At 37.7% G+C, this 238,401-nt stretch overlaps 8 protein-coding genes and 3 long non-coding RNA genes across 51 annotated transcripts; 7 read left to right on the top strand and 4 right to left on the bottom strand.

The window, feature by feature from the left end:
* The first annotated feature begins 5,223 nt into the window (after nucleotides 1-5,223).
* TMEM52 (transmembrane protein 52) lies at nucleotides 5,224-12,633 on the top strand. The gene is made up of 5 exons (XM_062593598.1): nucleotides 5,224-5,292; nucleotides 5,765-5,808; nucleotides 6,619-6,663; nucleotides 8,545-8,714; nucleotides 9,297-12,633. Exons 1-5 carry the CDS (start codon nucleotides 5,224-5,226, stop codon nucleotides 9,656-9,658), a joined length of 690 nt encoding a protein of 229 aa, XP_062449582.1. The 3' UTR covers nucleotides 9,659-12,633.
* Nucleotides 12,634-16,754: 4,121 nt separating this feature from the next.
* Nucleotides 16,755-37,088, bottom strand: LOC134149904 (uncharacterized). Its single transcript, XR_009960539.1, has 4 exons — nucleotides 37,025-37,088; nucleotides 36,642-36,740; nucleotides 21,967-22,069; nucleotides 16,755-17,686 (listed from the first exon to the last, which is right to left on the bottom strand). It is a non-coding gene; the product is annotated as an uncharacterized LOC134149904 (long non-coding RNA).
* A 440-nt stretch (nucleotides 37,089-37,528) lies between these two features.
* GNB1 (G protein subunit beta 1) lies at nucleotides 37,529-90,142 on the top strand. 3 transcript variants are annotated; one of them, XM_062593197.1, is made up of 12 exons: nucleotides 37,529-37,843; nucleotides 63,857-63,908; nucleotides 70,424-70,531; nucleotides 74,577-74,615; nucleotides 76,362-76,468; nucleotides 78,482-78,545; nucleotides 80,611-80,773; nucleotides 84,467-84,533; nucleotides 86,121-86,322; nucleotides 86,903-87,119; nucleotides 89,378-89,485; nucleotides 90,002-90,142. In XM_062593197.1, exons 3-11 carry the CDS (start codon nucleotides 70,475-70,477, stop codon nucleotides 89,482-89,484), a joined length of 1,023 nt encoding a protein of 340 aa, XP_062449181.1. In that variant the 5' UTR covers nucleotides 37,529-37,843; nucleotides 63,857-63,908; nucleotides 70,424-70,474; the 3' UTR covers nucleotide 89,485; nucleotides 90,002-90,142. The 3 variants fall into 3 exon arrangements, with proteins under 3 accessions (XP_062449181.1, XP_062449179.1, XP_062449178.1); XM_062593195.1 differs by having other exon boundaries at nucleotides 89,900-90,142; XM_062593194.1 differs by having other exon boundaries at nucleotides 37,530-37,843; nucleotides 89,897-90,142.
* An 18,683-nt stretch (nucleotides 90,143-108,825) lies between these two features.
* On the top strand, nucleotides 108,826-133,065 carry NADK (NAD kinase). Of its 3 annotated transcripts, XM_062593570.1 has the most exons (13): nucleotides 108,826-108,976; nucleotides 111,098-111,179; nucleotides 114,015-114,228; nucleotides 118,931-119,014; nucleotides 123,770-123,899; nucleotides 124,373-124,481; nucleotides 124,731-124,816; nucleotides 125,086-125,188; nucleotides 126,006-126,157; nucleotides 126,674-126,773; nucleotides 127,418-127,575; nucleotides 128,756-128,838; nucleotides 129,952-133,065. In XM_062593570.1, the coding sequence occupies exons 3-13, from the start codon at nucleotides 114,056-114,058 to the stop codon at nucleotides 130,097-130,099; spliced, it is 1,326 nt and encodes a 441-aa protein (XP_062449554.1). In that variant the 5' UTR covers nucleotides 108,826-108,976; nucleotides 111,098-111,179; nucleotides 114,015-114,055; the 3' UTR covers nucleotides 130,100-133,065. The 3 variants fall into 3 exon arrangements, with proteins under 3 accessions (XP_062449554.1, XP_062449552.1, XP_062449555.1); XM_062593568.1 differs by lacking the exon at nucleotides 111,098-111,179; XM_062593571.1 differs by lacking the exon at nucleotides 108,826-108,976 and having other exon boundaries at nucleotides 109,808-111,211.
* A 2,935-nt stretch (nucleotides 133,066-136,000) lies between these two features.
* On the bottom strand, nucleotides 136,001-149,153 carry LOC134149918 (uncharacterized). 8 transcript variants are annotated; one of them, XM_062593224.1, is made up of 10 exons: nucleotides 149,135-149,153; nucleotides 148,840-148,937; nucleotides 148,410-148,482; nucleotides 147,420-147,573; nucleotides 145,248-145,393; nucleotides 143,226-143,402; nucleotides 142,323-142,436; nucleotides 139,428-139,514; nucleotides 137,317-137,464; nucleotides 136,001-136,863 (listed from the first exon to the last, which is right to left on the bottom strand). In XM_062593224.1, exons 2-10 carry the CDS (start codon nucleotides 148,854-148,856, stop codon nucleotides 136,832-136,834), a joined length of 948 nt encoding a protein of 315 aa, XP_062449208.1. In that variant the 5' UTR covers nucleotides 148,857-148,937; nucleotides 149,135-149,153; the 3' UTR covers nucleotides 136,001-136,831. The 8 variants fall into 8 exon arrangements, 7 of the variants coding, with proteins under 7 accessions (XP_062449208.1, XP_062449210.1, XP_062449213.1 ...); XM_062593226.1 differs by lacking the exon at nucleotides 149,135-149,153 and having other exon boundaries at nucleotides 136,001-136,466; nucleotides 136,832-136,863; nucleotides 148,840-149,134; XM_062593229.1 differs by lacking the exon at nucleotides 149,135-149,153 and adding an exon at nucleotides 148,221-148,272 and having other exon boundaries at nucleotides 148,840-148,855.
* Nucleotides 139,005-143,839, top strand: LOC134149919 (uncharacterized). The gene is made up of 4 exons (XR_009960545.1): nucleotides 139,005-139,903; nucleotides 140,026-140,397; nucleotides 143,009-143,115; nucleotides 143,189-143,839. It is a non-coding gene; the product is annotated as an uncharacterized LOC134149919 (long non-coding RNA).
* Nucleotides 149,154-149,517: 364 nt separating the features above from the next.
* SLC35E2B (solute carrier family 35 member E2B) lies at nucleotides 149,518-168,032 on the top strand. Of its 7 annotated transcripts, none has more exons than XM_062593299.1 (12): nucleotides 149,518-149,648; nucleotides 150,989-151,116; nucleotides 153,496-153,639; nucleotides 155,777-156,301; nucleotides 157,022-157,157; nucleotides 158,351-158,478; nucleotides 159,332-159,452; nucleotides 160,442-160,495; nucleotides 161,190-161,262; nucleotides 161,969-162,114; nucleotides 163,300-164,302; nucleotides 166,623-166,684. In XM_062593299.1, exons 4-11 carry the CDS (start codon nucleotides 155,977-155,979, stop codon nucleotides 163,544-163,546), a joined length of 1,230 nt encoding a protein of 409 aa, XP_062449283.1. In that variant the 5' UTR covers nucleotides 149,518-149,648; nucleotides 150,989-151,116; nucleotides 153,496-153,639; nucleotides 155,777-155,976; the 3' UTR covers nucleotides 163,547-164,302; nucleotides 166,623-166,684. The 7 variants fall into 7 exon arrangements, with proteins under 7 accessions (XP_062449283.1, XP_062449281.1, XP_062449285.1 ...); XM_062593297.1 differs by lacking the exon at nucleotides 149,518-149,648 and adding an exon at nucleotides 149,934-150,038; XM_062593301.1 differs by lacking the exon at nucleotides 149,518-149,648 and adding an exon at nucleotides 149,934-150,038 and having other exon boundaries at nucleotides 153,465-153,639.
* Nucleotides 168,033-168,182: 150 nt separating this feature from the next.
* Nucleotides 168,183-186,628, top strand: LOC134149939 (cyclin-dependent kinase 11B). 11 transcript variants are annotated; one of them, XM_062593286.1, is made up of 20 exons: nucleotides 168,183-168,223; nucleotides 168,956-169,083; nucleotides 169,801-169,916; nucleotides 170,338-170,462; nucleotides 171,050-171,188; nucleotides 171,766-171,908; nucleotides 173,228-173,350; nucleotides 174,494-174,589; nucleotides 174,696-174,827; nucleotides 175,587-175,652; nucleotides 176,295-176,470; nucleotides 177,195-177,285; nucleotides 179,619-179,740; nucleotides 180,083-180,188; nucleotides 180,772-180,893; nucleotides 181,878-181,985; nucleotides 182,910-183,026; nucleotides 183,292-183,440; nucleotides 184,966-185,155; nucleotides 186,173-186,628. In XM_062593286.1, exons 2-20 carry the CDS (start codon nucleotides 168,973-168,975, stop codon nucleotides 186,263-186,265), a joined length of 2,325 nt encoding a protein of 774 aa, XP_062449270.1. In that variant the 5' UTR covers nucleotides 168,183-168,223; nucleotides 168,956-168,972; the 3' UTR covers nucleotides 186,266-186,628. The 11 variants fall into 11 exon arrangements, with proteins under 11 accessions (XP_062449270.1, XP_062449279.1, XP_062449272.1 ...); XM_062593288.1 differs by lacking the exon at nucleotides 168,183-168,223 and adding an exon at nucleotides 168,254-168,409 and having other exon boundaries at nucleotides 176,301-176,470; XM_062593285.1 differs by lacking the exon at nucleotides 168,183-168,223 and adding an exon at nucleotides 168,254-168,409.
* A 992-nt stretch (nucleotides 186,629-187,620) lies between these two features.
* LOC134149941 (uncharacterized) lies at nucleotides 187,621-192,212 on the bottom strand. The gene is made up of 4 exons (XR_009960546.1): nucleotides 192,168-192,212; nucleotides 191,046-191,172; nucleotides 189,728-190,301; nucleotides 187,621-188,726 (listed from the first exon to the last, which is right to left on the bottom strand). It is a non-coding gene; the product is annotated as an uncharacterized LOC134149941 (long non-coding RNA).
* A 9,506-nt stretch (nucleotides 192,213-201,718) lies between these two features.
* LOC134150019 (cyclin-dependent kinase 11B-like) lies at nucleotides 201,719-224,360 on the top strand. Of its 11 annotated transcripts, none has more exons than XM_062593479.1 (20): nucleotides 201,719-201,759; nucleotides 202,487-202,614; nucleotides 203,332-203,447; nucleotides 203,869-203,993; nucleotides 204,581-204,719; nucleotides 205,297-205,439; nucleotides 206,760-206,882; nucleotides 208,030-208,125; nucleotides 208,232-208,363; nucleotides 209,123-209,188; nucleotides 209,831-210,006; nucleotides 210,731-210,821; nucleotides 213,152-213,273; nucleotides 213,614-213,719; nucleotides 214,303-214,424; nucleotides 215,409-215,516; nucleotides 216,441-216,557; nucleotides 216,817-216,965; nucleotides 218,281-218,470; nucleotides 219,486-224,360. In XM_062593479.1, the coding sequence occupies exons 2-20, from the start codon at nucleotides 202,504-202,506 to the stop codon at nucleotides 219,576-219,578; spliced, it is 2,325 nt and encodes a 774-aa protein (XP_062449463.1). In that variant the 5' UTR covers nucleotides 201,719-201,759; nucleotides 202,487-202,503; the 3' UTR covers nucleotides 219,579-224,360. The 11 variants fall into 11 exon arrangements, with proteins under 11 accessions (XP_062449463.1, XP_062449467.1, XP_062449465.1 ...); XM_062593483.1 differs by lacking the exon at nucleotides 201,719-201,759 and adding an exon at nucleotides 201,784-201,945 and having other exon boundaries at nucleotides 208,235-208,363; nucleotides 209,837-210,006; XM_062593481.1 differs by lacking the exon at nucleotides 201,719-201,759 and adding an exon at nucleotides 201,784-201,945 and having other exon boundaries at nucleotides 209,837-210,006.
* On the bottom strand, nucleotides 219,862-236,372 carry MMP23B (matrix metallopeptidase 23B). 4 transcript variants are annotated; one of them, XR_009960569.1, is made up of 9 exons: nucleotides 235,644-236,372; nucleotides 233,052-233,197; nucleotides 229,962-230,101; nucleotides 228,563-228,730; nucleotides 226,536-226,700; nucleotides 225,482-225,592; nucleotides 224,357-224,483; nucleotides 223,039-223,612; nucleotides 219,862-222,035 (listed from the first exon to the last, which is right to left on the bottom strand). XR_009960569.1 is itself a non-coding variant. In XM_062593490.1 (8 exons), exons 1-8 carry the CDS (start codon nucleotides 235,812-235,814, stop codon nucleotides 223,438-223,440), a joined length of 1,203 nt encoding a protein of 400 aa, XP_062449474.1. In that variant the 5' UTR covers nucleotides 235,815-236,372; the 3' UTR covers nucleotides 219,862-223,437. The 4 variants fall into 4 exon arrangements, 3 of the variants coding, with proteins under 3 accessions (XP_062449474.1, XP_062449475.1, XP_062449477.1); XM_062593490.1 differs by having other exon boundaries at nucleotides 219,862-223,612; XM_062593491.1 differs by having other exon boundaries at nucleotides 219,862-223,612; nucleotides 233,052-233,193; nucleotides 235,644-235,809.
* Nucleotides 236,373-238,401: the final 2,029 nt, after the last annotated feature.

Here is a 238,401-nt window from a genome sequence, read left to right as displayed (position 1 = left end):
TACATCTAGTATATTCCTGACCTTAACAGGACTGTGCAATAGTCTGTTGTCTGACTTAAATGAGAAAGACTGCCTTGTAAAAAGCTTTATATTTTCAATATTTTTTTAAAACCTGTCTTTTTCATGATGTTTGGGCCTTTCCAAAATGAATTGTTTGCTCTTCAACTACCAATTTGATCCTGAGTAGTAGCGGAAGTTTTCACAAGAAGCTTCTCGGAATACTTCCTAAAATAGTCCCTATCATGAACAAAGGAGGAATTAATGCCCTTCAGATTAAAGGGCTAGATATGCCAGGATTTCACCCTGTATATGATCAGTATGTGAGCTGTGCAGGAAAAACTCTAATGCATTTAGTGAGAAATATTCCAGATATAGATTTAATTTAGGTTTAAAAAACTCCTTACACTGAACTTGAATGCTTTTACTCTTGTCTTTCTCTTTTGATTAGTACAAACATGAATTAGAACCTCTGACACATTGTTAATATCTCAGCTGCCAAAGACCTGCACATACTTTCAGTCTGCTATGAGAAGAACTTGACAAATGCTCATTAATCTCCTTTGTCCCTCCTCTTCCATAAAACCGCTGTAATAGAGGGAATTAAAGGAGAGCACTCAGATTTCTAACAGAAAACAATGGAATATCTAAACTGATATTAGAGCTAGAAATGGAATATCCCAAATGATTCCAGCTTGCTTATTCCACATTTTTGAACCTTACCTTCAGGGCTGGAGTGAGCTTGAACTGACTAAGTTCGAATCACAGTGTGGTGCCTGTTAGTCTGTTAATTTTAATACCTTAAGCCTCTATGGAGGTGAGAGCTAATCAAGGCCAAAGAGTCTTTTTATGATAAAAAGATGGAGGAATAATAATAAAAAAATAATAATGTGAAATGATGTACGTCCTTGTATTTAATAATGGTTGAATATCTAAGGCCTACTCTAAAACCACTGAATCTGAGAGATTTGTAATAGCTCTGGATGAGGCCATTAAGTTGTAGGAAGTTGGCAAGTCAAGCACACCATATTACACTAGTGCATGAGAAAGTTAAGCTGACAATAAAGAGCAACTGCCATTGACCAGTCTAGCTCATTGTCTGTACTAAATCACTTAAAGGTAAACAAAGGATGTAACCAAGTTTTAACTGCATTCTTAAGACTTGATCTTGCAAACACACACGAGTAATTTCACTGACTTGAAATGAGCGTAAGGTTCTGGATTCCACTAGTCAAAGCTTCCATGTTTAAACTTAAAATATGTATTCAGTCTCTCTGGGGTGAGTGTTGAACCATGAGACTAAGAATAGGGTGTTATTTCTGGAGCGCTGAAAATAAGAAAAATTACGCTTGCAATACATCAGCTGATTTAAGAAAACCAACGTTCTGTAAGGCATTTAAAGAATAACAAACTTTCAGTTTTCCATTTCATGAACGAAAACACTGATGTCTTGTCTTGGGCCTGGAAACTAGTCATTACATTTGTATTTCTAGGGGCATAATGGCTGATCCTTTCAGGATTGTTTATTTCCTGCCTCAGTGGATTATCTTCATTCTTTCGGCCTGTGTAGTGTCCAGCTCTTGTGTGAAGCAACATTCAAGCAAATGAGAGGCAAGGTGTAAAGGAGAAAAGAACCCAAATTGTCTATTGTGGGAAAACAGTTCCATTGTAAAACATAACACTGGCACATAGAGTATGCTTCTTCATCTGGAACATAAGTCAAAAAAGCAAAAGCACAATTCTTTTTTTTTCTTTTCTTTTTTTCAAAATATAGCCCTCGAGTGTGCTACTATTACTTACCTGAGAATTACCACATTTCACCAAGGGGCGGAAAACAGTGGGATCCTTTTCAGAATGAAAGAACCAGTCCTCTGATATATTTGCTGCTTGATTTAGCATTTAAATGAAGCTCACCAATCTGTAGAAGAGTAACTATGTTTCCGTTACAAGAATCTGACAGAGTTTGCTCTCTTTGATTAAGCTGACTGAAGTGGAAAAGTCGGAGCCTAAACCCTTGTACTTGTATGCTGTTTCGTCACTGGGACACTTTACTTGCCTAAATACCCATGCTTATGGGCCTGGATATAGAGCAAACAAGCCAGAGAGTCAACAGTAGATCTGACTTCTAAAATTGAAATAACTAAAATGCATTTTATTAAGATTAACAGAGTTACTTTTGCTATATTTTGAATAGATGCTGTGCCTCTTTAGAATCTTCATAATGCAATGCTGCAGCAAGCTGATCAAAGATGTAAACTGTTAGGCTGATGAAAACTTAGGAATTCTATTTGGATGTTCCTATCTAAACAATTCTCATGTACATATCTTGAAGTAGCTTCTTGAGCTCTTTTTCCAATATAGAAAACAGAAAATTGGCTGAGATGATTGACCACTGGAAAGAATTTTGCTTGCTTATTTAGGCACTGCAAGCTGAACTAAAAACAGTGAGTTTGTATGTAATTCCTTGAGACTATCAGGTAAAGACAACAGAGAGAGTTATTGTATTCTGAATGCATGGTTTAATGTTACATTCCCAACTACCAGAATGTCAAAACAGCAGCTCTAGTCTTCATGTATGTTATCTCTTAAACAAAAATTCCTGTTCAGTTAAAAAAAAAAAAAAAAAAAAAACGGCTAACCTTCCAAAGTAGGTGAGCAATAATCAGAACACATACATACCATATTGAAATTGCCAGGAGATGTGAAATACACAGTCTTATGTTTCTGTTTCAATGTTGTAAGACTCTAATAGAAAATGTCTCCCAGGAGACGAAATTTTCTCCTTCCATAACTGCAGTTCTGAACAGTATGCTTTCAGGTTAGGTTTTACAACTATGATAGCTTTTGGATCACCAAATCCAAGCTCTCTTGTGCTTTCTGAAAAGTTTGGATCTAAATGCAAACATATAGTTCTTGGTTCAAGTCCAGTTCTAGTTTAAAACTGATTCATATCCCTGTATGATCTTCTTAATCCTTAACAGTTTTGTCTAGCTTTTCCTCTTCCACAACAGAAAGGAAGTGAGAGTATGCTATTGTCATAGACATCTCATTAATAAATATTCTGCTTACCCAGTGACTTTAGAGATTGCTTCACACTTACGAATGCATTTTTTCCTAAATGAGCAATGGTCCCATGACACTGGGTAGTCCTGTAGGAATATACTATAGTGAGCAACACGCGCAATCACTAAGCCCTAAAGCACAGTTCTTGAGCTTTATGGAATAACCCTACTAAGTGTTTTCATCTGGAGAATAATCTATTTAACCAGCTACTTCCAAGCTATTTTGTCCATGGTTGCCCTCATCATTCTGGAGTTTATTCATGATACTCATAAACTTCTGGCAACCCAAGTCCAAAAGTGTTCTTTTCTGTTGCGTTAAAATATTGGAAAGAATCCTTGTAATATGTCCCATTCTAATTACTGGAGATTTCTGTGCATATGTACCCAAGTACAAACACATGCACACATACACACCCTTTGAGAAAGTCAGAGACCCTGAGAGATGTCAAAATGCTGTTTGTCTGATCAGTCTTCCCTTTATTCCTCAATTCAAATCTTTTCTAATCCATTAATTAGTTCCTCTGCTTTTCAGCTCTAATTCTTTTTTTGATGTTACTTACCCAGCCATATATTATGATCATCCCAATTCTAATCATCTCTCATGTTGACTAATACTATGGGTTTTTTTGCTGTGTAACTGAACCCTGCTCAATTAACAGTGCTTCAAATGTGTCTGACCTTTAAGTCACCTACATTGAAGCAGAAATAATCCTTACTCATTCATATAATGAATATAGGTGGCCTTCAGTGTGTGTTTTGTTCTCCTCTTCTGATGCTAAGACTTCTGTAACTCGCAGTAAGTCTAACTACCAAAGGGACTTGAGGAGATTTTTAACTCTATGGGTTACATACAATCCTGCTAAAATAGCTAGACTTCACTCTGAAGATAACTTAATGAAGCTTTACAAATTTACATTGCATTTACAGATGCTCAAAATCACTGCTAATGATCGTTCTAATCACAGTAACAAAACATCTCGCTACGTGAAATTTCCACCAAAGGTTATCTGTGCCAAGGGTTTGGGTTAACAATTTTTAAGACGACAATGGCATACAAGTATTTTAATCAAATTTCTAAATTTCAAATGTTGAACATGGTTAAATTATTTTTGGAGAAAGATCATTTTCAGGGAGCAGCCAATATGTTTTTTCTCATGTTCTGAAATGCTGTTGTTCCATGTGTCTTAAATATGCTGCTTTTAAAAAAGGAAATGATCTGCTTTTGCAGACCTTTGTTTCTTTTTTTCCCCCATTTTTTTTCACAATGAGAAATCCACCTGATTTCTCACTCCTTTTCCATGACATATGCAAAATCTCTCTGACACTACATAGGCACAAGGTGTGTGTTCACTTGCTGGAATACCTGATAATTACCTTCTCTTAAGGAAAGCAATCGGTAGCAGTCCAAAACTGCTTCCAGGAAACCTCCAAGAGTTGAATTTCCTGCATTCCCTCTCCCTTTGTACCACTTTCCTAACTTCAAGGCTTCCTCTGCGATTTCTGGAGCTGGAAGGTGAGGGGGAATTTCTTCCCTGTGAGAGTGACAGAGCACTGGACCAGGTTGCCCAGAGAGGTTGTGGAGTCTCCTTCTCTGGAGATACTCAAGGCCCGCCTGGATGCAACCCCGTCTAACATGCTCTAGGTGACCCAGCTGAGCAGGGAGGTTGGACTAGATGATCTCCAGAGGTCCCTTCCAACCTTACTGATTCTATGATTCTCTGCTTATGTACGGAGTGAAGGATGTAGGATAGTCTACCCTCAGGCTCCACTGAAAAACAACTGCGCACTGGAATGAGCTGCCGTGGCACCGAGGGTACCTCAGAGCTAGTAAGAGGGGGCTGGAGGCCGCAGAGCCTCCTTTTGCAGAGCTCCGCTCGCCACGCGAGGAGCCTGCGCGGCGCTAGGTCCCGAGCGCGGCGGGGAAGGCTGGCACGGCCGAGGCACCGCCCACGCCCGCCGCCAGAGCGGCGCCCGCACCGCCCCGCTTCGCGGGGGAGCTCCGCACCGCCTCCCTCCTCCGCCGGTGAGCACTGACCCCGCGGCGGGGCCGGCGCTGGACCGCCCCTTCCGGGCGGGCACCGGGCGGCCGGGATAAAGGCTGCCCGCCGAGGCGGCCAGAGCTGCTCTACAGCCGTGCGGCCCGGGCGCGGGCGCCTGGCGGGGCATGGCCGGCGCGCGGCGGCGGCGCGGGGCGCTCTGGGCGCTGCTGGCGGCGCTGCTGGCGGCGCTGCAGGTGCGCGGCGCGGCGGGTCCTGCCTTGTGGTCGCCGCCGCGGGCGGCCGCTCCCAGGCGGGAGCGCGCGGGGCTGCGCGCCTCCCTCCGGCTCGCGGGGCGACGGTATTGTCCTGCCCGGCCAGGGCACACTGAGTGGTAACTCACGACTTTTAATCCCTCTGCCTTCTCCAGAGATAGCTGCAGGCGCAGAGTGCGGATTTTGATTCTCATGAAGATAGGGGTGCTCCCTCTTCAGACGTTCGGGCGTTTTGCTGCAGGGCACAGAAGATCGCTTGCCGTTGAAGAAACTCCATTTGGGTTCTTGTCCGCAGCGTGGCGATCTGTAACTTGCCGCACCGTCGGCGGCTATGGCCACCACGCACAGCAGTCGCTGAAAACTCACACGGGTCTCGGCTAAGCAGATGCATCGAACAAACCAAGTGCTTCACTTTGGACTGTCTGTTTATCCGATTTTTTTTTTCCTTTGCTAGGCATCGCTCTGTTCTTCTGAGAATAACTGCGAGAACTATGATCAGTGAGTAATCAAAACTTTTCCAGTGTCTCCTGCATCTGTTTCCATCGTGATCGAAGGTCATTAGCAGATCAGAATGTAGACTTACTTGTAGCTGTCTGTTTGCCGCTACTATTTTTTTTCTCCAATATCTCTGCCAGCTCACAAATTTGACTTGCCTGGCCTTGCTTGCTAAACTGAGGTGAACGATTCTGTCTTTGAAAATGATTCTGAAACATGATCTTCTGAAAAGTCATTTTTGTAAATTGTCTCCTTTGGCCAAAAGGAATGCTCTGTTGCATCAAATCCATTGCATGCAATTCACTAATTATAATACCGTTGTGGCAGCTACTCTTCTGCAAGTATTAGAAGCTGGGTTTTTGGGGGTACTGTAAGTAGATCTGAGTAATACAATTCTAGTTGTACTGGAACCATGGAAAAAAGTAATTTAAAAGTAACTGAGAGATAGGAAGTTGTCTTAGGCTGGCATTTTTGGACAGGCTTAAGGCACTATGGATCTCCACTGTTAACTTCAGTTATTTCATAGGTCTTTTGAAAATTCAGCATGGGTGATTCTCCCTCATAAAGGAGAGTAAAGTGCCACTTTGTAAAAACATTTATTCTCTCAGAACTGAGTTTTTATAGGAGAATTTGCGTGTTCTCAGCTGTATAATGTTACAGCTATGAAGAATAGTCCTTTGGAACTAAATCTATAGGGGCTTTGCTCCATTTTCTTATTGATTGCTTTCCTTTTTTCACCTCATGAATTACATGAAATATATTTCCTGACAACATAGATAACTCACTGATTTATGTATCTACCTTCCTTCACAGATGCACTCAGAACACATCTAATTGGACAAGCCTGTGGTATGTCTGGTAAGTTTACTAGCATGTTATGAATAATAATGGCAGTGAAGTAGTGGAAACACTCTCCCTCATACAGGATGTGGGAAAGGGTCTCTCATCAGTTTTGTGAAAGTTGCCAGTGAAATATGTTAAATGAGACCACAAGGGAGATAAGTTGTCAGGCAGAATAGAGCATTCATCTAGGGATATGTTGTCTTTCCATTCTGAGTACATTGGAGTTTAACTGTAGAGCCTACTTGTTCCTTCTAAATAGGCACAATAGCATCTGCACAGAATAGGCTTGTTAGGGTTTGGCATTGCATTGCCTAATGCACAGTTCTCAATGCCCTCTCTCTGTTAAGGGACAGGAGATTGCTAGTTTATAGTGTTGACTACTCAAGCTGACTACAAACCAGTTTCCTAGTTGGCTTAATGATGAAAAGGGGAAAATAGTGGTAAGGGTAAACTTTGCAACAGATAGATCAGTCTTTTGCCTAGAACATTCATTGCTTGTATCTTAACATTGTTTTGTAGCTTATATTTTGTCAAATAATATGTTAACTTTGATAGTATGTAGATCAAGTTGATTAGTTATTTGGCCTGTGGGTTAATTTAGGTTGATGCTTGTTTTCCCATGACATGCTGATGCACACAACTCTTTACATACAGCTACATATGGTATTTTAATTAGCGTCAATGTTTTCAAGACAGCCAAATTGCTGACAACAAGCTAGTGTTTGCTCCTGAGACTGATGCCTTTACTTAGGCTATCTCTGCCGCAAGCAGAGGAGAACAGCATATTGGCATGGTAACTTCCCTGAAGGCACTAGCACACAGCTCTTGGGAGTGCCAGGAAATGCTGATTGGCTAGTGATGAGGTAATGCTCCTCCCAAGGGAGGAATCTTCGATGGCAAAGATCCAGCAGAGCAGAGCATGCTTATCACACGCGGTTTTAAATTGCCTGAAAGGGTTTTTCTACACAGTGATTTGCAGGAAAATGCAACTGAAATCAGCTGCATAAAGGAAATAGCTGCAACATGGCATTCTTGCAAGAACCCTGAGCTTATACCATGGAATCTGTGGAATTTGAGGCCTTCAAATCTGAACTTTAAGCTGAGTATAGTCTTTGTCTGTGTCTGACCCTAATACTATCAGAAATATTCTCATGTTATAGCTAAATAAAACAGTTATTAAAGAAATATTTATTTTAGAATCATGAGTTTTATGGGCAAAATATAACAATCCTGAGGCCATCTCTATGCATATTTAGATGCATAGAAGAGAAAGTCAAGAACATGCTTGAATCTAAAACTCTGCGTGTATTCATTTTTAGCACCAGAAAATGTTGACTGCGCTGCTTCTTTCAAAAGGTATATTGGTACAGAAAGTAAAGGTTGACTTTATTTCAGTTCAGAGCTTTCCTTTTTTTGCGGAGTTGGTCTTCTAGGTACCTCCATCATTGTTAGAGCATACACTGGGTGAGTGCTTTTAAGTTAGACAACACTTAGAGATTGATAGAGATTGAATTCCATTTTTCAAGACAGACTGCTACAATGTTTTATAAATACAGGTCCTAGACTTTTTTTTTTTTTTTTTTAAAAAAAGTTTGTACTTAAACATGTATGATGACATTGGAGCCATTTTCAGTGCATACAAACTGAAAACATGGCCTGGGATCTTAACATTGCAGTATCTGTGAGCCAGAAAGGGTTGTATTGATTATCAATGGCACTTCAACTTTTGATTAAGTTGTTTGCAATCCAGTTTTTTAGTTCTGGATCCATCACCCCTTAAGAACTGAACCTGAAGAGATTCAGCCTGTCTTGCTTCAGAGAGAAATTATATTCTGCTCTGGAAGAAGTAAAACATAAGCAATGAAATGATCGTATTCCTCTCCCTCCTTCTCTAAGGTTAATCTTGTTGACTGTATTTATGCTCCTGCTCTGTGGGATCACAGCAAGCTGCGTGAAATTTTGCTGCCAGAAGAGGAGGCCTCCAGTTCAGGCCTTCCCTACACACCCCTGTGATTTGACTGTTATTGTTATTGAAAATGACAGCACTGCCCACAGCACAGTGACCTGTAAGTGTCCTCTGGGAGTAAACTATTCAATAGTACTTTGCAATTAAAGCACTGAGATGCTACATCTAGTCATTGCAAGAACTGGCTTTTTGAGGTAGTCTCATAACAATGGTATAGAGGTTAAAATAAAGTCTACGTTAGGTTAATCTCATGCAAGTATTTTCCCATGTCTTTTCCCATGTTTTTATTACCATTGTCTGCTTTTTTTGTTTGTCTACCCATCTTGCTGTCCAACTGTTCCAGCCAAAGTATCTTTAACAAGAGAAACTGTTCACAGCTAGCCATGCAGGAACCCAACTGAAACAGCCACTGTTACAACATACACAATTATAGCAAGTGTTTCACAGTAATAGCTGGATGGGGCTTCGCAGAAATGTTTTCTTGTCTGATTGCTCTCCTCTGGCAGATGTGCAGGTTCCATCACGGGTAATTCCATACTAGTAGCTTTTAATACATAGCACGTGTTCTGACACCACAAAGATGGGTTCATACTTTCTTAGAGAAAAATAGGATTAGCCTATTATTTAAGAGTTCTGTGAAGTTGTTTTAAGGTTTTTTATCATTTTTTCCCTCTCTTTACAGCATACAGTTCTTTGCAGTGTCCTCCATGTGCCCCTATTCCATTGTCATACATGGATATGGATAGGAACACTCTTCCCCCTCCAGCTTACAGTCTCTTTGCAATGGAGTTGCCACCTTCTTATGATGAAGCTATCCAAATAGGTAAACAATATATTGAGACAGCACTGGTAAGCCAGAAACTTGATGACATCCCTGGACAGGTGATACCAGGTAGCGGACTCAACCCCATCCAGTGTTCACTTGGTACAGTTAACAGAGATCCAGCAACACAGCCAAATTCTGAAAATTCACAAGATGCAGCAAAAGAACACCTTAGCTCTACCTCATTTCAGGTGGGGAATAAAGCAAGAGGAGGACTGTAAGAGTCACAGAAGATGCAAAGAGTTTGGTTGTATAGGCATATTATTACAGAAAGATGTTTCCTGTTGTGCCCTTGTAATGATCCATCAGTTAGAAGAAATGTTGCTTGTGACTGCTGTAATCCCCTGGTAAAGTTTCTTCAAGGATATGAAATGAAATAAAATGGCAGCAGTCTAAAAATGCTTGTAAAAGTAAGACATGGAGCTTGCTTGTTTTCTGATTTAAAAACAAAAAATGATTCCTTGTGGCCAGCATATGGCAGTAAAAAAGGTGGGAATGCTGCCATCTTAGGAACATAAAGAGCCAGAATGGTATAAACAGCAGATTGTTGTTCCAGAATAGAAACTTCCCAAACCTGAATTGAAAGTGGAATTCCAGCGTGTCAAAGTGAAGAGCATCTATAGTTTGTCTCTTGTTTTGGGAAAGTTAACTGTCCTGCAATTTGCTGGAGCACTGAACTCATTGCTATGTGATGGCAAATGTTCCTTAAACTGAAGGAAAAATGCAAAACAAGGACATGAAAGTGTTTATGAAGGGAAAGGCATTATGTTATATTTCACAACTAGAGACAAGGAATGAGACAGAGGAGAGATTATTTTTGTTGGTCTTGAGACCTAAGGCAATTGTTTGTGTTGTTTTAATCTTCTACTTTCTATTTTAAATATGAACTGGCTTGTGGGTGGGATCTTTTTCCTATAGTTCTTTGTCTGTTATAGAACAAAATAGTCTCACAGAGACACTTCTGCACATGGTTGAGTATTATTAAGTTGTTTCAAATATTCATGCTCTTTGCTGATTGATCCTGATAGGTTTGAGAATCAGTATAAGCTGGAAAATGTCCATTGTTTTGGAAAGCCAAGAGCATAAGTTTCAGAATATACATAAGATTGTAGTGCCAGACCTTTATAATCGGATTTCTACTTTGTGGTGGTGTCTTTTAATTAAAAAAAATCTAAACCTCTTGCTGTTGAAAGATTTAATAACTCAATCTGAGAAATACCAAGAAGAATATCCTTTGTTTACTCTATTTTTACAAGAAAAGAGAATATGGAATAATACAAATAATCGTTAGAGGATCCTTCTGTATAACCTAACTAAATATTACTATGGCTGATACATTTATACACAAACATTGTTAATTTATTAGTAAATACCTTCTTTTCCTTAAACTCTCAGTCCATTAAATCATAGGTCTATGAAGTAGAATTAATTCTGATTTTGAGGGTAGCTTTTTCTAATGGTAGCATGATGGCCTTGTCTGCTGTTTTCCACAACTGTTGAGAGGAAACCAACAATGCAATTACCCATAGCTAAGAAGAAATGAATCTACAAGCTACACATAAGTAACACTTCCCTGGGATGAAAACCTCAAGAACAGAAAAAGAAATCTAAAATATGAAACTTTTCTAGTTATTTTGTAGATGAACCTCCGGTTTGTGAATACTGTTCTAAGATTCCGCATGGAAAAGCTCTTCATGGCTGCTTGTGTGCCTGGTAATGAGTAAATCGGGTGCCATTTGTTCTGTTCAGTAGCCTTTGTGATATGAAGACATTGGATGGCATTTCATAGATTAAAAAATGAAAAATTATGATCATGAGCCATCCATAATCTCTGTAAAAGTTCAGGTAAGAAGGGAATAGCACTATGAATCCCCTAGAAAATATGCTTCTTTTGCCACCTGTTAAAGGATCAGCTGAAAAGTAGTGTTGCATTAGATTGTCATTTAGTGACCAGTACCTTAATGTTGATCAAAATCATGAAACAATACATTTTAGTGTGGCTAGCTGTACGGTTTAGAAGCTGAGGCTTTCCCAAAAGAACAGGGATTATGGAAACTGTAAATATCACTTGCATTATTTTAGATAAATGTTAGAATATCAAGTTCATTTTCTATTCTTCTTGTTATAAAAATAACTTACCTGGGGAGGAAGTCAGTGTCACCATTGGGAAATCATCTAATCAGCTGATACCCTAACCTATGTATCTGCCACAGCTGTATAGCACTGGCTTTACCTAATCAAAAGTAATACTGTACCCAGAAGTTTTTTACAGAAGGTCGAGATTACGGAACATAGGCCATCAAGAGTAATCTTCCTATTGCAGCTTTTTTTATGAAAGATTAATGTGTGCAGGTATTATAACTACATAGTCTTTCGTTACCAAGCAGCAGAAGGGGTGGGCAAAAAGTCTTGCTCAGCTTTTAAAAACAACTATGCTCTGATAACCATTACTGCAAAAACCACCCTGGAGACAAGAAGCACTAATGATTTAAAAATGAAGATCTCTGCCAGCCAACAGAAATGAGACTAGAATCTCTGCTACAAAATCATGGTATGTGAACTGTTCAACAGCAGGCTCCCTAGGGAAGTACTGGCTCTATATTTAACTTGCATATAGCTTACCATGAGAGTTGCAGGAAAAGGTTGGTTTAACAAACCTGCTGTTTTTCTGTCTCTCCTGTCCTTAATTAACTTCTTACTCTCTCCTTCCCCTTCTTTTTCTGAAACAAGGTGGGGAATAGGCAGGAATAATTTTTTAAAACAAAATGAATTAGTATATTTGGATGCCTCCAGCTGGAAGAGATACATATGCTCAATTCTCTGTGTCTCCAGGTCACAAATACACCAAATGTATTCTTATTTACTGAACCTTTCCATCAAAATAGCACTCAGAAACAAATTCTGTGCTTTCTAAAGATTCTATCATAAAGATAGAATTAGACTAGACTAGACATAGATAAATTAGACTAGAATTCTGGCCTTGTGTCCTAGGGAATTTAGTGGTCTACAAGCTATGCAAGGATAAAAGCATTTCTATTTAAATGAAATTGCCAACATAAAGGCCTCCCCTGAACTCCTAACCTCAACTATTTAATGGCTGTGAGTTTCAAACTTTCACTCTGTGCTCAGAAAATGCAGTTTATCTTAGGACCCTTCTTTATTTCCCGTGAAATAAAAAATTATGAATTCTTCTGTATTCTTTGTCTTTTATTCAGCATAGAAAAAATAAAATTGAACACAGTATTTTAGACATTAAACACAGGATGGATTGATATAATGGTATGATGATGTTTTTCAGTGTCTTGCACACCACTTTTAAGTATTTTAATGTGTTTGCCTTTTTATAATGCTCATGTTCATCAGTGGGTTCTTCGCAGAACTATTTCACACTAGCACCCACATCTTTTCTGTATGAGATTATAGTTGCTTAAGAAGCCAGCATTTTATGAACACTACAAATTATTTTCATGCAAGCACACATTTTATAAATATTACATCAGGTCAAAAAATAAGTCTTTTATCAATAATTTGGAATTTTTCTTGTGAAACTGTTTTCTTGAATTTTCAATTATAAATTAATTTAAAGTTTTTTGCAGAATTTTTAATTTAAAATGTTAATTCTTCAGATAGTTCTAATGCATGATGAATTTTTAATGCAATTATGCTATATTTGTACCTGTTTTTCTGATCCCAAAGGAACCACAGAGCAGGGGTACTCTACATAAGTCACTATGTGTATACTGACAAACATGTTTTTAAAGCTTAATGCAAAAAATATGATCTAGTATCCAGTGTATTAAATTATATTAATTAAACCTATGAGGAAACCCAGGGTACTACTAGAAAGACTTAGTAGACATTAAATTATAGAGAGAGACTAGGAGAAAAAAAGTTGTCAAAACCAAAGTTTTGACAAAGCCTGAATATTTATTATTTTGTCTCCTTTATTGTCTCTCCAAAGTAGTAAACTTGTATATTGATCACTGGACATTTCCATTTTTGTTTCCTACCTCAATCAACATGATAAAACACTGCACTCATCAGAACTGTTGGAGGGAAATGGCGGAGTGCTTACTGATAGACACAGGAATATAAAACTGGGTAGATAAGAAAGCAGTGATTAACACAAGAGGGCAGTCCTGCACTTTTCAGTATACTACACTATATCATCGCTGGGAATAGCTTTGTGAGAAATTAGCTAGCTCTTGCTGTTGCAAAGAGGAAATGGTGATTCTAAGGCTCAGTTTTGCTTGGCTCTGTAGAGATTGCAGAACAAGAACCGAGTTTGCTTAAGGAGATCCTTAATAGCTTCTATAAGCCATTATGCACAGCAAAAGAAAACAATTGAACCTGCTGCTTCTTTAGAGAAATACAGAGTGGGCAAAGAGGAAGCAACACGGTGGAACAGTTTCAGTGTGTGTATATAGAAAGAAGTGTGGTTTGACACAGCATAGTGAATAGGGCACTTAGTTTTTCTCCTGAGTTCCTAACAGGAAGGGTATAATCTAGTATTTTTCCTCCACCACCTAGGAAAAATCTTGTGGTGCTACTTAATTCAAATATAAACTATTTCCCTGACCTGCTAGAGCACAGAATTCTCTTTGCATAGAGAAAGCTGCTCCTCTCAATGTTTACAACAGTGTTGTCTCAGCCTTTTATCAAAATCATCTGACCCTTTCTCAGGGAAAGCTGATAATAAAAGAGTAATAAATGGCCCCGGCCTTCTCTACTTAAAGAGGCAGATTACTCCCACTGTGGCTCATTACTTACATCTGCACTTAACAGGTTTCTTCTGATCAACAGCATTGCAGAAATTTTGTCCCTTCAAACACTAAGAACATGAATAGGGGATTTATAAATTCCACTTCAATGCCTGCAGGAAAGAGGTGCTTTCCACTTTAAAAATAGCAGTTTATATTTGATTAGAATGCTGTCAATCAGACCTTAAAATCACCATTGCACATGGGGAATACAGTGAGAGAAAATGACCAATGACACTTAACAAACCAATGTCAGAGAAAGAATTAAAAGGCAGATGTCCTGAATCCTGATCTAGAGAAGTAACAGCTTGAAAATACTGCTCCCATTTGCCCTGCATGCTTAAATAGCAGGAAGTAGGAGGGAAGAGTGGCCATTGATCACCTGAGTCTTTTCTATTTAATCAGGCAAGTTGGAGAAAGTCACAATTTCTTGTTGTTAATGTTTATGAAAATAGGTTTAGTAGCCAGCTTCTATTCAGCCTGCATTTTTGCAATATGACTAGGAAGCAGGTACTGGAAGTTTCTAACCTTACTGCATGGTAAGTTGAAACAAACTTTTGTTTTAAAATTTAATAATCACACACAAAAATGTGGAATGGAGATTATTATTTTATGTTTATTTCTACTGCTGCTTTCCATAAAAGCTTCTTTCTCTTTTGACTTTTGCTTGTGCTCTGACTAGCTCTACTTATCTCCCAGAATGAGATCTGACTTCATAATCCTAGAAAATTCTGTTCATGCTCTTTTGTGAGTCTCAAAGAAACGGATACTTTCAAAAGCTTCTAAATGAGGCATGGCATTCCTTTGTGTTTGTTCTACTAAGCTTGCATAGGGGAAGGAAGGATAGAATTGTTCTTGTATGTTAATTGTTCTCCTTGTTTATGATGGCTGGGTCCCTGGTTGTTTGTCAGGGAAAGTATTTGGAATGTATTACTGATTTTTCATTTAGAATTATTACATCCTACAATATTAAAGTCACAGGAAATAAAATGAGATCCTACTGTATCAAAAGGCCCACTCTACATTTAGTTTTATTTCCCTTAGCTTACATGTATTTATCTTCCCTCTTGTGTTTCCAAGCAGATATAACATGCTCCAGTTTGTGGTCAGGAATCTTACACACTGTTGCTGTAGGCTCTTAAAAAGTCATCACATAGCATCCAGATGTAGGTGCGTATCAGTGAGAACCAAAGTGATCTTGATGGATGTACCATTTATAGTCAGTTTCTAAAGTACTTTGGGGCTTCAAGACACGAAATAATTATAGCACTAATAAACAGTGTTAATTATACAAACTGTGAATGTCTAGAACAGGATCCTTTCAAGAAAAATACATTATCCTTGGTAATGCTACAGAACAGCTTTTCAGGAAGATCCACAGGATTAGTATACTTCCACTTACAAAGAATTCAACCTATATATTTTCACATCAAAAATGCTTTAATAACACTTAAAAAAAAAAAAAAAAAGTTTTTCAGAGCAGAGAATTTGTGTGTGTATATATATATATATATATATATGTATATTTAAATCAATAATTCTCTGAGGTAGTCATTCAAGCATGTCTAAATAATTTTAGATGAGGCAATTAACCAAACAGGAGTTCATCATCTGTTAGATCTGCTCAGGGTTACTCTGAAATCATTTGTCTTTGACAGGTCTGTATTATAACACATTTGTGCACAAAATTTCACATCATTTGTGTAAAAGAAGTGTTATCATAGGTATATAAAGAAGCTGCTGGTATTACAGTTTGCTACAGCAAGGAAAGGCAACGTACCTACCATCTTCTCAATGTCTTGGAAGACTGCTCAGACAGAAGTGTCTTGTCTCAAATGGAACTCTCCATTTCAGATTGCAGAAGAGGGCTAGGCAGCTGATCCTCAAGGGACAGGGTTTCTTGAAAACCTTCTGCGACTTCAAGAGCTCAAGACTAAGAACTGTTTTTGGAAGACTCATTTCTGACTGTATCTGCTTAGATGAGGGGACCATCAGCTCAAAGCCAAACTCTGCATAACAGGATTTCCTCTCTGTATTATCTATTCTTGTTAGGCTACAATATTAAAATCATAGATAAACTAGCATAAGAGATCAGTGAAATACCTGCTCAATAGGCTAGTTTACAGGGAAATTACATGGACCAGATATTTATCAAGGGGTTACTCTCCAACCAGTGGATTTTCTAATGGATTTCAAGAGATAAAAGCACAACTAGGGCACCACTCAGAGAAACAGAACATCTGAATGAGTCTTTTTTTGTGCTGTGGATGCAAATAAAAGGAATTGGGCAGAAAAAAGGGTGTGGCCCAAGGTACAAGTTTGAGAAAGCACTGACTCTAAATGCATACCTTAAGCATAATGTTTTCATTATTTCATGACCAAAAATAAAAGCAGTTTGGCCAACAGCATTTTGTTTTGAGACCTGGCTATTGCTTCTCTCAGATATTTCTGAGAAGAGCCCAAGATTTCTTTCATTACAACAACGGAACTTGTAATTAAACCAGCCTCCAAGGATTATTTATTTATTTATTTATTTATTTTAAGAAATACTAGGCCAAAGTAATCTGAATGCACACAGTAAGACTAAAAAGAAAGCCTAGATCAGCTCACAGGTATGACAGCATGGGTTAGAGACAAGCCCTCACAGTCTGCCTTGATTAGGGTCTGAATTATCCTGATGCTCTTGAGCATATCTCTTTTCCAAAAGACACTTTGTTCCTAAGCAATATATTTTAAAAGTATTATAGACCCACTTGCAGGGAAGATCAGAAGAGAAAATTAAAAGAAAACATGTGATGGATACAGAACTTCCCTTTAATCTTCTGAGTAGTATGAAATAATCCATTGGTGATGCTGACTATCCTCTGAAATCCCACTTAGCTAGTGTCAAGATACTTTTAGAGCTTGCAGGGGTAAGAAAAATCATTTTACAACAGCACACCAAAGAGCATGATTAGCCTGGTCTATGTTGAAGAAATCTGCAAACTCTTCTCAGGATTGGTTACACTAATTCAACTTCAACGGTCCAGCCACAACCTAAACAGATTGCTGATGATCACAATTAACTTAGTGGGTTTTTTTTGTTGTTGTTGTTGGTTTTTTTTAATGCAGCTTTCTTCATAGAGCAATGTTGGCAGCATTCTGACACAAGTGGTTATCTTTTATTGTTGGTTTTACCAGGCTGTCCTCACCTGTTGTAGGAAGGTACTGAAAAGTGTGAAATCCTGTCAACACTAGTATTGAAGTGATTCTCTACAGTGCTGAAAGTTTCTATTCTGTGGCTGAGGAAATCTGCTTGCAGCTGCTGTGCATGTGCAATTGTGATGTGTTGTGTTAGAGTCTGTTAGGTGACCTCCATCAAGACACTTCCTCCCCTATGCCTGTTTCTTTTCCCATCCTGTCTATCCTATGTTTAAGATGTATGTACTTTGGAACAGGAAATTCTCCACAGCACCAGCCATAATGGAGATCTGGCCACAGAGGGGTCTTCTGTGTATTGAAGTAGTTGAACAAAAAACAAACAAACAAACAAAAAAAAAAAAAACTTTGAATTCCTTGAGCAGCAAAAGTAATGGTACATGGTTTTCTAGAATTTTGTATCTATTGACAAAATTTGCAAACATTTAATAATATGTAACCTTTGGTAGAAGCTTTTCTTATAGTTAGGATATGCATAAGATTTATTTTGTGTGCATTCTCCACTGCCTAATAAGGGTGAGCTCATGCTCCCTTGTGGAGACTCCCACAATGGAGGTATTAAAAGATCCCTCTTCTCTACGCAGTTTCCTGTTTTCATGAAACTTTTAGGTGCTTTATGTCTTTGAACCTCCAGTTCTCTACCAACCTTGGTTGAAATTGGACAGTGGATTCAAAAGTTAGTAGCTGGAGGTGGGGAGGGGAAGAGGAGAGACAGGACAGAGACAGGATACAGACACTGTGATTACAAAGCCTTGCTTCCTTAGGAAACCAGACTAAAAACAACAGAGTGGGAGACCTGGTCCCATAGAAGACTATATGCTCAGCTAGACAGGGGATCTTAGATGTCTGATTTGTCACTCCAGCATTTTTCACTATCACTAAATCTGATTATATCTACACAAGTTATGTGACAGCTTTAATGGGAAAGCCCCTCTCTGTAATTACTTGAAGAGCATTCTTTACTGTGATTTGAATTTGGAACTCATTTAGCACAGCTGTACCTGTAATTTTTATTCCCTCATTTGTCCAGAATGATTATTTTGTCAGTTATTGTCAGCTGTTATCAGCTAGCTTTGTGAAGAAACTTATGTTTGGGAGATACTGGTGGAGCAAGTTGGTGCCTATGTCACTGTCAAAAGCTTGCAGCCTTCTCCCTCTCTTTTTCTCACACATGCGTGCACTTACCCTGAGCACCTGTGCTCAGAAAGAAAATGCAGACTTGGGAACTGCCTCCATAATTCATAGACTTTATAGCCCAGAGCAAATTATACCTTGGCTCTGTCATAAAATTCAAGTTGCACATCCCATTACAACCAAGCACATTAATAATATAAGTAAAGTGGTACACTTACAAGCATTCATCATAAAAGACATTATAATCTTTGGAGAGTATTAAGTGGTAAACCTGCAACATCCAGAGTAAAGCATCAATAGGGTATAGATACAATAAGAGCTGGAGAAAAGCCATTCCTTGTTGTGACTTGCACTTGCCTTTGTCTGCCTTGCTGCCCCCAAACACCATTTGTTTACTGGGTGGTTTTAGTGCATTAAGCAGCCAGTTTGAAATACTTAGATGATCAGGAATTCTTGCAAGTCCAGGAATGTTATCTTTGTTACATGTTCATACAGTGCCTGTGACTTGGGTGCTAGGTGTGCCACCATAATATTTAAAAATAAAATTGGATCAATTCCTGATCCTAAAGTAGGAAATTGCACTTCACTGGTTTAATCTATATGAGAATTTCAAAAATTCTCATAAAACCTAAGTCCTGCTAGTTTTATGTTAAGAATCCTCTGGCATTCTTCACAGAAACAGTGGTTTTCCCTGGTGAAATGTATTAAAATTATTTTCTTACCTCCATACACTGAACCCGTGCCACTACCTTCTGCTAAAAATGTGATACAGAGCTGGCTTTTAGACACATACGCTAGTATGATTACATACTATTATGGATGACGTCAGGGTGTATACATGTAATCCAGGAAATGCTTTGGGGAAAATGGAATTTATACTTAACTGGAACCCATAAAATAGAACAGATTTTTCAGCAAAAATTAACCAGTACCATGCTACTGAAGTCCCTAACTATCTGGCTCATGAACTGAGAACTCAAGGTGAATAAATATTTGCAGCACATAATTTGAGAACAGCTAAATATTTGCTGGAAAGTGACAATTTTCTCATTTCTTGCTGAACAGAAATTTTAAACTGATAAAACAGAATAGCATCTGGCCTCTAGACTACTTGTGAGTCTTAAATTCAGATTATTGGTTAGTTTTCAGAGAACACATTAGTTACATGGATGTTTCTGAGTTTTGATTGGCTGAACTTAGGTTTTAGGATCAACTTTCTTATTTAACTTTTGTATTTACAAGTTAGAATTTTCTTTCCAGTTGTATTCTGTAATTTCTCCCATAAACATACCGAAATTCCTGGAATTTGGTAAGCAGGATTGTATGGGAAGCTGTACTGATCATTGTGTGGACCTGATGGGACAGCTTGACATAATTTATGACGATCTTACATGTGATGCTTTTGTATTTTAGAAGACCAGGTATGCCTCATTTCAGTGCTGACATTTTTGTTGTCTGTACTAGTTCAAAAGAGTATCTTATACTGACAGAACTGATCAGTAACCTGGCAGCAAATATATGACCAGTTATACATATATGAACAGTTATACAGATTTGCCACATACACTTTCTGAAAACTGGTAAGGGAATGGCTTATGTTTACAGTGCATTGATACAGTTAAGATGTGATAGCTACAGCATGCTGCTTTAAAAAGTTCAAGTTACCTTAACAACAACTAAGCTAGAAATCTTGGTTCAATAGAGAAGTTTCAATTTGATTGTATTTCAGTCTCTCCTAATTTTTCAGTTGGCTGTTTGGCCTTCAACTAAGGGTATCTATTCTAAAGTTGGTAATCAGTGGAGTACTGTAAGGAATAAATAGTCGGTTCAAGGTTTTTGCAGTATCTTCTCCCTTTCCCTCCCTAATCTGCTAAAGCACCTGGGCAATATTTAACTGAAATTCAAACAAAGGGAAAGGAAACTCACTTTGAAATGTAAGCAAAGCACAGCCTTTGTAATTCACACACTGGGAAAGTGCTATACCCAACATAGCTTTAACTGCTGGAAGAGCTTCTCATGAACACATCTGCCTGATTATCTTCCTTTCAGTACCTGCTCTCCTTCTAGAATCTATCAGTACTACCCAAATGGCTACCGACATGACAAGTAGATAGAAGAAGTAGCCTATAAGGCTAGCATTAAATAAAGAGACTGACTTAAAACAAACCTAATTAAATTATTGTCAGGTGAGTAGTATGACTTGATACTGAAAGTCACTAATATGTTTATTCTGGCTGTTTGGGTTGAAGAATTTTGCTGAAGTTGCTCCTTGGGAGTTCCTCACCACATTGATACAAATTTCAGAGGAGGAACAGATATCAATCTGAGTTGAGGGGTGAAGTGTCTTTTGTGTTGCTGTGGGGTTTTTGTTTTTTCTTTTTGTTTGTTTGTTTTAATGGAATACCGGCTCAACGGTGTCACAGTTGTCTGAAATGTTATTTACAACAAAGCTACCTCCAAATAAAGGGTATTTTCATAACCATTAAGAGGATAAATTTGGCTCACCTATGGTTCTATTTAAGATGCAAGTGAGATAAGTAAATGTGCATATGAGGAAAAAGACTGAACCTGAGCCAGCCTCCTGCAAAGATCTGCAACATATATTTTATCCAGAAATTGTTGGGGTTTTTTGTTTTCTTAATACTCAGAATATATTAAATGTCTTTACATTCATAGGATTAGCTAGCTCAGGAGATTTTCATAACTAGATAGAGGAACTTTTACCTCCAGGTCAGCTATCTGAATCCAAGACAGTTTGGAAGACTCTTTCAAATGATCTAGAGCTCAGGTTCCAGATCTTGATCTTGAGGCTTCTTGTCAAACTATTAAGTACTGCCTCCAAGCCAAGGAATGACTCTTAGTTTTCCAGGCTAATTCTGATTGGGATCTGGATTTCAAACTATATACAGCCAACAAAGATTCCATCTCAGATGTAAACACTAAAAAGAATACTATACTTCTGTTAGTTTGCACAAGCACTTTGTTTGTATAACTTTGTTCATTTCTCCCTTGATGAAACTCAGCCTTTGTTCTGTAATCCATAATCTTACCTCTAGGTCAAAAGTCCCTCTATCCTACTTCCCACTCTTCCCACAACATATAAAATCAGGCTGAGCCAGAAGCTTTGCTCAGCTCCATGGTGCAGGAAACGCTGTCCTTTACCCTGACCAAATTCCCAAGTGGCTGCATCTCTTGTCAAAAGGGAGTTATTAGATTTCAGAGAAAAAGTATAGATAACTGTTCTGTGAAGCAGGTGGGAGGAAGCTGGCACTAGCTGTAAAGGCATTAGCTGGCAGTATCAGTGTGAGTAGCTAACCAGGCCATGAAATACACCACTGTATTTCTTCCTGCCTTATTCCACAAGATGGCATTAGTGAGCCTAGAGAGACCTACATGAAAGCCCAACTATTGCAGCTCAGTCTATCCTAAATCCTTACCTTGAGAAGTACTTCAACATTGCTGTCTCTGAGGCAAGAAACAGAATTTCTTCAGTCACGTTTTTCCCTCACTCCACATCCCACTTCAGCAACACTTCACAGCCTAGGTAAGTGATAAAACAGCCAATCAAATGCCTTCAGTGTTTGGAAGGTAAACATCCTACCTTTGAAGAGATTGTTAAACCAGGACCAACAGAAGAAGAGCTAAAAATCTATTTAAAGTACAGCTCAGTCACAATTATGCAAAAAGCACGAGAGGGAGGGAGGGAGAGAGAGAATGCGTATTCTGTGTGACAGCTGATTAAATTTTCAGAACAAATGACTGAAAAAAAGAGGACATAACCCTCTTAACAGGGTTGGTGAGGCCATCAAGACTTAGCAAGCAGAGTGGGTCTGTTATGGTAATTAAGAGTGTGTTGATTGAACCTGCCTTCAGCTATTACTGGATTTGTGCTCTGAATCAGAGGAGGATGACAAACAGAAAAGACAGGAATATCTACAAAGAAACTGTGGTGGAGAGAGCAAAAACTATATTAGAAGATACTTAATGAATTAGTGATTATTATTCTCCCTTTGAAATCAATACTGAAGGTGATTATTATAGTATTTCAGAGAAGAAACATCTGCCTCAAAGAGGCATGGTGACTGACCCAAAGCCACAGATCAAGTCACTGGTGTAGACGAAATCCAGGACAACTGAATTCCAGTTCCTAGCTTTAGCTACGGGACCATGGACTTCCTGGTCTTGGAATGAAGCAAGTCCAGCAAGGGGAGAGGGAGTGTCTGACTAGATGCCAGAAAGCAGCACTTACAAACTCAATTAAATTTTGTGAGAGGAGATTACTTGGAGGAAGAAAAGCTACCCACTTTTCCTCCTTACTTTAAAATCACACAAATAGCCTTTTTTTTTTTTTTCCTGAATAAAAAGAACAAGCCTGTGTTGTTTTCTTACTGGCAAAAAGTGCCATGCTCTGCTACAGAGTTGTCCTCAATTTAAGGTGCTGTACAGGTCAATTGGTCAAATCCTGCTTGTCTTAAGTGATACAAGTTATCCTCTTGGGCTTATACTCTCAAAGAATGTAAGGCAAACAAATTTGACCAAGTGGATCTACAGTGTCAAGGAAGAAACAAACTTGGCAATACTGCATGCAGTGGCCTGAGTTCCAATGTCCTATCTCTTTATGTAAAACTATGACCCCAAAGTTATTTGGGATTTAGAATTCAGTGGCGTTACTCCAGACCCCCATCAGCCACAGAGAGCAAACACTGGTTCCAACTAAATAGACATCTCTTTCTAGTTTTCACTTAAAAAAAAAAAAAAAAAAAAAGAAAGAAAAAAAAAAGAGCAAAGAGATTGCCTTTTATCTATATACCATTTCACTTTCCCTACTCACAGAACTCAAAACTAATAATTCCCTTTCTTTTTATTTGAAGTCAGTCTTACTCCTGAAATTCAGCTGAGTTGGCTAGTATGAACTACGGGAAGTTAAAAACCGATCAACCAAACAAACCCACCTGTTATTTTCACTGTAACATTCAAGAAGAATTGTGTTAATTGGAAGGACTATCTTAATTAAGAAACATCCTGGAATGTGACAGATTCCAGCTCTACTGCAGGTATCCTAGACATTTATACACATCTCACTTTCAATGCCTTTGCCTCAATTTTTCATTGGTAAAACAGAGAAAAAAATTATAGAATCACAGAATAGCTGAAATCAGAAGGGACCTCTGGAGGCCACCTAGTCCAACTCACCTGCTCAAACTAAAGCCAACTAGAGCAGGTTGCTCACAGCCTTGTCCAGTTGGGCTTTTAATATCTCAAAAGACGGAAAACATACAAGTTCTCCAAGCAATCTCACAGTAAAAATAGTTTTCTTAATGTTTAAGTGGAATTTTGTGTATTTCAATTTATGCCCATTGCCTCATCCTGTCATTGGATGCCACTGAAGTGTCTCTCTCTCTTTCTCCCTCCCCTCAAATATTTGTATCCATTAGTAAGATCACCCTAAGCCTTCTCTTCACGAATCCTAGCTTGCTCATACGACAGATGTTCCTTTAATCATCAAAATATTTAATCTCATTTTTTGTCTAACTTGTCTAGATTCTAAATTGTTCAGGAATTCCACCTGTCATCTTAGTTGAATTACATGTACACTAGATGTCTACAGGCCTGCAGCTAGAAGTCACAGTGCTTTATAAAGTCAGTGGGGAGAAAAGGGTTCTTACGGGATGTGATTTATAGCACCAAACTGGATGGTGTGAATGTGTGTAGATTAGCTGCCCTGCAGCTATATGATGCAGTCCTGCAATCCATCAGTGTGATGTTTTGACTTCTGTTAAGACCCTTTGGTCCTACTGCAGTCTGAAAACCAGATTGATCTACCTATCTAATCTAAAACCCCAAATATTCTAGAAGATTTGTGTGAACCATTACCATTTTATTTTCTCACTATTCCTCTGGACACAATTCTCTGTCGATGTTGAGCGTATAATACAATGCTATTACTCAGAGCATGCTAAAACGTATAGGTCTAATTTAAGTATGGTATTTAATATATTTCTACTGAATGTAGGTCTAGAATAAACAGTTGCATAAAACAGCCCATGGGAAATGTCACATGAGCTGGATACCTAATCATCCTGTTTACCTTCTCATACCGTGCTGGCAGGCTGTATGCTTTGCTGATGCTACCTATGCAATGGTTTTTTATTGCACTGCTTAGACTGACATTGCATCATCTCATACAGTGAGAGTTGAAAACAGGCTTGTGATTAGAGACCAGCTATGTGTGCACTTTTGTCACTCTGATGAGAAAACTGGCAAGAAGAAGTCAGACAAAGAGTAGAAGGGAGAAAGAAGATGAGCTACCTGAGCTGTTTCATCAGAAATGGATGAGCTGCCTGAAAACAGGAAAAATAAATGCAATCCACCTACTGCTTTGCATAGTGCTTTTGGGTGGGAGATGCTATATAAATACCTCCTGTGGAAGATCATGTTTCAGAAGCAGAGGAAACTGCCTGGATTAAACAAACAAACAATCCCCTACAAAACCAAAAACATGCGGAGTAATGCTGTTCCAACCCAGAAAAGGAAAAGATCTTTCTTTTCTCTAGTTTCTCTCATTCTCACCACCAATAAAACCACATTTCATCAGAGGCTGCCTTTATTCCCACAAGATCCCATCAAAATGATTAGCTATTGACAGAAGATACTAGCCCTTGTTTTCAGGTGTGAACTGTAGCTTGTGATACTGTGCAGTGCATGCTATGATACAAAAAATATAGAAATTTTTTACTAATTCCTTCCTTTTCGTTTTCCTTACATGTGCTCTATTTTAGATATAAAACTTATATGTCCAAATCTCTAAGCTTTAATCAGGGACCTAGGTGCTAGGAAAAACATGCTAACATAATTAAACAAATAATAGGAAAAAATCGGGCTAAGGATAGTTTGAGAAGCTGTGGGTTTAATTGGTGTTTTTTTCATTCATTTATAATTATAAAATATAAAACTTAAAGTGTGTACATGTATCTAACTATTTTCTATTCCCCACAATCATTCTATTTCTTCTCTCTCTTGTTTATCTTCTTAGACCTGGTACTGTAAGCAGGCCATTTGGTTCTTGTTTCTGTCACAGCTCAGCTTGTGGTCATTTACCTGTGTACTCACGATTAATGCAGATGTCCAAATTAGTCACTTCACAAATCAGGAACAACATTCAGAGAAATAAAACTACAAAGAGGGAGTCTCTCTTCACTTTGGAGATGGGGTGGGTGAAGGAGGAGGCAACTGCTAAGTCCAAAAATGAGTCACATTGGTCTGTTACGATTTTACAAAAACACATGAATCCCTAATCACAGTTGTGAATGCAGAAGGGTCTTTCTGGCAGGCAATCAATTCCAGCATGTCTGCAGTTCTGGTGATTCATATCAAGCTTTTAGTGCATTGTCTTGAATTCAGGGAAGGCTCCAGTATAAAAAATCTGGCATAGGAAGTTCAGCTTCCTTTCCAGAAGATTTCCCTCCTCCACCCCATTATATGCAGAGCAGCAGGAAATGTATTTAAGCCTCGCCTATGCTGAGTGAAAACTTGTAACTGTAGAACTGTTTACATTTACAGCCAAAACGTGCAGCTGAAGTGTTCAAGATAGGCAGCACAGAAGACAAATCTTAATTTGTCTTCAGACTTAATCCCCAAAATATCTTGAACTGTGGAGTTGTATTGTTGTAACCATATACAAAGCTGGACTTAGTCGCTAAGTAAATATGATCAAAATGGGAGATATAGATGACCATTATTGCCTTTCAATCCCATTTCTACAGTGGACTTAGCAAAAGTCTTATTGGAGTCAGTGGTAATACTGCCATAATATAAATTTGCTGCAATTGCAAAATACAGAAAAATATGGCAAATCAGGCCTGGATTAAGTCAATGCCTAAATGCTCACTATTTTTAATCGTGCTAATTTTAATTCCTAGATTTTATCTCGATTGCAGTGTCCTTTAAAAACAGTTTGCTAGGCTCTAGTCTGAGAGCCAGTGAAGTCCAGTTTGAGCCTCAGACTGAAACAGGTACAAAAAACGGGTACTCTAGGATACATACTCTGAAGGAGTATTCTAGGAGCATGTAAATATTCTAGGAGAATAACAATGTGGAATGAGTGTGATGATACAACATTAAAGATCTCTGAGCTAAGTTTGCAAATACTGGCCATACTACCTTGTGCGATATACATATACAAACAAAAATGATTGATTGCCAAAGTCATAAGCAATATAGTCATGGCAGTGAAGCATTGTACACCAGGGCTAGCTCGAACTGTGGTATGACACTGATGTAGCTTACTCTGCTTTCTGTTCTGGCATTTGCTTGATGAAGTATCTCTGGGATGTGTAGCTATGTTACTTGTGCTCCACCACATGGTGTAGACAATCCCTACAACACTCTATTGGTATAACAAAACCAGCATGCTATATTTGCAGAGTGGATATGAGTAAGCTGTATCGAGCATAGTTTATTCCATCACCATATCCCCAGAACAGAACATGCTATACTGGTTAAAAAAACAGTAGCAGCTCCTACTTCAGAGCTTTTCACCAGTGTAACTAGAACAGAGATCAGCACAGCAGCAATGTGAACAGGGGGAGAGAAGCCTGAACAGCTACTCCCTCACCATGTGATCCACAGTGCAAACTATACTGGCTAGCTAAAGGACTGAAAGACAGCTACAGCTCTTTTAGCACTTTCAGATTTAATCTAGCTGTACCTAAGACCTCCCCTCGCTTCCCTGACTGCCGTATATATGCTGGCACAAGTGAGCACATGGATCTGATTTTAGCTCTAGCATAGGTTGAGGAAGTGTGGTAATGAAAATAAACTATTGCAATACACACAGATGAGGCAGAATATTATCCTGGAACCACACTGACAGTTACTAACATGCTGCCTAACACAAGCCTGGCAGAAAGTCAACATCCGAAAGCTTTATTCTGAATTTTCACAGTCATAAAAAGGGAAGTCACCTCAGTGCCAAATGCCATTGTTCGCATCAGGAGACAGTGAGTTTTTAAAATCCATACATCACCCATCTACACATGCATATGTACAAGAAAAAAGAATATTTGAGGTTCAAGCGCACTATGAATGCTCACACTAACAGAGCTTAATAAATAATAAATAGCAGTACAGTCAATATCAACTGTTAAAAGGTGATGCTGTATCTAGATATATATCTGCTGACTAGTGCATATTAGTAAACCACATAGTGCTCTTAGCTTAGACCTCAACATTAATTTTGGCAGTGGAGGAAGGTTTTACTAAAAGTACTGAAAATGTCATTCATCTTTATTTCCATTACATCTTGCTCCTATGAGGATTTAAGCCCCAATATAGAACGGATGATGCAAAAAATCGTTTCATCTGTGAAATTGACTAGTGTGAATATAAATGATATGCAAAAAGTAAACTATCATCTTAAACAGTGAGAAGTATATTCACTTTTAAAAATTTTAATACTATAATGTGTTATTCACAGGAATTGCTTTTTTTTTTCTCTCAAATGTTCTTTTAAAATTACTTGCATGCTCAAATAGCTTTAGTTACATTTTGATGGTAGCCTGTAATACACAGGACTACAGAATTATTTTGTACTTTTTTATTAAGAGACGAACAGCATATGGATGTGTCAGTGACTCAGATGCTGAACCTTTTTGAGTAAGTCCTAAGCCTTTCAGGACTCACTGAAATTAGCTGGAATTTTACTTACTTGCAGGTTTGGATTCATAACCTCAGAACAGGACACATCAACAATTGTCTAGATTGTTCTGCTGCTGTTATATTACCAGTGCAAATTCCTACTGGTACCACTGTAGTAGAAGTCACAAAAGACACAATGGTCTTTATGTTTCATTGGATTAGCGTGATACACAGCAGTAATATAACAGCATAACTCACCCTAAACACACACAGGCAATATTATAGTTCTGTTGCTGAGCTTAAGTAGGTAAGAGATTTGTCAGCCTGTTACTTATAGCGTAACATAAAACCTGCTTTCCAGCTGTTACACTTCTCAAGTACAAATGTCTTTAATGAAGCATCAAAGCTCAGCACACAACAATCATCTAAGAAGCGAATCTATTATCAAATCTGAGACTAGTTTGTTCAGTTAATTGAAAGGTAAAGGCTTTTGGAGAAATAAGTAACTAATTACATTGCTTGTTTCCTTCTTAGTTTTTTCTTTGTTCATGGAGGCCTATGCCTATTACCTTTGGAAAACTGGGAGAGGGCATTGTGTTAGTTTTATTATGTTTTTCTGAATGTATTCCTTGACCTTTTAGAAATTCTTAGTCTGAACCTATTTGTGTTTTAGGATATGTCAAAATATTTTCTATAAAAATTATTCTTTTCAATAACTATTTTTTGTTCAATTAAACAAAAATCTACATGTAGCGGCCTAATTTTTGCATTACATTAAATTCTCTTTGCATTAAAACATAATTTTTCTTGCTAGTTATTTACTACAATGTTAGATCTCCCCATGAGACAAATTTCCTACAGGCTAAAACACACACATCCCAATATGCAAATCCCCCCAAGTAGAGCAGAAGGATTGTAACTTTCTTCATCCCATACCACAGGGTTTGAATAGTATTTCCAGAGCTGAGAAAAGCTGTAACAGAAGCAGCAATAGGTCCAATTTCCAAGTCTCTTTCAACCCAAGAACCTCAAAGGATTTTGGAAGCGTTACTGGATTAAACTTTGCAATACCATTGTATATTACTATGTCCATTCCCAATTGGCACACACAAAGCAGAGGAACAAATATTTTATTCAAAGTCAAACTCCACAACTAGACAAGAATAAAACTCAGAATATCAGAGAGTCTCACTCTTGAATTTCAAGCCCACAGCCAGTTTTCCTTAACAAACCGTAACTCATTTCTCCTGTGCTATATGGGAAAGCTATTAACAAGACTATTCTGCAGGCAGGATAAACTCTAAATGGGATTATCTCTAAACAAGATAACCAACTAAGACAGCAAATCATGTACTGACACTCATGAAGAGAGCCAAAGAGTTATAGAAATAGAGGAAGCATGTATAAGAAAAAAATTGAAGTTCTATTTCCTTTCAAGAAAATGATAATTTTCATAAACAATAGTTGGCACCAAGAAGATGGTAAGTCATAACATTTAAAATGCATAGTACAGAAATGTCCATATTCTCCATCAAAACAATATGACCCTTATCTTATTTCCAGTGTTGTCAATGGGAGTTACTCTCTAGGAATATAAGTTAGCATTTAAAAAACAAAAACACATTTTATAGTTTTCAAAACAGAATTAGGCCAATCTGTGGATACTGGGGAAAAGGTGGGATGAGAGAAGAAAATTATGTTACCTTTTTATAAATTTTTATAAATATCAGCGCTTTTATCCAGCACAAAGTAACTGAAGTTGCCCAGCTCTTGGGAAGTAGGGCTGGAATACACATTCACCTTTCTTTCCATGACAGTACGTGCTTTTGGCACTACAGACTCATAGATTGGAACTTTATTAGCATCTTAAGAAATCAAGCACGTATAGTGAAATTCTAGTTCTGTTAAGCTAGGGGCAAAACTCCTGCATATCATATGTGTTCATTGTATGAACTTTAAATCTCCCTGAACCCTTAGAATAGCCAAGAGTTTTTAGCCTTTAATAATCACTCTAATGTTTCTGTCAGATCCTGTGGGTAGTGGCTTAAGAGAAGCTTCAATATATGTATGTTTTATTTTGTTGCATGAAAACTTGAATTTTATAAGCACATCTTTTTTTTTTTTTTTTTTTTTTTTTTTTTTTCCCCAGCAGGTACTCATAAGAAAGGGCTTTACAGAATCAGGATTTTTCAAGATCCTGACAAGTGACATCCCACTTGGGATGTCTACTATGACAGAATCACAGAGGTCACTGGAAAGTTCTCTTTTTGAAAATGACAAGACTCATCTTTGTGTTCAAAGAATATGAATTCTTAGAGATAGAAGATGTAGCCATTTTTTGCAATTCTTTCCTAGAAGCAACTGAAGAAAAAGGTAGATATGAGTCCTGAATGCTAACACTTCAATTCCTTTAGCTTTTTTTGGAACTCAAATCTGTAAAGAAACTTTGTCCCTTCTGCTCCTCCCATGATCATCATAAATTCCTCACTCTAAATCTTTCTGCACCCGTGAGTGAGGAAATCCAATATGCAAATCTTTCTCAGAATCACTGCATCATTTAGCCTGCTCAGGTTGTAGTAATGTACTCTTAAAAACAATTTTCTCTTTTATGTTTACCATGCAATGCTTTCCCATTCAAGATAGGCACAACAGGGAGTACACATTCCTAAACCCATATGGAACCTGATGCCTAATGATTCTTATTGGTCCTCTCATAACTTTATGCCCTGCCATATCGTTTAACGATTTTAATCTTCAGCCCCTAAAGCTGTTAAGACAATTTGAACAATAGCCTACCAGATGATATCGTCATGTAGTCTATGAAGAACCCCTATACACATTATGTAACATTCACACAAGATTTTTCAGGAATTACTTCTTAAATGTCAGGTTAGCATATATTTTTTGTTCTTCATTGAATTATCTTCTGCTGCAAGAACAGAGTGGTTGGGGTGAATTCAGCTGCCAATTTTGCTTCATGTGAATGATGGAAGTCTACTGATTTCAGACTCTCTTTCATGACCGTATTTTTCTCAGTCTCAGTGCACTTTCCCAAATAAATGCTCACTTTTGAAGTACAGGATGTAACTATTATTGAACCTACTCATTTTATTACTTACTACAATTAAATAAATGACTACTGAATTTTGCAAGCATACCTTATCCCTTTCTGGAATCATAAATAGGCTTTATTTGACTAAGCATGGATTCTCCAAGGACAGTGGTAAAAGTTCCCCTATTTGACTACATTTATGAATGTAGTTTTTGTTTTCTGGATTCTAGAATCTCCAGCAACATTGAAGCTATACTGCAACTGCGGCAATGAAGACATAGCTCTTTGAGGGAAAAGCACCCTCATTAGTAATTCCAACATGTTTGGTAGCTGCTTCCATATGACATCTGTGACCACTTGAAACTATTCTACCAAGGATGAAAGAATGTTCTATAGGAATCTGACATGTAACGAGATAAGTAAATCCTGTTTTGTATTTGGAGGTATTTCTCATATTTCTCACAGGCAAACTTCACCGCAGGTCTGATGCATGAGACATTATGGAAATTTTAGTAGGCTGAATTCTCAATGTGGATTCTAAATTCTCAAAATCTCCAAGGTACGAGTTGTTTTTCTAACAGTTGTTCAGCGAGACAATGGTCCCCATGAGGAAAGTCCCCTTAAAGGGGAAAATATTAGGCATTAAGCTTTACTCAGCTGCTTAATACAAATTCATACAACTGAAATGTCACTGAAAATATTATTTTAGAGGAAGACATATAAGGTTGCATTTTATTGTGTGTATGTATGTGTGTGTAAATTTATTTATATATATGTGTACATATACACCCTATAGAGTATGATCGTTAAGATTATGGTAACAATGCCATTTGTTACTATCAGAGCTGCAGGATAGGGGTCTACAGGAAAACATTCTGTCATTTACTTGCTTGTTACCATCACTAACTATGCTACCAACAGGACTAAGTCCATTCCCCACAAATCCATCTATATTGGTTTCGTGTCACTAAGGGATTTCATCACGTTAAAAGAATATCCATTGGCCCAGGTAGGGTAGCTCTAAAACCTCTTTGACAAGCTCCAACAACAAACCACTTTCAAGAAGCAAAGTGCTGGTTTGCTAAGTTTAAAGGTACAGAAGAAGATGTAGACTAATAATACACACTTGAATATGAAGGAAAAACAGAGCAAGATCTCATACAATCATGAGCACATGGAAAAGAGTTCTGATAAATTCTGATTATAGGAAAAAAGCATCAAAAATACTATTCTTCTGTGTCTCTCCAAATGGGTTTGTATAAATACAACCAAAAAATGAGAAAGTTCACTCAGGAACTAGGCAGGAATTTTTTATTATTTTCTGAAGAACAAGCTGCTTTTACCATTGATTTGAAATGGGCCACAACGCAATAGGAACTGAGTAAGGGTTTCCCTTGGAAGTAAAGATACTTCAGTATATTTATAAGCTATATGTATAATGCCCTTTAGGACACATACAGGTCAGCGTATACTGTTCCCATGTAGCTTATTCTGCCTCAGTCAAGAATGAGCTATACAAATGAAGTAATGTAATATATATGCTTATTATATATTCACAATAACTTATACACACATTGATGCAGTAGAATGAAATCTACGGGAATACTGTAGGCCTTCCATTGCCTTTATACATCCCATATTCTTAACTTAATGAATACCTTCTTTATACCTCACATTTTTGAGAGATGCTCTTGGCCAAATTCTGTTCCTTTTTCCACTTCTTTCACAACACTATTCTACTTTTAAAGAAACAATAATAGACTTTTTTAAAGGGATTTTAGAGTGATTTAAAAAGTCCCTCAACAATTCTGAATTAACAGTTCACAAACTCATTTTGTAGATGAACCAATCTAATCAACACCCTAAGTAACAAGTTCAATATCATCCTGCAAGACTGCATCGTTAGGAAACTCAGATGTATGGAACTCCCTGCCCTTCTTGTCCTAAATTACACTAATGCTTGCAAAACTAGTTCCTCCTACCTTAAAATGTTCCCAACTATATTCTCTTCTGAGTAAAACAATTTTACTATGTTTTATGTTCTCAGAACTCATTCAAAATAATTCTTGTTCTGTAGTAATAAGCAGACTGAAAGAAACTGTGATTTCATAATGTAACTAAGCAGACGGAGTGACTTCTTCCTCTGCCTGGCCTCAGTGATTATTTTTATTACGTAGGTATGTCTTTCTTTCCTTTTTTTATTAAATGATCGTGATATTCTGCTACCTGGATCCTTCCTTATAAACCAGCAGCAATAATTTTCATTCTATGGTTAAAGAACTGCACGCAGTTCCAATTCAGTTAAGAAAAAAGAAAGTTCCTTATCTTCTGAGAAGACTTGGGCCTGAAGCATAGCTGAATGGAAACACTGCATAAGATTCATTTAATTTTGATGGAAATTTAGAAGAAAGAACTGTATTGTTTTAAGGACCAAATGGAGTGATAATTTCAAAGCACATCAAAACCAAGGGAACATTTCTATAAATCTCAGCAGGTTTAATAGAATGCTGCCCGCTAGAAGTCATAGCATATGAAGAAAGACAAAGTATACTGGAAAGGGAAGTGGTGGTGTTGTGATCCTGGAATATGAGGTGTTTTTTTGAATTATTACTTTGGGTAAGTCCATTAGAAATACCCATCCGGGTGTAGAAGACACAAATAGAAATGTAGGCAATACATAATTATTTACTACTTCTAAAAGTAGTATAGAAGTATCTGTGGAGCTGTGCAATTTTGAGAAGTGCTATTCTTCCCCCTTTCTCTAAAAAGCAACACTTATTCCTGTTGGTGACAGTTATTCTTTACGAGTCCAGGAACAACCTGAGTTATCATAAAAATCATATAGTACATTTATTCAAATAACAATATGTAATTTTCAATAATTCCAATGCTGTAACAATGCTATTTGTATGCAGAAAATGAATCACTTTCTAAGAAATGGGAAAAATACTGACAAAGATTCAATAAAACACAAATATAGCGTATTTCTAAAGTATACGTAATAGCAATTTCACTTGCAAGTAAAACTCACGTAAACTCATACTTTGAGGACCAAGTTAGGTCTCTGCTCTTGTTTAAAAAGAGTGTCTTTTCTCAGGACTATGTAATATCCCTCCTTCTCTCTTTCTGTCTTTAAACAAGTTTTCCTATTCCTGCAGTCTAGGAAAAGGGACAGCTGTCTTTTTTAACATTTATACTGGAAAAGACTTGATATGGATGCCTTCAAAACACTGAAGAATTCATTAGGCAGTCATTAAATAAATAATTATGTTCAAGGACTTTTCAACAAGCGTTTTCAAGGGCTTAGTCTCTGCAATGCTTAATTAAAAACAGAGTTTATAACTATTGTTAAATTAGACTATGTGCATTAACACACCAGAAGAAAATGTAGGCTTGAATTGTTGCCTTATTTCCGCTTATTTCTGATGATTACTGCACACTCTTGTGCTAAATACTATAATCTAGGACAGTTCTGTATGTATCTGCATGCACTTACAAAAATTTAAGATTAAAATGAAAATGAAATCTAAAATATAAAGACAATGCATTCACACTAGCTTCCAAGGCAAGACTATACGAAGGTATTAAAATAAAAGTATTGCACACAGTAATTTATGATTCTTCTGGAAGCTTTTAAAATGCATAACTGATTTGTCCAGTCAGATTTACAAAGGAAAACAAAGAAAAGCGTATACCCTCCACCCTGTAGAAGATCTCTTACAAACTTTACAATCTCTCTTCATACTAGCAGTCTAACTATGTATCATACAAATTTTTCACTGGAGAACAACACATAATTAAGCCACCGGACTGCAAGCAGAAACTACTGCAACAGTCATCTTTATATAGAATAATAATTGTGGCAAAAGAATTAGCTGTTAAACATATTTGGTCTGTCCAGTTTCCTTAGCCAAATTTCACAGATTTAAAGAGGCATCAGAGCACAGATCTGAAGACAGAAATCACCCTTTAGTGTTCATAAACCAGAGTGAATAAAAAGAAAAAAAACAGAGATTCCTGATAGAGGATAATAGCTGAATGCTTACTTTAAAAACTGTGGGATTGAATTTTCTATTACTAGAAGCATATACGGGAATTATAAAGCAGAGGAAAAGTAGCATCTTTGTGACAGAGCACTAAGACAGGAAAAAAAAAACATGCACTGTTTTTTTATGGTGTAGTTAGTTCACACAACGAATCTTCTTGCCTAATAACAAAATCTCATTGCCACTGTTCTCTCAAACAGCTAAAATATGGCTATTTCTTAGGAACATCAGAACTTTATTCCACAGACTTCTACAGGATCTTCCTGTGTTGGCTGAAAAATTTCCACAAAATCTTATGAAGTCTTATGGATTTTCCTTAGCAAAACAGGGTACTTTTTTATCTTTTATTTATCACACCCTTTTTTTCACTGAAGTAATAAGTGCTCAGTATTTTATTCCAGACCACCGTTGGTGCACCCAAATGGCATTTTAATCTCTTTTCTGGATACAATCTTTACATAAAATTGATCTCTAACTAAAAAATAACATACAGCTGACCTATTACAGATCTCCCTAACCTTAGACTTTCTGACTTAAATATTGCACTAACTGCTTTGAAATGTCTAGAATACTTTGTAAATATCTAATAAACTGGTTGCAGTGTTTCTGAAGCACTTATATTTAACCAATAGGTTATAGATAGGAATGCAAGATCTAGCCCCAATCTCAAGAACATTTGAATACATTCCTAACCTGCCTGCAAGTCATTCAATTGATTTTAATTGGATCGTTCTGCATATTTATCTGCAGGCAGTGGAGCACAATTTATTGCCCCTTGGTGAACAAAATAGAAGGAAGTTAGGACTATAATTAAAGAATCCTTGATTCTAATCCCAGCAAATTTCTTGTTACTTATAAATCTATAAATTTATAAATAAACATTTAAAAACAAATACCTCATTATTATATAACAAAGGCTTAATCACAGAAGCATCTAAGAGTTATTCATAACAGACAAGCTAAATCACTTAAAATAGCCCACCCACTTTGTCTAATTGACAAACTTATTCTTTCCCTTACTAACTGCAGGTAATCACAGCTACCCTCCCAGAACACATGATGGCGAGTAACTGGTTATTTAAATCCTGGAGTAGCAAGTGGCTGTTGTAGGACAAGTTCGCAAGCTTTTGGAAATAATGTTTGTCTGTAGCTTTTTTATGTTATTAGACCATATTATTTTCAGGCAAAATTTTTAAGTATTCTCTCCAATAACGTGCTATGATTTGTTTTTTCTTTTTCCCCCTTTCTGTAGCTATTTGTTCTGCCAGTAAGCATACTTAGTAAGGTTCTTATCATTTGAGTTAATAAGGTATAAAAGATAGAAAAAAACATTTAGGCCCGTTGGTAAGAGGAAAATGGTGTATTACTATCTACTTACTTTGTATCATTAAGTAATGAAGCTTTAGTCTGTGAATGTTGATGTGAAACAATTCTGTCTTCATAACACCTACCCTGCCTGGCTTACTTGAGGTCCAGTCTGTTAAAAAAAAATATAGTTTGTTCTCTTATTTTTTGTTCCGAGTTTCTAAATTCAATGCTCAATTCTTTCCAGACCAGGGGTGGGTGCTTATCCAGTAAGTAGAATTTTGAAACAGGACCCTGGAAACTTTGGCAATGAAAATATCCCTATAGATGAGACTTAACACCCCCCCCTCCCCCGAGCAATTTGTAAGCCCACAGAATTGTCTCTGAGGTGTCTCTTTTCTCTTTTTTTGTTGCATTTTTTGTTGCACACCTGCCCACGCCAGGTTTCGTGCCTACCCGCGGAGGCACCGCGGCCGAGGAGGCCGCGGCCGGGCATAAAGCGAAACCGCCAGGCCCTCGCCCTTTGTCGGCGCTCGGCGGGAGGAAACACCCGTCCGCGGCGACGAGCCACGACAAAATGGGCGGGAAGAGGAAGACGGACAGTTGCTCGCGCCCCCCTCCTGCCGAGTGAACGCTTGCTTCACCCGCCCCGCCCGCCTCGCGCCCGGCTGGAAGGGTGTTGCCTTCCTGTTGGTGTGTGTGCGCGTATGTGTGTGGCGAGGGGGGGGGAGCGGCCCGCTCGGCACCGCATCCCCGGCGCTCCCGCCCGTACTGCCGGGTCACCGTCGAGGCAGCGCGAGCTCCAAGGAAGGCAGCGGCGCCCAGGCCTGCCGCCACCCGGAGGTGCGATGGGGGCAGGGCGGGGCGGTGCCGTGCCGTGCCGTGCCGCGGGGCTGGCGGCGGGGCGGAGCGGCACCGAGCCGAGCGGCGCCGGGGTTTCCCGGCCGGGCAGCACGGGCGGGGCGGAGTGGGGAGGTTACCGCGCCCAAGCTCTTGCTCCCCGATGGCTGCGCGGAGCTGAGCGGGCACCAAGTAAACTAGGAGGAGCCGAGACCCAGCGACCCCCCCCCCCCGCCCTCTCCTTCCGACTCCCGCCCCCCTCCCCTCCCGCCCGAGCTGCGGTCTCCCCGGGACCAGCCAGACACAGCGCGGACGGCTCCCCTCCTCCTCCGCCCCCGTTCCCCTCCCCAGCCCGCGGGGGCGCAGCCAAAGCAGGCAGGGGCCGCGGGCGGCGGACATACCGGCCCCGTTAATGAGCAGCGGCCGGAAGGGCAGGTAACCGTCTGAGGGGAGAGGAGGGCGGCGGGGGAGGGGGGGGCCACGACGACGACGACACGGTCCGCGCTGAAGCCCTGTGCTCGCCGGTGCCTCTTCACCTCTGCTCGGCTCTACGAGTCTCGTCCGTATCGCAGCCCCACCCCGAAGCCATCTTCCCGCCGCCCCGTCTCCTCGGCCGCTCCCGGCCTCCCCCTCCCCCCCCCCCGGCTCTCCATCCCCGGTTTCGTCTTCCTCTCCGCGGCTTCCACGCTGCCCCCCTCCCCCATTCTTCCCCATTGCAGCCGCACTTCTCTTTTCCTTCTTCCTCCCTTTGCGCTGCTCTTTCAATCCTCTCATCACCTCGGAGCTCCTGGTTGTACCTTCTCCCCCGCCACCCACCCCCGCCACCCTGCACGGTGCTTTCTTCTTCGCCCACCCTTTCCTTGCCCCCGCAGGAAAGAAGGGCAGTTAATGGTCTGTCCACCTCTTCGCATAGCGAGATTGAAATACTCCCTTCCCCCCCCCCCCCCCCCGCTCCGCGCTTTCCCACCTCTTCGATACTTGAGCTTCCCCTAAAAAAGAAGGGTGTTTGTAGCTGGTAGAGGAGGAGGAGGAGGAGAAAAAGGTGTGGGTGGGACTGATTTTCTCCTGAAGGTTTTAAGGCGCAAAGGGAGGAGACCTTGGATTTTGCGAGGTTCCATTTTTAATTATAATTAGGCTGTAGTGATCTATGTTAGCCGGTTTAGGGTATTTTCTTGTGTGTTAGGGTATAAGAGGTGAGTTTCCAGAGAGATCAAGCCTGCAGAGGGGATACTTGGAGAGAGATTGAAGAAAAAGCAATGGTGCCTCTGCTGTAATGGTGGAAAACTGATTAAGCGGAGACGGGGGTGAGACAAACAGGGTAAGACTGCTTCTAGCAGCCCCCAGTCCAGTGGAGGGAACATCTGGGGCTTGAAGGCTGGATTCATGCTATTTTTATTGGGGGAGGTAGGGGCAGAAAACGGTTTTGTTCTCTCTTAAAAATCAGGGGTGAGGATGTGTTTAGCCTGCATATTTGTGTCCCCATCTATTATGGTACTGCATATTTTTGTGTGCCTGTAACAGCAATAATGAAGATCATGGAGGGTGTTTACTACAATAGAAAAATGAAGTTTTCTCCTCGGAAGCATTCTTAAAATATTATTTCAGTACTGAGCCTATAATCGAAAAGATTTCGGTATTAATTTTTTTTTTACTCATACGAGGGCATTCTTAAGGTGTAGTATTTTTATTCCAGCTCTACAGCTTTGTATAAAAATGAACAGATATAGAACCTTGTGTATAAACATGAAAGAGGCAGGAAATGTTATTTTTAAAAAATCTTATTCAGAAGAAAATCAGAATGATGGAGAGCATATTCCAAGATGTCAATTTATCATTCATGAAGATGAGCTGAAATTTTAAAGAATGTGATATTTCATTATTCTCTAACAGAGTCGTAGCTGGGACTCCTTATTTTAAATAAGGCATCCTTTCTAGGGTAGTGACTGCCACATTATGTATGGTCTTCAGAGTGGAAAACAAGAGGAAAGGACTGTAAAAGTAAGGCTTAAATGATTGTTGAAACAGCTTTTGTGAATAGTTGGCTCAGCTTGGAGAGGTTATTTAAAACTGAAAATAAAAATTAAACATTTTACAGCTATTACAGATATTGTAAAATATTTACATGTAATTGTGGTAAGTTTATCTCATGTTTTAAGCTGGTCTGTGAAACACAAGGATGTGAATTAAAACAAAATGCTGTCGATGTGCATGTAAAAAGCATGTGAGAAAATTAAGATACTGCATTAAAAGCTAAACTTGTTCTAAGTGTAATATATTAGGTGTCTTAGATACAGTGTATTTTCCCCCTCTGTGCTCTTTGGGAGAAGAGAAAGAGAAGGGATGATAATAGCATAGTTGTCTTGGTGGCTGCAGATTAGCCAGGGTGTGTGTTTGATTTTCTTTTTGCTGTAAATGAATGGATCCTTCTGTGCCCGGGCCCAATAACTGCAACAAGATGGCGTTTGCAGCAAGGCAGCTCTCATTTTTCAACTCCTCCTCACCACAGCCTTGCCAGCTAGATCTTATTCCCTAATTGTGTTTTAGATTTACTTTCTGGTTCTGTTTGCTTTCTTCTTTTTTTGGGGTGGGGGTGGGAGGACTACTTGGAAGATTGTTACAAGAATTCTGTATATTTTTCTTATTTTTGTGAGGCTTTCCAGATTGGAGACTAGGTGGGAGGAGTAAATAGTTTTATTGAAATGTTCACGTAGGCTGTTACTGGATAAAAGGGTGACATGATTTTCGTTTTACCTTCCAGCGCCTGCTCAATGTTATTAAAATGTTATGTTTTTCCATAACATGTTGTTGAAAAATATTTAAAATTTAGAACATAGATGTGCAAAGCTTCTGCTAGGACTGTGTACTATTACTGATTTTCTACCAGCCCAGTAATCATCAGATTCCTTGTAGACAATCATCCTTTTTGTAATATAAGTCTCCTATCTGCTTCAAAATCCTCATGATTTGTAGAGTTTTTAAAAAGTGCTTTTGCCTTAAACATTGACATATTTTAGATAATTACTCACGTTATGGAGAAGGGTAAGAAAGATTTTGGGGGATATTAAAGAGTTCTGTGTCTGTCAAGATATCATATTTTAAAATGATATTAGGGATTTTAAAATCTTTATTGTTTTTAATATCTTTTAAGAAATGAGCTTTCAATTTAATTGTTACGATATTTTGCTATAGTACCAACCTTCTCAACCAGGCTATTCTATTTAGATACTGTAGTTAATATTTGATATACCAGACTTTTATTCTCAGGCTTAAAATAATACATTGCCATAGCAGGAAAAATAAGACTTGGTTATGTTGTGTCTTCTGTATTCAAATGAACTCCAAAGTTTGGTAATACCAAGACACTTAGTTCTGTTTATCTGTGACTTTATGTATTATTAGATGTTTGTTCTTTAATGTAATAACCTATCTGTAGTTAATACAGAGGGAAAGCAGGAAACAGAAGAGCTAATTTGCAGTTGAGGCTTTTGTTTTGGGGAGGGGGAAAAAAAGGTAAATCATGAAATTAGCTGAATATCTTTTACTCGGAGGCTAGTTCAAGAACAATTTTTTTAAAACAATTTCTTAAACAGTATTCTTGTTTATTCTGTTTGTTGATACTTTTAATGTGCTATTGAACTTGAAACTAGCTGTACAATCTTTTGGTAGTAGTACTTTGGCCTTTTACCACAGGATCAGGAAGGGGAAGGGTGAAGTGGGATCCTATATTGAGTAAGATATTGCATTTATCCTTTAGTCCTTGCAGTTGTTAGGTCAGTAGGTAGCAAGCATCCTGTCATGAAGTTTTTGGCAGACTGTAGAGTTAGAAATCCACAGTAAATCCTAATGGAACAGTTTTAAAATTATTTTTTTGTTTTAAAGAAATTTGAAAGCATGATATTTGGACTTAATGAGAATTTATTTCGTCATGTGAAAGTAAACAATAAAGTTTTGTGTAATTATGAAGCATGTAGAACTTACAGTGTAGATTTTTTCATAGCATCATCTAGGGAGGTAACACTCTCTACAGGTGGTATAACTTTTAAAAGTAAAATAAAATAAAAAATAAAATTAGTAAAATAAAATTCTTAAAAATTACCCTGGAATGTGAAGAGTGGTTTTGTTTTGTGTTTGTAACCCACCATGTTAATACAGTTACTTCAGGAATATTTTAATTATAGTTAAAATATTTATCATCTTGTGATTGTGGAATGCCCTTTCTTGAAACTAAGCAAGATGTTTCTGGCTACAGTATGTAATAATTTCGTGGTGTTATGAAGGCTTCAGTTTGGTCATATAAGAAACAATAAAATATTTTTTTGCAATAAAAATATTTGCAAATAAACGTATTTGCAATAAAACTGGAGTTGCTTCCTTTTTGTGAAAACTTCTATAGATTTGTCTTCTGCATATCAGGCTTGGCTCATGTTTTAGTTGCTGAATTGGATTAAATTCTTATTGTCCATGGATTTTGGCTCTCAGCATTAGTGGATTAGTAATTGATATTTGCAATTTTAATATCCAGTTTTAGCCATATGGCATACCATATTGTTTCAGGATTTCCATTTAGCACTACTTTGTTATTAACAAGTGGAAATAATAAATGATGCATTCGAGTGGTTGAATTAAGCTTAGGTGACTCTTCTTTGGAGCTTCTAATGCCTATAGTTATGCCTGTATTTTGGATATTTTTTACAACATAGTATTACTAATTATGTAAATATGTTCGAAAAATATGTGTAACCTTGAAACTGATTAGTTTGTGTTAGTGAAATTTAACTTAAACCTTTGATTCAAGATAAAGTGGAAATTTTAAGAGAGTCTCTTGATTGCTTAGAGTACAGACTCACAATGAAAAGAATACAGATTTAACTCACAATACTTTTTTTTTTCTTTCCACTGATAATACTGGAACCAGTGTTAGCCAAAGTCATGTTAAAAAACAAAAATACTCCTAAGTCCATATGTTTCTATTTAACATAGCATCCAAATTTATTATTTCTTCACAGGGTATCTAATATTGTGGGGCTTTTGTGTGTGGAGGGGTTTGTTTTGTGCTAAACAGAAATGTGTGCAGAATTGCTAGATATTAGAACTGGTTGTTCAGCAGGATATTGAGAGCTTTTTAAGAGCTTTCAGTCAGCTACTAACAGTACCTTTACTTTAGGTGCCGAAGTAATCAATGTAAATTTTATACCAGAAGACTTTCATGAAAAAATTGGCCATTCCAAAAAAGCTTTTCAAGCAGAATATTGCATTTTTATTAAAACACTATGAATTTTCAAGTAGAGAGGGAAAGAGAGGAGATGGTTAGTCTTAGAATAGAAATACACAAAGACCAGGTATGTTTTTTAACACTAGCTTTCTAGAATATGTACTTTATAACAAATATCTTGCCAAATGGTATTCATTTGTATCAAGTGCTCTTGGAAGCTACTAGATCTATTATAGCGTGGCATATAATGTAATAATGTCATATGATATGTAACTCTTGGAATAAAATGAAATATTTCTGCTTGTTTGGAAGACTGCAGCTGAAACTTTGAGTGTATTAGGTGGAAGGGGCAATATCTGCCTTTCCCAGTACATCTCTAGGCACGCAGAACTTGTTTGTTCTTGAACTTAGCTAGAGAGTAATGACATGACAATACTTATTTGTGTTTATCTGGAAACAACTGAATGGTGTTGCTTGTTTTGCATATCATATGCTCAGTATTACTAGGGATGATATAATCGGATATCTATATGATAATCTGTATATATAAGGTACAATATATTTTTGGAATGTCACAGAAGTGTAATATGTAGTGAATCATGGAAATGATGACTTTAAATAGTGCCCAGTATTTTCAGGACAGGCTTGAACATTTATTTGTTTGGTTCTTAATGTTTTTAGGTGACAAAATAAGGATTGTGCATACATTGACCTGTTATTGAAATAATTCTTCAATTTTGGAGGGCAGAGAGTAGCAGGAATGAATGTCTGAGAGAGCAGTTATGCAGCAAATGTTTCAGTTGTTTTGATATTGACAGATTAAGTCTTATTTTCAATAAGAAATACAAACTGCTGTAGCAGATTTAAAATGGGAATGCTTCAGAAGAGGTTGCAGGTGTTCAGAAGACCTGACTTTGGTTAATGAATGGGTTACCATTTGTCAGCTGGTCCATGGCAATTACCTATGTCTGCACTCAAGATAAATGCAAAGTTATCCAAATAAGTATAGCCCTTTTTCATTGAGGGCTAAATTAATTCCAGTATCTGAAACTCACTGTAGGCTTAAAGTGTGCCTATAGATGAATACTGTGGATCAACTAATATTGGAAACTTACTTATTAGTCTAAGCCTTGCTTGGCTTGTGGGAAAGCAATCTGTGTAAGTTAGTACCAAGATTGCAGAGATTTTTCTGACTTGAATATTTGGATAGACCTGTTTAAAATATTTTATTTTTCTAAATATTTTGGCTTAAGTATTCTTAAATGATATTTTTGTCACTAGTGACAGACTTCTGAAGGGAAGAGCTATAGTTATTTTTGATTTGGTTGGACTTGAAGGTTTAAAAATAAATCTTTCTGTGCCTTGTCAGTTTTGGAATCCTCCTAATGGCTAAATGAAAATAAAGCCAAAGATTTGAAAAAAGTGATCGGAAAGAACATAGAGGAGACAAGATACGAGATAGTTCTGTACCTGACAGTGGTAAAGGCAGGATAATATTCAACTTAATACTTTCATAGATAGTGCTTAGAACTAGAAGAAGGAGAAAAAACAGCAGAGAACAAAGGGAAAGAGAATGATTAAAAGAACCAAGTGTAGTTTAAATGAGAGATACTCTTCATTGCAGTAAGGAGATTATATGAAACTGCCTAATTTTAAAAGTATATTTTTATTTAAGTAAAAGTTCAGCCTATATAATCACTGCAGCTTCTGAAGATTCTCTGTAATAAAGGAATACTTGTTATATGTTATAAGGATTAATTGAAATCTAGGTAGCTGAAAATTTTTTTGTGCATGTCGATAACAACAGAAAGGTTTATTTACAATTTCTTGCCAATTATGTTTATCATAAATCTTGCCTCAGATGAGACTATCATTTTGTTCTCTTCTTGGAAATTGCAAAACTGCCTACCAGGTGCGCAAAAAGAAAACATGAGTTGTACATAACAAATATATATTTTTATGTAGCTTTCAAAAATGCATTATTTTATTAAAAACTATATAAAGATTTTTGTCATTATTAACACTTTTTATTCTTCCTTTGTCCCCTTCCCCCATTCCCTGAGTAAAAAAATGTAAATGCAAAATATTTACCTCTAGAAACTCCTGCATGCAGCCTTTCAAAGTAGTTGTGAATTTTTTACAAATCCAGGTATTAGTGCTGATTTTGCTTATCCTTGCTCTGAAATCAGGCTATATTGAGTACGGGGAACTAAAGAAATTTTGTCAGGCTCCCATATTACTTCCAGAAAGGTGAACAGCCACACCCACAAAGTTGACATCACTGACAGGAAAGCCATGCTGTATGTATTTTTTTTTCTTGTTACAGTAGGCTTAATTACAGCAGGTGGTATCAGTTCTTACTTTTCTTTTGTACAGAAAGAAGGTTTGTTGTGAAACTATTGCAGGTGAGTTAATTCTATGCATCTTATGTTCTTCCTGTATTTCTGACCCTTTTTGTCTATTTATGGCCAGATTTAGGGAACTATCTTAAGTCTGTTCAATAACATATGCTTATGTTCAGCCTGACAATATTTTAGGATTTATTGGAATATGTCAATAGTAGAGGTAATATAACATTATTTGCGAAACCATTTGACAAGCTGAGTGGATTTTGTTTTATCTTTGTGGAACAAAATCTGAGTGTTGGAAATCTGTTTTTGAAACAGATTTTAAACAGATTTCCAACGCTTCTGACAGATGGATTTGTAATTACTCACTTTAAAATTGCAATTTAACTATTTTGGTAACTCCACTACAAATGTCCTGTGTTAACAGTGTACACTTCATTGCAGGGGCTTTCTCATTAAAATGTTTGTGGTAACATGGGATGCATTTTACTGGACTTCTTGCTGAGGATTACTGAGCGGGCTGTTGAGCCTACAGGTGTTTTTGAATGCTTGTACTTTTCCAGATGCCCTCCCTGGCTTGCAGGTCACTACAGAGATATTGCTGTTCTTTTGCAACTGGAGGGGAACATGGCTTGCTTTTGAAGTTGGAGGAATTTTGACTGCTATAGTAAATGCTGTTTTACTGAACACTCTGTATTCAGCCCATCTATTTAGGCTATTGTAGATATTTAAGTGTGGTTTCCTGAAACAGTTGAGCAGTAGGAGGCGATTCAGAGCTGCACAATTAGAAGTGTACAGAAGACATGAATGTGCCTCTTGCTCATACATAGATCTTAAAGGTTAATGATTGTTTTCTTTCGTAAAGGAACTCTTCAAGGGCAGGCAGAAGTGTTCACTCAGTAAGTTTGAGGACTTCTGGTCAATGCTATTTCTTAGTGTGATGTCAGTGTACAGTATGAATAATTTCTGGTAAGATCTCTTTGTGGCGCAGACTGGAGCAGTGAATCTGTTTTTTGCCATATGAGCAATTAGTTATGTTCCATGTAGGTTTATTTAAATTGTTCAGCTAATACATTTTTATTTAATACCAAGTGTGTGTGCTAGATGTGGAGCATAGCAGTGCAGAATCTAGAGGTAAAAAATACATAAGCTTAAGTTTCAATACATAAAATATCAGGACTTATAACTGCATAATACAAATCTTAGTATGTTTTCTGTTTCCCATAAATAAGGTAATAGTACTCAACAAGACAGGCATATGCATGCTTCAAGATGCTGAGAAGAAATCTGGGTATGGTCCTCTTGGATACTTGCTGTTAGCTTCCAAAGCTTTTTTCTCCAAATAACTTAAGAAATGTTTTAGGTGGTGACAATTTTTTTTTCCTATTAGCCTAGAAAAACAAAGTAGATGTGATAGTCTGCTAAAACCTTTGGTACTAAAAATAATTATACCCTACTAATTAAAGAAGTGTTTTTGTTGGAACATATCCTTGATATTCTGGTTGCACATTCTTTGTGAAGTGGTAAACTGCTGAAGACTTGGACAGATTCACTGTTGTGTATTTAGCAAAGGTGTTTGTACAAAGATAAAGAACAGCTCACTTAATGCTTATAGCAATTTAATTATGCTTCAGGTTACAAAATCCTGGATTTGAATTCCTACAAGTCAGCAGATGCTATCCAGGTAGTAGTTTATAGATCTTTATGGCAGTGGTTTATAGATCTTTTATGCCTGCAAATTTAGTTAGAACTGTATTCTTGCTCTTCAAAACATGATAGTAACTAATCTGTGATTTTTGTGGATGAATCGCCCATAAATGTGTTTTAAGTTATACGCTAGGTAAATTACTCTGTAGATAATACACACTGGCATCATACATTAGATGGTGAGAATGTTCTGACTTGGAAATAAGTCTAGTAATCATGGACTTCTGCCAAGATTGAAATAAAGAGACTTAACTATTTGAAACCAAATGGCCGTAGTCCATCTGGCGCTCTCATAAAATGGGAGTATCAAGGTTGATCTAGAGTAAATTTGATGACACTTTTTGGCTTGACAGTTAAGTGTTGAACTTCCTTTGTGAGCAGCAGTTAGTCTTTCAGTATTTGAAATTACTGTGCACAGGTGAGAATGGAAAGTGAAATCAGATTAATTCAACATTAATTAAAAATCTTCATTTATTCTTGTGCTTGTAGGCAATATGTGAAACTTCAGTGTGTCACGAAGTACTTCATTCTGTCCTATAAACACAAAGTCATGGGTCAGGTGGTACTCTTGTAGAGCCTGTACTTTAAAAGTGATATGCTTGGACACAATAGTTCATAGTAGCTTTGTGTCTTTGTATTCAAGTTACTATTTACGGAATACCACAAATTGAAGATTCAATTATGTAATTTTTTCACAAAGAATAATCTATCTACTCTAATGAAATGGAATACAGCCTTGAAGAAAAGGGGGAAACATCTTAAGTGTTATAAACTCAGAAACTTTGAAAATAGGAGGAAGTTCCTCAAAACATTTTGGAAATCTTGGGCAACTCCTTAGATATGAGAAGATGGGCAGTAATCTTGTTTAGTTTTAGTCTGTGTTCACCTCTCTCCCCTTAACTACTATCAAAAGACAGAACTCATAGTAAATTGAGCTTTGGGAAATTCATTTTTATCTGCTAATATTGGAATTAACCTGGAAAATCTGTTCATATACTTTGAGGTGGGATGTTGTACTGTATTACCCAGTGAGCAGTGACTGCTGTTTATACCTGCATATGTATCATCGAGAGCTGGAGACTTGGTTGAAATTTCAGTCTAATTTGTCCTGCAGTAACTTTTTGTTCCATATCCTTGCAGTTCTGAATCAAAACTCTAAAGGAATCACTGTAGGGAAACTGCATTTTTTCCTGTTGCAAAGAGTGGCATAGACATCAGTGAATCAGCAACTGCCTTGCCAGTTCACAACCCAGCATATCAAGGAAACCAAGATGGGAGATAATTTCCTGTCATGCACTGTACTGTAAACTGAGGTAGTTCAGGTGCTAGTTAATGAGCAGTTCTGCTCTTCTTACAGCAGGTGCAGGAACTTAAAGATAAGGTGGAAGCTAAAGATTAGAGATGGGAGCTACTATGACTGTGATGTTCCCAAATCAGAAAACTGAATGTGCCAGGTAAGATGAAAGTGGTCTGTCTTCAGATCCCTTTGCTTCCATTTTTAAATCACCAAGATAATACGTTATTTACTGCAGTTAGTGTGCTTTATGTTTAAATCTTTCCCCAAAAATCTCAGTCTTGCACAACAGTAGTGCTGAGTGTCTCAAACATGAGAGTGCTTGTATAAAGTGAGTATGCAAAGGATCTGGGAAATCAGTGCAGAACCTCATGAATTACAGGTATTTCAGCTACATTACCATATTGTTACTGCCCTGTTAAACAGGCTTTACTTTCTTGGCTTCACTTTGCACTTTTTTTTTTTTTATTTTTATTTTTTTTATTTCCTGAAATAAGTCAGGTTGTCTTAAGATGTTTTTAGTTTTGGCTTTCTTAATTCATTCTCTCTGGCCCTCATCTCCAGAAGTTCTTTCTCCATTTTTTTTCCATGTTATTTTGCTCTTATCTTCCTCTTTGTTTTGATCACTTACCCAGATGCGTAATATCTAGAAGAATATGACTGCTAACTGAAGACTAATGCTGAATGTTGTAAAAGGGTGAATGCGATGCTGTGAATGTGAAAGCAAGTATTTCCTGCTGTATCTGTGTTTTCTGTTGTAGTGCTGTCCCTGGGTTGTACTTGAAGATTACCTTTGGTATCAGTTTAAGTATTGCTACATTGCATATTCCCAAACACCCCTTCACAGTCTAATGACTTGGAGGTCTCCTGTGTTCCAGTTTTCAGTCTGTCAGTGTTCCTTTTCTTGTTACTGTTTTCCTGTACCTTAACCTTATTTTGTATCAGCAGTAAGCATCAAAATAGAGCAATTGCTGGGAGAAATCAGTGAGCTACTATTGGATATAAATCGTTGCTATGAGAACCAAATGAAACTGCATGCACCTCGACTGAAGATGGATTATGCTGATTGCAGGGCTAGAGAACAAAGTATTGCTCAATCTATTTTGGGTGTAAAGATTAAGAAAATCATGCTATACTTTAATCTCTACCGAGGATTCTTTTATCCACTATATTGATTTTAAGGTCTGTTTGTTTATTTTTTTTTCAGGCTTGTACTGGAAATGAGTTACTTCATGAATAGGAGTAGCTTAACTTCATTCTAAAAATATTTTGTTAAACTTTTACTCAAGACTGACATATTGTTTGAACAACTGAATTCTTATTTCAGTATTTTTTTTCCTTAATTGTGCTATTTGGATAGTGTTTTGAACACAAATAGTTTTAAAGAAGTATTTTCCTTTCAGAGGATCTCTGAGGTTGTTGTGAACCATCAGGGTGAGAGGGACGCAAGTGGAGCAGATGGTATTTGTTCACAAGGTTTTACTACCATATTTCCATATTTTTGTCCATGCAGGAGGATGTGATAGTAGTTACTAAGCCCTTGTCCAGCACATCCTAAATGGTTGTGTTTTCAGTAAAGCAGTCTTGCTTACTTTCTCAATTTGAGAGCTGAGACAAGAATCTGTTTTGCTGAAGTATTTTCAGGACTGGACCCTAATATTGAAAGGCATTTGGTGTGGAACTTTTTGGTCCATCTTGTAAAGTACAATGCAGATTTGATAGAATAGAAATTATCTTTCTGCTTCTGAAAACATATTTTTCATTAGTGTTTTGATGACCATAGTCCAGTAGGACATTTAAGCATGTAACTTACCTCAACTGAAGTCAGTGTGCCTACATGCATGGGTGAGGGAGGCACTTTTCAGAAGCAGAATTGATTGCCCATAAAAGATATTTTTGCACCTGTAAATGGCTTGATTGGCTCAAGAAGAGTATGTTTATTTGATTAACTTTCAAAATGCTACACTTCACAACATTTATTAATACATTCTTGAAATTCAAACCATTCAAAATTAGTAGGAATAGCTAGTCAGTTAGTTGTATCTGAATGTATACTCACACCCTGCCTTTTTTTTTAATGTTGCGAATAGAAAGCAACTGATTCTCAGTTGACTCTTTACTAGCTGACATATATAGTGAAGCGGATGATTCAGCTTGTGCTGATAAAATAGTTGAGCTAAAACTTAGGGAAATAAAAAATACAACAATCTTCTTTTTTTAAGATAGGATTTTTTTTTGTTTTGTTTTTGTTTGTTTGTTTTTTAATGCTCGTGCCTGGATCGGTCTTACTGATTTTATATATATGAAGAATATTAATTTTTTATATCTGACTTGCTATTTTTATTTCCTCTTTTTTGTGTTATAAGTACGTGCTCATATAGTCCTTTTGCTCTAATATACTAATACTGTAATGAAGATCTTAGTGTACCTACTGATGTCACTCTAATGGTAATATGTGAAACAATACATGATTCTTAGTAAGGTCGAGAAGGTAAGTGGGAAGATAATGCCAACAGAGATGCATTGGCAAACAGAGCTGATAGAGTCTTCAGGCCTTTGGAAAATACTTTTATTCTTCTCTTACTTTTTCACCTTCACTTACTTTCAGTGAACATTGCTTGAATCATCTGATTGCTTGGGTAACAAGGAATGGTGTAATGACCTGTTTCTGTGTTAGGTTATGCAGCTAACCGCTGCCTGTTAATTCAGCTCAAGAGTCATGCCCTGTGCCCTCCTCAGTGTCTAATGAGTTATTTGGGGAGAGTTTGAACAGAACATAATCATGCTAGAGAAATAAGTCTTCATGACAACTTTTCAAACATACTTTAGGTCACAGAGCATAAACTGAAAACTTAATGGAAAAAAAGAGCATATCCAGAAATGACTTTTTTTTTATAATCCTTGGAAACTTTATGAGAACTAGCAAAGGTGATTCTTAATGTGACTGTAACATTGCATAGGCGTGTTCTTAAATCATGGATTACATAACTTAAGTACATAAATACATATGTTCCTAGCAGGTTAACTTTCCTTAAAAAGAAAAAATATATGTGCTTAGATCTGAAGTACATTTTTTTTATAATTGCTATGTTATCCTATTGATTTGTCACATTGGGATGACATGTAAACTGTTTTGTCGTACAACAACATGCTTCTGTTTATTAGAGTGTTCTGTTTATAACTTGCATTTCAAACTGCCCAAAACCTGCTGGCTATAGGTTCAACTGATCTGGGTGAGAGTTTACACAGCTTGTGAAAGGATGTTATTCTCATACTATGACATTACTTTAGGTCCAGTGGAAAGGAAATAGGGTATTTTCTGTTTTGTTTTCTGTTTGTTTGTTCCCCCCCCCCCCACACGTTTAACATGTTTAACTACTCTGCAAACAGATTGCTGTTACACTTCATGTGCCAGGCAGCTTTATTTCATTTGACTAATCTATTCCCCTCTTTTGCCTCCTTAACACTTCTAAGTCCACACTATGAAATTGTTCTCATCACTACCAACTTCCCAAATACCTCTTGCTGTGCTTCTTTTTTCCTCTTAAGTAAAGATCTTAAGCCTTTCCGATGATGAAGGGCATATGTCAAAAATTGTGTTTCCTCAAAAAAAGACAGAACAAAGTAATTTTGGTGCAATTCCAAGGGGATATAAATAGTTACTGTGACAAAAAATGTTGGAAGTAAATGAACTATGGTCTGGAGAAGTTACTTGGCCTGGGAGAACAGCTAAAAATTTTGACTTACATGTCTCAGTTAAAGAGCGGACGTTTTTTAGCCTAGTAGGAGAAAGTATAAAAGTAGCACTGAGATCCCTGTTGTGCAAGTGCTTAGCCCTGTTTAGGTAAACAGCTTCTGGTAAGTTTACAGAGGAAATAAAAATGCTAGTAAAAAGTGAAGATTAATGGTGAGAATTGAAGTAAACAATGGAAGATGCCAGTTGGTGTAAGAAATGGCAACTGGAGATCCTCACCAATTTTTAACCAATGTTAATTATTGTAAGGCTCTGCAAATAGTTCTGATTTCTTCCTTAAACCTGTACTTATTTATGAAGCTCAAGTGCAAGGCAAAACCTGATCTTTCAACTAACAAAAAGAAAGTCTGTTGACCTGGATGTAGTATGAAGTGGATTTAGAGTCTGTCTTGGGGCCTTACGTTATGAAGGTTTCCACCCTAACACCACCACTTTGATTTATCAGTGATGGCTTCTTCATTTGATAGAAATGACCTTGAAAATCTGGAAAAGAGATTCTTTTAAGCAATTGTTGAAGGTTTAATAAACCTTCTGCCCATTTAGAAATGGGTCTGATTGGCTTTTGTTTTGTAGTCCAAATGGTAGCATGTCTACTGGAGAAAGGAAAGAAAAAAGTGCTCTGAAATGAACATCATCTAGATGGCAGTACTTCAAAAGTGAGATACATTGTTTCTGAGGTATTTTTGAGATTCTGATGTCAGCTAGATACATACTATACAGAGAACATTACATATCAAATCTTTAATTTCTAGGGGGGTTTTACTTTTTAATGTGGATATTTCTTGCCTTGGTGACTATATAGAAATAATTATAACTCTGAATTCTTTAAAACCTAACTCTTCCAAATTTTAGTTGGTGTAACTTCCTTAATAAATATTCATTGCATTTTGTGTGCATGTTGAGTTTTTCTGTGTTCACATGTAGACTAAGCTGCTTTCAGATCTGCTTTTTTTAAGTTAAAGCTGTGAGTTCTAGTCTTAAAATTACTGTGTGAAAAGCTTAAAAACTGCAGACTAAATCTTAATTCTCTTCTTAATCCAGTTCGCCAGAAATCGGGGGGGGGGGGGGGGGAAGGGAAACCCACACCAAACAGGGATATTTTCTGGTTAATGTGATAAAAGGAATCAAAGCTTGTTTGAAAACTGATGCTGAATGTTAAGTTTTTCCTTACAATTAACTTAGCTCCCATTACAAGCTACTTATCAGGAGACATTAGAATTTTCGTAAATATGAATTTCATTCAGAAAAGAAAATATGTAGTGAGGAAGTCATTGACTTGTATCATTAAACTAGCAGAAGTATTAATGTTAGTGGACTTCTTTAAAGTTCTCTTAATCACAGTTGTTGAGGTTAGAAGGGACCTCTGGAGATCATCTAATCCAGCCCCCCTGCTCAAACAGGATTATCTAGAGGATGCTGCACAGGATTGTGTTCAGGTGGGTTTTGAATATCTCCAGGGGAGGAGACTCCACAGCCTCTCGGGGCAACCCGTTCCAGTCCTCTGTCATTCTCATAGGATAGAATTTCTTCCTTATATTCAGGTGGAACTTCATGTTTTTCAGTTTGAGCCTGTTGCCTCTTGTCCTGTCGCTTGGCACCACTGAGAAGAGTCCAGCCCTATCTGCTTGACATTGATAAGATCCCTTCTCTGTCCCTTTTCAGGGGTGGAGGTGAGGCTGAGTAGCCTGTAATTTTCTGGGTCCTTCTTCTTGCCCTTTTTGAAGACGGGAGTAACACTGGCTTTCTTCTAGTCCTCAGGCACCTTTCTTGTTCTCCATGACCTTTCAAAGATGATAGAGAGTGACCTAGCAATAATATCTGCCAGCTCCCTTAGTACTTGTAGGTGCATCCCATAAGGGCCCATGGATTTGTGGGTGACAAATTTGCCTAAATGATCTCTAACTCAGTCTTCCTTGACCAAGGAAAAGTCGTCTTTTCTCCAGGCTCTTTTGTCTCCAGGCTCTGGGATTCCTGAGTGCCGGTCTTAGCAGTAAAAACTGAAGCAAAGAAGGCATTCATAGCTCTCCCTTTGCTGTATCCTTCATCAACATGGCACCCACCCCATTCAGCTGCAGGCCCATATTTTTCCTAGTATTCCTTTTGCTACTGAGATATTTGAAGAAGCCCCTCTTCTTGTCCGTGACATCCCTTGCCAGATTTAATTCCAAATGGGCTTTAGCCTTCCTTGTTGCATCCTTGCATACTCTGACAATGTTCCTATATTCCTCCCAAAGGCGTATCCCTTTTTCCATGTTTTATATACTTTCTTCTTCTGTTTGAGTTTTGCCAGGAGCTCCTTGCTCATCCATGCAGATCTCCTGCCCCCTTTGCTGGACTTCTTTTTCCTTGGGATGCACCACTCTTGAGCTTGGAGGAAGTGATGCTTGAATATTAGCCAGCTCTTTTGGACCCCTCCTTCATTCTAGGGCCCTAGCCCATGGCATGACCTCTCTGAAGAGGTCAAAGTCTGCTCTCCTGAATTCTAGTGTTACAATCCTATTTACTGCCCTGCTTGCTCCACGCAGGATCCTGAACTCTACCATCTCATGGTCACTGCAGCCAGGGCTGCCCCCAGTCTTCACATCTCCAACTAGTCCTTCTTTGTTGGTTAGTATGAAGTCCAGCAGCACACCTCTCCTCGTTGGCTATTCCACCAACTGTGTCAAAAAGTTATTATCAGTGCTCTGCAGGAGCCTCCTGGACTGTTTGTGCCTAGCTGTGCTGTCTTTCCAGCAGATATCCTGGCCCATGAGAACCGGGGCCTGTGATCATGAGGCTACTTCCAGCTGTCTGTAGAAGGCCTCATTGACTTCCTCTTCCTGATCAGGTGGCCTCTAGTAGACACCCACAACAGTGTCACCCACGTTAGCCTCCCCTTCAACCCTTACCCATAAGCTCTCGACTTGCTCTTCCTCCACTCCTAGGCAGAGATCAGTACATTCCAGGTGGTTGGCAAAGACATGTGCCTCGCTTACTGAGGTGGATCCCATCTTTCCCCGTCAGTTGCTGATCTTCAAACAGGATCCGATGATAATAGAAATCAAAACCCTGTTGCCAACACCAGCAGTGCAACCAGTTGTTAACTTGGAAAATCCATCTATTCCTTCTCCCATCCTTCCACCTCATTCGCAGGATTGAGGAGGTCACCTGGGCTCCCAGACCTTTGACCACCATCTCTAGAGCTCTGAAATCCTTTTTGATGGTTTTCTAATTTGCCCTTGGTATCATTAGCGCCCCCATGAAAGAGCAATAGAGTGTAATCTGATGTGTGTAGAAGCCTTGTCAGTCTTTCAATGACATCCCATATATGAGCACCTGGCAGGCAGCAAGCCTCTCTAGACAGGAGGTCAAGTTGGCAGATAGGTGCCTCTGTCCCCTGCAGCATGGAGTCACCCACAGCAATCACTCACTGCTTTTTCTGAGTGTTCCTGCAAGGCGTAGGGTCTATTGGCCCAGCTGCTTCCCTTGAAGACATGACCAACTCCTCCTCAGCCTGGAGGGCACTGAACTGGTTCTTCAACTGCAAGTCTTCGGGAGGACTAGAGGCCTTTCTGCTCCCACAAGAAGTGACCAGTTTCCAGCCTTCTTCTACAGTTGTGATGTACTGTTTCCCTTGGCACAGAACCCTCCAGCAATTCTTCTGAAGTGAGAGATTGGGACTCGTGGAGCAGTATGGTCTCCAAGAATGCCCTGTCTATCTTCTGCTCATTTTTGCAGATGGTACACAGCCTACTGGCTTCCTCCTGTAACTCCTTTACTTAACACAACTCATCAACAACAGCGCACCTTTTGCAGGAGAGCTGACTGTCAGCCTAGGCCTTCTGGAGAGGCCCCGAAGCACTCCCTGCAGCCTAAGACCTGTAGTGTTGTATCTGCTGTCAGAGGGTCTGTCTGGGTCAAAGATCTGACGCAGCTGATGCAGCAACTCCCAATAGATAGGTACAGGTAAATGCTTTGTGGTGTGTCGTGACCATGTTTGAGGAAGTAGGCACTACTAAGGCTGGAAACAAAGATATCTTCTCGCACCTTCTGTGTTAATGGCTGCACAAACTACTGCCTCTGTTTACTGTCTGTTTGCTGCGCTCTCTTAAGTAGAACCCTCTTAATCAGCATATATTTAGGCATATAAGTTTCAGTAGTCAGTTAAACTTGTAATCTATTCTTTCATTCTTTACATTTTTCCGCTGTACTTAGATTTAAGACTTCATGCACACAGAGATGCATTTAGAAGGGATTAATGAAGTGACCTGTAACAGTCCAGATTTATATACTTAAATATTGCATCAGTATGATTTTTAAAATGTAGGTCATGGGATTAACTTCAGGAAATGTGAGTATTTTGGCAACATAAGGACACTGTCTTCTGTGAAAACAGCTTGAGTTTGTTCACTGTTGGTGGCAGAAGGAGACTGGCCGATCTACCACAGAGCCATTTATTATAAGCGTGTGTCCCTGCCAAGATCTTCAGCACTGTTCTCTGCTGATCAGTATTCTGTTTTGAGAAAGTGGCAAACTATCCTAAAGGTTTATTTTCAAACACTTGTTCAACATAGGGAGTGGTGAGTCCTCGGTTTCTAGAAAATTTAAATATACAAGCACAAGGTGGTTGGTTATGCAAAACGGATGTAGTTGGAGTTTCGTGAGTTTCAGTAGCATGTTGCATCACTGTATAATAGCACTGAGGGTTTTGCATTTAGTAAATTTTTTCATGAATTTTATTTTGTAGCAGTTTTGGGGGTCTCTGACAGGAGAGGAGCAGTTTTGGAGCAGGTCTCTGACACCGTATTGGAAAGCAGGATATTCAAAAATGACTTAAATTCATCGAAGTGTCACTTGTATTCATGACAGTTAATTCTTAATAGCGCTGTGATTTTATATAGGCATATTATGAAGTCATGGGCTGCAGAACTTGAGTATAGTTTGAGCACTGGAACAAGTTGCCCAGGGGGATTGTGGAGTCTCCTTCCTTGGAGATGATCAAAAGCTATCTGGATGGGATCTTTTGCAATGTGCTCTAGGGGACCCTGCTTGAGCAGGGGGGTTTGACTAGATGATCTCCAGAGGTCCTTTCCAACCTCAACCATTCTGTGATTTTTCCCCACAAATTTCTGTGCGTGCTGTACAGATGAAGAATTACACTTATCAGAAAACTCATCTTCAGAAAACTTGTCTTCAGGCATGGTGAGCACAACGGTTTTTGAATAACATAACTTTACTGAATATTCTTTTTAAAAAGATAAAAACATGTAAAATTTGTGAAGTATTAGTAGCAGTAACTCTTACAGAAAGCTGCCTAATTAAAATGGAACCCGTATTTGAAGAATTGAGCTGTATGTAATGAGACATTTGTGAGTTTGCAATTGATTCAATTACAGATACTAAATTTTAGCTTATGTAATTACTCTTTACTGTGCTTGCTGTATTAAAAATGGAAATAATATTGCTAGCTCTTCAACCAGTTTTTGTAACTGTTGCATAATGAGCCTTAGCACTCATCTATTTAGTACTCATATATTCACCCTATTATTAGAGTGTACTTCACTCTAATACATGGGAAAATGTCTGAGCAAAATACCTGCTTCATCTGGGAACTTGGCAACTCTGCAACACACAAAGAAGGGAATACCTCCCACAGCAATGGTCCAGGCAGGCTATCTTTTTACTGCAGGAGAGTTTTTAATGAGTTTCAAAGGAGCTCTACACTTGAGCATCATTCAAACTAGAGAAGTATGTTTTGCAGCCCTGTATTGCTTATGATTTTCAAACCTCATGTGATAAGGAATTATGGACAGTGCAGAAGATTCTCAGATGTTGCCAGTGTAGCGTGGAGGGGTATACTGATTTACATAATATATTTAGATCTATGAATTTCAAAATACTATTTGATACTGCTGTAGGCTAGCCTTCAAAACTCTTCCTGTAGGATGTGACAGCAAAGGTTAGGCTTCCTGGAATACGGATCTGTGGCTTGACAAGAAAAATTTGAACTGAAATTACCTCTTGAGGTAACTCATACAAAAGCAGATACTCACAGTGTGCTTTCAGGTTGTGTAATAGACCTGCTTATGTTGAAAGTTAGGAAAAAAACATCAAACCAAGGAGAATTTTTATGTATACAAAGCAGTCTTGAAGCATGTGTTTAAATTTTAGGCTTCTAATTCCTGTTGCTTGGTGATATAATTGGAATTTTGGATTGGACTTGGTAATGATTTGGAAAGGTCATGTAATTTCTTATTTTTTAAGATCTTGTCTCATGATAAGGCTTTTGATGCTCTCTCTCATAACATCTTCATAGGCAAGCTGAGGAAGTATGAGATAGATAAGCAGACAGTGGGGTTAATTGAAAACTGGCTGAATGGCAGTGCTCAGAAGGTTATGATCAGTGGCAGAAAGTCCAGTTGAAGATGTGTAACTAGCAGTGTCCCCCAGGGGTCAATACTGGGTCCAGTATTGTTCAACGTATTTGTCAATGACCTGGATAAAGGGACAGAGCTCACCCTTAGCAAGTTTGCTGATGGTACAGAACAGGGAGGAGTGGATGAGAAAACAGCGGGCTGTGCTGCCATTTGGAGAGACTTTGACAGACTGGAGAGCTGGGCAGAGAGGAAGCTTATGAAGTTCAAGAAAAGCAAGTGCAGGGTCCTACACCTATGGAGGAATAACCCCATGCACCTGTACAGGCTGGGGGCTCACCTGCTGGAAAGCAGCTCTGCAGAGAAGGAGCTGGAAGTCCCACTGTACGAGAAGTTGGCCATGAGCCAACAATGTGCCCTTATGGCAAAGAAGGCCTGTGTTAGGAAGACCATCACCAGCAGACTGGAGGAGGTATTCTCTCCCCTCCCCTCAGCATGGGTAGGGCCACATGTGGTGTGCTGGGTCCAGTGCTGGGCTCTGCTGTATAAGAGAGACATGGAGCTACAGGAGCGAGTCCAGCAAAGGGCCACTAACATGATGAAGGGATTAGAGCATCTCTCATATGAGGAAAAGCTGGGAGAGCTGGGATTGTTCAGCCTGGAGAAGAGAAGGCTGAGGGGGGATTTTAACAAGGCATATGAATATATGGAGGGAGGATGCAAAGAGGATGGAGCCTAGCCTCTTTCCAGTGATGCCCAACAATAGGACAAGAGGCAATGGGCACAAACTGAAATGCAGAAATCTAAGGTAAAGTTCTTTACTGTGAGTGTGACAGAGCACTAGAACAGACTTGCTTGGAGAGATGGTGAAGTCTCTAAAGGTCCCTTTCGACCCTCAACCATTCTGTGTGATAATCAGCTATGCAGATTGTAAGGAGACTATTTTAATAAAGGAAAATAACTTGCGGTTTCCAGTTTCATTGACTTTCTCTGATATGTAGCTCAGTGTGTAATGGTGGTGGTGAGTTTTGTGTACCAGAACAGAAGCACCTTCATCCTAAATTACTGAATGTCTGCATGCATGGAGCTTTCCATGTCAGATAGAAAAGATGGAGGATGTAACAGATTAACAAGTTTGCATTTGAAATTATTTTACCTTAATTTTAATACTGAGTGAAGCTTTATTTCCCCCCCCCCCCCCAGTGAAATAATTTCCAGCTAGGTCTTTGGTAAAACAATCTTAAATACCAGTCTGACAGGATGATATGCTATGCATATATATATATATGCATATATATATATAGAAAATATTTTAAAGGGTATAAAGGCTATGGGGTTTAGTTTTTACCTATGTTGACTTAGATCTATTTTAAACTACATTGAGTCAGAACATATGTCTATACAGAAGACTGCACATTTTAAATGGGTACAGAAGCAATCTGATGTCTGCCTGGTACAGCCTGTGCAGACAGAGTCCTGAGAAGTCTGGTATACTATCACCTGGATGGTAGTAGGTTTTAGTGTTGTGACTTCACGGTGTTTTTTTGAAGAAACTTGAATATTTTTGTTGCGGTTCTGTAGTAGCAACATTTCATGAGTAGATAATGTCTATAGCTTCTTCTACTCAAATTCTTGGAAATGATTCTTATTGTAAAATATTTGAAATATTTGTTCTTTATTAGAATCTCTTTGCTTTATTACATCACCTCCTTGCCCTCTCTTGGTACTTTTAAAAAATATACTGCTTGGTTTTTAGCTGCTAAATCTTTCATCTTTGTTAGGGACCTATGTGTTTTTTTTTTGTTTGTTTGTTTTTTTTAAACAGGTCACTTTCTTAAAGTGCTCTTAAGACTTGGTCACTATCAACCCTTTGAGTTCTTGTTTGGTTATTAAGCTATACATTTAAGAAATGTTTTCCCAAGAGTTGAGGTATTCTGTGATCATCCCTACCTCTATCCTTTCTTCTAAATCACTGAGACTTTGCTGCATTTTATTCTTCATAGGTAATACTGGCATAGGTAATTCTTCCTTATTAATGGCTTGTTTCTTTCAGTGTCTTTTTTTAATCAAGATTTTTGTCTGCCTATTTACCTCGGTCGTGTCCGGCTTTCTCATTTTGATGTAAAATATCTTACCATTTTTTAAAATGACAGTGTTGTTTCTTCCTTGTTGAAAAGATCTAAGAATGTGTGAAGGTATTGGGCTTTCCAACTTGAGATTGTTAATATATGGTACTTAAATTATTTTTTCCACTATTTATTTTTGTTTGGTAGAAGGAAGATCAATACAGTGAGCTTATTGAAAAGCTTAAAATCATCTAACTTTCCAAAAATAGCTTCTACTTCAGGTACTGAGTAATATTACTAATATTGGAATTTTTCTGTGTTTAATTGTTCAGCAGCAGTTGAAATTGAGTAGCTCATTCTCAATACTAATAGAAAGCCCTAATATTAACTTTCTATTAATATAGTACTGTTACATTATGGAGTAAATAGTACTCATAGATGCCAAATTCTGTATATGTTAATCTGTTACGTCAATGCCTGCAGGAACTTACTGAAGCTATTATTAATCTATGAATATGGATTTAGAAGTATAAAGCTGAAAAGGCTTGCCCACTCAAAAGGTGTGGCAGAGTGTAAACAGAAAATGGCTTCAGTAATAACATCAAAAATATGATAAGATGCTTTGTCTTTGTTCAAAAAAAATGTTTTCAGAAAACGTCTTATCTTGAGTAAAGTAGAGAACATTAAGGCAGCACTGGTGTTGTGGATACTGTCATTTATTCCATTTGAGCTATCAAAGTGGCTTTGACTTTTCTATCCCCAAATTAAGGATAATGAAATTTCTGGGTACAGTGCTCCAGTTTGCCTGTATATATGAAACTGTTGTCCTTTTCAGGTATACTGTCTTTGTTCTACATGCAAATACTGGAAAACTGGTAGGTCAAATTCCCCCTCCCTCTCCACCTCACTGCACATGCTTATCTGCCAGATAACATTCAGATTTGGTCAAATTCTCTGGACAGTTTTTTTCAGGCCTCAGTCAGGTTTGATTGAACCCTAATTTTGGCCTTTAGCATCTAGCCAACATATATGTAAAGAAGTCTTAGGAAGGAATGCAGATGGGAGTTAACATCCAGAATATTTGGTTTTAAGTCTTATGTTGAATCAGTAGATCTTAACGCTGGTGAGATAAGAAGAGAAATACCTATTCACAGAGATAATACCTTTGGAGAAGGCTTTTTATACTTTCTGATAAGTTGCTTAGTTGGGAGAGTATGTTCAGATTTTTTATGATGTTTAAAATACTTGGAAAGTGAAAGACTTGGAAAAGAGTTTAAAAGTGTTCCCTTTTCTTTCTTCCTTTTCTCTTTCATTCTCTACTTTCCCCAGCAAATGTTTCTTCTGCAGAAGAGTTGTCTTCTCAGGAAGACTCGTTTTGTAGTGAATCTTGGAGATGAGATAGTTACACTGATATGAAAACTCCACCCTAAAAATCTATCTCAATAACCTTAAAGAAAAGAGCAGAATATTAGACTGACAGCAGTTAGGGTGAGAGTACCTGTGGTCAGGAAACTTTACCTACAAATGACGACGTTTTTGCATTCTGAGAGTTACTGTATTGTACATTAGTCCCAAGTTGTTGTGCCTTTTTTCTTATAGCAGTAGGCTACTTGAATTTGGGAACGTGGCTTACACCAACAGTCTGGAGGGCTGGCTGACATTCAAGTCCTTTGGTGACAAAGTTTAACTGCTTGAACAATGCTTAAAGTATTTGATAGTAGTTCTTGTTCTCTTCTGTTTTAGAAACCCCAATTCTTGGTGTTGAGAACCTCAGGCTTTCAGCTGTGCAGGGTTATAAGGGCTGATTAAGACGTTGCTTATTAAGTTGCATATAAGAACTTTCTTCTCTGAGTCAGTACTGCAGTGTGGTGAATATGAGCTGGCCTGTAACTTGTGTTGCTTTTACCAGGCTGTTTTATCAACAACAACAAAGGAAGCTCATGACAATGAAAATCTCATTCCTTATGTGGTACTTTTGTTCTTAAAAAAACCTATAGTAGTAGCGTAGAATTATCTCAATATCTCAGTGTCAGGATTGCAGTCTGCCAACATCGTAAGTTGCTTTCAGCCTACCCAATTGAAAACTTAACCTCATTAAAAAACAAACACATACCCTCAAAATTTACTTCGTGGAAAAGAAGTTTGCTATTGTACTTTCTTACTCTTCTTACAGGCTGGTTAAAGTAGTTTTTTGTTTTTGTTTTTTGTTTTTTGTTTCTTTTTTGCAGAAGGCATATGAAATCTGCAACACCTCTCCTGCATTAATGAGGGTGCAGCACAGGACAATAATGGTGTGTGTTTTAGCCTTTTTATTGTGTATTCTGTGTGCTGTTAGTGTTCCAACATAACGTTACCTGTTCACATTTCAGGTAGTTCTTTCAGCAAATAGATTTCACTGTATCTGCAGTGTGGATAAATTTTTCTGTCAAGACTTTTGAAAGCTGACTATAGTTGATCTCTTTTTTTCAGAACCTAAATTAGTTGTGTTGGGTGTTTAGGTGTTTGTTTCTTTTGGCCTATGAGTGTGAGTTACTGTTTTATACCTAAGTGTGTTGTTCTGACAATAACAACCAAAATTGTTTACACTGATTTCATAATCACAATCCTAAACTGTTCATCTGTAAATGTGCTTGGATGAGGATGACCCATATCCTAAGTGGCTTAACCTCCATACCAGACAAGTGGTTTGTAAATTTTCCAGCTAACAGTGAATTGTACAAACAGAAATACAATTGCATTGCATGTGAATGTTTTAATTTAAAATCTGTGAAGCTTTAGACTGGCGTTCTGATTTAAGATTACTTTGTTTTACTACATTTTTGCTTTATGCTAAGAATAATCTTCCACTGTCCTGTCACAGCAGGCTTGAAGATGTATACCCAAGTGTCCATTTACACTTCCCATAGCCCTTTTCTTGCTATGTGATAGAGACAGACCAAAGATGTTTTGAACATATAAGCAATTGTAAATATTTAAAATCTTGAAGTGAATTATAATCATTACTGTGTGCTGTTGAAGAAGCAATGTTCTGAGATTTCTAAGGAGAAGTCTTTTTCACCTTTCTGGGAAGCCAGTCTGTACATTAAATCATTACCACCTTTCAAGTTGAAAGTGTGTGTGGGTCATTTAATCTGTCAGTTTATAATTTTTTCCTTTTTGTTTTTAGTGATTGGAAGTTGTAAGTCTTCTAGAGGGGAGAGTGTGCGCTCCCTTGAGCTTATCACTGGGAGATTTATTTAACTTCTGTTGATAAATTAGATACCTTGATATTCAGCTGTGTTGAGAAACCAAGCATACCTCAGGAACAACATTGAGAAGAAATGATTTCAAGGTTTTGAAGATGGAGATTTTTGGTGCTTTGTAGCACTATCAAAATTGAGGTTTTGTATGAGTGGGATAATGTTTTGTTATAATCCTGAACTCTGTAATAGAATGGACTTCTGTACAAATAGGAGAGAACTAATGGTCTGAGGATTGCATGAGTTTTATTGAAAAAGAATGTTGAAAATTTCTTGAGCTTATCACATCTTTCGGTTATGTTAGTGTTATTGCCAAAGTAATGTCCTTTTTTTTCAAAAAGACAAGCCAACTTGCTCATATTAATTAAGATAGACTAGTCTATGTTTTGATAGTATTAGATTTTCTGCTAAATCTTTTAAGATATTGACATTATTTCTTAATATATAAGACTCATTCTGACTTTTTCCTTTTCAGAATTTACATGTTTGACAGCAGAAGTTGGCTTTCTACTATAGTGAGAGAAAATGTAAGTAGTAAAAAAAAAAAAAAAAAAAAAAAAAAAAAAAGAAAAAGTAGTTCCTTTCTTCTAGTGCTTGAGAAACTTAGACTATTTTAAAAATATGGCTAACTTCAGTTTTTACTTGTTTCTTACTCTGCAGTTCTAAAGTGCCTGATTTCTACTTTAGTGTGTGTTGTTAACAGTAAGGATTTCAAGATGGCCAGGAAACCTGCTAAATAATGGATGTTGTGCCTGCATGCTTTCAAGAATAGAATTGACAAACCACAGGGAGACCATAGATGAAATTATTTCATCTCAGTGGGGCAGGGGACTATTTTAATTAAAACACTTAAAAATAATATTTATCCTCTCATGGATGGAAAAACTCCTTATCAGGCATGTTTGGGAAAAGGAAACTAAACTTCTTGTGTGCAAATTGGCTCTTTTCAGAATGTTCTTTTTAATGTTCAGTATTGTTTATTCAGAATCTAAGTGTCAAGTTTATATTCTATTTAATTGTGTTTATATCTAATACTTTTGGAAGGTGAAACCTTCATTAACTTTCTATCTGTATAACTTTGAATTTTTTGCCTTTTGTGATGTCCATTAGCCTGTGATGAGTATTACTTTAGTCACATGTCGTGTAGAAAACATTTCCTCAGTCAAACTTGTTAACTTTCCATTACTAGATATTTCCCTGTTTTTTCAAAAAGTAAGCATCAAATATTTCTATAGCATGTGTTCTTTTATATCGTAAACCTCTTGCTTATTTTCTCGATCTGTCTCTTGGGGTATTCTTTAATTACTTATGTTGTCATCCCTGGACACTTTGTTCTTTTTTTGGAGCTGCAGGGACTGGGACTGAACACAGTGATCCAGACCATTGACTTACACAGTGGCATTATATTATTGTCAGTATTTTGTATCCTATTCCCTATATAACTCTTTGCTCTGTTGTAACCAGTGTTGTGCTGAGCCAGTGTCTGAGTTACTCAGTGTACCTCTTCTAATTTTTCTCTTCCAAATGGTTTGCATCACAGCAGCTTGTGTGATTCCATACACTTCTTATGTTGTGTTTCTATGTGTTTCTATCTTTTCAATGATCTCTAATCTCTAAAATTCCCTGTACCATTTTCGTGATCACAGTATGTATACTTCAGGATCTGAAGACACCCCAGAAATGCTTTTGTCTTCTATTTCAGATCGTGTAATTTCGAACATGCACATCATATTTAAAGTATGCACATCATACTTACTATTGGATGAGAATCAAATAGGAAACAGTATCTTGTTCCATTAAAGAAACAAACAAAAGCCCTGAAAAAGCTCTTCAAAGCCAATATGATGTCCAAACACTGGAATTAGCAGTGGATTGTGTATAATAACTTTGTCATTGAAAACATACAAGCTCCTGTGTGTGTTGCTAATAGGTTTTATAGTATCTGATAGATTAGAACAGCTTCTTTTAATCGGATGACCTGCTATGAGACTGTCTGGTAGGCATAATGTGATCATGTTATTAAGGCTGTAACATTTTAGCTTTGTTTTTGCAGATGAGCCATGTGGCTATTTGTCTTGCTGTTCCATATGTACTTGAGTGGTATATATTGACAGGAAAGACATTTGGGGAACAAGTAACAGAAGATAGCTCATTCACATGGAAAAAAGGTGATTTAGTTCACCTTCTTATGAAATGACTACTTGGCTAATAATCTGACTTAGAAAAATATAATTTTAAACCGAAGTTATCAAAGTTTGCATCAACAGTGGCTTGATGGGATTATTTTAATTGTTGATAATGATGATGCATAGCAAAACTAACAAACTTGGTGCCAAACACAGTTTGGCCATTAAGAAATAAAAATTTGTAATTATTTGACCTAATATAACTGTGATGAGAAATCTAGGTTCTTTTCTTTTTGTAACCTACATGCTAAACTGATGGTATTAATGATATCTCAGTTCTAGATTTAAAGATTGCACACCTCAGTAGCTTGAACTTCATTGAATTAAATAGCTTTAGTCCTGGAAAGGACCTTAAGGTTGTAGTGGTGAAATGAGTGGATTTGAATTGTACCTCAGTCCTGTCATTGTTTTCTATGAATTGTGAGCTTTATCTTTAAGTTAGAGTTACTGTATTGGAATTCTAAGTATATCTTCTTCTGCAGCAAGTATTGTGACATTTTACAAATTTCACAAAACTTTCTATTCATTTGTTCAGATTCTTGTGCGGAATTGTTCAATATAAGAGCAAGTTATGTTACTTTGAGACAAGGAACATGATAAATAATTTTTGCATAGTTGATGAATTGTGAAGTTTTATCATATATAGAAATAATTTCAAAATACAGCTGTATTTTTCCACAGATATTTTAATATAACTCTTTGAAATTGAGAGACAAAAGTTTGTTGTTATATAACAAGTTATGTGTAGACAGTCCTTGGTTTTTCTCAGTGTGAAAATGGGAAACAAAGCAACTCTTTCATGAGTAACTTGTAATAGGTACTAGGTAATAGAGACTTGGGTTATTTGGAGTAGTGAAGAATAGTAAACTACCTTGCAAGTATGCATATTATTGTCCCTAGCAAGAAGAGAATTACCTGTAACCTATACTTGTTAACAAGATTTGAGGAGAATTAGGCTTAGAGCAGAGAGACTTAAGCACTTCAGCCTATGGAAAAGTCTTGAGCAAGTTCAGCAAAGTGAATGTGTTTATTCTTGAGGAGCTTGCCTTTGAGAACACAGTGGCACATTCAAGGGAAAGTAAGGTAAGCATTAATTTTACTTCTACTTATTTCTTTGCACCTATGGTAATAATTTGGAAACAGGATGTGGAACTTGTGTAGTGGCATTTTGCATGAAGTTAGCTTAATTTAGAAATTAGTAATTTCTTTCTAGACCTCAGAAATAGAATCATCTTCCTTATCAAGTTAACAATTTCTCCTAGAAACCTTGTTCTTTTAGCATGCAGTTAAATGTCCTTAGAACATGCTAAGAAACAATGTGTATCATTTCATGATATTCAGTTGCAGCTGATTTCTGACTAACTTAGATTGTTAAAGAAATTTCTTCTTGTTATTTTTGAGACTGTAGTATGAATAAATCTGTATAAAAATTCTCTGTGTATGGAGAATGAGAATAAATTTTAAAATATTTTCTATACAGTTCACTGACCTTACCTGTTTTTGTTGCTCCTTTAACATACATATTTTTAGCCAAAAAGTCTAGTTGAAAATAAGGCCTTTTTTTTTTCCCTCCCATGGGTCCCCCTTATGTTACTGGCATAAATTTAATTGCATAAGACTTCATGTAAAAGGACTAGAGGAATGGCCAAATTAGTTGATTGGTTGATCTATAATCTTCAGTCTGCTTCAAAGAACTGTATTTTGATGCCCTTGGTTTTATTAGGTTTTATTAGGTTTTTCATTTCCTGAGTGCTAATCATGTTGGTAGGAGTTAGATTTTCCTGTTAGTATTTAAACAATAAAAAGCCTTGCAGAGGGAATGGGGAAATCTGTTTTAAACAATTCCTATTGATGCTGCATCACAAGTCAGATTCAGAGTTCGGAGTTGCTTGGAAAGCCTAAGGGCTAACCTGTAACTTTAAATGTAAAAGTGTGTTTACCTTTATGGTATGAACTTGTTGATATGGATATTACAGTTTGGAAAGACTTTAAGATTTTGATACATTCAGCTTTTAATTGCCATGAAGCAAATACTGAAACAAGAACTATAGCAAGCAATTAAAAGTCAAGATTCATAGATACCACTTGAACAATACTGGTTGACAAGTTCCTTGAACTCTTTGCTGCCTGTAATAACGGAGACAGTATATTGCATGTTTATGTAGATGTTTCTGTAGTGTTGGTAAAAAGGAAGTCTTCCTTAAACACTAGTGAGTGACTATCTTTCGTGGTGGAATGTGCAGATCACTTTAAGAGCTTAGCTGTGCAGTAGGTAAAGCAGATTGAGTGTGCGCACACACACACACAAACACACCCTGTATATATGTCTAATTCCCTGCAAAATGAGGGAGTGCGTTTATGAAATGACAGTGACTATATACAAACAATCCAGAATGATAGTACTAGGTTCAGTTTCTGTGAAGTGGACTTTCTTTGTATGACTCTTTTCCTAGGCTTAGTTTTTGTTTCCTTAGGCCTCTTTCTATTCCAGTCAAGTAAATTTTGTTTCAGTTAGATGAAAGAATTGTGTTACATAGTGCATAAATTCTGGCAAAAATAAATTGGCATCATTTTAAACTGTTGTGGGAGGACACATTTAAATGACTGCTATTAGATTATTCACCCTATTATATTTGAAAATAAAGCTGCAGGTAAATTTTCAGTTTAGGTACTCAAATTCTGCAGCTGGAGTTCTCTGTCCTAAATTTTTACCTTACTCCTATCGTCCAGTTGCTATGACCTTGAGCAGTACACTTACATTTTGGAGTGCAGTTTCTTTCTCTGAAATAAGAATGACATCACTTGTAAACTCTGTACTCTGTCTGGAGAGGCTGGTGTTTGCTTAGTGGAAATTGGGCTATATAGTAACAGCATAGTAACTTGGCAGAAATAGAATGAGAAATCAAAAAAAAAAACTGGAAGATCTCAAAACTTAAGTATATTTTAAAGAATAGACTCTAGAGTTTGTCAGTTCCTTTAGGAAGGGAGTAGTGCATACTTCTTCACAATATGTTGCTGAGCTATACAGAAACTGTAGATAGTGATGACTTCATGCTAAAAACTGGAGGAGACCCAGCTACAGTGTATTCTGTTTTAAAGGTAGCCTGAACAAAAACATCTTGAGAAACAAAAGAATATTCAAAAGACATCAAGGTGGTTGTGGGATATTAAAACACCCTTGACAGGTTTTGTCTTAACTGGATTTTGAACTAAGCTGAACAACCAGTCTTAAAGAGGCTTAAAGATGACCCTGGAACCAGAAGAGGAGACCTAGTTTTGCTATAAAGCAAAGGGCTTTGAAGTTGAATGAATAGAATTTTTGTGATAGAAACTTAAATAAAATTTCATCTCTAAAATACTCAGAGTTTCAGAGAAGAGTGTGAACTTGTAAGTCTTGATACGAAGAGCTTTCTAACATTAAGTTCCTTTAGTTTCTCAGTTTGGAGTGTTTTCTACTACATAGAGTTCTGAGAGGAGTCTGCTTGTAGGACAGCACTACTTGGGGAGCATTAAGACCCAAATAATTTTCTTCTCTATTTTATTTAGACAGTCATGTTGCTCTTCTAGTTTAATTTGCCTTCACAGTATCTTATGTTGCTGTGATTAGCAAAAATTCTGGCAGTTATCCTTATCTTTCCCCTTGGGAAGGGCTACCTAAAAGCTTTAGAAAAAACAAACTCCTCATATTTACAAAGCTGATTAAATCCCAGCAGAATAGTATGCATTTGCATTATTTAGTAGAGAAAGAACAATTCTGGTTCTTTCTAGTAAAATATTCTTAAAAAGGCAATACTTTATAAACTTGTAGGTACTCTGTGTAACAAATACCTTGTTCTGCAGCAAAAGACAAATGTTACTGTGTCTCTTCAGCATCTTATATTGGTAAACAAGCATGTAGAGTTTTTAAAGCAAAGTTTAGGTACAGCTGAGTTCTGGTTTAGAACACTGATGAAAATGCTAATAGAACCTTTCTGAAACAGAAGCTTTTAAAGATAAATTGTATGCTTAATAAAAAGTTCATATATATTTATCCTGGAAAACAGTTATAATTCAGAATAATTGAAGCAGTTCCGTGATACTATTTTTTTATTCAGATTCTATCTTGTTGGCTACAGAGTGCATCAGCCAGAGAGTTGTATATTAATGAGTAGTTAGAGAAGTACTGATGCTAGGAAAATGAGGTACTGGGAAGAAAATGGCTCCTTTCCTCGATAGTCAAAAAATACTACTTTTATTCTGATAGCATGTTAGTTTTAAAATCCATTATAAGAAACGTTAAGGAGACGCTTTAATAATTAACAAGGAGAAACTTGAGTGATGTTTGTGAATGATTTCCTCTAAAGATACCAAAGCAACATTTCTCAAAATTGTTATATTTCAGATATAGTTCATACTATTTTAAAAAAAATTTACAATTGCTTGTGTCAGTCTATAAATATTTACAGTGCTTATTCTTTCATGAGGGGAGTCCTTATTCTATTCTTAAAACCTACAGAAAATTTCTAGCTTCTGTGTTTGATATTATCTGCTGGAAAAGCTTGCTGTTCTGTTCATGGAATTTCAAAGTATACAAAATTGAATAAGAAAGAGACTTGGGGAGGGGATAAGGAGGAAAGGAGTAAGTTCAGATCATTTTCTATTTTATTGTGGGGGGGGGGACAGAAAGCACATTTCAAGTATGGTAATACCTTATTCTGAGTGAATTTCAGAGATACTGTCATTCATTTCAATGTTTGGAAACCAGTGACTGTTTTGTGTGTTCACACACACACACATGCTGTTTGAGCTAGCTGAAGCAACAGTTTGCTTTTTAATTTCAAGTTATGACTTCTACTAATTCTCATTATTTGTTTCAGATTTCTAGTCCTCTCAGAGGTGGCAGTGAAGTACAACTTTAGCACGGGAAAATGAGTGAGCTTGACCAGTTACGCCAGGAGGCTGAGCAACTGAAAAACCAAATCAGGGTATGTATTAAATCAGTAGGTTGTGAAGTCACTGTACAAATGAATGGTTATTTGTGTATCTCGAGAAGAACAGGGGTGGACAGAAATGAGGTGTAAGTTAATGTTTTCATAGTGCATTGCAGAGTTAATGTCATAAGTCTTTAGAAAGCGTAAGCACATGTAGCTGCTTTTGGAAATTACTTTTTGATGCTTAGTATTGCTTAGAAGGTAATGGCTACACAAATAAATATAAAAAATGGTTTGATCAGAATGAATTTGCTTCTTGAAGTTTTCCTGTACTGGACCCTAAACAAATGTCCCACTTTGCTTGCCATACCTGTTGCACCTGCTCATATCGAATGCATTTGTGATGAGACTAGATGAAAGGGAACATTGCACACCAAGTTGGTGACACACAGTGATCTTGCACTAAACAAACAATAATTCAACAGCATATAATATGTTAGTCACCCTCTGAGAACATAAGCTGAGGATTGAAGCTGAAAACTTCCTGAGCATGATTAAAGGTTTACGTAAGCTCTATCTATAGGCTGTCTTGTAAAATAACAGTGTTAAGGTGTAGATTATAGCAGTGTACTAAATCTTTATGAATTGCTGATGTCTGCTCATTTTCTGTGTACTAAGTAAAAGAAAGAAAGTGAAAGCAGCCTATTTAAAGAAACACTATTGTCCAAATGACACATTTTAGATTTAATTTGAAAAATGTTATATGAAACTTGACATGAATTAGAATATTATCAGTGTTTTATTTTATTCTGGAGGGGAATATAATGCATACCGAGCAAAATTTATGGTGCATATTTCAAAATTAATTAAATCACTGTAAATGAGATTAGTGTAGACCAACTCCAAATTTTCACTGCTGGGGAGATTCAGGAGAGATTTTGCTTGATGTCTCGTGCTTCTCTAGAAAGGACATCAAGGACAGAATTAAGTTTAACCATGTTGAAACTGCCTCTTAGTTCTTTCTTACTTCTTCTGATCTCTCTGTATGCATCTAATACCTTTTTCTGTAGCAATCTTAGCAGCTTGTTCTTTCAGGTGATTTGATGGTAACAATACTATTACTGAAAGAAAGAAAAATCCCCTTTAGAAAATGAAACATTAAAAACTATTGGTTGTTTTTGTGCATCATAGTTGGACATCTTCAATATGTTCTCTGTGAACTTGGACAGAGGATTTTAGTTAGTAGTCTCTGTCTAAGTGTTACACTTCGTATGCTTTTTGGTCTGTCTTGCATATTTCTTCTGTCAGTCTATCTGTTGCATGGACCTTGGAAGAGGCACTCTAGAGGCATGGAGCTTTTTCTCCTGCTGTCCTTATCCTTGAAGAAGCAATCTCTAATCTCAAGAGCTGACAAAATTTAAATAAAATCATTTCCTGCCTCAGACTGAGGTTACAGTACTTGCCTTCCTTGTTTCATCTCTGTCTCAAGACTCACTCATGAATTTCAGTATATGGGAAGCATGTGTGTGCACATACGCATGTGTGTGGTTTTTCTTCATTGATAGCTGAACAGGTAGTTCAGAGGAGGTGCCTAAACTTACTGCAGGGCTCAAGTCTCTCTGATACTGAGTGCTACCCGTCTCTCACTCCACAGAATGAAGTATCTGTGTGCTGTAGTGACATTCTTACTCATAACAGTGAACTGATTAAGAACAGAACTTGCAGTCAACTGGGGTAGGCCAAGAGTATGTGAAATCCCTTTATCTCTCAGACAGACTTCTTAATGTCCCCAACCTCCTCTCCCAAAATGTTCCAAGTGGGTAGCAGTTGTCAGAAACTAGCTGACACATCTTTGAGTTGTTCAGAGGGCAGTTGCATGTTTAATGTGTGAATGGGATCTGGAACCTCAGTGCATTCCTGCCAAGATTCATGAGGCTTTATTTGAACCTAATTTAGAACAGGTCATGAACCACCTTATCAAGACACTGGTTCTTTTCTGTTGTTTGAAATTTCCCCTAGCAGTCAAAATGAGACACTTTTTTTTTTCCCTTTCGTGACACGTTCCACAGGGAGAATATGGTACTGACACTTAAATGACCTCTGAATCTTCTTGTCCCCTACAGGCATGAGTCTCCACATCTTAACCTCAGTTTTAACAACATAGTTTCTTATCTCTGTAGTCCCTGTTGATAGGGAAGAACAGCTACAATGTTGTTCACCATGAATTATTTAAATCTATACAGTTATATATTGGCCAGTAAACACTGAAGACTAGCTTAAGCTAACAGATTTATGTACTGACTTTCTATAATTTTATTTATGTCCCAGTGCCTTCAGATGTGCTAACAACCTAGAAGAAAGAATATATTGTATTGCTGCATGAAAACAAGCAAGCGTGCTGTGATTATAGGATAACTTTCATGCCAGAATGAGCATAAACAGTTTGCTTAGCAGCTTTTAATGTTGTTCTATATGTTCTATTTAATGGTGTTCTCAAGTAACTAAGAACAGAAGATTGATTTCATTTTTAAAGCCAAATACTATTACAAGAACTTACATACACACAAATACACATGTGCATGCACACACACAGATACATAATGTGTTAGTATGTGCCTTTGAAAAAAGTTTAGGCAGATAAATAACCTATTCAGATTATCTGATAAATTTCTTGTAAATGCTCATGGTTTTACAATTAAGAGACTTGCCCAGTTTATTTTCCCTACTACTATCATAGGTCAATTCTCTAAAATTGATATTGCTAGGTGGAAAAAGTCTGCTAAGTCTAATAGGCCTCAGTGTCTCCTTTAGGAAGCTATTCTATCCAGTAGTTCTTGCTGCAAAAATGAAGATGTTTAGCTTATATTTTCCTTTTTAATGCATTATTTATACTCCCTTCTACAGTACAGACTTTCCTCTTGTATTTTTATAGTTTTCAGATGTTAGCTTGTTTTTTCTTTGCAGTTGTATATATTTGTCTCTAATAATAATTTCATCTGTATCAGTCCATGTTCACTTTTTGTCAAATTCTTCCTTATTTTTAAATACTTCTGATAAAGGGATATGTGAACAGCTGGAAACCAGATGCAATTGCACTAGAGTCATATAGGAGGAAGAAATGCTCATTGTTGCTGAGCAGAAGATCCAGATTTTTTTCTGCCTTTCCTTTTAATAGCTCTTTTGATACCATCCGTAAGAAAAAAGATTTATCCAGTTGTATAATTTGTACATTGTTAACTATCTCTTGGCTATTTATAGGTAGTAAATGAAAATGTTATTCTTGACGGTATTCTCTAAAACTGTTTGTAGTTATCTAGAATTGAAAGTGAAAATTCTCACGTGATGACTAAAATAACTGAGTCCCTTTGAGCCGATCCTGTCCATGCAAAGTACTATTGTAGGACAGTTTGCAAATTCTTTGATCGTTAGCATACTAGCTTGATAAATTAATGTCTTCCTGTCTTTGTTATTTTAAGTCTCTTCTGAACATAATGAATGTTGTTTTGAATTTTTTTTGTCATGTATTAGACTTGACGACAAGGAAACTTGGGTTAGAGTTAAACTTTAGTAAAGCAAACTTCTAAGTCATTTGTATGTGTAACTTACTGAGGGTTGCTTCCAGTCTTCGTTGGCAAAGCTTTATAGGACTGTAGGAATGCTGGTTGAAAGGAACCTCTGGAAGTCATTTAGTGCAACCTCCTGCTCAAAGCAGGTCAGCTGTGAGGTCAGACCAGGTTATTCCAAGATTTATCTATTTAGGCCTTGAAAAGCTTCCAAGGATGGAACACTACCCAGCCTCTCTGGGCAAGCTGTTCTACTACTTGACTGTCTTCATGGTGAAAGTTATGTTATCTTTATCCTAAAAGAAGAAAATTTCAAAGTGAATGCTAGGTGTGTCTTGACAGCAGTCTGTTCTTTTTATGTTCGTGTTCCAGTTATGGTGGGTCTTCCCTGGATGACAAGGAAAATACTTTCTTAAACCTTGTTTTGAGGGGAGTTGATTGATCTGACAAAATGAAATTTGAAGATGACTAGATGTACAGAACTCCTTTTGATTTCTGTAATTCTGTTTTGTTTTTTGTTGTTGTTGTTGTTGCAGGATGCTAGGAAAGCATGTGCGGATGCGACCCTGGCTCAGGTAAGTTTTCATTAGAGGTTAACCTGAATTACAAAATGTCTCTCTCGTAGAAGAAGAAGGTATAAAAACATGTCTTTTCAAATTATTTTTTTCCCCTTCCTTGATCTGCTTTTCTCTTTGCCTTTGGGTGGTAAAATGTTTTTTCTGTAAATACATGTGTTGATTGTTTGCCTGGTTTCTGAGAGCGATATCCTCGAGCAGTACTTTGATAGGTGATTTGGGGCATATCTTTGCTGCTCAGTAGAAAATAATGCAGGGAGCCTCAAAATTCTGCTATGGGTATGTTGGTAGTGCAGTCACGCTACTGTGACAGTCTGAGCTATAAGACCTGCTCAGGTTAACCAGCTTATTAATTTCGACATGGTGCTGCACTGATGTCTGAACTGCCTTTGAATCTGAGATTTCTGTATGTTGCTCTACTGTCATAGATTCTATTGGCTTGGCCCTTTGTATTAACTGTAGAGAAGGGGGAATCTGATGGACTGCCCTGCAGTCCATCTCATGGAGTAGACATGATTTCTTTTTTTTCCAGAGACTTGAAGAATTCAGACTGAAACAGACTTACTGCAGTGGCAAGCCTTTGCTTATTTTCTAGATACATTGTGAATCAATCTACTCTTGTTCACATATTTCATCCCTCTGCTTTAATGTTGACAAATAATACTCTGCATCTCATTTAAGTTTGTTGGTATAGAAGTGATTGATGTCAGACTATTCATTTAAAATGTCACTAAAACGTCAAGTAAAAAAATTAACATCAACATTTCTTTGAGCATAAATACCTTGCGATCTCATCTTGTACGAGGCACAATGTGTCAGATATGTTAGTTTAATTAATAAGCATTTCCCAAGGTGAAAGTATGCAAAAAGGCTTCAGTCATTAATATAAGATGTGCACCATGGAGAATTTTTCTGTCTAGGAAACATTCTTACTTGTTCATTTGAATCCAGAGCTGTGTTCATAGTTCTTGAAAAAATGCAGAGATCTTTGCTCAAATGCACTTGCTAAATAATCCTGTAATGTGTAGACAGGAGAAGTATGCAGATATTAACCATAAAACGAAGTTACAAACTTTTGAATTATATTACTATATTATTGGAAACTTTTTCTTTTTTAAAACAGTACTTCTCTCCAGGTTGGAGGAATTATTTACATTATATTTAACAGTATAATGACAGCTAAACTGATGACTTCCTCACTTCACTAGTCACATATTCCAGAGTCTCTACTTTTTATCATCCAAAAGTTAAATAAAACGTGAATACAATGAATGAGATAATGCTGTGCTTGGAAGACAATTTGTTTGACAATGAATTATTCATGTGTCCTTTAAAAATGGCGGCATGTCTAAAGCTGATGTAACTCCCTGTACAATCCACTTAGGCTGGGGAACCCCCTCCAACTGTTAAGTCTATCATGTGTACCTATATAGGAGTAGAGAACTCAGATCACAGGTCTGAGATCTCAAAGATCTAAGAAGGTATGACCTAAGAAAAGCCATATCTGAAAGTCTCTATAATGTGATAAGCTGCATCTAGAGAAGAATTCTGGGTTTACTAAGTAAACAAGTCTACATAAAATAATTTTTGATTATGTCAATTTTTTTAAACTGCATCTTCAATATATGGGGCCTGTTCTTTCTTTGATTTGCACTGGAATGCTTGTGTAAATGTAATTGTGTTTTAATGTGTTGCGTCGGGAACTATGCAGTGAAAATTTAGTGTGTAACACCATTTCCACTTCAGATCACAGCCAACATTGATCCAGTGGGGAGAATTCAAATGCGCACTAGAAGAACACTCCGGGGACACTTGGCTAAAATTTACGCAATGCACTGGGGGACTGATTCCAGGTGAGTGCTAATGATACAGAGCTGATAATTTGGCTTAACTGTTATTTGGAAAGCTGAAGACCTGGTACTGCCTTCCAGTCTTATAACGAGACAAAAAAAAAAAAAAGACCAAAAAAATAAAAAAAAAAAAATAAAAAAAAAAAAAAAACCAAAACCCCCAAATAAGCACATGCTTATGTTTGACTTGGTAATGGCTACAGTCTACTTGAAGTCCTCCTTTTTAGGCAAATGCTGGAGTTGAAAGCAGCCTTTTTTCACTTCAAGTGGGAACTTAAAATTGAAGCAATCAGCTCTGCCTGCTTAAGTTTAATTACAAAGTACTATTCTGGTACCAAGAGAAATCAGCAATACTTAATATCACTTTCACTCTGCTTATGTCCATGTTTTGGCATTTGAATGTACATTTGGTATCAAAATATCAGTCCCTTCTACTTGCTTGAAAAAATGTAGTTGTGGTACCATAGGATTCTGAGAAATTGTAGAGAGACAAATTTTTTGTATCTGTTGCATTTTCCCTTAAATGCTTCCTACTATTCACCGATGTTACCTGTCTGTAGTGAAACCAAATGCTAACTAAAAACTAAGCACTATCAGATACTCCTTTTCTTCTTCTTCTCTCCTTTCTTCTGTCTCCTTTTTTTTATTTTTCCTTTATTGTTTGAGACACTAATGTCAGGAAGTCTTTAAACTTCAGCTAAAATATGTTGCTGCTTCATAGCAGGAACATACGGATTTGTCCCCTCCCCCCCACCCGCCAAGAATTTGTAAGTTACAGCTAGACTCTTTCTACTTGATAGAGATTTGTCAAAGGAAGCTTGATGTCACAAAATATATCTTTTAATCAAATTTGAATAAACAGGATTTATTATTTGAAAGGAATATGTGATCTCTTGTGTGCATATACAGATTAAAAAAGGAAAAAGAAGGAAAACAGCCAAGTGCTTACAAAAAAGACAGTATGCAGCATAAAAATGGAAGACATGTCGTGATGTGTTATACTTCCAATCTCTGAATTGCTTAGCACTTTATTAGAAAGATGCAATTGTTATGTGATGAGATAAGCTTTGCAGCATTGTATACCTTAGCTTTTTATGCCTGTGAAAGAATGTGTGTCTCCTGGATGTGTAGACTTCATTGCTTTAGGTTTCTCTTTAGCATATAGCTTAAAGATGGAGATTCACACTCTTGTCCCACAGAAGTGTATCAAGATAACTCTAAAAATGTGGTGTAGAGCAAGAAAAAAAAATTAACACAGGCAGAAGCACTTCACTGACTGCACCATGTTATTCAGATTGGAAAAGGTCAGACAGGTGCTCTAAATTAATACAGATAACATTGGACTGTTTTATTCAAAATTACTTGGAAAAGGTGGAGATAGAATAGATGTTTGATGTCAGTATACTGATCTATCTTTAAATGTTACATAATCAGGGACAAATATAATTGCAGGATGAGGAGTAAGGAAGTTTAAGTTTTAGAATAAAACTATTTCTAAAGCTATGCCTTCCATTAGTGACATCTTCGCATGCTGCATTTCACTTTCATTTAAATGAAATGAAACTTCAGTGCATTTCAATGTTGACATAAATTCAGAGTTTTTGAAAGCTTAGAATTTGAATTCCAATTGTAAAAAATAATAAAAGGGAAAATGTTGATATGTAGATTCACCAACTCAATAAATCTGAAGCTTCTCTGTAGAACATAGAAGTACTGATTACATGTGGATTTTCAGCTTTAGTTTTCAAGATTGAGATGCTTGTTGCATGGCTGCAGGTTTTTCTAAGGTTGGAAAGTGTGGACATGGAGGTGTCACCTTGCGCATTTTCATAATATTTAGCAAGTGAAATTGAGTCCTTGCAAAATTATTTTTGTAGTGCTAATAGACTGGCTAATGACACACTGTTCTTAAATGGTTTCAAATGCCTTAGCTGTAGTGGTGGAGACATGTCATTAGAAAGATGGTTCTCCCTGTTTTTCTGCGCTTACTGTATTTACTTGCTCTTTCCTGTCCAGGCTTTTAGTTAGCGCCTCCCAGGATGGCAAACTTATAATTTGGGACAGCTATACTACAAACAAGGTAAGATTAACTGACATGTTCCTGTATTAATAATTGCTTTGTAAATACAAAGGAAGGAAATATTACTTATTGTGATTTTGGCTATATTACCTTCATAGTCATATGCTTGAATTTTGATATCTCTAAAACAGTGAAGTTTGCCTATAAGATACTCCATCAGAATCATAAGTGCATTATGTATGGAAACGTTCAACACAAGCAGAAAACCTTACTTAATTCTGGGGAATGCTCTGATTTATTTTGATGCCACAGAAGCATTTATCATCAGAGACCAAGAAGTAATCATCATTTTGCACCAAAATAGTTAGACTTAAGTATAGCCATGGTGATCTGGTTTTGGTGTCTGCATTAAAGTATTGAAACACCAGAAATATCTAATAGGCCATCTCCTGGCTGCAATCACGTGATGCAGTTCATAGTTACTTTTACTTTCATATGACAGTAACTTGTATTTAGTGGTTATGGTTGCAATTAGCAGGGCTAGCAACAATTTGTGTTGCCCCTTTGAGCTGGGTTGACACAGCTGCTCAGGTCTATGTTGTGCATAGGAACACAGAACTGACCTTTTCAAACAAGCTTTCCTTGTTTAGCTCATATCATGGCCTTGCAAATGTTTTTGTCAATTTAGTTAAGCAAATGGCATGCCACAGAGAGGGAGCAGAAACAAACAGCTAAGGCAGCAACCCCTAAAGCTGAGATTATTGCTGAAACTCTCATGTTAAACTGCTGAATTCATAACTTCAGTAAAGAATAATAATAATGTTTACTAAATAGGAATAAATCCCCTTCCCTTTGTCTTCATCTTCCTCCTCTCATCCCAGTCTACAGGTAAATGTATTTTAAATGGCTACAGTGCACCCTGTCAACTGAAAGATAAGCTAAAATAATCACTGAATGCCATGATTTCCATATTAGTATCTCTTTCAAATAGAAATTAACCCATAACATCACCAAGAGTCAGGGAACACCCTTTTTAGAATAGGAGAATGAATCAGAGATTGTTACTAGACTGAACTAGAATCAGAAATTGAACTCTTCAGCTGCAAAAACATCACCTCTCCTCTCCAATGCCCTGGAAAAATTGACTCAGTGAAATAGTGATTGAGTTTAAAAAGCAAAATAAATTGAAAGCTAGAATTATAGCTAGTAGGTAGTTATGTAGACGTTCTTTTGGCAGTTGCACCGCACAACGGAAGTAACAAAGTTGTCATCAATATGATTTTTTTCACTGGATAAACTAAAATGCCTCAAGGTAAATATTCCAATAAGTTCCATGATATAAGACTTATCAAAATGAGCTGTTTATGTTGTTAGTGCTGTATTGTTCTTTAACTGATGATTGCTGCAGGATTGCTGATTACTGTAGCAGCAAAGGTACAAAAAATAATCTTCTTTTTATTTAAAAAATGTGGGAAGATTGTGAATATTACATTAAATCTCAGAGTATGTGAAGGGATATGATCCCTTTCTCAAAGACATAATGAACAAATTTCAAGGATGACAGCAATGAGTTATTGAGACAAAAATGTTTAGCTTCAATAATTTTGTATAAAGTTCTTTGTTTCTTTGTCATTCCAAGCTCAAACAAGGAGTAGTTATTTAAATGTGAAGTTTGATTGCTTGCAGTGGGCTTCCAAGGAAGGATTTAAAGGGGAATGAAAGTAGCAATTTCGTCACTTATTCATTCATACTATCTAAGCTTGGAATTGGCATTTTTGCTTGCTGTACTTGGAAGTCAGTCTTTGCCTGAACACGTAATAAACTAATAGCAAGCAGAGCACTGAAACTAAATCATTTAGCTTTTAGGAGAATTGCTGATTAGAATGGATTCAGGGAAAGCAAATTTGAGGTTTTAATTACAGCTTTAATTGATGTGACAAGCTACATAGACAAGTTACCCTTAAAATAATTTGATACTCAAACAACCAAAGGCTTTTTTTCCCCCTTTCCATTGTCTTTTTTGACCAAAAGATGTGTGGCGAGAGAGAGAGAGATGAAAAACTTCTGACAGGAATCTACTAAGTCAGTCTTCTGTTGATTACTAATTAGTGTATCTTTGTTTCAGGTGCATGCTATTCCTCTGCGTTCGTCTTGGGTCATGACTTGTGCTTATGCTCCTTCTGGAAACTATGTGGCTTGTGGTGGTCTTGATAACATCTGTTCCATTTATAACCTGAAAACTCGTGAAGGGAATGTACGTGTCAGCCGTGAACTGGCTGGTCACACAGGTGAGTGCCTATTTCAAGAATGAACAAGATATCTAAGCGCATGGTGAAAACTTTGAGTTTTTGATTTTTTTTTTCTTTCTAAGTCTATTGTACTTCAGAGTTTCATTGAAAGGTTATTTTACTATCTAGTCTAGGATAACTTTGTTAATATGAAGTGTGATGAGTTTAAACCCTATTGTGTGCTAATCCCTCTGCTGTGTTTTTGGACCTTGGTAACTAAATCTTCTCTCTTTTTGATAAATTCAGTTTCTAAATAACCATTTTTGTTTTCAACTTTACCAGTTTGTTGCTTTTAAAACTTCCTTGAAATACTTTTGTGTCCCTTAATCATGGTAATCACAAGCTTTATACAACCACCCCAAAGTTTTAAATGCTTGGATATATTCACTGTAATAGCTTGGCAGTGCTTTACTGTGCACAATCTTGAATAAGCAGTATTTGTGTTGAGATAGGACATGTTGTTAAGTTATCATTTCAATACAGCATCCTGACACAGAGTTAAATTCTTTTGTCTTCAATGGATCCAGCCTCATGTGCATATTCTTCAATCTGTTTATATTACTAGTACAGTCTTGCTGGAGAGAAGATATGATAAAGATACTTCAGAAACTTAATACTGAATAGTTTGTTCAACATGTCTTTGTGGAGAAAGCTTTTACTAGTTACTTAATGTAATTTTCTGTTTAAAAAAGATACACTGTATTGTGTACCTTTATTTCTCAATAATAAAACTGTAGCTGCGTAATACCTGTTTTTGAAGGGCTTTTTCCTGCCCTCATTTTTAACATCTTTATTGATGATGGTACTCTTTGAACAAGAGAAACATATGAAATTGTTTTTAACTTTTTATAAGACAGCTTCATTCTGATGGCTACTTCATGGCTGTAGAGGTTTGAGTTTTTGCAGTTTTATGTTTTATTTCTACTTCTCTCCCTTTTCCCCAAAATACTGTATCTTCAAGTTTTTGCCTTCAGTTTTTAAGATGGACTATTTGTGATGGGTGAGACCTTAGGTTCTAATTCTAATTTAAGATGCTCTCCTAATTGAGAAAGGTAGAAACAGCAGGTTAATTGAATCTTGGGTAAAATCCATAATCTGTGTTTCAAGGTCTTCACTTTATTGCAGATGCCTGTCTGTGCTCAGCATGTGCTTTCTCAACAGTCTCTAAAACTGAATAATCCCTTTGGGGAAAGAAGTCATTGAATAGTGTGGAATATCTTGCCTCAGTTTTCTCCTGTATGTTTCAATGTTTTCTCACTTGCGAGCTCACAGGAGAAGTTCTAATAGTAGGTATCCCTGCAAAGTAAGGTGTGAAGTGCCTGACATATGTCTACTCTAACTTCTTTTTGTTGACTTAGTCTTAGAAGCTAATGTAATTATGTACTAAAGAACTGAACTAGCAGGTCGATGCCAAATCTCCACTTGCTTCTTTCTTTCTCTTGGTGGAATGGGAAGGTATTTAATGGCAGCTATTCTGAGTTACACAGTTATCTTCAGGCCAATTAAGAATACCAGGAAGAATTGTGAAGTGATACAGCCTTACAGTCTAGTTAGTTCTAGTTAGAAGGATTATAAACCATAATTGTTAAAAAGTTTTCGAATCAATCCCACATGACACTTAAAAACAGGAGTTGTAAATGTGGTTGAATTGAACAGGTTTTTTCTTTCAGAACAAACCAATGGAATTGGCCTTGTCATGCACCTTTAAATGCAAATTCCGTAGCTGAAGATAACTATGTTCTTTAGAAGACAAGAATAAGGGAGATGTGCAGCTTAGAAGCAGCAGTAACCTAGAAAATATGAATTGTCCTTATTATTGACTGGTAATGGACAAGGGTGACACTTTTTTCTTCCGTTGTTTTGAGTTTTTTCTTTTTGTTTGAGCATGACATTGGAAACTTTCAGAAGAAAGCTGAGCGGGTAGTTTCTTGAACTCAGTTGAAAATGAAAACATTGGCCATTGAGTAGTCACTTACGGTATTACAGAGAGTCCTGGAATAGCACTGAGCCTAACATACAAATCATCAGGCTTCTGCTTTCTTGCAACATGAGTAATACCTCCAGCAATCTGCAAAAAGGAATCAACTGTAATAAGGTTCTCTTATGGTTGCAGCCCTGAAGCTGCACTTCCCCTTAATGATCCCTTTCTTTCTGCAAAGAGTGTAATCCAGTATGCAGGAAAACAGATTTCTCTTGCTCTAGAGACTTGGCTCTTGGCTCTCTGGCTCTTGTTAAAGAAAACCTTTAACAGTTCTTGAGGAGGAGAAAAAATCAGGTGGACTCAGTCTTGTTGCTTTTCTGCCTGATCAAGACTAATTATGAAATCTATCATTTAAGGAAACTAAGGTTACTCAGAAGTGAATAGTTACACATTAGTGATTTTTTTTTAATGGAAAAGAATAAAGGAAACATGAACTAAAGCAGGGTAAATATTAGCTGTCTTTCTTAAAAACCGTATTTTATCCCTCTTATTTGAGGAGTTATGTCCCATCTAGGTGGAGTGAGGAAAGCAGTGCTGATTTGACGACCTTCAAATAGTGATTGTGATGTGACCAATAAGGTGATTTATAGGAAGGCACGCTTCCCCCCTTTCAGGCCCCAAGGAGTATTGAAGTAACTCATCAGCTTTGGCTTACAGTGTGTGGCCTTGTTTATGCATATCAAAATCTTGAAAAAGGCTTTAGCAATAGCAAGTTAAGAGCATTGTTTCTATGATATTCTAGCTGTTTACTGATCTCCTTAAGGTTATAAACTATACTTGTAGCTGGGAAAACATGGATCTGTACATTAGCATGAGAGGTAGAATTTCTTTATAATGCAAGAGATGTTGAAAGAATATACTTGAACATAACCAGTTTGTGTGAAATCTTCTTAAAGGAATGGTTTTAATGGGCTACTCTTCTGTTACAGAATTGAACAAAGCTACCAATAAGCCTACAACTGGAAGCTGATGTTTACAGATTGCTGTAGCTTGGATATTCAGAAATGTTTGTGCTTTATAAAAATGAAATAGAGCTGATAGACTACTTCTGTAATCCTAGTTGCTACATTGATAATCTGGCATGTGGTCCTACAGTAGATGAAAGGCACAGAAATACTCCAGATCAAGCACTGAAATCAATTCTTTGATACCACTGTTGGAAGACATCCAGTGAAAGTGCTCTATTCTTTGCATTGAACAATAATATAGGGTTTTTAAACAGCTGTATGATCCAGCCAAGGTCATAAGCACTTGTTGATACTGGATGTAGTGTCACACACATCCGCTCTAGTGTGTACAGTGTAGGGTTATGTGCACGTCTTTCCAGTTTGGCATGCAGAGCCCAGATCTTTCGTCTTCCCTCTCCCTCCTCTCCTTTTCTCCCTCTAACAAAAGGAAAAAAATGAAATATTTATAAACCAGTATCATACTTAGCTCTTTGGTTAGGCTGCTTAATTTTGTGGGGGTTTTTTTCTGTGTTACAGACATCTTATTTAGATCAACCTGCTGTGGTATACTAGTGTAGTGGTTGAATTGGACATGGTCTGTGAAACGTTATTTTGTCCAAAAGTTTTGAGGTTCCTATTTTAAAATTATTTGTTATGTTTTAGGCTATTTGATAGTTTTTACTAACTCTGCATGAGAGGAAGCAGCAGCCCTTATAGAACATAGTAATCCTTGTTTTTTTCATTCACTTTTGATTTTGTTTTCAGGATACTTGTCATGCTGCCGTTTCTTGGATGATAATCAAATTGTTACTAGCTCTGGCGACACCACCTGGTAAGCAGTAAAATTGAGACATGAGTGTTAGCAATGGCTTTTCATAGTTAAAGCTTTACTGAAGCAAACTTAATTCTCGTTAAAGCTGATATTCCTCCAGAAGACTAGAAGTGGTTATTGATCGTATGTCAAAAAACCTTCATGCAAATTTATTAGCTTTGATTGTTTAGTTATGTCCATATTCTGAAGAGTCTCATGTAATTCTTTATGACATGATATATGTAATTTTTGAACATAAACACTTGGCTTTTGGAAATAAGTGTATTAGACTGTTTTTTTTGAAGTCCTATAGTATTCAGTATTCATTACTTTTTTTTTTTACAAGGTTATTTCTTTATATAAATCTTAATCTATAACAATTTATAAGAGCTCCTAGAAAACATTCTACAGTGACAACAGACTTCTGTTCAGGAGGATGTAGGTATATATCTTAATAAAATACTAGCTGCTGAACACTCCATCTTTCTTCATTGATTTTTCTGTATCTCCCTCTTAGAAACAATACAACTCTCCCAAGCAGCAGTTCTTAAAAACAATGGTTGTCCAATAAATCTCTTCTACACAGCATCACTCTCTTTCAAGGCCCTTCTTTTAGTGCATTGATTTTGAGTACTATTGAATATAGATGTTTGGGTTTTTATACAAAAATATTTCTGATAAGTTCTTAAAAACAAACTAGATCTATTAAAATGATGCTCTTCACAAGAAGATGCAGCTGTTTCAGGAGTTATTGTAGCAACTTGGCAATTATCTGGATAAAAATTTGTACCTGACATCACCTCAGTTCGACCAAACCCCCAGAAGGGTGACGAAGTACTTTGATATCTTATTTGTCTAGTGCAAATCTGTGACTAAGACTGGCTTACTGAGAAGTGGGCAGAAATTAAATATCCTTAATGGTTCTTAAATGTTTAGACCTCTTTTTAGGGGAGATTATGATATTGTTTTTCATCCTTTCCTACTCTTTGATTATTGCAGTAGCAAGCTTGCTGTCCTGGACAAGTGGGGCAACTTTAAGACAAGAAAAAATTCACCAGGTTATACATCCTCAGTGACTTCTTAAACAACAGAAATGCTGACTCAACTTTTGCAGTAGCCTTACTAGGGCTGCTCAGCCTTACAATTGTTTAGGAAATAAAGCCATTGCCATGTCACAAGAGATTTGCATATAAACAGCCATGAGCATCAGACATTCTGTTTCTAGAAATGTGTTTAAAAAAAAAAAAAAAAAAGACTTTTTTTTTTTTTACTTAAGAATAGCATATGCTTCTAACCTAAAAAAAAAAAAAACCACATTTTTTAAAAAGACAGCTTTTTTTCTACTATGCAGGTTATGTTGTAAACATAGAATAATTCAACAAGGAATGTCTACTCTACCTTCAGTGGTTTTTATTAGTACTTAATTGTACTTTTAATAAATGTTTTAGATTTAAATTTGTTTAAAATATAAAAAATATATAAATTTTTATAAAATATTTTTTATAAGCAGAAGTCCAGATGAGAACTACCGTCTAGATTTTTTTAATGGGATGCAAAAAATAGATGTATGAATATGTTTATTTTTGCCTTTCTAATTATTCTTTTAAGTGCTCTCTGGGACATAGAAACCGGTCAGCAGACAACTACATTTACTGGGCACACTGGGGATGTCATGAGCTTGTCTCTTGCTCCTGATGCCCGATGTTTTGTTTCTGGTGCCTGTGATGCCTCTGCCAAACTGTGGGATGTTAGAGAAGGAATGTGTCGGCAAACCTTCACCGGTCATGAGTCGGACATCAATGCCATCTGTGTATGTATGAACTTGAACTGGGGAGATGGGATTTAAATTCATAATTATTGCCCTCATCTCAGCTATAAAGCATGTACTGTATGCTATGTGGTTTAGTGTTATAATGTTTTGGGTTTTTTTTAATTGACAGTTTTTGCAGGTGAGGAAACTACCTGAAATTTCTGTGACTTCTCATTCATTGTCGTAAATGCAAAAGATGACTGGCTATTAAAATAGTGTTTCTTTGTGTACTCTTATTTACTTGATTCGTTTTGTCCATATCCCAGTAGCAAAGAGGGGTACACTCTTCTTCATTGCTGCTTTCTTGCCACACTTGGTCTGTACAAAGTATATTCAATGAGACAAAGGAATAGAAGCCACCTTGAGACTCAGGGTAAAATTCTATTCCTAATTTTTAGCTTTGAAGCACTTCAGGTTTGTGCCTGAGTACTAAGTGAAAAGCATCTTGTATGTTTTGTTTTTCTGTCTGCCAGGCATGAAGTATTTTGCAGATTTTCAGTAGTTCTCTCATTTTGTCACCTACTGTGAAATTAATTTGAAATCTTGTCTTTCCTCCTTCTCCCTCCTTCCCCAATTAAAGTTCTTCCCAAATGGCAATGCATTTGCCACAGGCTCGGATGATGCCACATGCAGGCTTTTTGATCTTCGGGCTGATCAGGAACTTATGGTTTATTCACATGATAATATCATCTGTGGCATCACCTCTGTAGCATTTTCCAAGAGTGGACGTCTCCTCCTAGCTGGTTATGATGACTTTAACTGCAATGTCTGGGATACGCTGAAAGCTGATAGAGCAGGTAAGTGTGTTTGGTTTTTAAATAAGGTCAAGTAATAAACTGAATGTTTAAGTTGACAGCAAAGGCTAGCAGGTCTATGCAAACGTCTCAGCTGTAAAACTCTGATAATCTACTTTGAGATGACCAATGATAAAAGTAGCTTGTGTATGTTAACAAATATGTTAGAGTACTTCTGAATGATGGAAGGGAACAATGGATTCTTGAAAACAGGAAGCCAGCCATCAAAAACAAAGTTCTGGGATGTGTGGTGCGTTTTCCTCTTCCCCCTAACTGTTCAGAGTGATTCAGGTTACTGTATTCCTTGTGTAGAGAGGGTTTGCAGTTACCTGATGTCAATAATAAAATAACTGACATAGTTAAGAAAAATACTACAAGGTGGAAACTGATAAGCTATCAGATGCTATATGGTATTTCATACTCCCTTGTACAGCTGCACGGATTTTATGGTAGTGCAGCTATCAAGCAGCAACTTATGGTCGTTGATTTTTATTATCTCAAAATTCTCTGTACAACAGACACTTCTTCAAGACAGTATTTAATAAAAAGCCACTGCTTAGTTTGTGTTCATTTTATAAATTTAACTACTTAAGAAAGGACACTTTAGTATACGTTAATAGAAGAACGATCAAAGATGCTTTGACGTTACTTGCTGTACTTCCTTGTAAGAGTTTTGATGCCTGTTAATGAGGATATTTATGTGGAAGACGCCTTTTATGGTAGCTATTTATAGTAGTAACTATAGAGACAACTGGGGGCGGGGGGAGGGAGATAAAATGATCCTGTTGTTTCCTTGTGTATCTTGCAACAAATCTCTTTTGAGACAAAAAGTCCTGTAGAGCAACAATACAGAAATAGGAAATAAGTAGACTATGCTCTAACATTTTGCAATAACATGTTAATTGGCATTTAGAATTCTGATCTAAGCAACTACTTGGTCAAGTATCCTTCATATTGAAATGTTCCAACATTGCAATTGCTAAGCAAATTGTAACACTTTTGTAGTGCTTGATTCTATAAGAAATATCTTTGTGGATCATTTATTCCATCTAAATCATATGAAAACTCTTGGCTCTTTCTTTATTTAAAGAATAAATCCTAGGTAACTCCTGGGCATTTTGTCATCTCTGGCTGTTGACATCTGTATGCCACTGAATTCTTAAAGATGCTTTCAACCACTTCAGCACTTATGATTTGGCCTCTGCCGAAGTGCAAAATTCAGTGCTGAGGCTTTGGACACTTGCGCAGATTTAATAAAATTTGGAGATTAACAGTATTACGTACACAGTATTACTGCTTTTATAAAGCATGTCAGAAATATTACTTTTTCGAACATCAAGAATCCTGGTGTAAGAGGTGGTGATTTTCACCCTGTGTTCAGGAATAAAAACATTAATTCTTTAAACACTTGTGTGCGAATTTGTGTGAGAATTAAATCTGGCTTCATTTATGTTCTGTTTTGGAGGACAGTTAATGGAGAAAGGGAGGAGAGGAAGCCCAAAAATATGAATGAGGATAGCCCTATGAGCATTGTAATTGATGTAGAATGACTAACTGTAAATCTATGAGGAATATATCTAGCCTAGTGTAGTGGAGTGAGTAGAGGTTGAACATGAGTACGTGTTTTTTACCTCCTTAAAATATCTAGAGGAAGTAGAAGAAAATGTGGGCTCCCTTTATTTTTTTACTGGTTTGACTGATTTTTTTTTTTTTATGATACTATAATTGAGTTGCAGCAGTTCTCCGTGTTGGCAAATACCTTGTGTAGATATTTAAGCCTTGTAAGTGCTTGAAAGCATTGTAAGATAAAATCAGTTGGATGAAAAAGTAATCTAGCGTTTGTAATGCAATCCAGCTTGATTTCTGTTTTTGCATGTTCACAAGTCTTGTAAAATACTAATCAGTCTTTAGGGAGAGAAAATAATAAGTATAGTGTAAATGTGATGAACAGCTCATATCATATATATTGTCAACAGTTTTCAGGGCAGTGATGTTACAATTCGTGAGAAAGTAAGGATCATAATGTGAGAAATATACAAGTAAAATCCTGGAGTACTGCATTTTCTAAATTACTCCCTTGCAATCTCACCCAGCTGTTTCTGTGTTTGCAAAAACAGAAGCATTTAGAAATCCAAACCATGTTTGTTTGGGGGGTTTTGGATGTATACCTAATTCAAACATGGATGCCTTAGTATTACTTAAACTGAAGAAGGAAATCCTCAAAGTAATGCAATGAATTTGTTGCATGTTCTTATTTATAGGTGTCCTTGCTGGTCATGATAACCGTGTCAGTTGCTTAGGTGTGACTGATGATGGAATGGCAGTGGCAACAGGATCATGGGACAGCTTCCTCAAAATCTGGAACTGAAGTAAGTAGACATCCAATTAACGAATTTCCTGTAAATTTCCCTTAATTTTTTTTCCCCGTTGTGTTCGCAGTGCTTTTCTGAACAGTGAATAAATGGTGCTGTTCACTGATGCAACAAGCCCATAGTTCACATCAGAAAGTGCTTGGGAGGGGGGAAAAAGTAGTTTCTTCTTTTAGAAGGCTACTTGCTTAATAAATGTAATGGTTTTGTGGAGAGATGAACTTTTTGGCATATTTTATTTTCCCGCTGGGAGTGACTATGCAGTGTTTTGAATCTGGGTTGTTAGATAAATGGCAGTCTTGAAAATGGTGAGATAATGGCTGAATGTGTCAGTGAGCAAGGAGAACAACACTTGAATCTTGACTATAATTTATTGAAGTGCAACTCATAATGTATCTTTCTGTGTGTCAGAAGAGCGGCGAACTCCGTGACTGGAAGAACTTTCCAGCAGTTGAAAACTAAAAATGATAGCATATCCAGTCTGACCATACTAACTTGGACCCCCATCCTCCCCAGCTCCAAAGGGCAAGATCTCTTCCTTCTCCTGTTGCTGAAATGAAGAGCACAATTACCTTTCCAAGAAGAATTTCTGTGGTTGTAAGCAAAATGAAATCGTGTATTCCTTTTGGGACCATTTTTTTTGTCTTGGGAATTTAAAAATGAAACACTATCATAAAAGCATGACCAGAAAATTAACTTGATCATAATCGTGAAACAGTTAGCTTTCACTGTAGTTTCCAAGTTGAAGTTAAGAACTTTGTTTTATCTCACACACTTGCAAATTTTAGTCATGTTTGTAGCAGGATTTTTTCCAAGTTTCCCTTTTAAATACTCTTCTTCAATTGAGCAAAACAAGGGAGTCCTAGCCCAGAGAATCTGGGTGGTTGTTAACGCTGTAAATCTAGTCCCTGATTTTATTTTTTTATTTTATTTTCTAGTATCACAGATAATTGTTGCACAAAACATGGCATATATAAGATAATGTTAAGAAGTAAGGTAATCAAGCACATGCTGTACAAGGTAATGAATGCTTGTTTAAAGAATCCTTTCACCTATTATGGGCAACAAATGTAATTTTCGGTGTGTCTGCCCCTTCCCCCTCAACTTTGCCTATTTTTTTGTGTTGTTTTTATCTGCTTTGGTTTTGTCCACTTGAAAGGGCAGTTTATATATACTAACACTACCCTGTAGTCTCAACAACCAGGAATCTCTGTTTTCAAAAGAGACCTATCCTACACTTGGGTATTGAGTCAATTCTTTGTGTATGATGTACAAATCAATGTTTTGAAAATAATGATCTTGAACTTTCTAAGTTAAACAAAAAATAAACCTTTTTTTGATTGTTTGCCATATTGGGTGGGTTTACTCTTAGAATCGCATGCTGTAGAAATGCTAAAAAGTGCATATTGGACTAAGTCCTTAGATGTTTTTTCTTTTAAAGAAATAACCTGTTTAGAAACTGTAACCATTGTCGCTGTATTCATTTATTGTTGCTACTCTGTGCATAAACATATGAAGAACTCAAGTACAAAGCTATGCACGTTTTGGAGTAGCGTGATAAATCACTATCTGTTTTTTGTTTTTTGTTTTTTTAAAGAAACAGCCTGTTCAAACAATCGCTGTCAATGATTCTGGGGTGTGGGAGGAGGGAACCTAGATCATCATCTTTATAAATCAGTTCCTTACAGCCAGTTCCTCTTGCAGGATGAGTCCTTTGCATCTGATTAGAGTCATTTTTGTAATGAGCAGGTTTTCCTGGCTTTCTTTTCAAATAAAATGTTAAAAGCAGCAGCATTTGGACAGCAGATTGTTCTGTTAACTTTCCTATCTTCTCACTGTATCCAGAAATGTTCCTTCCTAGCAGCAGTAGTAGCTTTCCTCCATTTTGTTTTTTTCTGCAACATTCTGTACAAAAGTGTGCTGTAATTGTGCGTTAGGCCTGGATTTGGCATAAAAAGATGAATTTCCCTTTTCTCTTTTATGAAACTACTCTGTAGAGCTTTCTCCACGCCCTGTATCCCCCTACACCTTTTGTATTTAATTTTAAAGTCAGTGTACTTCAAGAAAGCTGGATGCAAGATAGATACTATATTAAAATGTAATGTTATTTAAGATGTAATAAAGCAGTTTGACATGAGTTTTGACTGATCTCTGTTGAAGCTTATTATTCTACCCACGAAACTCCTGGCAGAATCAGAGTTATGAAATAAATCAGAAAAATATATGCTGCCCCAGAACAAATTGTTAATTGATTTCAGTATTATAACATGGCCTGAGTTTTAAAAATGTGTTTAATGGCTAACTATGCAGAGCGTGCCGTGTGTGAAAACTCTATACTGTACACATGTGAAGAGATGTAGGTTTAGATTTTTCAAAACTGAAAACAGAGTTGCAAGATGAGCTAAAACCTTAAGGGTTTTTGTTTTGTGGAAGGTGTTTAAAAGCTGCAAGCAGTATCTGAATACATGGGAATGTGAAATATATCCTAACACTGAATTTAGTAGGGATATGGAATATATGTGAGGTTAGCAGCTGCAGGCATTTTTTTCTTCCTCCATTTTTAAGTATTTAAGATGGACATTTTTTGGTCTGATTGCTAGAACAAATCAAGAACTTGATCAGAAACTGCTTGTAGCTCTGTGAGCTCAAACCTTAAATAAAAGTAGCTGTGATTCATGTAGTATATATCACAAAAGCACTTTGGAGTATACCCAAGGATGCAATACCTGAAGTCAGAAATGACAGAGCAAAATATTCAATAACTTGTTTAAATTTTTTTGTATCCTTTAATAGGAAAATTTTTGAGCGGAGTGTCATGTTACTGCCATTTGAGGATCTGATCAAATAAGCTTGGGTATCGGTGTTAGCTGTATTTACTGTAGGTATTAAGAAGGGTAAGTGACTGCCATTTTAATGCTCAGTAAGAAGAACAAAAGTCATAGTAGCCAGAACTATATCTAGAAAAAATAAAACTATCGATTTTTCTACACACAAAAGCAAATTTCTGAAACCAGTACTTAGGGGTGTTAAAATGCAATTGATTTAACCAGTATTGGTCAGCTTGATCTTTTGTATTTTAATAGGTAAAGTTGCCTCTCTTAGTCTAACTTGAGCAAGGAAGTGAATTTTCCTTATTTCATATCAACCAAGAAAAACTCCAGTGCCATGATTTGGTCTGATCTCAAACATGGAAATTCTGAGCTTCAATGGAGAAGTTTTTAAAAGCTGTGAACATGGAAAAATGAGATGATGGCATTCCTAAAGTAGCCGCTTTGACTGTTAACTTCGGGGTTTTTTTGGATTGCAGAATACCAGTAAGTGAGCTTGTGGCTGGAAATGCATAATTTTTGGAATACAAATTTTGTTTTTTCCAATTCCAAATGATGTAGTTTTTTTTTTCCCCATTCCCTTATTATATTTTTATCATAGCAGATGTTTCAGATGTTACTGTCTTGTCTATAATAAAATCAGCACAGACATTCTCTGTCTTTCTCTTCCTAATCTTTAGCTATATGTCAAGTTCCTTTCTGTGCTGAGAAAGCCTTTGTTGGCAATAAAATACCTGCCAAGATAGTAACCTCTTCTGTCAAGAAGCTAATGTGTAGCATGATTCATCTGAAATGCTAACGTTTGGGTAATTTCTCTGTTACAGATAGTGCTTCTGTTAAATACAAAGCCTTACATGAAAATAGATGTATATTTAAATGCTATAGTTTATTTACTCAGCATGGTGTAATGGGGTAAAAATATGTAACAGGCGAATTCTTCCATTTTTTGTCACTTTGAAACAAGTCTTCAGTTTTGAATGCCTTTAGTTTTAGAGTGGTCTTGATCTGTGCTCAAATCAAAATGGCTTATACAGTCTTAACCTGTCGGTTTTGAAAAGGTTCTAGCTTAAAGATAACTGATTTCAAAAGAGCAACTTCATCTAGCTCCTGGAAAATTTCTAGAGCTAATTTTCATAAACTGAACAGTATTTGAGAATGGCTTTATCTCTAGCATTTGTGGCAGCCACTGCAGTTTGTAACTCATTGTGAGCTTCTACTTAATTTATTGGATGTGTGAAGGGATGAGTTGCTTCTTTATACAGGAGGATGTAGTAAAATTTTCCATATTTATGAATCATGTTAGATGACAAAGGTGGACAAGACTGGTGGATCTGAGGTATTGGTTAATTGAGTGAGTATGATCCTGAGGAAAGAGTGAATTACAGGTATTTGTCAGGTCCTAGCTTGGTAACTTTGTCATAGTAATAGGATGGACAGACATGGTGCTAGAATGCTCATAAAGAACAAGACAGGTGGCAGTCAAATGGGAGGTGAGATAACAAGTTTCTTAGTCTCAGCTCCTTGCATTAAGAATTTAATTGTAATACTTTCCATGCCCCAGTGGCCTTTAATTACTTTCTTAGAGAAAAACTAAGTGTCTTACAAGATGTGAGAAACTACTGCTAGTTGAAGAATGGATCTGAGTTGTGTGTTCCAAGTTCTGACCAATGTTAATTGTGGTGGGTATAATTCTTATATCAGTTGTGAAATAAAAGTACTGATTGGGATATCCTTTCTAGGAGCTAGAACCAGAATGATCTGGCCTCTGGGAAGTGGCAGAGTAAGTAATAAAACTTGTCACCCTTGCTGAATTCTGGGTCTGAAACAAATAAGGATCTTATGTGGTATTATGATTGAGGCTCGTCTTACTGTATGTGTAACCTTGAATTCAAATTTGAGGGGAAGAAGAAAAAGAACAGACCAATGAAAAGGTTCTAATTAGCCCTTGGCTGTTTTTGCATATAGGTGATGCTTTCTTCCATTCATGTAACCTTTAGAAAGTCTACTTTGGCTTCAACCATCAGGATAGCAAATGCATCTGAGTTGCACTGACCACTTTGTGTCCATATTATGTTCAGCATGTAATAATTCTTCCAAAGTACGTGAAATCTTGAGTTTCTTCCGTCTTAGATGCTATGGGAGAAGGGGAAGAAGAAGAGCTGGAGAAAATCTGAAAAGAACAAAACAATAGATTTGGTACCATTGTTCTAGAATGGGGATGCTTTGCCTATTCCCTTATCACTGGTGCTCTTTTGAGGGTCATGAAATGTTTCTCCTTGTTACATGAAAGTTCCCTGTCTGTTCAGTGATCAGAGAAGACACCCTGTGTACTGAGTGGCAGCTGCTTGCATCCCATGAGATGCACTTTTTGCTGGCAGTGTTATTTGGTGACTTAAGTACTCTTTGGCCCACTGTACCTGATGAGTTAGAAAATTCCCAAGAAAGGTCCTTCTCTGTCCCCTTCTCTTCCAGTCTTTTCTTAGATATTATTGGGTGCTGTCCCTTTGTTTTCTTGTGAAAGGTGACTTCTGCCCCCTACCTTCCCATCCATGGACTTGCTCTATCAGTCACTAAGTAGAATCAAGGCCTTAATTTTCTCTAGTCTGCCACTTATTTTGATGTGGTTCTTCTAGGTGTTACTGCTAGAGTTAAATATTCTCTCCAGAAACAGCTCTTCAGGCAATTCTTCACTTCATGGCTGGAGGTGGTATATGACTGACAGATTGCCTGCCTTGTGGCCACAGCCCTCAAGTTCTCCTATATACTTGGTTGCCTGCCTCCTACCTTTTGAAAAAAAAACAGCAGCAACAAACAGCAAAGGCTTTACCAGAAAGAGAAAATCTTTCCCCAGTGAAATTTGGAATGACCTACTGAAATACATAAACTTCATTTTTGTAACTTTCTAACTTAGAAAATTCTATTAGGGAGTTAATGTCAAAGGCCTGTGAAAAAGGACCACTAGGAATGGACACTTGAAAAACAACTGGATTCAGGAGTGTATGATAGTTCTTTGTTCTGCATGGTGTATTATCTGGTTGTGATGGAACTGATGATTGTCTAGCTTACATTGGTAATACTATCTCATAAATTAAAGGTTAGTAGCAGGATGTACTCATTTTGAAATTTGTTTTGGTTACTAATCATTCGTCTCTTTTGAGCCCTCTACCTTTACAGAAGTGAATCCAGTTGCTATTCCACTTCAGCAGCTAGTTGTTCCTATTGGGAAATCCAATGCTAAAACAGATGTTTGTTCATTTATTGGTAATTTTGGCAGAAATACTAAGGAATAAGTAGATCTAAATATCCCTATTTAGAAAGAGTCTAATGGTACATATGTTTATAAGCCCTCTTGCTCAATAACATTGTTTGTTCCAGTCCCTTGAATTCAAGTATTAACAAAAGTCTTTTTTTCCCCTGCTAGTGTAATTGTGTATATACTGTAGAAGTTACACCAGTATAAATCACAGTGAGGGAGTGACTGCTGTGTTACATGTGCATTTAAGAATGTTGAAATTCGGACCAGACCAGAGAAATGTAGCATGTATTCTTGTGGGTTAAATTGGCTCAATAGAAGCAGGAAAGCTTGAACTGGTACTTCCTGTGGTGGTTCACATTCTCTTGTCAAACACGAAACATTGGAGTTCTAGATTAGAAACTGATACTCCAAAGTGCAGAGCACCTCTGCTTTGAAAAATTGGAGCTCATTCAAACTATATGCTCATTGAGGGAAGCAAAGTTGAATTATTCTGAAACAATGTCTACTCATTTTTTATTTCAAATGCCAGAACAAAAATTTCCCCAAAAGTATTTTGAAAGTATATATCTGATATTGACACAGACAGTATCTGAATAATTACCCAGTAATTTATATGGGAGATACCCTTCAGAAACATGAAAAAAAAGCTACAGGAATTTCTTATCTCTTAGAGGTGGCTGCTGTGGGAACATAGGCCCTGGGATATACTCATTTGAGTAATATCAGGCTTACACAAAGTCAGTTTCACCATAAATTAGATCAAAGGGGGAGTGATGACTTTTGTTAATTAATCATAAGCCATTTGCTCTAGTTTAGTGCTGTGTGATGTGATTGACCCTGAGAGGTAATCACCTGTTGAGCTGGAAGTGGAGAATTAAAAATTTATTTGATGTAAGAGATTTCTAAATGTCAAAATAGACAAGGGAGGGAAAATGTTAAAAAGGAAGAACTTTTTAAGTTGGTAAAATGTTGAGTTCTCATTAAAACTGTGTATAGCTGTACAAAGGGTGCAACGCCATCTGGTGGAATAAATCATAATGAAGCTAGTGTGTTCAGTGTAGGGGAAATATGATAAGAAATATGATAAGGAAGCCCATGCTGAATTAGTAGTGCAGTATGTGTTCCCACTACACGCAACTCCTCCTTTCTTACAGCTTCAGAGACCATTGAAGACGTTCAGATTTTTCCATGAAGATCTTCAAACAAAACAAACTCTTCCTAATATTTATTATTTTCAAGACTTCCTTCTCTAATTCTTTTTTAATGAAAACCTCAGATGGCAGAGACAGAGAAGTTAAAATCAGCCATTGTTAATCAGAGAAGGGTTTGTGAGAGAACTTTGAATCCAACTCCAATTTAGAAAGTTGTGGGTGGAGGTCATGAATTAATTCTCTGCACTCCTCTTACACATACATTTCTGAACTCCCTCTCAATGCTTTTGACATTCCTTTTGTCACAATCTGCTCCCAAATGCTTGTTCTTTTTTTCAGCTTTCTTCCTCTGCTTGCAAGTAAGAATTGGGATCTGGAGCTTCTGATGAAGATGCTTTGATTGGCAAGATATTTCTGCTTAAATCAGGCTCAGAACATGTCTGTCTGTCTTTTGGTTTTTTTTTTTTTGTTTGTTTGTTTGTTTTCCTTCAGCAGTGTAATGAGGTACCTTTCTGTGTTAGAAACAGTACTGCAATGGTATATCTTGTTCTTCCTCTAATATCCTTGAATATCTTCTCTGGAGATGTTCAAAACTCGCCTGGATATGATTCTGTGCAACGCGCTCTAGGTGACCCTGCTTGAGCAGGCGGGTTGGACTGGATGATCTCCAGAGGTCCCTTCCAACATCAACCATTCTGTGGTTCTTGATACATGTAATAAGATAGATGTCTTCTAATAGTTCTATCGGATAAATTCAAGCTCTTGTTTAAATAAAGTCCATGTTTTAACGTTTGTAGAATACTAACATTTGCCTTCTGTTTCCTTTGCAAAATAAGGATTTATGTTGAGTGTTAAAGAACCAAGTAGGCAGCAGCAGATTCTTTTCTACTTTGGCTGGTATTTGGCAGAGGGAATCATATTGTAATACTATGGAAGTATGTATATTTATTTAAGCTTTTTAAAAAAAGATAACTGTGGTGAAAAATCAGTGAAAGTGATTTACTTTCTGTGACTTAAAACTGAAACAAGCTTCAACTGGAATAATCAGGTCTGACCTTTGGTTTCCTGGAACTGGTACCTTTGTTTGCCATTGAGTAATCCAATGCAAAGAACAAGACATTATTTAAAATGAGTGATAGTGAATATCTGACATTAAGATCACTCTAACTTTACAACTGAGCTTTTTTCCCCTCACATCTTATCTTGTACACTGAAGATGCTTTGAAAAAACATGCTAGTACTCAGAAGACTTTAAATAGTGGAGTAAGTGGACTAGCTACAGTTTGCAATTCACTTCATGGAACAGTATTTCAACCTCTCTTTTATAACAAATAAAAGTATTTAGATTTTATGTATTTATTTTACGGTGAACCAGTAACCATGATCTATTTACTGTAAGAGGTTCTGCAGACTCAAGTCTTACAGTCTGTGATGTGAAATTAGAACTAACTGAGCTTTTAGATTTCTAGACTGTTAGATTATATACGGTGGTTACTTGCCTTGAAGTCTGGCTGTTGATCTCAGGTGTCCTTCAGTATATCAGAAACTAGCTCACTAGGGACCTTTTCATATTTTTGGAATCAATCTTTTGCACTTATATATGGTAACACCTTTATTTAATTCTACGCTTAGCAGCAGTGATTGTATTTAAATCAAATAATACCAGAAGCTGAGAGAGCTTATAAATAATAACATTACAGAAAAGCATAGAACAACAGTATCCGTATCAGCTGTGATGTGGGCTGTACTTTGTAGGTAATATATAGAAACATATCTGTATGTATGTAGGTGCACCCACATACAGCAGTGCCAGCAGTAACAGTGAGTTTAGTTTTCCTTTGCAGCTGTGTTTCATTAGTGCAATGTGTGCAAAGCTTTATCGGAACCATTTTCAACTTCTTTCTTTTTTTTTTTAAAAAAAAAAAAAAGAGAAATTGAGTGAGAAATCCCTTGCCAAACCTGTATGTGCCCTTTTGAATTACTCTGTCAACTTTATAATGTAATGTCTGCATGTCTTTTTATATCTAAAATGACAAAAGCCTCCCAGTGGCCTCCTCTGAAGGGAGGAGTTGCCTCCATTTTGTGTACTGGAAGTCTGAGGCATGGAGATGCTTGTGATTTGCCCTTGTTGTGTAATGGTTGAGTTGAAACAAAGAATGGCTCGCTGGCCTGCAGTTCTGTGTTTAACTAGAAAAGCATTTCTTTGCCTTTGCTCTTCCTGTCTGACATCCGCTTGCTTAGGCTGACAATTCTTGGCAGTTGCTGTCATTTTTCTGCCACACACAATCACTCCAGTGAGCAGCAAAAGACGATGGCAACAGGATTAGGGTGGGATTAGTATGAAATTCTGATATTGTTGGAGGAAATGTCAACTGTAACACAATTGGATGTAAGCCAGATAAAGCAAAAGTATTCTTAATTTTACAGTTTATCCTAGCAGAAGGGGGCAGGGACAGAGGGAGACAGAGAGAATCCTTCTGAATTTGGCTGAGTTCTCCACAGGATGTCCTCTGTAATTATATCAGAGGGATTTATGAGCCTGTTCTTCCTACTCAGATGATAGGCCTGTTTTTCTTGGTATTGTTTGAGAAGCTTTAATGCTTTGCAGTATGGAAATTCAGCTCTGTGGAGGAAAACCAGGCTATAAAATAACTGTCTGGGCTCTCTGAAATGTTATGTAACTTGGCAGCTGCATCTCATCTGAAAGTTACTTGGATCTTCCCTTTTTTCCTCTTTTCCATTCTCAAAGCCAGCAGTTTTCATTAGTCTGGTGCTAAACTAGGATTCATTGGATGAAACAGCCTGCAAGTGATTTTAATTTGTAACTCGCCCTTTTCAGAGAGGCTGCCTCTAATACTGCTAAATGAAATAAAAAGATTTGTAATCTTACCAGAAAGCATGAAGAACTAATTCACAGTTGTGCTAGGTATTATTTATGGACTTTGTTTGCATGAGTGGTCAAGCACGAACTCTTTTTCAGCTGCTGGGAGTTCAGGATTATGCCATGTGTGAACAACAAACATCACTTTTCCTAGGCTTGCATAAGATTTCGTCTGACTTCTGACCTGGAAGTTGTAACTGTTTAATATTAGGTGTGTCCATTATATCTGTTAAGTAGATTGATTTCTGATCACTTGCTTTGTCATTTGAAATTTTGGTTTCAGTATGTTTCAAATGATGTGTATGAGTTTTTCTGGTGTATTTTATGAAAGGAAAGAAAATCTAAGTGATGTAAGGGAACCAGACCCTGAAGTTTATCAGAAAGACTTATATGAGTTGTTCTTTAGCTAGAAACTTTGAGTTCCGTTACTTGTGTAGGCAAGACCCAGTACAATTGGATCCTGACTCCCTGCAGCTTTTCACTGCTAATATAATTGCCAAAGCAGGGAGTATTTATACATACTGTCTTGCTATGGATGAAGTTCAGTGGAAGATATCATTTTTATGAGAGTTAGTTAAAGCAGAGCTAAAACTTCAGTTCTTATCAAAAAACATGTATGCTCTGTGTGATTTAACATCAAGCTACTGTCCGGGAGAATTTGTTTAAAATGTGGATAAAATGGAAGTTCAGATAACTTCAGATTGAATAACATGAGGCTGTCATTCTGCAATTGTTCTGTGAAGTAAGGTATTCCCAGAAAGACCTGTATACTGACACTGTATACACACACAGAGTACACTGAGGGAGATTAATTGAAAGATTGTGCCCCAAATTTGCAAAACCCGTATATTTAACTGCATATGACTTTTTGCTCATCCCATGATGAGCATGCAAGCCATACTTACTGGGTCCCCTGTGTCTGGGATGCTGTGCAACTAAACAAACATTGATTTTGATTAAATCTAATGTGTATGCTGGCTTGAAAGCACCAGACTATAGCTTCTACTGCCATCTGCTGTTAATGAGTAGTTTAGATTGGGAACTTGTCACAGTGATCCATGCTTTGCAAGAATAAGGGACTTTCCATGTCAAAGTGTGGGCCAAAGGCAAATGAGGAAGCAAAAAGACAGGTATGGCAACTCCCATTTCCTTGTTACACCTGCCTACGCTGATGCATCTTGGGGGTTTACCAGCTCTGGATGATTATAAATAACATAATACAGCCTTCCTTGTTACATTACCCTTTGAGAACACTTCTTGTATCTTTTTGTGATATGCAAAGATATAGCTTCACAATGGAGTAAGTTCAGGAGTGGGGAATTTTTATTGCATCCTGGCCCTGTTCTGATGAACATCTTGGGAATGCATGTAATACAGTACTAAAGAACATGTGGCTTAAGGTGTTGGTGGTTTTTTTGTTTCTGTTAGTATGATTGATTTTTGATTAAAGCCTAATTTTTTCCTGCTCCATTTTACAGATTGTAAGAATGCTGTTATAAAAGTGGATTATGATGTTGCACTTGCCTCAACAACTCTTCAGAGTTGTCAGTCTGAGAGAAGGAAGATGGATGGGGGAAGTTCTCTGAGACTTGAGGGCTTCTTCCGTTTTCTGGTCCACTCATCCAGTTGGGCAAAGCCTCTCCAGAGAGAAGCCATTCTTAAGTTTTTCATGGACTCATTAATGTTACCTGAACCTCCTGCACTGCTCTTTATCCTACTAGCCTTAAGCCTCACACCTGTTAACTTTTTCCTCTTTTTTTTTTTCTGCTAGAAACTAAATTACATAATCCCATTCTTCCCTGGTGAGAGGTAGGCTTTCTCTTTCCATAATAGGCTCTGCCCACCAATTCCAAGGATCAGAGGGGCAGACAACTTACAAGAAGACCCCACAAAAGCATTGCATAAAGAAGAGTGTGGAATTTTGTCAAGTTGTAGTTTTTTTCAGCCAACATCTAGTCAAACACAATTTTTAGGGAGTGTGACAAATCCACTAAAAAGTAAATAGATATCTTTAAGCTTAGTAAATTTGTAAGGCTCTTTCTGTTGATACTGTATAATTTTCTGTTACAGTTCTTCACTGGGTTGTATGCTTATGCTGATTACAGAAAAACTGTAAGTGAAGCCTTAGACCTATAGGTCAGCTTTTCATTCCAGAATAGGAGTGCCAGCAATTACACAAAACATACAAGAGAGATACTGATTGCTAGTGATGCCTGTGGTCTTCCTAAGATATGTGTATGATGATAGATGGTAAGCATTCAGGCCTGTATAATTTTTCCAATATATGATTTATGCCAGGAAATATGCCCCATTGCATGTTTTTGGAAACTCTTGTGTTTTGTAGTGGTTTGGGGATATATAACTCCTACTGTTATGAAATACTGTTAAAGACAATACTCATTGATAAAATACACAATACAAAGTGCTATTGTGTAATACTTTCTCTCTTAGATGCCCATGACAAAATATGCTGTTCTCCTGAATCTTCTATGTTCCTTTATAGAGATGGCATGTGATGAAAAGTCATTGCTGTTTCTGCACCCTGAATTTTTGCAGCCTGATGTAGAGAGGAACAGTGAAGTCTATCTTTCAGGTTGTCAAAATTGGGCTGACCTAAAATTACTTGCAGGAAACTTTCTGGAAGAGACTCAAAAATGAATTAATCGGGCTGATGGCCAGTCTGTTGCCACAGAGCTTACTTAAAATGTTCATGTTTTGAGCTTGAACCTATTGAACTTAACTAAAAAGTTCAGTTAAGAATTTTGCTCCATCTCATAAACACTAGAGGGCATGGCTATGTTTATGTTTTAACTCTAAAAAAAATTTAATTTTTCTATGTTTTAACTCCAAAAAGTAGATTTTTTTACAGGTTTCCTTTTTGGTAGCTATGATTTAGTGCTCCCTACTAATCTCTACTCTACCACCAGGTGTTCTGGAGCAAGGGGTAGTGATGTGATAGGAGCAGATGATGGCATCTTTTGGTACTGCCTATATCCTCTTAGTTCTGCACAGAAGGTACAAACTTATTCAGATACCCTTGCATTGAGGACAGAGACATACAGAATAGAATGTACTGTTTCTTGGGCTTGTGAAATATTTGATAAGGCCAAAGAAATGTATGCAGACTGTAGGAATTTCAACCCTAGAAGCCACAGGGAAATTCTAGAACATGTAAAGATGGAGAATAGGTACCAAGAAATGTGTGCAGGGCTGCATATATGATTACACTGTTCTACCTTCATTTGCATGTACAAGCTCAGTGCAAGTGGGAGCAGTTACAACCATATAAATGCAACACTATCAACAACCTCATAAAAGATGTGAGGAAAATCTTTATCATTTAGTCTGCTTTGAGTAGATGATAAGAGGATGAAAGAGAAGACTGCAGAAGACCGGAATGATTAGGACAATTAGAGAAATAGTCCAGAAAACACTGTATGAAAATCAGTGGGGAAAAATATACAGAGCACTACATTTTGGAAGAAATAATAAGAAACAAATACAAACTGGAGAGTGAAAGATAAGCAGCAGTGTTTCAGACGAGGATCAAGGGATTATAACAGATCCCCAGCTAAATGAGTCAACCATGCCATGTCATTGCAGAAAAGGCTAATATACTAAGTTGTACAACTGGAATTACACCCTGCGATCCCTGGCGGGGGGGGGGGGGAATGCCTGTCCTCTTCAGTGGTGGTTTTGCAAACAAGTTAATGGCTGCAATTTCAGTTGCTGTACTTCAAGAAAGCATGGATAAACTGGAAAATGTCCAGAAGAAGCAATCAAAATGATCAAAGATCTAGAAATCACTATAGGTAAGGACAGCAGATATGTTTCAATCTAAAAGACAAAGATGACAGAAGAAACATAAGCCTGTGTGTAAAAAGCTACTGGAATTGAGGGAATTTTTCTTCTATGTCCCTGGTGAGTAGGACAAAAAGTAATGGATTTAGACTGTATCAAAGAAGATTCACATTAGACATCAGGAAAAGCTTATGAATGTAACAGTTACTAGTAAGACTGCCTTAGGTTAATGTGATGTTGCTACCATTAAAGAGCCTTACAAACAGTTGTGGTAGATGTCTGCTAGATATGACAGTGATAAAATCGTCTTGTGCCAGAGGAAAGTATGACCTCCTGAGGTCTCACCAAGTTCTGTTTAGGAGTTGTTCTGTAATAGATTTATAAATACTACATTGCTGGTTACTGAAGTGTTTTCTATGTTAACCTAGTCTTTCACAACAGAATACTTAAGAACAAAACAGAAAGCAAAAGCGTGATTCCAGATCAGCCATTTTTACTGGAAATTGTTGAGGGCCAATGGAAGATAATGCCAGAAATTTGTCGAGTTGGCACCCCAAAATCAGAGGAACAAATAAGCAAGCACAGTAAACTGTGTCTGTTAAAGAAACCCATAATTTCACTGATTATGAACCTAACAACAAAGCTCTTAGAGTCAGAATTGTAGTGTCCTGGGACTGCAAGGAAATGTCCCTTAATGACTAAACTGCAAGATGGATCCCTACTGACTTTGAGAGCAGAAATTTAACTTTTAACTCATGAGTTAACAAACATCAACAGTAATGAATGTGCACATTGCAGTGAATCGTGCAAATATACTGTGGTCAGCTAATGTATAGTAAGATTTTTGTCATGATAACCTAGACTTAAGTCTGAACCTTCCATCTACGTTCTCTTTGGGACAAGAACATAATATTTCATGTACAGCACTTGGGCAAGGAAAGCCTGCAGTGTTAATGCTTTCACTTGTTAATCCTTGCTAGTGAAAAAAACAGGGCTCGGTCATCTAACTTTTAATGTCATTTTTTGAACTTTTGCCTCTTGCTATTTAAAACCATTCTATAGCTGCATAATAGTCTGTAGATGACAAACAATATATTGCTAATAACACATGACAACAAAGAGGAATTGAATGTAAAGGAACCGTCTTACTGTTTCTGTGCTACTGCTAGTCAGGCTGTTCTCAAAGTTCAGGCAGTTATGAAAGCTTGTGACCCAACTTCCTCCTAAGGTGTTTATCATAGTTGTTTAACTTGGGTGGTTTTTAGCATGTAAAGAACGTAGAATAACCAGCTCATCCTGCTATCAGGAAGGCAACTAGTAGCTGAAGTTATGACTTTTAATACTTTTTAACTGTTTGTTATGGTGATGGAGTGTGTTTTGAAAATACCCTAAATGATAGAAATAAGCCAGTTTCCTTGAAATACTAAGAGAGATCCAGAATTTCATAAGGCCGAATTATCTAGTCCAACCTCTCCGCTCAGCAGGGTCACCTAGAGCATGTTAGACAGGATTGCATCCAGGCGAGTTTTGAATATCTCCAGAGAGGGAGACTCCACAACCTCTCTGGGCAACCTGTTCCAGTGCTCTGTCACTCTCACAGTAAACAAATTCCTCCTCATATTCAGGTGGAACTTCCTGTGGTTCAGTTTGTCGTTGTTGCCTCTAGTCCTTTTGCATGGGACAACTGAAAAGACTTTAGTCCCATCCCCTTGACACTCTCTCTTCAGATACTTAAAGATATTGATAAGATCCCCCCTCAGTCTTCTCTTCTCCAGGCTAAATAGGCCCAGCTTTTGCAGCCTTTCTTCATAAGGCAGATGCTCCCGTCCTCTGATCATCTTCGTAGCCCTACTCTGAACTCTCTCCAGTAGCTCCATGTTTCTCTTGTACTGGGGAGCCCAGAACTGGACGCAGTACTCCAGGTGAGGCCTCACCAGGGCTGAGCAGAGTGGCAGGATCATCTCCCTTGACCTGCTGGCAACACTCTTCCTGATGCACCCCAGGAGACGATTGGCTTTCTTGGCCACAAGGGCACATTGCTGGCTCACAGTCAACTTACATTTTCTTCTGAAGAAATGTCATTCTAATATTGCTTAAATTTATTTTAAAACTTTATGAAATCAGTAGTCTTTCCTAACTGGAGCAATATACTTGAGAACAAACTTGCTGTATATACATATTTTTTTCTAGATGACTGTCATGTTCAACAATGGTGCGTATATTTTGGCTTTTCACTCTGTCAAAGGCTTTGGCAATCTCCCCTTCTACTCTGCACATGCTACTTTTCTCCTGCATTGCTGCAATACCTATTACCTAAGTTTTCCTTATACTGGCTATCGGTGCCTCTCCGTGTTATCCTGCCATTATCAAAGACAACCTGTATTGTCAAATGGATTGTGTGTGGGGCTACCTGCCAATATTCTTGATTGCTTATCTCAGCTGTGCTACAGATTTGTGGCAAGCCAATTAGTCTAGTTCCCGATCTTTAAAATGGGGATAATGATATTTATGTAACTATCGGAGGTATTTGTAGATCAGCATGAATAATGAATGCAGTGCTGGGGCATGCATTTCTCTGTCCTTATGTCAGTGACTTTGTGGTGCAGCACCATTAATAATAATAATAGCTCATTTGTCACACTCGCATGCCACTATTTTCATCAGAATTTGTAGTTTATGGGCCTGTTTAATCCTCATGATTGCTCAGGAGTTCTAAATTGTCAGAGACCATTTGAAACAAGAAGTTTGAGAGATAAGAACTACATTTTTCAATGCTGTTGAATATTACTAGAGACAATTAATTTGTTAATTGTTTCCTGTTCAGTGCAAATATCTTCTGCTGAAGGCAAGGTCTGGGATTGTAGATGGAACCTGAACAGAGCCTCTCTCTATCCGGCACCAGTCTTCTGTGCGATTAGTTGAGGTTTCCCTCAACGATAGCATTTTTGTTAATAGCATACTTTGTAAATCTAAAGCCAGCAAAATTGTATTTCATGGAACTGAGAGCCTGAGCAGGAAATAGTATGTTTTTATGCTTATTTCCCAATATTACTACCAGAGATGTTATTTATTCACATTTCCCCATGTCTTCTCCGGGAGAAAGGAAGAAAAACCTGCGTTAGAGCGTGGAGCTGCACTCTTCTGAGCATGTTGTTCAGGAGGACACATAAAAGTGACAGAGTTCTTCTATTTCTCATGACACTTTGATCTGTAAAGAGGGAGAAGGTGCCACTGGTGTCTGTGTTATATTCATCCAGCCCAGGAAGCAGAGCTTCCAAGGTCACTGCTGAGCCTGGGCAGCTCAGAGCTGCTGCTGTAACTGTAGCTCTTTTATAAATAGGATAGGCTGATTAGCAATCTTATTTAATCTCCATCAATTAATGAGGATAAGCATTCATCAAGTCCAGAGTTCATACCTCATGTGAAATGTTCAGCAAGTGCATGAAGTCACTGTACTTAGGGAAAAAAGTCCACCTCTCTGAAATGTTTATGGGTATGGATGAGTATGCTTAACATAGCCACCAAGTCTGAGCTTGTTTCACTGCAGCTTTGGAGATGAAAGGCTTGACTCTGTGAGACACAGTTCCGTGTTACTTCCTAATATCATTCTGTATTGTTGCTTTACAGTTTGAATATCCCTTTAAGCACCTTCCAAACATTTGAGTCTCTAAGTTATCACTGTCTTCATGGAACTGTATGCTGTTTTCTTAATTCCTCGCAGTCTGGATTCTAACATTGTCTGAAAGGAAGATCAAGAAGAAATTGTGACTCAAATTCAAAATATTGCTCTCTTTAGAAAGTGGTGTAACGTTGGCTGTGGTATTTTCCCATAAATAGCAACTGCTTCCTCTTTTTTAAGTCTGTCTCTTTGTTTACTGACTATGAATTCTGTTTTGCAGCTCCCTAGTTTTCTGAAAACATGTAGTTCTGCATTAAGGGAGAAAAATCCCAAATTACCAAATTCTCAAATGGTGTAAATGGTTCTCTCTTTCTGGATTTGCCCTGAAATACTTTCCAGTGAGTCACATGTATCGGTCTGGGTTTAAAATATGACCTTTTTGAAATACAGCAGTATTGGTGGAAAATACAGACTAGAAATTAGAAACCTATGTTGTCTTTGACAACTGTGAAGGATTGTTTTCATGTTATCATCTATATAGGGGCCTAATCCTACCTCTTTTGAAATTTGTGACAAAATTCCTGATCATTTCAAGATACTAGATTCATAATGAACAGATGGAAGCAGGCCCAAGCAACTATTAATATCAAATGCTTTTCTATTCTGTTTTTACTCTTGCTCAAAATTCAGGTTCAGATCAAGGACAGAAGGACTAGAGAGCTGCTGCTTGCATATCAGAAGCTTCCACTTGTAGTTGCAATGAGAAGGACTCAAACACAGTAAGGTGATATGCATTCCCAAACAGGAATTTTATAGCAGAAAATATTTAAATTATGTTCTAAGGAAAGTTTAAGTTGAGAAAAGTTCATGACAGTTACTGTGCATTAGATGGCTGTGAGTGAAATGTGCACAACTACTGCACTAGTAATGGGCATAACAGCTGTGGCACGAAGCGAAGGGCTGAAAGCGGACAAAGTCAATTTTAATATTCTGTGCCTGTTCTTAGCTTTGTATGCATGAGGTTATGCATGTTAACACATTTCAGATCTGTCCCAGTTGTGTAACTGAAGTGCCCCGTCCTGTACTTGTGACTGGTTGGCTCAGAAATGACTGCGTAAGTGATAGTTCTGTTACGTGTAAAACCAGGTTGAGAGTTTAATTTGAGGACACAATTAATTATCCTCAATAGAACCATCACTTGCTCAATGATGCTATGATGGATTTTGCAGCCCACATTCAAGTGTCATGCTTATTTCTCAACATTTGGCCCATACCGCTTTTTGCAACCTAATTCTAGTTGCAGACAATTTCAATTCAAACTAACACGGTAGTCATTTATAGGGTAGTGAAAATGAAAGAAATGGTTTGGCTGACCCCTCTGCATGGGTCCATCGCCACATGCATCTATCTGTTTGCCCACAGCAGGATCTACTGGTTTGGAGAGCTGCAAACCGAGATGTCTGAAGCAGGTTTGAATCCTGCCCTGGTCAGCAGACGCTGTCTCAAATGTGCAGTGACAGTCTTGTAGAGCAGAAAGGCTTTTCCGAGCCCTCCACGCAGCAGCCTACACACCCCCACACCACCCCTCACAGCCTCCCGCTCCCTGAGGCACGGCGCGCGCATGTGCGCTGGTGCGTCCGCCTACCCCCGCCACGGGGCGGCCGGCGCAGGCGCACAGCGGCTCCCGGCGGGGCTCCGCACGGCGCAGGCGTTCAGATGTAGCGCGGCCCAGGCCCTGGAGGGCCGTCTCGTCGCGCATGCGCACTGCCCCGCCCCCGGGGCCGTCTCTCGAGAGGAGGCGGGGAGAGGAGGATGGAGGCGCGCAGGGTCCGCCGGCTCCGCTCGCTGCACGGGAGCAGACGCTGTCGCCGCCACCACCGTCGGGGCCGGCGTGCCGGCCTCTGAAGGCGCTGGGGCGAGGGGCGTCTCCCAGTCGTGGAGCAGCCCGTGGCGCGGTGAGTCGGGCCAGGGGTGGGAGGAGGCCGCCGTGAGGGGAGCCCCGGGCGGCCTGCTGCGCGGCTGGTGCGTGTCCTTCTCCGGGGGCTGTGCGGCATCCCCCGGCGCGCCGCGGCGCTGCGGCCGGCTGCGGAGCGGCCGGGCCGGGTCGTGCTGGGGCGAGTGCGGTGCCTGTGGCCCGAGGGAAGCGAGAGGGAGCTGCGGCGCCTGCCTCCCGCGCCGCTGCCGCGGCGAGCCGGCCTGGAGGGGCTGCTTTGCCGCGCCGAGGTGAGAGCGTATGGAGCTGGAAACTGAGCGAGCTGTTAGCCGCCCTGTAAGCTCCCTTCCTTTGGGACAAACGGTAACTTCTGCAAGCTCAGGAGAACTGTTCAACCGGAGTAAATACACTCTGGTAAGTGAGCGATAAGGGCTGTGAGGCAGGAGCATAGTTTCTCGAAAGGATAACGAGCAGGACAACTTAATTTGGTCCACGATTTGCTGGTTATGCGTCAAATGTATGACCAGGCTGACATGGATTAGGGATGTAAGTAAGACCGAGTTTTGGGTTATTAGTATCTGTTCCTTGGTGTTATAGTATGTTAAACAAAGGTGCCTGTTGTGTATTTCTGCAGTGGAAGAGTTAACAGAGTTTTGTAAAACACTTAAGTATTTTATAAGTATGTAATAAGTATGTTATCAAAAAAGATGCCATGGAGTTTCAGCTAGTGTCAAGACAGCTAGACTTCACTATGGTGGGATTTTTTGATTTTTTTGTTTGTTTGTTGTTTTTGCTTCAGACACACTAGAACGCAAAGTTCTAAACTAAAGCAAAGTCTTGTCTGCTTGATACAGTTATTGCTTCTTTTGGGGGTGAGAGGAGCTTTTACGGCCTTGTGGATGTATGCTCTAGTAGAGTGCTTACTTGAGTTAAAAAAAAAAACAGCTTACCAACAGAACAAAGTGAACACCTTATGAAACAAACGAACAAGAGGCTGTGGCAGTACAGCAACTGATATAACCTTATATCCAGTTTCTGGATATAACCTTGTCCTCTTTTGCTCTAATACATGATTGGTAAGTTGCAAAATGGAGAGTTTTGAATGGCTGATGCAATTTTTAAGAAATTAGTAGAATAACTGTAATCGTAAAGACACATTAAATGCAGTGTGTGTATTTGGTCAGAATGGACCCTGCAGTAATTGCAAAATTACAGTGAATTGGGAGCATGCATTTAGCAGAGGGGAAAACTTTGTTACACAATAACTATTTAAAAGTATGTCATTCAGTGTGATCAAAAAGTGGAGAAAAAGGTTTTTAAGACAGATATAAATCCATAATCATGTTCTAAACAGGATAGTAAAACTTTTGGGATGTTATGTTGTTTACTTCTGTATCATGGTTGGTTTGATGTGAAATTTTTATTCATGGGAATGCTTGTTTATAATGACTAAGGAGCAGAAGATGTGATACTACAATGAAAAGGTGGATGGATATGAGAGAGAGGACTGAGCTTGTACCACTTGGGACACTGTCATGGAAATTTAATATGAAAGCGTTAGTCTTTTTTCAACTCTCCTTCATTCTGTAATACTGAACTTCTGGCTCCCTTTTTGTTAACTTTTGGTCGTGACCTAGACAAAAGCAGCCTATTCACATGTTTGTTTACATGTACCTGAAAGTTTTGGATACAGTCCTGGTTGCTGTTCAGTGATAGCTTTGTCCTTATGTCAGATCTGCTTATTAAATAAGGGTCTTATGAGGGAGCGTTAATTAACAATGTATGATGTAAGCTGTAGTTAAAACAGTCTTAATTAGGAAGTATTGCAGAAGGAATATCAAGCTTTTAGGCTGTAGGTACTGCTAGGTCTTTGCAGCTTCTTATTTCCAGTTTTGTGTTGATCGTGTTTTCCCCACCAGCGGCATCTGTCAGATAGTACGTATTTCCAGCAAAGTCACTTGGAAATGCACCTGGTTGTTCTCTGTATCTCTTAGTTAAGGGTGAGAAGGTAGTACAGGATGGGAACATACCAGCTGTGAAGTTACTGAGAAGACTAATTCTCCTTAAACACCTTTCACAGATGTTGCATTTCTATGCACACGCTTTGTTAACCAGCCTGTTGTTCTCATTTTTATTTCCGTAGGTCCAGATCCAGCATTCAGTGTCTGAATAAAAAGGAATGCAGAGTGGATAACCTATGTGATGGGAAAGCAAAGGAGAATAATGTACTGTTAACTACCTGGGCTGTATTATTTTTGTGTGTGCTCTTCTTACACTATTTTTAAAAAATATTTTGCATAAAATTCTGACTTGTGAGAGTGGATGCATAGTGTGGATATTTAAGGGATATATGTGTGGGAAAATAAGAATATCTTTGAGAAATATGCTGCTGTGGATGGATAAGAGATGTGTAACTGTCACTCCTAGTTTTCAGTTTCAATACTTGTAAATAGTTTAGCAGCAATTTGTATTGAGAGCTAACTAATGACACACAAAAAGTGTTCTGCATAGTTCTTTAGGGTATTCTGTGATGATAAACTTTCTTTTTTAAATACCTGGTTTCTACATTGGATAATAAAACACAATAAGTTGTAGTGGTTCTCTTTATCTCCTTCCCCTACCTTTTCATATATATGTATATATACGTATACATATATATATATATATATATATATTTTTTTTTTTTTTCTCCTCATCTTGACTGTGCATGAGGAGATGGCCTCTTCAGCTGGTGAAAATTATCTCCAGCATTTTTTGGGTAATTTTACAAAATGGAATATATTGACTCATTAACTTTGACTTACAGTAAGTGTACTAGTTTTGGCTAGTATTAGTTAAGACCGTAGTAGTCCAGTAAAGACTTACAGACAGGTCTGTAATTCCTTAGAAATCAGAAAGATTAGTAGTGAAGAACATAGAAGTCTTAACTGCATTAAGATGCTGGAAAGACTTATGTGGTCCTGTAAAACAGACACAGCAAACAGTGTTCTATTTATATTAATGATTTCAGCTTACAAAGAATAATCCTTAGATATAAACGTATAAATTAAGGTATTCAATTTTTTAGATATATTGATAGGCTTGTGCATTTTGATGGTACATGCCATTCAGTTCTCTGTAGGTACAAATGGAAGATGAATGAATATCTAATTTTCTAACTTCATTTATGGCTTTGTTTTAAAATTTATGGGGTAAAATCCTCTTAATTTTCAAAGCTTAAAATTTTGATTCTTTTTGTATTTGACCAGGAAAACTCTTTAAGTCAGAAACAAGTTTGCATGGGGGGGAGGGGTGGAAGTTAAATGTTTGTTTGGGTCTAGAATCTCTAAAATAAAAACAGTGGCTTAGTTCAGAAGATGAATTAACAAACAAACAATATAAGATCTTCCACAGTTACACACAGATACTGAATGGACCTTTCTTGTCAGAGATATTCAATATCTTATGTGTAAAGTCACTTATTTTCTGAAATGTAGGCATTTAAGTGACTTGATTTTTGTACCTCGTTCAGGAAGAACCAGCCAGTGATGTATTCTTGGAACTTGATGAGGCTGTGACTAAAAAGTAATGCAAATGAGAACCTATTAAAAATTACGCTGTGGCAGATTTCAGTCTGTTTGTGTGCTTGTACAATCCCAATAATTATGTGCACAAATCGAGTAACTGGCACAAAAATTATGTTGAACTTGGTGCTGATTGAAAATTGAGCTACATTTTTTTGTGATTACAGATGTCAGAATAGTCAGTGTGTTGAAATGAGCATTTCTCAATTCTTGGTCATAGGTGATACTAAGCAATGAGTAACCAACAACTAAACATCGATAACTTTGAGTGCAGGATGTTATAAATTATTAATGGATGACAGTAACTGTAGCTCTTAGTGGTGTCCTGTTAAGGTAAGCACAATCTACAGCAGGAGTAAAACCATTTAATAATTTAGGTGGGTGGTAGTTACATCCAAATAGGTAATAAACTAGTGCTTGTTCTGAATCACTATTTTCCTGACGTTTTTGTTATCTAAAAACTGGGATGTTGTGAAGCTTATTTGTGAAATTTTGGGGATTGTTATCCTCTCATAGCTTTACAACCAAATACCTTTTTTTACTCTTTTTTTTTTCCAGAGTCATAGTCCTTTTTAACTGTACAATAATGTTATGACACATTTTTGTACGGGATACTATCTTGTGCAAATGAGAGTACAAGTACAAAGCATAAAGAAAAGATGACTTCTTACCCATGCTATTGTTTGTATCATGAAAGTAAGCATATAAGAATATACAAACTCAAACTTGGTCTGTGATTTTTATTTTTTTTAAATACTTTTGTGAAATTTATGGCTAGCAAGCTGTTCCTCATCTTGTTTGTGCTGATTATTTGTGAAAGTGAAATACTTCACATTTGTACTTACTTTGTTTATTTTGGACCATTTCCCCAATTTGTCATGAATAATTTAAGAACTCTTTTCAGTTTGATCTTAAAGTCAGTTTTTTGAAGAACTGAAGCTTATTAATCTTCTCTATTCCATTATTCTTTTGCATCTGTTGACAGATGTTTCAATATTGTAGCCTAGAGTATTCTGGTCTTATTTATTCAATATATGTATCACTTATGAGGAGGCTGAATAAATTTTCCTTTTTTTTCCTCTTTCCTCTCGCTTTTTTTCCTCTACAGTCTGAAAAATGAATTTATTTTTCCTGTATGCAGCTGGAGATATGAATCTGTACTGGTATTGAACTACTAATGTTTAACATATCTGTGTTGAGCTTAGCTCCTGGAGCTCCTTTTTGTCTTCTCACTCATCTCTTTCCCACCATTTCACAAGACTGCACATTGTACTTTTAGGTTTGGGAACTTCTGTGTTTTAACTCTGGTCTTTCTTCCTTCTAGTGTCTTCTGATTATTTTGAAGAACTTCTCTATTGCCCGGGTCTCTTTGAGAAGTGTTTTTCAAAATTCTCAGTATGTCGTCTCAGTGTCTAGTATTTGCTTTATTAGCTTTAGTAATACTGAAACTTTTCTTCTTTTCTCCCTACCTTTTGTTCCCTGACATTTTTTCCCTAGGAATTGAGTTTTTCCCTAACTGAAGCTCCTTCACTTCCAATATGGAGATGAATCGAGAAAAATTGTGTACCAATAAAGCTGATATGAGCTCAGAATCTACTTATCATTGCTCAGCATGTCATGATGATGAGGAGTGGAGCAGTACTAGCCGAGGTCGAGCTAAGTCACGAAGCCTGTCTGCTTCACCAGCCCTAGGAAGCACCAAAGAATTCCGGTACAGCTTTGTTTCTTCTTGCTATGCTACCTTTAAGGAAAAAGTATATTGTAGTTATCATTACTCTTTTTGTATAACTGTAGTCCTACAACTACGTCAAGTGATAATGACCAGGAAAAAAAAAAAGATTTTGTTGTAATGAATAGGGAGAGAGATAATCAGTGAGCCACCGTCCTATTGTGGTCCGTGCTGTGAAAAGAACTTGAATTTCTGAACAAGCCCATTAGGTAGTCCTCGCTAAATCCACATTAATGTAAATAGCTTCTAGTTGGTAGTGAGGCCTTGCTTCTGTTTTAGTGTTTCTCAGTAAGTCTTTAAACTTTTTTTTTTTTAATAGATACTTTGGCAATAATCTACACATGCACATACAGCTTCAGCAATACAATGCCTTGCTCGTTCAATTTTTGCATGACATTTAAATGCTTTCTGAGCTGAATATGTCGGAGCTTGTCTTCAAGAAGTATTTACGTTTAGAAAGGGCTGTGTAAAACATAAGAGACCACCTACCCCTCTTTTTTTTTTTGGGGGGGGGGGGGAGTGGGAAGAGTGGTAGAGAAAGAGAAACTGTACATAAAACTTTTCTCTGGAGAGTCGTGTTGAAATCAGCTATTTCTAAGAAAGATTGATAAGAAAGTCTGAGTATGTTTCTAGCTGAAGGAAGCTCATGGAATACAAAATTTTATAATGTTATTGCCTGTAAATAGATAAATGCAAAATAATTTTCAGATTTGAGAAATCCATTGTGCCTAAGTGTTCAACTTCCAGGGTCTCAGGATAGATTTCAACTTTGAATGCTAAAAGGTATTTGTCATATTTCAGTAAAGCTTCAGAAATTCTAAGTACAGAAATAAAACACAAATCTTCTGTACTGAGAATGTCAATTCAAAGCTTGATAGTAACTCAGGTCACAGGAGAAAACGGATTTGTGCTTGGTGTTCCAGCTTCCTGCCAAGTTGGCAGAACTTTACCTGTTGCTCAACAGGTTGTTTTTAAGGAGTCCTTAAAATGCACTTTAGATGGTCCTTAGTCCAAAATGAAAGAGGGAAGATACTAGTACCATACCTGTAATCAAAATTACATGATTGTCAAAACAGATATCTGCAGTTTATGGTATCAGAGAGGAATCTATGAACATCAGAGTCACTTTTGCAATTTTTAAAAATGCTCTAGCTAGAGCTCTAGTGCTGTATGTGAAAAACCTGTATGGGAATTTAAACTACATGGTAACATGAGGTAGGACAAAGTTAGTTCATGCTTGCAGGTCATATTGCAGCAGTTAGAAACACCCATTTTTTTTTTCAAGCCAGTTTGCTAATCTGCTTGCAGTGCTTTGTCATGTGGACAACTTGGATTCAACTTTTGATGTTGTGATCTTTGGACCTGTTGTAGCTATTAAATAGCATGCTTTGGTAGCAGTGTATCTTGTTCTTGTGGGAAGTTTATCAGCACTTAACACTATTGTATTGTGACAGTCCCCATGCTTGAAGCACAGACAGAGTCACGGAGGAATTGCTTAACAGATGAAATTCTCTTCTGCTCCTACTGCTTAGTAGGTAGGATTGCAGCTGCAATGCAGCGCAAACGTTGGTGAGAATCAAGATAGCAGAGGAAGCTCTATAGCAAAGGGAGGTGTGGCAAAAATCTGTATCTAAAAAGACTGAAAGCTTGGCATGTTTTTAATTTGTATATTACTTTGCATAGGTAGTTTAGAAACTCAGTGTACTTTAATGCCTTTGGGAAATGTTCACAAAGAACTACTACACTCTGACTTTTCTATTCTAGCTGCTAGGCTGTGCATCAGAACTAATAGGTAAGTTTTTCCATTAAAAGGATGCTGTAAAACTGGTCTGTCTTTCCCCCTCCACTTGAATCTTTAGGACTATATACTAGTTAACCTGTGTAAAAAGACCAAGTGGTCTAAATTTCTGTTTGTCTTCTGCCAAGATACTACTTTTTGAAACTGGAAGTGATCTTTGTAGACCTTACCCAATGTGGTTTTTAACTAGACCTGCTGTTTACAAGTTGTTTTTTTCATTAAAATACTGTGTAAAATCCTTTGTGGCTTTCTTTCAATAAGCACAAAACTATCCAAAGGCGTTGTGCAGAATTTCAGACTAAAAGTGTTCTTAGCTTGCTGTATAGTACTGAAATTGAAGTAGTTGCCTATCTGCTTTGAGTTGGCAAGTATATGTTTCTAAGAGATGTAAAATTTCCAGAGCATTACTCTTCATTCTTAGCAAAGACAGTCTTATTACAAACTGCTTTAAATTCTTGTTGTCACTCAAACGTATTACCTTTGATTGGTTGAATAGTGCAGAGATTGATTTATCATAAAAAATAAGCAAAGCTGTAATTAAAATCTATACCAAATATTAAGTAGAGCCTGCAGGGAAAATTTATGTTTGAGTGTTGCATAGATCAGATGTGTATCTTTGCTACTTGTAGGAGGAGAGATTAGCTGATTACAGGGAGTGTCAAAGAATAAGGACTTTGTTAAAAGACAGAAAGACAGTTACTGAGTGAGGCTTAGGTAGAGCAAGTGGGAAGTGATGTTGCCAGAGTATTATTTTAATATCCTGCTTTCTGCGGTAGGATATTAAATTAGGATAGTAGGATACTTTCTTGTTTTGAAGTAGACAGAGACTAACTGTTCCTTTACGTGTACTGGTGTATACATTAATCTGTAATAATGCAAGTCTTTGCTTGTTTTTCTGTCTTAATATAAGTGATGACAATTCTATAAAACATTTCCTAATAATCTTATCTGATTGAATGAGTCATACTTGGATTTTTAAATGAAGAAAAAGTTTTGGGTTTTTTTTTTGGAAAAACAAATATCACTTCTGCGTGAAATTAAATACCTGTTTTCATTATTGGAATACAGTCTTACACAAGCATATTTTCTTATATGTGGAACAAATAGAATGTTATTGTTATTCCTTGATTAGATATCTTATTAACCTGACTTCTGATTTTAGTAGATTTTGGAGTTTGGTTTTCAAGACTTACCAGTTAATATAACATGGTTCACGCTTAAGGTTACCAGGCTAGTCTGAGTTACTTTAGGGTACACACAAATACAGGCAATAGAATAATTATTTGCTACTGCCAAGCAATAGGTTAATTAACACTTCCTATGTTAATTGAATTAAGCACAAGAAAAGCATATTCTCCAGTAGTTTTTATTGAAACATTAGGTAAATACTATTAGAAGAATTAAAACAGTAGTTAATGAGTTAGGTAAGTTTCACTCTTGTGTTACAGATTTGCTGAGGAGGGTAGGAGGTATTGTGAGGTGTCTTTGTAAATGCTTATCAAGACTTGCACTAGAAAACCTAATTTTTACATGTTACTGTGCCTTACTGAGATTAAGAATATGACTTAAATAATTTTACTTATATTTATACTGGATTTAATCAGTCTGCCTGTCCTGTTATAAAATTGTGTTCTTTTAGTTAAGATAGCCTTTCAAGAAATACAGAAAAGGAAGTGGTTAATGTGTCTGCAGCAGTGAAGCTGAAGTCACCCAGAAACTGATCCAGACTAATTCTTTATTACGGTCTAATTACACACAGCTAGCAGCAACTGCATTTTTTTTTTTTTTTTTTTTTTTTTTTTTGCTTAGAATGTCCTCTGAAGGCAAAGATTTTGGACTTTTTTTTTTTTTTTTTGTATAGTTAGGTGTTTGGTTGACTCATTGTCAACAAGAATTAATGCCAAATGCCAAAATATTAAGGAAGATGAAGTGCATATACTGTAAACAAACAAAAAAAGCAGGCTTTTGTATTTCAAATAATTGACTGGGCACACTTGTTCAGTGAAGGTCATGAAACTGCTGAACTGTGTAACAAAAGCTGAATGCTGCTGTTCTTTTATTCAGCTGTGTTATTACAGAGATAGTTTGATCTGCTTTTGAGTGTTGCCACAAGTGTCTCGTTTGATAACTTCTCAGTGTTGTTTTATAGCTACCTACAAAATCCAGTGTTCAGTTGCTTACCTAATTAGGACTTGAAGTGTTAAGTACTTGTTTGTGCTTTCTGTTGTAATTCTAAAAATAGCCAACATAATTGTGGAGTTGAAAAATATATCCTTTAGTTATTTTAATTCTTTATTATTCTAGCTTAGAAAAAAATATATTTATATACATATTACACATATATATTTTATAGTCCTGTGGTCTAGTATTTAATCTGTGAAACCTTTTTTTACTACTGTGTAGCTCTGTCTTGGCTCAGACACACACATACTGTTCTGTATTGTAATGTCAGAAGAGACTTAATACAAAAAAGAAACTTAGCAGGCTAGACATGCCTTCACAGAATGAACTTTGAGGAAACTTGACCATACCTTGTTTGAGGCTGTGATGCTTCCATTGTGCAAAGTGCAGATTAAATGAGTAAGAAGAGTATGTGCTTTTAGTATTAGTGTTTAGGAAGTAAATACTAAGTATGTGGAGTGGATAAGCTGGGGAATGAGACTTGGATTAAAATCATTAGGACTAGGTAGAGGAGTTACGTTTTAGCTTTTTAATGTATGAACACATAAAATTATCTAGGCCGATCAATAGCAAATGCAGGTTTAAGAAATGTACTTTGCCCCACATTGCCTGATGTGGCTTTTCAAAGTGGCTTGGGTGGTTGGGAAGCTAATTGTATCTAGTTTGCCCTCACATTCTTTTACCTTTTTAATTTTTTTCCCCCAGGAGGACACGCTCCTTGCATGGACCATGCCCAGTGACCACCTTTGGACCAAAAGCCTGTATGCTGCAAAATCCTAAAACGATCATGTAAGTAGCTAAGTCAAATTAACAGTATTATGATTATTTTATGTGAAAGAAAGTAACAGTTTGCTTTTCCACCACTAACTCCCCTAATCAGCACTGTTTGTATTTTGCCTGATACTCAGAGGTTTTTGTGTTACTCGATTGCCAGTGTGGGGTCTGTATTGCAGAAAATGGCCTGTTGTTTGTATCGTACAGAGCCCTGGAAAGGTCAGTCTGGGAGGAGAATGAATGATAGCATTGCAAGCAGATTCTCAAGTAATTCTTCCTTTACTAATTCATTGGGTGTTCTTAGGCCCACACTCTACTACCTAAACTAATGAAGTATTCTCAGTTTGGTGTAAATATATATATTTTGAAAAGAAAGTGAACGATTTCTCTTAAAAATAGAGCGGGCATTCAAATAGTATTAAGTACTTAAGTTTTGCTTAGGTATGTCCTGTGTTAATCTGCGGTTCTTAGTTTAGTAAACCCTTTTCAACAGAATTGACAGTAAACTCAGCATGTGTATTAAAAAAACACCCTTATAATAATCTGATACTGATGCAGAGAAGGTATTGGTAGCATTTTCTTTATTTTATTGACTTGAGATAGAGATTTTATATATACATATATATATATATATATATGTATATATATATAATGTGTGTGTGTGTATACACACATAGATACATAGAGAGATATATAGCTAGATATGTGTGTGTTTATATACACACACACACACATACACACACACACACACATATATATATATATATATGTATGTATATATATAAATGAGGTTGTTTTCAGTGACAGAGGAAAGTGCCACTGAAGAAAAAGAGTTTTTATGAACATGAAGAGAAATTGCTGTATGTACAGGGAAGTCTGAGGTCTTTCCCTTTCTTGGTATAATGTGATTTAAATTTGTAGCTTGAAATAGTCTATGTTGCTGGTAAATTTTCTGTGAAATTAAGGAGTGGTTTCTATTCAGCAGCTATATACACATTTTAATTTTGTAGGTTGGGCAACATAAAAGTGTTGCCTTTTATCACCATATGTTTATCACCATATGCTTAGTAATCGATGTCTTGACTTGGTCAAACAAGGAATTGATAGGGTTCTGTAGGGACTACTAAGTTGGTAAATGTTCTTTTGAAAAGCTCTTACTGCTCTGATTTTCAGTTACAATTAAATAAATTTAAGGTATTTGGATTATATATTTATTTTCCTAGATCTACACCTAAATAATAGTAGTTTTCCTCAAAACAGGTTGGTGATACTTTAACTTCTTCCACGAGGTGTGGCAAAAGTCTTGAAGAGTTAAGGAACTCTTAACTTCCTCATGCATTCTGTTTGTTCTTAAGTTAGTGTCTTGGTATGCTGAAGTTCATCTGAAAATCTAGCTTGTGTTGTACACTTTTACCTAGCTGATTGTGGTGAATATGCTCCTCCCCATGGGCTGAGCCAGCATTGGTACAATATAATGACAGTGGCAAGAGCAGTTCAGTACAGAGGCTGCAGCAATACTGAGCGCACGCTACTTGCCAAGGAAAAGAGAGCTAATGCAGTGTTCAGAATAGCTGGGGAAATAGGGCATTCTTAGGTTGTAGAAAGAAAGTACTATTTGAAAACTAAATTGTAAATTACTGTTTGAGTTTCTTCTAGCTTCTAATTTCTTGAGGCTTTTAAAAAACAAGTTAAATCTTTTTCCTTTGCTTTTTTTTCTTTCTTGTTAGTCACTAATAATGTTACTTTCTCTTTAATGAAGAGAGTTTAACAGAAAATCCTAGTTTGTGTATATGGGCATCAGTTAGTCCTGGTCTTGGTGTCTTGTTGAGTGCTAATGGTGGTGACTGTATTGAAAAACCTGCTAGTTGAAGGCTATTGTGTAAAAGGACCAGAAGAACAGAATGACTGTTCAGCTGAAAAAAGAATTAAGTATTTGTATTTTGGAGGGAGAGGAGTGGTCGGTTACCTGTGTTTAAACTCTTTCTTGAAATGAGATTTTTCTTATGAAATACTGTTGCCTCTGAAGTTGTGTAATACTGTTTTATTAGGAATTTTTCTGTAAAGTCTCACAACCTATTATTGAGACTGATCAAAATACTTAACTGTCAATCAACTTCAGAGAAAAATACTTTCTTTGAGATAGCAGTTTAGTAAGAAGTGATGTAAGCTTCAGCTCTTTTTGGAGCTTTGTTGCATTTGCCTCCCTGACTTCTGGAAAAAAACATGAAGATCTTAGAGCACATTAAGAATAATTTCTCATTCAATAGAACTACGTGGAGTTGGTGAGTAAAGTTGAAATAGACAGACAAGTCTGAATAAATTTGGTGTTCATTCTTGGATTTTTAAGTAAAAAGCAGTGCTTCAATCTTTATTTCTTTGCTAGCTTTGCAAAGTAGCCTGATTATGGTGAAATCTGTGTGTTGGAGGGTGTAGGGGGCTGTTTCTGTATGTGTGTTTTCCTTTTTAACAGTATTGAGATCAGAGGAATTTAATTTTATGAAATTAACTTCAATATAGAAAACAGTATTCTTAGTCACTGTTTATATATTTTAAAAAGACATATAAAACTTCAGCTTCTGTTCCTTTGCAATTACTGGCAACAGTAAACATGTAAATGCTACACATGTTACTGGAAATCCTTTTTGTATTTTTTTTATTGCTGGTTTATCTGTAGGCCGGTGAAGGCAGGGAGAAACCTTCCATATGTTTTGTAATCTGAGATCCATGGTGATGTTTAAGACTAAATACTTTATCTTAAAAACCAACCTACCAAAAAACAAACAAACAAACAAACAAAACCACCAAACAACCAACAACCCTCCCCTGCTTTGTGCAGGGGGATTGAACTAACTAGATGATCTCCAGAGGTCCCTTCCAACATCAACTATTCTATGATTTGATGATAGTAAAATCCAATGAGATGAAATTTAACATAATGTTAACACGATGTTGATAGTCTGTACATGATACTGAGTGGAGAAATAACTGCGTGTTTATACTGCTCTGTGTTACATTGTGGTAGTTCATATTTTGGTACATGTGCTCAGTATTAGACTGTTTCATTAGCCTATAATTGCTGCTGTATTTATATATACAGTATAGGCATTCAGCCTTTTTCTTGAAAATAAAATGAGGAAGATGTGTAATCTCCAGCAGCATTGTCTGTTTTCTTTTAACCCTTGGAGTGCTAAATCCAAATCACATTGCAAGTTTGGCTTGTACAGCATTTATACTAATCTGCTTTGCTTTGTGGATTATGTGCACCATATGGAAAAGATGAGATGCTTATAATCTGTGAAATACATCTGTGAAATTTTGTAGCTCAGAATTGGATGCAAAGTAGAAAAATGCAACTGAATATTCCTAAATCAACCAAATGTATTATGGAGCAGTGTGAAGTTCTGTTACTGAATCCACTTTTATCCTTAGGAAGCTACAAAATTATTCTTACACAAGTAGCCTAGTTCTTGAGGTTCTGAAGTCTTTGAATGCAATCTGACAATAGAGCAGTATTTTAAATACTTCCTAAAGTTCAACTTTTTTAATTTCAAGCAGTAGTTATCTGGGTTACTTCAAGCAGATAAATCTGTTTTGGGCTTAACATTAGTTACAGAAAATTAATAGTGTTTTCAAGAAATACTGCACAAAATTCACATATACTTATGTATCTGTCATGCTTACCATGATACTGTACTGAAATAGAAAATTTTAGATGTCTAATCTTGTTAAGTCCCTAATTTTGAAGCTTCCTGACAAGAAGTATAAAGGAGTTGTAAGGCAGACTTCTCAGAATAGAGTTTACTTTTTTTTTTTTTTTTTTTTTTAGAGTTAAAACATTTTTTCATAATTTTTGAGACTTGGCTTGAGGATTTAGTACAGCTCCACTGTGTAGATCTTAATCATTAAAACGTTTGCCCTTCTGTTGTGGTAGCGTAGTTTTGAAGGAGTTCTTAATATTAGTAGAAAAATTGTGGAGTTTATGACTGCATCTACAGCTTTCAAAATACATCAAGAAAACTTTGACTGTGATCTGATAACAGTGAAAATGCTGTAGGAAACATTCCTAAAAAGAAAAAAATAGCTGGAGTGGAATTACTGTACTATTTAAGTTTACATTGACATTAAGTTTACATTAAGTTTACATAAGCTAGACATTTAATTTACAGTATTGGAAGAAAAAAAATAAGTTTATTATGCTGCAGATTTTTCTGATTGTCTAATTATTTCTCTTCATTTTGAGTCAGTTGAAGAGGAGAACACTAAGACAAGATAGAGGAAAGCATTATGGCTGGAAGCATTAGGGGAGATACCAGTTGAAGAACTTGATCCCAGTAGCTTTTGTAGTGCTTCTATTAAAGTCCCCATTTGCAAATATTACTAGCAGATTAGCAGTTGCAGAAATGGACAACTTGCAGTAACAATGCGGTGTTACATCTTGATATGGTGAACTGCTGATTGACTTCATAGGAGAAAAAGCATCATTACAATTATAAACTATTGTATCCTTTTTTTATATTGTTCAAGGACTGCGTGTGATTATAATTGAGAATATACTCTTACTGGACTACAGTATTGTCAAAGTAAAATGTAGTAAAATTTTTGAAAACCTATGAGACATTGCAGCATGCCTCTGCCCTTTCTTTCATCTGTTCAGTGCTTTTAATCATCTGTTTACCTTTTTTCATATTAACAGTTTCTGATGAAGGGGCATTTTAAATCTAGTAATTCTAAAGCTTTATGCTACCTTGCCTTTTTTGTTCTATTCTCCAGGCACATTCAGGACCCAGCAAGCCAGCGGTTGACGTGGAACAAACCTCCCAAGAGTGTCCTTGTTATTAAAAAGATACGTGATGCTAGTCTACTGCAGCCTTTTAAAGAACTCTGTGTGTATCTCACTGAGGTAACGAAATGAAATGCTTTTTTTTTTCCACAATAATTAAGAAATAATATTTATATCTAAACTTTTTTCAGTCGTACTGATTCTACTACAGGTGGAATGTGTGGAATTGTATAGTGCAAACAATCAAAAAGCAAAGGCAAAATTGTTTCCTTCATTCTCTTTGCAGTTCTAAGTTAAAGGCATAGGATAAAATACTTTATCCTTTTAGCTTTGAATAAACATAGCAGTGTTACTATAGCATGTAATTTTATATTCCAAAGTTTAGTTTAATTTATTACATAGCCTGTGCATGCTGCAAAATTCTCACTAGGAGTTAGACCGAATACTATGACTTACAAAGCCCTCCATAGATGCAGAAAATTGCTTCTGTAAAATATTAATCATATGTTTTAAACTAATGGAAATTGTGGGGATAATAAAATATTTTCATCATTTTAAGAGGTTATTAGTAACCTTATCTTGCCTCTTTTAAGGAGAATAACATGATAGTGTATGTAGAAAAAAAAGTTTTGGAAGATCCAGCCATAGCTAATGACGATAATTTTGGACCAGTGAAGAAGAAATTTTGCACCTTCAGAGAAGGTATGGGAATGATTTCTTGAAAGTAAAAGTGAGATACAGCTATTATTTGTCTTAGCATTTCTTCAGTAACTGAATCAATTATCAATATCAAGTTGTTTTTTTTTGGTGAACAACTGTTACTGTGTCTTAGTTGCAGATTTTTTATATTGGTAAGTGAATGTTGGTATGCTGTACTTAATTTAGGAATTTTAGGAAGTTGAGGTTTTTGATAAATCATGCTATTCCAAACTTTATTTCAATGTATTTTAGATTATGATGATATCTCCAATCAGATAGACTTTATCATATGTCTGGGAGGAGATGGGACCTTACTTTATGCTTCTTCACTTTTTCAGGTTGGTCTGCATAGTAAATAGATTTAAAACTTTTTTTTGAGTGTTTGAAGATTATCTTTTTTTTCTTTTGTTATTGAGAACTGTATGTTTTCTCTGTTGTTCATTCCATTTTTATCAAACCTCTTTTACTCTCTACCACGTTAAAATAATTCGTATGAGCTGCTTTGTTAAACTGTATCACTGTTTTTATTGTGCACAGTTGAAATTACATCAATAGTCAAAATACTGCTTTTATTCAGTAGCTTTTAAATTCTTTTCTTTATTGATAGGGTAGTGTACCTCCAGTTATGGCTTTTCATCTGGGATCCCTTGGATTTCTTACTCCATTTAATTTTGAGAATTTTCAGTCCCAAGTCACTCAGGTTATAGAAGGTAAATTTAAGGGGACAGGGTGTATGTTTTCTTTTTGTTATATTTTCCTGCAGATTTTTCCAGGACTAATTAATCCTTTTAATTGACTCACTTAGGTTTTTCTATAACATTATGTCACCAAAAAATGTATATTAAACTAATAAAAATATTGCATTGTATTGTTCAACTCAGTGCTGCTTTTCATACTGTGTTGTAAAGGTAAATGGTGAAGAGATAACTTTATCCTATGTGAAATAAAAAACTAAAAGAAAATGCAGAACTTGTGTGTTAAATAACTGCTAAATAAGTTGTAAAGAAATTAATATTTCATATTTCACATAAGTCATTTTCTTCTGAACATAATTCATGAAACACTTGAGAAATATTTTGTCCCTTCAATACGAGGTTATTTGGGTTACACCCAAAATAAAGATTTTCTTGTAGAATTTTCATTTTTCTAGAATGTTGTCTTTTAATAGGTTTTTCTAATGCAGTAGTTTTTTTAAACTTAGCTTCTGTCTCAGTGAAAGGTAGCTAATAAGCTAGTACTTTTCTAGTCTTGATTATGTTCATATAAAACTTATGGTTTCTTTTTACATGATAGGGAAAGGGAGGAAAGACTAGTACAAATTTGACTCATTACTACTAAAAATTGGTTTGAACTTTAACCAAGTGGATATGAATGAAATTCATGAATTTCATTCTTGTGAACGAAATTGGAAATGTTGAAAGCATGGGGAAAAGATGGCATTTTACTCAGATGGCTAGTCATTACAGAGTTTAATTTACTATATTAGCATATCATTTTTGTGCATTTTCTCCTGTATTTCACTTCTAGGCAATGCAGCACTTGTTCTACGAAGCAGGCTGAAAGTGAGAGTTGTGAAAGAGAACAGAGAGAAGATGGCAATACACAATGGTATAGAAGAAAATGGAGTAGTATCTACAAATATAGAGAAAGAAGTGGGCAAACAAATTATGCAATATCAGGTCAGAAGGCAAAATAAGTAAAGAAAAACAAATCTAATACATGATTTGTAATTTTTTTTTTTTTAGTTTCCCCTTCTTGTTAGTTGACTTGCCTTGATCCAGTAGAGTGTGACAGATCAATATTGGTATAATTCACAATACGTGCACTGAATAATGAGGAAGTGGTGTACCTCATTACTTCCTGCAGTCATAACTGTTAATATTATACCATTGTCTACTAACATTTTCCTTTTCTTTTGAAAAGAAATTAGCAACTTTTAAACAGGCTATTCCAAAAATGTATAAAAGTGAAAAGTCCTGCGTGTTATTGGCAACTGACTTTAACTCATAATTCTTAACATCAAAAAATAAAATAAAATAAAAACTTCAACTGGCATTTGATAAGACAAAATTGCAATTGAATGGATATTAAATTGGTATGAACTTTTCAGAGATCTGAAAAGCATGTTTTTGCTTGTCATTTGTTACATTACCAAGTCAGCAATAGCGAAGTAGTGATATTTGATACCGCTGTAGGTCCTAAATGAAGTTGTAGTGGATCGTGGTCCTTCTTCATACCTTTCCAATGTAGATGTCTTTCTAGATGGACACCTTATAACCACAGTGCAAGGGGATGGTAAGTTTGCTTCTTGATATCAACTCCTGTGTAGACTGTTGCCATTTTACCAGATGATATTTTCTCTCATATGGAAACAACATCTCAAGCTTCATTTCATGGATTACAGAAAACACTGAGCTGCAAAGAACAGATAAGTTTTTGTATTGGTAACTCACACAATTCATAACAGCATCAATGGCTTAAGAGTGTTTTACGTTTTATTGTATATGGAGTTGTGAAGGTAAGTGACAGCTTCTATAATACGTTAGAACAAAAAGCAAGAAAACGGCTCAGAAAATTGTTTGGTTATCTGGAATTTGCTGAAGGGCCAAGATTTCTTAGCTCATTAGAGAACTTCATCTTTAGAACTCTTAAACGGTAATTCTTATCCCTTACAGCCATATGAATGCCACTGTTGTAAAGATATGTAGCCTGAGATGTAGAAGTTTATGCAATTCACATAAGGCTGTAGAACAAACATGCTGTGCAAAGATTAGAAGAGAATTTCTGGCTTTTTATGTATTAGACTTGCAGCTCTTGTGTGAAGAGAAGTTGATAAATTCTTCACTTTATTTCATAACAGTACTATTTCTTAGGCTTCTTCCAAAAGAACAATGTTGATTCTAATGTTAATGTAAGCGAAACTTTTGCTCCTATCACAGGAGTCATCGTCTCCACACCAACTGGTAGCACTGCATATGCAGCTGCAGCAGGAGCTTCTATGATTCATCCAAATGTTCCTGCAATAATGATCACTCCAATCTGCCCTCACTCGTTGTCTTTCAGACCTATTGTTGTTCCTGCTGGAGTGGAGCTCAAGGTTAGCTTATGTTATTTCTCTTTTCAAACTGAAAGCTTCTGTAAGCATGTGAAAGAGCTAATTGAAGAGGTTAGGAATTGCTGTGTATTAAGTTTTCTGCAGTTCTTTTGTTTGTGGGAGGACTTGATCAAATCTATTTGGAGAATACATCTTTGTGTAGAATAATAACCAGCTCTGACAAAACTTTCTACTGCTTTCTACCAGACTGTAGTTGTGTAGACTTCTGCAAAAACTGTGTAAATACATTTGTATTCTGATTAATAGAATTTTGTCATTCATGCTGAAGTGCCTGCAACTCAGTGGAGTTCCAAGGAATGAAAAATTCTATCCTTCATGGCTAAAGCTATTGCAGATTTTAAGTGTGTTATTAGGGGTATCTGCAGTTCACTGATTTTTTTTGTTGCAGCGGATGCAATCTTGCAGAAAATATTGGCATGTAAAACCTGAATATAAAATGGATTTAATGTGCAATTTTAGTCAATGCATGTATTTAAGGAAGAACCTCCCTTCTACTTCTTAACTGTTAAAAGCCTCCAGTCTGAGTTGGAAAAGAGCTAAAATCCTTATGAGGGCTCTCCTTGGTGTTGAGATGTGTACTGTGTTTTGTTGTTGTTGTTGTTCCTGCTTTATACATGAATTGGCTGTTTATTCATGGCACTGCTGTCAGTCCAGTTATTTATGTTGCAGAGGGCGTTACCGGCCAATGACAATCACTTCTCCTTTTCTCTTACATAAGGACTTAAGTTAGTTATGAGCAATTAATTTATGATTTCCTGAATCTAGTAGTTTTAGATCTAAAGCTAAAACCTATTGTTCTTGATAAATTTTGTGATTTTTTTTTTTTGAAAGACATGTTAAGCCAACTCGTGGAACTGGATTAAGGCATGCAGTGGCTGTAACTGGAAGGTCTTTCTGTTTTATGACCTTGCTGGGTTTATCAAGAGGAGTTTATTGCATATAGAAAAATATGTATATATACCAAACATAGTGTTTGGAACTTGTTCAGTATTTTCTTGCAATGTTATTACTGACAGATGATGAATTTCAGTGCAACTGTAAAAATTTGAAGAGTAAATTCTGTACTCAAAGGGAGGATGGAGAAATTGTTTCTACTCGCTCTTGAGGAAAAGAAAGTAAAATAGGTTTGGAAGCAGAAATTTTGTTCTTTTCTCTTTTTCAGATTATGCTTTCCCCAGATGCCAGGAATACAGCGTGGGTTTCATTTGATGGAAGGAAGAGACAGGAAATATGCCATGGAGACAGGTAGTCTTTTTTGGTTGTAGCATCTTTTTTAAATATAGAAAATAGTGATTCATGCACCTTTCTCATTCTGCTTAGACTGTTAAAAGGGCAATGAAGAAATAAGCTTTTATAAACCCTAATATCACTTAAACTGTGCTAAAAATGTTTGACTTCTCACATTAGCTTTTTGGATCTTACTGTGAAAGCAAGTCAAGTATCGGGACAAAAGCACGTGAACGTTGCACACTTGGCAAGGAGGGGACATGTCTTTAGAAATAAAGATATATCTTGAGAGTCTGAGAAGAATTAAACCAGTAAGTTGCATATACTCAGTGACTCTTCAAATAAGACCATATGGCGTTGTGCCATGTTAATCTAGTGAATCATTATGATCATTTGCAATGCTGTTGCCTCAAGTGGGTAAAATGCAAAATATGAAGGTTCCATAGTTGTTCTGTACAAAATGTAGTGGCTTACCCTAATGGAAAGTTGTTTAAGGTGATTTTGGGTGGTATGTGACATGTAGATTTGTCATTTAGGATGTCCGTTTTTTTCCTTCTTGCTCCATATTATTTACCAGGAAGGAAAATGTGCAGCAACTGTGATATTCCAACTTAAACTGTTTACATTTCCCCTGATGCTGTAAAATCTATGGAATAGATCAGGAGATGAGGAAGGATCCAAGTATCAGATTTGTCATTCAGTCCTTCATTAAATGCAAGACTTCACAGTACCGTAACTTATTGTTAAAACTTGAAATTTAAAAGCCGAGATGATGACTTAAATTTTCCTTTGTGCCAGTGATGAGGTTGTGAAGACCAGCAAGAGAATGCAGGACTTTAATAGAGTGGGTTCAAGATTCTCACTATGTGGGAAAAAAGGGTTATCCACAGCACTTCTGTTAGCGATTTTAAGCCCTGTGTTCACTCTTTAGATGTGCCTGCATAATTAGTTATTGCCTGATTATGGAAATTTACTATTTTCCCCTAGTGGCTGAAGGCAGCACTAGTTTAGCTAGTGACTTGAAGATTAATAACAACAACAGAAAATTTTAGACATCCACGGTCATTGCTGAAAGGGGGTTTTGCCGTTCATTGCCCTTGACTGACCTGGAGTATTCCTATGTTGTTGCAGTATTAGCATCACTACCTCTTGCTATCCCCTTCCTTCGATCTGTTTCCGAGATCCTGTGAGCGACTGGTTTGAAAGTTTGGCTGAGTGTTTGCACTGGAATGTTCGGAAGAAGCAAAATAACTTTACTGTTGAAGAAGAAGAATTTTAAGCAGCTGCATCTAAAAAGACTCATGGGAATGGAAAGTGGCAGTATCTCTTCTTTAAATTTTTGAATTCTAAGTTTTTTGCTAATACATATGGAGACACAGAGAAACCATACACAGTGATGTACCTCATACCAGTCGGATCTGCTGATGGCCTGAAATCTACTGCTACTTCCTGTCTGCTAGGAAAAGGAATAGAAAAAATTAGGCTCTGATTTGTTGTAATCCAAATTTAATTTCCTTTAAATGTGAAATTTCAACATGGATTATTTCTGATGATATTGACAAGCAAGCCTGTAATTTGATTGCAACCAATAACTTACCAGTAACGTGGTAGGCTGTGTGTAGATACCTAACAGAATAGTGACATTAAAATATTTAGTTTGTTGTACTTATATTTTTTTTCTGCATATAAAACTTTTAAGGAATTTACTTTTAGAAGAAGCTCTTTGTTAGCTTCAATATATCTTGCTCAGAATGTCTCCCTATCAAGGCAGCATTTATAGTACTTTCTCTGTAGTTGCAAATGCGAGAAACGGTGAAGGAACACCCAGGAATGTTTTCTATGAATAGATTGAACTAGTTTAAAAAAATAAGAAAGGAAAAACTCTCAATTTGATTGAGTGGTATTTGACCTTTAGCAGTCATCGCCTTATAAATATCCACAAGTACCATGGAGAAGTGTTAGTGTGGGCTGACTTGGGATTACAGTGATTTACATTTTTGTAGCTGAGCTAGTTTGTAGCTCTGCGTTTTTTGTTGGTGAATCATCAATGTGTTTGATTTCTTACTATTTTTGTTTAATTATCTGGAATGAATGGTAGCATTAGAGACTACAGAGTTAAAATTTCACCAGGTGCTCAAGAAGAGTCTGGACTTGAATTACTACTCTGTTGTCTAGTTCCACTGTCTTGAAGAAAACCAAAATCCTAAACTAGGTCCCGAATGCCTTCAGCATTCACGGATATCATCTTCCAACTTTGGGTACTGAGTAATACAGAAAGGGATACTACATTGGTAGGCTGATCAGTGAGAATATACATTCCCAATACAGTAGCAACGGTGCCTTCAGCACACTCAAGGTATTCTAAGTCTCATATGTACATTTTTTAAAGATGCTTTCAAATGTTTCTAACTTCTTGATGTACATATTTTATTGTACATGCTTTTATGAAAATAAGCAGTTTGGGATAAGGGCTTGTGCTGTATATTGACTGAAAATATATAAAGCCCAAGAATATTGTTTACATTTATGTTCTTTGTTGTGCAGTCTCATGATGATACTATCCAAACTGTAGCATTTTCAAAATGTTGCGCATCAGCCATTAAAGGAGTGGACATTATCTGTTATATTTATGGCCTACACCATAATATTGTGGAGGAATTAATTTCTTCCTGATTAAGGTGGAATTTCTTTGCAAAATGATTGCAGAGGACTTTTTGTGGTTGTCTTATGTTTGTGTGGTCCAAGACAGTAAAGGGAAATGTATTAATTTCTAAACTCTACATAACCTGCTCTCCTCTAGTTTAATGAATGTCTCCTCCTTTTTGGATGCTGCCCTAGACTGTTTAGTTTTATTAAATCAAGATGAGAGCACTTTTCCATAAAGCAGAAACAAACTCAATTAAGGCTACAAATCACAATGAAATTGTGTTACTATAATTAATACTCAGTTTGTAAATTTTGTAAAATATAATACTGATTTTAATTTAGTCTAAACAGACAAATTTTATGGTATTTTGGAAAATTTTCAGATAGCTTTTGGGATTTGTCTTTCATTTCAATCTGCAGTAATCTGTAAATTGTTCTGAAGTCGCTTACAGGTTTTCTAGATGAAATATTCAGTTATTAAATACCTGTTGACTTTTTAAACTATAGAAGCATCAAACTTTTTGCTTTAAAACCATTTGTTTTCTTATTTAAACTTGGAATAATTGAGACAAAGAACAGGGTACAGTGGTTGTATAAATGTATTAAGTGAAAAATAAGCAGAATACTAGGCACATTAGGAGGTGGAAATCACTTTGAGAAGGTGAGATGAAATGATTAATGAGCCTTATTCAGTATTTTTTTTTAAGATAAAACTATATTCAGCACTTTTTATTTATACTTTTTCATAATAGTAAATCTAATGGAGTAAATTGTCCACTTTAGAGTGTGTAGTTCATGAAATCTGTAAACAAAACTTATTTAACTACTTTCTCTAAATTAGATTTACTGGGTTGTCTTTAAATTTATCATATATTGCAATTGCATTATGGGCTTTGAGGCTTTACAGTTTTTGCTTTTATTACTGTTCCCACTTGATAACAATTTTATTTGGATCACTCCCCAGTCAAGTAGAGAGGTACTATGACTGACTACAGGAGAAAAAAAGTCATATGATTTACTTCAGAAAAGCTGCTTTGATCATAACATTACTAGCTGCTCTTTACCAAGACACGATCCAAATTATTTGTGTTAATACATTACAAATTTATCTAACTGTCCAAAGTCCCTTTTCAAGGCCTTTGCTCTTCAAACCAGCAGTTCACAAGCAGGATATGAGGTTTGATTGGCATTCAGGTTTTGCACAGTTAACTGCCTAAAACGTGTGTGTAAGAGGGTGGGGTGCAGGATAACTTCCGTTCAAACCAGACATGAATCGGAAAAAAAGCTCTAACGCAGATTTGGTTATGTTTTGCAACAAAAAGCTTATTTGCTGATGTAGCTTACTCCATTACAGGAACTCCTTTAAGCTGAAGTAGTAAAGTAGCTTTTTGCTGGTTATGAGCAGTTGAGCAGTATTTTTAATATAAGGGTTTGTTCATAATACCATTTCTACAAACTTGTTCTAATCCAACAGGAGCCAAAAAGGGAGGTTTGGAAATGAATTTATTAAAAAAAACAAAAAAACCAAAAAAACAGTAACTCTCTAGTAGAGTTTAAGCAGTTATTAAAAACTGATGCAATATGATATAATGCAGAGTGTACTGAATTTTTTAAAGAAAAATCTTATTAAATATTGTTAATGTTCTGAAAAATTGTTTTAAATATTGTTGAAAACATATTTTTCAATTCTTTCAATAAATTCTTTTTTTAAAGTTGAATTCATGCAGTAGCAGATTTTTTACTTCTTTACTTCTGGAAATATAAAACTAGGTATACACAATTGGTTACTTGGAAGCCAAATATACAGTCTGGGTATTTGATACATCGTGTCATAGACAGTATCGTTGGTTTTCTAGAAGTATATGTAGGTATTTCTAAACATGTATGTCTGATACCAGTCTTTTCTCAAAAGTTTCAAAGTAAAAGGTTTTGGATTTGCTGTGCAAATTAAAACAAATCTTCCTTACAGCTAATTAGGCTATACTAACTAGTTTTTTGAAGGCCCAAGAGTAGAAAAATGAGGGGAGGAACAGTAAGCATAGTAAACTGAGATAATCTCAGATATTTGGATATATAGTAAGTTTAAGAATGAAGATGTTTAAATGCCCACTCCATCCTGCTTTTGCACACTGGCTGAGTTCTAGACACTTTCTCCATGATGCCCATAGCTTATGATTAAACTTCTGTTTATAATTTCATAATTTTAGCAGTTTAACTTATTTCATAAAGTAACAGTTCACGCATAACAAATGACTGATGTCAGGACTTCTCAAGCAGGCAATATATCTGCTTTTAAAAGTTTGTTTGCTTAAGGTACCCTTAAGAGTGTTCATCTTCTCATGCCTGGCTAGTTACAAACTCTTGCAGTCTGTAGCCAAAACAATAACCTAGCATTTTTGTGACAGTGACTCTCTATTGCCTATGTATAAGGCAGAGAAATAGCACTGCTGAAGAATAGACTCTCATTTTGACTTTGCATATATGACTCTCTTAAGATGGTTTATATACAACATGCTAGTCCTGTCTTGCCAAAAAAGGATGCTTCATACTGTTTACAATTTAAAATGATGCAGTTCTACCGTGATAGATACCACAGATGTTTAACTAGCAATAAAGGAATCTTCTCCCATCTTCTTCCCCAGCTCATGTATCAAAAGTTTTGGTGCAAAATGAAGCCAGCTGTGTTGATTTAAAAAACTACTATGCCAGAATATCTGGAGTTTCAAGAGTTAGAATTTAAGCCACCCAAAATAGGAAGATACAATTTGGCTATAGGCCTATATGAAGCTGGAGGTCAACAGCTATCTTTCTAGTTTTATCCTGTCCTGGATATCTATATGTCAAGCAGAAATGGATGTCAATACTAACATTTGGATTTATCTAGATTGTTCACATAGCAATGATGTGGCAGCATGGACTTCAACTTGCTCAGTAAGTTAAAAAAAAAAAAAAAAAAAAAAAAAAAAAAAAAAAAAAAAAAAAAAAAAAAACTCTGGTATTGGATGTGAAGGTCAGCACTGATTTTTATTTGCTGCTGCTCTTCCCTGAATTACTACATCAGATTTAATCAGGCAAGTGACCAAAGCCAGAAAGCTTCTTTTCCATACCATTCTAGGTAAAAACTTGTTAATACTTTTGACAGTGGAAGTCCCTTGACGATACGTAGAGCAGTAGCCTCTGTTTTTTGGTACAGTGTGGATGGTGTGATTTGTTCCCATTAGATTCCTTTTTGATTGCCGAAAGCTAATGTAAATAACTCTTTTTTTTTTTTTTTTTTTTGACCTTACATAGCTGGATTAATCTGTCTTAGTATCAGAAAATGTGAAGTTGGTTTTCCCAACCAGTTGGTGTAATGATTATCTATATCCAGGATCAGAGTAGCTGGGTACGAAGTAAAGTGCTGCAATTTATTTAGCCAAAGGTATTGCTGCAGATCATGACAGGATTGCAGATAAGCAAACTTTCACAGATACAGTAGTAGCCTTGATTTACACAAGTATTAACTTTATTAACTTCACTGACAAAACTGGATGCTGCAGAGCTTACCCCTTTTCCAATACTTCAGTTGAATTCATTGAGTAGGTTAAAATATATACACACACGCACACACGCGCACACACACACACACACACACACACACACACTCTCTTGGTAAGATACTGTTTCTAAATAGAACTTGTTGGTTAGCATGCTATCTTTTGATTTAGGATTTGCCAAGATGTGAAAAACAACAGCCAGATTTTCATAAGAGCTTAACAAGACCTCAGTCAGGAATGGGAACACTTCCCCCTTCCCCCCCCCCCCCCCCATTCTGAAAGTGTGAGGGTTACTTCCCTAAGGTGTAACAATACATTGTTGCTTTCTGGGAGATAAATGTTTGAACCTAATCACAGCTGCATTTCTTCTAAATGTGCAACTGCTTCTGCTATCTCTTTGCTATGATGATGAACAAAGCAACAAGTGTTCTTCACTTAATTTTGGCAAAGTACAGGCCTGTTACAAGGTTGACTCATGTCTGTTCTTTTTTTAAAAAAAAAAATTATAAATATGTTTGTGTTCTTCCATTTCAGCAACAATTCAAAGTCAGGTTTTGTTTTGTGGAATGAAGCCACAGTGATCAGCTCATATTCTCATGCTTTCTCTTAATATTGTCATCTGTATGCTGTCTGACCATAGACATTTAACCTTTTCATACCTCCAGTGTGCATTAAATAGATGCATTTCTGGTTTAGAGAACTATTATATATTTTTACAGAAGTTTTGAGAATCCTCCCTGTAAAATTCTATTAGTTACAAAGAAATAACTATTTTGTGCAGTGCCCATAATTTAAAGATGTAGTTGAAGGGGAATGTGATGGCGATTCTCACAGCACAGGTGAACTGCAGTTCCAGCTTCTTTCATACTCTGTTCTTGCATAGGCTTCCCACCTAAGTCATACTGTTCATGCAAGAAATAATTACGCTTGCCCAAACTGTTCATACTTTATTAAAAAATACACACCCAGTAACAAAAACTTCCAATTAGTAAAATATGAAAATTTTAAATTAAAGGTTTATTTCAACAATCAATCACCATTGGGCATGAAATGGCACATTGGTTAGAACCATTATCAGAGGCAGGGCATGAGATTAAATTGTGTAGATTTAATACATAGTTAGGATTAAAAAAAATATATTTGGAAATATTCTGAAGCCAGGAGGAACAAAAGCCATAGGCATTCTGTGAGGTTGGGGATCAGCGAATGTAGCTTCATCAAAACAACTTACAATTTTTCACAAACCCATTTAACTGCAGTATAGCAAGAGAAAGCTTGTGCTGTACCCTTGGAACCTCTGTTCAGCAGCACATCTGCTGAGAAATGAAGGCAGGGCAATCTACTTTCAGGCTTAGTGGAAAAAAAAAAGACTGCTGTGCAAATTGCCTTCATTATGCTGGCATATTAATTAAACCAGGATTTATATTATTCTCCATTCATGTGTAGGTTGTGAATCTCCTGCAGCTGCAAAACAGTATCAGGAAAATAGAATGAAAGATGTGTTGTCCTGTCAGCAAAACCCATTGAATGAGAGGATTATTGTTAATTTCTAGCGTGTATTTTGCTTTTTAAACTAGGTTACCAGCTGCGCTGCTATAGTTCCCAAGCACAAAGCAAACCAAGAAATGTGTAGGTGCTGAACCATGAAATTGGAGGACCAAAAAGGTGAGTAGCTCTGCCCCCTTTTGGGCTCGCCTTTCTGAGCAACTTCCCCTCTCTCAGCAAAATTGACCCATTACTTTATATTCTGAATGCAAATGCATGATCAGAACTTTCCCAACTATGACTTCACTCTGTGAGAGCTGCAGATTGAACACAAGGGAGGATACTCAGGAGTTGATCCTTCCATAGGAAGAAAACACTGTAGGAGGAAAGGAAGAATATCACAGTCAACACCAATGCCTAGCATTTATGTCCTTAATGTAACAGGAGGCTTGGGTAGCTTAAGATCAGTGGCACTCTTGTGTCCTTTTATTCTGACCCTCTTAGTTTCTAGGAAGCAGTTTCATAGCACCATATCTCTATGTCGATCTTACATGGAAAAATCTCCATATAAGTCCGTATAGCAGTAATTCTTGCCCAGGTTTGGAGGCAACTTGATTAATGCCAGTTTTCTCCAAGGAGAGATTACCCATGCTCATCCAAGCTGGTGAACTTTTTCAAGCCAGTAAATTCTGATGCTGCAGTAATATGTTTGCTGTCATTAAGGATCTGCCTTACTGTGACTATCCCTGACAAGCTTTCTTATTGTGACTGCCATACAACAGGCTATAACCTTTGCATATTTGTTAACTTAAACTTTTTAAATACTTACTTCTTTCTCTCAGCCCCTGCCCAAAGCTGCGGTAGACGTGAACCAACGCCCAAAACAAAACAGATTTTATCGCAACAGAAATGCAGGAGCCAGTAATGACAGCAGCTTCCAGAGTGTAAGAATTCCCTTTGCCCCACTCTGTTATCACCTGCAGGAAAATGGAGACATATAATGATCAGTACCTAGTGCCACAAAACCCTCATACTGTAAAATGAGGATCAACAATTAAATTGCTGAAAAAACTCAACAGGTAGCTAGTAATCAGGTAAAAGCAAACCTAGTCACTTCTAAGCTGTCTTGTTTTCCTGATTGCAGACTAATCTCATTAAGTTCTAGCTAAATGCTTTATGCCTTCTGATCTCAACATCATTAAAGTCATATGAGAACGCTATTGTATCCAGACTGAAAAAAACAGCTATGCTGGAGGTAAGGAAACCAGACTTCATATCATTCTCTCTCCACTGCAGATTGTAGGATGGAATTTATTTTTCCTGGCTGTCATTGTACTACTGTTGCCATTACATGTCTGGGGGATTGCTTCAAGAGCCCCATTTTCTTTCACAATTAGCTAATTACTTTGCCTTTGACATCATGAATGCCTAACCTCTGCTCTTCTGAGGTGTCTGACACAGAAAAGATGGCAGCTTCCAATCTAAGGCAACTATTTTTTATATCCTGCAGCTATCCACTACACTTGAGCATAGGTTACTGCTCCAATGAATGAAGCATGATCAGGCATGTTAATACTCAGAGGAAAGACCTCTGCAAAAATCCAGTACTGAAGGAAGGAAGGATATGAAGACCCAGCAGTTCTCTTCCCTCTTTCAGCAGTCCTAGTAACTGTCAAGCTGAAATTAAAAAAAAAAAAAAAAAAAAAAAAAAAAAAAAAAGCAGTTTTGACCACTTCATTTTGTTAAACTCTGACATATCTCCTAAATAATGGCAGGTTGAGTGTGTCCTGGCTAATTTCAGTGCAATCAATTTGTCTACTTAAATTTTGTCAGTTTTCTTGTTTACATTGCAGAGGATTGTTAAGCAGCTGCTATGTAATATCAGAATCTCTTGCAGCTTCTTCAGAGCTGAAGTAATTAATGGCAAATGTAGTTTACTTTTTTGCCTTTGGGCAAAAAGATCAGATAAAAGGTGCCAAAAAGAATTGTTTTGAAGAAGTGATTACAGTATAATTTCCTCTGGCAGAGATGGGTATGCATTGCCTGTTAATACTCTCCTTAGCACTCTTGCACATTCACTATTGCTATGTGAAAGCATAAGCAGATCTACCTATTTTCAAGTTGCTGTGTTCCTCTTATCTCAGAAGCCCCCATCTCTATATTTCTTCCTAATTGTAATACAAGGAAAGCTTAGCTACCAAAGGCATTGTGTGGTCCTTTAGAGACCTGTAAATAATGAAAAAGTCTGATTTTGTTGCATACTTTAATAAATAAAACCCCAAGGACTTGGATAACTGCAGCCATTGGACTTTTGCCAGTATCTGAAGCCTATTTTTATGAAGCATGAGAAATACTGGCTGCTATTAACATTTGGGCCCTTCCCATAATGAGCTATCTGCTTTGCCCTTCTTCCTTACTTCCCTTCACACAGGTATTGCAGGAGGTGCTACCCCTATAATAAGTACTTTATGACTATGGTAATCCCTGTAAGATTCCAAACACCAGAGTTCACTGGGCTTGTGCTATTTTGTTTTGCCCGTATCAGGATCAACAGCTGGAGCTATTGCCTTTAATATGTAATGATCTGAGCCCTGCAGCTGGTCAAATGTTCTGGTACCATCTAAGTTGTCTTGTGAAGAAGTGGAGGTGTTTTTGAAGAGCTGTGTATCTTCTGCTGGATGATTTTGCTGCATCTTTCTCTCATCGTTTTGGACACTTTACTACTTGCAGAGATTTCCACAGCCTCTCCCTGCAACTAATCAGCTCAAGCAATTTGATATGGCTCCTCCCAGGAAAGTTGATCATGAAGAGGTAGGATGTACCTGCTGCGGTAAGTGGTACGCTCATGAATGAGGCATCACGTTTTGGATCTCCAGGACCCCATAACGAAGGCCTCCGGTCTTGCCCCCTATTATTAAGCAAGTAAGTTTCATGAATTACCATGTAAAGCAGGTAGATGAGATAAACTACTTCAGGTACATTCTGGCTTAGAAAAATCCACACCAGAGGTTTCAGTTCTTTTAGAATCTGTAAAATAAGATGGGATATATGTGGCTTTATAACTGGATTCTATGTACTGTATAAAGACTATATATTGTTGATTTTTCAACAGGATTTTAAGTGTTAGTCTAGTTTGGTTTTCAGTCCCAGTCATAACTCTGCTTTCTACTTGCCTTCTCCACCAACGCTCTTTGACAGGAAATATGATCTCTGTCTTCCACTGACTTGGGACAGGAGTGATGCTGGTGAAAATCAAAACTGATGGTTTTATGGGCACATCCTGACAGCTGTGTGGTTTGAACCATCTGGGCACCCTCTTGAGTCCTGCCTTGTAATACTTCCAGTACAACTCCTAGCTAACTTAAATGGATAAGCTGTTGACTCTTCTGAGCACTGCACACTGCATCTAAGCTGATGTATGTTTTCCAGCAAATTTCTTTTTTCACGATAGTTCTTCAGGCATACTCTTATTTTTCTCTAACAATTTAATATTTTCATAGCTTACAGACTGAACATGCTTTGTCACTTTTTTCTCCAGCTTTATTTCTCCTGGAGGGAAGCAAAGCCCCTGAGAGCTAAAAATGTGGAAGAAGCCAGAGGATTTAACTGTCAGAATAACTGTGTGTCATGCTTAACCTTAAGACTTGGGAAAGAAGAAATGATGGACTACTTCTTGTATCTGGGAAAATCCCTGGAGCTACTGGCAGCTTTCAGCAATTCAGAAGGGCAGATCTAAGCAAACCAAAGAAAAACAACTGAGTCACTGGGAATAAAAGCAGTGATTGGACCAACTGTTATGATAAGATTTGATGGATCTGATCAAACCCTCAAAACCAATACTTATCCTTCTGCAGTGGACAATGTCTGAACCTCTAACAGAAGCATTAAGGGAAGTGTGCCTCCCCTAAGGGTATGTCCATGCTCTGTTGCTGGCTCTGTATTCTGTGGTATTACATAGTGCTCCTCTTAGGTTAAGAGCAAAAGGGGGGAAAAAACAGACTAATGCTGAGAAAGAATGGAGTGTGGGTAGGCTAGGAAATGGGGGGGGGGTAGACAACTGGAAATTAACAAGCTAAAAGGGGAAAAATGGTATTATGGAGCCTAAATTTAATAATGGAGACAGGAAAAAGAAATCCACCAAAGGAAATACGGGACCATGCACATAAATTAAAAACAGAGAGCAATCCCCTTGTGCATCCTTATTATAAATCTGCATTCTTTAACCTAAGACAGAATCTTTTTTTCCTTAGATGCAAAACTGCCAGTCTCTGACCAAACACACCTGACTTTCCTTTTAAGGTCCAGTTGCCCTGCAGTGAGTGCCACCAGCTACTGAAATACAGCACTAACAGTTTCTTTTCATTAGTTTTACATTGCTGTTTCTCAGTTGATAAAGAGCTGTTAACTTCTTTCTCTAGGAAAAGCAGTAGTGTACCTTGACTGGAGAAAAAGTAGCTTTCAAAAAGTTCTAAGGTAGACAGTTTTGAGCAAAGAGGCAAGAATATGTACTGATCCCTAGGACATTTGCTCTTACCAGCAGAACTATTAAGAAACATGTTTTCTATTGATGAGAGCACGAGGGATATCATGTAGGTTAAGACACGAGACCATCTAACTGAAGTATGAAATGGTGCCTCTGTTAATGCCTGAAGGCAAATCAAGGGAAGAATTCATAAATCTGTAAAAGCCAACTAGTCAGACCAACCTGGTTTCTGATAGTGGTGGTGGGGAAAACAGCTGCAAGGTTTACACTTTCAATCGTGACATGCAAGCAGACATGGGTCTGGTATCACCCTTCTCCCCATACCTGACACAATTAACTGAAAGCAAAGATCCAGAGATTCACAAAGGCTAGGGTTATATGAAGAGCTCCTAGCAGGAAACCAAGCTGTAAGATCGCTAACCATTCCTAAGTCATACAGTGTTAGTCCTGTCTCCTTTCTGCCAACAAGACAGAAGCTAGTGGCCACTAGACTCCAAGGGCCAAAAGGATGATTCCATGTGACTTCTCAGCTGAAGTGAAACAGTAATTTAAGAGCTCAGTCCTTGGTGCTATCTCTGGTATCCAGAAAATAGTTTTCTAGTACAAGCAAGGTATTATTTCAGCTATTAGGAATTTGTCTGAGCAAGTAAAGCAAATATCCAAGAAATCTGGAGGAAAAGAAAAGAATCCTTCCTGTCATATCAGATGCACGTATCTGATCAACTTTTTTGCTCCTGATTCTGTGAAACTGTGATTTCACAGGATCACAGTTCAGTCTGACTGACATTAAAAAAAAAAAAAAAAAAAAAAAAAAAAAAAAAAAAGAATTCAAGTTCACAAATCCTTACGTTAACCTGAAAATTGACACTTACCTTTGTGATAAAGGACCACTCATCATTTTGGTGTGGTTTCCTAAGGAAATAAGGCCTGTGCAGGCTCATTGTGTCTGTCTATCCTTCTTCATAATAATTTGCAGGACTGTTGCCAGTTTCACCTAACCTTGTCAGAGAGGTAGAAATCTTGAAGATACTGTGATCCTATAAGTTTCATGAAAGTAGGTGATCAGGTAGAGGATGGAAAATATAATAATGTTCCTCATAAAAGAATAATAATAGTGTGAAATTGTCTTATCTTTTATGCTCAAAGGAGACTCAGATCTGTAAGAAACCCGACTTCATTAGTGTAGGTGCTATTGTTTTCTCTTGGGATCCATTTGGGCTCCCCCTCATTTAGCAGTATGTGTAGAATAGGATGGCTGTGACTGCCCAACCTATGATCATTGCTCAGGGTCAGAATCTGTAGTCCTGGAAGGTGACTCCCCTTGCTAGTTTCTCTGTTAGCTCAACACTTACTGCAATGATGCTAATGGTCACTTTTAGGCATGCCCAAAGGACCCCTGTTGCTGAGATGATGTTATGCAGAAGGGTGATCTCATGCAGGCTTGTCAGCAGAATGCACAAACAGAGCTAAAAGAGAAGAAGCAAAGATTTGATAAAATTATTAGTTTAAAACAATACAGCCAACCAAAAATATCTGTCACAACATCCCAGCAATAGTAACTTCAGCAGATCTTAAAGAGTGAATTTTTTCTCAAAAAAGCAACAGACATAATTCCCTGTATGCCATAATAGCAACAACAGAAGAACAAGGAAGGCAGCAAGATGTGCTCCAGACAAAGCATAAAATAATACAGGAGCAAAGTAGGAATGAATGCTGCTGTACAGAAGTACAAACTCTTTCTAAATTGACCTTGGGTTCACTTCACTTATCTGTAACTTCGGGTTGCTATCTCTCTCGTATTATTGTGCTGGGTCATGCTACGAACTTCCTCCCCTCTCCCATCCCACTATAATTTTCCCAGATTTAGGAGATGGCTAGCATAGCTGAAAAGCAGTAAGTTGCAATGCTGTGCAGTGATAACCTTTCTTATTTCAGGCAGTACAGGAGTACAAAGCTGGGACAGAGCTTCTAGAAGTAATTGTTGTTTTGGGCAAACTTATTTCCCCAAAATAAGATTCTGTTTTCATTATTTTGGCAGGACAATGAGAAAATATTATGTTGATCCATTTTTCTGGATTTTAACCAAACTTCCCTACAGCAAATACCTTGACAGATGAGCACTATTAGGCTAACCCTATCTAAAAGGTAAGACACAGACAGGATTGCTCTAGGAAGTTAGCTGAGCTCAGCTAGTCTAATTGTAACTTCTGCTTAACAGAAGCAGAAAAAGGGAATTTGTGGAGAGAGTTCTATACCTGCGCCTGAAGATCAAAAGTCAACATGGAAAAACAGAGGTTCAGCATGAAGTATTGTGACTGTAGGCTTTCTAGAGCACCGCCCACTCGGAAGGCCATCATGCTTTCGCTCTGAATGAGGAGGATAGCACAGATCACATCGAAGGAGCCAACCAAGAGAATAAGAATGAAGCGGGCCTGATAGGAAAGAAAAATACAGATGTGACTGGCTATACTGAAACAGGGATAATCTTCAAATCTCTTTTAACTGGAAATAATAGAACAAATGAGTAAGGACATCCAGGCTGCCTACTCTCTGCCTAGAGAAATCTGAAGTAAGCATTTTAAGTATGTTACAACTAAACATGGTAGTTTGTCATACTGTTAACTGGCAAAGATCTGATCATGATTCTGGTCATTTGATGTAACCACTTGGTAATAACTGTAAACTCATATTGGCTGCTTTTGCTTATGTTACCCTCAATATAGTAGTTTTACAACTGTTAAGAGACATAATCTTGGCACTCTCTGTAATATCACTACAATTTTTCGCATGATTTTGCTTGAGTTTGAAGAACAGTTTGAAGAAATTGCTTTAACAGAGACTGGCTCTAAACTTCTTTTATGGCATAAACCAACTGGTAAGAATCTTCCTCTTTGATTTCTAGGGGAGGCAGTGGGTTATTTTGAATGCTGTATTTAGCAAGTTTTTAAAAACACTGTTTTGCCTGGGTTGTATCTGCAGCTTTGCTGTCATTCACAACAAATACTTGCTGCTTTAAAAACAGATGAAGTGGCAAAATGTCCTTCATCTCTGTATAATTACATTGATACAAAGATGCTTATATTAGAATGTCTTATTCTGGCAGAGTAATTCTAAGTGGAGGGAGTTACAGTAATCCAAGTTACTGTTATAGTAGTAAAAAACATCCTTAATCTTCTGTACCAGGCCTTGTTTTGAGGTTTTTATTTAATATATAAGCTGAAGGCTAGGATGCATAGCTTAAATTAATCTGCATCTTTTTGGTGCCTGTTTCTTACTGACCCTATCGATCCAGTTTGCTGTAGATAAGTATGTTTAACTAAATGTATAACTGATACATACACTGACTAGGCAAATTCTGCTCTGCTTTGATCTTGCTAGCTTGGCTGCAATCCCTTCTATCCAAGAACAAATCTTGGATGACTCTAGCTAGGAACCCCCTTTCCACCTTTGGGAAAGCTAAAAGGGAAGGACTTCTGAGAAGCACAGCAAGAGAAAATTTAAGTATAAACCCTAATAATGCATAGGATACAATCCTTGTTTTACATTTTCTTGTTATGAAACACAAACAAGATAATCTGGAATGATACTACTACTTCTAATACACTGTCCCTTTTTGTTTCCTTGCAGTAGGTATCACAACTCTCTTAAAAAAAAATGCTGAATTTATGGGCATTATATCAAGACAGTTAGCCTAATGTCCCTGTTTCCACATATGAGCTCAAAAGATTCCAGTTCATTTCCTAGGTCAGATATATGACTTTAAACCAGTCACTTTATAGACTGAAATCTGAATCAGAGTAGGTTAAGTGAAGGTAATACCTACTGTGGTAATCCTGTAAGAATAAAGTTCTATGATATTAATGATACTTTCAGGTATTACCATAAAGAAGCCCTTAAAATTGCTTAGAAAAACAGATATACCATTTTGGAGAAGTGCACATTTGTGATTTAGCAGGAATAATTCAGCCCGATTTTTCTGTGATCACAGAATGGCTAAGGTTGGAAGGGACCTCTGGAGATCATCTAGTCCAATCTCCCTGCTCAAAGCAGGGTCACCTAGAGCATGCTGGACAAGGTCGCAACCAGGCAGGTATTCAATATCTCCAGAGAAGGAGACTCTGCAACCTCTCTGGGCAACCTGTTCCAATGCTCTGTCACTCTCACAGGAAAAAAGTTTTTGCTTATACTCAGGTGGAACTTCCTGAGCCCTTACCACAGCTGCTTTGCCTTTCTAAGATCTTCAGGTCCAAGATTTGGAGAAAAGCAAGGAGACTAACCAGGAGTTTTGGCTTTTGTTCAGCTGAGAGAACTGTGAAGTTGACAATGGATCGAAACATCACTAGCAAGATGGAAAGAACAAAAACACCGAGCTCCTGGCGATTCTCCTGCAGAATTCCTCTAGTCACATAGTATACACAGAACACTGGAAAGGAGAAAGAAATGTCATTTATCAAGTGAACACAGATTGCACATGGTGGAATTTTTCAATATGCTTGATCCAGAAGACAAAATTGTAGTATCAAGATCATGTAACTTAAGTTTCCTCAGTCAAGAACATATCTTTATTCTTACCAATGAGCCTAAATCAGATGCCTAAAATCACATACTGTGAGTACCCTCCCCAACTGATTAGAATTTGAGATTATTTGTGAAGTGACACCTTGAAAATAGCAACATAGTAACTCTCCAAATGGCAGTTGCAGTGTATTTGATTACATTTGAATATTACATTGAACAGTAATATATTGAATAGTGTATTTGAATTAAATAAATATATTGAAATATTTGAATTAAGTGAAGCAACATTGTTTTTGTTAAAAAAAAACACCTGAAATTACAAAGTGTTCCCAGTGAGAGTAATTCAAGTGACTAGCAAGGGATTTACCACTCATACCTATACCTCTACCGTACTGTTTGTGTGGCTCTGACCACTACAAAGGGAGTGCATGCTGAATTAAAACATTAGACAGATCCCTAACAGTTTATTTTGGTGCTGAAATTTTGAACTCTCCTCCTCCCCCCAACCTTTAGTCCAGAGAGAAATGGGTTCAGGGAAGTTCTGAGGTTATATTGTTATGAAATATGTTCAAAAGAACCACACTTAATACCAGCATTAGCTGTCTCTGTTCATCTCTAAACATCAGTTCTGACAAAGCTTAAATAAGAAAAAGGCTTTCTTTTTGTAATGACAGGAATCAGCCCTTTGTGTTTTGCAATTTCAGTTGCTCAAAGAAAAGAAGTCTCTACAAAGTTTTTGCAAACAGATTTTTTTTCTGAGCTTTTTTTTTTTATTATTTTTTTTGCAGATAGCATACATGCATTTCTGAAATAAAGGACATGTCCTTGTTTTTTGGAAAATGAACAACATGTGTCATCAAATTAAATCCAAAACCACCTTTGAAGTGACTATTGCTAGTCCAAGTGATTACTACAACTGGGGAATTCATTTCTCTTTAAAAATCTAATATGGACATCTTGAATTCTGACAATCTTTGTCTATATTATGAAAAAATTGTTTCTGGCGTATTTATGCAGGTTAGCTTACACATCTTAAAGTCTCAAGGTAAGCCAATCATAGTTTTAATATGTTCCTTGAATGATGTTATCTTAATCAACTACTATGTTAAAACAATTAAAATCTGAAGTAATGTGTTAAACATGCACTATTTTTCCTTATCCATACCAGAGTTTTTGAGAGGCATGCATGTTGTATATTATGAATGCTCTTCATCTTTTCCTGAAGCACATAACAATGCAGTGTGACAGACTGGAGGTACCAGTGGTCTGTTCTAACGTTAAAATTTTTGTTGGTGTGCTGAGTCTTGTGTGAGAAGCTGATAATCAAAACAGAATTTAGGAATAAATTAAAATTTTGTTTGTATGTGTCTAATGATAGAATCTGGAACAACATCTATTGCCTTTGTTCTCTTTTGGTGAAAAGATGAACGCTGGTAAGCAGTGATTGCTTATGGTCGACATGAAGGCCGGCTGTCCTTTCTAGACTGTGTTGGCCAGCTAGCTAATAGCCAAAACCTGCTAAAGTTACTGAAGGCAACTTCCTAAAATAATTGTTTTATTTATTTTCATGTTAATATATATATATTTTATGTTAAGTTTCATTTGTATTTAATATGAATGGACCCACCAAAAGAGGTGGCCCTTTCTTTCTTTCATTAAAATACTTCAGGTGAAGCAACAATATTGCAGAAACTTGGAGAGATGATATAATTTCTTATGTTTCAGATCAAATTGTGTATTTTTAGTTTCTTGTAATATAAGAAAGTACTCTGAAATAAACTATTACTCTAGCCTGTAATACTAAACTTGCAAAAGACTCTGTGTATGATGTATCGTGTCACATGGAATGAAATAAGAAACTTTGCTTGCTCCTTAATTACTATTTGGGGAAGAATATATTTGTTTTAAAATACAAATAGTATGTGTCTTACCAACTCCAACTAATTGTATAAAAGAAATGGTGAAGTCTTCCTCAGTTTGTTGAGTGAGTGTCTCTATGGTGAGCCCTATTACACTTAGCAGAGATAAAATAGTCACACAGAAGTACATCTTGACAGGAAATGATAGCTCTGAACAAGGCTTTATCTGCAAAGAAAGAAAATATTTTAAACTCATAATGTGCTGTAAACTAGTTGCTCTTCCATAAGAAATGCATTAAAGCAAGTTAGTTAAATGACACACTTTCCACTTTAGGGCTGGCCTTGCAAAAAGAAAGGGAAACTCTTTACAGTGGAATAGAAACTCCAAAATTGTTTAGGAAGGGAGAACTAACTTTATTTGTTAAGTAATCTCAGCCTAGATTTTCTGGTTTACAACCAGAGCCTATAGTACACTTTGCTACACCTCACAAAAAGCAGCATATTGTAATTTATTTGACCGTGATTTTATTGTAACTTACTGTAATTTCATCTCCTGAAACCAAGATTTTTCAATGCCCACAACTAGGCATGTCAAAATGTAACAAGCAGTGTTCAGCAAGTAAATTCTACCACTATTCTATTCGCGCAGTCATCAGGATTTTCAGCTCCGGAAAATCATAAAGGTTTGCCCTTCTAAGCAATGCACACAGGATCTGACATATATTTTCCCCTTCATCCTAGGCAGCATAAACCCTGGAGACAGCTGAACTACTGATAAACTGCACCATACTAACAAAAATACTTTATTTTCCTCTGATGTCAGCAGTAAGGATAAAAAGCTTTGCCAATGGGTATGTGGAGGTGGAGAGTCACCTGGAGTCAGGGCTTAGCTGTGACATCGTCGTTGTCCAGTGATTTCCTCCTGCTGAACGTGATTTGAACATATTTATATTGGAAATGTTTCTTACGTAATTCACCAAAAGTCACTTTACGTTATTGTCCGTTTGAAGATACGGTTTTGTTTAAAAAACAAGACAAGATGCGTGCCGCTGGGATACTCACGGGGCCGCAGGGCGTGGGGATGAGCTCCCGGTGCCGGGGGACGAGGTTCGGCACAGGAAGGGCTGCGGTGTCACTGGCAGAAGACACAGAAAGTCTTGTCGCGACCGGGCGCCTATGGGGGCGCAGGGCTAACAGCCGCCGCCCTCAGGCGATGTCACTCCCGCCCGCCCCCCGCGGGAGGCAGGTTAGGACCTCCTCTCCCCCCGCCCCCCCGCGCGCACTCCTCGGACCGTACCAACCAGTGGCAGGTGAGGGTGGCGGGCCAGGCTCCTCCCCTCTCCGCTACCGGTGCCCCCGGGTAACAAGGAAGCAGAGAGTGGAGGGCTGCCCCCTCCCCCAAGAGCTTGGTACCGCCCAGCCTCCCTCCCCCTAGCGGCACGACACGCTACGGGTCGCCGCTAGGGCCAGGCCGCGAGGCGCAGCTGCCTACCTGTCGGCCGGCTCCATGGTCGCCTCGGCGTGTTCCCGCTTCGGTAACGGTTCCTACATGGCCCCAGCGGCCGCGCTCGGTTCTGGGCAATGCCCGCACTTCCGGGGGGCGGGCGGGCAGCGGGGACGTCACTTCCCCGTCCCGAGTGGGCCTGAGCCGCTGCGGCAGCCTCGCTGCCCCGTAGCCGCGGGGACTCGGGCCCGGGGGGAGTACCATCGCCGAGCGCGGCCGGCCCTCCCGCGGCAGGCAGCCTGCCCGCGCTGGCCTAGCGGCGCTTTCCCCTGCCTCTACTTACCCACGGTGCGTTCTCTGCCTCTTGCTCCTCCTCGGAGGTGTGTCCTTGCGCTGTGCAGAGCTGCTAAGCTGCAGTTACTTTCCTTGGCTTGGCCTGGTGGAGGAGCTGGGTCAAGCACTGCAACAGAAAACAATGGCCGGTGGTTCCCATTTCCGTAGATTAAAGAGGTCTGGATTGACTTGAAAACTAGTGAACGTTGCTGCTTTTTGAGTCAGTTGTTCCCCTTTTTGAGTCAGTTGTTCCCCTTCACTGGAATTGCATTCCCTATAGCCTATTTTTTTCCCCTGCCAAATGATCATCCTGTAACCCTACAGTCCTCCCTTTGACCAGCTGCTGTAATAGTTAAAGAAATGGTTGTTTTGACAAAGATGGCACAGGAGAGGGCAGTGCTTCACAGGTGCACAAATCGGTATGTGCTGTAAAGAGGCTGGACTGAGATCACTGCAGTGCCCCCACCAGAGCGTCAGTGAGCAGTGCCATCACGGTTTTGGACCTAGCTTTCATTCAAACCAAGGTGAATTCTGAGTTTGTGCTTATTCATTGCCCTTCCATTTGTGCTTATAATGCAGAAGCTATTCTTGAAATCTCTGCTCCCCAGGGCTCACTTGCTCCAGGAATTGCAAGCAAGCAGGTCTCCTAGGGGGGTGGTTTGCATGGGAGCCAAAAACTTCATTTTTAACTGCAGAAGCAAGCTAACTTGGTTGCTGCCCACACTGGAAGAACATACAGGTTTTGTCCCCCGGCTGCGAGCCTTGCGGGCCTGCAAACGCCTTGACGTGTTTCCGCGCAGAATGCACACACACACACAGCTCTTCCCGTGGTCGGCTGGATTGAGGCCCTTTTCCACGGAGCCATCCTCACCCCTGAGGAACAGCAGGCGCTAGAAGAGGTGCTTTTCCTGCCGGTGCGTGTGCGTGGGGGGGCGTCTTTTATGTGAGCAGAGCTGCTTACTGAATCCAGTTACTGCGGGGTGAGCAAGCGGCGCAACGGGAACGCTACCCCGCGCCGTGAGCGGGCCGAGGCTGCTCGGCAGGCCGCGCCCCTCTCCCCAGCGGGGCGGAGGAGGGGCCGGGCCGCGGCGCCGCGCCGCGCCGAGCCGCGGGCTGGAGGCGGGAGCGGCGCGGCCGGGGAGCCGGGGGCAGGCGGCGGCCCGCGGGCGGGCGGGCCTGGAAAAGCCGAGGCTTGGTTTGGCCGGGGAGCGGCGCTTTGTTCCTGCAAGCACGCAATTACGGGCTCGGAAGCCTCCGGGTGCCCTCTGTGATCTCTTGCGTGGTTTTCTTGCACCGGAGTGTCAGGTTTCTGCCTGCAAGAGGGAAAACGGTCGTCAGACTCTGCTGGTACCGAATCAGAAGATTCATAGTATGTTGAAAGTGCTGTTTTTTAAAGATCGCTTTGGCCAAGCTCAGCTTGATCTCGTCCCTAGGAGGGAGAAGTCCGTGTTATTTCCTTTTTCTAACTTGCCGCAGCTGTAATTTTCTTCTCTGAAAATCCTTAAGACAGGAAGCTGGGGGTAACAGGCCAAAACTGAAATTGTATAGTGCTACTCTGTGATGGTCTGTCAATGAGAATGGAGAGAGCAGCTTCAAGTATGCAGTGCTCTTGTTGCTTCTAGTATGTTTTAAATGGTAAGATAAATAGGTGCTTTGGGACACAGAAATATGTGTGGAATCTGCCTGCGTGGTAGTTGATCCTGAATTCCTGAGGAGGGATGTTTAGGACTGAGCTGCTAGAAACGTAACTGATGTACAATAAAGCTATTTAAGTATTTTTTTTTAGCACATAGTATCTTCTTATTTGCATAGATATTCCTAGCTTTGAGGTTGTATTTACAATTTGTGTTCATAAATATCTTAGGTGCCCTCATCACCATATAATGAAACATAGTTTAGATATTCTACTTACCTGGGATGCTGATTTCTGTGCCTTTGTCAGTTTGGAAGCAATGTTTGGATGATCTGCGCTGCATGCAAGTAGATTAAGAGGTATGCTCACAAAGCTTTTGTTTGTTTTTCACCGTTAGATTAGCCTTAATTTCTCAAATATTTGCAACATTTTTGAGCTTTTATTTTTCTGTGCAGGATGTGAGACTGACTTTATAGAATTCTTTGGGGATATTTTCAAAATAATCTCTCTCTCCTTAGAGAGGTATACAAGGTGTAGCAAAGACTTTCTGTCTTCACTGTTACATGATGGTCATTACAAAGTTTGGAGCACTTCTAATGTTGGACAAACGAATGCAGTATGGAACTGTCAGTGTCATGTGTAACAGTGATTGTCAGAATCTGCTAAGCTATGTGAGAAATAATTAGACCTTCTGAACAAGGTGTGTCTGTTCTGAGGTCAGCTGCATGGCAGAAGAATTTTATATTAATTTTTTTGGAGTACCTGACAAACACTTGCAAATGAATATATCTTGATAATAAAAATATTCAGTATGCTTTATGAAAGAATATGTACAAAAGCAAGAGTTGTAATACATAGTTAAAAACACAGAATCAGCAGTGCCAGAAATGATGTGTTTTGTTTTCATTATAAATTGAGTCTTGATTAAGTATATGTAATTTTTAAAAGGTACTATATTCCTCTTTCATGTAACTTTTTGTCACTGTATGTGTTATATTTAATTGTATTATTTCAGTTTTAGGCAAAATCACTGGGTATGTTAAACAGTTATGTTGGCTTTTTCTATTTTCAGCATTCCCTTAATAATTAGGGTTAAAACTGCAGTTTATCATGAAAAGTTAATTTAAGTGAATACTAGTACAAAGATTTTGGAACCATGTTATCAAATAGTAATCTCATCAAAACAATCTGATACCCAGGTTGGTTTTGAATCTGGTTATTTTTATCTCTTGCCTTTTGATTTTTATCAAAGTCGTCTCTGAATAGACTTTTACCATTCTTGCTCTGTGCTTGCTTTTAGACAACATTGCAGTATGTCTCAGAATTAAGTGAACACAGCCCATCTGGCTGCCCGTACTTAATCTGTAGGTCTTTTGCAGAAAACCTTAGTGAAGTTCACGTCTGGAATGTTTCAGGGCCCTATTATAATATTGCTCAGTGCTTGCAACTGGATTTCCACAAGCTGCCCTCATCCTTACCTCTCTGGAGTTTTGGCAAAGGGGGACACAACATATACCTCCCCTTCAGAGAATGAGAATTTATTTGCTTTTGAACTATGTTAGAACATTGTGTTGTTGTAAAACCCTACATATGATCTATTCCTTGTTTGTTGTCTTCCTCCTTTACTTACTGTACTTTAGTGTGGAATGTTGCAGTTTAATTTGAAAACATTTCCTATGGTGGAGCTAGTAAAAAAGTACAGTGAGCATCATCTTGTTAACTTGTGTTGCTTTTGCATTTTACTTTTTGCAAAAACTTGGTGTTTCTTTTCTTCTGAGGCCTGCAGAAAACAATCGACTTTCTGCTGCTGTTACAATGAAAGGGGGAAACTGTATTGGGGACCTGATGTGGATTAGGAGTAACCTTTTTCCTGTAGCCTTAAATTTCATGAGCAGTTTACCTAGTTTGGTCTACTGAATGGCCACAAAAACGATTATTGTTGCAGGAATGAGCGAAGGAGAGACTATTTCAGAGGCGTTATGAAATGGTGCTAGTTTTGAAATGTTCATTAAATTGTGGCATCATTTCCACAAACACACTGTACAGATAGCTGTCATTTCTATATATTTGTGCAGTCTAGCTGGCAGCAAGATGATGTTTATTCCCATGAAGGCCTCTTGCATGCGATAAAAAATAATGTCAGTAATTTAGTAATCAAACCAAGGGGTAAGTTTGAATCTGATGCAAGTCTACCATAAAGTAATCAGTATAGTTTTTCTCTTCCCATATGACTACTCTGTTAAGAACTGAAGGGACAAAAATATTTTAAAATAAAAACCAGATGCTTGGAAGCATTTTCAGACAACGTCTTCTTTAATTTTCTTCACCCTTAAATTCTTTGAGAAAAGGCTGACACTCTGTTCTTGTTTTAAGCTTGAAGACAGTATATTTCCAATAAAATTTAAGCTTGAAGACAGTATATTCCAATAAAATACTACGAACAGAAAGGGAAAAGGAGTGTGAATGCAGCAGTCTTACAAATTTGGTGTCTTCATGCATATGAAAGTGAGTTGTCGTCAAATTGATTGGTAATTAGTTATTTCTCATACAGTCTGGATTTGTATGAGTCTCTCAAAGCTTGTACTCCAAATAGATTTTTTTTTTTTCAACTTTACTACAATATTTTTTATTTCTACTGTAGTAAAGATGAGACAAGATGCAAAGAACAGTGTAAAATGCACTGCATGCTGTTTATTCTTGTGAGCAGGAAAATTCAATGTCTGTGTGTAAACCAACAGAAAGAGTCTACCATCCTCTGCTACATTTTCATCTATCGGTAAACATCAACTGCGAGTTGGTCTTAAGGGAAGAAGATTGAATTAGTCCCAGATGAAGAACTCTTTCAGCCAATTTAAGACCTTCCAGCTGATTTTAGACAGCAGGTCAGTAATTTGGGGCATGGGTTTTAATTGCTTTTCAACTTGCTGCCATATGTGGAATCAGTGATAGTAGATATGATATAGCAGTGATGCTGAGGCTGGGTGTTGTGTTTTACTTAATTGCTTTTGGTTTTAATAGAGCAGCATAAAGAGAATAATTATTAACAAAGTTGTGATAACACTTAATAGTTCTGAATGTACAGGAATTTTTTTAAAGACCTAAAAAAAGGAATCAAGGATCAAGTTTTCCTTTCAAATTCTCTTAAAGAATGCATGCCCTCCTTTAAATTGACTAGTTTTCTGTTAAACTAGGTTAACTTGAATATATAGATTAATGTGAATGTGTTAATAAGCATTGTATCTCAGTGTGCTGTGAGCATGATTTACTGATAAAAATAGTGGAAAAGGATAAGGGAATAGGGATGAAGGCCTTCTGTGCATTGCTGTAACAACAGAAATATAATACATGAGGAATGGAACTTTTCAGTGTAGAGTAGCTGCTGTTTAGGGTTTTGAAACTGACAGTGAAATTTAAATCTTTAGTACATCTTCGTGAATATTTGGGGGCTGTTGCACTGGACATTAAAAAGCATGAATCATTGAATCAATAAGGTTGAAAGGGACCTCTGGAGATCATCTAGTCCAACCCCTCTGCTCGAGCAGGGTCACCTAAAGCGTGTTAGACAGGGTTGCGTCCAGGCGGGCCTTGAATATCTCCGGAGAAGGAGACTCCACAACCTCTCTGGGCAGCCTGTTCCAGTGCTCTGTCACTCTCACAGTGAAGAAAGGAAAAGTGTATCATATTCACCTTAGCAAACATGATAAAATAACATAAATTCAGTGCAAGTATACTAGCTGTTGTTAGAACTCCTATATTTTTGCTTACCACTCATCTTTTCCTGTGCTATTTTTGATACACTGTAGTGTTATGGTCTCATTTCAAACAGTTTTGCCTAGATGTCCATGATTAACTTCCAACTTGAGAATGACTTTTTAAACTCCGTAAGGTTCACCATCTTGTTCATCCACCAAATGTGATTGTAGATAACAATATTCCAAATTTAATTTCCCCTAGTGCTCATTCATCGTGGAGCAAAAGAGGTCCTGTCTGTCATTTCTTTCTCATCTGTGTCATTCTGTTTTCTTTTGAAAATACAGACTGAAATACAGACTTCAAAATAGAAAGCAATAAATACAATTATAGGTTTTAAAGTTGCAGATAAAATGCTCGGGTGCAATTCTTTTCTGTCGTAGTATACACTTTGCATCTGTTAGCATTACGATGCTACCATTACATGACTTCAGAAGAATAAAGGTCAGGATGTGTTTTTGTTGTTCTCTGTACTATTCTACTGTAACTCACCAAATTCACATAACTTGTAGGAGGGGAAACCTCTGGTGGCAAAAAGATCTAGTGCTGCCTTCTATCAGGTAAAAAAGAAAAGGGGGAGGGATTTGTGAATTATTGCAAATACTAATCACAGAATCACAAGATATAACTGTGCTACAGTAGCAAAATAAGGAACACTGCGTTATTTAGAAGTAATTAAATTCAGAACAAGTCTGCATGGAAAACTCTTGGATATATTTTCCTGCTTTGTTCACGTAATTCACCTAGTTACTAGGACAACGGAAGTTAAATGCTTGTTTACTGGAAGTTACAGTCCTTGATTACTGATAGCTCACTTTAACTCAAGATTATGGTAAGGGGTAAGTAGTACTAAGGGTGCATGCTTCTGCCCAGGTTTCTAAGTTATGAAGATTCTTCTGTAGTGATTATAAGGATACCTTAGACTGAGACAAAGATGACTGTAGAATCTTGAAGAAGAATTAATTATAACTGAAAAGGCTGTGTTGACATACTTTAGATGGAGAAAGAACTTAAGAACAAAATGGTTTTGTGTGTGGGTGCATATACATACTTAGAATAAAAAATCTCCTAGGTAAGTTCTTAGTCCTTCATCTTGGTATCATGGTCATATTAGCAGGGCACAATACAGTCTGAAAGACAAGGCACAAAGGTCTTTTTATCTTCAATAAACTGACAGTGAAATGTGATGTTTTTGCTGTGCTAGGGATTTAAAATGTCATGATGTTCAGAGCTATGTTGTTTTCCTTTCTTCTCTTTTCTCATTCTCAGGCACAAAAAGTGGAATAGACCACATGAAGAAGCAAGTGAAGTTTACTTTTTGCAAGATCTTATTTGGAGGACCAAACACACTTTTGCAAGCCATTGGAGATGAAGGATTAATCATATATTTTTGTTTCCTTGAAGTAGCACAGTGTACTTAGTCAATGTTGCTTTATATTAAGGACAAACATTAGTTTCTTGACGTCAGCATGTCAACTGCAGCAAGTACTCAGACACTGGAGGAACCTAATCCTCCCCTCCTTGAAGAAAAGCCAAAGGAAAAAGCATTATTTCAGTTAGGCTCATTCTTTGCTAACAGGAGTGAAAAATTTGTAATTGCTAGAAGTGATAGTGTACCAGAGGAGAATGTTCTGAAAATAACTATCACAGAGACTACAGTCATTGAGTCAGACTTGGGCATCTGGAATTCCCATGCTCTCATCTACCTCACTTTGTGGTTTTTCTTCAGCTTTTGCACTCTTTTTCTTAACAAATACATCCTTTCATTACTGGAAGGAGAGCCCAGCATGCTAGGTAACCTTACCTTTCTTTGACGCTTTAACTACATTGAGATATTTGACAATATCAGATCCTTCTGTATAAAGTTGTGGGAATAAATCGTTCACTTGAAGTGAAAAAGACCTTTCTAGGTGATGTGGGGTGGATCTTGAAGCTGGGAAATTGTGAGTTGTAACCTTGACCTCTAAAGGGAGTTGTGACACTGTCCCTTCCTCCCCTTGTCCCTCTAGTCTTTGAAAGAGAGAACAAAACTTTGTTCATAGAGAAGATGTAAAATGGTGTTTGAAAAAAAAAAAGTGCTGGAAAGAAAAATGTAATTAAATTTTCTGTTTTCTGTATTGTAGGGTAGTGTGAGCCTTTAAGAAAATTAAGTCTGGAGTTAATTGTTTCCAGAGTTCTTTAGATTAATTTGTTTGTAGAAATGCAAAAGTTGCCTTCACATGACCACTATTATCTGATAGGCTTATTTTGCCTCTTTTTTTTTTTCTTTCTTTTCAAGGGGGAAACAAAGTGCATTTTATCTGTGTGCCAGATTTTATATGTATATGCCACCTTTATGCTGTATTCTGCCACCTTACTGGTAGATGTAGGAGTAAAAGGGCTTTTGTGCATATTCGTAAAATTTAGATAATAGTGGCTATGTTTCTTAAATACTAAGAATACTGCAGATTGTCATGTTGCTTGATTCTTTCTGATTTCATCATCTTACGATTTGTTTTCCCCATCTTTCTTTAGGTGCTGTTCAGATGCTTTCAACTACCTTTATTGGCTGTATTAAAATGTTTGTTCCATGCTGTTTGTACCAGCACAAATCACGCATCTCGTATCCACCCAATTTCATTATGATAATGCTGTTTGTTGGATTAATGAGGTAAATGGCTAAATTTTCTTAGAGATTTATCTGATTGCTTCATTGTGTTCCTCTGTAGAAAACCTATGTTTTCATGGCTTTCTTCCTTTTCTTTCTTGGATTAGAAAGCATTTAGAACAGTGTTCACCTGCTCCTTTGTCCCCTCCCAAAAATAAGAATCACAGGACAATTTTGTCTTTAGTTCTTTTTCCTAACTACTATGTTTCTTTTTCCAGATGCCAATTTTTGAGCTAGTTTAGCATTCTGTTGCAATTAACCTCTTTTAAGACATACTCTAACATGGTCTTTCCATTTGCTGTTATTTCTTGTTTTCGTTTGAGGCTGGCATTTGTTTAGTATAATAGCATATATTATAATGTTGCTTTGTTCTATCACCTTTGCCAGCATTTTGCCTCAAAGGTGATACAGACTGTTAACATTTACTTTTTAAAAGTAAGTATTTGCTGTATGCTGGGATAGCATCAGTCTGTGATCTAGGAGAGAGTATATGGTTTGATTTTCTTCTACACTACAAAAGTGATACAGGATAAGAGCATTCATATTAATTCAGAACAGCTTTATTTTAATAACTGTACAGTCTTACTGATTAATTTCATAGTTTAAAGTATGAATAAATGTTCAGCATACTTAACTTACAGTACAGATGGATGGCTACAAGTGTTAAAGTTTCATTAGCAAATTACTGTTTATTGTAGAACTGTATTAACTGATTTTAACTTAAGCCTACTGAAAATCTTAGCTTAAAACATTGTCAGCTGAGGCTTGATTACTGAGTGGCTTTAAAAGTAAGCTTTATGGATTGTTAGAGGTCTATTGTACATGATGTACAGACTGCACCTGATAATTGTCTAAATGTGCCCTCGTTCTTGCTAACTAAGTACAAATGTTTAAGCTGCTGCAAAGGGAATGATCTGATGCATTATACCATAGCATACTTGATGCATATTACACCATAGCAGGTGCTATGGACTGGAAGTATGTAGCTGGTCAGTTACTGCAGTTCAGTCAAGCTATCAAAGTTTGGCAACTTGATTGCTGGCTACGCTCATCCATGTTTTTACTTACTGTAGCTCAATTTTATATATTACTAGATAAATTACAGTGCAGTTGTTTCCTAGGCTGGATATCTAAAAGATGATGTTTAAACATTATATTATTCTCTGCTTAACTTTGTCTGTTATTCTCTTTTACAGATTTGCAACAGTAGTGTTAGGGCTTGTCAGCTTGAAAAATGTGGCTGTTTCGTTTGCAGAAACAGTTAAAAGCTCCGCACCTATTTTTACTGTTATTATGTCTCGAATGATATTAGGAGAATACACTGGTAAGTACTTCACTGTTAAAATATGATCATTTTGTGTAATGCTGTGGGTTACTTGGCCTTGACAGGGAGATTCCACCAGAATGGGTAAGTAATTGGATGAAACTGGCAGAATTATTCCATTTGAACACAGTAGATAGAGTACATACAAGTGAAAAATGATTTGTTTCAAGACAACTGTTTAAAGGCAATTTTGGTTTGAAGTTCTTTTTCTGCCAAGAGATATCATTGTACCTTTAAATAGTTCTGTGTGCTCCTTTTTTTGAGGATAACTTGTTGATCTGAATTTAAAAATCCTGAATTTATTTACTGGGATCACTCTGTGGCTGAAAAATAAAAGCTGACTTTCCAGAGTTCAGCTCCACAACATAATTTTCTTTTGATTGCATGCTTGAAGCTATTTGCTTGAAGAGATTTTGCTTCTAACCAATTACAAGTCAGAGGAGTAATACAGAAGCCATTCAGTTTTTGTGCTGCAAAGCCCAAATGACAGAAGGCTGAAATGCACCAGAAAAATACTAGTTCAGTTACAGAGTAAGAAGAGTGAATATTATTTTTTTCTGCTATTTGGTGACAAAGATTAAATGAAAACAGGCATCAGTCTATTTCCCTTTTCCAAAGTAGATATTTTCATCACTGAGTATGTATCCATATTGTCTTCCAGAGCACGTTGTTATTGTTTGAGATCTCATTTTAGAACCTCTGTAATTTAAAATCCTTTCAAAGAAGTTTTTTTTTTTCTTTTAACTAAAGAAGTTAATCTGGAATTGAGACTTTTTCTAACTATATTATCTGATGTGTTGTATTGGAAGTACAATAATTAAATACAGATTTTAAACTTTCTGTTCATTTGCAGGATTGTTGGTTAATCTTTCTCTCATCCCTGTTATGGGTGGGCTAGCTCTTTGTACAGCTACTGAAATCAGTTTCAACATTCTGGGTTTCTCAGCAGCTTTATCTACTAATATCATGGACTGGTAAGGCATAATGAAGGTTGCATGTGTGGAATAGAGGAATTTTATTTGTTACAAAATTGGAGAAAATTACCTGTAGTTCTTGTATACTACATTTAAGCTTTGGTATTTAAAAATTATTTTTAACTAGTTACTCTTGGGATGAAAAACCATATCTGTTAGGATTTGTGAGATAAAGAACAGTACAACTTTGTGACTTCAAGACAGAATTAATTTAGAAATACTAGGATCACTCTTCTTATTTTTATTAAGAGATGATTTACAAAATTATTCTGTTGTACATCATCAGGATGGCAAATGGTGAGCAGCTTTAAAACTAGTATGCTGGCAAGAACACTTGAGAATTTTAGTTTCTTGCATGTGAAATAGTTTTGACACATACTGATTTAGAGAATGGTGGTGGACTGAGTTGGATTTTACATATGAATGTGTCATTTTCTGTGAAAGTTCTGAGTTTAGGTCTAAATTTATTTTGGATGCTTCTTTCCAAAATAAGGTAGACTTGGTGAGTGTTTTGTGGTCTCTCCCCTCTTGCTCTGGGTATGATGATTTATTTTGGCATTGTACACTTTGCACTCTTAATTATAGCAGAGGTTCAGGCATGAGAGAGGACTGTATTCATGCTTTATTTTAATACAATGAATGCAAATCAGGTGTCATATTTTACCTTGAAAGTAAAACTTTTAGGGTATATTACAGAATAGTTATTTTGTAGATAAATGCATTAAAGTAGCAAAAGTGTGTACTGGATTTTTCTTCCCTGAATATGTTTAGCTATGAATCATACTTTAAAATATTTTATTTAAATCCCTAGAGTATTTAGAAGAAAATAGAATTCAAACTGAGCTTTGTTTATGTGAATAAAAATTGTGAAGACAATGTCACCTAATGTAATGTATTCCACAGAAACAACTGTCTTTCTCACAGTTTTTGTTCATTATATCTAAAATCTATAGGTAAGTGTGTTTTTTCTTTTTTTTTTTTTTTTTCAGTTTGCAAAATGTCTTTTCCAAAAAACTACTCAGTGGAGATAAATACAGATTTTCGTAAGTATTTAAAATAGCTCAAGTTTGTTGATAATAGAAGGACCTTGGGCTGCATGAGGTAACCCATTAGTTGTGATTAGATTGTACTAGACTATTTTTTTTCCTTAAGCTCTTTGCAGTTTTAATCTAAATGATTTTGTCAGAAAAGAAAAACTCATAAATTCTCAGGTCCCACTGTGGTAGGGAGGAGTCATGATCAGCTAAAACTCTCAGCATACCCAAAATGAGTCATCTTTATACAGAAATGTGTCCTTATCCTGTCATATCCAATCATAAAACTTCCTTTAACATTATCAGTCTTACAGAAGCAACCTTCAGTACCCACTCCACATTTTAACTATGAAACATGTGAACCAGTAGTAAAATAGTGTGATAAAATATGTTCTCCCAAATATGTTCTCCCTCTCTCGCTCTCTTTTTTTTTTTTTTAAAAAAAGACTATAAATTTTTCAGAAGTAACTGCAGAAAACATCAAGCCTTTTATCTTCAATCTGTCTCAGCCAACTTGGAAAGCAAAATACCATCTTTCCAAGAGATTGCTCAATTTATTGTCCCCAAGGCTTGGTAGATGTTTTTTTTGTGTTACTTTTTGATGTCTGTAAATGCAATAATGAGGCTTCTACTTAAATTTGATGCAGCTTTCTTCAGTTCTAAGAAAGTAGATTTTACTAATTTCTTTGTTTGTCCTTTGTAGAGCCCCAGAGCTTCAATTTTATACCAGTGCTGCAGCAGTGGTTATGCTTATTCCGGCTTGGATATTTTTTATGGTAATTTGAATTTGCTACATTGATGTATATTTTCTTATTGACTTGTGAGCATAACCTTAGGTTTACCTTTCATCCTTCCTGTTTTTTAAAATCACCCTGGAATGCATTTCCAAGATTGCATTCCAAGAGATGCAAGAGATTGGAAAAAAATATGTTCAAAGAAAAAAGGTTAGTATAGACATGACTTGCAAAGTGACCCAGAAAGTGTGATTTTAATTTAAATGCACCAATTCAGACAAAATCGTGATTTTTTTTTCCTCTAAAATCCTGACATATTCAGATAAAGACTTAAACAAATGCTAAATACTTGTTGACTTTTTGCTTATATTCACATGATATGCAACAGTATTAACTCTCTGAAAGCAAGATTGACATGATGTAAGTATAAATTGTCAGAAGATAAATATGAATCCTTATATTGTCATATAATAGTGTTCAAAGGAGAAGATACGTCACAGACAAGCAGAGCGCCCAGGAAAGTTCATTCAGATCAGACCTGGGTTTCTAGTGTATTCTTTTAGAGGAAAAATCATATTTTGAGGCTATAAAGATTCTGCATGTTTTAGCTTTTACTTTGCTGGCATTTTGATGAAAAACAAGTATTTGTTTATAATAATAATAATGATTTTGTTTTTTTAGACTTGGAGAGAAGTTTGATTCTAGATTTATTTATAAATTAGTCTTAAAATCTTCTTTTTGCATTTAGGACGTACCGGTAATTGGGAAAAGTGGAAGGAGCTTCAGCTACAACCAAGATATCATTGTACTTCTCTTAATAGACGGAGTCTTGTTCCACCTGCAAAGTGTTACAGCCTATGCCTTGATGGGAAAAATTTCTCCTGTGACTTTCAGGTAAAAATTTCATATCAGGATCACTATTTTTTCCTTCATATTTCTGCTTTGGAACCAGGTAGTAAAGGTGTTGTGCAAATAAATAATGTAAATGCACAAATGCACCAAATGCAAGAGGAAAATGAGTCAGATCCTACATACCCCTAAAACTACTTTTTCATTCTCCTTCATGGCATGAGGAGAGCAGCTTTTGACTCAGGCTGTTGACCTGAGGGGACGGGCGCTCATGTTTAGCAGGAGTGCTGCATTCAAGTTTAACAGCTCTTCCGTAAAAGTGGTTAACCAGACCAAAGAGAATCAGCAGAACCTTAGACGAAAAACTAAGCATCCTTTTGCTTGAGTGATAATAAGGCAATACTTACATAGTAGTGCAGTGCAGAATATGACCAATCAGTTCTGTATAGCCATTTCTGAAGCATGGCACCAGCACAATGGGTTGTATTTGTATTTTCACATACGCTTTTAAGACAGCTCCATCTATGCTGTCAGATATATACTGCAGCTTTGCTAGGCTATAAACAATTATGATTCAGTAATTGGTCATTTTGTATGAATAGCCTTGTGGCTTGCAGGGTCATCCTGGTTCTAAACTTTCAAGGCTTCTCCTGTCTTACGCTCTCATGTGTCGCTGCCTCAGTCTTGTGATCCTTTGCTGTTTCACACATTCTTGTTTTGAAGTTGATAGTTCTATCTACACAACATCAGGATGTAAAAGCATATATGCATATTTATGCAAAGAAAAAATGTCTTAGCTATGTGTTTTAATATTATTGATATAGGTTAGAATTTGGTTCTTTTCAGGTTGTAAATAGTATATGGCCTGAATAGTGAAATGCACTTAAAAATGTATAGTTATGTTGCTGGTGTTCTGTTGGCATTTAGGGATGTCTGCATTAGCTACAAACAAATTGCTAGCACTACTGCATAATTAAAAATAACCAAAATAAAAACCTCTTTGGAGAGGTGAGTTACTCATATTAGCTCTGAAATTAAGATAAGTATAAAGTACTAGTGCCAATATACAAGCAGTCAGATTATACTAGCTTAACTAGGAAGAGTTGCATTGGGTTTAGTGTTTAAAAAACAAACAAAATGAAAAAGTCCCACTACATTAGAGCACGAAGAATAAATTGTGTGGGATATTCGAAAGCTTTATTGGGCCTTAACTTTTATATTCCTTTCCAGTGTTGCTAGTACTGTGAAGCATGCACTATCAATTTGGCTAAGTATTATTGTATTTGGTAACAAAATCACAAGCCTCTCAGCTGTTGGGACTGTACTAGTGACAATTGGAGTTCTACTATATAACAAGGCAAAGCAACATCAGCAAGAAACCATACACAACCTGGCAGTTGCAGCCCCGCAACCTGCACAAAGTGCAACTGAAGATACTGAGCCACTAATTTCCAAGGATTTGAAACCATATGATTGATACGGCCATTTACTCTTTCAAAATGGCATTACTCAAAGGAACTCTTTCTGAAAGTGGTTATTTCTTCAGCAGTTGAGGATCATGTGCTTCCTTTGAGTTCACAGCAAATCAAGACTGGCATTTGAAGCCAAGAGAAAGCAATGGGAAGAATCTGGTAGGCCTTGATTTACTGAGAAACTGATATAGAGAACAGAGGACCTAGTGTCATATAATGTGGTAAATGCAGGCTTTGTAATCTTTTCTTGACTGCGAATAATATACAAGCCTATATTAGAAAAGTCATCAATGTTTTGTAGGAAAATGATTCCTTTCTCCACCAAAATAACGTGAAAAAAATCACTGTATTCTGCTTGCTTGTTATAGAATGAACCTGGTGCTTAACTGATATTCGTAGCTGTTTGTGACTGTACTACATCCTTTATCATTTGTTTGTGTGATGAAGCTGGAAGGAAGAACCCTCTTCTCTCCCAACAGATGACTTATTTTGGTCTACATTTAGTTCAAGTAAACTGTGGAAATTATTTTATGCTCCCAAAAAACGATCAGCAACTATTTCTGACTACAAAGCTAGCAAGGAAAAGTGATCTTTTTTTTCTATGTGAAAATGTTGGAGCTTAGTTTTGTATTGACAGTATTGAAATGCAAATACATACCTATGCTGTATAAAGCAAAAGGTTTAAATAAATATTCTCAATTGCTCACAGGTAAAAACCACTGAAAATCTATGGTGATAAAGGAGACAGGATTCATATTTCTGTAAGAAACTATTTTAATTATTTAAATGTCTTGCAGTTTGCATTCTATTTCTGTTATGAGGAAATAATTCAATTTTTTATTTCTAAAAGTGCAACAAAAATACTACCTTTTAGACACTCAGGGTAACAATTTTGTCCCTGGCCTATGTGCAAAGTGTTTCTGTCATTTCCAGTTGTGTGAAATGTCTCGGAGGTATCTGTGACAAAGCTGGAAGAGAGATGACTTACGGGGCAAATTTTAACCATAAACTGAGGCTGCATCTTTGTTTCTGTTGCTTTTAATGATTTCTAAATTTAATGTGGTAGGCTGTTAGCTTTTGTTTCTTGCTAGATAAAAGATCAGAAGTTCAATTTTTTGCTTTTCCTTTAAAAATACTAAATTTTTCTGTAATGAGGAGAATATGAGCTTTTTTTTTTCAAAAAAAAGTACATGATGTGCTACAGCATCTGGAAAAACCTTCAAATTGATTTTTGGGGAAAAATAACAATTAAAATTAGCTTATTTGTAATAATTGCCTCTCTTCTAAAAGATAATAGCTTGTCATTATAAGCTTCGATAAAGTGATCTTTACAATAAAAATAATTTTTCCTGAGGAGGCCAAAAATGTGTTCCCAAGGTAGGCTACCTGAACAAGCCTTTCTTCTGATTCTATTCAATTAGCATGTGTTTATTTCTGTTGTATTATACTTACTTTAGGTCACACTATTATATAGGACTGGTTGCCTGGGGTATACACCCTGAAGATTCTTACAGGGGAAAACATGTAACTATGAGGTAGAATTCTGTTTTTCAGTTCTTTTGGTAATTATGCATTTATTAATCTCTGTAGATTTGGCAGAACCCAAAGTCTATTTTGCATTCTGTTTCTACCTTTCTAGGAAGACGGGAGGATAAGTGGCTTTCAGGTTGTCTAGCTCAGTTTTTCATGTGATCTGCTTCATTTTAAAAGGTAGTAGGCTTTTGCCTTTCCTGGCAAGGAAATGTGAACTCATACAGCCGGGAGGATTTTGCAACTTTTAATTTCTAGCATACTGGAGTTTCTTAGTGGATGATTTAGCCCTACCTGCTCTGTGGTGGAGAGGATGAACAGGAGGGCTTTTGTTTTCTTTTCATAGTGTTTTCATCTTTTATATACAGTCCTCTTGGCCTTTATTTTTATTAGGCTAAACGAACCAACCTTTTTTATTAATGACTTGTAAGAAAGGCCGCTCTTCCTCTTCCTTAATATACTGCTTTAAAATGTTACGCAAAAGGTAGCATTTGCTTTTTTTGCTACCTTACTGTATTTATTTCTATGTATCCCTTCTATTAAAACAACAGAAATTTACAGCCCTGCATGAAAGCTCTTGGATTCTTATCATTGCCTGGGTTGAAAGACCTTTGAGGTGTTTTAAACTTCAAAAATAGTTCTCCAAATAGTGTTCCTCTTGGAAAACATGGACAACTGCACATTTCCAAAAGCGAAATGTATCAACTTATTAGAATCATGCATAACAACTGAGAATGTCCTTCTGTTACTGCATCAAAATGGATATACAACTCTATTTCTGGGATTTTGTGCAGATTTCAGTATATAAATACATAATTAATTAAATGTGACTACTAGTAGTAAGTCAGATTACTGCAGGTTTAACAAATAGCAATATTAGGCATGTAATATTTTTGTTTATGGTTTCTGAGAGAGGATGTTTCACTTAACTAGGCAGAGTTTTGTTTCTTACTCCCTCCCCCAATGCTGAAATGATACAAGTGCTTATTGAAGAAAACACATAGATTCTCAAATGTAAGATGTTACTTGCAGCAGTTAACATCTCCAAAAAGACAAATTTCCTAACTTAAAACATTATGTAATGAAACAACTGTGCATGCACAGTAAGTGCAACATGCACTTACTGTATTTTAGCCTCTCTTCATGGTGAAGTACTTTTATCTGCATGTATTCTTAACTGATATTCCTACAAAACTTTTAAGAATGGCCCTTCTCACACTGAATTCATGTAAATTCTCCTTCATCATGTATTAATTCTGTTACTATTATAAAAGTGACTTTTTGAATTGTTCTTTGGTATCATGCTTTATTCAAATGCATAATAAAAATAATCCTTTATGCCTATCCCTATAATTACATACAAAAAAAAGAACAAAAGAGATACATGCTGTGATTGTTTCTCCTTTTCTGGCACTCTACTCTGTCTGTATTTTTATTGCTGAGTGGGAAGAGATTGGCAGTTATTTATTTCTTCCTGCCCAGTGGTAAGACTGATGTATTATATGAAATAGATTTTTTGACAATTAATTAGTGATTTTTGTTACTTTCCAGCATGGCCATTGGAGATCTGTTTAATCCCACTCAGTCTGTGAGCTCCCAAACCCAGCACATGCACTGTGTAGAATGACGTTGTACTTCAGAACTAGAGTGTAAGCCTTGTTTTTTTCAGTATAAATTTGGGATTAGAATGATAATTGTACTGGAATCATGATTTGAGAAAATGTTTGTTTTGCAGCACAGCAGTTTTGTTTGGGTGGTGAGGCAGCCTGCTGTGTATGAAAAATACTCTTTTGTCAAAGGTGTTACACTTCCTGGTGATACCTCTTTTCAAGTTGATCTCATTCAGCACATGACTCGCTCTAGTCTCCTAAGAGGCTGGCTCTAAGGGTGTTTTGTGCAAGAAAAGGCATTTTGCATTCAGTAGGGCAATGTTGCTGGTGTTCAGATTTATGAAATAAGTCTCAGTCTTGCTACATTTCTAGCCAAATAAAGACATAAGCTTCTCAGTTTGTGTGCACACTTCCAACTGTTACTGGTCATAATATGTAAGGTTACACATTTAATTTTGGGAACCTAATCACTGAAGATGTTCATTAAGACAATAAAGGCTGTGACGAGTCTGCTTTCTAAATAAACTTTGTAGCGTTAAGACATGCATCACCCTTGGGACTGCAGCTGATTTTTGGGCTCATCACTCATGTTCTTAGGATTCTTTGAGAAAGCCAAGCTGTCTTGGTGCTTGCTGAAGAAAAGCATTTACTGTGGTTAGTTTCTGGACTCTTTCTTAAGATGGCATTTCTTAAAGGTCACTAGTTTGACTCTTTAAGTTGATTGACAGCCTGATGAGCAGAGACTACAGCTGCGACATACATGCTCCTCTCAGTCTCAGTGAATGATGTAGAAGATACATGAAAGGCATTTATTTGTAGAGACAACTGTTCAGTTCTGTGACAGTGATACGGATTTAGACTCTTAGAGCCCAATCTTGGCCAATCTAGTCATGCATTTATTCGTGAAGGAAAGTGAAATGCTGCTTTTGAGACAGGCAGAAGCCTTTTGACAGAAAACCGTGGAGGAATATGAGGTGCGTTTATAACCTGGGTATTGACATTTAAGTGATTGCTTTTAAATAGCTCTTGTTCTGAGAAACTTGAAGATGTTGTAGCTGTAGTTGCTTGTCAAAGCCAAAACTTTGTCTACGTGATACCAAAATACGAGCGTGCAACTGACATAAAAATAGTATTTTGTACATGTTTTGTGAAAATAGTTTGCATATGTGCTGTTGGCTGTTTATGTGAGGTGTGGATACTTTCGAAGTAGTGCAGCTGCCGTGGCTGCAGCCAGGTAGCTGTGCCCAGCTGTCGCTGGTAGCACGTGCAGGATCGCTGTTAAATCCTGTGGATGTTTAAAATTGTTCCTGTGTTTTAATGAATCATGAAAAGAATAAAGTTTCCGCAGATTCGCCCTGTTCCTTGGCACTGCTGCGCCGCGACGCCACGCGCGTGGGGCCGGGGGGGGAAGGGGGGGCGGTCGCGCCGCGCGCGCGTGTGCGTGCCGCGCGGCCGGACGCGCCTGGGACGTCATCAGCGAGCGGCGGCGGGCGGAAGTGGCGTTTGTCTCGCGCGGCCACGTCCCAGTCTGCGGCGGCAGCGGTGAGTGGGGCCTTGCGGGCCCGCGACAGGGACGGCAGCGCGTGAGCCTTGCGCGGGGCCTTTTCCCGGCGCGGCGGTGGGAGGAGCCGGTCCGTGTCGCATCGCTGTCCTGCGTGCCGAGGCGAGGGACTGAGCGGGGGTCGGGGGCCTGAGCCCCGAGCCTGGGCGGGGGAGCCGCTTCCTGAGGTGAAGACGGGCGTTGGGGAGTCGCGCGCGGCGCAGGCTGTAAGGCTGGCTCGTCCCTCCCCCCCCCCCCCCCCCCCCCCCGGCCGCCTGCGCGGCCCCTAGGTCTGGGGGACAGCCCCGGGCCCAGAGGTGCTGTCTGGTGAGATGGAGTAGTGGCGCTGCCGGCGGCGGAGGAGGAGGCTGTAGTTGTGACCACCGAGAGCAGGGGTTTTCGTCATCCTTCTGGTACCGAAGTTGTACTTGATAGGCTGGTGCTTACAGCCACTTCTGCGTCTGCCTAAGTGGCAAAGTGCAGGATCTTGTTTGTAGATGTTGTCTTCATTTTGCTCAAATGGGTCCTTCAGTTCGTGGGAAGGCCAATGTATGCTTTGAGGTTTAGGTCAGACTTTTCTTTTGTTCAGCGTAAGTCAAATACAGCTCGATTTTCCTTGAAGATGTTACATTAAATGTTCAGCTGTACGTGAAAAATTCGTGTAAAATTGGTGCAACTGTGTTTAGTGACTGTGTAGTTTGTGTAGGTTTCATTAACCTCATACTCTTTTTCAGAGCTTTTTTGAACTCAAATGGGTGATGAAAAGGATTCTTGGAAAGTGAAAACTTTAGATGAAATTCTCCAGGAAAAAAAACGAAGGAAGGAGCAAGAGGAGAAGGCAGAGATAAAACGCATGAAAAATGTAAGCTACCCTTTAATAAACAAGTGGTTGTAATGAGGAGTGAGGCACTGCAATGCCTATCTTCTCTTTTCTTTTTTTTGATCAGAATAATGCTGTTTCTAGCCCTGTTAGTGGGGTTCCTCTGTGCTTGTATATGTTTCACGAGTGACCTCTTAATTCTCATCATTCAAGTTTACGAAATTTTAGCTTTGCTAAAGTCTAAGTAGTGCTGCATTATATACTTCCCTTAGTTTCACGGTTATTGAAAAGGTTAAGCAATTGATGCGATTAAGTGTAAGTTGCAGTTCAAATAAGTTACGTTATAAAGTTACGAAATTCTATAGGGCTCCTGTCTTCAAACTGGTTGGCTTAAATATTTAACTTACGGTAACTAAGTCTTTTGCACATGCAACAAAGTAATTATCTTTTAGAAAAAGACAATAATTGTTGTGATCCTGCTTGATAGCTGTGGGTTAGTTTTGTCAAATTGGATTGAATTTACAGAATTTCAGCTATCGTTGCAATCTAACTGCATTTGGCAACTTATAACTTAAGATGGAAATTTGTGTTTCATATATCAGCATACGTTACTGGTGTTGACCAGTTGACCAAACCAAGTTTGGCTTCTGAGCCAGAAATGGAAGAGTTGCATACTGTTGTCTTTTTTTCTTTTTTTCTTTTTGCAACATACATATTAAATATGTTTTGCTTTTGCACTTTCTTGCGTTCCTATTACAGTCGGATGATCGGGATTCAAAGCGGGATTCCCTTGAAGAGGGGGAGCTGAGAGATCACCGCATGGAAATAACAATCAGAAATTCACCTTACAGGAGGGAAGACTCTATGGAAGACAGGTAAGAATGAGAAGGAGGACAGGTTCATCAGCTCTTTCAAAGGCAACAAACATTGTTCTCAAAGTACCAATTGTTTACAGTTGGTTTAACAATGTGATCAAGTTTTGGCCTTTACCTAGAAGTAGAATTTTTTTCTCAAAGTGCAGTTAAAGCAGGCCTGCTGAAGTTCTCTTTGATACTTAATTACCCTCAGTTTGCTTGCATATTGTAAGTGCTTACAGTAATAGCATGACTACTCACCTGTCTGACTTTCTGTAATGTACTCTTAATGCCTTGGCTCAGGGGTGTTAGAGACATGAACATTAATATAAGTTAATCAAATAGGAAAAAAACGCATTGTTTTCAAAATGGAGAAGAGAGGAAATATGTCCACTTTGCTAGACAGTCCACGTAAGCTTCCCGGGTTTATGTTGTATTTTAGAGGAGAAGAAGATGATTCCTTGGCTATTAAACCTCCACAGCAAATGTCACGGAAAGAAAAAACTCATCATAGAAAAGATGAGAAGAGGAAAGAGAAGCGGAGACATCGTAGTCATTCAGCAGAAGGTGGTATTATCACAATTCTTTGATACTTGCAGTAGCTTCCCAAGGTCAAGCCGAGCAGGCACTGTGTAGAGGATAGATAACAGTGACTGAACTAGAGAAAATGTGACAGCTGAGTAAGGCAAAGGGAGTTAAACTTGTGTTGTTTATTTGATTAAGTTGCATGCCTTTATAAGAAGGACATGTATATATGTCTGAGATGACAGAAACCACCTTGGGACAGTGACAGAGGGTCCAGTTTTATTCTTTGAAGTCTGTTTAACTTCTTCCTGGCTTCACTGAGTGAGGAGTTGAGCTGTGATCTTTTCATCTGATTGTAAAAGAATAACTAACCTTTCAATGTAAAACAGTAACAGAAAAGTCCTGTTACTAACAAACTTCCTCTGTTTTCAACATGAGTATTCATGCAAGATTTTACAAGCTTTTAATTATGTAACACCCCTTTGGGTCAGGATTTTTTCATTAAGAAAAGGTCAGAGAACACAGATATAGGTTGTCATGTTTCATCTTTCTAGTTTTGCTTCCTGGAAAATAAGAGCACTGAATATCTTGAATAGCAGCACTCTAAAATTCACTTTTCTCTTGGTTAGGGAAACACGCCAGAGTGAAAGAGAAAGAACGGGAACATGAGCGTAGGAAGAGACATAGAGAAGAGCAGGATAAAGCCCGACGTGAATGGGAAAGACAGAAACGGAGAGAAATGGCAAGGGAGCATTCAAGGAGGGAGAGGTATTTTGCATCACCCCTACACTGCCCCTCCTCTCCTCAACCCGGCCTGCAAAAACCAACAGAGAGATGAATCTCTTCCTCCTCTAAATGTGTCCCTAACTCTTTGTAGTTCTGCACTGATAAAGAAAGTTCAGAGTAAAAGCTGGTAAGGTCTGATGCCTGTACCGTGTTCCTGTGAATGTGTTGCCTGATAGAGTGGTTTCTTGACTTTATCTACTTTTGTATGTGGCTTCATTAGAACAAATATTTCGAAGTGAAGTTGTTGCCAGTGTTTCGCTGTAGAAGAAAAAGTGAGCAAATCAGTTTTGTACAGTATGATAGGATCTGTTAACAGAACTTGATTTGTTTCTGTTTAAACCCTGATAAGGATGCAGAAGCTTGTGTGTTTCATAGCTCCAAATCTTTGTCTCTGAAGCACTATTTTCCAAGGATCAGATGGAAAGCTACCTGTGTATTTTAACAGGCATGCAATCAGCAGTGAATACTTTGCAGTTTGTTACAGAAAAAATGTTTGTCTTTACTCCAGAAGTTGAATTTGTAGTGAACTGTAGTGTAACAGAAATAATTCTTTTTTTAGAGATCGTCTGGAGCAACTTGAGCGAGAACGAGAGAGAAAAATCAGAGAGCAACAAAAAGAACAAAGAGAGCAAAAAGAACGAGAAAGACGAGCTGAAGAAAGGCGTAAGGAAAGGGAAGCCAGAAGAGAAGGTAACTATTCCAGTATGTATGTTTGGGCTTACTATTTGATGACATAATGTTGGAATGGAGGTATAGAAGGCAAGAAAGCATATTTTACTTAGGTCAGTGTCAGAATTAATTTAAAAAAAGGGGCGGGGGGGGGAGTTATGTGGAAAAAAGCCTGTGAAATCCTACGTGGGACAGTAAAATGTCAGGCTTTCTAGCTATATCGTCTTTTGAATACAATGGCAGATGGAGCTATTAGTGCTGTTAGTGAATTTTCAGTAATTCTCTCTCTGCCTCTTTTCACTAGTTTGATTTCCTACAGAAAAAGAGGTACGTGGTTCAGGTTGCACGTCTGTGTGTCTGTCATGATCACAGTCCCTTCTGAACTCTTTGGCTGAGTCCAGTCCAATTTGATAGAGGCTAAATCCTCAAAATTAAGCTTTTTAGTGGTTGGGGAAAATACGTGGTCTCTCGCCCTCTCCCTTGCCGTTTAAGTGTTCCCAGCTGTGTAGAAGGCTGTGGTAGGAATCAAGTCTGATAACCCAGCAGCAGAAAAAGCTTTGGCTGGAGCTAATGTTGTAGACAGCAGAGTCAGTCAACTGCAAGACACAAGTATAGAAACCCAGGAACCATTAGTTCTTGTGTTCATAGGACTGCTTGTTTAGCACAGTATAAATTCATTTAAATCAACTTTTACATTTAAATTCTCACTTCACACTACATTTCAGATCTCTTGCAGACTAAGTTCAGATCATTTTTAGTTAAATGATCTCTGTTTTTCCTAGATTTCAGAGCTAAGAATAGCCTACCTCTGTGATCAAGTGACAAAGATTGCTAAAGAGTAGCAGACTAAGCTGTAATTATTGCTATTCCTTCCAGTTCTAATCATGCCAAACAGCTTCTTTTTATGCCTGGTATTTATACTAGTATTGCTTAATATACCTAACCTTTGATCTTAGTTATTTTTATTGCTCTTTATATTTCTGTCAGCTCCTTCTAACCCTTAGCTGTTTTTATGCATTTCCCAGGTCTGTCCGCTTTTCTCTATTATATTAATGTCTTAGGTTCAGAGTAGTCACTGTGTAGTATAGAGGACGTCTTGCACCTGTTTCCTAAGTATGACAGCACCTTTCTGTAAGTAGTTACTGCCAACTGCAATGCACAAGCTCTATGCAGTAACTTACAGAATCCTTTATTCTCTTAAATGTAGTTAGGTTCCACTTGCTCTACCATCCAGCTCATTCCCCCTTTTTTTCTAAGAAAAAGGAATAATACACAAAGCAGGTGGCTCTGTCAGACAAAAGAATTGTAACTAGCAGAGAGGTAAGGATTTATTTTGGTTTTGTTTTCACTAGTTTCTGCGCATCATAGAGCAGTGAGGGAAGAATATGGAGACAAAGTAAAAATGAGACCCTGGAGCCGCAGTCCATTACGACAACAAAGAGACAAGCTTGAGCAGGGAGATGGCAGGAAACCAGGTAGTAGTTGCACTTGATAATGCCTTTGCCTCGGGGCCATGAGGAGCTGTTTTGGGGAAGAGTGTTACGTTTTTAGTTATATATCTCTTTTTCTCTATTGAAAGTATTGGCTCGCTTGAGCCATGGTGGTGTAACTCTGGAAAATCTGTGAGGGGTGACGTATATGTTCTTCTCTAAAGCAGTAATTCTTTTGTAGGTAACTGTGTAAGGAGCAAATTGAATGAATCTTTTGTTTTTGTTAGTAAGAGCAGTAAATTAAAAAGTTTTGAACGTGAGTTGATGAAAGAGATAGAATTAAGTTATAGAAGTAAGAAATCAGCTATTGCAGATTTAAGAGGGATTGTTTATACTAGGTCCAGTTAGGTGTGTTGATGAGAGGGAGCTGTTCCATGAACTAGTGTACTTCAAACAATATTAGTGCTGTCTTTGTGCAGAAGAAAATAAATACTTCAGGCAGCCTTCTGTTTTAGTGATGGTGAATTTTGTTTTTTAAGCCAGAAAATGGTCTTTGCCATGCATGGAAGGTCCTAGCTGTGAGCAGAGAACTTGCACAATTGACATAAAAATGTCTGGTTAAGGAAGACAAGCTGTGTGTCTGTTTTGTTAATGTGTGTAATGGTTGAAGTTGTTGTAAAAGTCATTGAAACTATTTTCGATGAGTATGTTCGTGTACAAAGAAGCTGATTGCACAGCGTAACCAGCTGAAATTCCAGGAGGAGACAGCCAGCAAGTCCTTTGAATGTAATGTCTAATCAGTCAGTAGTTCTTTGTACATGCTGTTCCATGGTGATCTAAAGGGACTGCAGCAGAATTACTCCTGGTAATAAGCACTGTATGTAGGTATGCATATTGCTGAGACTATACTGTAATGAAGCTTGTTATCATGTTATGCATTTTTTTTCTATTTCACTCAGAGGGGAAAAAAAGTCAATATTCCACATTTTTGCCGGTTAATCCTGCACCACTGCAATTCAGAAAGCTGTTTGTCTCTTGAAGAGAATGTGAAATTCTTTCAGTGATTTGTATTGGATGAATGTTCAGCATCAGCTTAATGGTCAGAGGAAATAAAGGCTTTGAGTATTGAGACTGGAGTAGAGGTGATGTTCAGTCACCACCCTGTTTTTGATTTTTATGGTCTCCCAGTAAAAGAAGAGAAACCAGAAGAGAGAGATCCCCTTTCAGACTTGCAAGACATCAGTGACAGTGAGAGAAAAACCAGCTCAGCGGAGTCTTCATCAGGTGATAAATGCAATCTAGTAGATGTAATTCATTGTACAGACATCTTTTGAGGAAGCATTATTATGTAGAATGTATATACTTAGTTATGTGTTTGTTCCTTCCTCAGTAGAATCTGGATCAGGCTCAGAAGAAGAGGAAGAAGAGTCTAGCAGTGAAGGATCTGAGGAAGAGGGAGAGGAAGAGGAGGAGGAAGAGGAGACGGGAAGTAATTCTGAGGAAGTGTCTGAGCAGTCGGCTGGTGAGTGGCATAGAAGTCCTAAAATAATATGATATGGCATATCTTAGTTTCCTGTTCTGTATTGTTTTACTTCAATGTTTTCCTTTTCTCTTAGTCTAGGATAGGCTGAGACCTCACAGGTCAAGATAACTAAAAAGGAAAAAAAAAACCAAGTACAAGTCATATTCTATCCTTTTAATAGAGGTAATACAAATTATTCATCTAAGAAGCAAGATTAGAAAACCTGAAAGCTGTTTTTGTCTTCATAAATGGTGTAAGACTAGCAGTTTAAATAGTTTTTTAGTTGGACTGTAAGAAATATTCTGTACAAAACAATTCCAAAATTATCTAGGGTGGGGGGAGGTGTGAAACAAAAATGTCTCTGTCATGTTGCTCTTTTTGTCATTGATTAGTAAAGAAAAGAAAAGGCACAACAGCCTGGTCTGAAGGCTGGATATTTCTATTTGAAAATCAGTTAAAGGTAATAAGCTAATATGTGTAAGTTTCCTGACCCCATTAATTTATTTCTCCCACCCTAAGTTCCCAGATACTGATAAGAATTGTATTCCCTCTTGGAGGCTGAATGGTGAAGTTCTGTTGAATTAGAGAAAGTATTTGTTTTCCAAGTGAAACAGAAGTATGGGTTCACAACTAGATAATGGTGAACAAGGCCTGGCAAATTAATCCCCCAAATGATAAAAGCACTTTAGCAATGATCTACGTGGCAAAGGACTACAGAAGTGTTGAATTTATTCAGTTGTACTTGATTCTATTTTGCAGAAGAAGTGAGTGAAGAAGAAGTGAGTGAAGAGGAAGAACGGGAGAATGGAAACCACATCCCAGTTGGTACAATGCAAATACTGAATTTTTAAGGAAGTGTTACTGCCACTTACTAAATCTACTAGTGTTTGCAGTTTTGCCATCATTCTAGAGCGCCGAGTATTTGGCACTTTCTGGCTATTCTTAAATGGGAAGCAGAGAAAGGAATAAGTCCTAGTTTCAAGTCAGAGTGAGAAATTTCCCCAAATCTGTTCCAAGTTTGTGTGTTTAGCTCATTAGACTAGGATCTGATTTCTTTAGTGTTTCCCTCTTTTTCATATTGGGTGTTTTATTTTGTCCTCTCATCAAAAGGTTTTGCAGTTAGAATGAGAGATACTGGCTCAGTTTTCTCTTGCATTCTCTGTAAAGGAAGATATATATATTTTTTTTCCCCCCACTGTGCAGTACTTAACACTGGAAATGGTGAATGACAGAAAATGGAGTTCTTGAAAGCCTCATCTCTGCCAAGAGGAGAAATTAGGCTGCTTAAATTTTCAGTGATCTTTAGTGTTAAAATAGCTTGCACATATACGTTATATATGCAACTTCATACACTTTGCCACTATCTCGTTTATATAGATCAAAGTTTCACTTCTGTTATTTGTCTAGAACTGAATTTAAGTATTACAAATGGCTCCCTCTTTCCATGACTGATTCTGACTTTTAAAGTTACAGAGTCAAGGTTTGACCGAGATTCAGCAGGAAGTGAAGGAGAAGAGGAGGAAGCTGGGGAGGGCAGCCCTCATTCCAATGCAATGACAGAAGGAGACTATATTCCTGACTCACCAGCTTCCTCCCCCATTGAACTGAAACAGGAACTTCCTAAATATCTTCCTGCACTTCAGGTAGAGGATCATTTAGAGGATGATTAAGAAGGCGGATGAATATTTCCCTAGCTGCTTTGTTAACGTGATAAAAACGCATTTGTGATAGCTCTTCGGCATAAGAGAATTTGTGGGTAGACTATCCCTCACTGAGTCCACATCACACGTACACAATTGTGTGTGAAATACTGCTAACTTCTTCTTGCAAGTGAACAAAACATACATGGAGTGAAAAAAAGATGACTCTTTTAGATGTAGATAAGAATGTAATACGTTTGATATTGTGTTATTTTGGTATTGCTGTGTAAAAATAGATACTGATGAGAGAAGAGTTCACTTGCTAGAAACAGAAATTGGGTGGGAGGTGATTATTCTTTTTGCATGTTCTTTTTGAACTATATGAAAGGCATCAGTCTTAAGCTGCTGAGTTGACATTTTTTGCCACTGTGACCAAAATTTCATTTCATTTTCTGCAGAAGTAAATGAGTGAGGAATTAATGAAGTAACTTAGTTATACTGAAAGACAGACTCTGTCCAGGAATTCTTTAGACATGCAAGTAAAAATAAATTCCAAAGATACCTTTTTCATTCGTCATAGAAATACGTAGAATTTTCTTGATAAATTCTAGCTATTCCTAGGAAGTTGCTGAAGCTCATCTTACATCCTCTTAAAATAAACAGGCAAAACCCTTCTACAGACATCTGAAGAGTAAATGTTGTCAGTCTGTGTGTGTTTTTTTTCCAGGGATGTCGTAGTGTCGAGGAATTTCAGTGTTTGAACAGGATTGAAGAGGGAACATATGGTGTGGTCTACAGAGCAAAAGACAAAAAGACTGGTTAGTATAAGTGATCTCCAGTTAATGTTTTGTGGTACTAATTAAGCATTGTGATCTAAATGTCATCTAATGTAAGAAACATTTCAGTCAAGATCCACATTAGCTTGAAAGCTGTTGTCATTTGTGAGGGTCAGCATGAATTTTGGGGTCTGTGAGTTGGAAAATGTACTTATTTGCCTATTCTCTAAACTGTGAAATCAGCCCTCTATCGTACTGAGCTGGTCAGTGCTTTATGAATGTAAAAACAATACTGCATTGCAGCCCAATTTAAGTTTATAGGATGGGAACAAGATGAGGAAAAGTTTTTTTTTTTTTTTTTTTTTTTTTTTTTTTTTTTTTTTTTTTTTAGAAAAGTGCTTGTGCAGTAGGAGCTGGTGTACATTCTATTTATTACTGTAAAAAAGATTTTGAGCCACAAGGATTCTGAAGCTGAATATCATGTCCAAGTGTAAAGTTTTCACTGAAGATGGCTAGTTAGGAACTGGCTAGTTAGAGGTGGACTTTGAATCATGAAGAAGTTTTGAACTGTAGAGGGAGCTGGTAGTTATTTTGCTATATTGAGCGAGTTTGCAGCAGTTATGTTCAGCTGTAAGCTCAAGTACTGTATGCAAGTTGAATCTAGGGTGTTTGGCATTTTTGTAGACTGTTCTGTTTCAGGACCACCTTTTGAGCTCTGTGAATTCAGCTGAATTAATTTCATGATAATTGTACAAGGAGTACAACAGGAAGTCTAGAGGAGAGTGATAAATACAGCTTGAATTTCTTGGCGCTCAGATTGCATTTTAAGCACAAAACTGATACGCTATCTTATATCAATCTTCTGCCTTAAGAAAGAGATATGTTGTAATAAATGAATTTTTCATTTGGCCAATTTCTACTTGTGTCTTTTATATAAATTTAGAGCTGCAGTTGTAAGCAAATTATGGTTCTGTATCTTGCACTGATGAATGAAATCTGTCGAAACCTTTTTCTTTCTTTTTTTTCCGTGAGTAAGCTATCCCTTTTAATGGATGTGTGTTTTGACATAAGGTTTCACTTGGAGCCAGTTAAGTTCAGAAGTAATCTCTGTATTGACCAGAGCTGTGTAGAACTATTAATATGATTTTAATTTTTGGCTCAGTAGGCAACTGTTTATTGCTTGTGATTCGCTAGATAGTTGATTCATCTGTTGATTTGATGTAAGCGGGCCACTAGGTGGCACTGTAAGTACAGCTATTGAATAGGGGATTCGTAAAAGCAATGTTTTGTGTGCTCTGAGTGTACAGCACAGTATTTTGTTGCATAAAGAAATTTCACTTTTTTTTTAAAGCTGCCTCTTCAAAAACACTTCATGTGGATCCAGGTGGATCTGTGCTTTAAAAAATCTGCTTGCTTGTTTATCTAACTGAAAGAAATACTTAGTTTGAGGTTTTAACAAAAATTGTGATACCACTACAGCATTATTTTTTCCTGGAAAACTATGATGTATGGCAAGGTACTGACCTTTTGCCTCTGATACTGATTTCCCTGTAGTGTTAAAGTCATTAGTGTTACTCTCCTGCAAGCTGGCCATTTTCAGGGAGAATTGTAGTAGTATAAATTAAATACATGCAATTTTAAAGAGTTGACAGATGGTGAAGAGAGCTTTTGAGAGGACGTATGTTCCGGTCTAGACATGAGTTATAGTTATTTTCAGTTTCCCATCGACTGGCTGTGATTTTAGTGACAAGTTTAAACTCTGGATATCTTGGTTTCTCCATTTATTTCAGCATAGTGCCACCATTTTGTCTTTTTTGAGGACTGGAAGTATACATCTGACCTGCTGGTTTCTCTTGAGTTCACTTGCTTATTGGACAGTGTCCATGGGCTACTTTTTCTTTTCCTTGTTTGTCACGAGGCCTTCTCTGAGACTGGTGTAACCTGACTCTGACTGGTGTAGCCATTATTCTCCACAGTATTATTCAAAAGCATTTGTAGTTAAATATTTCACATTAGTAATATTTTAAATGGAGATAAATTGCATTTGAAGCATTTCTGTCTGACATCTGATCTTCCAAAGTATGGCGAGGACTTCAGAGTTGAATACGTGTTTTATTTAGTCTCTTTCCAGGTGAGTTATGTTAGAATACACAAAAATCCATAATAGGCATTTTTTCTCTCAATTTGGAATTGCTTTTTTGAATTTTATTCTTTTTTCTTTTATTTTGATAATGTCAGATTAACTCTATCTCTTGGTTAGATATAATGTCTGAGTAATGGCTCCCATTTAAATAGTGACAAAACATTGAGGAGACCTCTTCACGTATGTTTTATGAGCTATGTGAAGTCAGTTAATAATTCTGTTTTCTTTGCAGATGAAATTGTGGCTCTAAAGCGATTAAAAATGGAAAAGGAAAAGGAAGGCTTTCCCATTACTTCTCTTAGAGAAATAAATACTATTCTGAAAGCACAACATCCAAATATTGTCACTGTCAGAGTAAGGCCACCACCTTTTTATGTAAAAAGTTCTTTTTTTTTTTTTTTTTTCCTTGAAATGTCTCTTGGATTTTAAAATACCTTACAAAAATGTTAGCATTCCTAACAGAGCTTGTTTCTATGAGCAGTTGTGTGCTACCTGTAAAACTAAACTGCTAGTGCTTGTCTCTTCAAAAGCTGATCTTTCACAGAAGTGAACTGTTGTCTTGAGCATCTAGTCTTAAGTTTTCTATGAATTTTACCAATGGCAGGTACCAGTTATCCAGTATATTTCTAAAATTCATTTTTAGATGCTTTTTAAACAATATGTGCTTACCTTGATCATTTGTTTTTTGCGTTTTAGGAAATTGTTGTGGGTAGTAATATGGATAAAATCTATATCGTAATGAACTATGTAGAACATGATCTCAAGAGTCTAATGGAAACAATGAAGCAACCGTTTTTACCAGGTACTATTTGCTACAGTCTCCTATAATTCTCAAGCTGGAAAACTGACCTGCAAAGACCTAAGCGTCTTTGGGCTGTACTGACATCAGAGAACTAGCTTGTATGATGCCTTGGAATTTCCTTTGAGTGTTCTTTGGAATGGTGTCTTCATTGCTTTGTCCTCTGTCAAACCTAATTTTGCTGATAAAGGTTTAAAAAGGATAGTAGGTTGCCAGTGCTGTTACTCATAGTGATGTTTGACTGATGAATCCAGTTTGTATGTTCAGAATGAAATTAGGCATCAGATGTGAGGCGTTTCCCTTGTGCTAGACTGGAAGAGGCTATGTTCCATTTTTGGCCACTTCTCATGTTGCTGAGAGACATTAATTTCCTAGCATATTACTTAGCTAATTCCAGCAATCCAAATTCATGCTGCTTTGTTGGCAGCCATGTAGGTCTAACCACTCTCATTCTGCAACACATTTTTTGTGGTAGTCTATGCTATGCTGTTAAATTGATGAGCCTTTCTTTCCTGCCTTTCCTGCCTAAACCAAAAAAGGGAGATTCCTCCTTATAAATATATTTGGCTTATTTTTATCGCTTTAGGTGAAGTGAAAACCTTGATGATTCAGCTGTTGCGAGGAGTCAAGCATCTTCACGACAACTGGATACTTCACCGAGACTTGAAAACTTCCAACCTGTTGCTTAGTCATTCAGGCATTTTAAAAGTAAGGATTAGTAAGGATTAAGTGAAATATACCATACTCCTTAAAAAGCTTATATTGCAGTATTACATTGCATTATTAGGTATATCAAGAATTGGATAGAATGTTTTGCTTTAGTCTTTGAGAGGTATGGGATATGTCATGTGAAACATGCCATAGCAAATTAGTAAGACTTTACTTTTAGATAAAGAGGCTGCCTTGCCACAACTGCAAGATTTATGCTACGTCGTGACTAAATAATAAGCATGGTCTGGTGAAGACCGAATTGTTTATAGCATGACTACAACTATGATCAATGTTTTCTTCCTGGTGATACGGCGTATTGAATCTGTGATGGTGTCTTTTACCTCTTTCTGTCTCGGTCCCTTAATATTTAAAGTAGAGTCGCTCAAGAGATCGTAAGGCTAAGTAAATAAATAATATAAATCACTGTAGTAGTGCTGAAGTGTACAGTTGTTGGTGGAGCTGGACATTCTCTTTATGAAGAAGGAGTCTTTAAAAAAGTTGCATACCTTAAAAAAACACAAAGAAAGAAAAAACCACAGCCTTTCACTATCTTACGAAAATTTAGGGGAACAATGTGAATAGGATCAGGTTATATCATTTCAGTTCTTTGGTTCTAAATTTTAGACACCAGCTGTATACTGTCATTATTACAGCACTTAGGAAGCCTTCTTTCAACTTGCAAAGTTGAAGTCAACGTCATCTTTTTTGTTTCTTTCTCCTGCCATATAAGCCTTCTAGCGCACGGAGAAAATCTGTCAAGGTGATCAGTAACAAGAACTCCAGCTTGGCTTGAGAATAAAATGATCTCTCCCTCTTGGGTGAAAGGAAACAAGGAAGGTCTCTGAAAGACAGTTTATTCTCTGTGGCTATTTTTGAAGGCTGGAGGCTATGCAGTAGCCGATACGGCCAATACACACTGGCACTGTTAGTAAATGGTATGGTCAATATTAGAAATATTGCTGATAACTAATTTTCATTCAGGTTGGGGATTTTGGACTAGCCCGAGAATATGGATCTCCACTGAAGCCTTACACACCTGTAGTTGTGACGCTTTGGTACAGGGCTCCAGAGTTGTTGCTTGGTGCCAAGGTATGTTTCTGCTTGCTCCTGTGGGAGCTACAGGAATGACTTTCACACTAACTTTATTATATAATTTATGAACAAAGTACAAGTATGCTTGCCTCCTTATTAAATTTAGAGATGGAAAAATCTGGAATTTCAATTTTATTATTCCTAATAAAAAAGCTGTAAAGGTTCATTGTTCCAGAGACAGAAGGTAGGCGGGTGATGGATGGAAGTGTTCTCCTTTAGAATGCTGATGTGATAAAACTATTGGCCAGTCATGGGTTGGTGGAAACTTTCGCTGTCACCTTGCGCAGCTGGATTTTGTTCACCTTACTCTAAAATTTGTGATGCCCAAGAGCAGAACAAGGCACTGGACATATTTTGGTAATGTTCTCTGCTGATTACCTGTTTCATGACTGAAATCTGGATGAAATCAGTAGGGTTCTGTGACAACAGTCACACCGAAAAAAAAGTACTGCATGATCACCAAAAAAATGAGTGTGAAAATCAAAGAAGCCCTATACTAAGAGCCTTAATATTCTGTTAAAAGAGGAAGAATGAAATATGTTCTTATGACAGGTGAAATGATTGTGTTTAAGAGAAGAGCTGTACCATGGAAGTAAGGTATTGTGCCCAGCCTGAGGTTGTTGTGGCAGCAAAATCAGGGTTCAGAGTTTAACTGTGAAATGCTAGTTGTGATGTTCTGTTCATGGGTGAAGAAGAAAGGGCACACTGTGGTGAGTTTCATGCTATATCCTGAAATGTTTGTGCATATGATACTACTCATTTTCAAAGTTGCAGTAACTTTGACTTCTAAATGTAGTTGACAGTTGTGCCTTAGGTATTGAAGTGACAGTATGTGTTCTTTTCAGGGTGGCAGACTCTTAAAGCTACTCAATGAAAGCATCTTACTAATTTTATAATGTATAATATATTTCCTCTTTTCAGGAATATTCAACAGCAATAGACATGTGGTCAGTAGGGTGTATATTTGGAGAGCTGTTAACTCAGAAACCATTGTTTCCAGGGAAGTCAGAAGTTGACCAGATTAACAAAGTTTTTAAGGTAACATTTTTAACATCTCTGAATTTTAACCGATTGTTTTTTGAGGCAGGTGCATGAGGGTAGTAAGAAAAAATAATAATAAAAGCCTCTTTCACAGAGATTCAGCCTTAACAAAGGGCTTAATATTTTGATTCTTGTTTACAGTAGATACGTTGGATTAAGATGATAGTTTGTATTTTGTCTGTTTTGTCTGGATACTTGTCAACTCCCATAGCTATATAATGAATAAGCAGGAAAGCTACAGTCAAGGTATTTTAATTTATAGGACCTGGGTACTCCAAGTGAAAAAATCTGGCCTGGTTACAATGAGCTGCCAGCTGTAAAGAAGATGACATTCACAGAGTATCCCTATAACAATCTACGCAAGAGGTTTGGAGCACTCCTCTCTGATCAGGGGTTTGATCTGATGAACAAGTGAGTACTATCTGCCAGGGGATCCCTGGGAAAATGTGTTCACATGCGATGGTAGCTGTGGAGAATGCCTGAAGCATGGTATTTCAGTGACTAAACAAAACATGCTGATGGATTTCAGATTTGTCTGTGACGTTCCCTTGCAGTGCCGCTCATCATTCTCCGAACACCTTTGTTCAGCGTACCGTGGTCTTTAACACCAAGGTAACGCTGTTACCTTGAGTCCAAGATTATTTCTGCGCACTGATATCCTAGAAGAATACAGTACTGTTTCAGTAGTAATTTTAGATCGCTCATGTCATATTTACTGACATGAGTCAGCCATCGTGCAGTCTGCTGATGGATCTTGTTAAACAATGAAACTATGTATGACTGAATTAAAAAAGGAAAAAGAGCAGCACGTTCTAGAGATCATATTAAAGAATTAGGAAAATACCAATCTTAATTTCTGCTAGATTGTCGGAGTTCTGTCACACGTGATGTTATGCCAGTCTTTGTAATTACCTCTGCTCGTGGGCCCCAATACTTTTTTTAGTTGTTTCTAGGAAGTCAGCAGGGGCTTTAGAGAACTCCTCCTCCTTCCTCTAGTATTCCCTTTACGTTTCATGCCATGAACTAGTGGAAAAGTTTGGCCCGAGTTCCAAATCCTATTGAGAACTTGTCTTTATTCTTAACTACAAAATTTTAAGATGTATCTGTTGACCCATTCAATGTAACTTAAAACAAACTGATGCTCCGCTTTTTGAATGAGTCATGAATAATTTCTTGAAAGTTAGATAGCCTTCCAGAAGGTCCAAGCGCGGCTTGTTTTAATAACAGTGGGTATCAGATAAATGTCATCTACTTCTTAATTGTTTCACTGATAGCATTATGTCCTTATTTTGGATTAGAATGATAACACACTGTATGTTTGTGGATCTTGAACCTGCTGAAGCACATGAGTTAGTGCACTGAAGTCAGTGGAACTAATTACATGTTCAAATTTTTGTTATAAGTATTTACATAATCAGGACCATATACCGTTAAAGAGGATGGATGGTATACTAAACCATGTTTCTGTATTATGAAAGTTTTAAAGTGGACAACCACAAGCTGCATAGTCAAATTACATTATGTTAGTGTTATATGTGATGTATCTATACACGCTTCCCCTAAAAGAACAAAGCAGTATTGTAAAAGTGTTTGATTGAATCATCTTAGCTCTCTTTCAAGCTATATCTGACTAACTGTAGGCACCAAGTTGTCTAATGATTTAAACTCGAAAGAACAGGTCTCTGTGAAAGCTACTTTTGATATTCATGCTGCAGTTCCATTAATTATGGTTTCATATAGGAAGCCTGCTTTTAAAATTAGGTAGTTATGTTAGATAGCTTATTTGTCCCCAGCAGTACTCATTATAAAATTCTTTACTAAAATCAAAGAGTTTTAAATTGTATTTCTGAAGAATTTATACTTGTAGGCTAAGGCTTTTTCTTTCTGCCTGTGTGTCTCTCTTCTCTACTTCATTGCTATCCTGAATTCTTCTCAGGTTTTTGACATACTATCCAGCCAGAAGAATCACTGCTGAAGATGGTTTGAAGCATGAGTATTTCCGAGAGACTCCCCTTCCTATTGACCCCTCCATGTTTCCCACGTGGCCAGCAAAAAGTGAACAACAAAGAGTGAAACGTGGCACTAGCCCCCGCCCACCTGAGGGAGGCCTTGGATACAGTCAGCTGGTAAGTACAGTGGCTAGAGAAAGTTGGATATAGACTTTTCTGCTGTCCTTATCCATATTCAGGTTCTGCTTTTGGAAAAGTTGCTATGGATTGGATTCTGTTAGTCTTGTGGGGCTTAGAATTGTTAGACTCACCCCTACTTGCGCAAAGAAGAAACTACAAAAGTCCAACATTTGCTCTGTTTTTTCTCAAATGGCTGATGCAGCTACTGTTGTTTTCACAGAATCATCACTGCGATACGTAATCTGAGAGAGGAGTGATACACTGTCTTAGAACAACTTTTGTTTTGAACGTGCATATTGTTTTACACTTCAGCTAAGCTTTCAAAGCTGCATTTTGGTTTTTTTTCCTCTCTTTTTTGAAATAAAAAAAAATCTTGAGTCTGGCAAGTTGCATATGCCTTGTGGATGGAAACTTTCTGCTTTTTCCAATATTGGAGAAAAATCTGTAAAAGGCAAGACTGGCATTCTTTCCATATGTATTCCCAGTTTGAAAAAAAACTGACTGGAAAAGATGCCCTTCTAAGTATGGCGTGTTACAGTCTCAGGTACCTTAATTATATCAGCTTCTCATTACCAATTCTATGACTCAGCATAGATGAGATAACACAATACAGTGCCCAGCTTACAGATGAAGTAGCCTAAAAGTTTGTATAGCTTTGATATTTGAGGATACAGAAGGTGAAATGGAAAATAAACAGTGTGTGTTTCATTAGATGCTGAATACATCAATTTACAGAGTGTGTTCACAACTTTTTTTCATCATTAACATTGTTGGTCAAAAGTAGGTATACAAATTAAGAACAGATTTTGAGATCCGTTAGAGAAGACAACGGAAAAGCAATGTTTAAATAACATGACTAACGCTGCATCAAAGTTAGCTATGATGCCGTGAAATCAAACATCTGTTTCTCTTCTAAGGATACTTTGATTTTTTTGGCTTTAGTTTTTGTGTTGGAGAAGAGAATACGTGTGCACGGACACTTTCTGGTAATTGACTTGCGTTTGGTTTTCACAGGGTGATGATGATCTGAAAGACACAGGCTTTCATCTGACCACCACAAATCAGGGAGCATCTGCTGCAGGACCTGGTTTCAGCCTCAAGTTTTAAACTCACCATGAAGAAACAAACAACCAACCCCCCCTCCCCCCAAAAACATTCATGTGAGTGGATTTTTGAGTGCCCCCGGTTCTGTTCTTCACATCAGGGACTAGATGCTTTTTACAGAAAAAGATGTCATCACAGATTCAAAGGCTCTTGCTGGGTACGGAGTGTAACTAATTAACTGCTGCATTCCATTTAGAGGACTGGAAATAACCTGAAAGCCAAGGATCATTACAAAATTTGACAAAGGAAAACTTGAAGTACAGTCCTGGAACAGTTTTTTTTTTTTTTTTTTTTTTTTGTGTGTTGTTTTTAGGGGTATTTTTGCTTGTAAATTTGTAGAATTAAAATACATTTTTAATTGTTTAACAGTGTGAAGGATTTCATTTCTTCACATGCAGAAAGCTTGGAGGTTGGTGGCATTAAGTCTTCTAGAGTGGAAACTTCTGAGAGATTTTTTTTTCTCTGTTTCCGTATCTGCTGCTTAAACTATTATAGCATATTGTCAGCCCAGGCACAACGTTTTTTTGTAAGTTTCATATGGCCGAAGGTGGTTGTTTGGGCAAGAAGTCGTGACACTTCTGAGGTTTCTCTCCTGTTCTGTGTCTTGCAGAGGCTAGGCTGTGTTTGATAGTCACTGACAACCTTTTTGAGTGCACTAGTGGGCTGATCACTTCACTGAGTTGTCACATACATGTATTTACAATGGTGCTGGTGCAAAAGAACTAATATATTGTTTTATAAATCAAAAAAGATTTATTATGGAGATGGAAACTGTATTTCCTGTAGCAGTTCTTTTAGATATCTCATTTTTCCATTAACTAATTCTATTAGTTGTACTGACTATAGAATATAATGCCATATTCAGATTCGTTCTCACAAAGGAATCATGTTGTAATGTCACAGTCTTTTGCTGTCATATGATAATGCCATCATTCTTTTCCGGGGACAGGAAGATTTGGAAAATACAGAAGAATGTTGCATGTAGTCAGACAGGTATTCATGTAGTCAGACCAGTCCAGTGAAAGGCATACCTTAAATGATAAATATTCCATTGACTTCAGTGCACTTTAAGAGTTTTTTACTGGACATAAGGGCCTTGGAACTGGAATTTAGATACACTAAAATTGTAGATTTTGAGAAAGGATATTTCTGTGAAGGAAGACAGAGCTATTTTCTCTTTAGGCCTCATTTCCTGATACTGGAGGAGAAACAATTGTATTACTGGTCTGTTACTGAACTATGCATGATACTCTGTGAGATTCCTTCATGGTAATTATATGCAGAGATCAATAACCTATGGAAAAGCAGTTTCTGCTACAGCCCACAGACTGCAGCACAGAAGAACCATTTTGCCATGGCCTGTGGTAAACTGTAAAGGATCAAACATGTGACTGTACATTTTGTGTTTCAAGCTCTGTTGTGCATCTTGCACTCTGTGACGTTACTTCCTTCCTAACTTCCTTGGCATTGTTGCAGCCATTGGGGGCATCACTCATGGAAGGTCTGATTCACTGACAAAAAGAAAGAATTATTTATCTGGCATCGAAGTTGGATGGTTTTGGTTTTAAAAAAGCAAAAGCAACAAACCCTACTGCTGGATTATCGTGGGAATGTGATGTGGCTCTAAGAGGTATGTGTAACTCCAATTTTCTTCATAGAAGGGAATATCGGCTCTTCCTCAGTAGAGCAGCATTTTTCAGTTGCCACATCTCAACTTTTATTTTGGCTCAAATGTCTATTTTTGCACAGAGTGCTTGCGGTTTATGATCCTGATTGTAATTGTCCCTACAAAAGATGCATTTTTAAATTTTTTACTGCCCTGTACTCCTGCCTACATGTGATGGTAAAGGTGAAGCCTAAGATTATTTATTCATACTAAATAAATATGTGAGAAATGAAAGGGGATAAAAATACCTAAATGATAAGCGGTTACTATTGGTATTTAACTTTTTTTAAGCAAGCCTTTCATATACAATTGGAAGACATTTTTCCAAGGTGGGTTAACTTAACCCTGGACTTCTGACACTGATAAGGGAGGTGGGTTTTTTTAATCATATGCAAGTTATAAGAGGGCAAGTGAGGGGAGAAAATAAGTTAAAGTCAGTTTCACTAGGAACAGAACTGCAGTATTTAATTAGTTTGAAATTGTGCCTATTTAAAAAACAGATTTCAGCAGTGTGGAAGAATTGCAGAGGTATAGCATTTAGACCAAAGTGGAAATTCTACTGCATGAGAGTATAGTGGCATCACAGGATTTTTGCAGTTCAGATACTATTTTGCTGTTGATTTATTTCAGGTTTTATTTTTGTAAAATCAAATTATAATCAAAGTGAGCTTTTTTTACAGTTTTACTGATAGAGCCTTTCTGCTGTAACACAGGCCTTCCTAGACTGCTGTCGCTTACAGCGTTGTGAGATAGTTGGTAGTTTTGCTGGTGTTTGTTTGCCCAAGGTTACGAGGACGACTAAAAAGGGATGAAACAGAGCAAAGGGTAATTTAGGCTGCTTTAACGTTGGGGAAAGATGTCTTAACAACAAGATCTGTTTGATTATGGTATGGCCAAGAGAGGCAGTGGAAAAATCAGTTCTTGAGTCGTTTAGAAACTGGACTGAACAAATCTGGGCCAAAATAATCTGGGCCAAAGCCTCCACTTGCACTGATGATACCCTTTCTATCTCTTGAGTCAAAGAAAGACGTAGCCTAAAGGCAGGGATGCATCTATCACTGTCCAAATGAGTTTACAGGTTCTGCAATGACATACTAAGGCTTATCTAGGCTTGTTTCTGAGGCAGATGTTCAACTAGTGCTAAAGTAGCTTAGTTCCATTACCTTCAAGTGGCATTATGCAGACTGAAAAGCACTTAAGGATAAATTGTTCTACCTTTCTTTTGAGTATTTTTCATTAAATGTAGTAACTGTCAGGGGATGCTGACTATGCAAATGAGTGTGCCACTGATGCACACATTTAAGTGCACTTGGTTTTGCCCACTAATACTATTGCCATTTTCTTGTCTGATGTGGCATATTTAGCTCATCTCAGGGTGTGGGGGGATGGATAGTGATAGAAGTGAACTTATCTCTACAGGAGTCCAGAGGCTTACTGATCAGACACTTAGAAGGACAAGTTATGAGGAACCGCAGATGAAGGTAAATAGTATAATGTGCTGACCCAAGTAATAAATGCGTATGACAGGAAAGCAGGGGAAGGAAAGATGTTCTGTGGCTACTTAGGTAACTACATGTTGAAATGTGGAATTCAGTAATTAGAGTGGAGTAATTAGAAGGAGTAATTAGAAAAGGCTTACTGTGGTCCTATATCCTCCTTCCGTCAAGTAAAAGAAAAAGTTATATGTATTTTTCTGAAAGCCCTTTTAATGATTCTCACCAGAATCTTAAAAAAAAAAAAAAAAAAAAAAAGAAAAAACCAAGACAGCAGAACACTTACTGAGTGTTTTTCTTACTTACTGGTTGTTTTTTTTCTTCCATAATGCCTCTGATTCCATTGCAACATAGTTGAGCCATCAATCTGTTGATCCATTTATCTGGTGAGGGGTTTTGTTCTTGTTTTTCAGCAGTCTGCAGTGACTTGGGTCATTTAACTGCAAAATCTGACCCTTGAATTTTTTATTATTATTTTTTAATTATCTTTCTATACGGGACATGCTTGATAAATTCTTACCCGTTAAAAGTAACTTGGAAAAGTTTTTCCAAAAATAAAGTCCCAGTCTCTCTTGCCCAAGCTATGGAAGCAGCTGATTTAAAAGTTTGATTGTACTGCTGCAGATTAAATATAAAATGCTAAAGAAAAAATTTGAATTTGAAACAGAACTAGCAGTAATTGAAGTTCTCATTCCAGGGCCCTTATTAGTGCCTCAGTCTGATCCTCCAGGAATAAGTGGTCAAGATTCTTTCTTTTTTCTTTACTATACAAGTGTAAGTTCCTTCATTAATTGCATTTGCAATGATGCTCAGGTGATCATCGTTTAAGGATAAGTAACCTGGATATGAGTATTCCAGAAGCTCCTTATCTTTATACCAGCTGTCGTAAGAAAAATAACAGAAATTAAACTATGAAACATCCAGTATAAAGCAATATATGTTAGTGGTCCTTCTCTGCTGGTAAGTTTTGTTTGAGCCAAGTCTACTGCAGCATAGAGTGCATAGTGCCCTGTTATAACCACCACTGTCTACTTAAAATGTACAGAAAACCTTAGCTTATTTTGTTAAACTCTTAAATTTAACAGTAGGAGCTTGAATCTTACTGAAAGTTGATGGGATTTTGGGTCCTCCGGCCAAACTGACCCATGGACTTGGGCGCTTACTTACATCTATCAGCTTTGGACAAATCCAGAAATTACATGCCCATAAGTTAATAAGAGCTAACAAATTATTAATTATATTTAAATAAATTCAAGACTGCAGTCTTTTGTAGAATATAGGCCGGGGAATTTGACCAAACAGTAAGAATTACCTTATGCAGTATGTGTGAACCGGATTTTACCCTTTTCAGTTCAGCTTACTCATTTCTGATAGCTCTGCTTTCAGACTAAATGCTTTGCAATGTTATAAACAGTATTTGCACTCTACTTTCTTCTATCCCGTATGTCACAGCTAGCAAGCTCTTCCTCACCCCTCTGCCAAATAAAGGAGTTACATGCTCCAGAAGGTAAACTACATTCTTATGTACACTTTGTTTTGTCATGCTTCCTTATTCTTTCTCCTTTTTGGTATGTAAGCTGCTAAAAGTGTCCTAAAGGATTGAAATAAAAGACAGAGAACTTACTAAACTTTGCCTTTTTTATGAATGATCTTCTGTCCGCAGCGGAAGGTGACGTTCCTGCCTTCAGAAACAGTCTTGGTTTTTGTCCTTGGTGGGGGCAAAGTAGAGGGGATTGCTGGAAATGGGAATTCTGTCCACCAGAGTTGAGAGAATGAAACGGCAAAAGTTAGCATATTTCATTGTCAAGCCTTAGTCATCCCAAAATGCTGTCACAGAACTGCATTATCACCCCAGGAATGTAAAAGGGGTTAATTAAAAATTGTGTTTCGCTCAGCAATTCTGGCTGAACATTTGACATTCTTTATATGCAAAGCTTACTCTCGTGTCACATAAACTCAAGGATGGATAAAAAGCAACTTGCCCTGGTTTCATCTGTTTGGAGAGGAAGTTCAGTATATGAACAATCCCAGAGAATATAGATGTTTGTAACTATCTAACTGTCCTTTAACATCAGTCTGGACTAAAAAAATACCTCTGTACTGACAGGAGACACTACTTAAGTGGTGCATCTTCTTAAGGTCAGTAGGTATTTATGGGAAGCTTAATTCCGCATCTGCAGTAACTTGACCTTGATCCTGTATTAGCCCCTTACTGGGATTCATAGGAATGAGGGACTAGATGAGATGATTAACGTGTTTTCCTTTTTTCCTTTTCTCCAGCAGCTTAAGTCCAGCTGTGCCTGAGATTTCATTGTTTGACCTGTCCCATCACTGCATCAGGTACTGTACTGCACCTCTTATCTCCAAATTTAACAGTTCAGCATCTTACTTCCTCAGTTCAGTCCAAAGGGGAAGTGGTCTGAAGCACAAGGAGCAGCTGTTTTTTTTTTCAGAAACTTACCAACACTAGTTTAGTTAAACTAGAGAAGAATGGGGCGGTTTAATGTCCTAGTCCACAAATATTTGTACATAAAAGCTGAGTCTTACTTCTGAGGCTCAATCTTGTCTCGGATGTATGCTGTGCTTCTCATCAGAGCTGGGTGGGGCTAGTCTTTTTCTTTCTTACATCTTCTGATCTCTGTGCAGAATTAAAATCCTGTCTACTCCTACAGCAAATACTGCTTAACATTACCTTCTCCCTCTGAGCAAACCCCACCAAAATTCCAGAATAAAAGTAGAATAATACCATAGCAGAAGTCACAGGTGGATGGACAGTGCTTTTTCATCAACTTCCTGTGTTTCTCACAGAAACCTTTTCGTGCCCATAATGGGCACGTAAATAACTCCCACTTTAGTGAGAGTCCCAGAGACTTGCTGTAGGTTCCCCTTGAATAGTAATCTGTACCAGTCCATCTTGCTGATAGATGGACCTTGAAATAGATCTAACATCAGCTACAGTTTCTGTAGGTCCAACATTAACTCTCACTTTGGATCTTGCACCAAGAACCCTGTCTCTGGAGTCTGTAGGGAAGCTCAGCTGCTAAGGAAACCAGAATATTTGCATGCCACATCATACTAGTTTAGGAAAGCAGAGTTACTCAGGAGGACAGCCAACACTGAAGCAAAACAGTCTAAAGCTTTTGTACCTTCACCATTTAGTTGTCTGCAAGCTACCAACTCATCTCTAATGACCTGGTTCTACTTAGACACTTCATTTCCTTTTAGGATCCTTTGCCAAAAAAGGACTCAGATAAGACATAAATAGATTTTTTTACCTTAACGGTTATTTTCAAACTGTTTAGATTCCTCCGCAGGTTCACTAGTTTTCTAAAAAGCATACGCACACACACATTTGTTAACCCCTCTCCCTTTCTAAGCATCTAAGAATTAGATCCTTCTCTTACCTGACTTTTCTGAGCTGCGGCTCCATTGTGTCTCCCACAATAGCCTACAAAGCCACCACAGGGAATATGCATAAAAATCCCACATCTATAACCATTGTTTTTTCTCTTGTCAGCTGAGCGGAAGCTCTTCTTTCTGTTTGCAGAAAATTGTTCTGTTGGATGCATATTGTTCTTCAGTGCTTTTTAGAGAGAGATGAGAGATGCTAAGATAATTCACTTCATGGAATGTATTGGTAATCTTTTTGCTCACAGTTGCATCTGGAACATTTGTGAGGAGTCCTGCAGTTACTGTCAAAGTTGTGCTGAACTGCTGGAGTTTCAAAAAGCTCAAAAAAAAAAGAAAGAAAAAAGAAAAAAAGTAGACTTTACATTAAGCCTCTTTCCAATGTGCCAAAGATTCTCTTAACTTCTGCCAAGTGGTATCATATTACTGTAGCTGAAATTTGGGTTGGCGGAGAAAAAAACCAGCAAAGTGAAACAAGCTGGGATGGACCATAACTCCTTTCTTTAATTGGCTGTATATCAACAGAGGACAAATCAAAGCTTACACAGAAATTCTGAGGTCTTCAGAACTGGCTGGACATTACTGTCTGGCTGCTGAGCACTGGATCCCAGTGCTTTTGAGCTGAGGTGCCCTAAGCTAAACAGCTCTGACGAGACAGAGAAAAAGGAACTTTGTGCAATCCTCTAATTTCACAAGCAAACAACAAAGAGGGGCTAGCTCTGTTACCAGTTAGTATGAAACATTTCTAACAGATATTTGAAGCCTTAAAAAAAAAAAAAAAAAGAATAAAAAGAAAGAAAATTCTTGTACCTCAGACTCATTTGATTTTTTTTTCTATTTCATAACAAAGTTTATGAAACTTTGACATTTCCTGCATTTCAGACTAAAGCTTGCTTGGAGCTTTTAAACAACTCGAAATAAATGTGACCAAACAGTTTGCATGTAATTTTACATTTTTGTTTTTCAGTTTTCACCGAGATCCTCCAGCAGAAACAATGTGCTTCCGTAAGTGCAGCAGAAATTTAGTAATACCAGAGGAGACAGGAGTAACATGGAAGGAAGCTGTGTGTAGAATTACAAAGGGAAACTGGAACTAGGAGGAAGATAAAGAGCAGGAAGCAAGGAGGACAGGCCTCTTAACTCCTACAGACCAAAGCAGTCAGCTACAGTAGTTTGAGATAGTAGCTCATCATCTCAGCTGTTAGCAGCAACTCTCTATGGACAGTTAGGCCTCCTTCCCCAGTAACACAATTGGCAGAATGAAACATGAGGCACAGGCACTCTGAACAACTGCTTTGTTCAGAGCCCCAAAGACTATTGCAAACCTACCTACATTTGTGGTTGAAGTTGTAGATCACGGTATAAAATGAGAACCAAGCAACAATGCATTGTTACAGTTAGCAATATCTTAGGTCAGTTGAAAAAATGGTGGACCTTAGTCCTAGTACAAATGCTCTTCCTGCCAAAATTTACATAAGTTATTTCCCTGAAGAGATGGTAGACTAAGTGAGGCACAGAATCTGAAGCTATGCTATGGTGAAAGCATAATTTAGCGGTCAAAAGAAACTAGGTTACAAACCTTTGCATTACTGACTTCTTCCAAATGTGAAGTCTACCTGCTTCATACTGAAAGAATGAACATCTCTGAGACCAGGCAGTCCCTTCTCATACAAAACACTATTCCAAAAAATCCACTGAGACCAACTGAAGTAACCTTTTGTACAGAGTCAGAAGGTTTGAGGTTTTACCCTTAAGTTGACTCCAATCTCCTGGTTTGTGTATCAGTTGCTTTCAGCAGCACTTGGTTCTCTTTAAAAATGCCACAGCAAAACAAAGCTACGCACATAGTAGAAGAAGCTTCTAAAAGTAATCTTCTCGAGGAAAACGAGAATATGTCTGTCATACCAACGTTTTCTCAAAGGGAAGAAACAGCAAAAATAACACAGGCTTTTGTACTCAACTGGAAATAACGTAAATTCTTCAAGGAATCTGCTTACCCATATTTGTAAAACAATTGTTAGCCTTAGAGAAAAACTAAATCTAAAGACACTAGGGGCAGTTGTATTATAGAGAGAGAGTCCATTCAATGGTTTTCTTCTACAAGAAGCCAGGATGCAGGGGGTGGGATTATGTGTATAAGTTTGTGTAGTAAGTTAGGTCAACTGCAAGAAGTAATAACGTGACCACCTCATTCTTGCTACAATTTTCATAAAGTAATTGCTCAGAGCTCTTACTGGACAAAGCAACTTATAAACTACGCGGAGTTGCTCTGTATACTGTATCAGCCTTAAATAAGCAGAACAGTTCTTGTATCTGGAGTACCAATGACCATCTGCAACCTGATAGTATGTGTAGCCCACTGGCACTTCAATGGGGCAAGCTGTGCTGCAAGACAGTTTCCTTATCTAAACAGGCCTGAGGACCTAGTCTTCCAAACCCTGGTGTAGTAAGACCAGCCTTGTACTTCACACACTGTGCAGATACTAACAATGTTTCCAGAAAAGGTACATCTTGACTATGCTATGAGTTTTCCATTCTACAGAACTCCCTGGGAGAGGCTTGAAATTTCTTTCCCTTGATTTAACAATGGAGTACTCAGTGCAGAGCACCTCCAGTGCCTTTTAATGCCCTTCCAAGTTAAAGAAAGATGCCAGCCATCTTCTCTGAGGGGCTATGACTATGTTCTTTTGTGCAGCGACTGTAAACCTCGTTGTTCTGCTTTAGACTATAACACAAGGACAATTCAATTTAGTCTACGGATTAGAAAGCAGATGTTGGGAGGGCATGGACATACCGACCTTTCTTCAACTGCAAAATGAGGGAATTTAAAAATATCTTAAAAGATGGAAAGAATCCCATAGTGCTGGCTGCATTAAGAGTTGGCTCCAGTTTTAGCTAGGCACCCAGTTGCTCTTGAAGTCTCTTGTGTACACAGACAGCAGCTTTCCAATAGCTATTTGCACTGACTCAGAATATCCTAGATTCATGCAAAAGAAAAGACTGCAAATACAGCTCTACTTGACTGCACCATGGCAGTGGTATGAAAATGTGGTATAATCCCCAGATTTTACAAAGCATGTAAAAACAGGCAGAGGGGCTTGTGCTCTTTGCAGGCTCATGTCCTAACATTGCCCAGAATAATGGCACATTTATAAGAATGATTTTCCATGAAAATCCAATTGCGCAAAAAGTCGTGCTCGTAATACCAGCTGCCAACTCAAATTCTAGTCTCCCAGCTGGGTTAGAATACTATCTGCCAGGAAAAAAAATTAAGTGACAGCAAGCATAAAAATGTAAGAAAGTGAAAGTGGCCAATTTTGTTATGAAGCACTTCCTAACCAGAAAGCAAGAAACAGGGAATACAAAGCAGAGTCTCTTTTGTGTTTTAAGGGAACAATAGAAATTCTTCTAGACTAGGAGACTGATCCAGGAGAAGGACCTGCTTCATTTAGAGACTAATTGTTTTTGAGCAGAAGAACAGATTTTACTCCATGGCTGACTTGGATCAGAGTTTTTTTCCAGATTATTTTAACACCCTACTAAGCAGGAATGTTCCTAGGAACACTTACCAGTTTCAATTTCAGGAAAAGCCCGTGCTTATACTGCAGAGAAATTGCAACTAGTAGAGCCAAAAAAGAGCCCTTCTTTTCTGCAGGTCAGACAGGAAATGTGAGCTAATGTTTGGGAAAAGAATTACACAAACCCCATTAGCGCCAGCATTAATCTGAATCAGCTGTCGTTTCATGTTTAAGATTTTTATACTAGAAAGTCTCAGCAAGATCTTTCTTTTTCAAAACCAGCATTGCTGCCAGGTACACAACTGCATTTCAGCAGATGGCAGCACGGAACCTCAAGGAGAGCAAGGTGTTCCTGGGCTCATTTCCCAGAGCTGTCACAGTGTAGGGGACTAACCTGTAATAAACATCAAGCAGAAAGTTACACACCATCCACACTGAATAATCAGCCACAGTATTTGTCTTTTAAAGGAGTGTTTGCCTAATGCCAAGACATGCACTTGCCTCTCTTCAGCCTCTTGCTGTTCCTATGACCACCAAGAATACCAACTGGTAGCAACTGGAAAAAAGGGAGGAACGTACTTCCCCGTCTTGCCCCGTTTTCTTCGCTCATAATTTGTAGCTAAGTTTAATGCAACTCCTAATCTCAGTCCAGGCTCTTGGCTCTTTCTCTGCTTAGGCAGATATCCCTTTCTTCTCATATTTCAGATTCTAGTCTGGATTGGAGCAGAGAAACAGTTTTACAAGCTGGGAGTATAGGCCAGACTACACAGGAACTAGCAAGTACATGAAGTTAACCATTTCACCCAGGTTAGCACTCAATTGGCCACAAGTCACTCTGTGGTCCTGGCCCTTTGTGTTAGCAGGACTGCAAGTAAAGATAAAACAGCAGAAACTTCTCCACCAACATTTTTCCAAAGCCTCAGATTCCTGTGGAGGTGAACCTGCCACGTGGTAAAGCTTCTCAAAAACAAACCTGGCACATAATTGGCATCAGCTTGCCTTCTGATGTCTCTCATTCTTGAGGCTTCACTGACCATCTTGTTTTCTGCCTGTTGTGGTGCAGCAATTCCCTTCTTCTTACTGGGAAAATGAATGAGTCAAAACGGTGCTTAACAGATTAACTCTTGCTCCTAAGACATCAAAAGCAATCACAGCAGGAAGAAGGAAATGAAATAACATAATCCCAATCAGAAAGCTATGTTTACAAACTATTTCCATAGTTCTAAAGCTGGTGTATTACACTGAGCAAAATTCCATCTCTACCTTGGCCTTACGATGAATTTCAGATATACAAACAAGATCATATATTAAAAAAATAGAAGTAAAACATGAAATTGAAGGGAGTTCTTCTTTCCCTAGAAAATATCTTTCATTTAGCTGGGGAAAAAGTAATTTTCTGTTTTCTGCAGCAGCTATAAAAGTTGAGGGCTGCAGTCTTCCTACAGTCTTTTTCCTTTAGGGAGAACAATTTCTTTGAGGCCTATACTCACTTAGTATGCAAGGAAATTATTAAAAAAAAAAAAAAAGGGATGCTCCCCTTTTTTCCTGTATATACTGACATAGACTAGGGTAGGAGATGAGACTAAAGCAGACATTGAACTGTTAGCCAGCTCGTCTGTCTTTCCTAAACGCCAATATACATACATGTTTATTATACATAAGTTATTGATTAATTTCACCTGGGTAAACTGCTTTTGAATTTTATGTAGAGCCTTGTGGAAGAAACATTTTGTAAAGTGCTCTGCATACGTTAAGATAGTCTATACTATGGAAAATTATTCACTTGCAGCAAATAGCAGTAAAAGTAGCTCTTAAAATATAATGATGGGACAGTCTTCTACTTTAAAAATAGCCCCTTAAGAGTCCTTTTCATTTGTAAACTTTTTTAGGGAAATGTCTGGTTTATTCAACAGGGATTTACTGTAACATTATCTTCTAGGAAATAATAGTAATAAGGTAAATGAGTATCTGCATCTTTCACATTACTAAAGCTTATTCTGAAACTCAGCTGTAGATTGTTTAGGAGTCAAATCTGACCCAACCAAAAAATTATTGGGTTAAAGATGAGACATTTTTGTAGCTCCACATGAAAAAAAAATTATTCAAAATAGAAAGCAATAAATACAATTATAGGTTTTAAAGTTGCAGATAAAATGCTCGGGTGCAATTCTTTTCTGTCGTAGTATACACTTTGCATCTGTTAGCATTACGATGCTACCATTACATGACTTCAGAAGAATAAAGGTCAGGGTGTGTTTTAGTACAGGGTCTGTACTATTCTACTGTAACTTACCAAATTCACATAACTTGTAGGAGGGGAAACCTCTGGTGGCAAAAAGATCTAGTGCTGCCTTCTATCAGTTAAAAAAGAAAAGGGGGAGGGATTTGTGAATTATTGCAAATACTAATCACAGAATCACAAGATATAACTGTGCTACAGTAGCAAAATAAGGAACACTGCGTTATTTAGAAGTAATTAAATTCAGAACAAGTCTGCATGGAAAACTCTTGGATATATTTTCCTGCTTTGTTCACGTAATTCACCTAGTTACTAGGACAACGGAAGTTAAATGCTTGTTTACTGGAAGTTACAGTCCTTCATTACTGATAGCTCACTTTAACTCAAGATTATGGTAAGGGGTAAGTAGTACTAAGGGTGCATGCTTCTGCCCAGGTTTCTAAGTTATGAAGATTCTTCTGTAGTGATTATAAGGATACCTTAGACTGAGACAAAGATGACTGTAGAATCTTGAAGAAGAATTAATTATAACTGAAAAGGCTGTGTTGACATACTTTAGATGGAGAAAGAACTTAAGAACAAAATGGTTTTGGGTGTGGGTGCATATACATACTTAGAATAAAAAAATCTCCTAGGTAAGTTCTTAGTCCTTCATCTTGGTATCATGGTCATATTAGCAGGGCACAATACAGTCTGAAAGACAAGGCACAAAGGTCTTTTTATCTTCAATAAACTGACAGTGAAATGTGATGTTTTTGCTGTGCTAGGGATTTAAAATGTCATGATGTTCAGAGCTATGTTGTTTTCCTTTCTTCTCTTTTCTCATTCTCAGGCACAAAAAGTGGAATAGACCACATGAAGAAGCAAGTGAAGTTTACTTTTTGCAAGATCTTATTTGGAGGACCAAACACACTTTTGCAAGCCATTGGAGATGAAGGATTAATCATATTTTTGTTTCCTTGAAGTAGCACAGTGTACTTAGTCAATGTTGCTTTATATTAAGGACAAACATTAGTTTCTTGACGTCAGCATGTCAACTGCAGCAAGTACTCAGACACTGGAGGAACCTAATCCTCCCCTCCTTGAAGAAAAGCCAAAGGAAAAAGCATTATTTCAGTTAGGCTCATTCTTTGCTAACAGGAGTGAAAAATTTGTAATTGCTAGAAGTGATAGTGTACCAGAGGAGAATGTTCTGAAAATAACTATCACAGAGACTACAGTCATTGAGTCAGACTTGGGCATCTGGAATTCCCATGCTCTCATCTACCTCACTTTGTGGTTTTTCTTCAGCTTTTGCACTCTTTTTCTTAACAAATACATCCTTTCATTACGGGAAGGAGAGCCCAGCATGCTAGGTAACCTTACCTTTCTTTGACGCTTTAACTACATTGAGATATTTGACAATATCAGATCCTTCTGTATAAAGTTGTGGGAATAAATCGTTCACTTGAAGTGAAAAAGACCTTTCTAGGTGATGTGGGGTGGATCTTGAAGCTGGGAAATTGTGAGTTGTAACCTTGACCTCTAAAGGGAGTTGTGACACTGTCCCTTCCTCCCCTTGTCCCTCTAGTCTTTGAAAGAGAGAACAAAACTTTGTTCATAGAGAAGATGTAAAATGGTGTTTGAAAAAAAAAAAGTGCTGGAAAGAAAAATGTAATTAAATTTTCTGTTTTCTGTATTGTAGGGTAGTGTGAGGCTTTTAAGAAAATTAAGTCTGGAGTTAATTGTTTCCAGAGTTCTTTAGATTAATTTGTTTGTAGAAATGCAAAAGTTGCCTTCACATGACCACTATTATCTGATAGGCTTATTTTGCCTCTTTTTTTTTTCTTTCTTTTCAAGGGGGAAACAAAGTGCATTTTATCTGTGTGCCAGATTTTATATGTATATGCCACCTTTATGCTGTATTCTGCCACCTTACTGGTAGATGTAGGAGTAAAAGGGCTTTTGTGCATATTCGTAAAATTTAGATAATAGTGGCTATGTTTCTTAAATACTAAGAATACTGCAGATTGTCATGTTGCTTGATTCTTTCTGATTTCATCATCTTACGATTTGTTTTCCCCATCTTTCTTTAGGTGCTGTTCAGATGCTTTCAACTACCTTTATTGGCTGTATTAAAATGTTTGTTCCATGCTGTTTGTACCAGCACAAATCACGCATCTCGTATCCACCCAATTTCATTATGATAATGCTGTTTGTTGGATTAATGAGGTAAATGGCTAAATTTTCTTAGAGATTTATCTGATTGCTTCATTGTGTTCCTCTGTAGAAAACCTATGTTTTCATGGCTTTCTTCCTTTTCTTTCTTGGATTAGAAAGCATTTAGAACAGTGTTCACCTGCTCCTTTGTCCCCTCCCAAAAATAAGAATCACAGGACAATTTTGTCTTTAGTTCTTTTTCCTAACTACTATGTTTCTTTTTCCAGATGCCAATTTTTGAGCTAGTTTAGCATTCTGTTGCAATTAACCTCTTTTAAGACATACTCTAACATGGTCTTTCCATTTGCTGTTATTTCTTGTTCTCGTTTGAGGCTGGCATTTGTTTAGTATAATAGCATATATTATAATGTTGCTTTGTTCTATCACCTTTGCCAGCATTTTGCCTCAAAGGTGATACAGACTGTTAACATTTACTTTTTAAAAGTAAGTATTTGCTGTATGCTGGGATAGCATCAGTCTGTGATCTAGGAGAGAGTATATGGTTTGATGCTTGCTTGGTGCTTGCTGAAGAAAAGCATTTACTGTGGTTAGTTTCTGGACTCTTTCTTAAGATGGCATTTCTTAAAGGTCACTAGTTTGACTCTTTAAGTTGATTGACAGCCTGATGAGTAGAGACTACAGCTGCGACATACATGCTCCTCTCAGTCTCAGTGAATGATGTAGAAGATACATGAAAGGCATTTATTTGTAGAGAAAACTGTTCAGTTCTGTGACAGTCATACGGATTTAGACTCTTAGTGCCCAATAGAGTTTCCGCAGATTCGCCCTGTTCCTTGGCACTGCTGCGCCGCGGCGCCACGCGCGTGGGGCCGGGGGGGGAAGGGGGGGCGGTCGCGCCGCGCGCGCGTGTGCGTGCCGCGCGGCCGGACGCGCCTGGGACGTCATCAGCGAGCGGCGGCGGGCGGAAGTGGCGTTTGTCTCGCGCGGCCACGTCCCAGTCTGCGGCGGCAGCGGTGAGTGGGGCCTTGCGGGCCCGCGACAGGGACGGCAGCGCGTGAGCCTTGCGCGGGGCCTTTTCCCGGCGCGGCGGTGGGAGGAGCCGGTCCGTGTCGCATCGCTGTCCTGCGTGCCGAGGCGAGGGACTGAGCGGGGGTCGGGGGCCTGAGCCCCGAGCCTGGGCGGGGGAGCCGCTTCCTGAGGTGAAGACGGGCGTTGGGGAGTCGCGCGCGGCGCAGGCTGTAAGGCTGGCTCGTCCCTCCCCCCCCCCCCCCCCCCGGCCGCCTGCGCGGCCCCTAGGTCTGGGGGACAGCCCCGGGCCCAGAGGTGCTGTCTGGTGAGATGGAGTAGTGGCGCTGCCGGCGGCGGAGGAGGAGGCTGTAGTTGTGACCACCGAGAGCAGGGGTTTTCGTCATCCTTCTGGTACCGAAGTTGTACTTGATAGGCTGGTGCTTACAGCCACTTCTGCGTCTGCCTAAGTGGCAAAGTGCAGGATCTTGTTTGTAGATGTTGTCTTCATTTTGCTCAAATGGGTCCTTCAGTTCGTGGGAAGGCCAATGTATGCTTTGAGGTTTAGGTCAGACTTTTCTTTTGTTCAGCGTAAGTCAAATACAGCTCGATTTTCCTTGAAGATGTTACATTAAATGTTCAGCTGTACGTGAAAAATTCGTGTAAAATTGGTGCAACTGTGTTTAGTGACTGTGTAGTTTGTGTAGGTTTCATTAACCTCATACTCTTTTTCAGAGCTTTTTTGAACTCAAATGGGTGATGAAAAGGATTCTTGGAAAGTGAAAACTTTAGATGAAATTCTCCAGGAAAAAAAACGAAGGAAGGAGCAAGAGGAGAAGGCAGAGATAAAACGCATGAAAAATGTAAGCTACCCTTTAATAAACAAGTGGTTGTAATGAGGAGTGAGGCACTGCAATGCCTATCTTCTCTTTTCTTTTTTTTGATCAGAATAATGCTGTTTCTAGCCCTGTTAGTGGGGTTCCTCTGTGCTTGTATATGTTTCACGAGTGACCTCTTAATTCTCATCATTCAAGTTTACGAAATTTTAGCTTTGCTAAAGTCTAAGTAGTGCTGCATTATATACTTCCCTTAGTTTCACGGTTATTGAAAAGGTTAAGCAATTGATGCGATTAAGTGTAAGTTGCAGTTCAAATAAGTTACGTTATAAAGTTACGAAATTCTATAGGGCTCCTGTCTTCAAACTGGTTGGCTTAAATATTTAACTTACGGTAACTAAGTCTTTTGCACATGCAACAAAGTAATTATCTTTTAGAAAAAGACAATAATTATTGTGATCCTGCTTGATAGCTGTGGGTTAGTTTTGTCAAATTGGATTGAATTTACAGAATTTCAGCTATCGTTGCAATCTAACTGCATTTGGCAACTTATAACTTAAGATGGAAATTTGTGTTTCATATATCAGCATACGTTACTGGTGTTGACCAGTTGACCAAACCAAGTTTGGCTTCTGAGCCAGAAATGGAAGAGTTGCATACTGTTGTCTTTTTTTCTTTTTTTCTTTTTGCAACATACATATTAAATATGTTTTGCTTTTGCACTTTCTTGCGTTCCTATTACAGTCGGATGATCGGGATTCAAAGCGGGATTCCCTTGAAGAGGGGGAGCTGAGAGATCACCGCATGGAAATAACAATCAGAAATTCACCTTACAGGAGGGAAGACTCTATGGAAGACAGGTAAGAATGAGAAGGAGGACAGGTTCATCAGCTCTTTCAAAGGCAACAAACATTGTTCTCAAAGTACCAATTGTTTACAGTTGGTTTAACAATGTGATCAAGTTTTGGCCTTTACCTAGAAGTAGAATTTTTTTCTCAAAGTGCAGTTAAAGCAGGCCTGCTGAAGTTCTCTTTGATACTTAATTACCCTCAGTTTGCTTGCATATTGTAAGTGCTTACAGTAATAGCATGACTACTCACCTGTCTGACTTTCTGTAATGTACTCTTAATGCCTTGGCTCAGGGGTGTTAGAGACATGAACATTAATATAAGTTAATCAAATAGGAAAAAAACGCATTGTTTTCAAAATGGAGAAGAGAGGAAATATGTCCACTTTGCTAGACAGTCCACGTAAGCTTCCCGGGTTTATGTTGTATTTTAGAGGAGAAGATGATGATTCCTTGGCTATTAAACCTCCACAGCAAATGTCACGGAAAGAAAAAACTCATCATAGAAAAGATGAGAAGAGGAAAGAGAAGCGGAGACATCGTAGTCATTCAGCAGAAGGTGGTATTATCACAATTCTTTGATACTTGCAGTAGCTTCCCAAGGTCAAGCCGAGCAGGCACTGTGTAGAGGATAGATAACAGTGACTGAACTAGAGAAAATGTGACAGCTGAGTAAGGCAAAGGGAGTTAAACTTGTGTTGTTTATTTGATTAAGTTGCATGCCTTTATAAGAAGGACATGTATATATGTCTGAGATGACAGAAACCACCTTGGGACAGTGACAGAGGGTCCAGTTTTATTCTTTGAAGTCTGTTTAACTTCTTCCTGGCTTCACTGAGTGAGGAGTTGAGCTGTGATCTTTTCATCTGATTGTAAAAGAATAACTAACCTTTCAATGTAAAACAGTAACAGAAAAGTCCTGTTACTAACAAACTTCCTCTGTTTTCAACATGAGTATTCATGCAAGATTTTACAAGCTTTTAATTATGTAACACCCCTTTGGGTCAGGATTTTTTCATTAAGAAAAGGTCAGAGAACACAGATATAGGTTGTCATGTTTCATCTTTCTAGTTTTGCTTCCTGGAAAATAAGAGCACTGAATATCTTGAATAGCAGCGCTCTAAAATTCACTTTTCTCTTGGTTAGGGAAACACGCCAGAGTGAAAGAGAAAGAACGGGAACATGAGCGTAGGAAGAGACATAGAGAAGAGCAGGATAAAGCCCGACGTGAATGGGAAAGACAGAAACGGAGAGAAATGGCAAGGGAGCATTCAAGGAGGGAGAGGTATTTTGCATCACCCCTACACTGCCCCTCCTCTCCTCAACCCGGCCTGCAAAAACCAACAGAGAGATGAATCTCTTCCTCCTCTAAATGTGTCCCTAACTCTTTGTAGTTCTGCACTGATAAAGAAAGTTCAGAGTAAAAGCTGGTAAGGTCTGATGCCTGTACCGTGTTCCTGTGAATGTGTTGCCTGATAGAGTGGTTTCTTGACTTTATCTACTTTTGTATGTGGCTTCATTAGAACAAATATTTCGAAGTGAAGTTGTTGCCAGTGTTTCGCTGTAGAAGAAAAAGTGAGCAAATCAGTTTTGTACAGTATGATAGGATCTGTTAACAGAACTTGATTTGTTTCTGTTTAAACCCTGATAAGGATGCAGAAGCTTGTGTGTTTCATAGCTCCAAATCTTTGTCTCTGAAGCACTATTTTCCAAGGATCAGATGGAAAGCTACCTGTGTATTTTAACAGGCATGCAATCAGCAGTGAATACTTTGCAGTTTGTTACAGAAAAAATGTTTGTCTTTACTCCAGAAGTTGAATTTGTAGTGAACTGTAGTGTAACAGAAATAATTCTTTTTTTAGAGATCGTCTGGAGCAACTTGAGCGAGAACGAGAGAGAAAAATCAGAGAGCAACAAAAAGAACAAAGAGAGCAAAAAGAACGAGAAAGACGAGCTGAAGAAAGGCGTAAGGAAAGGGAAGCCAGAAGAGAAGGTAACTATTCCAGTATGTATGTTTGGGCTTACTATTTGATGACATAATGTTGGAATGGAGGTATAGAAGGCAAGAAAGCATATTTTACTTAGGTCAGTGTCAGAATTAATTTAAAAAAAGGGGCGGGGGGGGGGAGTTATGTGGAAAAAAGCCTGTGAAATCCTACGTGGGACAGTAAAATGTCAGGCTTTCTAGCTATATCGTCTTTTGAATACAATGGCAGATGGAGCTATTAGTGCTGTTAGTGAATTTTCAGTAATTCTCTCTCTGCCTCTTTTCACTAGTTTGATTTCCTACAGAAAAAGAGGTACGTGGTTCAGGTTGCACGTCTGTGTGTCTGTCATGATCACAGTCCCTTCTGAACTCTTTGGCTGAGTCCAGTCCAATTTGATAGAGGCTAAATCCTCAAAATTAAGCTTTTTAGTGGTTGGGGAAAATACGTGGTCTCTCGCCCTCTCCCTTGCCGTTTAAGTGTTCCCAGCTGTGTAGAAGGCTGTGGTAGGAATCAAGTCTGATAACCCAGCAGCAGAAAAAGCTTTGGCTGGAGCTAATGTTGTAGACAGCAGAGTCAGTCAACTGCAAGACACAAGTATAGAAACCCAGGAACCATTAGTTCTTGTGTTCATAGGACTGCTTGTTTAGCACAGTATAAATTCATTTAAATCAACTTTTACATTTAAATTCTCACTTCACACTACATTTCAGATCTCTTGCAGACTAAGTTCAGATCATTTTTAGTTAAATGATCTCTGTTTTTCCTAGATTTCAGAGCTAAGAATAGCCTACCTCTGTGATCAAGTGACAAAGATTGCTAAAGAGTAGCAGACTAAGCTGTAATTATTGCTATTCCTTCCAGTTCTAATCATGCCAAACAGCTTCTTTTTATGCCTGGTATTTATACTAGTATTGCTTAATATACCTAACCTTTGATCTTAGTTATTTTTATTGCTCTTTATATTTCTGTCAGCTCCTTCTAACCCTTAGCTGTTTTTATGCATTTCCCAGGTCTGTCCGCTTTTCTCTATTATATTAATGTCTTAGGTTCAGAGTAGTCACTGTGTAGTATAGAGGACGTCTTGCACCTGTTTCCTAAGTATGACAGCACCTTTCTGTAAGTAGTTACTGCCAACTGCAATGCACAAGCTCTATGCAGTAACTTACAGAATCCTTTATTCTCTTAAATGTAGTTAGGTTCCACTTGCTCTACCATCCAGCTCATTCCCCCTTTTTTTCTAAGAAAAAGGAATAATACACAAAGCAGGTGGCTCTGTCAGACAAAAGAATTGTAACTAGCAGAGAGGTAAGGATTTATTTTGGTTTTGTTTTCACTAGTTTCTGCGCATCATAGAGCAGTGAGGGAAGAATATGGAGACAAAGTAAAAATGAGACCCTGGAGCCGCAGTCCATTACGACAACAAAGAGACAAGCTTGAGCAGGGAGATGGCAGGAAACCAGGTAGTAGTTGCACTTGATAATGCCTTTGCCTCGGGGCCATGAGGAGCTGTTTTGGGGAAGAGTGTTACGTTTTTAGTTATATATCTCTTTTTCTCTATTGAAAGTATTGGCTCGCTTGAGCCATGGTGGTGTAACTCTGGAAAATCTGTGAGGGGTGACGTATATGTTCTTCTCTAAAGCAGTAATTCTTTTGTAGGTAACTGTGTAAGGAGCAAATTGAATGAATCTTTTGTTTTTGTTAGTAAGAGCAGTAAATTAAAAAAAAAGTTTTGAACGTGAGTTGATGAAAGAGATAGAATTAAGTTATAGAAGTAAGAAATCAGCTATTGCAGATTTAAGAGGGATTGTTTATACTAGGTCCAGTTAGGTGTGTTGATGAGAGGGAGCTGTTCCATGAACTAGTGTACTTCAAACAATATTAGTGCTGTCTTTGTGCAGAAGAAAATAAATACTTCAGGCAGCCTTCTGTTTTAGTGATGGTGAATTTTGTTTTTTAAGCCAGAAAATGGTCTTTGCCATGCATGGAAGGTCCTAGCTGTGAGCAGAGAACTTGCACAATTGACATAAAAATGTCTGGTTAAGGAAGACAAGCTGTGTGTCTGTTTTGTTAATGTGTGTAATGGTTGAAGTTGTTGTAAAAGTCATTGAAACTATTTTCGATGAGTATGTTCGTGTACAAAGAAGCTGATTGCACAGCGTAAGCAGCTGAAATTCCAGGAGGAGACAGCCAGCAAGTCCTTTGAATGTAATGTCTAATCAGTCAGTAGTTCTTTGTACATGCTGTTCCATGGTGATCTAAAGGGACTGCAGCAGAATTACTCCTGGTAATAAGCACTGTATGTAGGTATGCATATTGCTGAGACTATACTGTAATGAAGCTTGTTACCATGTTATGCATTTTTTTTCTATTTCACTCAGAGGGGAAAAAAAGTCAATATTCCACATTTTTGCCGGTTAATCCTGCACCACTGCAATTCAGAAAGCTGTTTGTCTCTTGAAGAGAATGTGAAATTCTTTCAGTGATTTGTATTGGATGAATGTTCAGCATCAGCTTAATGGTCAGAGGAAATAAAGGCTTTGAGTATTGAGACTGGAGTAGAGGTGATGTTCAGTCACCACCCTGTTTTTGATTTTTATGGTCTCCCAGTAAAAGAAGAGAAACCAGAAGAGAGAGATCCCCTTTCAGACTTGCAAGACATCAGTGACAGTGAGAGAAAAACCAGCTCAGCGGAGTCTTCATCAGGTGATAAATGCAATCTAGTAGATGTAATTCATTGTACAGACATCTTTTGAGGAAGCATTATTATGTAGAATGTATATACTTAGTTATGTGTTTGTTCCTTCCTCAGTAGAATCTGGATCAGGCTCAGAAGAAGAGGAAGAAGAGTCTAGCAGTGAAGGATCTGAGGAAGAGGGAGAGGAAGAGGAGGAGGAAGAGGAGACGGGAAGTAATTCTGAGGAAGTGTCTGAGCAGTCGGCTGGTGAGTGGCATAGAAGTCCTAAAATAATATGATATGGCATATCTTAGTTTCCTGTTCTGTATTGTTTTACTTCAATGTTTTCCTTTTCTCTTAGTCTAGGATAGGCTGAGACCTCACAGGTCAAGATAACTAAAAAGGAAAAAAAAAACCAAGTACAAGTCATATTCTATCCTTTTAATAGAGGTAATACAAATTATTCATCTAAGAAGCAAGATTAGAAAACCTGAAAGCTGTTTTTGTCTTCATAAATGGTGTAAGACTAGCAGTTTAAATAGTTTTTTAGTTGGACTGTAAGAAATATTCTGTACAAAACAATTCCAAAATTATCTAGGGTGGGGGGAGGTGTGAAACAAAAATGTCTCTGTCATGTTGCTCTTTTTGTCATTGATTAGTAAAGAAAAGAAAAGGCACAACAGCCTGGTCTGAAGGCTGGATATTTCTATTTGAAAATCAGTTAAAGGTAATAAGCTAATATGTGTAAGTTTCCTGACCCCATTAATTTATTTCTCCCACCCTAAGTTCCCAGATACTGATAAGAATTGTATTCCCTCTTGGAGGCTGAATGGTGAAGTTCTGTTGAATTAGAGAAAGTATTTGTTTTCCAAGTGAAACAGAAGTATGGGTTCACAACTAGATAATGGTGAACAAGGCCTGGCAAATTAATCCCCCAAATGATAAAAGCACTTTAGCAATGATCTACGTGGCAAAGGACTACAGAAGTGTTGAATTTATTCAGTTGTACTTGATTCTATTTTGCAGAAGAAGTGAGTGAAGAAGAAGTGAGTGAAGAGGAAGAACGGGAGAATGGAAACCACATCCCAGTTGGTACAATGCAAATACTGAATTTTTAAGGAAGTGTTACTCCCACTTACTAAATCTACTAGTGTTTGCAGTTTTGCCATCATTCTAGAGCGCCGAGTATTTGGCACTTTCTGGCTATTCTTAAATGGGAAGCAGAGAAAGGAATAAGTCCTAGTTTCAAGTCAGAGTGAGAAATTTCCCCAAATCTGTTCCAAGTTTGTGTGTTTAGCTCATTAGACTAGGATCTGATTTCTTTAATGTTTCCCTCTTTTTCATATTGGGTGTTTTATTTTGTCCTCTCATCAAAAAGTTTTGCAGTTAGAATGAGAGATACTGGCTCAGTTTTCTCTTGCATTCTCTGTAAAGGAAGATATATATATTTTTTTTCCCCCCACTGTGCAGTACTTAACACTGGAAATGGTGAATGACAGAAAATGGAGTTCTTGAAAGCCTCATCTCTGCCAAGAGGAGAAATTAGGCTGCTTAAATTTTCAGTGATCTTTAGTGTTAAAATAGCTTGCACATATACGTTATATATGCAACTTCATACACTTTGCCACTATCTCGTTTATATAGATCAAAGTTTCACTTCTGTTATTTGTCTAGAACTGAATTTAAGTATTACAAATGGCTCCCTCTTTCCATGACTGATTCTGACTTTTAAAGTTACAGAGTCAAGGTTTGACCGAGATTCAGCAGGAAGTGAAGGAGAAGAGGAGGAAGTTGGGGAGGGCAGCCCTCATTCCAATGCAATGACAGAAGGAGACTATATTCCTGACTCACCAGCTTCCTCCCCCATTGAACTGAAACAGGAACTTCCTAAATATCTTCCTGCACTTCAGGTAGAGGATCATTTAGAGGATGATTAAGAAGGCGGATGAATATTTCCCTAGCTGCTTTGTTAACGTGATAAAAACGCATTTGTGATAGCTCTTCGGCATAAGAGAATTTGTGGGTAGACTATCCCTCACTGAGTCCACATCACACGTACACAATTGTGTGTGAAATACTGCTAACTTCTTCTTGCAAGTGAACAAAACATACATGGAGTGAAAAAAAGATGACTCTTTTAGATGTAGATAAGAATGTAATACGTTTGATATTGTGTTATTTTGGTATTGCTGTGTAAAAATAGATACTGATGAGAGAAGAGTTCACTTGCTAGAAACAGAAATTGGGTGGGAGGTGATTATTCTTTTTGCATGTTCTTTTTGAACTATATGAAAGGCATCAGTCTTAAGCTGCTGAGTTGACATTCTTTGCCACTGTGACCAAAATTTCATTTCATTTTCTGCAGAAGTAAATGAGTGAGGAATTAATGAAGTAACTTAGTTATACTGAAAGACAGACTCTGTCCAGGAATTCTTTAGACATGCAAGTAAAAATAAATTCCAAAGATACCTTTTTCATTCGTCATAGAAATATGTAGAATTTTCTTGATAAATTCTAGCTATTCCTAGGAAGTTGCTGAAGCTCATCTTACATCCTCTTAAAATAAACAGGCAAAACCCTTCTACAGACATCTGAAGAGTAAATGTTGTCAGTCTGTGTGTGTTTTTTTTCCAGGGATGTCGTAGTGTCGAGGAATTTCAGTGTTTGAACAGGATTGAAGAGGGAACATATGGTGTGGTCTACAGAGCAAAAGACAAAAAGACTGGTTAGTATAAGTGATCTCCAGTTAATGTTTTGTGGTACTAATTAAGCATTGTGATCTAAATGTCATCTAATGTAAGAAACATTTCAGTCAAGATCCACATTAGCTTGAAAGCTGTTGTCATTTGTGAGGGTCAGCATGAATTTTGGGGTCTGTGAGTTGGAAAATGTACTTATTTGCCTATTCTCTAAACTGTGGAATCAGCCCTCTATCGTACTGAGCTGGTCAGTGCTTTATGAATGTAAAAACAATACTGCATTGCAGCCCAATTTAAGTTTATAGGATGGGAACAAGATGAGGAAAAGTTTTTTTTTTTTTTTTTTTTTTTTTTTTTTTTTTTTTTTTTTAGAAAAGTGCTTGTGCAGTAGGAGCTGGTGTACATTCTATTTATTACTGTAAAAAAGATTTTGAGCCACAAGGATTCTGAAGCTGAATATCATGTCCAAGTGTAAAGTTTTCACTGAAGATGGCTAGTTAGGAACTGGCTAGTTAGAGGTGGACTTTGAATCATGAAGAAGTTTTGAACTGTAGAGGGAGCTGGTAGTTATTTTGCTATATTGAGCGAGTTTGCAGCAGTTATGTTCAGCTGTAAGCTCAAGTACTGTATGCAAGTTGAATCTAGGGTGTTTGGCATTTTTGTAGACTGTTCTGTTTCAGGACCACCTTTTGAGCTCTGTGAATTCAGCTGAATTAACTTCATGATAATTGTACAAGGAGTACAACAGGAAGTCTAGAGGAGAGTGATAAATACAGCTTGAATTTCTTGGCGCTCAGATTGCATTTTAAGCACAAAACTGATACGCTATCTTATATCAATCTTCTGCCTTAAGAAAGAGATATGTTGTAATAAATGAATTTTTCATTTGGCCAATTTCTACTTGTGTCTTTTATATAAATTTAGAGCTGCAGTTGTAAGCAAATTATGGTTCTGTATCTTGCACTGATGAATGAAATCTGTCGAAACCTTTTTCTTTCTTTTTTTTCCGTGAGTAAGCTATCCCTTTTAATGGATGTGTGTTTTGACATAAGGTTTCACTTGGAGCCAGTTAAGTTCAGAAGTATTCTCTGTATTGACCAGAGCTGTGTAGAACTATTAATATGATTTTAATTTTTGGCTCAGTAGGCAACTGTTTATTGCTTGTGATTCGCTAGATAGTTGATTCATCTGTTGATTTGATGTAAGCGGGCCACTAGGTGGCACTGTAAGTACAGCTATTGAATAGGGGATTCGTAAAAGCAATGTTTTGTGTGCTCTGAGTGTACAGCACAGTATTTTGTTGCATAAAGAAATTTCACTTTTTTTTTAAAGCTGCCTCTTCAAAAACACTTCATGTGGATCCAGGTGGATCTGTGCTTTAAAAAATCTGCTTGCTTGTTTATCTAACTGAAAGAAATACTTAGTTTGAGGTTTTAACAAAAATTGTGATACCACTACAGCATTATTTTTTCCTGGAAAACTATGATGTATGGCAAGGTACTGACCTTTTGCCTCTGATACTGATTTCCCTGTAGTGTTAAAGTCATTAGTGTTACTCTCCTGCAAGCTGGCCATTTTCAGGGAGAATTGTAGTAGTATAAATTAAATACATGCAATTTTAAAGAGTTGACAGATGGTGAAGAGAGCTTTTGAGAGGACGTATGTTCCGGTCTAGACATGAGTTATAGTTATTTTCAGTTTCCCATCGACTGGCTGTGATTTTAGTGACAAGTTTAAACTCTGGATATCTTGGTTTCTCCATTTATTTCAGCATAGTGCCACCATTTTGTCTTTTTTGAGGACTGGAAGTATACATCTGACCTGCTGGTTTCTCTTGAGTTCACTTGCTTATTGGACAGTGTCCATGGGCTACTTTTTCTTTTCCTTGTTTGTCACGAGGCCTTCTCTGAGACTGGTGTAACCTGACTCTGACTGGTGTAGCCATTATTCTCCACAGTATTATTCAAAAGCATTTGTAGTTAAATATTTCACATTAGTAATATTTTAAATGGAGATAAATTGCATTTGAAGCATTTCTGTCTGACATCTGATCTTCCAAAGTATGGCGAGGACTTCAGAGTTGAATACGTGTTTTATTTAGTCTCTTTCCAGGTGAGTTATGTTAGAATACACAAAAATCCATAATAGGCATTTTTTCTCTCAATTTGGAATTGCTTTTTTGAATTTTATTCTTTTTTCTTTTATTTTGATAATGTCAGATTAACTCTATCTCTTGGTTAGATATAATGTCTGAGTAATGGCTCCCATTTAAATAGTGACAAAACATTGAGGAGACCTCTTCACGTATGTTTTATGAGCTATGTGAAGTCAGTTAATAATTCTGTTTTCTTTGCAGATGAAATTGTGGCTCTAAAGCGATTAAAAATGGAAAAGGAAAAGGAAGGCTTTCCCATTACTTCTCTTAGAGAAATAAATACTATTCTGAAAGCACAACATCCAAATATTGTCACTGTCAGAGTAAGGCCACCACCTTTTTATGTAAAAAGTTCTTTTTTTTTTTTTTTTCCTTGAAATGTCTCTTGGATTTTAAAATACCTTACAAAAATGTTAGCATTCCTAACAGAGCTTGTTTCTATGAGCAGTTGTGTGCTACCTGTAAAACTAAACTGCTAGTGCTTGTCTCTTCAAAAGCTGATCTTTCACAGAAGTGAACTGTTGTCTTGAGCATCTAGTCTTAAGTTTTCTATGAATTTTACCAATGGCAGGTACCAGTTATCCAGTATATTTCTAAAATTCATTTTTAGATGCTTTTTAAACAATATGTGCTTACCTTGATCATTTGTTTTTTGCGTTTTAGGAAATTGTTGTGGGTAGTAATATGGATAAAATCTATATCGTAATGAACTATGTAGAACATGATCTCAAGAGTCTAATGGAAACAATGAAGCAACCGTTTTTACCAGGTACTATTTGCTACAGTCTCCTATAATTCTCAAGCTGGAAAACTGACCTGCAAAGACCTAAGCGTCTTTGGGCTGTACTGACATCAGAGAACTAGCTTGTATGATGCCTTGGAATTTCCTTTGAGTGTTCTTTGGAATGGTGTCTTCATTGCTTTGTCCTCTGTCAAACCTAATTTTGCTGATAAAGGTTTAAAAAGGATAGTAGGTTGCCAGTGCTGTTACTCATAGTGATGTTTGACTGATGAATCCAGTTTGTATGTTCAGAATGAAATTAGGCATCAGATGTGAGGCGTTTCCCTTGTGCTAGACTGGAAGAGGCTATGTTCCATTTTTGGCCACTTCTCATGTTGCTGAGAGACATTAATTTCCTAGCATATTACTTAGCTAATTCCAGCAATCCAAATTCATGCTGCTTTGTTGGCAGCCATGTAGGTCTAACCACTCTCATTCTGCAACACATTTTTTGTGGTAGTCTATGCTATGCTGTTAAATTGATGAGCCTTTCTTTCCTGCCTTTCCTGCCTAAACCAAAAAAGGGAGATTCCTCCTTATAAATATATTTGGCTTATTTTTATCGCTTTAGGTGAAGTGAAAACCTTGATGATTCAGCTGTTGCGAGGAGTCAAGCATCTTCACGACAACTGGATACTTCACCGAGACTTGAAAACTTCCAACCTGTTGCTTAGTCATTCAGGCATTTTAAAAGTAAGGATTAGTAAGGATTAAGTGAAATATACCATACTCCTTAAAAAGCTTATATTGCAGTATTACATTGCATTATTAGGTATATCAAGAATTGGATAGAATGTTTTGCTTTAGTCTTTGAGAGGTATGGGATATGTCATGTGAAACATGCCATAGCAAATTAGTAAGACTTTACTTTTAGATAAAGAGGCTGCCTTGCCACAACTGCAAGATTTATGCTACGTCGTGACTAAATAATAAGCATGGTCTGGTGAAGACCGAATTGTTTATAGCATGACTACAACTATGATCAATGTTTTCTTCCTGGTGATACGGCGTATTGAATCTGTGATGGTGTCTTTTACCTCTTTCTGTCTCGGTCCCTTAATATTTAAAGTAGAGTCGCTCAAGAGATCGTAAGGCTAAGTAAATAAATAATATAAATCACTGTAGTAGTGCTGAAGTGTACAGTTGTTGGTGGAGCTGGACATTCTCTTTATGAAGAAGGAGTCTTTAAAAAAGTTGCATACCTTAAAAAAACACAAAGAAAGAAAAAACCACAGCCTTTCACTATCTTACGAAAATCTAGGGGAACAATGTGAATAGGATCAGGTTATATCATTTCAGTTCTTTGGTTCTAAATTTTAGACACCAGCTGTATACTGTCATTATTACAGCACTTAGGAAGCCTTCTTTCAACTTGCAAAGTTGAAGTCAACGTCGTCTTTTTTGTTTCTTTCTCCTGCCATATAAGCCTTCTAGCGCACGGAGAAAATCTGTCAAGGTGATCAGTAACAAGAACTCCAGCTTGGCTTGAGAATAAAATGATCTCTCCCTCTTGGGTGAAAGGAAACAAGGAAGGTCTCTGAAAGACAGTTTATTCTCTGTGGCTATTTTTGAAGGCTGGAGGCTATGCAGTAGCCGATACGGCCAATACACACTGGCACTGTTAGTAAATGGTATGGTCAATATTAGAAATATTGCTGATAACTAATTTTCATTCAGATTGGGGATTTTGGACTAGCCCGAGAATATGGATCTCCACTGAAGCCTTACACACCTGTAGTTGTGACGCCTTGGTACAGGGCTCCAGAGTTGTTGCTTGGTGCCAAGGTATGTTTCTGCTTGCTCCTGTGGGAGCTACAGGAATGACTTTCACACTAACTTTATTATATAATTTATGAACAAAGTACAAGTATGCTTGCCTCCTTATTAAATTTAGAGATGGAAAAATCTGGAATTTCAATTTTATTATTCCTAATAAAAAAGCTGTAAAGGTTCATTGTTCCAGAGACAGAAGGTAGGCGGGTGATGGATGGAAGTGTTCTCCTTTAGAATGCTGATGTGATAAAACTATTGGCCAGTCATGGGTTGGTGGAAACTTTCGCTGTCACCTTGCGCAGCTGGATTTTGTTCACCTTACTCTAAAATTTGTGATGCCCAAGAGCAGAACAAGGCACTGGACATATTTTGGTAATGTTCTCTGCTGATTACCTGTTTCATGACTGAAATCTGGATGAAATCAGTAGGGTTCTGTGACAACAGTCACACCGAAAAAAAAGTACTGCATGATCACCAAAAAAATGAGTGTGAAAATCAAAGAAGCCCTATACTAAGGGCCTTAATATTCTGTTAAAAGAGGAAGAATGAAATATGTTCTTATGACAGGTGAAATGATTGTGTTTAAGAGAAGAGCTGTACCATGGAGGTAAGGTATTGTGCCCAGCCTGAGGTTGTTGTGGCAGCAAAATCAGGGTTCAGAGTTTAACTGTGAAATGCTAGTTGTGATGTTCTGTTCATGGGTGAAGAAGAAAGGGCACACTGTGGTGAGTTTCATGCTATATCCTGAAATGTTTGTGCATATGATACTACTCATTTTATAAGTTGCAGTAACTTTGACTTCTAAATATAGTTGACAGTTGTGCCTTAGGTATTGAAGTGACAGTATGTGTTCTTTTCAGGGTGGCAGACTCTTAAAGCTACTCAATGAAAGCATCTTACTAATTTTATAATGTATAATATATTTCCTCTTTTCAGGAATATTCAACAGCAATAGACATGTGGTCAGTAGGGTGTATATTTGGAGAGCTGTTAACTCAGAAACCATTGTTTCCAGGGAAGTCAGAAGTTGACCAGATTAAGGAAGTTTTTAAGGTAACATTTTTAACATCTTTGGATTTTAACCGATTGTTTTTTGAGGCAGGTGCATGAGGGTAGTAAGAAAAAATAATAATAAAAGCCTCTTTCACAGAGATTCAGCCTTAACAAAGGGCTTAATATTTTGATTCTTGTTTACAGTAGATACGTTGGATTAAGATGATAGTTTGTATTTTGTCTGTTTTGTCTGGATACTTGTCAACTCCCATATAATGAATAAGCAGGAAAGCTACAGTCAAGGTATTTTAATTTATAGGACCTGGGTACTCCAAGTGAAAAAATCTGGCCTGGTTACAATGAGCTGCCAGCTGTAAAGAAGATGACATTCACAGAGTATCCCTATAACAATCTACGCAAGAGGTTTGGAGCACTCCTCTCTGATCAGGGGTTTGATCTGATGAACAAGTGAGTACTATCTGCCAGGGGATCCCTGGGAAAATGTGTTCACATGCGATGGTAGCTGTGGAGAATGCCTGAAGCATGGTATTTCAGTGACTAAACAAAACATGCTGATGGATTTCAGATTTGTCTGTGACGTTCCCTTGCAGTGCCGCTCATCATTCTCCGAACACCTTTATTCAGCGTACCGTGGTCTTTAACACCAAGGTAACGCTGTTACCTTGAGTCCAAATTATTTCTGCGCACTGATATCCTAGAAGAATACAGTACTGTTTCAGTAGTAATTTTAGATCGCTCATGTCATATTTACTGACATGAGTCAGCCATCGTGCAGTCTGCTGATGGATCTTGTTAAACAATGAAATTATGTATGACTGAATTAAAAAAGGAAAAAGAGCAGCACGTGAACTAGTGGAAAAGTTTGGCCCGAGTTCCAAATCCTATTGAGAACTTGTCTTTATTCTTAACTACAAAATTTTAAGATGTATCTGTTGACCCATTCAATGTAACTTAAAACAAACTGATGCTCCGCTTTTTGAATGAGTCATGAATAATTTCTTGAAAGTTAGATAGCCTTCCAGAAGGTCCAAGCGCGGCTTGTTTTAATAACAGTGGGTATCAGATAAATGTCATCTACTTCTTAATTGTTTCACTGATAGCATTATGTCCTTATTTTGGATTAGAATGATAACACACTGTATGTTTGTGGATCTTGAACCTGCTGAAGCACATGAGTTAGTGCACTGAAGTCAGTGGAACTAATTACATGTTCAAATTTTTGTTATAAGTATTTACATAATCAGGACCATATACCGTTAAAGAGGATGGATGGTATACTAAACCATGTTTCTGTATTATGAAAGTTTTAAAGTGGACAACCACAAGCTGCATAGTCAAATTACATTATGTTAGTGTTATATGTGATGTATCTATACACGCTTCCCCTAAAAGAACAAAGCAGTATTGTAAAAGTGTTTGATTGAATCATCTTAGCTCTCTTTCAAGCTATATCTGACTAACTGTAGGCACCAAGTTGTCTAATGATTTAAACTCGAAAGAACAGGTCTCTGTGAAAGCTACTTTTGATATTCATGCTGCAGTTCCATTAATTATGGTTTCATATAGGAAGCCTGCTTTTAAAATTAGGTAGTTATGTTAGATAGCTTATTTGTCCCCAGCAGTACTCATTATAAAATTCTTTACTAAAATCAAAGAGTTTTAAATTGTATTTCTGAAGAATTTATACTTGTAGGCTAAGGCTTTTTCTTTCTGCCTGTGTGTCTCTCTTCTCTACTTCATTGCTATCCTGAATTCTTCTCAGGTTTTTGACATACTATCCAGCCAGAAGAATCACTGCTGAAGATGGTTTGAAGCATGAGTATTTCCGAGAGACTCCCCTTCCTATTGACCCCTCCATGTTTCCCACGTGGCCAGCAAAAAGTGAACAACAAAGAGTGAAACGTGGCACTAGCCCCCGCCCACCTGAGGGAGGCCTTGGATACAGTCAGCTGGTAAGTACAGTGGCTAGAGAAAGTTGGATATAGACTTTTCTGCTGTCCTTATCCATATTCAGGTTCTGCTTTTGGAAAAGTTGCTATGGATTGGATTCTGTTAGTCTTGTGGGGCTTAGAATTGTTAGACTCACCCCTACTTGCGCAAAGAAGAAACTACAAAAGTCCAACATTTGCTCTGTTTTTTCTCAAATGGCTGATGCAGCTACTGTTGTTTTCACAGAATCATCACTGCGATACGTAATCTGAGAGAGGAGTGATACACTGTCTTAGAACAACTTTTGTTTTGAACGTGCATATTGTTTTACACTTCAGCTAAGCTTTCAAAGCTGCATTTTGTTTTTTTCCTCTCTTTTTTGAAATAAAAAAAAATCTTGAGTCTGGCAAGTTGCATATGCCTTGTGGATGGAAACTTTCTGCTTTTTCCAATATTGGAGAAAAATCTGTAAAAGGCAAGACTGGCATTCTTTCCATATGTATTCCCAGTTTGAAAAAAAACTGACTGGAAAAGATGCCCTTCTAAGTATGGCGTGTTACAGTCTCAGGTACCTTAATTATATCAGCTTCTCATTACCAATTCTATGACTCAGCATAGATGAGATAACACAATACAGTGCCCAGCTTACAGATGAAGTAGCCTAAAAGTTTGTATAGCTTTGATTTTTGAGGATACAGAAGGTGAAATGGAAAATAAACAGTGTGTGTTTCATTAGATGCTGAATACATCAATTTACAGAGTGTGTTCACAACTTTTTTTCATCATTAACATTGTTGGTCAAAAGTAGGTATACAAATTAAGAACAGATTTTGAGATCCGTTAGAGAAGACAACGGAAAAGCAATGTTTAAATAACATGACTAACGCTGCATCAAAGTTAGCTATGATGCCATGAAATCAAACATCTGTTTCTCTTCTAAGGATACTTTGATTTTTTTGGCTTTAGTTTTTGTGTTGGAGAAGAGAATACGTGTGCACGGACACTTTCTGGTAATTGACTTGCGTTTGGTTTTCACAGGGTGGTGATGATCTGAAAGGCACAGGCTTTCATCTGACCACCACAAATCAGGGAGCATCTGCTGCAGGACCTGGTTTCAGCCTCAAGTTTTAAACTCACCATGAAGAAACAAACAACCAACCCTCCCCCTCCCCCCAAAAACATTCATGTGAGTGGATTTTTGAGTGCCCCCGGTTCTGTTCTTCACATCAGGGACTAGATGCTTTTTACAGAAAAAGATGTCATCACAGATTCAAAGGCTCTTGCTGGGTACGGAGTGTAACTAATTAACTGCTGCATTCCATTTAGAGGACTGGAAATAACCTGAAAAGCCAAGGATCATTACAAAATTTGACAAAGGAAAACTTGAAGTACAGTCCTGGAACATTTTTTTTTTTTTTTTTTTTTTTGTTGTTTTTAGGGGTATTTTTGCTTGTAAATTTGTAGAATTAAAATACATTTTTAATTGTTTAACAGTGTGAAGGATTTCATTTCTTCACATGCAGAAAGCTTGGAGGTTGGTGGCATTAAGTCTTCTAGAGTGGAAACTTCTGAGAGATTTTTTTTCTCTGTTTCCGTATCTGCTGCTTAAACTATTATAGCATATTGTCAGCCCAGGCACAACTTTTTTTTGTAAGTTTCATATGGCCAAAGGTGGTTGTTTGGGCAAGAAGTCGTGACACTTCTGAGGTTTCTCTCCTGTTCTGTGTCTTGCAGAGGCTAGGCTGTGTTTGATAGTCACTGACAACCTTTTTGAGTGCACTAGTGGGCTGATCACTTCACTGAGTTGTCACATACGTGTATTTACAATGGTGCTGGTGCAAAAGAACTAATATATTGTTTTATAAATCAAAAAAGATTTATTATGGAGATGGAAACTGTATTTCCTGTAGCAGTTCTTTTAGATATCTCATTTTTCCATTAACTAATTCTATTAGTTGTACTGACTATAGAATATAATGCCATATTCAGATTCGTTCTCACAAAGGAATCATGTTGTAATGTCACAGTCTTTTGCTGTCATATGATAATGCCATCATTCTTTTCCGGGGACAGGAAGATTTGGAAAATACAGAAAAATGTTGCATGTAGTCAGACAGGTATTCATGTAGTCAGACCAGTCCAGTGAAAGGCATACCTTAAATGATAAATATTCCATTGACTTCAGTGCACTTTAAGAGTTTTTTACTGGACATAAGGGCCTTGGAACTGGAATTTAGATACACTAAAATTGTAGATTTTGAGAAAGGATATTTCTGTGAAGGAAGACAGAGCTATTTTCTCTTTAGGCCTCATTTCCTGATACTGGAGGAGAAACAATTGTATTACTGGTCTGTTACTGAACTATGCATGATACTCTGTGAGATTCCTTCATGGTAATTATATGCAGAGATCAATAACCTATGGAAAAGCAGTTTCTGCTACAGCCCACAGACTGCAGCACGGAAGAACCATTTTGCCATGGCCTGTGGTAAACTGTAAAGGATCAAACATGTGACTGTACATTTTGTGTTTCAAGCTCTGTTGTGCATCTTGCACTCTGTGACGTTACTTCCTTCCTAACTTCCTTGGCATTGTTGCAGCCATTGGGGGCATCACTCATGGAAGGTCTGATTCACTGACAAAAAGAAAGAATTATTTATCTGGCATCGAAGTTGGATGGTTTTGGTTTTAAAAAAGCAAAAGCAACAAACCCTACTGCTGGATTATCGTGGGAATGTGATGTGGCTCTAAGAGGTATGTGTAACTCCAATTTTCTTCATAGAAGGGAATATCGGCTCTTCCTCAGTAGAGCAGCATTTTTCAGTTGCCACATCTCAACTTTTATTTTGGCTCAAATGTCTATTTTTGCACAGAGTGCTTGCGGTTTATGATCCTGATTGTAATTGTCCCTACAAAAGATGCATTTTTAAATTTTTTACTGCCCTGTACTCCTGCCTACATGTGATGGTAAAGGTGAAGCCTAAGATTATTTATTCATACTAAATAAATATGTGAGAAATGAAAGGGGATAAAAATACCTAAATGATAAGCGGTTACTATTGGTATTTAACTTTTTTTAAGCAAGCCTTTCATATACAATTGGAAGACATTTTTCCAAGGTGGGTTAACTTAACCCTGGACTTCTGACACTGATAAGGGAGGTGGGTTTTTTTAATCATATGCAAGTTATAAGAGGGCAAGTGAGGGGAGAAAATAAGTTAAAGTCAGTTTCACTAGGAACAGAACTGCAGTATTTAATTAGTTTGAAATTGTGCCTATTTAAAAAACAGATTTCAGCAGTGTGGAAGAATTGCAGAGGTATAGCATTTAGACCAAAGTGGAAATTCTACTGCATGAGAGTATAGTGGCATCACAGGATTTTTGCAGTTCAGATACTATTTTGCTGTTGATTTATTTCAGGTTTTATTTTTGTAAAATCAAATTATAATCAAAGTGAGCTTTTTTTACAGTTTTACTGATAGAGCCTTTCTGCTGTAACACAGGCCTTCCTAGACTGCTGTCGCTTACAGCGTTGTGAGATAGTTGGTAGTTTTGCTGGTGTTTGTTTGCCCAAGGTTACGAGGACGACTAAAAAGGGATGAAACAGAGCAAAGGGTAATTTAGGCTGCTTTAACGTTGGGGAAAGATGTCTTAACAACAAGATCTGTTTGATTATGGTATGGCCAAGAGAGGCAGTGGAAAAATCAGTTCTTGAGTCGTTTAGAAACTGGACTGAACAAATCTGGGCCAAAATAATCTGGGCCAAAGCCTCCACTTGCACTGATGATACCCTTTCTATCTCTTGAGTCAAAGAAAGACGTAGCCTAAAGGCAGGGATGCATCTATCACTGTCCAAATGAGTTTACAGGTTCTGCAATGACATACTAAGGCTTATCTAGGCTTGTTTCTGAGGCAGATGTTCAACTAGTGCTAAAGTAGCTTAGTTCCATTACCTTCAAGTGGCATTATGCAGACTGAAAAGCACTTAAGGATAAATTGTTCTACCTTTCTTTTGAGTATTTTTCATTAAATGTAGTAACTGTCAGGGGATGCTGACTATGCAAATGAGTGTGCCACTGATGCACACATTTAAGTGCACTTGGTTTTGCCCACTAATACTATTGCCATTTTCTTGTCTGATGTGGCATATTTAGCTCATCTCAGGGTGTGGGGGGATGGATAGTGATAGAAGTGAACTTATCTCTACAGGAGTCCAGAGGCTTACTGATCAGACACTTAGAAGGACAAGTTATGAGGAACCGCAGATGAAGGTAAATAGTATAATGTGCTGACCCAAGTAATAAATGCGTATGACAGGAAAGCAGGGGAAGGAAAGATGTTCTGTGGCTACTTAGGTAACTACATGTTGAAATGTGGAATTCAGTAATTAGAGTGGAGTAATTAGAAGGAGTAATTAGAAAAGGCTTACTGTGGTCCTATATCCTCCTTCCGTCAAGTAAAAGAAAAAGTTATATGTATTTTTCTGAAAGCCCTTTTAATGATTCTCACCAGAATCTTAAAAAAAAAAAAAAAAAGAAAAAAAGAAAAAACCAAGACAGCAGAACACTTACTGAGTGTTTTTCTTACTTACTGGTTGTTTTTTTTCTTCCATAATGCCTCTGATTCCATTGCAACATAGTTGAGCCATCAATCTGTTGATCCATTTATCTGGTGAGGGGTTTTGTTCTTGTTTTTCAGCAGTCTGCAGTGACTTGGGTCATTTAACTGCAAAATCTGACCCTTGAATTTTTTATTATTATTTTTTAATTATCTTTCTATACGGGACATGCTTGATAAATTCTTACCCGTTAAAAGTAACTTGGAAAAGTTTTTCCAAAAATAAAGTCCCAGTCTCTCTTGCCCAAGCTATGGAAGCAGCTGATTTAAAAGTTTGATTGTACTGCTGCAGATTAAATATAAAATGCTAAAGAAAAAATTTGAATTTGAAACAGAACTAGCAGTAATTGAAGTTCTCATTCCAGGGCCCTTATTAGTGCCTCAGTCTGATCCTCCAGGAATAAGTGGTCAAGATTCTTTCTTTTTTCTTTACTATACAAGTGTAAGTTCCTTCATTAATTGCATTTGCAATGATGCTCAGGTGATCATCGTTTAAGGATAAGTAACCTGGATATGAGTATTCCAGAAGCTCCTTATCTTTATACCAGCTGTCGTAAGAAAAATAACAGAAATTAAACTATGAAACATCCAGTATAAAGCAATATATGTTAGTGGTCCTTCTCTGCTGGTAAGTTTTGTTTGAGCCAAGTCTACTGCAGCATAGAGTGCATAGTGCCCTGTTATAACCACCACTGTCTACTTAAAATGTACAGAAAACCTTAGCTTATTTTGTTAAACTCTTAAATTTAACAGTAGGAGCTTGAATCTTACTGAAAGTTGATGGGATTTTGGGTCCTCCGGCCAAACTGACCCATGGACTTGGGCGCTTACTTACATCTATCAGCTTTGGACAAATCCAGAAATTACATGCCCATAAGTTAATAAGAGCTAACAAATTATTAATTATATTTAAATAAATTCAAGACTGCAGTCTTTTGTAGAATATAGGCCGGGGAATTTGACCAAACAGTAAGAATTACCTTATGCAGTATGTGTGAACCGGATTTTACCCTTTTCAGTTCAGCTTACTCATTTCTGATAGCTCTGCTTTCAGACTAAATGCTTTGCAATGTTATAAACAGTATTTGCACTCTACTTTCTTCTATCCCGTATGTCACAGCTAGCAAGCTCTTCCTCACCCCTCTGCCAAATAAAGGAGTTACATGCTCCAGAAGGTAAACTACATTCTTATGTACACTTTGTTTTGTCATGCTTCCTTATTCTTTCTCCTTTTTGGTATGTAAGCTGCTAAAAGTGTCCTAAAGGATTGAAATAAAAGACAGAGAACTTACTAAACTTTGCCTTTTTTATGAATGATCTTCTGTCCGCAGCGGAAGGTGACGTTCCTGCCTTCAGAAACAGTCTTGGTTTTTGTCCTTGGTGGGGGCAAAGTAGAGGGGATTGCTGGAAATGGGAATTCTGTCCACCAGAGTTGAGAGAATGAAACGGCAAAAGTTAGCATATTTCATTGTCAAGCCTTAGTCATCCCAAAATGCTGTCACAGAACTGCATTATCACCCCAGGAATGTAAAAGGGGTTAATTAAAAATTGTGTTTCGCTCAGCAATTCTGGCTGAACATTTGACATTCTTTATATGCAAAGCTTACTCTTGTGTCACATAAACTCAAGGATGGATAAAAAGCAACTTGCCCTGGTTTCATCTGTTTGGAGAGGAAGTTCAGTATATGAACAATCCCAGAGAATATAGATGTTTGTAACTATCTAACTGTCCTTTAACATCAGTCTGGACTAAAAAAATACCTCTGTACTGACAGGAGACACTACTTAAGTGGTGCATCTTCTTAAGGTCAGTAGGTATTTATGGGAAGCTTAATTCCGCATCTGCAGTAACTTGACCTTGATCCTGTATTAGCCCCTTACTGGGATTCATAGGAATGAGGGACTAGATGAGATGATTAACGTGTTTTCCTTTTTTCCTTTTCTCCAGCAGCTTAAGTCCAGCTGTGCCTGAGATTTCATTGTTTGACCTGTCCCATCACTGCATCAGGTACTGTACTGCACCTCTTATCTCCAAATTTAACAGTTCAGCATCTTACTTCCTCAGTTCAGTCCAAAGGGGAAGTGGTCTGAAGCACAAGGAGCAGCTGTTTTTTTTTTTTTCAGAAACTTACCAACACTAGTTTAGTTAAACTAGAGAAGAATGGGGCGGTTTAATGTCCTAGTCCACAAATATTTGTACATAAAAGCTGAGTCTTACTTCTGAGGCTCAATCTTGTCTCGGATGTATGCTGTGCTTCTCATCAGAGCTGGGTGGGGCTAGTCTTTTTCTTTCTTACATCTTCTGATCTCTGTGCAGAATTAAAATCCTGTCTACTCCTACAGCAAATACTGCTTAACATTACCTTCTCCCTCTGAGCAAATCCCACCAAAATTCCAGAATAAAAGTAGAATAATACCATAGCAGAAGTCACAGGTGGATGGACAGTGCTTTTTCATCAACTTCCTGCGTTTCTCACAGAAACCTTTTCGTGCCCATAATGGGCACGTAAATAACCTGTCTTTACATCCTGAAACAGAAGGAGACAATATATTGGGAGGATTTGGGTAGACTGTTCCCTCAGAGAAATGAATTGATGTCTTGCCCACATCAGATTTTTCAGTGTAAATGGCAGAGTTGGAACAGGTGTAGAATAAATAGAGCAGGGTGCCAGTTTTATATGAAGCGTGCGCTAGATATTCAGGTTCTTTCATGGAGTTGCGTCAGTGATGGAACAAAGCTGCCTCTTCTAAATCCTACAAGAGGATTTTTGCTTCAGTAGTGGCAGGCAATTGTTTCTGAGCTTAAGAGGTTCTTACCACACCCTGTTTGGTCTGTGGAGCGCTTTGTCTTGTGTTAACACATCCTAGTCCAGCCAGAGAGTGATTTACAGCTGTTTGCTCTCTCTCTTCCTCTCTATGTGAGCCCATTTCTTCCCTATATACATCTGAATTTAGCAGATAAATACAAACAAGTTGGGGGCCCTCCTTATCTAAAATAAGCTTTTTATTCTTGGAAGAGCCATTGTACAAAAATGAGGCCCAAGGAATCCACACACAGAGGTGGTTGCTGGGCTGGGGCATAATGAGGTAGGCATATGAGAACATATACATTGCTTGTGCCTCTGCTGTAGCTGCTTCGAGCAGTCTGAGAACTTCAGATTTTAGTGGATCCGGTAAGGTAGGAGTATGAAATCTATACACCATTAGTGTATGGTATCTTACTGTTTTACACTGGCCTCCTGTGCATCTCATTTGAAGCTAGTAGTGCTGGAAGCAGACTGTCTGCCACACCCACTTTTATCCTCGCTTTGCATTAAAAGGAGTAAAATTCCTCCTTGTTACTTATGAGTTTACAGCTTAGTCCTGTCACAAGTTGGGGAACTAACAGCATGAGAACTCATAAAGATCTGCCTAACACTTTAGTCAAATGTTCTTTATACAGAGAACAACCCAGTTCTCTGCCTTCCTTACCATAAAGTCTATGAATTCCCCAGACTTCATCTTGAGAGATGGTCTTTTTCCCCGTCAAAGTGGCATTGATGTGCATGAGGGCATTGGGGTTCAGGGAGTGCATAAGTCCTAAGGCATGTCCTATTTCATGAGCTGCTACATGTACCAAATCTGTAAGCCAAACACCTGGAAGAAAAATGGAAGAACAGCTGACACTGCATGATGAGGAAGTACATTGGCCAACCCTGGTGAATAAACAAAGGAAGTATTTTAGCACTAAAGAAATACAGTCTTACCAAAGTTTGACACAGTTTCATCTCCTCTGTAGCTGCTTAGGTGCACAGACAAGCTAGTTATTTACTCATGCTTTTAATTTCAGCCAGCAGTGCACACAGCAACTCTGCTAGACTGCAGGAACACTGCTTTGAAACAGCAGTGTTTGAAATGAGGGCAAGTGCACTGCATAATACTTATGTACTGGCAATTTTCTCCTACCTTTTTCCCCACAGCCCTGGCCTGTAACTAAGAATGTGTGTTTGAGAATGAGATTGCTAGCTGGAATATTCTGCTCTGAGAGATTGTCCAGTTAACCTATGCATTCCCCATGGCCTATAGGATTTAACTGAAGGTTCTCAGCAACATCTTGAAGCCTGCTTACAGCAGAGATGGATTTTAATGGAAGGCTGACTCAGAAGTGCTATTAGTGACACCTACCTAGATACTTTGCGTGATCACAGGCTATGCAAAGCGCTCATAATTCCTGTATCAAACTCAACTGCTTATAAAAGGAAAGCATGTGAAGGGGTAGCTTGTACAAGAGCTTAATTTATCAGTATATCTCTAGTAGGTAGATGTTTGTTTTTTGGCTCTTCTCAAAGTTTTTTTTTTTTTTTTTTTTCCTAAATCGCACTGATGTGATTTGGAAGAACAATAATTAATTGCAGTTTACTTTGTACCCATCCTTCTTTATGCCTTTGGGAAGAGAAGTGGTCAATTAAGAAGTCAAATTAAGTGCTCAATTAAGTAGTGATGATTAATATTCACAGCCTCACAATGGCCTTCTGAAGTCAGAAGTGCTACTGCTAGTTCAGAAAGGTAGCTGAATAATATGCAAATCACTGCATAATTATCTCCAGGTAAAAGAGTGGAGTTAAAGCACCGTGAGAGAGAGGCAGGGGCCGAACTGGCAGTCAGGTCTCTGATTTTTGTCACAGTCTTAGTATAACCTCACTTAAGAATCAACTTTTGCAAATGCTCATGCTTGTTTCAGCAGCTGCCTACAAAAGAACACAGGCTAAGGAAATATATTGCTCCCTGATAATGCTGTGGTTTACTGGCATAAGTTTGTTACCATGATGCATGATGAACTACAGCTGTCTGGTTTTCATTACCACTGCCACACTACCATGTTGTTATTTGTTGCTGTGCTTTAGGAAGCAAGAGGGATGGGGGAGGTCCTTTGAGGCCATTCTGAATCTTTCCACCTCTCCATTTGGTAAAAAGTAGGATAACTTGCCCAATTAATATTATATGACTTTTTTTTTTTTTTTTTTTAATTTGCTGTTTAGTCAAGGACCATCTGCTTTTAATTTAAGGTTAGTTTTGACACTGCTTAAAAAAAACACCACCAACAAAAAACAATCCCTAAGCCATAAGCAACATAGCCATTTTTAGGTACCCACGAACCTGAAATGGACTACCGATCCAGGAAAACTAAAATGTAAACAGCCATGCCAGCAAGGCAGAGTAACATAACACGGCCCCTCCCAGAGATACAGCTGCTTGGGCCAAAGCCAGATCTAATTATCGAGGACGTGGCTGCTAGCCACTGAATTATTCAGAAACAGCTGAAACTGCACAGAGTTTCACCACCACACAGAGTTCCTGATAGCAATTCAGTTACATCATAGCAAGACCAGCAAAATCCTGAAACTGCAGCAACATTACAGCTGTTTCTGTTGTCTCTTTGCAATACTAGGTAAACCAGGAAAAGGACAAAAAAAATCTAAATCCTACAGGCATTATGTGTTCCCTGAAACATGCGTTACCTTTTTTCCAGCTGAACCGAGTATTCCCCAATATCCAATATTCATGGTCATCGAAATGTATTTCTCCATTGGGTGGAAAGAAGGCATGGGCAAGTTCGCCTGTTGTTCCATCAAAGCAGTGGTGAATGAGCGATTCTAGACAGTCTGTGTGATTGATAGAGTAGAAACCTGTGGAAAAAAGAAGCAAATTTAGTGTACCTGGCAAAATAAGCCCATCAAGAACACAGACATCTGTAAACTTGTGGTTTACTAATAAATCTCTCTTTGTGGTGTCCCATGTGGTTTCCACTCTAAAGAGATACGAAAGGAAAAATAAATGCAAAGCAGTTGTCACAAATGAGGACTAGGTGATGCAAACTTGACTCAGCCCTGTGGTGACTGGCTTTGGAGCTGTCTCCAGTGGACACAAATGATAATACATACTTGTCAGAAAGGAATGCTGAGCGCTTTTTGCAACATCACATGCAAACTTAAAAAAAAAAAAAAAAAAAAAAAAAAAAAAAAGGCAGTGAGACTATAACCCTAAGATGTGTTATTTACTAACATTTTAAATGTAGATAAACAGACATCCTTAGAGACGTAGATGCTTGCCATCCTTGTACTAAGTCAGATAGCAACGAAGGGCACCCTCTGCCCAGTGGAATGAGGCCACTTGGAGTTCGTACGTGGCAGTGAGACAGGGCCCTGGGAAGGCATATCACGTGCTTCTAAGTGGCATCATGCAAGAGTAGCATGAAGCACATGTTGCGAAACAATGGAAAAATCTTCTGTTGGATGTCTCAATATTACTGCATTACTGCAAGCTGTACAGGAAGTAATTATTTCTCACAGGCCATAAATCACTAAGAATTTACATCTGGGGTTGAGACTGAACAGATAACACATCAGCACTAATGTTTTTCTAGGCCTGCATAGTGGTATGGGGGCAGAAGGAAGGGGAGAAGAGAGAAAAAGTGGTGTTTCAACAGGATCAGCAGAAGGGAGACTAAAGCCATAAATAAGTTGGAATCTTATCACCTGCTGTTTCTCTGGCTCTGTATAACCTTGGGCAAGTCACTTCACGTTTGAATATTTAGTTTCCCCATCTATGGAATGGGTATAATCCTGTGGCAGGTTTTTGAGGATTAATTCACAAATATCTTAAAAGTTTTGCAAATGCACTATTCAGAGACAGTATTACTCCTGCTATTAACCTTAGAGAAACTATAAGTAGTTTCTGTACCTGACTAAAGGCAAATGATGACCAGATGCTGTCTGCCCCTGCTGAATCTGCACAGCAAAGGAAAAATATCTCCTGCCTCTGAACTCCTCGTTCATATACCAAAACTCTAAGGCTGTTGTGGAGCTGGCATACAGAACAGCATTCTGTAAGTAAGTGCAGCATCTCGTGTGCTCTTACCTATTTTCAAATCGCTAGCTGTGTGGCGTGGCACTTCTCTGAAGCTGAATGGTGAAACTTCACTCCACATTCGGAATGCAGCTGCCAATCCCTTGCGTGTGTCACTGGCATTTATGAGGTTTCTTGGGAAGGATAGGATTCTGTAGGGACACAGAACAACTTTAGGAAGATACTGTTCCCATCCCAAGCATTAGCTAAAGGCTGTCAAGACTGCAGCAAATAGTCTTTCCTTTCACTGTAATAGGGTCCAAACAAACATAGCTTGGATTGGATAAAGAGGAATATTTACTAAAAATCTCCACAAGGACTGATATTACTGATATTCTTTACATCCCATGTTCTGGACTTCAGCTTTTCTCCTTCCGCAAACATGTAATTTCAGACAAGGTTTCTTGGGGAAAAAAAAACACTTTTCTCCTAAGTTCTCACCCATCTTTTGTACAGCATTTTTTTTTCCTCCAGCAGCAGACTAGGTAATTCCTATTCACATCACTCAGCATACATGCAATATATGTAATGTAATTTAGTGTGCAAAAACACTGACTTACTTATAATACTCTCAGGCAGAGCTTTTGGAAGAGGGCTCTGAAGGGTAGCAAAAGTTTGGTAGTAAAACAAATGATTAAAAAAAGTCTTATCACTTACTTGGGAGCGAGAGTAAGATTTTTATTAGGCCACAGGCCCAGATACAGCTGCACTATAAGAAAAGCTCTGCTGTAGGATGGCTGAACCACTGTTTGTACCATGGAGATACACAGAGAGATCCTAGAACCTTCATTTTTCTTTCCTTCTTTTCTTTTTTTCTTTTTCAGAGACAGAAAAAACCAAAAGAACTGTGCTATTTACGTTCTCCCTTCATCCCAGCACATCCTAAAGAGAGTGCAGAATCACAGAAGAAATCGCAGAAGATTTCGTATCAGGCCAGGTTGTTAATGAATAGAAACCTGAACAGTTAAGACTATTATGAAGCTTAGCGTGTTTGGAATGAGTGTAAAAGGAGGTATGTATGTTCTCTACTTGGTGTGCAGGAGGCAGGTTCATGCCACCCACTGATTCTTTGTCTGGGCTTACAGGAAAAACTAACCCCTGGCCTACCAGGAAGCATAGATTTACTGACCAGTATTGAAGCATCACCCAGTGGACAAGGTAACAACCACAACACAGTGCACATATGAGGCAGGTGACAGTTACAATAAGACATTTGTGTGACTGACTGTAGAACTGCTACCTAGAGAATAGAGGCAACTGCAGGACCAGATGGGGGGCAGGCAGCATTAGATTGCAATTAGTGCTCTTGAGATACTCTCCCCCTCCTGCTTCTGTGGAAGAGAAAGGGATTAGAACAGAGCTCTCAGACAGAAGCAACTGCTGCTGTCCATCCCCCCCCCCAGCCCACCCATCCCCATCTTATATCCATCCCTCATCCTCCATTGCCTCAGGCTAAGCCACTGCAAACATAGCTCTAAATATCTTCCTTTCTTGTTTGTTGGTGTAAGAAAACTTTCCCATCCATTTCAGTCACAGTCTGGGTCAGCTTCCCAGAGTTGGAGTGCGAGAAAGAGTCTCACAGCTCCATAATGCTATTCTCACCGCAATGCAGAGCAGAAGCTGCAACACATTCCTGCTGCCAGAGGTATACTCTTCTCAGAAATCGCAATATGACATGCCATTCAAGCCACTGCTGTTTAGCAGTTAGTGGTTGCTGCTCCTTTGAGAGGTCAGTTTGGGGTTTGTTGTACTTTCAAGCCAAAAGAGACTGGAGTTATGGGTTCATATTAAAAAAAAAAAACCCTTTGTTATCACATAACATATTGAACAAACATTGATTTGGCTGCTCTGTTCCCCCCCAAAGCATGTGGTGCCCTCAGCCAGAGGGCTGCAGGCAGACTCCAGGGCTCCTAACATTCTGAGATTTACCAGACTCCTGCCAGCTTGGGGTTTACCAGGATAGTCTGATTCCATCTGGCAGTGCTCATCTAATGAAGCTGGTTCCAGGGGGAGTCCCTGTGCCTTGTTCTATCTGGTCTCACCCTAGCTTTCCTGAAAAACATTCAACAATCCGCATTTAAATAGTTTCACAATGAAGCCTCTTTCCAGCATGCTGCCACTGTAGCCTATTGCACTGGAGAGTTTCAGGGGCTGATCAGCATTATTAACATCAGAAGGAGTGCTGCTGTAAGGCTAAGCACCAACAGGATTTGACACTGCCTTATGACAGCTGTAATAGTGGAGCCTGACAGCAATGAGAAACAGTTTGATGTGAAAATCTATAGGACTGCATCAAATTTGGCCCTGCTTGTAGAAAGTAGTACTAGCATTGTACATTTATGTAGCTCTATCTGTCAAAATCTAACTGGTCTGTTACTGTATAGTACTGCAGAAATGCTGCTTTTTTGTGTGTGTGTAGAGGGGGGAGTGGGGGTGTGATATAGCTAGTTGAAAATCAGTATTCTGGATAGCAGAAAGAAAATGTTAGGGTTAACTCATCCTAGTGAGTCTCATCCAGATTCACTCATCATAGAATTGCCAGGGGCTTTTCACTGTTTGTTAGTAATCTGAGAGTTGGCATCTTTTCCTTAAAGCAACAAAAACATTCCTAAAAGTATTCATCATTAACAGTTCTGTAACCCTGAAATCATGGAACCTTTCAACAGCAATTTCCCTTAATGATGATTTAGGTTCATATGGACCTCTTTTTAAAATACCAGCATTGCAGAGCTGGTATTCACTTTGCTGTTCTCTGAGGGAAGTCCCTAGCTCTGGGAAGCCTGTCTGTGTGCAGCCTAAATCTATCCCTGAGCAACCAGAGTTTTGCTATCAGTAGTCTCAGCATTCAGACAATTTGCATAGTGTCATGTGCTGCTAGCTTCTAATGCAGTGAGGCCACTGCACATGATCCACAGGTGAGGTGATAGGTGTAGCATTTGTAGAAAAACATCCTAGAGTCCATTTAGAGTTTCAGCTAGCCACTCACTGAAGACCAGATGAGCAATATCCCCACATGGCTCATACCCACATCCATAGCAGATAAACCTCAGACCCCAAAGTAGCTTAGACAGAAACAGCTTTTAGGCTAAGGCATGTCCATACTTGTATGTCAGGTTGAAGTGGTCCCATTTCAAGTGCCCTGGTGTGACTGTGTATCGTTTTCTTCGTGCTGGAGGCCAAGGTGGGAAAGTTGGACTGTGCAAAGCAGAGGCACTCACACCATAAAGACCAGGTGGTGTAGCATCTTCCTTAAAAGACAAAGACAGGAGTTTAAAAGAGATGGGAGACACTGCAGGATTGAACACTACAAAAGAAGTAATAACAAAATAAAAATCTACCAGGTATGGGGCATTTGAAGGCTGAGTAGTACAACTAGTGCTCCCTTATGGGTGTCCAAGAGACATCAGCTAGTCAGTACTTTGCAAAGCATGCCTGCTCTGAGGGTAGTGAACAAAATCAAGAGGGAAGAAAAGAGGGGGTAACTGCACAGAGTTCTTTCAGCATTACTTAGATCAGACATGCAAGGAAAGGAAGGGAGCGGCACTCTGCAGTGCTGGATCACAGAGGATCTGTGCTGTAGCCTCCCTTGAACTGCCATATAATTCCAGAATAGAGCAGTGCAGTCACTCCTCTCTCCTCTTGGAGTGCAGCACAGATGGAGCAGAAAATGAGGCTTCAACAGGCTTCTGGCCACAGTGAGTGCTGCAGCTCTTCCTGGAAAGTTCTCATTTCCTTTTCACTTTGCTATTGTGCTTCAATCTCACCACAGAAAAAAATGAAATACTGGACACATGAGTCAAACGGGCATCTCTTTGTTCCGAGTGCTCTTTATAAAGTTGGATTATGGATCTGAAATGCCTTCAAAGTAAATTGGAGCCCTGGAAACCCTGGAGTGCACTTAAAGTAGTCATACAGTAAAAGGCATCAAATTCTGTGACAGGCCTGACTCAAAACTACAAAAGCATTTTAGTCCTGAATAATGGAGATAAAAGCTTGGCACCCAACGTGGTTCTTTGGAAGCACTCATTTATCTGCTGTGCCCCACCTTGTCAGAACTAAGACGTTAAAAGTCTCTGGGTCATCTGCAGCTCTTCTAAAAGTCTCTTGGGTGTCAGGAAAGGAAAATTAGGTAAATAAAAAGAACCTGATGACTTCTCCCTCTACAAGGAAAACTCCTGTAGTCCCTACAGAGAAAAACAATTGTCTTTTTTTTATTACCATTGAGCTTAAAACCCTAATGTCACAGGTGCTGAATGAGCAAAGGTGAAAAGTAAGTGTCCCCGGTGAGCTTATCCTCAAAATATAAAATAAAGTAAGGGTGACTCAGGCCCAACAGAAATCACTGAAGCCTGTGTCTGATGCAGTCACTAGGTCAGGGGACTGAGCTGTCTTGCTCAAACATCCTGCTTAGTCTCCATTATTCTGCAGACTTTGTTATGCCTACAACTGGTGCACCGGGATGCTTTTAATTAAGAACATGCTACAAAATGAACTGAAGAACAGTTGTGCACCACATACATGCTATATTCAGATTTAAGGTTCTGACTGAAATCAGAATTATCTAGATAAAAACATGCAGTATAATTTGGATTAAAGAATCATCTGTCCAATTGCTAAAGACACAATAGCCAAGACTGCGAGAATATTTAAGAACTGGGGAAGAGGTCAGCCACTCCCAGGAGGAAGCCTATTTGGCTGTAGGTCTTGCATGCTCACAAAGCTTGGGATGTATTAGGAGGACATTTGTTTCAACTCTAACTATTGCAATAGAGACCAACATATACAAAGTAGCATAAAGGCAGATATCTGTTATCATCCCTCCTTGTTTACAATATTCACCCTGTGCAGTCAGTGTGCCTATCTGTTTGGCCTTCATTAATTTACTTCACTGAGTTGTAATGATTGTAGCTCTTTTTTCTCTCCCTTTTTCTCTCCCCTAGTCATGAAGTTCATCTCTCATAAACTGAACAGTAACGTAATTCTTTGACTTAGAACCAATTTAATAAGAGCCCTGAGCACATGATGCAGACTATGGATGCTATTGCCAGGAATCATTTTAAAAACAAAAAACAGGAGAGAATGCAAGGATTTAGAGAAGACTATTTTTTACAGTTTAACATAGCAGTAAAATTAAGATCAGCTTCTGGGAGTCCCAGAGCCTTGCTGTAGGTTTGCCATGAATACTAGTCTGCACCAGCCTGTCTTGCTGATGGATGGACCTTGAAATTGATCTAACATCAGCTACAGTTTCTGTAGGTCCAGCATTAACTCTCGCTTTGGATCTTGCACCAAGAACCCTGTCTTTGGAGTTCGTAGGGAAGCTCAGCTGCTAAGGAAACCAGAATATTTGCATGCCACATCATACTAGTCTAGGAAAGCAGAGTTACTCAGGAGGACAGCCAACACTCTGAAGCAAAACAGTCTAAAGCTTTTGTACCTTCACCATTTAGTTGTCTGCAAGCTACCAACTCATCTCTAATGACCTGGTTCTACTTAGACACTTCATTTCCTTTTAGGATCTTTTGCCAAAAAGGACTCAGATAAGACATAAATAGATTTTTTTACCTTAACGGTTATTTTCAAACTGTTTAGATTCCTCCACAGGTTCACTAGTTTTCTAAAAAGCATACGCACACACACATTTGTTAACCCCTCTCCCTTTCTAAGCATCTAAGAATTAGATCCTTCCCTTACCTGACTTTTCTGAGCTGCGGCTCCAGTTGTGTCTCCCACAATAGCCAACAAAGCCACCACAGGGAATATGCATAAAAATCCCACAGTAGATCTATAACCATTGTTTTTTCTCTTGTCAGCTGAGAGGAAGCTCTTCTTTCTGTTTGCAGAAAATTGTTCTGTTGGATGCATATTGTTCTTCAGTGCTTTTTAGAGAGAGATGAGAGATGTTAAGATAATTCACTTCACGGAATGTATTGGTAATCCTTTTGCTCACAGTTGCATCTGGAACATTTGTGAGGAGTCCTGCAGTTACTGTCAAAGTTGTGCTGAACTGCTGGACTTTCAAAAAGCTCAAAAAAAAAAAAAAAAAAAAGAAAAAAGAAAAAAAGTAGACTTTACATTAAGCCTCTTTCCAATGTGCCAAAGATTCTCTTAACTTCTGCCAAGTGGTATCATATTACTGTAGCTGAAATTTGGGTTGGCAGAGAAAAAAACCAGCAAAGTGAAACAAGCTGGGATGGACCATAACTCCTTTCTTTAATTGGCTGTATATCAACAGAGGACAAATCTGCGGTTGTCAGCTTTATGTAATGAAAAAGCTGGAGGAGGGGGCAGAAAAAGGAATCCAGAAGCCAGCATCATGCCCTTGGACTACTTCATGTAGTGATGCTTGAAGAGCTGACATTTGTCAGAGGCTGTCTTCAGGAGTAGAAGAAAAAATGAGATGCTGTGCTGCAACAGGCAGGGCTTCTCTGCTCAGGAGATTTTAGTCAGGGAATTTACAAGTTCAGATAAAAGTAAAAATCAGCTTCCTCTTCCATGAAACTTGGCAAGTGACTCCTGCAAATTCCACGTGTTCTTGGGGGCTACCCAGTACATGGTTATCATACTGAGAAAGACACATATTTTCAGAATTATGTTGATTTTGAGAACCTCAGCTTAAGCATCCCCCAGAGATTGATATGGAGAAGGAAAGAGGTCAGCTTAGCTTAAGCAATTAGGCATCTCCAGCTGTGGACTTGAAGTCATTCAGTGCTTTTTAAAAAGCTTACACAGAAATTCTGAGGTCTTCAGAACTGGCTGGACATTACTGTCTGGCTGCTGAGCACTGGATCCCAGTGCTATTGAGCTAAGGTGCCCTAAGCTAAACAGCTCTGACGAGACAGAGAAAAAGGAACTTTGTGCAATCCTCTAATTTCACAAGCAAACAACAAAGAGGGGCTAGCTCTGTTACCAGTTAGTATGAAACATTTCTAACAGATATTTGAAGCCTAAAAAAAAAAAAAAAAGAAAAGAAAAAAAAGAAAGAAAATTCTTGTACCTCAGACTCATTTGATTTTTTTTTCTATTTCATAACAAAGTTTATGAAACTTTGACATTTCCTGCATTTCAGACTAAAGCTTGCTTGGAGCTTTTAAACAACTCGAAATAAATGTGACCAAACAGTTTGCATGTAATTTTACATTTTTGTTTTTCAGTTTTCACCGAGATCCTCCAGCAGAAACAATGTGCTTCCGTAAGTGCAGCAGAAATTTAGTAATACCAGAGGAGACAGGAGTAACATGGAAGGAAGCTGTGTGTAGAATTACAAAGGGAAACTGGAACTAGGAGGAAGATAAAGAGCAGGAAGCAAGGAGGACAGGCCTCTTAACTCCTACAGACCAAAGCAGTCAGCTACAGTAGTTTGAGATAGTAGCTCATCATCTCAGCTGTTAGCAGCAACTCTCTATGGACAGTTAGGCCTCCTTCCCCAGTAACACAATTGGCAGAATGAAACATGAGGCACAGGCACTCTGAACAACTGCTTTGTTCAGAGCCCCAAAGACTATTGCAAACCTACCTACATTTGTGGTTGAAGTTGTAGACCACGGTATAAAATGAGAACCAAGCAACAATGCATTGTTACAATTAGCAATATCTTAGGTCAGTTGAAAAAATTGCTGTCAGAGTCTGTAGACAAGAACACATTGGCGGAAAGACTGATTGAGGAGGGGAGTCTTAAAATAAAAACCTGCCTTGGAATGGGGATTGAAAACTTTGGTCAAGAGCTCTTTTCCACTAAAGTAGTACTGGCACAAAAGAAAAAAAACTGCTAACAAATGCACTGCTGGAAGAACATTAAGTTTCAGCTGTGCAACTGCATAATAACACTAAGTGCATCTGCCCTTCACATGGCTTCTAGAAGTCATGAGTGTTTTAAAAAGATGTTATCTGTTATCTTACGCACTTGTATGGACACACTCTCATCTTTAGCAGAGTGTCTGAGCATCTCACAGTCTCTCAGAGTATTTATCTTCACATCGGCCTCAAAGGTAGGGCAATGCTATTACCTGCATCTTACAGGTTGAGATGCATAGCACAGTGTAAGATAAGACTTGCATGATATCAGGCATGAAATCTTGCAGAGCAGGAACCTGAATGTCTTCTGAGCACCCGGGTAGTGCCTTACTGTTTCTGAAGATGACTATAGGGACCTGAATTTAAAATATAAGTTGAGAACTCACACAACCACATAGCCTAAGGAACCTGAGTTTTTCCTTTATCTCAATATAAAGGAAGCAAATGTTTTGGGGAAATACACAGCTCAGATCCCACTCCCCCCCCCCCAGCCTCTCTCCCCCTTTCACCCCGCAAAAATCAGGATCTAAAGCTTTGGTAAAGGCACATTCTTGAAGACCTTGCTGTTTCTGAATACTTACTCGTACAACTACTGAAGTTTAGCACAGCCAAGCTGTTATCCAGGAGTTACAGTATTCTGATTGGGGGAAGCGATTGT

This window comes from Rhea pennata, chromosome 22, assembly GCF_028389875.1.
Source record: "Rhea pennata isolate bPtePen1 chromosome 22, bPtePen1.pri, whole genome shotgun sequence".
In the NCBI taxonomy this organism is placed as follows: domain Eukaryota; kingdom Metazoa; phylum Chordata; class Aves; order Rheiformes; family Rheidae; genus Rhea; species Rhea pennata.
Note: the sequence above shows the minus strand (reverse complement) of the source record. Positions and strands in the feature narration are given on the sequence as shown.

Excerpts from the sequence above, each read along its gene's own strand:
- LOC134149939 (XM_062593286.1), top strand. The coding sequence starts at position 168,973 with ATGGGTGATGAAAAGGATTCTTGGAAAGTGAAAACTTTAGATGAAATT. Across the intron at positions 171,909-173,227 it reads AAGAGAAGGTAACTATTCCA|TTTCTGCGCATCATAGAGCA; the intron begins GTATGTATGTTT and ends TGTTTTCACTAG. Across the intron at positions 176,471-177,194 it reads AATATCTTCCTGCACTTCAG|GGATGTCGTAGTGTCGAGGA; the intron begins GTAGAGGATCAT and ends TTTTTTTTCCAG.
- GNB1 (XM_062593197.1), top strand. The coding sequence starts at position 70,475 with ATGAGTGAGCTTGACCAGTTACGCCAGGAGGCTGAGCAACTGAAAAAC. Across the intron at positions 84,534-86,120 it reads AGCTCTGGCGACACCACCTG|TGCTCTCTGGGACATAGAAA; the intron begins GTAAGCAGTAAA and ends TATTCTTTTAAG. Across the intron at positions 86,323-86,902 it reads CGGACATCAATGCCATCTGT|TTCTTCCCAAATGGCAATGC; the intron begins GTATGTATGAAC and ends CCCCAATTAAAG.
- MMP23B (XM_062593490.1), bottom strand. The coding sequence starts at position 235,814 with ATGCATCCAACAGAACAATTTTCTGCAAACAGAAAGAAGAGCTTCCTC. Across the intron at positions 226,701-228,562 it reads TCGGTTCAGCTGGAAAAAAG|GTGTTTGGCTTACAGATTTG; the intron begins GTAACGCATGTT and ends TTTTTCTTCCAG. Across the intron at positions 224,484-225,481 it reads CACCTGTGACTTCTGCTATG|AATTCCCATTTCCAGCAATC; the intron begins GTATTATTCTAC and ends TCTGGTGGACAG.
- LOC134149918 (XM_062593224.1), bottom strand. Across the intron at positions 145,394-147,419 it reads TATACAATTAGTTGGAGTTG|TGTTCTGTGTATACTATGTG; the intron begins GTAAGACACATA and ends TCTCCTTTCCAG. Across the intron at positions 136,864-137,316 it reads GCAGGGGCTGAGAGAAAGAA|TGTTTTCTTCCTATGGAAGG; the intron begins GTAAGTATTTAA and ends TTCCTCCTACAG.
- TMEM52 (XM_062593598.1), top strand. The coding sequence starts at position 5,224 with ATGGCCGGCGCGCGGCGGCGGCGCGGGGCGCTCTGGGCGCTGCTGGCG. Across the intron at positions 5,293-5,764 it reads CGCTGCTGGCGGCGCTGCAG|GCATCGCTCTGTTCTTCTGA; the intron begins GTGCGCGGCGCG and ends TTCCTTTGCTAG. Across the intron at positions 5,809-6,618 it reads AACTGCGAGAACTATGATCA|ATGCACTCAGAACACATCTA; the intron begins GTGAGTAATCAA and ends CTTCCTTCACAG.
- NADK (XM_062593568.1), top strand. The coding sequence starts at position 114,056 with ATGGAGATGAATCGAGAAAAATTGTGTACCAATAAAGCTGATATGAGC. Across the intron at positions 124,482-124,730 it reads ATTTTGCACCTTCAGAGAAG|ATTATGATGATATCTCCAAT; the intron begins GTATGGGAATGA and ends AATGTATTTTAG. Across the intron at positions 126,774-127,417 it reads AACCACAGTGCAAGGGGATG|GAGTCATCGTCTCCACACCA; the intron begins GTAAGTTTGCTT and ends CTCCTATCACAG.
- LOC134150019 (XM_062593479.1), top strand. The coding sequence starts at position 202,504 with ATGGGTGATGAAAAGGATTCTTGGAAAGTGAAAACTTTAGATGAAATT. Across the intron at positions 203,994-204,580 it reads TCGTAGTCATTCAGCAGAAG|GGAAACACGCCAGAGTGAAA; the intron begins GTGGTATTATCA and ends TCTCTTGGTTAG. Across the intron at positions 208,364-209,122 it reads AGTGTCTGAGCAGTCGGCTG|AAGAAGTGAGTGAAGAAGAA; the intron begins GTGAGTGGCATA and ends TCTATTTTGCAG.
- SLC35E2B (XM_062593299.1), top strand. The coding sequence starts at position 155,977 with ATGTCAACTGCAGCAAGTACTCAGACACTGGAGGAACCTAATCCTCCC. Across the intron at positions 156,302-157,021 it reads AGGAGAGCCCAGCATGCTAG|GTGCTGTTCAGATGCTTTCA; the intron begins GTAACCTTACCT and ends ATCTTTCTTTAG. Across the intron at positions 162,115-163,299 it reads ATTTCTCCTGTGACTTTCAG|TGTTGCTAGTACTGTGAAGC; the intron begins GTAAAAATTTCA and ends ATTCCTTTCCAG.